The 231,233-nt window shown below is 37.6% G+C and overlaps 14 protein-coding genes and 1 long non-coding RNA gene across 17 annotated transcripts in view; 8 read left to right on the top strand and 7 right to left on the bottom strand.

The window, feature by feature from the left end:
* Positions 1-6,283, bottom strand: part of LOC139140403 (all-trans-retinol 13,14-reductase-like) — a 27,312-nt gene extending 21,029 nt beyond the window's left edge. Inside the window, exons 1-2 of the mRNA XM_070709626.1 lie at positions 5,923-6,283; positions 2,432-2,614 (exon numbers count right to left, since the gene is read on the bottom strand). Coding sequence (XP_070565727.1) covers positions 2,432-2,614; positions 5,923-6,253 — 514 coding nt within the window. The 5' untranslated portion in view covers positions 6,254-6,283. The remainder of the gene's footprint in view (positions 1-2,431; positions 2,615-5,922) is intronic.
* Positions 6,284-13,029: 6,746 nt separating this feature from the next.
* Positions 13,030-21,803, top strand: LOC139140411 (ASNSD1 upstream open reading frame protein-like). The gene is made up of 3 exons (XM_070709636.1): positions 13,030-13,214; positions 17,963-18,038; positions 18,713-21,803. The coding sequence occupies exons 1-3, from the start codon at positions 13,071-13,073 to the stop codon at positions 18,760-18,762; spliced, it is 270 nt and encodes an 89-aa protein (XP_070565737.1). The 5' UTR covers positions 13,030-13,070; the 3' UTR covers positions 18,763-21,803.
* Positions 20,138-53,701, bottom strand: LOC139140406 (natural resistance-associated macrophage protein 2-like). Its single transcript, XM_070709630.1, has 16 exons — positions 53,383-53,701; positions 52,246-52,403; positions 49,018-49,181; positions 46,305-46,427; positions 44,238-44,464; positions 43,540-43,610; positions 41,486-41,553; positions 40,941-41,096; positions 38,123-38,281; positions 37,471-37,557; positions 36,653-36,772; positions 29,417-29,566; positions 28,862-28,935; positions 23,428-23,584; positions 22,980-23,030; positions 20,138-22,540 (listed from the first exon to the last, which is right to left on the bottom strand). The coding sequence occupies exons 2-16, from the start codon at positions 52,307-52,309 to the stop codon at positions 22,355-22,357; spliced, it is 1,857 nt and encodes a 618-aa protein (XP_070565731.1). The 5' UTR covers positions 52,310-52,403; positions 53,383-53,701; the 3' UTR covers positions 20,138-22,354.
* Positions 25,027-28,850, top strand: LOC139140404 (uncharacterized). The gene is made up of 2 exons (XM_070709628.1): positions 25,027-25,138; positions 25,379-28,850. Exon 2 carries the CDS (start codon positions 25,416-25,418, stop codon positions 27,300-27,302), a length of 1,887 nt encoding a protein of 628 aa, XP_070565729.1. The 5' UTR covers positions 25,027-25,138; positions 25,379-25,415; the 3' UTR covers positions 27,303-28,850.
* LOC139140409 (large ribosomal subunit protein eL14-like) lies at positions 30,395-76,697 on the top strand. Of its 2 annotated transcripts, none has more exons than XM_070709635.1 (5): positions 30,395-30,577; positions 31,079-31,180; positions 32,847-33,041; positions 33,440-33,493; positions 76,481-76,697. In XM_070709635.1, exons 1-5 carry the CDS (start codon positions 30,572-30,574, stop codon positions 76,535-76,537), a joined length of 414 nt encoding a protein of 137 aa, XP_070565736.1. In that variant the 5' UTR covers positions 30,395-30,571; the 3' UTR covers positions 76,538-76,697. The 2 variants fall into 2 exon arrangements, with proteins under 2 accessions (XP_070565736.1, XP_070565735.1); XM_070709634.1 differs by lacking the exon at positions 76,481-76,697 and adding an exon at positions 34,049-34,280 and having other exon boundaries at positions 30,404-30,577.
* LOC139140405 (natural resistance-associated macrophage protein 2-like) lies at positions 62,072-95,094 on the bottom strand. The gene is made up of 16 exons (XM_070709629.1): positions 94,890-95,094; positions 93,712-93,869; positions 89,304-89,473; positions 88,686-88,808; positions 83,307-83,533; positions 81,256-81,326; positions 80,858-80,925; positions 80,431-80,586; positions 79,355-79,513; positions 78,794-78,880; positions 78,002-78,121; positions 73,478-73,627; positions 70,478-70,551; positions 68,134-68,290; positions 66,561-66,611; positions 62,072-64,845 (listed from the first exon to the last, which is right to left on the bottom strand). The coding sequence occupies exons 2-16, from the start codon at positions 93,773-93,775 to the stop codon at positions 64,663-64,665; spliced, it is 1,860 nt and encodes a 619-aa protein (XP_070565730.1). The 5' UTR covers positions 93,776-93,869; positions 94,890-95,094; the 3' UTR covers positions 62,072-64,662.
* Positions 95,095-95,128: 34 nt separating this feature from the next.
* LOC139140408 (2-amino-3-carboxymuconate-6-semialdehyde decarboxylase-like) lies at positions 95,129-106,213 on the top strand. The gene is made up of 9 exons (XM_070709633.1): positions 95,129-95,220; positions 95,310-95,816; positions 98,923-99,064; positions 99,724-99,926; positions 100,141-100,224; positions 102,394-102,583; positions 103,204-103,376; positions 103,814-103,912; positions 104,311-106,213. The coding sequence occupies exons 2-9, from the start codon at positions 95,760-95,762 to the stop codon at positions 104,464-104,466; spliced, it is 1,104 nt and encodes a 367-aa protein (XP_070565734.1). The 5' UTR covers positions 95,129-95,220; positions 95,310-95,759; the 3' UTR covers positions 104,467-106,213.
* A 1,945-nt stretch (positions 106,214-108,158) lies between these two features.
* LOC139140407 (GTP-binding protein 10-like) lies at positions 108,159-116,386 on the bottom strand. 2 transcript variants are annotated; one of them, XM_070709632.1, is made up of 9 exons: positions 116,235-116,386; positions 115,228-115,439; positions 115,006-115,097; positions 114,070-114,214; positions 112,955-113,028; positions 112,698-112,750; positions 112,046-112,231; positions 111,569-111,686; positions 108,159-111,101 (listed from the first exon to the last, which is right to left on the bottom strand). In XM_070709632.1, the coding sequence occupies exons 1-9, from the start codon at positions 116,283-116,285 to the stop codon at positions 110,896-110,898; spliced, it is 1,137 nt and encodes a 378-aa protein (XP_070565733.1). In that variant the 5' UTR covers positions 116,286-116,386; the 3' UTR covers positions 108,159-110,895. The 2 variants fall into 2 exon arrangements, with proteins under 2 accessions (XP_070565733.1, XP_070565732.1); XM_070709631.1 differs by having other exon boundaries at positions 108,159-111,104.
* Positions 116,387-117,362: 976 nt separating this feature from the next.
* Positions 117,363-142,323, top strand: LOC139140412 (testis-expressed protein 10 homolog). Its single transcript, XM_070709637.1, has 15 exons — positions 117,363-117,505; positions 121,454-121,681; positions 122,101-122,592; positions 124,104-124,282; positions 125,401-125,650; positions 125,916-126,237; positions 126,897-127,026; positions 128,245-128,414; positions 128,540-128,714; positions 129,208-129,305; positions 131,145-131,293; positions 138,548-138,628; positions 139,200-139,500; positions 139,852-139,979; positions 140,895-142,323. Exons 2-15 carry the CDS (start codon positions 121,490-121,492, stop codon positions 140,982-140,984), a joined length of 2,757 nt encoding a protein of 918 aa, XP_070565738.1. The 5' UTR covers positions 117,363-117,505; positions 121,454-121,489; the 3' UTR covers positions 140,985-142,323.
* LOC139140413 (uncharacterized) lies at positions 136,542-138,320 on the bottom strand. The gene is made up of 2 exons (XM_070709638.1): positions 138,021-138,320; positions 136,542-137,091 (listed from the first exon to the last, which is right to left on the bottom strand). The coding sequence occupies exons 1-2, from the start codon at positions 138,267-138,269 to the stop codon at positions 136,624-136,626; spliced, it is 717 nt and encodes a 238-aa protein (XP_070565739.1). The 5' UTR covers positions 138,270-138,320; the 3' UTR covers positions 136,542-136,623.
* Positions 142,324-150,195: 7,872 nt separating the features above from the next.
* LOC139140414 (uncharacterized) lies at positions 150,196-161,671 on the top strand. Its single transcript, XR_011553992.1, has 2 exons — positions 150,196-151,160; positions 160,382-161,671. It is a non-coding gene; the product is annotated as an uncharacterized lncRNA (long non-coding RNA).
* A 2,821-nt stretch (positions 161,672-164,492) lies between these two features.
* On the bottom strand, positions 164,493-181,737 carry LOC139140424 (ATP-dependent RNA helicase DDX42-like). The gene is made up of 17 exons (XM_070709699.1): positions 181,431-181,737; positions 180,525-180,754; positions 180,147-180,261; positions 178,945-179,199; positions 177,636-177,740; positions 177,011-177,130; positions 176,299-176,475; positions 175,736-175,864; positions 175,053-175,152; positions 173,176-173,223; positions 172,554-172,651; positions 171,966-172,140; positions 171,589-171,690; positions 170,783-170,884; positions 169,021-169,148; positions 168,090-168,371; positions 164,493-167,548 (listed from the first exon to the last, which is right to left on the bottom strand). Exons 2-17 carry the CDS (start codon positions 180,728-180,730, stop codon positions 167,231-167,233), a joined length of 2,460 nt encoding a protein of 819 aa, XP_070565800.1. The 5' UTR covers positions 180,731-180,754; positions 181,431-181,737; the 3' UTR covers positions 164,493-167,230.
* A 280-nt stretch (positions 181,738-182,017) lies between these two features.
* LOC139140415 (probable ATP-dependent RNA helicase DDX23) lies at positions 182,018-203,477 on the top strand. The gene is given in 16 exon segments (XM_070709640.1): positions 182,018-182,281; positions 184,582-184,731; positions 185,331-185,442; positions 185,782-185,920; positions 186,685-186,821; positions 187,208-187,320; positions 188,211-188,354; positions 189,063-189,288; positions 190,271-190,416; positions 198,488-198,663; positions 198,666-198,754; positions 198,962-199,111; positions 200,130-200,281; positions 200,682-200,787; positions 201,508-201,682; positions 202,025-203,477. Coding segments are annotated over 16 exon segments (2,346 nt in total). The 5' UTR covers positions 182,018-182,177; the 3' UTR covers positions 202,252-203,477.
* A 2,397-nt stretch (positions 203,478-205,874) lies between these two features.
* LOC139140416 (E3 ubiquitin-protein ligase rfwd3.L-like) lies at positions 205,875-220,518 on the bottom strand. The gene is made up of 13 exons (XM_070709641.1): positions 220,398-220,518; positions 215,799-216,446; positions 215,020-215,166; positions 213,317-213,402; positions 212,774-213,058; positions 212,233-212,317; positions 211,281-211,382; positions 210,419-210,579; positions 209,743-209,946; positions 209,274-209,368; positions 208,774-208,865; positions 207,822-208,007; positions 205,875-206,786 (listed from the first exon to the last, which is right to left on the bottom strand). Exons 2-13 carry the CDS (start codon positions 216,405-216,407, stop codon positions 206,637-206,639), a joined length of 2,202 nt encoding a protein of 733 aa, XP_070565742.1. The 5' UTR covers positions 216,408-216,446; positions 220,398-220,518; the 3' UTR covers positions 205,875-206,636.
* A 129-nt stretch (positions 220,519-220,647) lies between these two features.
* LOC139140417 (protein YIPF3-like) lies at positions 220,648-230,619 on the top strand. The gene is made up of 11 exons (XM_070709642.1): positions 220,648-220,785; positions 222,283-222,444; positions 223,001-223,107; positions 223,322-223,367; positions 224,168-224,260; positions 224,711-224,842; positions 225,262-225,384; positions 225,689-225,812; positions 227,563-227,736; positions 228,103-228,279; positions 229,730-230,619. The coding sequence occupies exons 1-11, from the start codon at positions 220,744-220,746 to the stop codon at positions 229,738-229,740; spliced, it is 1,191 nt and encodes a 396-aa protein (XP_070565743.1). The 5' UTR covers positions 220,648-220,743; the 3' UTR covers positions 229,741-230,619.
* Positions 230,620-231,233: the final 614 nt, after the last annotated feature.

Here is a 231,233-nt window from a genome sequence, read left to right on the forward strand (position 1 = left end):
GATATTTGGTCTGTAGATTGCTTTTGGTGTGTTTTTTTTTTAATTTTTTTTTCATCTGAAAAAGCTTTTCCAATAGTGTACATGCATTGTATTGATTTTTGCAATTCATGGAGTCTCACTATAGTGGACTCTTCTAATATTGTATTATCTATATGAAAAGTGATCTGTGAATGATCAAGTACCAAGCAAGTAATTTTCATCAAAAGGTCACCTTTTTTTTTATTTTGGCATCATCAATGCAGTTGTCAAACACCATTTTTGAATCTCACAAACTTAATAAATGAATGGCACAGGACAAATGTAATAGTTGTTATTAATAGAAGTTACATAACCGGGCCTTTTTATGAATGATATTACAATGCTCGCATAATGTGACATAACTGAGTGATGCATTCATCACAATACAATAAATGCTTGCAGATTGTAGTGCAGCATTTTTTGTCTACTTATAACCTATTACACAAGCCACTGTATTAAAAGTAGGCTCTCTTTCACATTTCATGTTACATGTATTTGATCTGTTAACTCTTTTGTCCCAGATAACATTTGCACATGCGACCGGTTTTGTAGCAGTTATCAAAAAGATTTTATCCATTAACCAATTGGATGTCTCAGTTTTTTCTGTATTCTATTGCTTTTGATACTAAATTCATAATTTTATTCATACTTATATATTTCATTGCCCCCTATTTTGTGTTGTCGTTTGAAGATAATTTCCCTCTGTGCCACTGAATGTACCCCTCCGAGAAGTGTATATTTATTCGTGTCAAATTTGAATGAATCTCAATAACTATAGACTGTTGAGGGTAGGTGATAGTTATATATCTGTATATCCCATGCAAGTAACACATGTTTGTAAAAGGTACTGAGGTCACCTTTTGTCCTACACAACAAATACAAAGGGTCTATATATCATAACTCAGCTTGTATGAGGAGCATGAAGGCTTGGCATTTACTGTCTGTGCACACGTGACGGGCTGTATGATGTGACCTAGCATTACCCTAAGTCTGTTGCTATACATAAATATCATACAGACTAAATTGGAGGAATAAACTTCAGTAGACTGTCAAGTTTAGTATCGATTAGGTGATCGCGAAATTGAAACAATGTACTCGGGCAAGCTGTTGCGTAGGCCATGTTGTGAACGCAACGGTGGTGACTGGAGTAACTACTGCCTGAGAAAAGCCAAGTGACTGCAGGGGGGCCAGTCTAGGAGTGACCCAGTGCTTGATTCACCCGATCAATCAGTCAACATCTTGCAGTATTATCTGATGTTGTGAAAAGAGGGAGATGTCGACTGAGTGAATTCACTGATAGGTCAACAGATAGGCAATTTAGGCAATGTTTGTGGACTGGGAAAACAGTAGTGTGAGATCAAATGATGTACTGGGTTGCAACAAGAGTGTTCAAAAAGGCAAATTGTTTTGACAGATTTAGAATCCAATGACACAGAAAAGCTTGCAAATACTCAGAGCAGTAGGTGTACTAGTCAAGAGGTAAGGCTTTTCTCTCACAGAAGACTTCCTTTAAAGCCCCAGTAATGCTAACTTTTGATCACAATTTCATCATTTTTATTTTGAATGTGAACCACAATTCCTTGTTCTTCTCCCCAAAGAATGTTGATATACACAGTGTTCAGCTTGTCAACTCAGCCCCTATGGTTGTAAATTGCATTGTTATTGTTGAAAAGTGACTTCTGGTCTGGACTAGAATTAAAATGTAAACAATATTCATGAATTTTACACATATAGACGCTAAGTTGACAAGCTAAATAGTGGGTGTTGCAACGTTCTTTGGGGAGTAGAATAAGAAGTTGCAATTGATTTATAAAATAAAAATAATGAAAAAATCGAAGAAAGTTGGCATTACTGGGGCTTTAAAAGGGAGATGTGACTTTTGGTAGAAAATACAATAAATGTCTTTTACTCAAAACAGTATCTATTTGTTAGGGTGGTTCCTACATGCCACACCCCCTTGTAAAAACTTCAGGGTGGTGCAGTGGGTGTTTGCCAAAGGAAGTTACTGAACTACCAGGTGATCCACACTCTGAGTAGTTTGCAAACAAACTTGAAAAGGAGGGACCTTGCAGCCAGTATGGCTGTTGTTTGCTTCTTCAAAAGAGTTTCAGGAGTTTCATTCAGTTTATAACGTCATAACAGTTTGACGGAACTTTTTTGCTTTGTAGCGCCTGAAGTCAGGTTATCCCGGTCACGTTTGACAGCTAGACGTGAAAGGAATTCTGATCAGATGTTTTACGTTCAACTATGAATGAGGAAAAATTACTGAAAAGTACATGGAGCAACAATTGAAATGTGGGCACTGAGTGGCAATGCAAAGGTGGGACATGCAAGGTCAGATAAACTCACCGACAATATTTGCTCCACACAAACAAGAAAAGATATGTGAAACAAATCATCGAGTTAACCTTACCAACATCAAATTCAAATCCCTTTTCAATGTAGGTGTGGCAGCAACCACCAGCTTGGTCATGTTGTTCCAATACCAGTACCTTCTTCCCAGTTCTTGCCAGGAGAGCTGCCACTGACAGGCCACCAATTCCGCTTCCAATGACGATGGCATCCAAGTCATCTGGAACTTTTTTCACTGCAAAACCTTTGGAGATAAAAATCTATTCAGTCTCTACCTTCATTTGATGTATCAACAAATTAATCTGAACCTGCATTTGTTTTAAAAACAAATACCCAAGGGCACTTTTTTGTTTCCATATAGACTAACCAGCTAGTTACTTTGCATAATTTTTTCCCCATTTTTGACATTTAAATAAAGATTGTCAGCTTATTCAGTCATTCTGTCTCTCCTATTGCTTTTTTCACGCATGTTCCTGATGTGGTGTTGGGCAGGTCACGTGATTGAGGGGCTTTTCCTTCATGTAGGTTTGTGGGTCCATGCATAGAGATCACACTGCCCTTAACAGTTCACACCACGCACATAAAATTAAATCAAGACAAATTTTGCTGAAAACAATTTATTGTATAACAACACTATTAAGCCCACAGACTTGGGGCAAGTCTAGTTTCATATACAAGCATATGGAGTACATATTGATGAAAAAATTGTCAACATATATATTGCTTTCACAAAGTGTTGAATGCTGAAAAAGGATGTACACACTGCCTTCTCCCTTTTAAGATGGAATAGGCCATCCTTAAAATGACCCCTCCCCCCCCCCCCCCCCCCCCCGTCCTTAGAGAAGGACTGGTCCATTCTTAAAATGAACGACCCCCATCCATTAAAGGTAGAATGGTTCATCCCTGAATTAACAAACTTTTTTACAAACTTTATGTGTCATGCGAGGTGGCCATAACTGTATCTCTCTCTCTTCGATGGAGAGTTGCCAATATTGGTTCAACAGAGGAAGAAGGTTTGGTTAAATGTTTGCATGTGTATCAATGTCCCACTGGTGAGGGTAGTGGAAATGGCATGATGGCCGAATATACAATTGTTCTGCCTCAGATCGAACTTTGAACTTTGAGTCAATTACTGTCCATTAATGAGAACACCATTGGAACCAATTTAGGATAATTAGATATAGTGTATGCTCATCTGCTGTTATTTTACAATACTTGTTTTTATGGGTAATTTGTAATATTGCAACTTTCAGCTATAGGGCACCTAAACACTTACGATAAATATGAAGAGTTAAAGGATCCAATTCTCCCAAAATAGTTCCAAAAAAGTTCCAATTGTATTTGAGGTTTGTTTTACGGAAAAAAGGTACCATCATGCATCGAACGCATGTTTCTTGAGGTGGGGAAACACATGACAGCACATGCCAAAATATTGACAATGATTATTTATGAGAGAGCAGTAAGTTTTTCAAGTTGCTGGCAATCACAGAAAAACTCGAATCAAAGACATATTCTGTGAAATTACATCGCAGATCACTTTTTTGTTTTGATCTACCTTCCACAGACCTCTTGGTGTGTCTTATGAACCAGAATGATTGTGAACTCGGTCAGAGGGTTCAGAAATTTCCCTATAGTAGGACAATTCCTTAGCTTTTTATCAGGTAGACTATACAGACCACCGGAGCTTGAAGTGTTGAAATCATTGGTAATAGTATTAACAAAAGGGACCTAAATAATTACGAGCACTAATCCACAATTACTTTTTACTGTGGGTCTATAGCTGTGGTGGTTACACTTACAGACGGGATTCTTACCTTTAACGGGCTGGTGTTGACTTTTACGACTTTCAACCCATGGTGGTGGGATTAAAAGTCGTAAAAGTCAAAACTAGCCTGTAAAAAGCAGGAATCCCGGTCTGTAACTACCCACAGCTATGGACCCACAGTTAAATCACTTCAAGTGTCTTAGGGACTGTCTCAGATTGTCGCAAAAGTTCAAAAAGCGAAATGTGTTTGTTTACGGGGGAGAGGGGGTTTGACCTCCATTCGATTAGTGAACTTCACTTTCGCACTTTTCTTTTGTTCCCGTTACATTGTGTGTAAGAAAAACTGCACATTTGTCCCAATAAATTTTGCTGAAGCTGTTTCCAGTTCGTTCGTGTCAGGCTATGGTTACTCAAATTTGATCGATTACTTGACGATGTAATGCTGTCAGGGGATATATATTTCGCACTTTTGAATTTTCGTTTAGGGGAGGGGATTGGGTCTTGATGTAAATGAATGAATTTCGTTTCTTGAACATGCGCGACAATTTGAGATGGTCCCTTGGGTACAGGCAACGGCAGGCCAATCCCTGGTTCTTGCATTAGTTCTTGTTGACGCTGATTATTTTTACGTGGGTGTAAGTCATTATTAGTTTTCCATTGAAATTTTTCACAGGTTTATCAATTTGCTTTTAGATAAAACCTGATTAACAACCTGCCCTTTGAAAATAAAATTGATCTATAGATAGAGCCTATTTGACCGATCATGAGAACTGCAACAAAAGGTAGTATAGTATCCCGGCCCCCAAAACTGATAAATTTTCACCTGTTTCTCAAACTTTCCTCAAGGAAACTGTATAGCAGTCTCTTTCTCAATCAGCCATAAAAGTTTGGGTCGATCTGCGCATTTTGTTATCAAAGAAACAAATTACCAAAAATTTACCGATGTGTGAGAGACAGAGAGGCCATTAGCGCTATTCCCGGTTTCAATTCTGATGGTAAAATTAAAATTTCCCGCAAAACTTCACTAGTAAGAGCTTCATAATTATTCCACAGACTTTGAAGTAAATAGCAGACCAGATGTGAGTAATCTACGGATTCGAAAGTTTGAATATCTGTCCACGAGGCGCTGTCTACCTTAATTTTATTAATTATCTTTTCATTTACATGTAAATATATCGTCTGTCAAGTTTACGCATTGCATCCGAGGCATTGAGACAATGAGAGCCCATTGATTTCGCTTTATGATACTTTGCGTTGTGGCAAATTTAAAATCGTTTTGTCGAAATGTTTCTATCTAACATATACACATACACAAATGCCATAGTTTTGCTCGAGGGTCTATGCAAATACACATAAAAGGTATTTTTATTTTTATATACGTACACACATGCAACGCATACATGAATATATAAATACATATCGGCTTTTTGAACTTGCCTATTAAAAGCGATCGCTTTTGGCCGTTTGTTGGAATAAAACGCCGGATAAAAAATCCATTTTCAAAAAGGGACTAATGAACCGTGCCTAATATCCGTTAACGTAGTCATTTCCATTTTAGCCTGCATTAAAAATTCAGTTGCATCGTGCATGCAGTCGGGTCATATCGTGAGTAGAAAGCGTATGATATCGGAGCTGGAAAGTCTGCCTGTTTGTGCGCCCGCGCGCCTCATGTACCGGTGTAAATCCCTCCACGTGTGAAACCTGCGTGAGGCGAGGCGACGGCTTTGAAAATGTCAATTGATGAAACAACCGAGATGGAAAAAGCAAATCAACACCAAATGTTTTACCTTGCTTGAGAACTGCATCCCGAGCGGAGTGGTCCGTCACAAGAGGCTTGAGTGGGCGTGTTGTGTCAACATGGAAAGGGTTTTTGTCGGGCTTCAACTCTTTCATAAACCACGACAATACGACAATGAATATGACCGTCAAAATTGCGGCGACGAGAAACGTCGGGCTTAATTCTAGCTTAGCAAACAAAGAAGCAGCCACGGTCATGATGTACTCACTAGACGATGCCGGCTGCTGAATGATGGATACGTCTGGCAACATGGTTTTGTCATGCCTTTTCCATCCAATTAACACGACGCATGGTCGACCTTCGTCGAACCATGTGACCATATATGATAAGCGGGCCCTCGCGAGGTATAGCAGTCGACAACTGTACACTTTCGAGATGTCAGTCATGCGGTCGCTCTTGTGACAAGTTCAGACACGGCATTTCACTGATAGTTTTATATGCATCGGACAATAAGTGTCAGCAAGATCTGATGCACGAACATGTGAATGTTTAATATAATATATGTCAGCAGGGATCACATATTATAAATAGGTGCCAATGAAGTTTGTAGAGAATTGCTTGTGATCGCTCAAAAACTTGTTTACAAATCATTTAGTGATAGTAAATCAAATTGGTGATTGAGTGATAGTGATATCAGCTCTTCAATAGCGCTATAAGGTGACGCGGGTTACTACTGCAGATTTGAATTGGCACATGTGGCATGCCATGGTACTTTACCCACATTAAACGCCCCTTATACGATAACAACTAACAGATGGTACGCTGACAATGAAAGTGGACCCAAACGTCCGGGCCAAATCGAAATACTGTAATACATGCAAACTGTCTTATCAGAGACACATTTGCGGAGAGTGGGTCAGTGCCGAAGGCCGAAGGTACTTGTACTTTCCTAGAAAGGTGAACGGGTATGTACCGCCCTAGCGCCCAAATGGGTCGATCTTTCACGTAAAAATCCCTATAAACAAGGTTCGATTTTTCATCCGACAAAAACATAAGTATCGGTCGATAACAAAGCCAATGTCCAATGCTTTGGGAAACTTCACTTGCAATAAAGGAGAAAATTGTCCAAATTTGCCAAACAAATCTCTGACAATTGATCATAAGCTTATTTTTGGAATGTAAGCTTAGGCTATACCACAGTCGTTTGGAGAGCTATTCAGCGCTGGGACTATTCGCCCCATAGACGAGTGTGCAGAAGCGGGGTATTTCTCGCTTCTGCACACTCGTCTATGGGGCGAATAGTCCCAGCGCTGAATAGCTCTCCAAACGACTGTGGGGGTATTTCTCGCTTCTGCACACTCGTCTATGGGGCGAATAGTCCCAGCGCTGAATAGCTCTCCAAACGACTGTGGCTATACGGGTATGCGGGTGGATATTTTCAACTTGAAAGGCACATCTATCCCCAAGGAGTCAATAAAGGCTGGAAAACAAAGTAATGCGATTTATGGGGTAAATGTGGTAAGCGTAATTAAAATTTCGGATTTTTTATGATACGTTCAGATATCACAGATAGGATTTGCGATTGGGTTCTTCTGCTGTGGTCGACGTTTTCATTGAAAATATCAAAAAGTAAGCCCATGGTTCCGACCAATAACTGCAGTGATAAACACAGACTCAAAGAGACAAAGATTCTCTGCCCCATCCACTGTCGGCGCATGCGGTGCTATATTTAGTATCTTTAACAAATTGCTACCGTATGATATACCAAATCTATTTTCAGCATCTGCAACTGAAAGATCCTTCGCTGGAGGGCGCTCTCCACGCTACCCATGCAGCAAGCGACGGAGCTTTCCGTCAACATCTGGACCCTGCGGATATAAATTTTAGGTATTTAGATGACGAATGTTGGTACTATGAATATGATATGAGTAGGGCCTATACTTACTTTCGAGCACTATGACAGGATCTTTTTTTTACGACAGTTGTTTTCAACGTTTGTGTGTTCATAATAGCATATGATTTTTATTAAATGTTTAAATTTCCATTTGGTGGTAAACATAGTATTTTCAAGAGTAAGTGTATTGCCGCTAAAATATATTATATAATTCACGTATCGCATCGCGTCGTATATTCGACAGACTACACGTCCCCGTGAATAGGGGCTACGAGCTAGCATGCGGCGCACTGGCGCACTAGCCAAAAGGCTTTTCAACTTTTTTGAGAATAGATTTGCTGCGAAAACCATACCCCCAAAAAGGTAAATACAAATGTTCTCTGAAAAACGAAAAATAAAAATTGAAAAGTTATTTCATTTAAATTTCAAAATGTAAGTTTTGAGGTACTACATGCCTCGAAATCGAAAGAATTGAACACTTTGCTAAAATTTTCCTCATCGAAGCATTTAAACATCTCTTTCAAAATGAGGAATAAGCTTAAATATTGTAGGTCGCCGTGTAAATTTTGGTACTATGAAAACAAATTACCTTGAATTTATCAATATTTAAAATGAAATTCAACATGACCGCCCTCCCTGTGTTGGCTCCTGTATAGGGGTATTAAAACTTTTAGATTTTAACAAATAGGCAGATTGAAACTTTATCTGTCTTAGAGACGTATTTAATTTTAATAGATAGATTTGACACTGCATAATAGGCCTTGACCAGGTTTCTGAAAACACATATACATTTGCCTCTATCTGTGATGATAACATTTAACAAAAAACAACTCAAGCTATTATAAATAAGTCAAGTTTGGGGAACTGACTCGTTAACTCGCTGAGTGATGATAGTAATATCAGCGAGATAAAAATTCTTCAGCTGTGCTTTATAAAGTGGTTATAAGTGACACAGGTTACTACCGAAGTTGTGATTATATCGCCTGCGCGTAATGACCCTCTGCCCAAATTACACGCTCATTTACAAGATAACAATGCTATTAGTTCATAATGGTACGGTGACAATAGGCTGATGGACTCGAAACTGCGGACCCAATCGAAATACTATATGCAAATTGTCTCGTCAGAGGCACGTTTGGAACGAGTGGGCCAATATGAGAGTATGGAGGCAGCTACTTCCATAGTGACAGACAAAGGTATGCCATTTATGGATGGATCCCTTACCCCATATTATGCGGTAAGTGGCCCATGCATTATTAATGTGCAAAAAGTTAAAATCTGTAAGAAAGTGGTTTGATACTTTCGGATATTAGATCTACAGGTTGCATGCGCCTCTTAGACTAATATTCAGATTCTCAAACTTTAACAATTCTTTTCTCATCTACCACTTGTGGGGGTTCATTTTAAAGCTTTAGGTGTAAGAAAACCTTTTCATCGTCTTTTTTCGAAAATCGAAAATTTTGTTTTTCTCCATAGAGTTAACACAAGTTGGCGTTTGGACGGCCATTTTGAATCTTGGGTAATTCGTATCTCCAGTACCAAAATTTGCAGGGTGACCCCCAATTTTTATTGTTGATTTTGAAAGAGAATGGTTGAAATATTCCTTGAGAAAAGTTTGAGCATTACTTTCGAGGAGCATTCTGGCGAACCAGAGCAGGCAAACATTTTAAAAAAATTGTTCTTTTCAACTTCATTGTGGTTGGCGTTTTGGTTGAAAATATCAAAATAACGCCATGAATCGGACCAAGAACTGCACCAGTAAATACAGGCTTAAAAGACAAAAATGTTGTTCAAATTTCTGTCAACCGATTCCACTGTCAGTTCATATAAAGTATTTTAATGGGGAGAAACTCAAGTCGCCAGCTCATGTTGTACCAGAGTTATTACATCAGATTCTGTAAGCTTAGTAACGCAAAACGTGGACCGTGCGGGGGTTATTTTTAAAGATATATCCAAGGTTCTCGAAATTCACGATAAAACCGCTGCTATTTGTACATGTTTTTCTGAAATCACATACCATAATTTCAACATTCTAATCGGCAAAAAATACACCATGCAAATGTTCGGTATCACTGGCACGTAGGCCGATAAGTCTATAGCGAACTGGTCAATATCCGTTCTTCAAGTATGTTATCAGAACATTGAAATTTGGCATGATTTGATATGAAAAGAGGCTGTTCTTTGGCTGAAGCTAAAGTTCACCAACGTAATAATTAACGTCTGTAGGCCTAATTGTTTCAGTGGATAATCAGCGACGCGTGCCGGTGACTCGAGCTCAAAAGCGTCGCAGACGGCCGCATCGTGGCTGACGAAAGTTTTGTGCTCGCCTTTACGAAAAACGTACGAATGCACTTATATTGAAATTTTTGTAGTTGATTTCATAAATTATATATTTTGGATAAATTCGCAATTCCCTTTAGAACAACCTTCCCAACTTTGCTAATCCCTTAACTAGACCTATATCCGATACACATCATGGGCCATCGTTACAGTCAGCACTGCATGGCTAGAACGCCGTGGTTTAGTCTCCCTAACCTGTTTGGGGAATCAACGCTTACCTGGTCGGCCAAAATAAGTCGGGGCTACTGTTTTGCGGGTTCCAACTGTGGCCTATCGCAAACAGCGCGTAGGTCCCATTCTGTCTTTTTTGGGTCTCGACCATTCATATCCTTATCTTTACACCTAGTCTATCAATGTTCTCAGCAGTATAATATACGTGTGTCCATTGAATGATGGAAATTTTTTATGATGAAACGTCCAAATGAAAAATCACTAAATTCAGACAAATATCTTTCTTACATGCAAATGATAGAATAGTTCTGATCCTTAACGACGTCACGATTCCATTAATATAAGGTTGGGACACTTTAAGAAATTATCGCATAAAAGGAATGGCAAAATTGAGGCTTTTTTCCGCCCATGATTGAAACGATCAGGATGAAGGGAGCCAACCACAAGCTGCAGTAATACCATAGTACCTGTCAGGTGCGAATTGACAAAGTTTGTCCGATTTTTTTATCAGTAGTGGTGTTGCGGAGATGGTTTATCCCACACAGAGGTTAATGAACCTAGCGGTCATTGATACCAGTAAAATGGTTAATTAAAACAACAAAATCTCAATTATAAGTCGATTTCCGTACAAACCATATTTGAGACAAACGCACAATAACGCTAATCACGTTTTACGAGAATGTTTACGGAAGTCCGGTATATATTGATTTATATTAAGAATCATGCAGGCAGTCAATTACGTTTGCATATTAATGGTAACATGTCAATTTAAGATCAAGACCTGCATTGATGTTTATGATTGGATGTATCATTTTATCTGTAATTTATGTCTATCGTATGATCCAAGCCACGCCTTAAAGATAACGTTTAAAATCCCATCCTTAAACATACAACGAAGAGAGAGTTGCTCGGAGAGATTGGAACATTGAGAGGGGAACACGGCGGACCCAAGACATTTAGACTATGGGAGGAGCGTATCTTGGGCGATGGCAACTGTAAAGCTTGTCTCTAGAGAAAATCAAAGTCTATGTAGTACCAACGAACTCTGAACGTCGCGTGTAGTCAATACACTGAAGATCCCCAGGTACCTCTCAGCAGGCCAACATCGAATATAAAATCCCCAAAGGGTGGGGGCGGATTCATTCATGCTGGCCCTTAAAATACACATCCGCCCCCCAAAAAAATACACTATGGAGGACGATAGAAATGTTGGCAAGATTCCTGTTTGCTAACTTAGCGAAAACAAATATAATTTGTTATTTTATCACTCTTCGTAAACTGACGTACGAAAAATTCATAATTTTAGTAAACGGGCCGCTTGAAGTAAGATTAGGCTTGCACATTATTGATTTACAATTTTTCAGCCATTCACACAATATGAAGATACTATTATTTGAGGTCACGAAGGACGATAACTTCTGAGCTTTACGCCTAATCTTTCGTAATGCATTATTTGTTTTGATTTTTCAACGTAAATCTGGCCACGGTGAACTGAACAAAATTAATAAATTTAACGCCATGAATTATTTTAAAGCATGACTTCCCGGCATGACATGACTAAAGCTGCTCAAAATGTCCAGAAATAGCAAAATAAGTAACGATATACCGACCATGATTACGCATATTTGGATTTCATAACTGAACTCCAGGTACATGATATAGTCATTGTTTTTCATGATGAAACATGCATGTTTCTGAACAGATAAGGCCAGAAACATATTCGGGGAGAGTCGTTGCCGTCCGTCTTCCTCAATTTAATGTAGGTACCACAGCGGCCATCGCCACGCCGTGTATCATAAGCGACTTAGATATATCTAGGTAGCTCATCCTTGATCAAATACCAAACTGATATTATTAATAATATTCATATTTCATGATCATTATATATTTTGCTCAAACTTACGGACTGGTCAGTTTCTTCGGCCGGGGTGGTGGATTCATGGGGTCACCCTGTTTTTTACTTTGGTGAGGGGGTCAATAATGTTTTTGAAATGCCCAATTGGGCGGGGGTCAGTAAGTCTTATGTTTTTGAATTTTGACAAGGGTTCATACTTGAGAATTCAATATGAGAAGGCAACATGCACTAATATTTCACAATCACATTTTTTCTCAACAGTTCTGGACATCTGGTTATGCATAAAAAAGTGTGAAATACATTCACAGCTCATTCAAAATACTGTATTCAAACTTTAGAATTGACACTTTATAAGTTACTATCTTGCAACTGACATGACAACAATTTCATTAAAACACAGAATGACTGAATGTTTAAAATATACTACGAAATTATATATATATATATATATAATATGCCTATATAATTTATATATATATGCCTATATAATTTTTTATAGGCATATATATATATATATATATAATATATATATATATATATATATATATATATATATATATATATATATATATATATATAATATATTGAATTTCAATATATACCACCTTTTGTTTTACCGTTATCGCACGAAGGAGGTGGGTGTCACCCTGTTTTCGAAGGATGGAGTATGGAAGGGGGGGTCAGTCACTTTTTGACATCGGCCAAAAATAATCCACCGCCGCCCCCAGGTCGAAGAAACTGACCAGTCCCGTAATATGCCTTATTCGCCCATGGCTACCCTATCTTCTCCTAACGTTATCCCCAGCGCGCCGGCTTGTTAGATGAGTAGCAGGAGAAACGAATGAATTTCAGACAGTCAACTGTTCTGCTGTTGGAGAGTTAAACTTTTGAACTTCGACCTCACCACTGCAAGGTCAAAGAGGAAAAGGCAAGCAAGATGGCTGCTCAAGCGGATGCCTCCATGTTTACGTACAAACGCAGCGAAGAGACCAAACTACATGAACGAAAAGTCGAATTAGAAAGGCAGATAAGAGAACATGAAATACTCGAAGGCGAGCTTGCTTCAATGAAAAAGGGAAAGGTAAAAGATATTCAGAATATTATCTAACTGTCCCTTGTTGCAGTTCGTGTCTCTGTACCGGTACGTAGCCCTACGAGTATGGCGAGAGTGTCCGGCTTTGGCTACGCCGCCTCCCACCTCAAGTTCAAGTCGGTGAATTTTAAAAAATAAAATCATTCAGTTTCTCTTGTGCCTCTCCTATTTCGCACAAACCTATTCGGAATTTGGTAGCCCAGGCCAGGTTTTCCCACAGTTGCGAGTGGAGGTACGTACCGGCCGCCGCGTACTATGCACAGAATAAGGGCCCCTTATTCTATGCATAGTACGCGGCGGCCGGTACGTATCACTCCACTCGCAACTGTGGGTTTTCCCAGCGATTGAATGAGTTACCTTTGAGTCTGCGCACTACAGTGAATTAGTTTCTGCCGGATTCACCGACTTGGACTTCTTGCTAAGGGATGGACCATTAGACCTTGAGGGGGGGGGGTCACAATGAAATTGTGAAAAATTTTTTTTTTACTATTGTAAATTTCTGAATTTTTTTTTCCAATAGAGATTAGCTGCGCATTTTTTTTTTCAGAGTAAATTTTCAGATTTATAATTTTTTTTTGCTTCGTCGCTGTCTGAAGATAAAGAGGGCAAAGATGTGGTGCCAAGCACCACAAGCGGCCACGCAAGCGGTCACGGGGGGGGGGGGGGGTCAGGAGAGGGGTGTCCCCCTCCTGCTGTCGGAGCTTTTGAAAAATAGAGATTACAATGGTGTTATTTTGTGGCACTTGGGGAGTATTTTTGCAGGGGGCGGTCAGGAGGGGGTGTCCCCCTCCTGCCGTTTGGGCTTTTGAAAAATAGAGATTAAAATGGTGTTATTTGGTGGCACTTGGGGAGTTTTTTTGCAGGGGGCAATCAGGAGGGGGTGTCCCCCTCCTGCCGTTGGAGCTTTTGAAAAATAGAGATTAAAATGGTGTTATTTGGTGGCACTTGGGGAGTATTTTTGCAGGGGGCGGTCAGGAGGGGGTGTCCTCCTCCTGCCGTTGGAGCTTTTGAAAAATAGAGATAAAAATGGTGTTATTTGGTGGCACTTTGGGAGCATTTTTTTCGGATTACACATCTTCCTCTGAAACATGGTCTTCTTGCTCCTCAGTAGCTTCCTATAGTTTTGAAAATTGACTATTTTGGTTTCCTGGCTTCCCTTTCTACTGCGTGGTGAAATGCCTACATTCACCCCACCAAATATCATGATTTACAATTAAATATCTCATGATTTACAATTGATTTTGACAAGCTGAGAAGCTAAAATAAGCTAAATAATATAGTTAAATTTGCATATTTGTGTTTTTAGAGCAATTGTTGCCCTTTTTTGATCAAAACATCTATTTCTCTGTAGCAGCATGTCCAAATTGATTGGATGTGTATAGATGTGTTGAAATTTCAATATTTGTCTTTTTAGGGCAATTTATGCCATTCATGGTCAAAAAATGTGTATTCTCTGAAAGGGCTTGTCCAATTTCTTTGAAATTTGCTACACAAAAATGATTATTCATGCAGATTTATTCAGTATTTGCTAACGAGAAACTTTCAAAGTTCAACCCCTTTTGTGTGTTTTTGTGTTGGGATTTGTTGGATAGATGGCATTCTACGTAGTGTATTGTTGAATGTTAAAACATGTGTTGCTGTTGTTTTTTGAGGCTGTTTTTTGAGAAAAAAGAATTGAAAATGCCTTTTTAAAAGCAAAATAATACATAATGACTTGATATGTTGTTTTATCATTATTGACGTGTTTCTACTTGTTCACCCATTCTTGCATTCATCATTGCAATAAAATGCTGTGAAAAAAATGAAACTGATGTGGCCTGCATCTGTTTACCTTGATCTTAAAAGGCAAATACAACTTTCTGTCTTGACAACCATACCATAGTTTCAATGTTTTACCTAGTGTACCTGCTTGGTTTGTACGCAGGAAACAAGTAGAAAACAGGTTCTATAATTTCATAATTTTCAAGTGATCAGAATACAAAAGTCCTGAAAAGATAAGATAATCACAACTTCCAGTATAAGGGATACAGTCACTCTAAATGTATAAATTAAAATTAAAAATGTGCCGGGAGGATGTACTAAAAATACAGAGAGTTGCTTTCTGTCGGTAAAATCTAAAAAAAATTCAAAATTTCAAAGACTTTTGCAAATTTTTTTTTTACGCCTTTGTCTTCTTATTTATTTTTTTTTTATTTTGCAAACTAGTTTGAAGATTTTTTTTTTCCTAACTTTCTGCTCTGAAATTTTTTTTTTTCTGTTTTTGACCACCCCCCTCCCAAGATCTAATGGTCCAGATCTACCGGTGGCCAGATGGACTGTGTACACAGTGACGTCAAGCAAATACAAAATGATTGGCAGCTCCAGCCATTATTCTGGCCAATAAGGAGAACGCATGAACTTAGTGTTAGTGGTGTCTAGTAGGACCCTATCATTGGGCCTTTGATTTTCGCATGGAACAAGCCGCTTGACAACTTCTTCTTTGGTCCCGACAAGATCATGTAGATTTGAACTGTTGTCGGAACCGCTGGAGGCTTTTCAGGAGAGTCGATGCGCAATCGCTGCATGATCTGCAACTTGCATGAGTGTGCAGAAAAGGGTCAAGACTTGTACCGACGGCAAACTATATTTCTTCATACAGGATAATGTCTTTTTTCCATCCTTGAATAAACGGCGACGATTATCGCATTTTGCAACATGGGCCCCACAAACAACACAGATATTTTCACGCCTTTTCGGGGATACAACCGAGGTTGTGCTGACTTTTGTGGGAGTGATCGCACTCGACATCTTATGAATAATATATAAGTAAATAAAAACGTCATCTCATGAATATAGCAACGCAAACCCCGCAGGAAAGCCAAGTCTGTGATTCCGGGTGAAACTCCCCTGTATTGCGTTCACGCGACTCATCGCGTCAACTCCACTCACGGGCGCATTTCACATGAAAGCAAAATACAAATCATTGCGTTCACTCCACTCAAAAATTCACAAATCACAGACTTGAACCAAGTCTACAGGTGACATGTGCGTTGAGCGTTTATTCACAGACTCGGGCACAGGGTACTGCAAGCAATATTCGTCTGGAAGTAATGAATATGATCAATAAATGTTATGTATTACACCACTTTTTTCCATTACAAACCTTACCTGTGTCGAGTGTGTGCCTATTACTTTACCCTCGCTATCTCTGTGTAGTATTTCAAAGAAAACAGTCCATATCTGTTAATTGCCCTCCCTAATCCCCTTCATTAATTTGTTCTGCTGATCACCAATGTAGGGGCTTATCACCCTGACTAAAGAACTCGTTAGTAGCTCATAAGGTAATTCTGGCTACAACCTTATAATGGGGTTCACATCTAGGCCCAGGGCCGGCCAGAACTAATCCGGCAGAATGTGAGAAGATAAGCTAATCTTTTGTCCGCGTTCACATTACGTTCAACGCTGTCCTAGCCTAGATCATTTGGTAGTGTCTGCAACTGTCCACAACCGAGCCTGCAGCGGGATTTACTGCAGGTCTGATGCCCATAATCTGGCTAAGTTCTTCGTAAAACATACAGGTCTTTCTTCCCCGACCGCTTGTCCTATTATTATCAGAAACTTTTTTGAATTCGGACTTCAAATGTTTCATCTTACGTTTGCATTGATCTGGGCTACGATCAAACCCGCCATGCTCTGACAAACGCTGTGAGATGATATTGTAGGCGATTCGATCCATTGACGTGCCGTCCATCAGATTTTTCACCATATCTTCGTTCCAAATGCCTAAAAGACACTTGATTTCTTCCGTAGCCCAGTTGACTCCTCGACTCGCCATGTCTAAAATGATACTGAATCGTCGAATAGGTCAAAGACTACACTGCATGTTAACTACAGAGGGCGTCAACTGGGACCTGAGTCGGACAAAACGCGTTCACATACGCTGTTTACTGCTCGGCCAGAGACCTGGGTCGGCCACAAACCACCCCTCTCGACTAGGACAGAAATTGTCCGGACAGTGGCCGGCCAGAACCGTTCACACCTGTTTTTTTGGTCGGCCACGAACCTGGCTAGGACAAGGGCCTAGTCTTTTTTGGCTAATGTGAACGGCCCTTATGAGCTGCTAACGAACATTTCAAGTGAACAAATACAAAATAAACCCAAGTACGTGTTAACATACAATATGGTATGGAATCTGTGCATTTTTTAAAAAAAATTATAATATCCTGACACTCAACTTTCTGGTGGTTCATCCATGTTATACATGACAATTGGTTCTGTGAAGAAAATTGTACCTTCTCATCTCAGAGATACAAAAAAATAACCCAAGTTACAACAGCATAGAAAATAACAATTGTTGACTGCTTGAATAAAGTAACCCTGTTGACTAAGATTATGCAAAATATTTAACAGTGTATATGATTTGTATAGTCTGCAAATAAATACAAATATGATTATCTGCAAATAAATGCACTAACGTTTGATCAGCTGTCTTTACACATAAAAAAGTGTACCTATCAATATGAAATCAGTATTGCATTAAGTAGTAAAGTTGTCATTCAATGTGGAAGGGTGTTTACAGCAAAAGAATGAAAAATATTTTATGTTCATCCGTTTATATTTACAAGAGCCCTGTGAGAGAACCAATATTTTCAGATAAAGACTGAGAAAGTATCAGCTATGAAAATTTTTCTCACACGAAATAGATAATAATTATGATGACTCCGTGTAGCTTTTACAATTTTCTTTTCTCCTCACAGAGGGTGTATAAGCAGCAACCAAACAGCAGTATATTCTTCAAAGATGACTTTTCCAAGACTCTGCAGGAATGTCAAAGTGAGTTTTACATCCAGATTTATGGAATCGAAGTGTGAAAGGGAAGAAAAGCATCCTATGAACTCATAAATTGACAAATTATATAAATAAGCATGATTTGACTCATGTAATGAAGTTTTACATTTTGTAACTGCAGGTGCTTGCTTTTGTTTTCAGAATTTCAGATCTATAGATACAGTCCATATTTCTATGCTACATTGTTGTGTTCAATTTTGCTCATCAGTTTTTCAGCTGTGACCTGTGTCATTTGGATATCAGTTTGTACACATTAGCATCAGTTTACAAACATACATCTTTTAACTGAACCATATACACAGGGCTATACAAAAGACTAGCCATTTGTGAAAAATGGCTTGGAAACCCAGAAACTTGTGACAGGCAAAATAAATTGACTGTGCCAAATTCCGAGGGCATCTATACTAGCTATCATCTTTTCCTTTGCAATTTTCTTTTTGAAATAAAAATCTGTCTACATCATTGTGCGATTTTGAAATTACAGTCAGTGGATTTTTCACAGTGATTGATGGAACAGCTTATCATTTATACACACTTGTCTAAGCATCCGGCAAAGAGTGGATGTGTATGACCACAAATGATAGATGCCGATAGCATTTAAAGTGAACTTTGGGTTTACTTTTTGTGAATATCAAGTTTGTTAACATTTCAATCCTCAGAAACTCTGCAAAGTCTCCGAGAAGAATACAAACAACTGAACAAATCCTGACAATATTACACCGTGAGGTTCAGAAACAGAAGAGCGCAGCTGGAGATGACTGTCTTGAATATTGACTGTAGTCTTTACCAAGGGTCTGTGATATCAATACAGCTGGTGCAGAGACCAGGGATAACTGCACATGTGAACGTATAATGCAAGTCTGATGAAGTCGGCCTTTGTCAGTGAGGAGACAAGAGCTGACTTTTTATCATATAATTAGGTGTGAGATTCCATCAAGGAAAGGAATTTCCAACACTGATACTATGTCATGTTAACAGAGTCCTCTCCTTGAGCTGCTCATAGTATTCAGCGGAATTCTGTCACAATTTAAACTACAGGAAGACCAAAAGGAAACAAGTTGCTCTTTGTTCTCCTGCTCAGAGACATACTGAATAATGGATCAGAGGAATATAGGATCAAAGGCTACTGTCACTTTCGTAAATAATTTAGTAAGAAGTGACACAATAGAAAAGAAAAACTCACTTCTTTTGATTCTTGTATTTATAACAAACAAGGTTAATTAAAGTGGTATTGTGGAATTCTGAGAAGCATAAAGGATTACTCGCACGAATTAAGATATATCAAATAACTGTAACTTTTCACAGATAAAGTTCTCATTCACTCAATGACAGTTAGTCATGCTAATTTAAAGTTGTGAATTCGTACAAGGAGAGAGATGTTGAATAGGCAGCAGCAATGCATGTCAGTTGTAAGTCAATGAATGCTGTGGCCAGGGCAATTGTCCGACTCTTTGCAATGGTCTCTGCAAAAGTTAATCATGTAAAATGGCTGTATTCTTGGTTTCAAACATAAAGTTTATGTCTTTTGATTGAAAAGGCTACGAGTCAAGTATGAAAATGACTGTCTAATGAGAATTTGATTCATTGACGCATCTTTATGTATTTATCGTACTGGGAGATCATGATAGAAGCTCCATCTCGTCTAAAAATATTTACCAAATAAATACTGTAGTAACTATTACAGAAATGTCTAAAGAATTTTTATTGTTCAAAACCACAATTGAATAGGTGTTTGTATAGTCATACAAGTGCACGCTAGCTGTAGATGGGGGCCATGAACCAGTGGGCTTTTATAACCCCGGTTGGAAAAAAAAACATGATTGTGTGATGTACGAGAAGGATGGACTGTGGTAAGACTGTAAGCATTTCTGTGTTGCTGCAGTGAACTGGTCAGGCGAGTGGTTTGTCTCAATATGTGGTTGAATTGATCTCAAATTACTGTTTGGTTGTATTCAAAAGAACACGCAATGCTACAGATAGTTTGAATGACTAAAACTATCTCAAACAGTCATGTATATTATTGTATGAAACTCCCCACCCTTCTATCACCCTACCTATCACCCTGCAAAACGAGACACCAAGAATTTTTTTCACCGTGGCCACATATTTATTTCAGTATCATAAAATAATGTAGTCTGATTAAAAATACACTTGCATCAAGGAGAGATGATTTTAGAAATTTCTTAAAATATACATAGTCTTTTGTCCTTTGCAAGTAAAGTCCATCATATGCACAAGGGATGCTGGTAGTGTGCGATGAAAAAATCTTGTTACAACCTGAAAACTTGCAATCCATGGTTGTAAAGATACTTAGAGAATCCAAGTGCTATTTTAAAGATCTTTATTTTCTAAATACTTCGATTTGCACTAAGTATTTGGGGTTTAAAAAGTTACGAAAATTTAGCAAAAAATTCCTGTTCCAGTGCAACCTGCCAAAAAATGGAGATACATGCATGGTTACGGTTACGAAGACACTTATTAAGAATCTGAGTCCAATTTAAAAGATCCTTTCTGACAAATCAGTTTGCACTATTAAGTATTTTTAAAAAGTTTACACATTGCAACTGCCATTTTGTTAAGGATGAATAACAAACAGCATCAGACAGCTATCATGGAACAACTTAATGTAAAATTGTAGTATTCTTCATTGCAATCTGTACTGTACTCTCTTCTACATACTGTTTACAGTACGGTAGCATCCACTTTTCAGGAACTGGACAGATATTTTGACTCTCAAACTTTTTATTCATTTCTGATCTACCACTTGGTGGGGGTTCACTTTGAAGCTCTGAGAGTAAGAAAAATTTTATTGTCTTAGTTTTTTGAAAAATCAAAAATTTTTTGTTTCTCAATGGCGTTAACATAGGAATGGCGGCCATTTTGAATTTCAAATATCAGTATTGAAATGTAAGGCAATTTATTTCTCTTGTACCAAACTTTGTACAGTAACCCCTGATCTATCTTCTTGTTTTGGTAAGAGTATGGTTAAGAGTTAAATTGAAGAAAGTGTGAACAAAATTTTAAGTCTTTTACTTTTGAGGTGCGTAATGGTAAAGGTAAATTGTGGAATAAGAACATAACTGTCACAATTTCATGTATAATTTGCATCGTCATCATTTCATTGCTCATTATATACATGTATATATATTATTCACATAAGAGTTGGATTTTATTTCCAATGTACAATTGGTGCTGCAAACTTCTGTTTTTAACGGTGTATTTCTGTAAGTTTGTGCCAGACAATGTCCTGAATATATCAGTATTTCAGTCATGTTACCACAAGAACTTGTTTCTCAATCTTTCCTATTTTAGCACCACAGCAGATAGTTTAATACACCTGGCCTGGATTAAGATAGCGATTTACCAAAAAGCGTGCTGAACTTTTTTAATACATAAAAGAAGTCTGATGAAAAACTGTCAACTTTATCATGCACATGTTTCTGAAGGATGAGCATATAAACCTTGTAACTCTTTGCAGACTTTCCTAGATCACAAAAACTATGACATGACCCATTGATTGACAAGGAGACAAGTTCTGTGACAATCATAACCTGTACAGATACTGCCCTGTGAGTTGAGATCTTGAACGACGTTACACTTTCATATAATCTGTGATACTGCCTTGCAAAATGGCTTAACCCGTTACATAACTCTATACCGCTCTATTCTCAACTTTGGACGTACGCCACTGCAGAAGTGTTGGCCAAGAAATCCTGGCATGATTATATCCTCTGCTGTTTCTCTCATTTTTTTAAAAAAAGACTACTCCTTTTTTCCATTCAGTGATCAGAACTCAAAATGAGTATTCACAACATGAAAAAGCAAAGAGGTCTGCATATTGAGAAGTGAGTCAAAGATGTCTTCAATAAGAATTCTCAGAAGCCAGCCTGGATACATGATTGCTGACAATTGCACAATTAATGATTTCACCAGAAAACATTATCGTATTTACAACTGTTGTGCACAATTGTGTATTTTGACACACAAGCGTTTCCCCAGATCATACAGATATGTGTGTGTCCACTTATAAACTACTTGAACAAACTGTCATGGTTTTCACCAGCATGTTGATATAAAGAGGTAGAAGGAATGTCAAAGGGCATAAACAGCGCCCTCTGTGACAGCTGGTTTCAGTATTTCCAGCATTTACATGTCTTTTGATGTGTCGTCAGCCACTGTCAGAGTGAGACTCCATTGTTCATTGATGACTAAACTGTCGGACAAAAATGCTTACTACAAGACAAGCATTTTGTTCAGCTGTTGGCATGGTTACAATATGAGTATTCAACAGACTAAATTGATCAGTGAGTAATTTCGTCCAATGATTGCACATCCTCTGTCCTCGATCGGGTGTCTGTTCCTAATCCCGCCAGATTCATGGAATCTTCAGAATCTGAAGTCAGCATCCTGGCAGTGGAATCTTCATCTTTCTTCCAATGGATTCCAAGAGCTTCCAGTTCATAGTTGGACTCCTGTACTGGACAACACTGGGAATATGAAAACAGAGAGGCAATTGAATACTATACAGCAGCCAGACACATAATTGAGTCTGGTCAACACTGAACTCATTTGATGATCGGAAGGCTATCCGATAGATTAAACTCCCAAACAGATGACAGACAATGACTAAATTACTATACACCTTGTCTGCTTTGAGGCCACAGTATTTTTGCAAAGTCAAAATGAGCAAAAAATCTATGATAATTTTTTTTCAATGTTGCCAATGGGATAAAATTTTCAATTTCTATGTATCAAAAGATTAGATCTATGAAAAACATAACTCTACAGTCAAATTCATGATATGAAAGTTGGATCAAGTTTCTGTCTGGCAGTATCCATTTCTGATAAAAGCATTGCAATTTGACGATACTTGTATCAGAAATGGGTATGAAATCTAAAGGTAATAGTATAATTCATGTTGCTCACCGGTATCCTTGCAAGACACTTTGATCCAAGTGATATCAAACATTTCCATGCCTGAAAACAAGACGAAATGTAATAGTTTAATCGTTTTGCAATATTCTCCATAGCATGCCTAAATTTATAATGAAATTGGTAAAAAAAGAAACAGGTACCCCAGGCATCACTACATACAAGTCTGGCTACTTACACTATGGCTATATAGAAATGTCCCATCACTGACAGCAACCATGTCCGCTGAATGTGATCATGCAGGCCAGTTTTGTTCACAACCTTGATTTCCATTACAATGTCACAGATATAATCACGATCACACAAATCAAAAGCTCCCAAGCATTTCATGAAAGCAGACATCTAAGTTTACATTTAGATGTACATGTAACTGCTTTTTTCACAGTTCCAAGCACCACATGTGTAGTATTTAATGTATCAAAGACACAGAAACAGTACTTACTAAATATCCTATAAACCCTAAGTATAGGATGGAAACTACAGCCAGTCCAAGGTATATAGCCCAGTGCTTTGGTAAAATTCCAATGAAGACGACAACAAAATAAGAGTTAATGACCATTACTATGAGGGCTAGCAGACTTGCAACTATCTTGGAAATCCTGTGGAGGATGAAAAAAAGACAAGACCTCAAAAGTTGTATCAATAGTTATCGAGTATCTAAATCTAGGACAAGCATATCAGCTTGATACTTCACAGGACTCAAGGAATATCAATAAATGTAGTACTTTCAATTCCATACTTTACCCCTGTCCCCACCACGGTTCGGTCAAAACCCTTTGCTATCCATAGAGAGTGTACGTGGGCCTGTTCACAGGGAATGTGGAGTAAACAGTTTAAACCTGCACACTTTCACACAGAGAAATTTACAATAACTGATTTTTGCAATTTTTCTTTTTTCACACAACTCTTTATCGATAAGCGATGCCATTTCTTTACACACGCTAAGCTCTACAGATTCCCATTCACATGTATGGCATGGTTTGCAGTACGAATAGATGAGGTAAAGTCAAGTCTTTATTGAAATCATATCCCCCTTGGGATCTTGATATATAAATAAAATTAAGGTTCAACAACTACAACAGACCAAAACGACAACAGCAAAAAAATAAAAGAGACAGATATAAATTCATATATATCAGATAAATGTATATTTGTACATATGTTGTTTTTCAAATGAGAATTAAATAACTGTGTTTTGTTTTTTCATTCTTTTTTTGTCTCAGATTCGAACATGTTTACAATCTTCCTAATTCACACAAATATTAGTTTGTCTGTTTACAAAGTCCTATGTGTCCCTGAATGTGTTATTGTCCATGTTTATCTTACAAAGATAATTATTCCTAATATCTGTGTACCCTTTGCAGTGGAGCAGGAAGTGTACCTCATCTTCTACTTCTTTGCTTTTGCAAACTGGACATTCTATATCTATGACATCAATATTTTCATATTTTCCTGTTTCTATGCGTAATACGAGTACACCAGTAGTACGGTATTACATAATTTACACAAGGCTGCTGTATGAGCTATGACTGCTTTGAAGTAACCTCAGTACTTGGCAGAGAGTGTGATAAAATTTTTACAGAGACAGTAGGAAGTCCCGGACCAACCATATGGCAAAATGACTGGCAAAACAGCTGGTCATTTGATGAAATTGTAACCAGTCTGGCCATTAACGTTTCTAATAGCTAACACACACAAACATTCTCCGGAGAGTCCTCCATCGGAATTTTGAATTGCAGCCACTGGCAACTGTAACTGATTGGGTAGAAAACTGATACTCCCAAAACTTTACCCAGACAATCCTCAGTAGAAGATCAGGCAAACCAGGGTTTTACACACACAGTTACTATAAACATATCTATATTCATTAACTTCAGAGCAGTCCAAATGTTTTCTCCAAGGGTACAATCATTTGAAAAGACCATGTAAGGCACTTCTGTAAGTGCAACAATTGCAAATGAACATTGCATTGATTTAACAATTGAAGCAGTTTGCATTAGAGCGCCCTCTATATTAACCTTGAATATTAATGTGTACAACCACAGCACGATTATCAGACATCTTCAGACAACAGAATGAATGCCAGCAGGAACATTGTGATGGTATTTCATGCCAAACTACACTTGATTTGAACCCTTGATCCAGGATTAGAGGTGCGTAGAGCAATCGTTATTGATTTTGAGTACTTATCAATTTACAGTTGAGTTTCATAGAGTTTCTACTTAGTGACTTTCTTGACTTTAGTTGTAGACAAGTTTTCCGACATAATATATGTTAATTACTGCAGTTTTTACGTTAACTGTGACACAAGTTATGTGAGTTAACTGTGAGTTACTGATTACAGGTAATCTAAAGAACTGTTAATCAAATCAACATATGTATTTCTGTAACAGAAAAAACTACCCTGTGGATTCATCGACAATCAATCCAATGATGGCATCAGAAAGAAGGAATCTGCCCCAGTACAGTGGACATGGACATCAGATTAAGCTGACTGATAGGGTATTAACACTTGCTCTGGAGCAGACAGGCATGGACTTTGCCCGCTCATACAAACGCCTCAACGATGTCATGCATGATACTTATAGCCTGATCAAGACAGGTGAGAGCACTGCACGTGTTAAAGAATACTATGATAAGTGGCTACCACTGCTAGACAGATACTACGAGTCTGAATCAGAATTCTGTGCAATGCTGAATGAACAAGGAGTGATACAGTGTGAGACATTGTTGCATGAGAGGCGGGAAGACATTGAAACCTTCCAGTCATTTGTCACTGACATATTGAAGACTCCAAGAGTCAAAGCAGAGCCAGCTAATGCCGAACACATCGTGCCAGTGACACAGATGAGGGCGCATTCCAGGCATTCCAGCAGCAGTGTCACTAGATTACAAGGTGTTGACAGAAGGAAGCCAAATTCAAAAGATAGTGTTGCATTACTGAAAGAGAGCAATGAGATGGGCTGGCGCATGAAAGAACTTGAGCTGCAAATGAAGATGGCACTTTTTGAAGTCAAAGAAATGACAGCCGAGTTGAAAAAGGAAATAAAGAAGGTTAGAAGGAGGAATACGAGAATTCCAGTATATAGTGATGCTGAAACAGACTGCCGAAGAAAGTGCAGCTTGAGGTATTCTAATTCTATTTCCTCCCGTATGACTTCCCTGCATTCTAGCAGAGACAATGTAAACTCAATACACACTGAGCCAGAGATTACACAGAGTAAGTGTATGATGTCACCAAGTTGCCATGGAAACGAAAAAATATTTTCCTTTACTGCAAAGGAATTACATAATCTCTTGAAGATTCTCAGTCATGAACCTCCAAGGAGGGAGCCAGATGTCTTCAGTGGTTCAGTGTATGATTACCCAATGTGGATTGATTCATTCGACGCATTGATAGAGAGGAAGACATCCATAGCTGCCGATAGACTGTTCTATCTGGACAAGTACACTTCTGGTGAACCAAAGGAAGCCATCAGGTATTTGCTTTTACAAGACACAGATGATGCATACAGGAAGGCTAAGAAGATACTGGCAGATCGCTATGGCAACAACATTGCTGTGGCACAGATATATAGGAAGAGGATCTATGACTGGCCTCAGATAAAGAATGGAGACGGTGAAGGGCTGCGGAAATTTGCTGAATACCTGCAACAATGCCTGTACGCGATGTCAACTACACGATACCTTAGAGTTTTGCACTATCCTGAGGAGCACGAGAAAATACTGAGAAAACTCCCAAAGTATATAGCCAATAGATGGGACCGCTATGTCTACAAACACATGAAGAGTGATGATGTTGATCTGCACGATGATGATGATGGAGGTAACCCATACGCAAGTTACCCATCATTCTCCAAGCTTTGTGACTTCTTGACTGAAGAAGCCAAAATTGTCTGTGGTCCAGCTCACCGAAACACAGAGGACAGCATCAAGAAGACTGACGGGGAGCCAACGAGAGGCAAACAAAATGCTGCAAGAAGCTTAAAAACTGACACACATGACAGCAAACAGCGCCCTCAACCAAAGCAGAGTTCAACTTCTTCCAAGAACACTAACAAACCTTGTGTTGTTTGCAAGGGACAACACAACATGGAGTCTTGTGATGATTACCTGAAGATGACCTTAAACGACCGAGAAGCTTTAGTTATGTCAAAAGGCCTGTGCATGTCATGCCTGAGATGGGGACACAGACGACGCGACTGTCGAAGTAAGAAAGTATGCAGTACTTGTGGAAAAGGCCACCATACTACTTTACATAATGATTCCTATAACCCCAGGTGGAAAGAAACCAGACAAGAACAAAGCCCCCAATAATACAGAAGTGAAACAAAAAATTGCTGTGACACACCAAGTCAAGGTCAACAAAGAATATTCGTGCACATTCCCATTCTCTCACTGAGCCTGCATACCTACATCACAAGAAGACGCCAGCTACACAAGAACTTACATATGCCCTGCTTGATTCACAATCTGATTCCTACTAATACAACAGAAGATACCCTGAGCAAGATGACGGTGAGAGGTTGCGTTGGACAATCAACATACATGTACGTGAGACCAGTACACAAATCTGTGCTATGTCTGAACCGAGACAGCCCTATGATTTGATTTCACTTCATTTAAATTTATTTGATTAATTGATCAATAGTATAGTGTACTTTGATGGTAAAAATTGACATATTTTACCTTTTTCTTTTCCTTATAAGGTAGGGACCTGTTTCGATAAGTTTAGGTAAATTGCTTCCAATCTAGGGAAGCCATGTAATGATTGACAATGAACATTGCATTGACTTGAACTAAATCTCCTACAATTGAAGTAGTTTGCAATACAGCGCCCTCTATATTAACCTTGAACATCCACGTGCACAAACACAGCATGATAATCAGACTTCTTGAAACAAAAGAATGAATGCCAGCTGTAATAATCGTGATGGTGTGTCAATGCCAAATTACACTTGATTTGAAACCTTGATCCAGTTACACATGTGTAGAGATATTAATATTGATTTTGAGAATTTTTCAATTTACAGTTGTTTTCTAGAGTTGTTATTTTGTTATTTTTCTTACTTCTTGACTTCAGTCGCAGACAGCTTTTTGAATAAATTACATTAGTTTCTTCTCATAGTTTTTACGTTAACTGTGACAAGAGTTAACTGTGAGTTGACCTTGAGTTAACCTGAATGGACCTGTGTGAAGTAACACTGATTATTGGTGATTTTAAGAACAGTGTAATCAAGCCAATACAATTCATTTCCGTAATAGTAACATTTCCTTCTGTTTATACAGGTTCATTCACAAGTACCTTGAGTCAGGTGCTTGCATCGGCTCAGCTTCTGAACATATACATTGAGCATGATGGTGTGATTTTATCATGATAAAACAACTATACTAAATTATGAAATATACGCAGTAGGTTTTTATTTCCCCAAAAAATACTTCGTCATGTAACAGTCCCTAATGTGTATTGTGTATTATGCTGCTAAAGTGAGGAAAAATTCAAAGGATGTGATTCTAGGGCGCCTGATGTTGGTCAACTCGACTGTCTGCAGTGCACTTTATGTCACAACTGGGGACCCCAGTTAACAGTCACTATTATGCTGTCAGTACATGTTATGTTCCAATAAACCTAAGTTGGCATCTGCTTATTTTTGAAAATTTTAGATCCTCGGTGAAATTTACAAAAATTTATCTCTTACCAAACTTTCGTTGTTTACAGTATTTACTTCAGTGAGAAAAAAGTATCTTTATTTACGAAAACAATCCATGAGACTTGTTTGTGAATATTGTCACTGCAGTGTGTTACATGAAGAACTGAAAAATTCATGTGTATTTTTCTGTTATTCAAGACAATAAATGGTGTTGACGATACTTACAGTCCATTCTTAAAATCTCCCATCAAGGATCCTACACTTGTAAATGTCAGTATTGGAATCAAAGCAAACGGAAGCTACAATGAAAATACAACCGGCCATGGTCAGTGGTTGTGAGATAGTATCACTCAGTTGGGATGGGGAATAGTTTAGCCACAAATCACACTTTTACAAATACTGGTAAAAAAATCTTTGTGTCTGGATGTGTCTGGATTTTGACCTTCAAAATAGTCTACATGAAGCACAAAGTACCTGGTAAATGCTGTGGTGGCTATAACATGTTGCCCAGTGGTTCAGTCTTAAGAAGCAGGTATACTATGTGTGAAAATATAAAACCATGGACAGTATAGACAGAAGTCTGTAAAACTACAATCTCTGAATAATTATATGATGGGGACTACATCTAGACTTTTATACCAATTTTTTGAGAAAATAAATCCCGAAGTTTCTTAACGATAAAAATACTACAAGTAGAGAAAGTAGAGCTACACTTGGAATTTCCAGAATTCTTTTCCAACTAAAGATGAAATTGATGTAATGGGAAGAAAAACCCTTTACCTGTAAACTTTGTAGTACATTGAGAGCATCATTCATGCCAGTCAGCTGTTCAACTCCACGGAATACTGCTACAAAGATGGTGGGCACGATAGCTATGGACCGTGTTAAAAGTACCCGCTTCCACCTTGACCATTGTAAATTAAGAAATCCCTGCCATAAAGTGAGAAATAGAAAACAAATTATTTTTTTTTGCATTTTCCTTTAGTTATATCCTCATTGCAAATGGGGTTTCTTGTTCAACTCGAAAAGTCAAATCAAATGCACCATGATCAACTTTTAAACACAGCCTTCACGCGTGTGAAGTCCCATTTTATTGTTGACTACTGAATTTTGTACATCTGAACTAGAACACACAACACTATCATTACATATTGTTCAAAATACTTGTATTGAGAAGAAAACGTATATTTGTTATCTAGAATGAAACAAAATTATTTTCATTTTGGCACAAAGTACACTACTGGGTGCCAACATGACAGATAACACAGAAATGTTTGATTGTGAGAGGGTCAGAGGTCACTGTGTCATATATGTTGAGCCAAAGTGACTACACCAAAGGTATCCACAACTCATTAACATGGAAGGCAAAGGTCACGAAGTTGAGGATAGAGGTCATGACCCCAAGGACAGGGTTGATGACACACGAATTGATGAAATCATTCAAAAGCACCTTTCCAGTCACCTTGATGATACTAGGGATCAAACAGCTTAATTTATCTCCTCTAACAACATGCATGAAGAATTGCCTGGCACACAGTGTTGCAATTAAATTAAGAGAAGAAGTTGAGTTGTCTGTTACAGAGTTGTGACAATATTGTTTATGGTTGGCCGTTATTGCTGGTTTGACTATGTATAATCCAATATTGTCATCCCATTCTCTTGATGCTGAATTGAAGAGAAATCTTTCATTTTCACAAAGTATGAAGCAAAATGATCTAAGAATACAGCCAAGTAATATTTTCTATGAGTTCATACCACTTTGATTTCCATAGCATACTGTTGCCTTCTCACCTGTAAGCTAAGCTGATGAGCATGTTGAGTATTAACCCAACTTGAACTTTTACCAGACCTACACAAAATCACAGCATCAGTGGACATGCTTTCCACATGTCACATATCTACTGAGGTCTCTCTATTTAAGCACTTCCAAAAAACATGGGGGTAAGTTATGCGAATGTCTCTGATATAAATGTAAAATTTTGTACATGAAATCTAACCCATTCTGTTTATTTTGCTTCTGTTTTTGTTACATTATGTACGCCAATTCCACTATTATGAACTTTTGGTATATGCATTCAGCTGGTACTGTATCATAAACAATCATTTCTGCAGGCTCTTCTTATCATTATGTCACTACAATTTTGCCGTTTCAATTTTCCTGACGACTAAAGTGACTGGCACTACTCACTGATGTTGGAAATTATGTTTGCATGAGTGATCTAATTCTTAGCAGATCAGAAATATTATCGGTCAGTTTATTTCCAGAAATGAAATAGAATTTAGAATTCACCTGGAGTGTACATAATTGGTTGTTACACTGTGTGGTAGCAAAATCCTCGTTTGCATCATTGGATCAAGGGATAGTCTTCACATATAATTTGAGTACATGCACTGCAACAACAGTGATTGCTAATACATTTGTACAAATAACTATTTCCTAAGGTTTACAAGCACTTTGTTCAACCTGGCCGAGTAGCCTTCATATCCCATGGCAAAGATGCAGGAAAACTGTGCGTTATCATCGATGCTATCGATTGCAATAGAGTAAGTATAAGTGCTAGTGTTGATATTGTATTATAATGCTTCGACTGCTGTATAGTCATCTGCCTGTAGAATCAACAGATTCTACAGGCAGATGACTATACAGCTTGGCAGGGCACGACTGAACCAGACTGGGCTCTGAGTGGACAATTGTTTTAAAAATGAAATCCTCAAGGATCAGTTCTTTCAAAACGCTGTGGAAGGCCCTTAAGTTGGCCTGAAAGAAAACTCTGTTTAACTTGTCTTCATGATGAAGATAAGGCCGTGTGTCCAATGCAGTGCCTGGCAGTATACTCCTCATTCATGAAAGGCAACATTGCTAGCATGGCTGTGCACAATGGTTGTATGTCTAAATGTCAAACACGTACAGCACTAATAAGAGCCAATATGTTCGGAAAGTAGTTATCAAAGTGAACCCTATCTTGATGGTCAACCTTACAGATAGTAGTCACCTCCCCACACATTTCAAAGCAGTCCTGTGAGGTTCTACATTAAGCATCCTACAAACCGCAGCAACTTCTCTTTTGTGTGATCGGTGGCAACCTGTTTATTCTTTTATTTGGTAGAAGTACCCGTGTATAGAGGTCAACATTTCTGACCGAATGACGAATAAAATATTGTTACTGAGAGAAACGGGAGTTTTAGTTTCACTGATTGTTTCATTCACATCTGTACAAACAACTGTTTCAAAAAGTAAGTAATGTGACTTTAGCAGAATTATGACTATGAGTTTTGTCAATGAACTGTTATTTTCCCATATTTACTATTACACGTAAAGGTACAAATTATCCAAAAAGCAATGCCACACACATGCACACACTCCTTTATGTAGTGCTCAATTTTTCTCAGTCTTTTGAACAACAACTATACACAGCTTCATCTGTTTACAGCAGAGATGCAATAGCGTTGATCGCAATTTCAGGTTTGTTACTAAATATAGCTGCACACGTACGACTTTCGGACAAATATGCCTGAAATTTGGACAAATTTTGTCGTTGCATGCGCAGCTGTTGTTCCATCTTGTAGTCTGGGCCATCAATCCATACGAATAAGTGTAACTTTTAGTTGCCATTGTAACACTAGCAGGTTTTATTGTCGTTATGTGGGAAATGCGGACGAATATTTATTTATGCATATTAATGAGAGAAAAACTTGACATCATTTGTGATCTGTGCAATTGCATACATGGCACAGTAAGAGGCTGTCTGGAATACCAAGTTTCACCCTGTACTCCTGTCAGACCTTCAATATACACAGTCACTGTGCAAGGTGAGAGTTTCTCACTAGATAAAAACAACAAAGATTTATGCCATTTCATGCCATCATGCCATTTCTCCTCATACAATTGGCTGTACATTTCAAAACAATCTCAGTTGATATGAATGCACCATGTATAAAATTTGAAAAAGTATCAAAATTAAAACAGGAATCCAGCAGGTTTACAGAATGGAAGAGACTGCACAACAGTGATGCATGTCGTGTTCACAATGCATTCCGTGTGTGCATACAGCCAAAATGTTCATACTGCACAGTCTTAGGACAAAAGGATTTCATGTTTACCACGTTCACCCCTACATTCCCTGTTAACAGGTCCACAATCACCTGACAACAATAGCTTTGGGCCTAACCATATTGGTAAAAGGTTTGATGGAATCCTTTCATCCAACAGGTCTTGGTGGATGGTCCATGTTCAGGAGTGTCTCGTCAGGAAGTTAATTTGAAAAGAATTCACCTGACAAAGTTCAGACTGAAACTGGCACACACTGCACGCACAAAGATAGTCAGAAAGCAGTGGAAGGCGGCTGATATTACCAAGAAGTGGCAAGAAACCAACTGGGCTAAGAAACTTGAAGCTAAAAAGAGGGTTGGTAAATTAACACCAAATGTCAAAAAGGAAACAAATCAGAGAAAGATGTACCGGTATTAAAAACTGTTAAAATTGCCAATTAATGCACGCTACATTATTTTTTTAAACACGTTGTGTCATCAAGTATGTGTTGCCATTTTGACAGTTCTGCCTCTTGAACAGTGATTTCCACAAAATAAAAGTATACTTTGATGTGAATAATAATTGTGCCTTTTGCATTTAGTTGAAATCTCATGGTACAAGTTTACCCAGATTTGAAGCAACTTACACCAAACACTGTAAATATCAGTACATGTAAACACACATATTGATGTCATTTATTCAAAGTAAATCCTAATCAACAGACAACTTCAGGTCCAATAAATTGTTGTTATTTTATACTTTTTGATTCACAGAGGGCTAAGATGAATGACTTTGATCGTTACAAGCTTATGAGAGCAAAACAAGCTGTAAGTTTCAATGTATGTGAATTTAAAAAAAATGTTTATGCTTTCTATAATGTTCCATTTTATGTAATACATGAGGAAGATCACCAAAAAAGTTTGTGTCGGAAATTAAATGATTCAATACTGGAAAGAATTCTCTATTATTACACACTTGAAAAAAGTATTTGCTCTCTTGATTGATTGATTTTGTGGAATAAATTTTTCTTACAGTGACAATGGCAAGATAGCGTGAATATCAAAATGACAGTTCCTGAACTCTGAATACGATTTCTGAAAATAACTGTGCATGTTAAACAGTTTTCTCATTCAACAACAACATTTTGAGTGTGTTCTCTACACAATATTGTCAATTGAGCCCTACATCCAATAAGATTTCCGAACTCTTCGAGTCAATGTATGAATTTCATGTAATTTCCTTCAGTTATCTCCGTCCAGTGTAACATTTCTCCACTCAAAGACATCACTATTGACTCAATAGTGTGTCATATTGACTTAGAGGGCGCACTGATGTTGTTGACTAAACTAGTAATGGACTCAATTTTTCTTTGCACTTTACAGAGAAACAGAATCGTCAGGACAGAGTACAATAAACAGATTAAAAAGATGAGAAGAGGAGACCATGAAGCAGCGATAGCAGCAAAGAGAAAATGATCGGATGCAGGAAAGAGAGCAAAATACTTGGGATATGTCAAAGAGGAAATGGACACCAAATGATGAGAAAATTTGAATATTTGATTTACATGTAATTCTCCTGTGCCGGTTGTAAATAAACATTACAGAGTACTGAAAATCTACATGCTTCTTGAATGTTCCTTTATGGCTTTGTATTTTCTTGTCAAGTATATTGAGATCACATTGTTGTAAACGTGAGAGTTAAATTAAGATTGGCGGAGAAAATCTGCTAAGGGATTTTTAGTGAATTACATACTAATTTTGAAATCTCACCAGAACATAACTGATCATGCTTGTAGCTGTGTTTCTAAATCAAGTAATGCACACACAACAGGTGGCGTTGTCAACAGAAAGCCCGACAAATTTTGTCTTTTTGCAACTGTCTTTATTGCCGCAGCTTATAGTTGGGTCCTTAAACATGTCATTCTATCGTTGCAATCATAAAATTATTGGTAACAAGCTACTAATTTCCCAATTTCTGTAAGTGTAACTTCTGCAAGTTCTGTCAAAATTTTCAGACAAATTTGAGATTTTTCCATATAAATAATGGAAGCTCTTACATCATAACCACAAATCCTACTTCCTTTAGATCAATGTTACTAACCATCAACTCAAACTTAAATCTCTTCAAATTGACATAAAGAGTTGAGAAATCTTGATATAGTAACACTCACAGTTAATTGTATTGTCTTTAGGAAAACAGATATCAGATTATACTAGTTCCACAATGATCAAAGATGGTCAAGGTATCGACTTGCTTCAAGTCAAAGTATATTAGATTTTTAGACAACAGAGTTGCAGTAACCACAAGCTGTGATATGATAATAGCCCATGGTATTGTGAATGTGGAATTTTTCATACAAGACAGTCAAACCTGAACAATCCTCCATCATTAAAATTTACCAATCAATTGTTTATCACTTTTATGAAACCCATCTCGTAAAATTTTCATCTAACTCCTCATGTTTATCCTCTTAATCATTTATAACCTAAAAGTTCTACATGTAAATGTGGTATTGGTTGTATGCTTTATAGACTGGATGAGCTGTTGATTGAGGGCGCCCTTGCACAAGTACCTAGAAGCCCCATCATGGATTGTATCGTCTTCTCTATACTCTCATTCTAATAAATGAATTACGTTCCACTCCATTTATTCATTAATGATGGATCAGCCAGAGGGGCAGCTAACTTCCCACTTAAAGCTCCGTAGCCCCGCCCACGCATTAATTATCAATGCCACGTGTCAAATTCACGTAACGCGAAGACATCAATTTCTCTCTATACTATCGAACCGCGAGAAATTATATTTCCTGTCTATAAATGTCTGTAAATTTGCATTATATGAATCACAGGTTGAATATTTTGTCTGTTTTCAATGTGATTTTTACAACTGTGTTCTTCAAATTAGTAATTGAACATTTCAGAGTCTTTCAAGTGAAAAAGAGCCAGATACTTTTTGGTGTTTGATTGCAGCTTTTGTAGAATCACAAACTTTTAGAGATGATCAGAATGATGGCATGGGGAGACTTGCACTCCCAGTAGGTATGGGGGCTCATTTATGTCTTGCATAATTAAGTGATAATTTCATAAAAGACTGTGATGTCTTTATGACATGGGAAGAGTGAAAGTTTTGACAATGGTGTGATCGTGTAGGTGAGGCAGGTTTTTTGGCAAAAAAGACAAATTACATTAAAGAAACTATATCATGAAATATATAACCAAATAACTTCATACAGAGGCCGCTAGAAAACCTGATTCACTTTGTGCGATCTTCATAAACAACCAGTGAGCTAAGCTAGAAATGCTACACCATCTTGATCAGAAAACTTGACAATTTGTTTTTTGGAGGGAGCTATTTTTCTGACATTATGAAAAACGCCTCTCACAGTGCAACATTTGCCACAAAGTCCAATCTTTTTGCAGGGGTGTTTTCCAAATACCAACTTTCAGAAATGATAAATTCACATTGGAGAAAGTGCACTCTGTCATTAACCCAGCAAAAATATTTGCATAAAAATTCTGCTATTGTCCCAACACCATTCACTGAAATGAAAAGTGATTGATGCTACACATTCAGAAAAACTAACTGTTACATAATATGACCTTGCTATATCAGACACACACACCACAATTTTGTTAATTAAAAATGAATTTGCCCAACATTGTATCTTACATTATTAATCATCCTAAGGGTAGGAAAAAGCTCTATACTTTAAATGTTGAGCAAGTTTTTACGCAAACTATAGTAAGTGGTCATCCTCTTCAACACTTTTCACCCATTCCCTTACATACAATGTACAGGTCCAAGTTCACCATACAAAACAATAGCGTTGTAACAGTGCCATACCACAGAGGTGAGAAAAGGTGTGATCTGTACCCTGTTATGTTACCGGGCTATACACTATTTCTGAAACATTGCGTTAGAAAATGCTATACAATTACAAATATGTCTCTCCATTGATAAAAAAATTGTTTTATGTATTTACTCACCTCCATAACAAATTGACCAGCATATGTTCCTGTCATGGTTGAACTTTGACCTGCTGCTAGGATACCAATGGCCCAAATGTATAAGGCGGCACTGCCATATTCACAGCCTAAAAATACTCCCTAAGAACGATACGTGGAAAAACATAACAGCTATTATTTTTCAAATTAATAAAATGACCGGTGTTGTTATTTTTGGAAACTATTATCATCAACCTTTGCCTTGCCCAAAGTTAAATAATGTAATGCATTGTGTGTTACTTTAGGAAAAATATGTTTAGGGCAGCTTGGGGTTCAATATCTCAGTTCATGATTTTCACAGGATACTGGTACGTAAACAACAATGTACAGCAATTTCCTGATTTTCTTTTTTCAGCTTGTTAGTTTGAAACAGATAGATTTCAAGTGTGAAATATCACAGCTGTGGGGAAGGAAATCAAATTTTCAACAAAGACTGCGGGATAGATTTCATAAATTTAAAATAACTGCATCCATAATCCATCAATCAGTTATCAAATTTTCTCCCATCAAGATTTAAAATTGATGATAGAAATAAAACTGATGACATTGTCTGTTTTATTTACCATTCATATTGCCATGCCAAGATAAATCAAAAGTTGAACATGTGAAGTATGACTGTTACATTGCTTCATGTAAAATTTTACAATATTTGGAAATTTTTAATTCAGAAACAAAGAACACAATGAAATGTTTGTGAATCAGAATAATAGCTTTTCAATGATAGGTACATAACAAGAATAGGAACCATTTTCAAAAGCAATTCAAATTAAAAAGTATTCAAAAACATCAAGAAAACCTACCCCTTTGTATAAATCCATTTCTACGGTAGATTCGTTGCGGTTGAAAAGATGGGAATATGGACTGTTGGCTTCTTCACATTTTTGATACTATGGAAAATAACAGAGAATGGAAATGAGTCATGTTATGTAAATTCTTACTCCAAAACAGAAATAAAAGACAGTGAAAGTGAAATACAGATGTTATATACTAATATTTGCAGAGTTTAGGGAAGCTAACATTGCCGGCATCAATGGCATCTTTACATGTTTAGTACATGGGAATGGGCCAATTCCATAGTGAAATGACATGGTCCAACCATTGCAGTGTTCTAATCAAAGGAAAAAAATCAAACGCTACCATAGTATACGAAAAACTCCACATTCATAAACACCTTACTATTAAACTGTACCAGGGATAGGATAAATCAGACATGCTCATGAAGTACTCAGAGGCAAAATCAAGTGACCATTTTTACTCAAAGTGACAAACCACGCAATGTCAATTACTATTTTCATCTAATATTTTATAATCTACAACAAAATTTAGCATTTCATATAAATAATTCAAGCATGATCACTCAACTACGTCCGTATCAGAGACTCTGAAACAAACAATATTCACACGAGTTCTGAAATTTTTAAATGGCCACTTTCGACCTGTATTCATACTTACAATTTCTGTGTTGCTTTTTCCATACAATCCTTCAGCAAAGACTGAGACTACAAACACATTGATGGTGCAGGACACAGTCAATGCTATTGTTGCTTCGATAAAGTAATACATGTTGGCCTCTTTGACTTCTTTCTTTTTGTTTCGATCTATTGCCCTGGACTGTCAAATAAACACACACAAAACTTGTAAATTAGCCAATGATGGGGATGGGTTTATCATACAAATGATCCAGACACTGCCTTACACTCCATTGCTTATACACCATAGTGGTTGTAATTTTCTGTTATTGTTTTAATAAACAATAGTTTGTAAACCAATATCCAGTATTTCGTTCGCAAACACACTTCCATGTCTTTGAGGTGCATTAGTTGTTACTATTACTGAATTAATTTCTTTTCATTGTGTGAATTCAACTGTTCACACAAACAATGCACTGTAACACATCATACAAGCACTACATTGGATAAAAAGTTTATATAAAAATCAAAAATTTACTCAAAACACTGAAACATTGTTAATACCTGGGATTAACTAATAATTTGAACATCAACATTGAATCGTCCACTAGTAGAGAATAATATGCTATACTATCATAGACCCTTTCCCTAGCGTATATGGTACTATCCAATGGTTCAAGGTAATTCATCTCTTTCATATCAGTGCTTTTGCTAAGGTTTGAACTATAGTAATATTTCTCCTGCAACCTATAATTGCTTTGTTATAGAGGTAACCATTGGGGAAAAGGACCCATGAATTTTTAACTAATTCTAATGCCCTGTAAACAGATGCACATTAACCATCGACACTAATGACTTTGGGCCACACTATGCTGGTGAAAATATCCAACAAAATAGGTACATATTTTACTGATAGCAAAGAATGATTTTTCTAATTTATTTTATTCCTTGTGAAGAACTGAGAGTGTGACAAAAATATGGACAAAGAAAGACGAGATAAATAACTAAAACTTATCCTGACAAACATGAATGAACTACTGCTATTGATACAATGTAAGGCCTTGACACATAACAGATAGTCAGCTGTTACAGTGACATGTGATGAAATTATCATAGAGTTGAAAGAAAATGACAGAATATAAATTATATTGCTACAAGGTGTTAGTTGTCACTTGTTATATTTATTATTATAATAATAGCATATATAATTTCCTTTTACTTCTCAACTAAAAGTGGAAACAATGGGTTCATTCAAAAACATCAAACCATTAAAAAATTTATAAATGGCAGAAATATTTACAGTTCATAATAGATGAATTGGACTTTGTACTATGAGGTTATTATTTCAAACAGAGTGGCATAGAGGACAACTATGATAGAGCTCTGTAAAATGAAATGATTTTTGGTGATAAGATTTGGCAGACTTATTGAAAAATATTCACAAATCTGTTTGCTTTGCTAAAAACTATTCATCTCATTATGCTTAAACCAATGTAACCTACTCACCCACCAGATTTAAACCCCTGAATAAACCCATCTCACTTTCTTGATCCTTCTTTGCACATTGAATTTTGTGAAAAAATCTCATTTGACCGAACGACATCACAAAAAATATGATAAATTTTGATTAAAAAACAGAGGCCAACGACTTGCCTAATTTGACATTTCAAATATAAACACTCATATTCAGACTGTTGACAGGCATTGGACAGATGCCGTATCAAAAATTGAGTATACTTCTGAATTGAATCTGGTTATTTCAGCTGTGACATCCCCAACCCTTGAGAAAACAGTTAATTTAAACCAACGTATTTTCTTAAACCATGTGACAAAACATTGAACATTTTGAACCAATGTGTTCTATCACACTATTCGTTACAAAGCAATTAATATACATGTATTCACTTTCAAAACTCTGTTGATTTTGACACTCACATAACATACGTATCTAGCCATGTGTAAATCATCATGGTAACCCAATCTCACCATTCTGGTAATCAGGTAACCCATCCAGCTGCTTTTCAACCTATCATATGAGACCTGTCCACCTAACATTTCACCCACAGTTACTTATCACCATGAATATTGTCTTCATAACATGTATTTATGAATTTACATTCACTATTCATTGAAAATCACATCTATAATCCATGTTCATCTTTATCTTTGCACTGAACCACAAATGATGCATTATAAAGTCTTCCTGTGTCTATCACAGAATTGATAAACTCATCTTCATGGAATGTCAAAGGATTGGATGTGTGAATAGTGCCATTGCCAGTGCTTAAAATGTTTAAACAGAGCACTCTTGCAGGAAAGATTTGTACCATTTAGGTTATGTTCAATTCTTGGATTTCTGTGATAATCATTAGTTTATAAAATAAGTCAGTTTTGATTCTGTTGGGGTGTATTTCAGCAGATTTTGAATCAACTTGAAAATTCATCATGGTTTTGAAGATTTGGCATAAAGCCTGTTCAAATTTTGAAGGTGATTAAGGAAAAGATTTCAGATCCATTGTTTTTGATACAGCCATTCAAATTCATGTTCAGGGATATGGGAAGTAGTTTGCACACAAAGTCACACAGTGTCTGATGTTTTTGAATAAATTTGTAGTGGCTGGAGCATTTTCAGAACTTACCGAACTCCTACACCAGTAAGTGCACATCTGTAAGCTCCAAATTACAATGTTATCAATTGGCTTACAAATAAAATTATGAAAATTCCATGTTTTCGAGGACATTGTATTATTTACTGCCTTAAACTGAAAAAAGTTTGAAGTACCATTTTTAAACCCTATTTAAAATCATTACAATTCCCTCACAAGAGAGTACACCAAGAATCTATGGATGGAATATCTCACCTTCACCAGGGCTGAATGGAGATATATGTTATGTGGCATAATTACAGCTCCAATTATTCCAACAGCTTGTTCAATCACTCTGGGATTGCATGTGCCACAGCCTGGCACAAATAACCCTTTCAATACACTGACTTGATCTGGTGCCGCAACTATATACTGCAATGTCAAATCAGAATAAAGGAATCAATAATTGAATGTATGAATGAATGGATGGATTGATAACTGACTGACTGACTGAATAAATGAATGAATAAATGAAAAATTGAAAAAAAAAAATTTTGAAGAATGTACAATACCATATGGTACCACAGTACATTTCTCTTTCATATAGACTGACTTTTCAATGGAGGATATGGGTCTGCTGATGAACAGGTTATTCTTGGCAAACATTTAATATTTGTTGGAAAACAGATGACTGTCACTTTTTTTGATAACATGTAAAATGTCTGACATTAATTATTTACAGGACATTTCTTACTCATGTAAGTTTTCATGTTCATGGCAATTTGGCTTCATCATCCTTGACCTTCGCAGTAAAACCTTACCTCATATCCAAATGTCACTGCCATTATCGTAATCAACAGCCCAAAAAAGGCTTCTAATTTTCTAAGACCTAAAAAGACAAATCAAAGGAAGTTAATAGTACTACATATTCTAGTAGATTGTGCTTGTACATACAGAAATTATATTTGCAAATAGCCACATTAGTGAGCATACAAATTTATTGCCAAGGTAAACTAAAACTCAAAATATAGATATCAGTAATTTGTCATAATAGTGACTGTAATGGAAAAATGATAAAATTGTAATTCAACTTACAAAGGATAAAAATTGGTTGATTGAAAATGATTGAAAGACTGCTAAATTGAGTTCTTCAAATTTCTACAGTCTGTCATATTGTGTCATCTTGTGGTGGTAAATATGTATTTCAGATTATGCTGATCTCATAAACTGCCAGTTATGAAAACACACTCAAGACAAGGGTAGTTAAAATTTAACAATCTTCGATTGAAAGGTCAATATTTCTCAGAAAAAAGAAATGAAGATGGAATATTATCAATTTTGTGTACAGTACTCAAGCCTTGAACAAATGAAAATCATGGCACAGCTGTTCTCTTCTGGTTACAAAAACATTTTATCACAGGGACAACTTTGTATGATTTGTGAGAGATTGCTTTATGGATACTGTCTGATAGCATGGTATATATTAACAAAATACCGCCAAGGACAGTGTGCTCATATTTGGGTTGAATTGGTCCATTCAAGAAATATTCAACCCTTTGAGCGCCAAAGTCTATTTTTGTCCCCTTTCCCAGTCAATTTTTCTCAAATTTTTGCCAAAATGTTCAGAAAAAAACTGTAGCAAATAATTGTGATGTTCAATGGTCAAATATTATTGAAAAATTACAGAAAAGTTCATAAAAATTGGTAAAATTTTGCACTAAAATTTTGGCAGGAGAAAATTACAGAGCTCAAGGGGTTAAACCAGAAAAACAAGAATGACAAAAGTAAATATGGTCTGAAACTTAGGTACTGGAGGTCAACTTTAGCGACATGCATAGCAGAGGAATGTTTCAACTCAGTCCCTCTTAGTTTGAGCAGGTCTGCCAATAAATATGTAACAGTTCATGAACAATGACAGGAAATGACTCATAAGCTGTTTCAGTTACTGCCACCACTCCTACCCAAGATAGGTACACTGCATACAAATAGGTTAAAGGTCATAAACCTCCTACTCAGATGTATGGGCTGTTTTAGTTACTGCCACCACTCCTGCACATTTGCAGGATTTCCCCTTTTTCTTACCTCATTTGCAAATTTTTGAAACTGACATGTTCATTTGAACAACGTCACATCTCAACCCCTGGGTCTACCTGTACACCAAATACTGAGATGGTAGGTGTGGCGGTTTTGGAGCTTTTGCATGTGACGGACATACATCCGCAAATACGTACATACATACATACATACATACAGATTCCACCGACTCACCATATAAGCTCTTTTTGGTATTTATATACATACCGAATACAAGCTAATAACTGCTACACAATTATGATCAGGTAAAATGGTTAGTGACAAGTTCTAGAACCATGGTACAGCATTGTGGTTAGTGTAAAAATGAATGTGTGTTGTCAATATACATTCAGTTGGTAGTGACAGTATTGCATCCTGCCAATCAATATTGCAAAATATTGTACTATGTAAGATTTTGTTTCAAGGGGCAAAGTAGGCCATTTTTCATGAATCTTGTTTGATACAAGATACTACTTATATTCTTTGACATGTTGAAAGATACCGAATAAATGGGTGACCATGCATATATTCGACCCAAGGTTTAGACACGATATATGAAACCATCACGAAAATGAATAAATGGTCACGACCACTGATTCATTTTCGCGATGGTTTCGTTTATCGTGTCTAAAACCAGGGTCAAATACATGCATGGTCACCAATTCATTCACTATCTTTCAACATGTCAAACAATATACGTAGTATCTCACATCAAACAAAATTCATGAAAAATGGCTGACTTTGTCCCTTTAAATTTATGAGTATGAAATGAGAAATATTGACTTTTATGTAAAAAACTTACCATATTTATCTAGAAATAAAAATATGAATGTATCTGTGATTGTAATCAACACTCCGGCATACAGAGGAATTCTGGAAAAAATAAATTGCAAATTTATTAATTTCCTGCCATAATTTAAATGTGTCTTTTGCAATTAAGTAAAACACACAGTGTGAGAAATATCTTTTATGTTCAAAAATGCTCATTAAATTCATCATAATGACTATGGAATTCAAGAGCAGAAACATGATGACATAACTATTTACCTGTACTGGAGTATTATTTTGATTAGTTTGGCCTTTGACAACCACAGTATTCCTGGTTGTCCAGTACAAAGTGATATTTACATGAGACAGATTTTATATATATATATATATATATATATATATATATATATATATATATATATATATATATATATATATATATATATATATATATATATATATATATATATATTAACACACACACAACGTACACATTACTTTTAGTAAATATGGATTCCTGGCATTTCTTTGTCGTGTGCAATGTACTAGGTACACGCGGAGGAAAAGCTTTCAAACTAGCTGTATGATGTAAATTCTTGACAGAACAATTGGCAATTGACATTTTAGTGGAGTTGTCAAGTCAGCAAATGATAACCTCTTTCTCTAAGAAGAACGGTGACTAGTCACTGAGTGCATCATTTTCTTTCAATTTTACACTCAATTTATACTCACTTTCCATTTGAGAGCAAATTATACGCAATTGCTGTTCCGATGACTTCTTGCATGTCAGATCCGATGATAGCTATTTCCACCATAATCCACAGGATCAGTCGAGGCACCTTGGGATACTGAAGATAGCAGACTTCGGCTAAATGCATGCCAGTCACCACTCCAAGTCTCGCTGCCAGTCGTTGGAGTAATAACCCAAGACATGTCGCTAATAGCAACAACCATAGTAACTGAGAAAGAGGTACAGCAAATAGCATTACCTATTCACATTTTGTGCAAAAAAATAAATTATTTTTTATTTCACAGCGAAATGACAACAGATAAAGTTATCAATGAAGGTAAAACTAATAAAAAGTGCAAAAAATGTGAAATGCACGTAGCACTGACTACAAACGTTTGACTGCAAACATAGATTTGTTGCTAAATTCAGCATCACAGATTCAACATTGCTTGCTGCAGTCCCCTCAGACAATTTCATTTTTTTTGTTCCTGTGTTCACCGCTGCTGCTTGTGATGAAATACAGCATAATTGTTGTGATTCTTGTATGCTTGATTTCAAGTAGTTAACAACAAATTTCTGACAAATGTTTATTTTTGCAGAATTGTAACACTATCAACACCAACACTCTGCTGTTGGGGTTAAAATTAAATTCTAAAGCAGTGGTCCATGTTGACCAATAGAAGAAATGTTTGAGTGATTCAAATTGGTTGTCACTAAAATTCAAAAATATCACACTAAAAGGTTACAATGTACCTAGGCACTATTTTTAAAATGAAATATGAGTGGTTGATGTGATGTCACGGATAAAAATTGATGATAAAATTGTCCAAAATCAATGAGTGATGGTCTTTGGGTGTCCAACAATCATATATTATATTGACTTCAACAAAATCTTAATTTGCACAATTGTTGTGCTTTTCTGAATTAATTGTACAGAAAAACTTCAAATATTTCAGATTCTGTCTTGACAATTTGCGGGATACATTCACATGGAATGAGACTGTATGTGGGATATTAAATCTTTTACAAACCCTTGAAAATTTAATAATTTAAGAATTTTAACAATAGAATTTTGCCTTTCAAACTAGTTTATGATTAAATACACCATAAACACATGTAGGGTTGTCATTCTATAAATTATATTTATGACAGAGTAAGCTTATGTGACAGAGTATGCTTATTCATCTATATTTAAAAATACATGTTTCATGATAAATATCAGAGTCCAGTCTTTATCATTGATTTAAACAGCCTTTGTATCTGTCTTATACAAGTCTTTGCAACCACTAAAAATAGTTGAACGTTTTTTTTACACATTATGATGTACAATACTAAAAACCTGAGAAAATTATCAAAATATTAATGTACTTCTGACCAAACAATATGAGATTGTAGCGAAAAGGTTAAATGAGGTAGACAACTGTTGTATTCACTGACTATTTTTGAATCTTTTGTACCTGCTGTTTATCCCATCTGTTGAATTGCAAGGCATAAATTGAAAGGGTTAAAGGTCATTCGAATGACTGCTGACAAGATGTATATCATAGATTGCTGCTGACAGCTATCTATGACTGTATTAAGATTCACATGTATAACGCTTTACCCCTTTCAACACCAGACTTTCATCTCACCATTGTTTGTTTGTTTGTTTGTTTTCTCAACAGCATGGGTATACCATTATATTGATGAGTAGGGGTGAAAGCGTGAAGTACCCAGTTGACTTGCGACAGCAGTGAAAGGTGTGAATCCATACTTAAAGCAATATGAATGTATAAGCTTTTATTAACCAGAGTTTAAGAAATTAAACCTCACCACACTGCAGTCATAAACACTGTGACACAACCATGGCTTTTGACATATATCTAATATTATGACATTCTGCAAAATTACACCTTCCAATTACATATGTTAACATTATATTATCATTTCACATTGACATTGAAATTACTTGTTTGACAATGACTGTGGACATGCTACATGACACACAGGCATTCATTCCACATATAAAGCTCTGTTTTCTAAAATAAAATTCTTTGAAGAAATATCTAGACTTCTGAGGTTTTCCTTACCTGGAATTTTGCATTGAATCCAGACTGCAGATCAGATTCGATGTTGCCAGGATCCAAGTATGCAATGCTCATCAGGAACCCTGGGCCGCAGAATGCCCACAGCTTACGGAAACTGAACCTGGTCTATGGTAAAGGATCAGATGTGTATCATATATAAGTACGGGTTTCAAATTTGGGCAAAATATAGATAACAAGTCATTGACAATGACATAGTCCCCACTTGTAATAGGAGTATTAGTCTTGATGGGGCGGGGAATGTGGTCATTAAGAGGTATCACTGGAGTGTATATGTTGAGATCTATGGGCACATAGGTCTATGTCGTTGTTCCCAATTTGAAACACATGAGGCATGTCTAAGTTATGGTTCTAAATCAGGAAAAAAGATCAGACCTCCAGCTGTATTGGCCAGCCAAGAAATACATATGCGTATAATAATGAGGTACAAGATGTGACATCTTAAGGTCTAATATCCTATCAGAATTGGAGGGTATAGAACTTGTGGTTACTGAGTTATGCATATATATGTATAATCAAGGTCAAAGGTCATAAGGTCACGTGACATTTTGAAAAAAAATTGTATTGCTAATTAATCCCTATATGCCAAAAATCAGACCTCTAGCTCTATTCCCTTGCCCAGAATTAGATGTGTGCATAATTAATGAGGTAAAGCGTGTGTTGTCATAAGGTCTCCTATCCTACTAAATATAAAGGACATAGCACTTGTGGTTGCGTATTTATGACATAAACGTATATTTCAGGTCAAAGGTCATCGAGGTCACATGACATTTGGTCAAAAAATTTCTATCCTATAGTTATCCCTATATACCAAAAATCAGACATCCAGCTCTATGGGTTTGCTCAGAATTAGATATACGCATAATTAATGAGGTACAGTATGAAGCATCATAAGGTCTCCCATCATACCATATATGAAGGGTGTACCACTTGTGGTTACTGCGTTATGGACAAATATGTATATTTGAGGTCAAAGGTCATCGAGGTCATGTGACATTTTGTCAAAATAATTGTGTTGCTAAGTTATCCCTACATACCAAAAATCAGACCTCTAGCTCTATTGACTCGCTCAAAATTAGATATGCACATAATTAATGAGGTACAATATGTGGCGTCATAAGGTGTCCCATCATACCATATATGAAGGGTGTAGCACTTGTGGTTACTGAGTTATGGACAAATATGTATATTTGAGGTCAAAGGTCACGAGGTCACGTGACATTTTGTCAAAAAAATTGTATTGCTAAGTTATCCCTATATACCAAAAATCAGACCTCTAGCTCTATTGGCTCGCTCAAAATTAGATATGCACATAATTAATGAGGTACAATATGTGGCGTCATAAAGTGTCCCATCATACCATACATGAAGGTAGTAGCACTTGTGGTTACTGAGTTATGGACAAATATATGTATATTTGAGGTCAAAGGTCACCGAGGTCACGTGATATTTTGTCAAAAAAATTATATTGCAAAGTTATCCCTATATACCAAAAATCAGACCTCTAGCTCTATTGGCTCGCTCAGAATTAGATATGCATATAATTAATGAGGAACAATATGGTGCGTCATAAGCTGTTCCATCATACAATATATGAAGGGTGTAGCACTTGTGGTTACCCAGTTATGGACAAACATATATATTTGAGGTCAAAGGTCACCAAGGTCACGTGACATTTTGTCAAAATACCTGAGATATCTGCGTGAACGGATGGACTCACGGATTGACTCACGGACAGACATGACCCAATCTATAAGCCCCCTGGACTTCATCCATGGGGACTAAAAACTGTGTCACTGCATCCTTTTTGCAATATGAATACGATGAGAAACTAAATTTTTATTTTTCTTGGCCTTATACATGGGAATCTATGGACTGCCTTATACATGGGAGTCTATGGGCTGCCTTATACATGGGAGTCTATGGACTGCCTTATACATGGGAGTCTATGGAGACTGCCTTATACATGGGATTCTATGGAGGTGAAAACTAAAAGTCCTCTAACATGGCCAAATTTGATCGCACTGTGAAACAAATCGACGTGCATCTGTATGGGGTAGGGTACTATCCTTGTGCAAAGTTTGAAAGAAATTGACCCGGGCATGTCTGAGATATCTGCGTGAACGGACAGACGGACGGACGGACGGACACACGCACGTACGCACGCACATGACCAAGCCTATAAGTCCCCCCGGACGGTGTCCGTGGGGACTAATTATAAGAAAAATTCATATGAGTAAATATGAGATAAAATCATTGCAAAATACTTTCTTGTTCATACCGTTGATATCATTTCAAAACAATACTTTCTGGTGCAATGTACAGCCCTCTGTCCCACACAACTTGAGATCTCTTCTAATACATGCATTTTGCATATTTGTTACTCTCTTCTGGTTCTCTACCCACAACTTACTGAGCCCTATTCACCATTTACCTAGCATTATTTACCCCCAATCATCATGTTGACTAGTCCAACTTATGACTGAAAACTGACTGGAATTGTACCAATACTTAACCGGAAGGTGGGATCAACGAACAAAATACAGCTTATCTGCATTGTTAACTTGAAAGAAAATCACAGAATTTAACTTATTTTTGACTGGTCCAAGATGCCACTGATAATTCAACCGAGTCCTTATCTGACAACCCCTCCCCTCTCCCTCCCCCCACTCCCATCAAGTGACTGAGAAATTCTCACATTTTCATCTTCTGGTATCGGTATCTGTTCATTGAAGTAACTGCTGGCAGAGCCTGCATTACCATTCTGCACAGGCTGATCTTCTGGAGAATTGTCAGGAGTTGTTGATTCCAGTGGACTGCTGTCCATCACCAGCTTCCCATCAACGTTGGCATCTTCTAGTTCTGTCAAAGAAATCAATTCATGATGTTGATGCACTGAAGTACAAAAAATACATTCTTCAATTATCACTTTTGAAAAGTTATCTCATGGCAGATATCTGTAGTTTCAGTCCAGTACTGTACACAGCACACTGTAATCCATAAATTTTATTACACAGTGTGATGGGTGAGTCCATCATGTCATGACTGCATTGATATTTGTTCATATTCTATATTTGTATATATCCATGTATATATTTATCTAGCAGCTGATTACACATACTAATAAATACAACAAACAGTGTATCCTGCATTCGGAATAGTGTTTACCTATTTCTCTAACATGGTTTGGGCCAAACCAGTTGTTATAAATGGTAATTATGGACCTGTTTACAGGGAATTTGGGGTAGACATGTTGACACATTACACAAAAAGAGCAAATCTGAAATGTGATGTGCATGAGTCATGCACATCAAATTTTATATTTGCTTTTCACAACTGGTAGAAAGTCGTGCACACTGATACTAGAAGCGGACAATTTAATGCTAGCACTTGTACAAATGCATCAGACCAGATGTTCTGTTCCCATTGCAACGGCTGGGAGGCTATGCGTACAGTGAGGCACAAGCCAATCAAACAAAGAAATACATCTACTCTACTGTGGATAGGAGATTGAGAAAACATCCACAAAACAAGCTTTATTATATTAATTGGTTTGGTTTCATTCTTCTTCATCATAAAAGATGTTTTCTTGTAAAGTCTGTGCTATTTTGAAATTAAAGTTCTAATCAATAAATTAACATGTGAGACATAATACCGGTACATGTAATTGGCTTGTTGGCTTGGTTAAAGAAATCAAAATATAGAAGATCAGATCTGGTGATGTCATTGAAAATTTGACCAATTTTCAGCTGCATGCAAACAAATAGCAAAATGAAATGCAATACAATTCTATGTGTACACCTACGGACTTGTCATTCTGCCTGGTCAATAAACACACCTACATGTATTGGCCATAAAATTATGAAACTGACACCTGTCATGTGAAAATAAAGGCTACTTAAATAACAAAGGCCATTTTACTGATTAACAATTTCATAGAGAATGAGATATGTTTATGTAATTTGATGGGCTTGATTGCCTCCATAAACCAACCTGTACAAAACAATATACACAGTATGGGGCACAATTTAAAGGTTTAAAATGCTTTTTTGGTGTGAAGCACAGGAAAGCATGGTACAGTAGTTAATATATGATGCTAAAATTATACGAATATTTGTTTATACAATTCTCAATCTTTCCCTGGCAGGTCACCATAGCAAACAAAACAATACAGTTGTAACACAATGTTGTTATTAAAGCACAATGGCTCCGATGAAAGTCAAATTTGTGATATGGGGAGGGATTGGGGTTATGTACCATAGCTTATTATATGTATTTGCAATAAACTTTCACATATGTATGAGATCAGATGCTCTAGGTGTATGATTTTAACATATGCTTTTATTTTCAAACTAATGCTTGTATAGAATAAACAATCTGTTACATTTTTTTAAATATATTAATTTGGCACTTAAAATAACTTATTTTCTGTCTGGGTTAATTTATGCAAAAACAAAAATAAGAACTGTGGTGCAGATTTAACTTGTTACTATGAGCTAGATGCGTCAAAATGCATGTTGTTCATCTTTACTTGATCATTGTCTTTGCTATCATTCATGTAAGCTGTAACTAAACGATTCATTATCATAGACCATTTTATCTGGAATTAGCAGCTATATATGTTCATTTCTAAATAACATGCTGCTTTAGATTTGGGTTGGAACATGCTTTGTTGGCAGTGCCTATCTGTGATACACATTGTTCAGTACCAGAGAGTATTTTCCTGGATGAATATTATTAGGCACTAACATAAATTATTCATCCTAGCCTTGCCTATCTCCTGAAAGTTGTCTTTTGAATGGTACGATAGTGATAGGCTTCACTGTTTCTTTTTTCCTACAGTCAATAAATTCAAACAGTGATGGATAGATGCAGGTTCTGCTGTGATTTAAAAAGGAACGGTAGTGTAGTTATTTTTAACAGTCAGCAATACCTTAATATGGGTTTAGAAAAGTAACAGCTTGTGTGTGCTGTAAATCATTGGTTCTAACCCATCATGTTATGCCCAGGCTTTTTCAATTGGGAAACAAAAGTCGATGGTTGAAATGAGAAAATTTGACAGTCAGCATATCTGTATACAGGAAATCCTGACAAAGTCTATATTCCCATGCCAGTATGTGTAAAAAAACCTGAACAAAAACAATGAAGAATACAATACCAAACTTATTAAATAGTATGGTGTGTGGAATGTTGGAGGTGATTTACAGAGCAGAAACAGACACTGTAGCCCATCTGTTGCAGCTGTTTTACCCAAATCCATGAGTAAAATAACTCGCAAGTTTATGAATTTACAGCCACTGTAAAGCTTATTGCCCAAAAAGTATATAACCAAAGGCATACTCTTCTATAATTTATAAACACATAACATTTTGATACACAACTAGTCATTGGTAGCTGATGCATAGTGGCTATTACATAGAACCATCAAAACATGAAATAGGCATTAAAAGTATAAAATCAAAATATCAATGGCAATATGTTTCCCCTAACTCTATTTCTTTTAACATTGACATGAATATTGGTATGAACTTATTGTGAAAATAGTGCTTTTTTAGCATGTGAAAACTGTCACTAGTAGTTGTAATGTTTTAAGAAATAAAGAAATTTTTCTGATCTACCAGTAAATTTCAATTGAGTATAAAAAAGTGAAATAGAAATCAGCTAAAATCAATATTGTTTGTGTATCACAATATTTATAGAGGTAAACATTGCTATATTTATGTATGCTGTAACATCTTAAGTCAGTGAGTCAGAGATGATACTATGTATGGGTCTTTAAGTAGTAACATCTATTAAAATATGATACGTATTGTCAAGTAGCACAAAAAGATGTCCTACGGAATTTGTGATGCTTTAGTGGTTTTCATCAACTGGACCCGATAATGACCAATGAACTTGGCAGAAAGAGGGTCAATGTACTACTTACTGTCACTTTCTGTTGGCGAGGAAGCGTTGAGCATCTCATAATGTCGTGTCTGTTCCTCCATCATGTCACAACAACTCAGCACACAGAGGCAGCACTTTAGAAAGTAAACTTGTCATTTGCTGTGCTGTAATTGGAGGCTGATTTGCAAGTGACTTTATCTGGAAGCAACAGAGTTCATAGTCAAACAGTGGACAATCGTGGACAACTTTTTCTGACAGACCCAAAATAAAATATTTACAGTGTAGAGAATATAAAGATATATTTGTGTGATTTTTGTATATATTACAGAATCAGTATCAGTAATTTCTCTCTCTCTCTCTCTCCTCTCTCTCTCTCTCTCTCAGCCTTCGCACAAAATGCATTACTGGTACATGTGTTAATAAATATGCACGTGAATATTTCATCGTGTACTTCATTCATAGTAGGACAACCTGTTTTCCTGTAAACTGCCATAGCCTGAGGACAATGAACATTATTGATGCAATGAATCCGACTGGGAGTAGGATGGCACTCAGGATGCAGTATTGCTGCAGTTCCGTGGTCGTGGGCAATTGAACTGCAGCAAGATGCAGGACTACACAACTGTCACGTGCCTCAGAGACAATTATGTCCCTAGTACTACAATGTATGGAGAGATTATTATTGCTGAATACACATGTGGACAGTTGAATTGTAATGGAAACAGTGAGAGACCAGTACACTGTACTGGGGTGTTCATCTAGCTATTCTGCTCGGGGGGGGGGGGGGCAGGGGAGACACAAAATTACACAGAACGCACGACTTCCAGTCGATTCTACTGGTATGATAAACACAGGTCAGGTCATGTCAAGAACCGTGATGACACTGTATATACCTGATATTGTTTGATTTGTGTGAACAGTGGTACCCTCAAAAAGTTGCAACGATTCTGCACCTTCTATGGAGTATATAAATTACGAAATAAATCTGTGTCCGAACAGAGCATTATCGCTGTTGTGTGTTTTGAATTGAACGCTAGACAAATCGGTGATATATACTTCTACGTTTATGAAATTGTGACCGTATCGTACACACCGGCGCTGCAGACCATTTTCCGCTGCACCCCACAGCCCAAGTGTTTTTCGTAAACCCAACAATTTCCTAGTGTGATGGCCTTACCAGAGTCGGTGCTGTTCATCAATTCTGAATTCACTGATTTATCGCCTACGTCTTTTGACATTCCACCTTAAACTCTCGGACAGGACACGTTGACAACAATACTCCATCACCATATTCCGCTTCCAACGTAGACACTGCGAGTACACAAAGTACGTTGTGCGTACAGTACGCGACGGATGGGTACTGTACTACGCCCTCACAGGTCGAGGGTGGAAACTTATCAAATCGTACTCAAAAGTTTTGGCACAGGCGACCCAAGTATTACTGAGTTTTTCACACTGTTTTCTCTATCATTTTCTCTTCTTTCTTCATGCTCTGAATGATCGGAATGAATAAAATAAATGGTTTATATAACCTAACCTAATCTGTGACTCTTTATTTATTTTACACTCCATTACAATGAGGTATATCTCTCATACACACATGCTGTAATTAATTAGTCAACACAACTAATTATGCTAATCCGTGGACTTATCAGAGGTTGGTCAACATCGGTTAGTAACCATTCCTATCTTTCGCGATGTTGACCAACCCGTAAAATCCCAGAACTTCTACTTAAGGGCTACATCAGGCCATTAATATATTAAAAATAAAAAGTCCCCGAGTACAGATAGAATATCAAATGAAAAATGATCAAATGCAGTCGTCACATACTTGAACCACAATTATTACAGTAGTTTAATCTTATTTCATCTAGTGGTCACTTCCCAAACCATTTGAGTATAGGTGTCATTTGTCCAATCCATAAATCAGGAGATAAAACTGACCCCAATAACTACAGAGGAATAACTTGTAAGTTGTCTTAGCAAACTGTTCACCATAATTTTGCAAGCAAAGACTGCTAAAATACTTGAAAGAAAAAAACATCATAAACAGGGAATAAAATAGGTCCATGCATAAATGTTCGATTCAAGACCATACATTTGTGTTGAAACAAATGTTACCTAAATACTTTACTTAAAGGAAATATATTTACTGTTGTTTTGTTGACTTCAGTAAAGCATTTGATACTGTGTGGCATGATGGTTTGTTTTATAATGACTAAAACTGCGTTGTGGAGAAAGTTTTATTCACTTGTCAAGTTTATGTATTTAAATTCTAAAACTTGTGTATGTGTGCAAAATAAGTTGACATATTCATTTCCAGTTGAGAGAGGAATTAGACAGGGTGATGGTCTAAGCCCAATTTTATTTAAGATTTTCATTAATGATATCAAAATTTGTTTCAGTGAAATAGAGAGTGCCCCTTTGAAAGCAAATAATTTGACCTCAGCCATTGTTCACTTTTTGTATGCTGATGATGTGGTGGTTTTATCAGACACTGTCACAGCTATACAACATGGTATCAACAATCTCAAAAATTGTGAAAAATGGGGATTAGGTATAAACTATAACAAGACAAAATTAATGATATTTAACAAATCTGGTCATAAAGTACATAAATACAATATTTTTATGATGATAAAGAATTTGAAACTGTCCAAAAATATAAATACCTAGGATTAACATCAACAAATAATGGTAAATTTAATTTAGCAATAAATTACCTCAGTTACAGAGCTCTAAAATTAAAATTTAAGATTAGACAACTATTAAGATAATAAAATATTCTTCCAGTAAAAACTTTTTTGAAACTCTTTGAGGCAGTTATTCAGCCAATATTAGCCAATATAGTTCTTGCACTAGAGGGGTGTGTGAATTGCCCGTTAACACTTTGTCAATGTCATGCTCACCATTGAATTGTTCATAAAATAAATTTCCAGTTAGATAAACCTCAAGTAATAAAGTGAAGGCTGTATTTAAAGTTAGTATGCGCCTCGAAATTTAAGGTTAACATTTGCTAATGCATACCACAGGTCCACAGCGGCCATCACTGTGTATCGAACTATGAGTGACAATGGATCTAGTCATCTTTTACTGGTAAGGACTGCAGAACAGAAAAGAAACTCAACCTTGATCAAATACCAAATTGATTTTATTAAGGGTCCTACAAATTACTGCCCCGTACCTGCCCGTAGCTGCCTGAGGACTGCCCATGGACTGCCCGAGGAAAAAGCAGGCCAAATTTCGTCCATTTTAACACTAAGCCAGTAGGTTCCATTTATATCATGCCTGGCCGACCAAAAATATTATTGATTTGGCGTTGACCTGATGTTATTTTCTCTAGCTGTTTTTGAACTCAGAAGATGCCGGACTTTTTTTCTTGAAGCGGTCCTACAATTACTGCCCGTGACTGCCCGTAGCTGCCTGAGGACTGCCCAAGGACTGCCCGATGAAAAATTAGGCCAAATTTCGCCCATTTTAACACTAAGCCAATAGGTTTAATTTATATCATGCCTGGTCCAAAATATCATTGATTTGGCGTTACCTGATGTTTTCTCAAGCGGTGTTGGACGCTTGATTATCGACAAGAAAGATGTCCCAAGCTTTGATTGGTGAGCAAGTTTTGAGAGATGAATTTTTTGATCAAAAATGGCAAAAAATGCCCTAAAAATACAAAATTGAAGATATCATCATATTTTGAATTCAAATTTTGATCATTCCTATGAACCTGCATACCAAATATCAAAACTGTCAGACAAGTGGTTTTGGTCAAATGTTTTTGACCAAAAATGACAAAAATTGCCTTAAAATACAAATTTGCATATTTCTGCACAATTTCTACAAATCTTCAATGCGTCATCCCTAGGGACGTATATTCCAAATATAAAAGCTGTATGACCTGCAATTTTGAAGAAGAAAATTTTTAAAGATTTTTTGACCAAAAATGGCAATAATTGCCATTAAAATACAAACTTGCATATTTCATCACACTTTGAACATATCTAAGTAAGGTCATCCCTAGGGACCTGTATACCAAATAACAAAGCTGTCTGACCAGCAGTTATGAAGATTTTTTACTGAAAACGGCTTTTTTGAGCTAATTTCCATATTTTCAACAATGTCAAAACACTACAAAAAGACAGTTTGTCATAATCATGTTGCATCAATACCACAAATATGTCAAGATATTTGAGTGGACGGATATCCTCACAAATGGACATACATACATACATACATACATACATACATACAGACTGACGATGGATGCCGGAAGGATACCCATCCCAATAGCTTCTTTTGACTATAGTCTGTAGTAGTTCAAAATTGCCCGAAACGGCAATTTTGCTAATTTTGTCATAATTTCAACAAATTAGAAGGGTAACACCCTTTCAAATGTCCAACCCAACCGATTTCTGAGAAGAATAATTTTACTTTAAAATGAGGAAAATAACCAGAAAATTCAGCAAAAATACAAAATTTAAGATATCTTCATAATATACATAAAACTGTAAAAGGTCCACGTAAGGTACTTGGCACGCTAATTTTCCAAGCAATCAAAACAGCCGTTCTTGAGTTATTTATTTTTGACCATTTTCACGTTTTTTAAGCTCATTTGCATAATTTGGGCAATGCAAACTTCATATGAACAAAATTCCATCTACAGCCCAGGATACATCCACACATCAAATACCAAGCCAAAGTTGCGTTTGCGTGTTTTTGATGTTGACAGACACACTGTACATACGTACATACATACATACATACATACAGACGCCACCGACTTAAGCTTATACGATCCTCACATTGGAATACCAAATGTGATCTGAACAAGCGACCTACCGGCCGATATAACTCCGCTGTGTTTATGTAGAGAATAACTATTTTTGACACATGTTGATGAAGAAGGGTGGAAATCTTTGATAGCTCGATGCAGTGGCCAGAAAAAAGTGGCTAAAATAAGCTGCAAAAATACGCAATTGAAGATTTCATCATACTTTGAATGTATCACATAGGATCATCCCTAAGAACATGTCAACCAAAGCTATCTGATGAGTAGTTTTTGAGAATAAATTTTTTGACCAAAAATGGCAACAATTGCCCCCAAAAGTAAAAATTGCAGATTTCATCATAATTTCAAAAGATCAAATTTAGTTCATCTATAGAAACCTGTATACCAAATTTCAAAGCTGTTAGACAAGTACTTTTTGAGAAACACATTTTTTGACCAAAAATAGGAAAAATTGCCCAAAAATTCAAAATTGCAGATTTCATCATTATTTCAATGAAGATCATTTAGTTCATCTATGGAAACCTGTATACCAAATTTCAAAGCTATCAGATGAGTAGTTTTGAATATACACATTTTTTGACCAAAAATGGCAAAAATTGCCCCAAAAATACAAAATTACAGATTTCATCAGAAATTCAATATATATTACTTAGCTCATCTGTAGAAACCTGTATACCAAATTTCAAAGCTATCAGACCAGTACTTTTTGAGAAACACATGTTTTGACCAAAAATGGCAAAAATTGCCCCAAAATTACAAAATTGCAGATTTCATCATAATTTCAATAATTATCATTTAGTTCATCTGTAGGAACCTGTACACCATATTTCAAAGCTATCGGATGAGTGGTTTTGGAAATACACATTTTTTGACCAAAACTGGTAAAAATTGCCCCAAAATTACAAAATTGTAGATTTCATCATAATTTCAAAAACTATCATTTAGTTAATCTGTAGGAACCTGTATACCAAATTTCAAAGCTATCGGATGAGTAGTTTTGGAAATACACATTTTTTGACCAAAAATGGCAAAAATTGCCCCAAAAATACAAAATTACAGATTTCATCAGAAATTCAATACATATTACTTAGTTCATCGATAGAAACCTGTATACCAAATTTCAAAACTATCAGACCAGTACTTTTTGAGAAATAAATTTTTTGACCAAAAATGGCAAAAATTGCCTTAAAAATGCAAATTTGCATATTTCTGCACAATTTGAACAAATCTGAAATAGATCATCCCTAGGGACCTATGTACCAAATATCAAAGCTATCTGACTGGTAGTTTTGAAGAAGAAGATTTTTAAAGATTTTTTACCAGAAATGACAAAAATTGCCTTAAAAATACAAATATGCAAATTTCGCCACGATTTGAACAAATCTGACTGAAGTCACCCTAAGCAAACTGCATATCAAATTTCAAAGCAATCGGACAAGCGGTTTCAGAGAAGAAGATTTTTTACCAAAAACACCAAAAAATGCCCCAAAAATACAAATATGCAAATTTCACCACGATTTGAACAAACTGAAGTGAGGTCACCTTAAGTGAACTGCATATAAAATTTTAAAGCAATTGGACTTGCGGTTTCAGAGGAGAAGGCAATTGTTGACGGACGACGACGGACTACAACGACTACGGACGACGACGGACGACGACGGAAAATCAACCTATTTGATAAGCTCCGCGTCGCTGACAGCGGAGCTAAAAAGCGAGACACCACGCATTTTTTTCACTGTGGCTGCATATTTATTTCAATATCATAAAATAACAAATAATATACGTAGTCTGATTAAAAATACACTTGCATCAAGGAGAGATGATTTTAGAAATGTTCTTAAAATATACATATTCTTTTGTCCTTTGTAAGTAAAATCCATTTTCATTTGCACATGGGGTGCTGGTAGTGTGCAATGAGGAAATCTTGTTACAACCTCCTGATAACTTTCATCCATGGTTGTAAAGATACTTAGAGAATCCAAGTGCTATTTTAAAGATCTCAATTTTCTGAATACTTTGATTTGCACCAACTATTTGGGGTTTAAAAAGTTTTGAAAATTTGGCACAAACTTTCTTTTTTGGTGCAACCTGCCAAAAAACTGGATATTTTTCATGCATGATTACAAAAATAATTAGAAAATCTGAGTGCAATACAAAAGATCCTTCCATTCTGAATAATTCAGTTGCACTGACAATAAATGTTTTTAAAATGTTTGGATTACAACTGCAACTTTGCTCAGGATGAGGCAAAAAAAAAATAAATTGTGCTGTTCCGATAACGTAGTTCTCAAAAACAGGGTTGGTAGGTCGGCAGGATTTTTTTCCAAAAATTTTTATTTTTAAATATGCATATTTCAGGGGTTCAGGGCGATCAAACACTGGCCACAACATTTCCAGAAAAATGTATCATACATACAAAAGGAAAAAACTTAAAAGACATCCTCATCAAGCAAAAATAAAATGCCAGGTAATGAATGCATGATTTTATGGGTTTCTTCATTCTTTTTTTACTTCCGTGTTTACGTAGCTCTAAAAAGTTTAGGGTCAGCAGGTAAAAAGGAGGGTAGATCGGGTTATCGGAACAGCGCAATTTTTTTTGTTCGGCCTGAACAACAAACAGCATCAGATGGCTATCATAGGACAACTTAATGTAGAATTGAAACATTATTCGTTGAAAATTGTACTGTACTCTGATATATACTGTATACAGTTACTAGTATCCATTTGTAAAGAGGAATGCACCTAGGACACACATATTTGGACTCAAACTTTTAAAATTCTTTTCCAATCTACCACTTGTTGAGGACCTTTTTATAGCCCTGGTGGGGATAAGAAAAATTTTCAGTGTCTGAATTTTCCCCATAGAGTTAACACATAGAGAGTGGCCATTTTGAATTTCAAATATTAGTAAATGTTAGCTAATTTTCTGTCTAGTATCAAACTTTGCACAGTGACATCTGATTTTTATTCTTGATTTGGAAAGAGAATGGTTGAATATTTAATTGATGAAAGTTTGAGCAAAAGTTTGTCTTTCACTTTTGAGGTGCGTTCCTCCTTAATTGTGATGGTAAAGGTAAATTGTAAGGCAAGAGCATTACTGTCATAATTTTCATGTATAATTTTGCATCACCATCATTTGCTAATTTTATATATATATATATATATATATATATATATATATATATATATATATATATATATATATATATATATATATATATATATATATATATATATATATATATATATATATATATATGTGTGTGTGTGTGTGTGTGTGTTTGTGTGTGTACAGTGAAACCTGTCTATAAAGGACACCCACAGGAATGGAAAAAGTGTCATTAACCCTTTGAGTGCTGTACTTTTGATTGTTAAAATTTTAGTGCAACATTTTATCAATTTTTAGGATTTTTTCAGTAATTTTTTTGATACGTTTGGACCAACTTGAAACTGACATCACATTTCATTGGCTACAGTTTTTTCATCAATGTTTTGGCGAAATCTGAAAAAATTTGACTGGGTACATTTGATAAAGGCGACAAAATTTGACTTTGGCACTCAAAGGGTTAATATAGAGGTGTCTTTAATAATAGACAGGTAAAATTCCATTGAAAGTGTAACTTTTGGTTTGATAGATAATCTTCTGAATATGCTGCTATTTTAGTCATGTTGCCACAAGAGCTTGTTTCTCAATCTTTCCTGTTTAGCTCCATGGCAGATAGTTATACACCTGGTCTGGATTAAATATAGCGGTCTTCAAAACACCAGTCAAATTGTTTAAAATACATAAAAGAAGTCTGATGAAACACTGTCAACTTTTCCATGCACATGCTTCTGAAGGATGAGCATATAAACCTGTAACTCTTTGCAGACTTTCCTAGATCACCACCTAGATCACCATTGATTGACAAGCAGACGAGTACTGTTTGTAATCTGTACAGATTCTGCCCTGTGAGTTGAGAGCTTCTACGACATGGCACTTTCATATATTCCGTGATACTGCCTTGCAAAATCACTTGAACCTTTACATAACTCTCCATGGCTTAGCTTTGGACGTACACCACTGACGACAAGAATCATAAGTGGTTGGTCAAGAAATTTTGGCATTATTATCCTCTGCTGTGTCATATTATTTTTAAAACAAGTCATCGTTGATGACACAGTTCCCACTTGTTAATGGGTACTTTGATTACATGTCCTCAGAGAGGATAGAGTCCTCTTCTTTAGGGAGCCTTCAGTAATTACAGGTGGGGGTGGGCAGGGGGAATTGGGGGGAGGGTCACTTTTTAGAAAACAGTTCAAGGGGGAGGGTCACTTTTTATAAACCTATCTTGGGGGGAGGGTCACTTTTGACAGAAGCTGATATTATGGCCAAAACTTTGATTGTCCGTGTGATATTTCCTGAATAGGAAATCACCAACAAAATACGCACACACTTATAGACCGCAATGCATAGTGTATGGACATTTGGTGAAATTCCAAAATCAAATTTCTTGCACAACCATGGACTTGTAACCACTCTAGTCTTATCAAGAACAATAATCTAAATAATCAAGCATACATAAATGCACAGATTTATCTAATTTTGTACTGAAAAAGAATTATTCATAGTTTCATCATAGACCCCAATGCATAGTGAATCGACATTTTGGTGAAATTCCAAAATCAAATTTCTTGCACAACCATAGACTTGTAACCACTCTAGTCTAATCAAGAACAATAATCTAAATAATCAACCATGCATAAATGCACAGATTTATCTAATTTTGTACTGAAAAAAAATTATTCATAGTTTCATCATAGACCCCAATGCATAGTGTATGGACATTTTGGTGAAATTCCGAAATCATATTTCTTGCACAACCATAGACTTGTAACCACTGTAGTCTAATCAAGAACAATAATCTAAATAATCAACCATGCATAAATGCACAGATTTATCTAATTTTGTACTGAAAAAAATTATTCATAGTTTCATCATAGACCCCAATGCATAGTGTATGGACATTTTGGTGAAATTGAAATTCAAATCATTTCTTGCACAACCATAGACTTGTAACCACTGTAGTCTAATCAAGAAAATTAATATCAATAATCAAGAGTACACAAATGCAAAGATTTACCTATTTTTGTATTGGAAAAAACTATTCATAATTTCATCATAAACACCATGGATAGTGAACCAACTTTTTAGATGAAATTCAGAAATCAATTTCTTGTACACAAATGTTCATTTTACTTCCCTATTCAAGCAAGGTACATTTAAATACATTATCAAACATATATAAAATACAGATATAGCATGTTTTGTGGGGGTAAATTGTCAATAATTTGCCTGATATACTCCATGTATTATGATTTGATATTTTTGGATGAAGCACTAAATTTGCTACATCTTGCCTTCTTATAGTTGCACAAAATATGGTGACCCTCCCTAAACTGTATGAAATACCATATCTCTTCAAAAATTCTTGCGTGATAAATTGCGACTGTCCCTCCAAAAACACCAGCCCTCCCCTCTGTAATTTGTCCCTAACATAACAATTGAACCAATTGTTATGTAAATTAGCTGATACTGTTTTAGTTATTCCCGGGGAGAATACCGCAGTGGTGGGGGGGGGAGGGTCAAGTTTTAGAATGTCGGACAAGGGGGAGGGTCACATTTTAGACAGGAGGATTGGGGGGAGGGTCACATTTTACGGTACAGGTGTTCGCGAAATTCCCCCGGCCCACCCCCCCTGTAATTACTGAAGGCTCCCTTAGGTCTGTGATAAAAATACTTTTGAATAAATTCGCTTGATACATGTCTGAGTTGTAGTTCAGGACATGAAAAAATCGTAATAAAATGGCCACATGTCGGCCATATTGGATCGTATCACAAAACAAATCGATGTGCATATATATGACATAGGTCAATGTCCTTGTACCAAGTTTGAATAAAATCCGTTGAGATATGCTTGAGTTATGGCTCTGTACATGAAAAAATCGTAACAAAATGGCCGCACGGCAGCCATATTGGATCGTATCACATGAAAAATTGACGTGCATATCTATGACATTGGTCAATGTCCTTGTACCAACTTTGAATAAAATCAGTTGAAACATGCCTGAGTAATGGCTCTGTACATGAAAAAATCGTAATAAAATGGCCGCCTGGCGGCCATATTGAATCGTATCACAAAATAAATCGATGTGAATATGTATGACATAGGTCAATGTCCTTGTACAAAGTTTGAATAAAATCGGTTGAGATATGCCTGAATTATGGCTCTGTACATGAAAAAATCGTAACAAAATGGCCGCCTGGCGGCCATATTGGATCGTATCACAAAACAAATTGATGTGCATATCTATGACATTGGTCAATGTCCTTGTACCAGCTTTGAATAAAATCAGTTGAAACATGTCTGAGTTATGGCTCTGTACATGAAAAAATCGTAATAAAATGGCCGCCTGGCGGCCATATTGAATCGTATCACAAAATAAATCGATGTGAATATGTATGACATAGGTCAATGTCCTTGTACAAAGTTTGAATAAAATCGGTTGAGATATGCCTGAATTATGGCTCTGTACATGAAAAAATCGTAACAAAATGGCCGCCTGGCGGCCATATTGGATCGTATCACAAAACAAATCGAAGTGCATATGTATGACATAGGTCAATGTCCTTGTACCAAGTTTGAATAAAATCCGTTGAGATATGCTTGAGTTATGGCTCTGTACATGAAAAAATCGTAACAAAATGGCCGCACGGCAGCCATATTGGATCGTATCACATGAAAAATTGACGTGCATATCTATGACATTGGTCAATGTCCTTGTACCAACTTTGAATAAAATCAGTTGAAACATGCCTGAGTAATGGCTCTGTACATGAAAAAATCGTAATAAAATGGCCGCCTGGCGGCCATATTGAATCGTATCACAAAATAAATCGATGTGAATATGTATGACATAGGTCAATGTCCTTGTACAAAGTTTGAATAAAATCGGTTGAGATATGCCTGAATTATCGCTCTGTACATGAAAAAATCGTAACAAAATGGCCGCCTGGCGGCCATATTGGATCGTATCACAAAACAAATTGATGTGCATATCTATGACATTGGTCAATGTCCTTGTACCAGCTTTGAATAAAATCAGTTGAAACATGTCTGAGTTATGGCTCTGTACATGAAAAAATCATAATAAAATGGCCGCCTGGCAGCCATATTGGATCGTATCAAAAAACAAATTGACGTGCATCTGTATGACATATGAAGTAATCCTTGTACCAAGTTTGAATGAAATCGCTCCAGGCATCTCTGAGATATCTGCGTGAACGGACGGACGCACGCACGGACGGACGCACGCACGCACACACGCACGGACATGACCAAACCTATAAGTCCCCCCGGACGGTGTCCGTGGGGACTAATTACTACTCCTCTTTTCATTCAGTATGTTGTTATGAAGAGGATAGGAGTGTCGAAGGGCATAAACAGCGCCCTCTGTGAAAGCTGATTACAATATTTCTAGCATTTATACGTCCTTGGATATATGTCGGCAGACAATGAGTGTGACTCCATTGTTCATTGATGACTAAACTGTTGGACAAAAATGCTTATTACAAGATTAGTATTATGTTCAGCTGTTGGCATGGTTACTATTTGAGTACTTGATGGACTAAATTGATCGGTGAGTGATTTCCTCAACTGATTGCACAACCTCTCTCCTTGATGGAGCGTCTGTTCCTAATCCCGCCAGATTCATGAAATCCTCCGAACCTGAAGTTGGCATCGTGGTAGTGGAATCTTCATGGGTTCCAAGAGCGTCCAGTTCATAGTTGGTCTCTGATACTGGACAACACTGTGAATACAAACATAGGGCCAAAGTCCCTGAAGCTACTATAGACATGGATACACAATTAAGTATTTCCTGACTGTATGAAATTATCTCACTAAGGTCATCCAAGGGACCTGTAAACCAAATATTAAAAGCTATCTGACCAGCGGTTTTGAAAGAACAAGCAACTCAACAGTTGACAGAGCTCTGCTGTGTTATGTAGACAATAACCTTTTGTGACACATGTATTGATGAAGAAGGTGGATATCTTTGATTAACATTGTAAGTGAGTTCTGTTGAATACGTTGAGACTGTACATACTCAGAGAAAGCACACTGAAGAGACAAATGTTTGAAACTTAAGAAGTTCAAGGTCATCAAAAGCATTATAAGGAATCGTGTAACTTTCATTGCACTGTTTACACAGATTGCATAATTGCTATAAATAGCACATGAGGAATCTTACAGCCCAGCCTTACCATAAAAACCCTATCACTTTAACCACTCTTTTAATTGACCACTCTATTTTTTTCCTCAAAAAGTAATTTTATTTTATTCTTACCAAGTCAACCATAAATGGAAATTAGAACTTTCTCTATCTCTATCTCTATCTCTATTGACTATTTTGAGCAATTTCTTTTAGATAACATACAGGGCACAATAAATGACGGTTCAGAATATGTCAAAGTTGGGATTGAGGAAAGTTGCCTTCACATGTTTTAATCCTCCAAGATGGTAAGCATTTCACTATGAACTGTCAAAAGAAGTTGAACTTTCTGATAATTCTACACTAAAATTATTTTGGCTTTGATGATTTCCTAATTAATTCAATTATTTAAAATCATATTAATTAATTTTTTCTGGGTGAATTGATAGGGTTTATACAGTACAAGAATTACATACAATGTAAGTCAAATTTTGACCAAAAATGACAAAAAAATTCCTTAAAAATACACATTTGCGTATTTCATCACAATTTGAACAAACCTAAGTTGGGTCACCCCTAGGGACCTGTATACCAAATAACAAAGCTGTCTGACCAGCGGTTATGAAGAAGAAGATTTTTTACCAAAAACACCTTTTTTGGCATTAATTTGCCTATTTTCAACAATATCAAAATATTAAAAAAAATAGTTTCTCAAAATCATATTTTTCATCTACACAACAAATATCAAATCAGTAAGTACTGCGGTTCTCAAGATATTTGAGTGGACGGACGCCTCACAAACGGACATACATACATACATACATACAGACTGACGCCGGACGGATACCCATCCCAATAGCTTCTATAGACTATAGTCTATAGTAGCTAAAAACAGAGAGGCACATTGAATACTATACAGCAGCATCAGACATAACTGAGTCTGGTCAACACTGAATACATTTGAAGATCAGAAAGCTATTGAAGTAAATTACCAAACTGGATGACAGACAATGACTTCATTACAATATTCCTTGTCTACATTGAGGCCAGAGTCCTTTTGCAAAATAAAAAAACCCCAAAAATCTAAGGTAATTATTTTCAATGCTACCAATGGGATAAAATCTTCAATTTCTATATATCAAAAGAATAAAGTTACAAAACACATCTCTGGTCAAACTCATGATATGAAAGTCGGGTCAAGTTTCTGTCGAACAGTATGCATTTCTGATAAAAGCACTGCAACTTTGAAAAACTTGTATAACATAAATGGGTATGAAATCTAAAGTAATCGTTGAACTTGTGTCAGTACTCACCGGTATCCTTGCCAGACACTTTGACCCCAGTAATGTCAAACATCTCCATGCCTGAAAACAGGAAGAAATGTATTTTAAAGTCAATATAAAATATTTAATCTACAGTCAAGAGTGAGTAAATTTACAACAACCCTTTAACACCAATGTTACAAACAGTTAAAACAATGACTCCCTCAATGTACATTGTACTCCAAAAACTGGAAAAACTGACAGGTAGGAAACAAAAATCCCAGTCTTCTACAGGAAAAGGGAGATTTTACTACTGAGAATGCTTGGGTTTTTCACAATCATGAGCAACAACCATGGTTGCATGTTATAAGGGAGAAAGGTGGAGGCTCGTACAATAGCATGGTAGCATGTTGCTTAGTTTGGCACTAGAGGGCGCAATTCTTTCCTACATCATTATGGGCATGTTTAATTTGCATAATCATGAAATCAGGGTCATGATCGTAATTGGCTGATCACAATCATGATTATGCATTTGAATATGCCAAATAACCACGGGTGCTCATGGGCTGGGTAGTCTGCTCGATCGATCATCTACTCGATCTATCAATTACTCTTTGCTCTGCCCTCCATAGCAACTATAAAATACCCCATGTTGTGAAACAGAACACTCAATCTACTTTCAACTGACCGTGCTGCGCTCACACAAAAAACTCAGAATTACATTTTCGTATACGTTGTTAGATCAAAAATTTAAACATCTTCTCGAGAACCATGCAAACGAACTCAGGTTACTCACATTGTCTTGAAGAAATTGACCATGTTTTGAAGCCAAATGTGGAGAAATATACAGAGGATATGCGCAGTGTAAGAATCATTCTGGAGACTCTGTTTCACCACGTTTCAAGACAGTATGAGAAACCTGTTCATTGGCATGATTTTTGAGAAGATAGTTAAATTTGTGATCCAACAAGGTATACTTAAGTGTAATTCTGAATGTTTTGTGAGAGTGCACGGCCAGTTGAAAAAACAGGTCTTGTGTAGATTGAATGATTGGTTCATACCGTAGAGTGTGTTAGTTGTAGTGAAGGGCAGAGCAACGAATACGCAATCGATCAATAGATCAAGCAGACTACCTAACCCACGTGCACCTGTGCCAATAACAATGGTGATTATATAAAGATGGTAGACTAAACAGGGATCAGTGCTGAAAGCTGAAATGGCAGTTACATTTTGAAGCTTCAGAAAGTAGACTTTGACCTGTGCAGCTATCTTTTTAAGTGATATGTCACAAGAGGTTAGTTTGGTCAGTTTTGCAATATTTTGCATAGTATACATCAATTTAAAATGAAGTTGGGAAAAAAATACAAGTATGCCATGCATTGCTCCATACAAAGCCGGTATTACATTATGGCTATGTATGCAAGCCAGTTTTGCGAACAATCTCGATTTTGATTATGATGTCATAGATATCATAATCATGATCATAAAAATCAAAAGCTCCCCAGTATTTCATGAAAGCAGGACAACTAAGTTTACATTCAGATGTACAGGTAACCGCTTTTTTACTGTTCCAAGCACCAAATATGTGTTTTTTATGCATCAAAGACACAGAAACAATACTTACTAAATATCCTATAAACCCTAAGTATAGGATGGAAACTACAGCCAGTCCAAGGTATATAGCCCAGTGCTTTGGTAAAATTCCAACGAAGACGACAACAAAATAAGAGTTAATGACCATTACTATGAGGGCTAGCAGACTTGCAACTATCTTGGAAATCCTGTGGAGGATGAAAAAAAGACAAGACGTACCTTAAAAGTTGTGTCAATAGTATAAAGTCTAGGACAAGCATGATACTGGACGAGACTCAAGGACTAAGTAGTACTACCAATTTCATTTCATGAAACTCATATTTGACCTTTGGCTTTGATGCATCCATGCATAAACTGTGATGCATACTTTAGCCCTGTCCCCACCATGGTTCGGTCAAAACCCTTTGCTATCCATAGAGAGTGTGGGCCTGTTCACAGGGAATGTAGAGTAGATGGTTTAAACCGGAAAGGTTCACAAGGAGAAATATACAATAACTACTTTTTGCATATTTGCTTTCCACACAACTCTTTATCAATGAGCAATGCTATTTTTCTATGCGCACTAAGCACTATAGATTCACATTCACATGTATGGCATGATTTGCAGTATAAACAGATGAGGTAAAGTCAAGTCTATTGAAATCGTATCCCCTTTGGGATCTTGAAATATCAAAACAATAAAGATTCAACAACTACAACAGAACAAAATGACAACAGCAACGAAATAAAAGAAAAGAGAGAGATATAAATTTATATACATGAGATAAATATATATCTGTATATATGTTCTTTTTCAAACAAGAATTAAATAACTGTGTTCTGTTTTTTTGTCTCAGATTAAAACGTGTATATGAATTTTCCTAATTCACATAATGTTAGTTTGTCTGTTTACAAAGTCCTATGTGTCCCTGAATGTGTTATTGTCCATGTTTATCTTACAAAAATAATTATTCCTAATATCTGTGTACCCTTTGCAGTGGAGCAGGAAGTGTACCTCATCTTCTACTTCTTTGCTTTTACAAACTGGACATTCTATATCTATGACATTAACATTTTCATATTTTCCTGTTTCCATGCGTAACTAACGAGAGACCAGTACACAAATCTGTGCTACTTCTGAACCGAGACCCATCAAGAAGCCATGATTTGATTTCACTTAAGTTGAATTTATTTGATTTGATTAATCAATAGTATAGTGTACTTTTATAGTAAAAATTGACACATTTTACCTTTTTCTTTTCCTTATAAGGTAGGGACCTGTTTCGATAAGTTTAGGTAAATTGCTTCCAATCTAGGGAAGCTATGTAACGATTGACGATGAACATTGCATTGACTTGAACTAAATCTCCTACAGTTGAAGTAGTTTGCAATACAGCGCCCTCTATCTTAACCTTGAACATCCATGTGTACGATTATCAGACTTCTTGAAACAAGATAATCAATACCAGCTGTAACAATCATGATGGTGTGTCAATGCCAAATTATACTTGATTTGAAACCTTGATCCAGTTAGACATGTGTAGAGATATAAATATTGATTTTGAGTATTTATCAATTTACAGTTATTTTCTAGAGTTATTATTTTCTTATTTTTCTTACTACTTGACTTCAGTCGCAGACAGCTTTCTGACATAAATTAGATTAATTTCTTCTTACAGTTTTTACCGTGAAGAGAATTAACTGTGAGTTAACCTCGAGTTAACCTGAATGGACCTGAGTGAAATAACGCTGATTATCGGTGATTTTAAGAACAGTGTGATGGAGCAATACATTTCAGTATTACAGTAAACATTTGCTTTTTTTACACAGTGTCATTCACAAGTAAGTGGAGTCAGGTGCTTGCATCGGCACGGCTGAGAATGATGGTGTTATTTTATTATAATACAACAATTATATAAAATAATGAAATACAAGCAGTACATTTTTACTTCCCCGAAAAATGCTTTGTTATGTAAAAGTCTCCAGAGTGTATTGTGTAGCTAAAGTGAGGAAAAATTCAAAGGATGTGATTCTAGGCGTCTGTGGTTGGTCAACACGACTGTCTGCAGTGCACTTTATGTCACAACTGGAGACCCCATTTTTACAGTCACTATGCTGTCAGTACATGCTTAATATGTTACAATAAACATAAGTTTGTATCTACTTATTTCGGAAAATTTTAGATCCTCGGCAAAATTTGCAAAAATTGATCGCTTACAAAAATTTCGTCGTTTACAGTATTTACTTCAGTGAGAAAAAAAGTATCTTTATTTACGAAAACAATCCATGAGACTTGTTTGTGAATATTGTCACTGTAGTGTGTTACATGAAGAACTTAAAAATTCATGTGTATCTTTCTGTTATTCAAGACAACAAATTGTGATGACGATACTCACAGTCCATTCTTAAAATCTCCCATCAAGGATCCTACACTTGTAAATGTCAGTATTGGAATCAAAGCAAACGGAAGCTACAATGAAAATACAACCGGCCACGGTCAGTACTTGTGAGATAGTATCACTCAGCTGGGGTGGGGAATAGTTTAACCAAGTATCACACTTTTACAAATATACTGGTAAAATATTTTGTGTCTGGATATGTCTATATATTATCTTTCTGAGCAATCCATGAATGCATACCATATATGCATTCATGACCTCCATGTTTGTGGTAAAACCAACCGGCAAGTTACCTTCTGAAGACAATTCTCATGTGGTAAAATAGAATTATTACATTTCTAATAGAATGATAGAACGTATAGTAATCTTATTTCTGCACAAATAAAAGTTCCTTTCAAGCATAATGAAAAAGTTTCTATTTTTTTTACTCTACAATTTTCTTCTCGATTTAGAATAATAAAACAGGTCCAAAGAACTGTTCACTTCTTTTTCTTTGAAATCAGTATCTCTTCTCTTAACATATCCAAGAACAAAATACTGACAACATTAAAAAATGGTGATTTTTCTTACATTTTATGGTGTTTTTGTGATCTAACAGTGCAACAAAACATCCTACTCTGATCTCTCGCTGTCATGAGGAAATCATAATTTAAAATTACAAATATCAAGAAAAGTGTGATCAGTGACTTATGAATGTTTCTTGCTTTTTTTCAAAACAAATTTTGGTTTCCAATTACTATCATGCACTCACAGTCATGTTTTGACTTTCATATTGATCTACATGAAGCATGAAGTAAACTGTGGTGGGTATAACAAGTTGGCCAATGGTTTGGTCTTCAGCCAGGAAATTCAGTTGGGTATACTATGTGAGAAAATCAAAAACCGAAATCTGCATAACGCAATCTCTCAATAATTGAGGTATGTAATTGTCTAGAAATTGACATTGTACGAGCAGAAGTACTGGCTCGTACTTTCATATTACGAGTGACGTATGCAAGCTATAAGTCACACATGCCTTTTGACCTAATTTTTTATGAATACGCTTAGGACTATGTTGTATTCCATGGATGAAAGATTTTTGTTTATGTGAAAGGATTTTACGACAAACGAACGCTTAGACAAATTTTCTGTGTATATTTGAAACTCGGAAGTAGGAGCGGGTGTGAACTTCGTATGATTATTTTTTTGGTCGTGAGAGCGGGTTCAGTGCAGTGCAGAGGAATACTTTAGGCTTTGACTTTCGGACGAGTCTGTACGTACGGGTCAAGACTGGAGACGACGCGACACTCTCTGACTTATTATACGCCACGATGGTAGACTTTTTTGCAGACGTCGATTGTAACATTAAGCTGTTAAAGAAGAACCAAAGAAGAGGTTGCAATGTCCGAACATCAAGGAAGAGACCTCGATTGGTTGTAATGCACTTGAACCTACCGCCGTTGTAAATCTTTTTTACTTTCTCGAATTCGAAAGTGCAATGATTTCACAGACATAAAACCTGCGTGGCTCGCGAGTCAGCTTATGACCTCGAAATAATCTGATCACCACATTATGTTAATCACAGTGTACAATGAATAATATGAAGGATTTTATGAGTTGGCGGGTGTTTTTGTGGCACCCGTGTGTACCTCATGTTGTACAGTCTATTTGAAAATGACCTCTACTCAACAATGATTTTAAAGAATAACATTTTTCTGACCTCGCATTCAACTTCAAGTTTTGAAAAAGCACATTATCGGAACCACACTATTATTGGTGTGTATTGTTGAGATTACGGCCCCGCCTATTGAATAATGGTATAGTCAGGTCACTGTGGGATCAATATTCCTGTTTGTCATCGCGGAACTTGCAGAAGCCATACAAGATATCGATGCTCGATACTTCTATATTCAATTCGTTCGTTCGCGCTCCTGAACAACAAAAAAACATCACTCAATACCAACTCATCACATTCCAAACTTACCTAGCTACACTCAGTTCGGTAGATAAGTTCCAGGCATCAGTCGTAGTATAAATGCTGACGTCGATTTGTCGACGTCAATGAAGTCGGCGTCGACGTAATAATGTATTTTTACAGATATATTTATTTGGCGTTAATTAGAGGAAAATCACATCAGAAGGTGGATGACATATGTATTACAATATCCCGGGTAGGCTAAACTGGCCGTTTTGTTTATCGCTATTAGTGCCTACTCCCACCGTACCGCCCATCGTCTGTAACTTGCACACGATGTTTGCACACGAACGAACGCCCAAAGCCAGTCACTCAGAGTCGTCGGTTTTCTTGCTACCCAAGTTGAAATATATGCAATTATGAATGTCATTTTTGAAAATTCACTAATGCATGCAATACCAATTACGATGAACCCACAATTTATTGTTGTTGAGATTTTGTCAACAGTGTTATAAATATAGTGCTGCAAAGTCAGTAGTAGGGCCTACCCACGTGAAAGACGTTTTGAACTCGTTCCCGTACTTGCTATATTCAAGCTGAAATCAGTCAAGTCATTACGTGTTTATTTCGCATATTTGCTATATTTTAGCACCCGTACTCAGAACCCCTCTTTGACATTCTGTTTGGCATGTTTCTACGTTCATTTCGAATCCTATTTTGTCTTTTCTTTTTCAACGCTCAGTTCGAAGCTGTTTTTGTTTTTCCACGCTCAGCTTGACGCTCACTTTGTCGATTTTGGGACCTGCATTACGTCACTCGTACTTTGAAAGTACGGCACATTACGTCACTCGTACTTTGCTCGTACGAGCTCGTAGGTCTGCTCGTAGTTCGTCCGTTTTGAGACGATGAGATAAATGAATAATTATATGGTTGGAACCACATCACGAGTTACCAAATTTTTGTGTAAATAAATTCCTAAATTTACTAAAAGATTAGAACAGGTAGAGACAACAGCTACACTTGGAATGTCCAGAGTCTTTTCCAAATAAAGATGAAATTGCTTTATATATAGTTTGATGCAATGGGAAGAAAAACCTTTTTACCTGTAAACTTTGTAGTACATTGAGAGCATCATTCATGCCAGTCAGCTGTTCAACTCCACGGAATACTGCTACAAAGATGGTGGGCACGATAGCTATGGACCGTGTTAAAAGCACCCGCTTCCACCTTGACCATTTTAAATTCAGAAATCCCTGTTATGAAGAGAGAAATAGAAAGAAATTATTGTAGCTCCATTAGCTGTCACTTTTTAATGCATTTTCCACTTGTTTTTATTCTCCTTGCAAAATGAGGTTTATCGTACTACTCTCAAAATCAAGTCAAATGCGACATATTTTAACATTTTAACACAGCCTTTATGAGTGTAGAGTCCCATTTTATTGTTGGAGACTGAATTTAAGTCAGAGCAAGGACACATTTGTCAACAATATCATTACATATTGTTCTCCGTACTTTGTGTTTCTATATACTTCAGTGAGGGGAAAAACAAATGTATATGTTATCCGGAATGAAAAGGACTAAAAAAAGTCAAAGTTTACAGTCATTGTGCATTTCATTGATGAATGTGTTTAACCAGTTAGGAAATTCATACATATTTTATTCACAGTATTTTTGCCACTTAAGTTACAATTGATCACGCATTATTTTCATTTTAGCATTAAGTACACTACTGGTGGCCAACATGACAGATTACACAGAAATGTTTGATTGTCAGAGGGTCGGAGGTCACTGTGTCATGTTTGTGGAGCCAAAGTGATGACGCAAAGGTATCTATAACTCATTCACATGGAAGGCAAAGGTCAGGGAGTTGAGGATAAAGGTCACGACCTGGAGGACAGGGTTGATGACATACGCATTGGTGGAATCATTCAAAAGCACCTTTCCAGACACCTTGATGTAACTTCAGTCTCTATGATCAACTCGATAAGTAATTTAGCACTTCCCTTGTGTGTTCTATCCAGACACTCAAATGAGTCGGTTCTTTTTATCTACAAAGTTATCTACAAATGACATACAAAAAAGTAAACGTAATGTATATGAGACTATGTCTAGCCATCCTTTTTTTGCTGTAATGCACTTAAAGTATTCAACAGTGTACCCATACAAACAATTGCTGAACAAAGTGATATAAATAGCACAGGACAAATACAGCTTGCAATGCAGAAAACCTGCCAACTGCACCAAAAAGATATCTGTAACCTCAATGGACATTGTCTGATTGAACAGTCCCACTTAATTCTTTTTCCATAAACACTCAATTCAGGCTGATTTAAGCACAATAATTGAACACCACTCCAACTTTCAATCACTCTCCTAAATTGACTTACACCAAAAGAAATTGTAAAGGAAGAAAAAATGCAGAAAAGTTTTACAATCTCTCAATCTCCGTGAACTGGCATTCCTTGATCACATTTATACTGATAGACAACCATTGCCAAAAGGCAAAACTCAGTGGCAATTCCGAGTTAAGTGACACAGTATTTTATATTCCTGCATCATATTTGGTGGATGAGGCGTCACATTATGAATTAGTAAATATTTGTCAAATGAAATATTATTGATGTTGACTATAGCACGTACAGGGACGGCATAACAATTGGGGAGAGTCACTTTTCTCAGCATCATTTTGAAAATTCGCCCTCCTCCCTATAATTTTTTTCAGTCCCTTAGTGGCCAGCACATGTTGAATTCGTGCACACACATATCGCAGGTCATCACTCTATGTACATACAAGGCGTCTATTAAATGTGATTTAACAGTGAAGATGAATCGATAAAGTGAATTGGAGTGTCTAGGTTAACATGCTAATCGTGCATCGTGAACGTTGGCTCGCGGCACGCGGCGCTTGGCTCGTGGCACTGGCACGCGGCACGTGAATTAGGCTTACCCACTGGTGAAAGGGTTAAAAGAGATCTCTCATCTGACAGGTCTTGGTGGATGGTCCGTGTACAAGAGTCTTGCGCCAGGAAATCAATTTGAAAAGAACTCACCTGACAAAGTTCAGGCTGAAGCTGACATACACTGCATGCACAAAGATTGTCAGGAAACAGTGGAAGACGACTGATATTACCAAGAAGTGGCAAGAATGCTACTCGGCTAAGAAACTTGAAGCTAAAGAGAAGGTTAGTAAGGTTAGAAAGTTAGTAGGTTAGAAAGATTGCTAAAACTGCCAATTACTGCACATTATATTATTGTTGACAGCAATATAATTATAGAACAATTATATGTTGCACAAAACAGAAATCTATTTTAGCTGTGAATAATTGTGCCCTTCACTTTCAGTTGAAATCTCATGGAACAAGTTTACACACATTTGAAGCAACTTACACCAAACACATTGATGTCATTTATTCAAATTAAATCCTAACATATAGATAATCGCAGGTCCAATTAATTGTTATGTTGAACTTTTGGTTTCACAGAGGGCTAAGATGAATGACTTTGATCGTTACATGCTTATGAGAGAAAAACAAGCTGTAAGTTTCAATGTATATGAATTTTTAAAACATGTTTGCTTTCTGCGTATAACAAGGGTTGATGATGTTCCATTTTATGTAATACATGAGTAAGATTACCATTAGGAACATTTGTGTCGCAAATGAAATTGTTCTAGCTGGAAAGAATAGTCTGAAGAAAACACTTGAAAGAGTATCAGCTGTCTTGATTGATTGATTTTGTGGAATAAAGTTTTGTTACAGTGACTATGACAAGACAGTGTGAATATCAAAGTGATAGTACCTGAACTCTTAATATTACTTTAAATAGTGTGAGGACGTTGAAGAGTGTTCTCATTCAAAAAAAACAACATTTTGAGTGTTCTCCACACAATATTGTCAAGTGTGCTCTACAGCTGTTCAGATTTCTGAACTCTTTTGAGTCAATGTATGAATTTCTTGTCATATCCTTCAGTAGTCTCTGTCCGGCGTAATATTTTCTCCACTCAAAGAGATCACTATTGAATCAATGGTGTGTCATATTGACTTAGAGGGCGCACTGATGTAGTCGATCAAATTAGTAATAGACTCAATTTTCCACTGCACTTACAGAGAAACAGAATCATCAGGACAGAGTACAATAAACAGATTAAAAAGAGGAGAACATGAAGCAGCGATAGCAGCAAAGAGAAAATCATAGGATGCAGAAGAGAGAGGAAAATTATTAGGATATATAGAAGAGGAAATGTACACCAACCTGTAATATGTAATCTCATGGACTGGTTGTAAAATAAAGAACACAAAGTACTGAAAACCAACATGCGTCTTTGAATGTTCCTTTATGCCTTTGTATTTTCTTGTCAAGTATATTGAGATCACTTTGTAGTAAACAGGAGTACTAAATTCAGATTGGCGGAGAAAATCTGCAGAGGGATTTTCGGTGAATTTACATAGTTGAACTCTTACCAGAACAGCACTGGTCATGCTTGTAGCTGTGTTTCTAAATAAAGTAATGCACACACAACAGGTGGCGTTGTCAACAGAAAGCCAAACAAATTTTGTCTTTTTGCAACTATCTTTATTACCGCAGCTTGTTGTTGGGTCCTTAGAAACATATAACCAAACAAACTACATACAGAGGCCGCTAGAAAAACTGATTCACACTGTGCGATCTTCATGAACAACCAGTGAGCTGGGCTAGAAATGCTACCGTCAACCATCTTGACAAGAAAACTTGACATTTTATTTTCTTCGGAGGGAGCTATTTTCCTGACTTTATAAAACCACCTCTGACAGTGCAACATTCACCACAAATTCCAATCTTTTACAGGGGTGTTTTCCAAATACCAACTTTCAGAAATGATAAACTCACATCAGGGAAAGTGCACTCTGTCATGAACCTAGCAAAAATATTCGCATAAAAAATCAACTTAATGTCCCGACACCATTCACTGAAATGAAAAGTGATTGCTGCTACACATTAACCCTTTTCTGCCAAGTTCATATTTCACCATCATGTCAAGTTCGTTTAAACTAGTGAAGTACAACATGTCCTATTTGGTGCATTGTAACGAAATATTGAACATTTGAACGCCCCTGAAATCACAGATACTGTAAACATGATGGACTATTAGCTGTTGGAATACACTAAGCCAAATGGGTGGAAATCCATATGGTTTTCACTGAGTTGGCTGATGGGGAAGTGATATTGTCTGGCAGGAAAAGGGTTAAGACAAACTACCTGTTGCATAACATGGCCTTGTTACATCAGACAGACACATGACAATTTTGTTCAAACAGATTTGCCATACATTGTATATTACATTATAATTGAATCATCCAAAGGGAAAACAAAAGCTCCATACTTTCACAGTTGAGTCATTTCTTACATAAATAATTGTAAGAGCTCATCCTCTTCAACCCCATTCACCCCCTCACATCCCAATGTACAAGTCCAAGTTTGCCATAGAAAACAATAGCATTGTGCCATACCATCTACATGAGAAAAGGTGTGTTCTGTACCCTAATACATAACCAGGTTCCAAACTGTTTGTGCAACATTAGGTTATTAAATACCAGATGACAAATATGTGTCTCGGTGGATAAAAAAAATTATTTTATGCATTCACTCACCTCCATAACAAATTGACCAGCATATGTTCCTGTCATGGTTGAACTTTGACCTGCTGCTAGGATACCAATGGCCCAAATGTACAAGGCAGCCCTGCCATATTCACAGCCTAAAAATACTCCCTAACAACAATACATGGAAAAGCATATACAGCTATTTCTTTTAAAATTCATAAAATGACCAGTGTTTTTTTTTGGAAACTTTTGACATGCAGCTCTGCCTTGCCCAAAGTTAAGTTATGTAATGCATCACGAGTTACGATAAGAAAAATATGTTAAGCACAGTTTGGGGTGTAATATTTCAGTTCATGATTTTCACAGGATACTTGTACGTAATCAACAGAATGCAAGATTTCCTGATTTACTTTTTTTTCAGCTTGTTATTTTGAAACAGATTTCAAGTATAAAATATCAAAGCTGTTGGGAAGGAAATCAAATTTTCAACAAAGAGTGCGGGATAGATTTCATAAATTTAAACAACAAACTGCATTTATAATCCATCAATCAGTTATAAAATTTTCTCCCATCAAGATTTAAAATTGATGATAGAAATAAAACTGATGACATTGTCTGTTTTATTTACCATTCATACTGCCATGCCAAGATAAATCAAAAGTTGAACATGTGAAGTATGACTGTTACATTGCTTCATGTACAATTTTACAATATTTGAAAACACAATGAATTGTTTGTGAATCATATAATACCTTTTCAATGACACGTAGATAACAAGAAAAGGAATCATTTTCAACAGTAATTCAAATTACAAGTAATAAAAAAACTCAGAAAACTTACTCCTTTGTATAAATCCATTTCTACGGTAGATTCATTCCGGTTGAAAAGATTGGAATATGGACTGTTGGCTTCTTCACATTTTTGATACTATGGACAATAACAGAGAATGGAAATATATCATGATATGTAAATTCTTACTCTACAACAGACATCTGTGGTCCAATTCCAGAGTGAAATGACATGGTCAAACTATTGCAGTGTTCTACTCAAAAAGGAAAAAATGAAAGCTGACCATGGCATACAAAAAACCTACACTCATAAACACCTAACTGTTTAACTGGTCCAAGGATAGGATAAAATCAGACATATTCATGAAGTACTCATAATATCTTTATGAGGAAATACCATCAGGTCAGCATATTAATCAAAGTGAAAACCAAGCAATGTCATCTTCACATACTATTTTCATTTAATATCTACAAACAAAACTTATTATTTCATATAAATAGTTGAAGCATAATATTAAACTGAACTATATGCATATTAGAGACTCTGCAACAAACAATATCCACATGAGTTTTGAAGTTTTTAAGTGGCCACTCACTTTCAATTCATACTTACTATTTCTGTGTTGCTTTTTCCATACAATCCTTCGGCAAAGACGGAGACCACGAACACATTGATGGTGCAGGACACAGTCAATGCTATCGTTGCTTCAATAAAGTAATACATATTGGCCTCTTTGACTTCTTTCTTTTTGTTTCGATCTATTGCCCTGGACTGTAAAATAAACACACACAAAACTTGTAAATTAGCTAATGATGGGGATGGGTTTATCATACAAATGATCCAGACACTGCCTTACACTTCACTGCTTATACACTCTAGTAGGTGTAACTTTCAGCCATTGTTTCAATAGTTTGTAAATCAATACCCAGTATTTGGTTGGTAAACATACTTCCATGTCTCTGAGATGCATTGTTTTGTTTATGTTTGAATTTCTTTCAGTCATTGAATTCACCTATTAACACAAACAATGCACTGAAACACATCATACAAGCACTACACTGGATAAAAAGTTTATATAAAAATCAAAAATTTACTCAAAATACTAAAACATTGTTAATACCTGGGATTCAACCATGATTTGAACATCAAAATTGATCATCCACTAGTAGAAAAAAAAATATGCTGTAGTATCATAGACCCTTTCTCTAGGGTCTGTGGTAGTATCCCATGGTTCAAGGTAATTCATCTCTTTCATATCAGTGTTCACCACAAAAAATATGAAAAGTTACAGTTAAAAACAGTGGCCAATAACTTGTAATTTTGATATTTACAATATCAATATTCATATTCAGACTGTTGACAAGCATTGGACAGATGACATATCAGGAATTGGGCATACTTTTAACTGAATTGAATTTAGTTATTCTCAGCTGTAACATCCCAAACCCTTGAGAAAAAGCTCCATATTACAATGTCATAAATCAGCTTACAAATGAAATTATGAAAATTCCATGTTTTCAAGGATATTGTATATTCCCCATAGCAACAGTTGCCTAGCAATTTAAATCCTTCAGAGCTGCCTTAAACTGAACAAAAAGTTTGAATTACCATTGTTTAAACCCTATTTAAAATCATTACAATTCTCTTGCAAGAGAGTACACCAAGAATCTACACATGAAATATCTCACCTTCACCAGGGCCGAATGGAGATATATATTATGTGGCATAATCACAGCTCCAATTATTCCAACAGCTTGTTCAATCACTCTGGGACTGCATGTGCCACAGCCTGGCACAAATAACCCTTTCAATACGCTGACTTGATCTGGTGCTGCAACTATATACTGCAATGTCAAATCAGAATAAAAGAATCAATGAGTGAATGTATGAATGAATGGATGAGTCATTGAAAACATTTTGTTTTCAATGAAGGACATAGGTCTGCTAATGAATAGGTTATTTCTGACAAACATTTCATTTTTTTTGGAAAAATATAGATGAATGTCAAGTGTTTTGGTAACATCAATTATGAACAGGACATTTCTTACTCAGGTAAATTTGTATGCTCATAGCAATTGGGCTTCATCGTCCTTGACCTTCACAGTAAAACCTTACCTCATATCCAAATGTCACTGCCATTATCGTAATCAACATCCCAAAAAAGGCTTCTAGTTTTCTAAGACCTGAAAAGACAAATCAAGGGAAGTTATTCCTACATATTCTTGTAGATTGTGTGTTCAGACAGAAATTATACTAGCAACTAGCTGAGAGAGTGAGTATACAAATTTACTGCCTAGGTAAACTAAAACTCAAATCATAGTGATAAGTTCTAGAACCACGGTACAGCGTGGATGGTATGGTTAGAGTGAATTTGTATTATAAATCTACATTCAGTTGATAGTGGCAATATTGCATTCTGCTGCTCAGTATGGCCAAATATCATACCATATCAAATTTAATTTGAATTAATGAGTATGAAATAAGAAATGTTAATTTTTTTGTACAAAACTTACCATATTTATCCAGAAATAAAAATATGAATGTATCTGTGATTGTAATCAACACTCCAGCATACAGAGGAATTCTGGAAAAAATAAATTGCAAATTTATCAATTTCCTGCCATGGTTTAAATGTGTGTTTTGCAATTAAGTAAAACACACAGTGTAGGAGATATCTTTTATGTTCAAAAATGCTCATTAAATTCATCATAATGACTATGGAATTCAAGAGCAGAAACATGATGACACAACTATTTACCTATACTGGAGTATTAGTTTGGCCTTTGACAACCACAGTATTCATGGTTGTCCAGTACAAAGTAATATTTACATGAGACAGATTATGTATATATATACTGGTATATATATATATATATATATATATATATATATATATATATATATATATATATATATATATATATATATATATATATATATATATATATATTTTATACTGAACAAAACACTTGAAGTAATCTTTTTCGTTAATAATGCTCTGTTTTTAGTATCAAGCACTGAATTTTCCCACTAAGACATCTGTATATTTTATCTGTCTGTACAAATAATAGTATAATACTTTATGGCAAAAACTCTGCATACCAGAGGTAGTTTCATGCTGGGTACAATTCACTCAATGTAACACACATCTGAGTATATATGCTTTGTAACACATTGTACCAAAGTCTTATTATTATTACATGCCTCGTATATCAAACGTCGCGCGCTCCATAGGATTCAATGGTAACTCGTCGATGATGTCGCGGGCCGCATAGTCATCATTGGACTGAAACTATTTTCAACTTGACAACTTTTATGTCGAAATATCATGTTTTGCACAGGAAATCCGGTTTTTTGAAAATTTTGCAGAAAAAAATTGATAAACCGCATAACAGTACTTTAAATATATCATTGCACCATTCAATGATGAAAATTGTTACATTTTTAACAGATTTTTGTCTTGTCAATAAATCTAAATATTTTGAGTGAAAACTGTGTAAGAGAGGCATGTAATAAAAACATTATAGCCCAAACATGGGACTATGTACCCTCGGGGCAGGAGACCATTTGCCCTCCTTACGTCAGGCAATAAAGTCACCTGCCCTCAGGCACATAGTCCCATGTTTGGGCTACAATATATATTAATAAGTTGCATATACTGCATGCAGCTGTGTAAATTGCTTAGTTTCAGACATTTAGCCTATGACAGTATTAACACTCAAATTCTCTCAAGACATGAAGCTAGTAAATGGGCTCCGTCCTAGTTTCACATCCTGTTGTTTACAAAAGCAAGGTTTTGAAATTATTGAAACAAAAAAAATCAAGTTTAGGCCAAGTCGCATGACTCTCATACAGATGCTTTTTCACTCTAACAATATATTAATGCAATTTTGGTATTGGTTATGGTAATGGCATGAAGACTGAAGAACTATATTTCAACTTCCCTGGACATCATTAACAACATGTTTTGTCTTTTGTATCATTTTAAAATAGTATTATCGTAAATGTTGAATGCTATCAGTTATGTATCATTTGAGATTTTCAATGTGTACATTTATGCTCTAAAGTGAGCAACTCCAGTTTTCAAATACACCTTTATGCTGATAATATCAATCGAAATTACCAACAAATATGTTTGTCAGGTTTGCAAACAATTTGTGCTTTCAGAGCCTTTAAAACTCTCAGTATCATAATGATTTGGTCCTATACTGTTGTTGAAGATAACAAAATTTGACCGCTACAATAGGAAACAGAGATGATGAAGTAAGCATAACCTTAACACAGAATAAGTAGGAGAAAGCAGTCAAAATATTTACAATGCACATGTTACATTTAGTAAGTATGGATTCCTGGCCTATCTTTGCCATTTGCAAGGTACGAGTAGGTACACGCATGGGAAAAGCTTTCAAGCTATCTGAAGGATGTAAATTGCTGACAACGGAATTGGCAATTGACATTTTGCAGTTTTCAAGTCAGCAAATGATAGCCTCTGTCTTTCAGAAGAACGGTAGTCCATCTCTAATGCATTATTTTCTTTCAAATTACACAGAAGTTGCATACTCACTTTCCATTTGAGAGCAAATTATACGCAATTGCCGTTCCAATGACTTCTTGCATGTCGGACCCAATGATAGCTATTTCCACCATAATCCACAGGATCAGTCGAGGCACCTTGGGATACTGAAGATAGCAGACTTCGGCTAAATGCATGCCAGTCACCACTCCAAGTCTCGCTGCCAGTCGTTGGAGTAATAACCCAAGACATGTCGCCAATAGCAACAACCATAGTAACTGAGAAAGAGGTACAGCAAATTTAGCAAATTAGTATGAGCTATACACATTTTGCGCACAAAAATAAATTATTTTTTATTTCATAGCGAAATGACGACAGGTAAGGTTATCAATGAAGGTAAAATTAATAAAAAGTGCAAAAAATGTGAAATGCACGTAGCACTGACTACAAATGTCTGACTGCAAACGTAGATTTGTTGCTAAATATAGCATCACAGATTCAATATTGCTTGCTGCTGTCCCCTCAGACAATTTTATGTTTTACAGCACCCGTGTTCGCTGCTGGAGCTTGTGATGAAACAAAACTTTGGTGGTCACACGTACGGCACAATTGTTGTAATTCTTGTATGCTTGATTTCAACAAGTCAATCAACAAATTTCTGACAAATATTCATTTTTGCATACAAATGACAGAGTTGTAAAACCTTCAGCACCGACACTCTGTTGGGGTTCAAAAGTGAATTTGTAAAGCAGAGGTCCATGTTGACCAATAGAAGAAATGTTTGAGTGATTCAAATTTCAAAAATTGGTTGCCACTACAATTCAAAGATATCACACTCAAAGGTTACGATGTACCTAGGCACTATTTTAACAAGCGACCTAGCGGCCGATATAGCTCCGCTGTGTTTATGTAGAGAATAACTATTTTTGAGACATGTTGATGAAGAAGGGTGGAAATCTTTGATAGCTCGATGCAGTGGCCAGAAAAAAGTGGCTAAAATAAGCTGCAAAAATACGCAATTGAAGATTTCATCATACTTTGAATGTATCACATAGGATCATCCCTCAGAACATGTCAACCAAGGCTATCTGATGAGTAGTTTTTGAGAATAAATTTTTTGACCAAAAATGGCAACAATTGCCTCCAAAAGTAAAAATTGCAGATTTCATCATAATTTCAAAAGATTAAATTTAGTACATCTATAGAAACCTGTATACCAAATTTCAAAGCTGTTAGACAAGTACTTTTTGAGAAACGCATTTTTTGACCAAAATAGGAAAAATTGCCCCAAAAATTCAAAATTGCAGATTTCATCATTATTTCAATAAATATCATTTAGTTCATCTATGGAAACCTGTATACCAAATTTCAAAGCTATCAGATGAGTAGTTTTGAATGTACACATTTTTTGACCAAAAATGGCAAAAATTGCCCCAAAAATACAAAATTACAGATTTCATCAGAAATTCAATATATATTACTTAGCTCATCTGTAGAAACCTGTATACCAAATTTCAAAGCTATCAGACCAGTACTTTTTGAGAAACACATGTTTTGACCAAAAATGGCAAAAATTGCCCCAAAACTACAAAATTGCAGATTTCATCATAATTTCAATAATTATCATTTAGTTCATCTGTAGGAACCTGTACACCAAATTTCAAAGCTATCGGATGAGTAGTTTTGGAAATACACATTTTTTGACCAAAACTGGTAAAAATTGCCCCAAAATTACAAAATTGTAGATTTCATCATAATTTCAATAACTATCATTTAGTTAATCTGTAGGAACCTGTATACCAAATTTCAAAGCTATCGGATGAGTAGTTTTGGAAATACACATTTTTTGACCAAAAATGGAAAAAATTGCCCCAAAAATACAAAATTACAGATTTCATCAGACATTCAATACATATTACTTAGTTCATCAATAGGAACCTGTTTACCAAATTTCAAAACTATCAGACCAGTACTTTTTGAGAAATAAATTTTTTGACCAAAAATGGCAAAAATTGCCTTAAAAATGCAAATTTGCATATTTCTGCACAATTTGAACAAATCTGAAATAGATCATCCCTAGGGACCTATGTACCAAATATCAAAGCTATCTGACTGGCAGTTTTGAAGAAGAAGATTTTTAAAGATTTTTTTACCAGAAATGACAAAAATTGCCTTAAAAATACAAATATGCAAATTTCGCCACGATTTGAATAAATCTGACTGAAGGCACCCTAAGCAAACTGCATGTCAAATTTCAAAGCAATCGGACAAGCGGTTTCAGAGAAGAAGATTTTTTTACCAAAAACACCAAAAAATGCCCCAAAAATACAAATATGCAAATTTCACCACGATTTGAACAAACTGAAGTGAGGTCACCTTAAGTGAACTGCATATAAAATTTCAAAGCAATTGGACTTGCGGTTTCAGAGGAGAAGGCAATTGTTGACGGACGACGACGGACGACGGACGACGGACGACGACGACGACGGACGACGACGGACGACGACGGAAAATCAACCTATTTGATAAGCTCCGCGTCGCTGACAGCGGAGCTAAAAATGAAATATAAGTGATTGATGTAATCTCATGGATAAAAATGGAAAATAAAATTGTCTTAAATAGATGAGCTATGGTCTTTTGGTGTTCAACGAACGTACGATCATATGATCATATGAGATTGTAGAAAAAGGTTAAACAAGTCATCGTTGATGACACAGTCCCCACTTGTTAATGGGTACTTTGATTACAGGTCCTCAGAGAGGATAGAGGCCTCTTCATTAGGTCTGTGATAAAAATACTTTTGAATAAATTTGCTTGATACATGTCTGAGCTGTAGTTCAGGACATGAAAGAATCGTAATAAAATGGCCACATGGCGGCCTTATTGGATCCTATCACAGAACAAATCTATGTGCATATGTATGACAGACATCCAGCTCTATGGGTTTGCTCAGAATTAGATATATGCATAATTAATGAGGTACAGTATGAAGCATCATAAGGTCTCCCATCATACCATATATGAAGGGTGTACAACTTGTGGTTACTGAGTTATGGACAAATATGTATATTTGAGGTCAAAGGTCATCGAGGTCATGTGACATTTTGTCACAATAATTTTATTGCTAAGTTATCCCTATATACAAAAAATCAGACCTCTAGCCCTATTGACTTGCTCAAAATTAGATATGCACATAACTAATGAGGTACAATATGTGGCGTCATAAGGTGTCCCATCATACCATATATGAAGGGTGTAGCACTTGTGGTTACTGAGTTATGGACAAATATGTATATTTGAGGTCAAAGGTCACCGAGGTCACATAACATTTTGTCAAAAAAATTGTATTGCTAAGTTATCCCTATATACCAAAAATCAGACCTCTAGCTCTATTGGCTCGCTCAAAATTAGATATGCACATAATTAATGATGTACAATATGTGGCATCATAAAGTGTCCCATCATACCATACATGAAGGGTGTAGCACTTGTGGTTACTGAGTTATGGACAAATATGTATATTGAGGTCAAAGGTCACCGAGGTCACGTGACATTTTGTCAAAAAAATTTTATTGCTAAGTTATCCCTACATACCAAAAATCAGACCTCTAGCTCTATTGGCTTGCTCAAAATTAGATATGCGCATAATTAATGAGGTACAATATGTGGTGTCATAAGCTGTGCCATCATACCATATATGAAGGGTGTACCACTTGTGGTTCCTGAGTTATGGACAAATATGTATATTTGAGGTCAAAGGTCACCGAGGTCACGTGACATTTTGTCAAAAAAATTTTATTGCTAAGTTATCCCTACATACCAAAAATCAGACCTCTAGCTCTATTGGCTTGCTCAAAATTAGATATGCGCATAATTAATGAGGTACAATATGTGGTGTCATAAGCTGTGCCATCATACCATATATGAAGGGTGTACCACTTGTGGTTCCTGAGTTATGGACAAATATGTATATTTGAGGTCAAAGGTCACCGAGGTCACGTGACATTTTGTCAAAATATCTGAGATATCTGCGTGAAAGGATGGACTCACGGATGGACTCATGGACGGACATGACCCAATCTATTAGCCCCCTGGACTTCATCCGTTGGGACTGAAAACTGTGTCACTGCATCCTTTTTGCAATATGAATACGATGAGAAACTAAATTTTTATTTTTCTCGGCCTTATACATGGGAGTCTATGGACTGCCTTATACATGGGAGTCTATGGACTGCCTTATACATGGGAGTCTATGGACTGCCTTATACATGGGAGTCTATGGACTGCCTTATACATGGGAGTCTATGGACACTACCTTATACATGGGAGTCTATGGAGGTGAAAACTAAAAAGTCCTCTAACACGGCCAAATTTGATCGCATTGTGAAACAAATCGACGTGCATCTGTATGGGGTAGGGTACTATCCTTGTGCAAAGTTTGAAAGAAATTGACCTGGGCATCTCTGAGATATCTGCGTGAACGGACGGATGCACGGACGCACACACGCACGCACGCACGCACGCACGCACGCACGGACATGACCAAACCTATAAGTCCCCCCGGACGGTGTCCTTGGGGACTAATAAGGTAGACAACTGTTGTATTCACTGACTATTTTAGAATCTTTTGTACCTGCTGTTTATCCCATCTGTTGAATTGCAAAGCATAAACTTAAGAAAGGGCCAATAGCTGCATCTTTTAGCATTAATTTTGTGATTTTACTTCCGAACTAAAACAAGTTCGTGGGAATGTACTCATTCAGGGATGTTTATACGAGTATAATTAACTGTCCATGGGACTGCTAATGCAATTTTGAACAAGATAAATAATAAACGTTTGCCCAAACATAAAATGGCGTCCTCATGCAAATAAGGCAAAAACACTGAACGTCGTGCATATATGCATTTGAATCTTCACAGAAACAGAGTAGTCCAATGTAATGCATAATGCTGAATGTATTCCACTTGTACATCATATGCTTTGTTTTCTTTGTAATATTACGAGTTTTTTAAAATGGCGGGAAATCAAAATAACCGTTAAAATTTAAATTCACTTGCCCAATTTTTCAGTGTATATCCAGTTGATTTGCAACAACAGTGAAAGGTGGCCATTCACGTAAACAGATATTGAAGAGTGTAAGCCTCTACCCAGAGTTTAAGAATTTAAACTACACCATACTGCAGTCATAAACACTGTGACAAAACCATGGCTTTGACATATTCAGTATTATAACACACAACATGCTTATTCCATGTCGCGATTTGCCAGAATACGTCATGTGACGAGAAAATAGGTGTCTTAAGTCCCAAAACTTGACGTCAGAGGGTATTTTTTGGAAACATGACATAGACATTCTTTCCACATTATGACTCTGTTTTCCAAAATTATATTCTTTGAAGAAATATCTACACCTCTAGTGTTCTCCTTACCTGGAATTTTGCATTGAATCCAGACTGCAGATCAGATTCTATGTTGCCAGGATCCAAGTATGCGATGCTCATCAGGAACCCTGGGCCGCAGAATGCCCACAGCTTACGGAAACTGAACCTTGTCTATGGTAAGGGATCACATGTGTATCATATAAGTACAGTTTCAAATTTGGCAAAATATAGATAATTATAATAAAAAATTCATGGCAGTAAACATCGCAATTTTTTCAAAATACCTCCTTGTTTGTACCGGTAATATTATTTTAAAATAATACTTTCTGGTGAAATGCACAGCCCTCTCCCACACAACTCGAGATCTCTTCTATTACATCTATATTGTATATATTGTGTTGCTCTCTACCGGTTCTCTTCCCACAATTTACTGATCCCTCTTCACATTTACCTTGCATTTTTTCCCCTATTATCATGTAGACTGGTCCAACTCATGACCAAAAGTTGACTGGAGTTGTACCAATCCCTTGTCCATGAGGGGGATTAAACTAACAAAATAAAGCTTATCTGCATTATTTACTTAAACTGCCACAGACAATTCACCCGATCTGATAACCCCTCCCCTCTCCCTCCCCCACCCCCATCAAGTGACAAAGAAATTCTCACACTTTCATCTGCTGGTATAGGTATCTGTTCATTGAAGTAACTGCTGGCAGAGCGTGCATTACCATTCTGCACAGGCTGATCTTCTGGAGAATTGTCAGGAGTTGTTGATTCCATCTCCAATGGACTGCTGTCCATCACCAGCTTCCCATCAACATTGGCATCTTCTGGCTCTGTCAAACAAATCAATTCATGATGTTGATGCACTGAAGTACAAAAAAATACATTTCTAAATAATAAATTTTGACAAGTCATAGCTGATGACACTGTCCATGCTGGATTATGGTGTTTGAATTACGGTGATTGAATTACATGCTTGCAGGTAGCTTCATATTACAGGGGAGAGGGGTGAATTTGTTAAATGTTGCCAAATCACATGATCGTAGTCTGTGGGGGTCATGTTTGTGTACTTGGGACAGTAGAGTTATGGCTGTTGGTGTTTTTCATGGCGAGATCAATAGTTGTTGAGTTATGGATCAATAACATGAAAAAATCGAAACAAAATGGCCATATGCCGCCCATATTGGATTGTATCATGAAATAAATTGACATGCATATATATGCCACGTTACTTCTTCTGTGTACCAACATTGAATGAAATCGGTTCAGGGATAGTTGAGTTAAAAACGCTGACACCAAAACTTGGACAGTATGGTGTGTGGAAAGTTGGAGGTGATTTACAAGGCAGAAAGAAGCAGACACTATAACCAATCTGACGCAGCTGTTTTACCAAAATCCATGAGTATAGAATAACTCACTTAGTTTATGAATTTACAGCCACTGTTAATCTTAAATTTCCCCAAAAGTATGTAATCAAAGGCATATTCTTTTATAATTTATACACACATAACATTTTGATACACAAAAAGCAAGTCATCGTTGATGACACAGTCCCCACTTGTTAATGGGTACTATGATTACAGGTCCTGAGAGAGGATAGAGTCCTCTTCATTAGGTCTGTGCTAAAAATACTTTTGAATAAATTCGCTTGATACATGTCTGAGTTATGGTTCAGGACATGAAAAACTCGTAATAAAATGGCCACACGGCGGCCATATTGGATTGTATGACAAAACAAATTACCGTGCATATGTATGACATTGGTAAATCTCCTTGTACCAACTTTGAATAAATTCGCTTGATATTATGTCTGAGTTATGGTTCTAAACATGAAAAAAACGTAACAAAATGGCCACAGGGCAGCCATATTGGATTGTATCACAAAACAAATCAATGTGCATGTGTATGACATAGGTCGATGTCCTTGTAACAACTTTGAATGAAATCGGTTGAGATATGCCTGAGTTATGGCTCTGCCATGAAAAAATCATAACAAAATGGCCGCATGGCGGCAATATTGGATTGTATCATAAAACAAATTGACATGCATAGCTATGACATTGGTCGATGTCCTTGTACCAACTTTGAATAAAATCGGTTTAAAGATATGCCTGAGTAAAGGCTCTGTACATGAAAAAATAGTAATAAAATGGCCGCCTGGCGGCCATATTCAGGGCTTGACAATTCCTATCGCCCGACGCCCGGGACAAGTGAAATTTACGTTCGGGCAAGTCAAAAATAAAATCTGGTCGCCCGCCGGACAAGTTGTTTATACAACTTCTGGCGCAATCAACGCGAACCTAAGTTGCGGTTTGTGCACGTGTCGCCCGATTTGCGTTGTCGTTCACACAAAATAAATGTCAATCACTGACTTTTTTAGATACAATTGTGACGTTCTTCTGCGATTCACTTGCCGACTCACACAATGTTGCAATTTTTCGATGATCGACATGAAATTGTTTCATCGTCCAATTAAAAAGTCGCTTTAAATTTGGCGTAAACAGCATTTCTTTGTTGTATGCTGACTGCTCCGCCCCAACAAATTAGGTAAAAAATTGCAAAACCCAATGCCATAGTGCTTATTGGCAATCGACCGTGCAGTACTTCAAAATCATTTATGCGGCCTCGCGAGGTAGACGAACATTGTTGGCAGATAGTTTGTGGAGTGATCGCTGTAAATATGAGTATTTTACGGTAATATTTCCACTAATGCAAACAAGGCATTGTGCATTTTCGCGAGCCAGAACGTAATTTCCGCTCCGCAGACCTACGCAAAAATCAAGCAAAGTTGTTGCCGTAAAGAGGCACGTAGTTTACGACGATGGGCATTGTGTAACTCTGAGAAACGACATTGTGATTATTTACGACGGCGCCACGAGGGCCAGCGTGAGTGGGATCGTCTGAGAATCGACGACTCGATGTGATAATTAGAACGATGTTTCTGACAAAAGATCTAAACATAAGCGTTATGATGAGGAAAAACGCCGTAGATGTTATCTCCCGAAATGGAATTTGGAAAGCACAGTTGCCTTGGTTGAAATATGACGGTTCCAAAATGTTCAGTACATCGTGTCTCTAATACCCCACCATTGCCAAAGCATGGAGGTAGGAAGAGACTACCTCCATGGCCAAACCAAGCGAAATGCTTTTCTTGACAGATACGACATGTTTCGCGTTGAATCGATAAGGTCTCACGAGTTTAGTCAACCGCATTTGGACTGTTTGGCACATCGCAGATGAGATCGTGACGGGGACAATGATTGTGGAAATTTTGTGGGTCCCGCTGAGCCTGATAGTACGGTTTCACTTGCCAACAATCCGATCGCATGCACTCGCAATGCGTGAACCGAATGACGACGACCAGCGATAGAAACTGACCAATCTTTTTACGACGACATTTATGCTTGCCAAACACGGGAAGCCGATGTATGATATGTACCTTCAAATTCAATGTTAGCCCTGCGTACAGGTCTGTGTGTTAGGTCTGTGTGTTCCCGGCGTTATACTTATACGGCCTCTTGTGATGGAGGCCGTATAACGCCAAGAACACACAGACCGTACGCAGGCCTACTTCAATGCAAACTTTTGAAAAAAATCGGCGTCAACATCGGCGAAAATTACCAAGATAAGAAAGCCCTGAAAGCCGCTACTCGTATTTTGGTCTTGATTATTACAAATGGAGGACAAGTAAAATTTTTGAGAGGACAAGCGAAATTGAAAATCCACTTGTCCGACGGACAAGTGAACTGGAAAAAAAATTGTCAAGCCCTGCATATTGGATTGTATCACAAAACAAATTGACATGCATATATATGACATTGGTCAATGTCCTTGTACCAAGTTTGAATAAAATCGGTTGAGATATGCGTGAGTTACGGCTCTGTACATGAAAAAATTGTAACAAAATGGCCGCACGGCAGCCATATTGGATCGTATCACAAAACAAATTGACATGCATATCTATGACCTTGGTCAATGTTCTTGTACCAACTTTGAATAAAATCGGTTGAAACATGCCTGAGTTATGGCTCTGTACATGAAAAAATTGTAATAAAATGGCCGCCTGGCAGCCATATTGGATCGTATTACAAAACAAATTGACGTGCATCTGTATGACATATGAAGTAATCCTTGTACCAAGTTTGAATGAAATCGCTCCAGGCATCTCTGAGATATCTGTGTGAACAGACGGACGCACGGACGGACGCACAGACGCACGCACGCACACACGGACATGACCAAACCCATAACTTATAAGTCCCCCCGGACGGTGTCCGGGGGGACTAATGAGCATATTTCTTCAAATCATATGAACAGCCTAGTAATTGGTACGCTGATGGACAGTGGCTGTTTAATAAAACCATCAAAACATGAAATAGACATTAAAACTATAAATTAAAATATCAATGGCAATATGTTTCCCCTAACTCTATTTCTTTTGACATTGACATGAATATTGGTGTGGACTTATTGTGAAAATAGTGCTTTTTAGCATGTGAAAACTGTCACCAGTAGTTGTAATGTTTTAAGAAATAAAGAAATTTTTCTGATCTACCAGTAAATTTCAATTGAGTATAAAAAAGTGAAATAGAAATCAGCTAAAATCAATATTGTTTGTGTATCACAATATTTATAGAGGTAAACATTATTTATGTATGTAACTATATTTATGTATGCTGTAACAGCTTAACCTTTTGAGTGCTGTAATTTTTCCCACCAAAATTTTGTGCAACAATTTTTACGAATTTTTCTGTATTTTTTTTTTATTATTTTGGACCAAACGGATATCACATTTCATTGGCTACAGGTTTTCATCAAAATTTTGGCAAACATCTGAAAAAGTTTGACAGGGATACAGTTTATAAAGGCGACAAAAGATGATTTTGGCGTTCAAAGGGTTAAGTCAGTAAGAGATGATAATGTATGGGTCTTTAAGAAGTAACATCTATTAAAATTGTCAAGCAGCACAAAAAGATGTCATACGGAACTTGTGATGCTTTAGTGGTTGTCAACAACTTGACCTGATAATGACCGATGAACTTGGCAGAAAGAGGGTCAATGTACTACTTACGGTCACTTTCTGTTGGCGAGGACTCATTGAGCATCTCAGAATGCCGTGTCTGTTCCTCCATCATGTCACAACAAATCAGCACACAGAGGCAGCACTTTAGAAAGTACACTTGTCATTAGCTGTACTGTAATCAGAGGCTGATTTGCAAGTGACTTGATCTGGAAGCAACAGATTTCATAGTCAAACAGTGGACAATCATGGACAACTTTTTCCAGCAGCCCCAAAATAAAATATTTACAGTGTAGAGAAAATAAAGATATATTTGTGTGATTTTTTTATAGGTATTTGAAGCCTATTATATTACAGAATCACGTAATTTCGCTCTACTTGCTCTCTCTCTCTCTCTCTCTCTCTCTCTCTCTCTCTCTCTCTCTCTCTCTTAGCTTTTCCACAAAATCCATGACTGGTATATTTTTAATAAATATGCACATGAATATTTCATCATGTACTTCATTCATAGGATATAACCCGTTTTCCTGTAAACTGCCATGGCCTGAGGACAATGAACATTATTGATGCAACGAATTTCACTGGGGATGGCACTCGGTAAGCAGTATTGCTGCAGTTCAGTAGTTGTGGGCTAAAGAACTGCAGAAAGATGCAGGACTGCAACTGACTGCTTCGGAGACAATTACGTCCCTACACACATCTCACTCCTTTAGTTCAAGTGTGGAGGGACTCCGACTGTAGTATTAAACCTTTACTGTAATGTAGCGGTGAATAAACAGTGGGAAGTTGGATGGCTATAATACACTCTAAAGGGATGTCCATCAAGCTATTGGGGGGGGGGGACACAAAATTATCGTGAACGTATGACTACCGCTCTATTCTGCTGGCATGATAAACACAGGGATCAGGTCATGTCAAGGGGCAAGACTGTGATTCTAGAGTGATGAAACAATCGTACATGATACTATTTGATTTGTGTGAACAGTGGTACCCTCAAAAAGTTGCAACAAATCTGCACCAGTTCTATGTAGTGTATAAAGTACGAAATAAAAATCTGCGTCAGAACAGAGCATTATCGCTGTTTGGTTTGAAATGAAAGCTACACGAATTGGTGGTGTAGTTTTACGTTGACGAGGAACTGTGACCGTGCACACTGGCGCGGCAGGCCAGCACTGCAGACCATTTTCTGCCGCACCTCAGCCCAACAATTTCCTAGAGGATGGCCTTACCAGATTCGGTGTTGTTCATCAATATTTTGATTTCACTGATTTATCGCCTACGTCTTTTGACATTCTATTTCAAACTCTCGAACAGGACACGTTGACAACAACACTTCATCGCCACATCCCACTTCCTGCGTAGACACTTTCAACAAAGTAAAAGTACTTGTCCACAAGTGCACTGTGCGGAAAGCGAACAGCCAATGCGAGTTGCTGTACTACGCCCTCACAGGCAGAAAGTGGAAACGTCGAGTCGTCCCGTAGTTTGTAGTTTGAGGAGGAGAGAGTGCGCGATTTCCGCAATTATTAGTAATGATATGACAGATGGCCATTTCGATGGGTACATTTTAGTCCTTTGGTTATTGCCGTTCTGTAGTTTGTGTTGTTACATGTTTTATGATATGTGTTTTATCGTCTGTTTACTTCAAGGTGTGTTTTGTCGTCACTTCCGGTTCAGATCGATGAAGTATTCTTCTCTCTGCTGATGCTGTCTCGCGACGCAACTGTTATGTGCTGACTGGATAACGCCAGTTGAAATACTCGTCTGAACGAAAAGTCCGTTGTTTCTTACGGAAAAAAGTCTGCAGGACAAATCATTATTTCTCAATGTTCACCTGAATCATCAAGTGATCTAGTAAGTCTAAGCAATTTTTGCGGTCTCAGGCAACAACTCTGAGATTGAGAACCAGGTGCAGGACTGTGTATGTTGTTTTCATCGCAGCTTATCAAGTTATTGTAATGATCTGACTGATGTGACCGCCCTCAGTGAACGCCGCGGTCTTTGAACTGGAACACAGCCACACGTCACGTCTATATATACGTCTTGTAATTTGGTATCCTGACATTTTTGTGGAAGACACGTCTTGGATTCGTAACATAATGAAAATCGACATTCACAATCACATTTTGCCCGAGAGGTGGCCCGACTTGAAAGAGGTGAGCTGAATTTATAAATATGTTTTGCTCTCTCGATGCACAGTATTTTACGTGATCGCTGTGTGGTGTGACCACGAATAACTGTTTACTCGCGCCAATGTCATTTCAACATATGCCACACAGTACTATTGCGGTCATTACAACAGTTGCCTACGTTCACTCATGGAGGTAGAAGGAGAGAAGGATTCTCTCCTTCTACCTCCATGGCTCACTCGCCAACTTCATAAAATACCTAGCAGATTTGAAAGACGATGTTATCGTCGATGATCTAGAAACAAGTAGTTGTTCATCATGTATGATGCTTTCGCCTGACTGGTAGCTGTCTGTTCTTCACGTTGGATGTAAGCTTAGCCATACCATGGAGGTATACACAACACGCAACACAAATACCTATATTCAGTGGTTCACCCACAGGGGATTCAATCTCCGATGATGACGATGATGATGATTAAATATTTAAAATGAAGATAAATAAACATATATTTGGACTCAGTAAATTTGTTGTTATTGTTGTTGTCGTTGTTGATACTATTTGCAGAAAAGAACAAAGTATGCGCTGCAAATTTCAACACAGCCTAACTATACATGTGCGTCGCAAATTCAATACAGCCTAACTATACATGTGCGTTGCAAATTCAATACAGCCTAACTATACATGTGCGTTGCAAATTCAATACAGCCTAACTATACATGTGCGTTGCTGCCTAACTATACATGTGCGTTGCAAATTCAATACAGCCTAACTATACATGTGCGTTGCTGCCTAACTATACATGTGCATTGCAAATTCAATACAGCCTAACATTACCCAAGGGGTGTCACTTCATTGCCACACACTTTTTTTCGATCGCCAAAAATGCACCTAGCATGCATCGAAATCGGTAAAATTCGACGTAGGGTCAAAGCACATTAGTCCTTCTCAATAATACTCCAACATTTTTACCTCTTACCGATGAAAAGTCGAGAAATCAGCAAGTTTTTCAGCGTATCTGGACGTCTCTTACATTTCAGATTTAAAAGGCGCGGCAGTGTATTGAGTCACGTGGGCGCTTTTCAAATCGAACCAATAGCAGAGCTCGCCAAAATGCACCCAGCAAGCATCGAGAGCGGTAAAATTCGATGTAGGGTCAGAGCCCGTACTGAACGATGGCCCAGCGTGAAAACCCGGCAGTAACGTAAGTTTCTCACGTCTTTGGAAGACTATGGGTGACACTGTCTGCGTGCGTCTGCATACGAAATTCTGGTAACTTTAACAGTTCCAGTTCACCCGCAGCATGAGATTGTTCTTTCCAAAGATGTGAGAAACTTACGTTGCCTCCGGGTTTTCACGCTGGTCCATTCAGCTCTGCTATTGGTTCGATTTGAAAAGCGCCCACGTGACTCAATACACTGCCGCGCCTTTTAAATCTGAAATTAAGAGACGTCCAGATACGCTGAAAAACTTGCTGATTTCTCGACTTTTCATCGGTAAGAGGTAAAAATGTTGGAGTATTATTGAGAAGGACTAATGTGCTTTGACCCTACGTCGAATTTTACAGATTTCGATGCATGCTAGGTGCATTTTTGGCGATCGAAAAAAGTGGGTGGCAATGAAGTGACACCCCTTGGGTAATGTTAGGCTGTATTGAATTTGCAACGCACGTGTATAGTTAGGCAGCAACGCATATGTTTAGTTAGGCTGTATTGAATTTGCAACGCACATGTATAGTTAGGCAGCAACGCACATGTATAGTTAGGCTGTATTGAATTTGCGACGCACATGTATAGTTAGGCTGTGTTGAAATTTGCAGCGCATACTTTGTTCTTTTCTGCAAATAGTATCAACAACGACAACAACAATAACAACAAATTTACTGAGTCCAAATATATGTTTATCTATCTTCATTTTTAAATATTTAATCATCATCATCGTCATCATCGGAGATTGAATCCCCCTATTCAGTGGTTCACCAAGGTCGTATGTCTTGTTGTGAACACGATGTTTGCATGATGAAGTTGTTTTGAAAGAGGATGAAGTGGCTACATGTCTTTGCAGCAGGCTTCGACTATTATGCTAGTTATGATTCCCTTGATGACGCATAGATATTTACTCTCCTATTAACCCTTTCAGTGCCAAAGTCAATTTTTGTCGTCTTTATAAAATGTACCCCAGTCAATTTTTTTCAGATTTTTACCAAAATTTTTAAAGAAAACTGTAGCCAATGAAATCTTATGGCCATTTGGTCCAAAATTAACAGAAAACTTCATAAAAATTTGTAAAATGTGGCACTCAAATTTTGGTGGGAAAAAATTACAGCGGTCAAAGGGTTAAGAGAGGCGGGCAGGTAGTCATAGTTGTCACAAACAATACTGCCATTTGCTGCAGTTTCGTAGCCCCGCAACTCCCCATCACAAAAATACTTCAAGGGGAGTTGCAGGGTCACGAAACTGCAGCAATACTACCATATGGGTGATACTAGCTTCTTTCCATTCAGTATTTCAAATAGTTTAATTTTGAAGTTAGGAAATTAAGTGGGTTGTCTCCATTTGTATGTCTTGATTGATTGATTGCTTGATTGGTTCCCAATGTGTACTGTGTCGGAGAGTACTACGAAAACAACAGAGACAAAAAAAGACAAAACATGGAGGAATACAACCAAAACTTCATTTCTCATCAAGGTCAAATAATTACATCTCAGTTTTTATCTAGTCAGTACTGAATTTTTTACCATACTGAATGTTAAACCATGTTTGTGACTGTAAAAGACAAAATAATGAATGCCACAGTGAATCACTGTTGAAGCCCTGGGTCAAATACCTTGACCTATCTTTGTACAAAACATATCTCGGGTTATAATGGTCATACACACCTTATCGCAGTTGCACAAGTCATCTAAGTGTTTGCAAAACAAGCTATCAATATTTTCAAGGATGCACCTGCTGCCGTACACATTATCTTATTTTTCAACCATGGCCACATAGATACATAGTACTCTTTGCACTTTTTACTTTAAAAGGAACAGTAGAGGAGGAGGGAGTGAAAGAGTGATAGAGAGAGGGGGGAGCAATTCTGTCTCTCAGGGGAAGGGGATTTACTACAATTTGTGTTTTTTTTACCAACACACAGAGGTATGGCTACGGTGGCTGGATACAGATGCACCACCATTGCAAGGGCAGAGCCAAGATGATGAAGGACGGCAAGATGTTCAGAGAAGTGGAAGCAAACTGCTGGGATCCTGAAGTCAGGATACAGCAAATGAATGAGACAGGTGAGTAAGTCACAAATGTGATAAAAGACATGTATTAGAATGCACTTTGTGAAAAGCTACTGAATAAAGTGAGACACCATGGAGCTAAATTGTACAGTTATATTTGTAAACTGTACTTTATGAATATTCATTGAACATTAACAGTCTTGCATGCATTGACAGTAGACAATGGATTATTCCCATCCCTAATCACTCTGGTGTATTCATACTGATTTCATTGTGGAAAAAGTGGTACAGAAACCAGTATCAAAGCTAAACAACCAAGACTAACAGCAATGTGTGATTTCTTTGAGAAACAATGAGAAATTTCAGCGTGTTTTTATTTCAGGATTTATCAACCACTGTTCTTTTTAGATAACATTTGTTGTAAAATTTTGAACTGTGAAAAGCTTCAATAGAGATGCACTAGTGTAACGTAACAGTACATATTCAAGTTTTATCTTCAAGATCAATTTCAAGGTGAAATGAAGGGGTTGTGCAGTCCACATTCTACTCTTGTCATTTAACGTTCATGCTGTATCGTAAACTTCAGCTTTGCTAAAAACTAATCTGTTCCAAAAATATGGTAGTTCTGTATAACAGGTGTCTGGTTTATTAATCAACCCTATGTATGAATACTCTGGGGAAAAACTCATGTTTTGTTTAATTCATACCTACAGGAGTGACAGTACAAGCATTGTCCACAGTACCCGTCATGTTCAGTTACTGGGCCAAACCAGAAGACACACTAGATTTGTGTGGTATATTGAATAATGACATCGCCAAAATCTGTAAAAAGTACCCTACAAGGTTCGTTGGACTTGGGACGGTACCGCTGCAAGCACCAGACCTAGCCATACAAGAAATGAAACGTTGTGTTCAAGTAAGAGTATAAATTAAATTTTTTGTACACAAATTTGACAACATCAGCCAATTCAAATCATAAATCTATTCATTTACTAGGGTCTATGTTCAAATCAAATTATGCCAAGTGCTTCAGGAAATGAGAAAATGTGCTTCTCAATATTGACATTTTGTATGTGTTTCGCAGTTAGTGTGAATGTTGTCAAATTATGTCAAATTTTGTTCTCTTACAGGAGCTTGGCTTTCCAGGAATACAGATAGGATCACACGTGAATGAATGGAATCTGGATGCACCAGAACTTCAGCCAATATTTGCAGTGAGTATGATCTTTAGTCCTCATCTATAGGACTCTCAACCCTTCCCCCCCAAATCTATGAGAAATATCTCTTTATCAGAAGTGATATGCCAAAATATCAGAAGGAAATTCAGTTTTATAACTCACACACTGTGAGTATATTGCGATTTTTTAGACACTGAACCCGTTTGTGTAGCTTCTTTAACTTCTGTTAACTTAAACAGATTTAATCACAGCCTTAGTGAAAGCTAGTGGGTGGTTTGCATTCAAACAGTATGCAAATTTTACAATCTGAAGGATATCTTTAGGTGAGACGTGTACAAAGAGAGAGCCACTCTTTTGTTTGAAGAGAGGGACAACAAAAGCTTTTAGTGGTGGTCGTTGGCTGTAGAATTACATATAGGCATTCTTGACCATGGAGCTATAGTCTTCAAAACTTCTTTCATTGGAAATTATGTAATAAATGTCCACAGTGTAATGCTGCCACCTGAATTGATGGGAACCTTCAGATTTGCATCCATCAACCACAGGCTGGTTGGATTCTGTTCTTCAAATACACAAACTGTAAAAATTAACAAAGGGTACAGCCAACAACCATAATGAAGATATTTCAAGATTTAGACAAAGATTTAAGAACAATTTTCAGATCAAGTCATGCTAGAGGTCCCATATCCAGCTCTTCTTTGTTGCTATGTATGCTGTATACCCTAAGAGACAGAGTTAATGTTATTATAGATTTTCAAAGTCATAGAAAGCTGTTTCGCAGTGACATTGCTTTGGTTTAACATTTTTCCCAGTGGACATTTTGTTGTATACGTCAACCTTCTTAGTCATAACTGGAATTGGGCTGTCATGGGCTCCAAGATGATCCACCTATACTCACTCTATAGATGTGATGTCATTGTTTTTCCTTGGTCACTTTAGTCAAGGCCATCACTTTCTTAGTAATGGTAGGGTGCTCCCCAAAACTGAAAGACTTAAAGTTTTATGCAAACTTTCCTCTTGAAAACTATCAGGCATTCTCTTTCAAACTCAAGAATAAAAATCAGTAGTCACCATGCAAATTTTTACAGTAATACCAGAGAAACAAAGCAGCCAACATTTACTGACACTTGAAATTCAAAATGGCTGCCATCCATAAGTTTTGTATCTTTGGGGAAAAATTAAATTATCAGTTTCACGATGGCCAAAACTTCATTTGTCAAAAGAACTTCAAAATGAGATCCACGCAAGCCGTAGACCAGGAAAGAAGTGAACAAAATGTGAGAGTTTAATTATCTGTCCCAGAGGCACATTCCACCTTAAAGACAGAATGTTAAAGAGGAGAAGTCAAGTGACAGAAAACTGCAGTTGAAAAAAAATAATTCAGTGACTATTGTGTCATCCAGAAGTCAATAATTTGAATATATTGGCAGTTTGAAAAGTTTTCAATAATTCGGTGCGTATGCTCTGCTTCTCAAAGCAGTTTTGGACAGAATTTTCCGTCTGAATGTACCAAGCAGTCATTATCGTATGATAAGAATTTCTTTACTGTTCATAAGTTGATTTTTCAAATGTCATATAATGAATGAACTTTTGAGTCAAATGAGAGACACACAGTCAATAACAAATACAAGTTTGAGTTTTCAGCGGTGATTTCATCTCTATGACAACCCCTCAGCCAGCATGTAACCAAATTTTAATGCAACTGTACTTTTTCTGTAACACTTTGAATGTTTAAACCAGGGACACAGAAGTTAAAGATGTGAATTAAATTTGAATTTATATTTCATGAAATGCTGTGTTTTAATCTGTTTTAATTCCAAGTTTCTCCGTTGGTCATACCCAGGTTGAATCAATTATTTGACTGTTTGATAATTTCATGCCATGAAAGAGACATAGCAATCAACGATGGTAACATTTCTTTAATGGAAGACTTGTGTCCCACTCTACAAACAAGTCATTCAGAGAAAAAGTAACTTTATGAATATTGTTGGCTATGTAAAGACTGGTAGATATTTTGTATGTCAGATATATTTGATCTTTTCACCACCTTGGTTTGGCCCTAATCCATTGTTATGTGTAGTAATTGTGGACCAGTTCACAGGGAATTAGGAGTGAACAGGTTAATGGTCGGTGATATAGCATAAAACAGGTATCAACCGAATAATACACAACTGTGTTTTTGATTCCTGGTGTTTTTCTTTCCAGACCGCAGAGGAGATTGGTTGCTCTATCTTTATCCATCCATGGGACATGGAGCTCAGTGGCAGGATGTCCAAATACTGGCTACCATGGCTGGTTGGAATGCCAGCCGAGACCACCACGGCTATCTGTTCCATGGTATTCGGAGGAGTTCTGGAGAGATTCCCCAAACTGAAAGTGTGCTTTGCTCATGGAAGTAAGTTGAGAATTTCTGCAGCTTTTCTGTACCAAAGATTTATATGTTTTGTATAATCAGAGGTAAGATTTTGATGCTGACCATTTTACAATAAAATTTTGAAGCACATACCAATTCTCAAGTAATTTTAATACACTTCTTATCCTGAGTACACAACAGCCTCTCTATGTACTACAGCACCTTTCCTGTGATCAAGTTCTTAGACATCTGTACCAATCATTTCTATGGACATTCAGAGAATATGCAACGCCATAAGGCATGTCTGAACACATTTTGTACAGAAAAATCTGTTTTGGTTGTTTGGCCAACCTGAAGTCTCCTACTAGGATGTGAATGTGATATAGTGAGAAGCCTTGCACTGTGAAATACAGTAAAAGGAAAATTTCATGCTCGGATGATGTTGCATTGTGCAATTGTACAGGATGACCTTGGTACCAGTCTGCTTCATTTACACTGCGGTGAATTTGAACTTCAGAACAGCACAAATATGAAATAGCTTCTGCTAATAATAAGTAGTTCAAGCTATTCCACACCATGTCTTTTCTTTGCCAATAACTAAGTCCCAACTTTCCCATTCACATTTTTACATGATTGCATCCTCGAAAATTGATCCATCACAGGCGGTGCTTTTCCATATACCATTGGTCGCATCGAACATGGATTCAATGTCCGGCCAGACCTGTGTGCCGTGGAAAATCCGATCAACCCCAGGAAGTACCTCGGCCAGATTTATTCAGACTCGCTTACCCATGATGCCAAGGGCCTGAAGCTGTTAGTGGACGTCATGGGGGAGGTAAGAAGACTGGTGTCATAAACTGAGCCATTTACCCCCTTTAACCATCATGGTTTGGCCTACATTCATTGTTATCAATGGTGATTATGGACCTGTTTACAGAGAATTGAGGGATGAAAAGATGAAAGCTGTTTTTACCATTTATATATCAGTTTTCAATCAAGTTTGTCTTTAAATACCTCTGGCGTTCAGTTTTGAATTAAAATGCCCTGCAGCAATCACATTCAACATCAAGTCTTCATGCAAATGTTAAAGCAGTATATGTATGCTTACAAAAGGTATGGTAAGGTAAAATGTTTGTACTGTAAAATTTTCAATGCATTTGTTATACCTTTAAGGCTACCAACTTTTTTGCTTTTGTACACTAAACGAGAAACCACGGAATTTTGAGAGAGCAGTTTTACTCACAATTTATACGTCTTTTATACTTGTTACAGAACCGTGTGATGTTGGGAAGTGACTATCCATTCCCCCTTGGTGAGCACCACCCTGGGAAACTCATAGAATCCATGGAAGACTTCAGTGAGGAACTCAAAGTGAGTGTCTTCTTTGTCTTTACTCATTGTCTGTAATCCAACAGTTTCATTGAAAATAATATTGCAGCAGTAAAACCTTCCCGAGGAGTAGTGTGAAGCCACTTTCTTGTAAACATAGTGCCGGCATTTCTAAGGCTGGTACCATCGCGTGTTAGGGATTTCCTCTAGCAGGTATGAGAGCCAACAGTTAGATATTGGAAGTCGCTTTTCAAATTTCCAACGTCCCAAAATAAAATAAAATGTACAGCAGTTCTTTTGCAGCATTATTCATATATGAAGGTCAGTTAACATACTGTAGCCACAGTATGTTAAAGACATGATATCTTTGCTCAAAGTGGTACGTGTACAGAGCACCTTATATGTTTACAGTACTTGTTTCTGATTTTATATCTCTGCAGGACAAACTCCTGTCTGGTAATGCGTTTGAGTTCTTGGGACTGGATAGGTCAAAGTTTCAAGAAGGGGAGTGTTCATATGCAGCCAATGGCTCAAAGGCCACCAGCATGGCATCCAAAAATGATGAGCCGCCACTAAAGAGAGTCAAGACGCAGTAGATATGTAGGAATACGGTCACAAGAATGATTAAACACTGTGGGTGCTCCATGCAATGGATTGGTGCTCAGAGTTTGCTACCCATGGCTGCAGCGTTTGGAACCCGTTGTGCTCTGCGGATGTCACTAGACAAACATAGTTCATTGATATTAGCAATGTGGATGAATTCCCTTGTAGCATCTGACATGACTCCACATCAGCACTGCACTGATCTAGCAAATGTGCAGCCATATGTTTTAAGTTTAACCCTTTCACCACCATGGTTTGTCCCAAATCCATTATTTTCTATGGAAAAGTTGGACCTGTATACAGGGAACTGGGGGTGAAAGGGTTAAATACTAATTATGAGTTCAAATGAAGTTGAATCACAAGGCAAATGAAATATTTTTGTTCTCAGAGACTTCTTGTGTGCTTTCAACTGGAGTCCTACCTTCCATGTAAAAACTGGCATGCTTACAATGACTTTCTCTTCCTAACGTGTAGGAAAGTAGATGATCTGTGTGAAAGTTAATACTGGCAAGAGTCTTTCTGCTAAAACTATTTTTGTATGAAAAGTACGGAGCAGGCGATGTAAGAGTTTTTTTGATAATTCATAAGAAGTATAAGGTGTGCGTTGCAGTGAAACCTGAAAATATTCCTTTGACTCACTCATGAATATTCATATGCTACATGTGTGCTATCAGCTGTTGTGTTTTCTTGCCAGATTCTGACCATGCTGTGCCGCTCTCGGTTCTTTAAGTGTAGTTTCACATCACTGTTGTTTCTTTTGTATCACTGAATGTGGAGTGATTTTTAAGCAGCTCCAGGAATACATGACTCAAGCATACCCTTAGTGTTATACCAAAGTGGAGCTATATAATGGGTCCAATCTACGTACTCTGCGCCAGGTTTGCGCCAGGCGCATAGTCAAGAAAAGGCACTCTGCACCAGGGGTTTGCACCAGGCAGCTGCGCCACCCTTTGCACCATGCAGTCTGCGCCATGTTGAACTCTCGGGGTTCATCGGTACGGTCCTTTTGCGCCAGGCAATCTGCGCCATTTTTGCATGAAACTTGTACTCAGAGTTGTACAGAGAGTGTGTTACATGTTACGTGAACCATTTTACTGGTCAGCTTGTGAATAAACTTTCAAAATATTGATGTTTAGTTGAAAATAAATCGCAGCGATGTGAGTACAATATTCAACTAGTACTTCACATGCAATATTTTGAGCTTGATTTTTCCGATGATGTTGCCGGGTTACATTTCAGCTGTGCGAATATCGGCCAGCTGCGCGGCTGTAGCTTTGCGGCAGGAGGTTGCCAGCGAGACATTGCATAAGCTTTTGAAACAACGAAAGTCAAATTTTGCTTTGCGAAATCCACCCAAATTTTTATCTTTGAGGCGAGTTTTCCCATAGACCTTAAAAACGGAAGGTCTATGGTTTTCCGTTTAAATATTTTCGAGAAAACCTCAAACTATTTTCATAAACTTGAACCACGGAGGGACCGTGCTTGAACACAGTCCCTCTCCCGGGGTCCCTCTCCACAGCAATGGAGATCGCGATCGTTCAGATTGTGGTTGGCAAGTTAAAGTACACTGTCTTCAGAAACAATGTTCAAGTTTACAACTCAACGCAAAATGCAATCTAAGTCTCCGTAAAACCAACCATTTTACTATAATCACAGGGGCTCATAAGTGCCTATTTAAGTCAATATTTCAGCGTTTTTCTTTCTTTTTCAATGTTACAAATAAAGCTGAAGAGCACAACATTTGTGTAGCTGTCTTTTGTGTAGCTTGTATTGGCATGTATAGTGCGCCCTCAATGGGGAATGTGATCATATGTAAATATGACCTTTAGTTCCGTGACCTCTAGCCAATTCCTCTGGCCATGCCTTCTGGCCACGTGTACAGACGTCGCTGTGTTTACTGTCAGTAAGCATAGCGAGGGCAGGGCAGGAAGTAGGCATGGCTAGAGCCGGGCCTAGAGGTCACGGAACTAAAGGTCACATTTACGAGGATGAACTATACATGCCAATACACGCTACACAAAAGACAGCTACACAAGTGTTGTGCTCTTCAGCTGGATTATTTGTAACATTGAAAAAGAAAGAAAAACGCTGTAATATTGACTTAAATAGGCACTTATGAGGCCCTGTGCTATAATGAAAGTATCGTCCAAGTTTATTCTGTTACTTATGTATATGAATGAATCAATGTACGGTCTGCACGGCCACGGTACACTCTGTGCAAACACAACGACCTTGCTGCTGGATCGCACATGTGTTTACTCTGACGACATTCACACTACTATCCTCGCGCCCCGCCTACTGATACAAAAGTCTCTGTCTATGATTCAAAATTTTGAGGGTCATATTTATAAGACAACATTCTTTGTTTTAGCATGTTTCACACATTCAAATTGTTTTGTTCGAAACTGCCTCCTGTTAGACGTACCAAGTGACGTATTTTATTTGCATTTTTTTTTGCGAGTTCGTTTTCCCATCTCTTTCGCTCGACTCACTCATCCTACACTTCATCGTACGTTCCTGTTAGACGTACCAAGTGACGTATTTTATTTGCATTTTTTTTTGCGAGTTCATTTTCCCATCTCTTTCGCTCGACTCACTCATCCTACACTTCATCGTACGTTCCTGTTAGACGTACCAAGTGACGTATTTTATTTGCATTTTTTTTTTGCGAGTTCATTTCCCATCTCTTTCGCTCGACTCACTCATCCTACACTTCATCGTACGTTCCTGTTAGACGTACCAAGTGACGTATTTTATTTGCATTTTTTTTTTGCGAGTTCATTTTCCCATCTCTTTCGCTCGACTCACTCATCCTACACTTCATCGTACGTTCCTGTTAGACGTACCAAGTGACGTATTTTATTTGCATTTTTTTTTTTGCGAGTTCGTTTTCCCATCTCTTTCGCTCGACTCACTCATCCTACACTTCGACCCCGCCAAAGAGAAAAGTGGCCGATCGTACGCTCCTGTTAGACGTACCAAGTGACGTATTTTATTTGCATTTTTTTTGCGAGTTCGTTTTCCCATCTCTTTCGCTCGACTCACTCATCCTACACTTCGACCCCGTCAAAGAGAAAAGAGGCGCAGATTGCCTGGCGCAAAAAGGACCGTACCGATGAACCCCGAGAGTTCAACATGGCGCAGACTGCATGGTGCAAAGGGTGGCGCAGCTGCCTGGTGCAAACCCCTGGCGCAGAGTGCCTTTTCTTGACTATGCGCCTGGCGCAAACCTGGTGCAGAGTACGTAGATTGGACCCATTATATACTTGCAAAGTGGGATTGTAGGTAGTCAGTTTGATATGATATCCCTGTATGACATCCCTGTTTGTATGATATCCCTCTTGGTGGATACTTCTATATTTTCATGGTTTCGTCAAAAATTGCTCAGACAAAATGCAGGCTGAATATCATGGGTTGCAGTTTATTCTACAATAACACACAGCCAACATGCTGTTGTTGTCAAAGGGAGTGAATCTAAACGGATCTATACTAGAAATATCCAAAACATGTTTATATCAAAGATTCACCCCAAATATCATCATCTTTATCACACTGAGTGTAGAGATGTATTTTTACCAAAGACCTGAAACTGTATCAGGGGTAAAGTACAACGCTTATATCAGTCACTCACCTACAATGACATGTTGATTTTGTTAACCTGTGTGACACATACTGACCCCAAAGACCTGAAACTGTATCAGGGGTAAAGTACAACATTTATATCAGTCACTCACCTACAATGACATGTCGATTTTGTTAAACTGTGTGACACATACTGACCCAAAACCTTTTTCGAGATGGCATTGATTTAAATTTTCTTCAGTTTTTGTTTTTGACTTCCAAAGGTTTTCAAATCTTTCCACTAAACTTAAAAGATATCTCCAAGTCTTCAGTCTGATTTAAGACAGTTGCAATACCATAGAGAAATGGCATTTTGAAATAGTATCAGAGAAAGTAATTTCGTTTTGCCTTTGTTTGTTTTGTTTTGATATTTCATAAATATTGATACCATTGTCCAAGAGCAGGATTGAGTTGGTGAATTGTTCAGAGGAAACTTCGACTCAATACTAAAAAGCTGAATTCATAGAACAAGCACCCAAATTTCAAAAATTATTTTTGAATTGTAATTTTTAGAATTGTAGTTTTCAGACTTTCAAAGTGGATTTTTTTTTCCCGATGGCTTGGTCTAGTCAGCCACCACAGTGAAATGTAGGACCATGTGCATAAACTGTTCCCATTGCTGGATATGTGTGCTGCAAAAAAATTATCATCTGTACTGCAACTCAGGAGCTAGTTTTCCACCAACAGCAAATACAGTGGAGTATATTTTAAAATGATTTATGCTGCTACAGTGAATTTCACAGTTCTCCATTTAAGTATATCCATTGCTTTTCAAAATTGAAAGAAAAATTCTGTGAATGTATAGTGTACAAGAAGTACTCCGTATATATTTATCAATATAAACATTTGCCGTGAACAGCAGTGTTAATTCCACATAGCTTTCATACAACTAGAGTAGCGGTAATTGTCATAAAGCCTTTGACCATTGTCCTCAATACAGGGAAATGGGATGAAAGGCTACACATGGTAACAGGGTGTATTGTCCATCATTTTCCATGGTCTGTGGAGTGAAGTTTCACTTTCGGATAACAAAATAGGGCATTTGACTAGAACTATGAAAAAAATTTATTATATTAACTATATATATATTGTCTTTTCAATGGTGCATTTTTATTGAGTAGTGCTATTTTGGGTATGTTAATATTTAAAATTTACAAAAAATTGGGTCAATGATGGTATGTCATCTGTTATAAGTATGAATAACATTTCATTAAAAAAAATTTCAATTTTGAACCTCTGCTGTGTGATGGTAAATTTTAATTTTATGCACTTCTGTCTGATCACAATGTGAATTCAGCAGATTGGGTTTTTGGTTAAATTTCCACTCTTGTCACTGAAAAGGGAACATGCATGTAATGTATAAAGATTTTGTTATCAATGCGTCATGCCGCTGTTCAAAGTGTGCTGATATTTAGGTGATAGATTGGAGTTGTAAAAACAAATACAGGAGCAAAGGTAGTCGTTGACAGTGCTAATGGCACTGATGTAATAATTCTATTTGGCAACATGTCTTTTGAAACTTGATTTCCAAATAGTAATGTTTAGTTTCAACCCTCTTTGTCACCATGGTTTGGCCCAAGCCCATTGTTTTCAATGGTGTTTGGAGACCTATGTACAGGAAAATGGGGGGTGACATGTTGAATTTTCATCACTTTTTTGTAGACCATGCAACTGTGCTCTTTACTGAATGGCTGTTGTTGAGTGGTGCCTGCATACTTGACCTTATTGAACATTTGATATGTTCAGAGCGGTGCATTCATGTACTTTTGTCCATTATGACCGATTTGTATGCTTTTATCAAATCGATACTGCATTTCTAAATATGTGTGCATTCGTGTGGTGCATGTTGCAGTTCTCAACACAAGCAGCAAACTCCATGGAAAACACCATTCATTTTCTGACATTTGATACAAATATACTACACTGTGCAACAATGCTTTATCATGTAAGCATGTAAAACTTTATTTACCTCAAATGTAGTGTAATCTACAATATTAATAATAAAGATCTTTTAACAATTGACAAATCATTTGTATATGTCTGGGTTTATCAAAGCTTCCATTTACTGGGCGAAGTTACTAACTGGGCCCGACACAATGCAGTATATTTTTTCCCATGCATTCATTTATGCACACCTTGCTCTCTGTGACAATTGCTCTTCAAATTTCTGTTTGAACTTGACACTACCACAGCATACCATATGGACAGAAGTTGAAATTTTTCCTGTGGGAAGCAAGAAGAGCTTGTTTTGCTAATACAAGCGGTGAAACTGACAATTAGAACTCCGACTTAATTTCACCAATTACAAATGATACCGTCACTTCAATCTCTTGCAGACCATCTATCATAGGTACATTTCACTTGATTTTTGTAGTATTTTCCAGATGCAAGTGCAACAATGGTCTACCCTTTCATCACCACGGTTTGGTCCAATCCTATTGTTTTCCATGGTCAAGTTGGTCCTCTGCACAGAGAACTGAGGTACACTGGCCTAACATGTATGTCCCTCATTCCAGCCATGTGATTACATTGTTATTCTTTATATTCAGTGCTAACTTCGATATTCCAAAAGAAAGAGATCCGATCTGGGTCTTTTTTATTCCCAGCCTGTATTAATCAAAGTTCACTACTGATTCAAGTACATACAATCTTCAGCATCTCCTCAAACATGTGAACTTTGAACTCAAACCTGTATCTATCACAACTGCCAGTTATAGCAGTAACCCTCTGATACCAATTGCCGGATCCCCTGTCAGTTTCACAAATGTATGTCACCATGGTTGACACACAATAACCCGTTGCTACCTCTCCTCAGACGCTGCATGTTTTTGTTGTTCTTGTCTGTCTCTCTGTCTCTCTCGCTCGGCTTCCTCATCAAGAATCACTCTGATTTTACTCTTCAGCGGTTCAAGTCCTGTCCCCTCTTTGGCAGATATGGGAAAGATGTCCCTGAACTTGACTGGCACTGAGGGCGCTATGTCCTCTGCCAAATCGGAGTAGTAATCTTCTGCTGAGAGAGGGAGAAAGAAAGAGAGGGGAGGGAGTGAGGGAGATGTATAAAATGTAAAGGACACAGAGAGAAAATGACTTGATGTGTCACATTACACAATCCTGATTCGATATAAGTTGCCATTTTGATTAAATGAGATTGAAAGAATCCGAATCAAGGCATAAATCATACAACTGATTTAATAACAGAGTTGAGTTCACAAAAGTTGGCAAAGGGAACGATCACACACCACAGTGTACCATCAATATTTCATACAACTACATCCTGTGATGACTGATGAAGTACAACTGAATCCCACTTCAAGTCTCTCTCTCTCACGTTACATTTTTGGAATCCAACTCCACATCAGCATTGTCATTACCGTCCGTTTGGATGTTGATAGGACTATAATCAAGCATTACTCGGCAGTTATATAATTTCTGGCAGAACACTTTCTGTGATGTCAATTTTCACAAACTGCTTACCTTCTTCAAACTTTTCCATCACCTTTCCAAGCTTCTCGTCAGCTCCTTCAGTGTCAAGTTTATTGATGGCCAAGACGCACGGCTTGGAAACCAACTCTGGTTTGTACAGTTCCAGTTCCTTGGTGACGATGAAACAAAAGAAAATTGAGCGGCTCAACCCATTTGTCGCTAGGTGTTTGTACATAAATGTGGTGGTTTGCATGATGTGTAGGAAATATAGGGGGGAGGGGGGTTGAGGGTTAACAAAGCTTCAAAGTCTCAAATGAAAAACGAAATGAAGCGTACAAAGTTTATGTAATAATTCTCAAATTCATGTACTGACACAAGAGCCAAAGATGACACCTCTATGGCTTGAAATGGTTGAACCCTATTATTAAAATAACTTAACTGGGCTGCTGGAACTAGAAAGGAAAAACTGGGGTCAGAAGCAACACGTAACAGTACATGTATCACAGTGGAATGGTTAGAATGACTCACTGAATTGAGAAGTGCCACAGTATCCAATGCAGACCGGTACAGCCATTTGTCAGATAGTTGAAATCCATTGATGTCAACAACGAACAACAGCAGCTTGGTTCTCTCTACATGTTTCAGAAACCTGTGTCCCATTCCTCTGTTGAGATGAGCGCCCTCTATCAGACCTGGCAAATCAGCTAGGCTTATCTGCAAACGAAGAAACAAAAGTTCTACAAGACAAGGAAGATCACACACGTCTACTTTATGAGGCTGGAGTTTGTACTTAAAGTTAACTATTTTAATACAACATCTATCCACAAGGGCCAGAAAATGATGACCTTTTGTCTCATTAACTACAGTCAAAGGCCATCACTATCTCTGTCAGATAACACAAAGTGGGACAACAAAATGTCAAGTTGAAAACACTGTGCAATATGTGTGGTTTTCACGAAACTCAAGAATTTTACTCCATTCTAAAAGCATTTGGGAAACTGACTAAGAAACTGTGTTTTCATCACCAATTCTGTAGAGTAGTACAGAAAAGATGCAAAACTTAGCCAGGTGCACAATTGACACTGCACTTTGACACTGCCATGCCATATCAACAAATTCTGTAAGGCTTATGGACAGCGCCACCATGTGGCCAAATAGGTAACTCATTTGTGAAACATACCTGTCTCCTATCTGAATAATGCATCACACCAATTTGAGGTTTCACAGTTGTAACTGCAAGCAAACATAAGTGTCAGTCATGAAGAAATATGAGCACATACTCGCACAAAAGATATTGGCAGCAGTATTTACTTTGTGTCTATTTATGCAAGATAAGTCATATCACTTAAATATATTTTGACAAGAAAGAAAAGTATCACATTTCATCTACACTTTATCAATATCTGAATATGATTGACAAACATTTCCACAACTTACAGGGATAGTCTGCAATCTTGGGCTCTGATCTAGATAATGCTCCTAAGAGAGTTGACTTGCCAGCATTAGGAAATCTGACGAACAAAATAGGGAGAAGAACAGACGCACATTTTATTTGTAGCAAATACATTTCCTTTCATTTTTTTCCATCGACACCAATTGATGCACTAAAGTCAAAGGTGAAATATGAAATGGTATGACAGATAATTTTGCACAGTTTTCAACAGAGATTATGTTACTGAATTAATGATTAACATCAAGATCAGTCATAAAAAGTTGTCATGACAACAGTGAATGCAATCTCAAGAAATAGGTATTCACAGACTCTTCCTCATAATTTAGAGAATCCTGGTGAATATTTTTTTTTTATTTTCATCATACATAGCTGAACAAAGGATCAATGTTTTTTATTCACACAATTGTGTGTTTCTGTTAAGAAGCCTTCACAAACATGGTAGGATGGTCTATGGAAAAACATTTTGTTTGAACTTTGAAGTTTGTGAGGTGTCGACATGCACAGGAGTACAAAAGAAACACTCTTCATGAGTCTATAAGACTGGGCTTGCAATCTGAATGTGGATATAATTTCTTGCGTTTCTGAGCTAGTTCCCATTTTAAGCTCCTTACAGTAACAAGCTAAACTGACCAGTGTTGAACAATTTCAGCATTTTTCCACCATGGCTTGGCCAAATTCCGTGGTTAGCAATGATGATTGTGGATCTGTTCACAGCAAATCGGGATGAACAGTTTACCTGTTGTGTTTACTGTACCGTATCATCAGCTTGGTACTACAATTTAGCAAAGCATAGTGCATAATGATGTATGTCTATCAAATTCACATTTCATAGTATGAAACCCTATAAAGCTAACTTGATACAGCATTCAAAATTTTCAAACTATCCAACAATTGTCATGAATAGATGGCAGGGAACAAGAAAGGAAAATCAACAGGTCTATACCCTTTATGAATGAGACAAATTTTGATGGGGAAGAGAGCTGGAGAAAAATCAATATTTGGTCAGATTGTCTAGTATCTAGCTAAAATTGAACACACACTGCTCTAAAAGACTCTGACTAACCGGCAGCATAGTGTTCTCAGTTGACAAAATACTCACCCTACAAAGCCAACGTCAGCGATCAACTTCAAGTCCAGTTTCACAGATTTTCTCTCTCCTCTCATTCCATTCCAATCTGTTCGAAAACATCCTCCCTGTCCACCTTTTGCTACAACTACTCTCTGATTAGCTTCATTGAGATCAGCTGGGTTTCAGATGACAAAATAACACAAACATGTCAAAGAAACCTTTTAAATTTTGTCATTATTTCAAAATTAAAAATAACCTCTAGTGTCTGATGATTTCCTGTCGGTACATAGTTTTGCTGTGGAATTTACTGGCTTCTCTGTTTTTGAACAAAATTACAAACAACCTACAAACTACACCAAACAGCTGTAAATGTTGGTGTTTTCCATCCCATTATTTCACGGTTACAAATTCAGCTAAAAGTATATCATGCATAGAATTTTTTGTTTCAGTATGTCCAGACACTTTTGCCACGGTTACTTTATTAAATTTCCTTGGAATGATCTCTTCCCACTTCAATCAAGCAATGGATCCCACAGAAAAGAGAATAAACTGAGCTGTATTATGTCTTTATCTTTCATAAAGGGGAAGTAATTTACTGATGAAACACAATTTCATATCATAGTCCAGGTTGTCAACAATCACAAAGTTAATGTACCATGGCTTATGTTGTAAACTTGAATATTTCACATGAAAATACTTCCTTCTACTGTCAAATTACAGGCATTGCTTCTTGTTTTAAACACTGTCGCCACAGTCGGTACTCCACAATTCATACTGACATTGTTTCACAATTTGTATGTACTCTAAAAACAGTTAAAAACATACAATCCATACATGTCTAAGTCTGATGCTTAATTTTTTTCACTGTTGTTAATTTAAGATTTGTCAGACATAATACCTTTTTTCCACATTTTGCAAATTAGCATACTGGTATGTGTGGTAAAAACACTGATGAACTTAACTTACCCAGAATTTGGCCATCATCGGTTACCACGGTAACACCTACTGGTACAGTAATGACTGTGTCTGCTCCACGTATTCCTTGAAGTCGTCTAACTCTAAAAAATTAACAAAGAAGAAACTCAACAAACTGATTTATGGATTCTTGTAATTCTTATTCATTTATGACAAACAAGACATTAAACTTTTTAAACTATTAGAATACTTTTGAACTACTAAAATACTTACCTACTGTTCACACCGGTTCCTGCAGAGAATCTCTTCGACGGATGGGAAAGACTGACTTTTCTGAGAGTCATTTTGGGAGAGGCAACAACAATCACATCTCCTCCATTACCACCCTGCCCTCCATAGGATGGCAGACCCATCCCACCACTGCCGCCCTTGACATAGATGCGAAGTGTGTCTTGAAAATTACCAAATCTTTTCCTTATCACACTCTGTTAGAATACAAGAAACAACGCACCACTGTAGCAACACTGATAAACATCCCTCTAATGGCTGAGGGTATCAAGAATTGGTCTTTCAAAAGGGAACACAATTACACCTTGGATTGATCCCTGGTCCACATAATTATAAAACCCACAATGTACTTACTTAGCGCTGGTGTACAATCACCATGACAAAATGATATCATGGAATGGTAAGTAGACAAACAAAGTCTTCTGTTGTAGAGTTTGAAATTCGTTCACAACGCTCAGAACTCGTCATCATCACCTCAAAGACGATCTTTATCATCATCATCAGTATCATCATCAGGTGCTCAGTTCATGCACTCTGCATACACCGCAGTGCAATTGCTATATTTAGAGGCTTCCTATGTTTCACGTTTTCTCTTTTCAAACAGTACTCTCAGGGCTGTATAGAGTAAGCTGAGCGCCTGTGACCATCATTATCATCATTATTCCCGTCACCCTCATCATCACCACAATCTTCATCATCTGATCATCATCATCATCATCATCATCATCATCATCATCATCATCAACATCATCAAAATCACACAATCACCTCATCATAATCATCGTCGTCGTCGTCGAGAGCAACATAAATGTTAACTTTTTTCATTCGCTCATCATTTGATGTACTAAATACGACCGTGTGCAAAAGATCGCACATTGGCCCTGTCGGGAACAACGGGCCCAGGAATGGCATCTCGCTGCTCGTGTGGAGGCTCTCGCTGGTATTGCTGTGTATGTGGAGTGATGTGAGTTTATTGTGTAATCAACACTTACAGACACATCCTTTGACGTCTTCTTCAACAAAATCCTGGTAAGGAACACCATTCTTATTGCGACAAGGCACTAAAAACCGTGAAAAACGTGCTCGGGGTCTTTCCCATGGGCGCAGCCATCTTGTAAGTTGCAGAGCCTTATGGGAACGAAATGTGAAGGGACGTCGCAAAATTCTTGGGGGGGGCAGGAACACTCGTTCGTCCCCAGTTACAAGTAAGCTGTCCCAAATCGTCTATTGTGAAGCAGAATGGAATCTTTCAGGATGCATGATCCCCTTCAAATAAAACAAGAGACAAAGACCGGGAATTGATGTAACAAAAGCAAAAACAAACACTTTGGTTTGTCCAAAAGGTTTGCTTCCGTGTAATTATGATTGTTATACCACTGGCCTTCATGTTTCAAAATTTTGAAGTAAGCCAGGGCTTTAAGCAAACTATAAAATGCGAATGCTTCCTACATGTGTACATACATCATCCGACAACATAATGCAAAAAAATAACTTGCTCTTGTTCTTACACTATGTACTAATCACTCTGCTTGACAAAAATATTACTTTTCCATGAAAAACGAATTCTGAGAGATGAGTTCCCTATAGCTATTGGAACTCTATCATTTTTTATTTTTGGTTGCTTTATTTGTATGTGTTTTTGTGATTTCTGTGGATTTGTATCGTTATTTTGAATTCAGCTTTAACTGATCCTATTGTCCAGAAACAACAAACAAATAAGTAAACAGTCGGAGAACTGTATATCCTCAGCTCATTATTTTTTGCAATCAAAACCAATGCTCCACTAAATTCCACCCTTTATTTGTTTGTCTTCTTTTGTTATATTTAAAAAAAAAATAATTTTTGTTCCTAAATAATTCATTACATTGTTTCTAGTATTAGCAAGTATTAGCAATTAAATTAAATATCGGTCATCTGTATATCACATAGGTTAATGTGCATTGTTCTGCAATCCACTGGTAGAGTAGGTATATTTTCTTTCTAGAGACGGCGTACAATCATAGATCAAAATGCACGAAAGCCAGCTTTCGTGTTTCTTTGCAGTAAAAGGCGCAGCGCCTGTGCCACATGTGTTAGGGCGCCTCTTACGGACTAAAGTGTAAAACCTTTTTGTAGAGGGCGCTGTAACATGTCTTCCGGTTTCTCAGCAGTAGACCACGTTTCCTTCGCGTTGAGCAGGTTGTGCTCTTGGCGAAATTGCCTTATATGAGTGGCGTGAATAGTCAGCGACTTTTCAGTGAAATCCAGGATACAGCGATTATTGGTAAGCGTTCAAAATCGTACGGTGTCACGGCTGTAAGCGCATTTGTTACCCAGAGTGCTGCAGAGCCATTCTAAAATACGGTTCATTGGTTCTGTGAGTGCAATGTCACACACCGTGTGTCACACGTGCACATCGTGTTTAGCTATCTCTGTATCCTGTATTCCGGCTCTGTATGTTACCGGCTGCACCTCCCACCACAGATAGGGAGCCGATAACATACAGCCTTGCTATGCAGAGCACGATGCTGAAGTTATTTTCGTATTCGTTTTCGTATTCGTTTTCGTATTCGTATTCGTATTCGTATTGAGTCACTGACAAAATTTTTTATTTTTAGTCCAAATTTCGTACGTATTATATAAAAGTTCTGTCTTTACAGAACTTAAAGTGCTTTTTATATGACAATATATCGATACTTCAATATTTGAGAATGTAAGTTGAAAAAGATCCAATCTTTTTAGGCCCTAGATTGAAAGATATCGTTGCTATAATTAGAGGAGAGATTTTAAAAACAAACGGCCAGTACACAGGCACTCCTTAGCTGGGTAGTCTGTAGAATAGATCGATTTTCGGTTCGATCTATCGATCCCGTAGTCGATATGCGCGCCATTGTAACCAAAATACACACTAGGTTACAGTGGCGGGCATACTGACCACGTGATCGATAGATCGAGCCGAAAATCGATCTATTTAGCAGACTACCAAGCTATAAGCGCCTGTGGGCCAGTAGTAGTCTTTGGAGGAAAGATTTTTTAAACAAACATCATTTTCGTATTCGTATTCGTATTCGTTTTCGTATTAACTTTATCACAACAACCAACTTAAACATTCTGTTGACATCATTAGTATCGATAATGGAAATTTAGCTGACCCGCCCAATTTGACGAGTTGTAAACTTAAAAGGTAATTTTCTTGTTTTAAACTGATATCTCTGAGAAAGTGATCGTCATAACGACAGTGAATGCAGGGCTCAAGGTTATCGCATGCCCCTAAGTCGATGAAATGCTATATTTAGACTGCTGTCGCAAAGAAAATATCATCTCATATGATGTGGGAAAGCGTCATAAAGAAAACGAGATGAATAAAATGGTATCATAGGCCTATGTCCCGATCGGTACATTTGTTTCCCTAATAAAGATTAAATTAATGTGTGAGCTGTTGTCAGAGTCTTTATTTCAGTACGACCCATCTCTTTTTCTTTCCTTGCGTTTGCGTCAACTGTCATTGCCAGAACATGTTGATCAACTTGCGTTATGATAAGATACACCAGAATGCATGGAAATTAATTTGTGTCGCGAAATATCGAGAAATACCTGTATTCTATGATAAATAGACTTCAGCTAGTCTAGTAGCTGTCGCAACTGGCTCGATCGGTCGTCGTTTCTCGTCATTTGTTACTGTGCGATCCAGTTTCAGTGTTACGCAGTTTGCCCCGCTCTACAACTCCGTTCTGCAGGTCACTCCAAAAACTTTCAGCAGTACTATTTTGGGGGACCAATTAAGCCGCTAGCCGTAGATAGCTACTTTTTTCAACAAAAACTCTGAATAGAAATGCAGCAACTATCAACTTTCGATAGATATTTTGTAGGCAAGAGAACAAAACTCAAACGTATATGCGCATTTAATCCTAGCTGTGATATCGCAGCGGTACTTGTGGCGTGTATCGAACTCGCTCGGGTCATTGAGGTCATCGCCACAGTCCCATCCATGGTCTGTTCTCTACTACCTCCATGGTTCTACATAATTGCAGTCGCTACCCGGCAGATTTGCCATGATATTTCAACAAAGTTGCTTGCTATTTAGATCTAGCTGAAAACAAAAACCTTTATGAAACAGGATAATCCAGTCCAAGCTTGATGAAATCGATGCTTGATCTGCTTTCCAAAGGACGATTTCCGGAAATGGTCTAGCCGGTCACATGCCACTAACGCAAATATTCATTACGCACGTGAACGCATGAAACATGTTGCAGTTACTGGTTGCTTGTTTTCCCTTGTCAGCTATATTTTGATGACATTTTATGCTGGGATTATGATTGGTTCATTTGAAATGATGTGACAGCACTAAAACTGCTTCTGATACTTGATTGGATTGTAGTAAAATTTATCATTAAATTCATGGGATATTTTGACAGATCATTCAAGATAACATCAGCAGATACATTGGCAGCGCTGTGCAGAGGAGAGAACGCGCTCAAACCTTTGAGTAACTCCGCTCAACGGCTATGCTTATTCAATGCGTATTTTGGGGTCGTGGCCTTTCAGGACAATGCTCCGTGAACACTGAGCGAATATATGTTGTATTTGATCACGTATACGGTATGGAGAAATGTCTTGAAAAAAATTCAGTCGCAATCTCATAAAATTTGTCGCCTATGCGACTGAAAATGGTCGCTACTTTGAGCCCTGATTGAATGTAATACATGAATTATCGGTCGGTCCGGTTTTATGTATAATATTGCTCACTCTTTACTCTAAAAGATAAACTACCTATTGTCATTGACTTCTGTTACTATCTCCCCTGTAGCAGCACGTACAATTTAGTCGTAACTTGCAATTTAGTAATTTTTGCCTTACCGCACTCCCTGAGTTTTGTAAAGTATTGTATTGTATTGTTATTATAATTTATTTCAGGTTTACGTAGAGCCATATCAAAATCAAGTAAAAATACTTGAAATACAAATTGTAAATGGATATGATCATTCTAAAGTGAGTCCAAAAGGATGACCGGATATAACAATTTCACATTTTTTTATTCAGATGGTTGTCCTAGACAAGTCCCCCGTTCATCATGGCTTTCAACAGTCACCCGTTTTGCAGCGCCTCACAAAAATCTGCCCTGCCCGCAAAACAATGGTACAGTCCAGGGCAGCTCCTTTGCATCCGCTCTCAAGAGTCCCATTACTTGGCACTGACCACCTGATTTCGGGGTGCATCCAGCTGCCCGGTCAAGAGACATTTGCAAGCGAAGATGCTGCCTTACCAGATCCCAACCGATTTTAAGTATTTTTTTTTCAAATAAATGAAGTGAACAAAATTCTTTAAAATCTACAAATGCAAATTTATGTAAATTAACCAAATTTGGCAGATGAAATTACGAAACAAATTATCACAATATTTAAACCTCAGTGAATATCGTATATTGCACGTTTCATACCTGAAACCTGGACTTAAAATAACAATTTCTGTCAGTGACTCAAATACGAATACGAATACGAATACGAAAACGAATACGAAAACGAATACGAAAATAACTTCAGCATCGTATGCAGAGCTTACACTGTGTCAGTCCTCCTGGAATACCCTCTTAATTAGTTAATTATGGTATCGCGCATTTGCAATTGCTGCCCATTGTTGGAATTGTGGAATGAGCTTTCTTTTGATGCTCACTGTCTTGGTTGGTCTTGTGAGTCTTTTAAACGTTGTCTTAAAACTCATCTTTTTAAGCAGTGTTATAGTACTTATCTGTAATTTTTTTATTGCTGAAATTGATTTGATGTCATGTCTATATGTAATTTTATTGTAATGTACAGAGCACTGAGACATGGTGTAGTGCGCTTTTAAGCAATAAATATTACCGGTATTATAATGTGTGTAATATTGAGGTTCAAAAATTATCGATTTCCAGTAAAATCACCCCCTCCACCCAAAGTAGCTCAGAAACTCTCCTTCATTCTTCCCTCAAAGTCAAGGTCATGATAAATTCATTCCAGCATAAGTGTTTTATAGTGTTGCACATCCAAAGACAACAATACTTATGATGGAAGTAATGTGCTTGTAAAGTTGTCTGAGAGTGGTTTCTGAACAAATAATACAAACATGCCCACCAATATTGCTCAGAATAACCCAAACTATTTGTTTACCTTACTGAAAACCTATCCTATCCTAGGGGTTGCCAATAAAGAAGCTCGAGTTGAGTTTACAATGACAGTATCATGCTTTGTCATTTCAGGGTGTCTTCTGGCATATCCAGCAATCCAAACAAACCATGGGGAAGAGTGCCAGGAAAAGAAAAGAAAAGAGGAAAGACTTCCAGAAGGTGAAACTGAAAGTGGGAAAGAAAAAGGCCCTGCCAGATAATGTCACAAATACAAACTTCAAGAGTCGTGCCATACACATCAAAGAACAGCTAAAAAGTGATGAAACCCAGCCAACCAATCAGAGGAAGCAAAACATACAGGTGGGTGTAGTGATATTGAACAAGAAATCTGATTGGTGTAGATAACATTGCCCAATGGACCAATCAACTGAGTGCAGTAGTATGTGTTTGGTTGACATATCAGAGCAAACAAAAACATGAGTGTTTAGTGTTTATCATTTTTTCCATGGCTTTAATCACATTCCTATCCCTAGCAGGCTTCTGTTCAAATTTTGTACAGATCAAAGTAATAAAACAATTGCTAAGCAAGGACAGTATTTGCAGAGAGAGTCAATGGGGACATTTTGTCTTGTTGGCAAAAATCATTACATTTTTAATGTAAATGTGATTTTAATTTTGACCAAAACCAGTTGTAAAGAAAGCACTTTATAGAATTGTAAGCCATCTATGATCTGGGGTAACATAATGATTTTTGAGTTAATGACTATGTCATTTCACAGGAGCTGTTTACACACCTCAATCATTACAATACCGCAATGAGAGTGGAGTCGCTGTCTGGTTTGAAGGATCTATTCCTGCGCCATCCACAGCTGATCTCAACACACCTGTCCAGCATCATTGAGCATGTGTCCAGTGTGCTCATGGACAAAGAATCAGACGTTAGGCGGTCTGCAATTGGCCTGCTGAACTTCGTGTTACCGCACATAACAGGCAATCAGGTCATGCCTTTCTTCCCGATATTGAACTCTCACCTCTGTTGCGCGATGACGCATATAAACGAGGACATCCAGCTTGACTCGTTGAAAGTTCTAGATCTTGTGCTGAAGTTCTATCCATCACTGGTCACCAAACACAGCAGGCAGTTGTTGCCAAATTTTGTGGATCAGATATCTCGGGAGTCAGGCGGCAAAGCGTCAAGTGCCGGAGAGACAGCAAGAGCCTTGACAGTGAATCCTTCCAGTAAACTGTCGTCCCAGAAATGGAGAAGAAAGGTCAGTCAAGGTCAAATCACAAATTTCACTTTTGCCATTCACACTAATTTTATTTGCATTCATTGTTCTACAAATGTGGTTTCAATTTTTTTAATGTATTTCTGATTCTGAATAACCTCTTTCAATTTCTGCATTGAAAAAAAAAATTGAACCAAAATTAACTTATTTTGAACTTTTAAGTTCATAAAAAGCAAGGATTCTTTGAGTGAAAAATCAAAAAATATTGAATCACTGTTACGTTTAATTACATAGAGGTTTTCCACATTCATGTAATGCCATTGCAATGTAGTACAGTATAGCAAATTATTTGCCGATTACATCGCACCATGCCATAGTCAATGGAAGTAGTTATCAGCCTTAAATCCTTGTAGTGGGATAAATGGGATAAAGCCATTCCAGTTAAAGTTCATGAAACTGTCTGAAGGAAGAGAACAGGAATTATTGCAGTGTTTGAAATAATCGGTGGCAATGGTGGCATTTGCCACCAAAACCTGTCAATCTGCCACCAATTTTTTTTTCTGGTGGTATTTTTCTGCCACTAAATTTTGGGTCATCATGTCATCGATCCTACGGCTTGAATGAAGGAACACTGAAGGAACATGCGTTGTCTGACGGCGGAAAAACTCATTAGCGAAAAAAAACCAAACAAACTAATTGCAACATTTTGGCATGAATGAAAACATAGCGTGAATCCAAACTTGTGATTGGCTAATCTCATATCGATGACAGCAGCTTTTGTACACTTGACATGTTGTTGCCCTTTGTGATAGCCGCATATGCAGTCATACGGCACAAGATATTATGTGTGACATTTTGAAAACAAAGCCAAACCACTGCCTGCGTGATTTAAATAACAATAAATACTCGCAATTCATTAGCTAGTACAGGGCTCAAAATGTTTTATTATACCGATCACATGATGTGTTAAACTGCCACCATATTTTTCACAATTGCCACCTGATTTCATATCCGGTGGCAAACTTTTGCCGCAAGAAATAAAAAAGTATTTCTATCCCTGTATTGGTGTGGCAGTGATATTTTTCCAGAATATTAATACCTTCAGATGATACACTGTTGAGTCTTAACTTCGTTCCTGTTGTCTTCAAAGATTAAATGTGTGAAATGTGTTGAACAATATATCCTTAATAGCAAAAATACTGACAGTAATAAATATTAATTTTTTCACTGTATTTTATTTGAGGATATAAAGCAGAATAAGACGTGATAAGGACATCTCATCATTTTCCCTGAGTTCCCTGTGTAGCTTGCAATAGTGTCAGAAAAGTGCTCAAATAGTTGTCTACATGTGTTTCCTAGCTTTATAGTGCCACTTGATTAGCTATTGCAAATATGCAAATTACTTAATCTTGATATAAGAAAATCCACTCTTTTTCTGTCTTTCTTATTATGTACTTCTATAAATGATTGTCATGACATTGATGTTCAGTTATCAACTTTATTGACTAAGTGGTTAATGATGTACAAGAAAATGGTGTTGTTTACGTTCACAGGTGCTACAAAGGTTAAACCAGTTTCTGCAGGCGTTGTGGATGACGGAAGACTGCCCTCAACGTGACAGTGAGGAACAGAGTTCCAGCACAGTCACATGGAACGACAGCAGTCCAACACACGTACGGCTGTATTTCCACACGGGTACCAAACCCAACATAGCTACAAGTTTTACACTCAGGTACACATTATTTGATAAACAATAGGGGTTTCTGATGCAGAAAATTTTACACTGAAAATTCAAAATGTAAAATCCTGTTCATTATCAATGGTCATATTTGACCCAAATTTCACTGCATGCACAAATGAACTCACCTTTGACCCGCTTTCACCCACACTCATGCTTTTTTTTACACCAACTCACTTCACAATTATATGACACTAGGGGTCAAAGGCCAATCTTACACTCTACCAGCCAAGCAGTTTAGAGTCAGTTAAAAACCATTCACCCGTATTTTGCTTCGTAGAATGTCCACTCACCCTTTGAAAAGAATGGGAATGGTGCAAAGGTGTGGTTGTGACGGTTACACCCTCGTAAAAATGGTTGCTAGCAAGAATCATTGAATTGAGATCACCACAAAGTGACCACATCAAGACTTTACAATGTGTCCATCAATCAAAGTTCAAATAATCCGCTTTACTACCAGTTTGTGTTTTCATATATTCATCTGCAGTGTACAGTTTAATCAATTAATTTGTTTGATGATCTGTGTATAAATATCAAGTATGAACATCAAGCCACACACTATGGGACTGCTTTGTTAGGTAAACAGATGCATATTTAGACACAAAATATCCCTTTTGTAGCATTTGTTTTCATATTACAGTAGTATCTGTCTTTGCTCTGCTGTTTTGGTAGCCTTTGTAATCAACAAGGAGAATGCTTCAACGATCAACCTTTGTTTGTATATCCGCAGTATTAAATGTCAAAGAGAAACATCAACCCAATTACTGTTGAAACACATTGTTAAATAAACAAGAATCTTCCACAACTAAATGTTCATAATAGACATTCAGATTACTGGCTTGTGTTTTATGCTGCCAGTTAGTAATTACCGTGATTATTGTGTAAGAAACTGAATACTCTTGGTGTGGGCTGTGAAAACTTTTAATCCTCAGAGTCATGACAAAATATTTAAAGTATATTTTTATTCAATAAAATACATCCAAATACCAAATTTTCACAGAGACAAATATAGCAATTATTAGAAAATTATACAGGACAAGTATCATTATCCCAAATTTTTGTGTGTCTGTTTAAGGGTTCCACATTTCATTCTCATTTGCATTTTCTCACAGACCACCTGGTTCAGATGTTGTGACAGCAGATGACTATCTCTCCCATCCGAAGGATCTTCTTGAGTTCATCCATACCCTAGTGCCGATACTTCTCCAGATATGGGTGGAGGCCAACCCTGGTCTCCTAGCAACAGACTTACCTGGCAACCATTTATCTGCAGAGGCAATGGAGACGTTTCATGGTATTTTGTCAATATTGCAGTTGCTATGGAGACGAATGGCAGAGATCTCTGGAAATGATGATGATTATGTAAGTCATAAAAATATCAAATTCCATGATACAATTTCTTTAATTTGTTTAATTGGAGTATTGTTTTACAATAATGACAAATATATTACGTTCAAAAATATTCAATGCCTCAGTAAACTCATGTCAAATACCTGTATGTAGAAAACGTTTGTTGATCAAAGATGTTTTGCTCAGCAATCTAACTTGCCACTTATATTTCATAGGAAATTGAAAATTAATTTAATGAACTAAAACTTTGAAAAACCTACCTGTTGTTGCCTCACAGATGGAGAAACTGACACGGTTCTACTTAAAGGACTTCAACCACCACCTGATGACCTGCTTTCCCTATGCTTCCCGTCATCCATTGCAAAACAAGAGGCAGGCTGGGAAGGGTGCAACGGCAGTGACTGGGGTCGTCTTGAACCTTGCAGTGTGTGAATTAATGTCCTATTTTGTGAGCAAAGAGAAAGGCAGGGACAAGTGGGTAAAGGCTCTTGTAGGATACGTCTGTGAATTTTTACAAGAACAGAAACAAATAAGTCCAGTACATCTCAAGACAACTCTGGAATTTGTGAAAAGATGCAATAAAACATTGGTCCATTCAGGTATGTTTACTGAGAATCTATCATAGAAAACTAGGGTACCAATAAACTATAAGCTGGCAACATTTCTTGGAATTACAGCGTCAACTCATAAATTCAAAATCAAATAGAAGTCAGGCCAAACTGTATGAATCATGGTTTATCAACAATTCTCATAAATATAGCAGTGTTGCATAGTGTAACACTTAACTTCAGTTCAATACAAAACACAAAAGTCTGTCATACTTTCACTGTGAATGTCATTGATGAACTTATTCTTTCCATCGTGTTTTCAATCCAAAGGTTGAAGCATCGCTGCAAGAAGGAAGTTTGGATGTTGGTGGCCAAAATCACATTTTATGACAAAGTACTTCGGCATAAATTCATGCAGTTATATAAAAGCACAACCGTCATTGTAAACTGATGATTGCAAGTTTGTTTTAAGTTCTACTTTGACAACCCCATGATTAAATTTAGTGCAGTTGTTGTATGGAGTCACCATCTTCATGCATCGATCAAACAAAATTTGTTAACTGATTTGTAAAGTCATTCTGTGAAACACCGGTACATTAGCGTCCCTCATTCTTCACCATTCATGGTTAATAGTTTCACTATCTCACTTTTCCATCTCTCCAACAATGTGCTGTCTCTGTAACAATGTGCTGTTTCTTTCTGTTTCAAAGGCGTCTCAGAGCAGTTACTCAGGTCTGTCCTAGTCTGTTACCAAGGATGTCATTTACTTTCCCAAAACAAAAGACTCATCATCAGCTTCCTCTCTGATTTGGTTCTCCACAGTAGCCATGGTTACAACAGGTGAGGATGTTTCTACATCTTATTTCCTCATGAAAAAAGTTGATCATCTTCGTCAAAGAGTCATTCAGTATTTGGAAATTCCATGGTTCTTTATCCAACTTTAGTTCCAAATGTCATTCAAGGATTGCTAAGCAAATTTTGTCATAGGTTTAACAGTTTAAGCTACAAATAATATCAAATGCTAAAAGTTGCTGTACTAAAAATTTTCACCTTTTTTTAGGCTACTTATAATACCGGTACAAACCTTTTTAGCTCACACTTGGTGTACCAATGTGAGGTTATCGTATAAGCTGAATCAGTCATTTGCATCTGATTTGCATGTCTGTATGTCTGTATATTTGTGGGTATGTGCGGATGTATGTCCGTCACACACAAAGGCTCCCATACCGCCAAAGCTACCATCTCAGTATTTGGTGTACAGGTAGATGCAGGGGTTGAGATGTGAATTTGTTCAAATGAACACATCAGTGTCAAAAATGTGCAAATGAGGTAAGAAAAAGTGAAATCCTGCAAATGTGCAGGAGTCATGGCAGTGAGAAACAGGCTAACTCCACTGATCTTGAGTCATTTCCTGTCATTGTTTATGAACTGTTACATATTAACAGACCAGCTGCAACCATAGACAGTAGATGGGGGAAGACCGTTTATACTAAACTAAGAGGGGCTTGTTTCTGCTATGCATGTTGCTAAAGTTGACCTCCAGTACCTAAAGTTAGACCTTAATTACTTTTGTCATTCTTGTTTTTCTGGTTTAAATATTTCTTGTTGTTTTTCTGGTTGTACTGTGCTGAAATCATTGCCATAACATCAACGTAGAATTTTCCTCCACTGAACAGATAGAAACAGCATTTATTGTTGATCATTGGTAACCCATACTGGTATATACCAATTCTGATCAAATTTGAGCGACACCGTATAATTGCGGTATTTTTTACCAACTTCAATATCATGAAAAGTTTCCTTTGAGCCCATCACATCTCCAAAACTGACAAAGTCAGCTGAAAACAGCTGCTAATAGCTAGTTTAATTTCAGTACTTTAAACATGTGTGTCCATATCCAGGCTGTTGATTGGCATTGAACAGATAACATATATAGTCCAATTGAACTTGTCAAAGATCTACAAGTTCATCAACAATGAGCGTACTTTCAAATAAATTGAGTTTAAGCTTCCGAAGGAAAGGGATTGAATTGCTGTGTGACTTTTTATTTTCTCTCAGACAACCGATTCTGAACAAGTGGATACAGGGGCTCCCTAAGCTACTGATAGATCTTAAGAACCGGGCCCTGGCAACGACGGCAAGTGTACTGCAGGTCATCACCATGGCAACAGCCCAAAGAATTCAGCCGTTGCTTGAAAGTCTGCAGGAGAACATTGTGAAGATTTACGGTGGGTGATGTCTAGCAAATTCATTGTTTGGTATTATGTTTGCGTCAGAATTTTGCTATTATCCATGCTGTGCTTGTAGAATATACAACGAGAGTTATGAAAGTGTTCATCTTCTGCTCCTTCAGACCTCAGTGAAGAACTTGTGAGTTTACCGAACAGCAACCAGAGAAAGATCATCGAGCTGCTGTATCATGTTCCGACCGTAACCAAGGAAACATTTGTCAATCTGGCCAGATGGTGCCATGACGACAGACTGCCATCAGTAAACATTGCCTATATGTTACATATACTCTACTCCAGGTCAGTGTTTGTCATTCATCAAATGAAATTCATACAGTTATGAAGTGCTGTATTCATATAGGTAGCTGAATCAACATAACGCGAGTGTGGTGTTTGGACAGATCACTGATGTTACGTCAATTCAGTGATGATAAAAGACCAGTGAGCAGTATCTTGTGAGCAATTTCACAATCACTTACCAAAATTCAAACAAAAAACTGGAAATTTTGCGAGTAGATTCTCATACAAACTTTGCACATATTCAGATCAAATAGAGCTTAGTTTAAGCCATTGGCATTGAAGCATATCTAGTACACATTCAAAACACCAGTCACATTCTTGATAGTTGCAGTGTTTATATTATGGATATAGATTCCCCATCTTACTCTAAGAAGTGGAAAGTTCAATGTCAGATCAGAGCCCTGGTGTGCGTTTTGTCGGTCAGTCAGAACTTTTGTTTTGTTTGTGAGACCTTCACACTCTAAAAAGACAAAGTTGTGTGTTTTTATCACAGATATCAACAATCACAGTCTACAGTGCGATGGGGATGCAACCAGTCCCTGCCATTTCAGACCATTGATTTTCTGCAATTTCTATTTTCTGTGCTCATAGGTAAGAGTAATTTTTTGTGTTAAAATTTATCATCACCAGCTACGCCCAATTCATCCCAGAGGTCACATTTGGGGTCATTCATGATAATCCTGGGTATGCTTACCAAAGAATTTTAAGGTGGGAGTGAAGTATTTTATAATGTTTGAAATGACTTGAGGAGAAAATAACTGCCTATTGAGGCAGTTAAATTCTGGTAAAACAGAATGAATTCCTACTGTAAGTCACCTGCCCATTGGACAGATGGAAATAATTGCTGATTTTGGTTTTGATGAGATCAGAGGCAAATGCATACCACTACTATTTCTCTAAGGCAGACAACCTTTGACGTTATCTGCCTTAATATATGGTTGTTATTTTAAATGAATTTCCTTCTTTGAATTTATCCTAAATTTAATCATCTAGTTGCCACAGAAAAATTACTGCTAGATCTCATAAAACCAGATATGAACTGAAAATGCTCACGTGTTTAACTATATGTTGCAGTTATGTGTAAATTTGAACCTTTGCCACATGTTTGCAACTTCATTTAAAGTGTTATTATCAACATAATGAATACTATTCACCACAGATTAATTTTAAATCCAAGTATATATCCCCAATCAGGAAAGTTCATTCAAATATGCAAATTAGGAATTGACTGAAATGTTCTCATTAAATATGCAAATTATGAATAGGCTGAAGTAAAAATGTTAAATGACTTTCAATAATGTCGTATCATAGTATCTTTAATGTACATAGCAAGTTTTATCAAATTTGGTCTAGTCAATACAGATAAGTATCCCTAATTAGGAAAGTTCATTATATATGCAAATTAGGAATTTGCTGAAGTAAAAAAGTTTCATGACTTTTAATAATGTTGTTTTATAGTATCTTCAATATATGTTGCAAGATTCATCAACTTCGGTCGAATCAATTCAGATATATATCCCTAATTAGTGAAGTTCATTAAATATGTAAATAAGGAATTGGCTGAAGTAAAACTGCTTAATGACTTTCAACAATGTTATATCATAGTATCTTCAATGTACATAGCAAGTTTCATCAATTTTGGTCAAGTCAATTCAAATAAATATCCCTAATTTCAAAAGTTCATTAAATATGCAAATTAAGAGTTTGATGAAGTAAAAGTGCTTAATGACTTTCAATAATGTTAAATCATAGTATCTTCAATATACATACCAAGTTTTGCCAATTTTGATCAAGTCAAATCAGATATATCCCTAATTAGGAAAGTTCATTAAATATGCAAATTATCCATTATCTTTTATGTCACCCCTTAATATCTTTCACAGCTGATATATCTTGGTAAGATCAAGATTTGTAGCAAATCTCATCAAATTGTGTGCAGTCGTTGTTAATATATATGTTTTTTTCTAAAATCATTAATTATGCAAATGAGCAAAAAGTAAGCAAGCCACACCCACCAAAAATTAATCAGTTCTTGCCATTTGCAAACTGAATCTATGTACCAGATTTGATTCTGATCCGATGAGCAGTTTTTGAGATATTGAGCACACAGACAGACAGACACACAGACAGACACACAGACACACAGACAGACAGACATCGCTGCAACATATGCTCACGTGTGTCAACACGTGAGCGAATGAGAGCATTACTTGTAAGTTATTCCAGGTAGAATTACATATGAAGGGAGATCATAAAGGAATATTTAAGACTGGCAACCACATCAGATAATGTGGATACATATACACTGGTCGATTAAAGAGAAGGTCCATGAAATTATCAGTGAAAACATTTCAACACAAATTATTTTATTCTGATTGACAACTATTAACAGCACTTCAAATTACCAAACTTCATTATCTTGTCGTACAGGATCCACCGATGCACATCTGAGAAATCTAGCATCAGAAGAAGCCAACTCAACTCCTACAGAAATCATGGCATTACCTCCATCAGTGTGTCGTGTATCTATCACACCACAGAGTTGGGATGTATTCAGAAGACATCAACTAATTACCAAGGTAGAATACCCATCAGAGAAACAGTGCCAGCAATTTTTGATTAATTTTTCCAACAGACTAAAGACTTGGTACATGCTAAGATGCATCAAAAGTCAACATTGTCTTAGGGGGTTTCTTTGTATTTGTTTGTTCTGAAAGGCCCCTTAAAGAATAGCAGATTAATGCCATTAGAAGGAATTAATCTATCTGTGCTATTCATAATGTGACTTCATTTTCCCGGTTAATAACACACCATATTAAATGCAGTACACTATGTAGACACAATATACACAGTGCTGGATACCAGTCCCATCTCCATATGAGCTGCCATATAAACATAATGGTACATTTCTTATGTTGATTATCAACAGCCAAGTAAATTACAAGTCTTCTTTCTGGGTACAGATTTGATCACATTCCTTTCCCACCTCCTAAATTTGGTTTGACTTTCAGTAATGGGGTTGAACTAGCGCTCTAGGAACAGAGGTGAACAAGTTTAACTTTCCAAAGTACTGGTAGTAGTTGTTCATTTCAAAGCAACAATTTTCTGTAACTGATAATAGTCCAAATAAAAACCTGTTCAAGTCAGCCAACCTGTGACCCAACCTGTCATATTTCAAATTCCAGCAATCAAGCAAAGAGCAAAATAGGAGAAAAGTTTGCTCTCTTCCGTTGATTGTATAAGCAACTCAGCTTCAAGTAGCCATGCTACAGAAAAGAAAAGTATTTACAGTGTCACTATTAATTTTTACAAATCTAACTTTGAGTGTGGAATTTAACCTGTGTACATAATGCTGATAGGCCATGATAATATCTATCAGTAAGTAATTTGGTTCCATAAATTATATTCATGTGTTTATTAGCCTCTTCAAAACCATGCAATGAGCATTTTGACCTTTGACCTATGACACATTTCACATGAATCATATAATATTTAAAGCCTTATCACTCCGCTCAATAATATTACCAATGTATTCAGTATTGGAATCGAGATGTGAAAGTTGGTAACTTGAGCGAAATGATCCGACTAAAACCAGGGTGGGTGGGTGGGTGGGCGAGTTAGCATCATTATCCACAAATACCGCCTACCCGGAAAAGGGCCTCCCATTTCCCACTCCTACAGTGGCGTGGCCAAGGAAAGTCATCTGTTTAGCATATGCGTGTATGTGTATATCTAGACCTTATGCATATTCATTACTATTTACATATGGCGGAATAATCTCACTTCGTGCTAAGGCTTTGAATAATATAATATTTAAAGCCTTATCACTCCGCTCAATAATATTACCATTGTATTAAGTATTGGAATCGAGATGTGAAAGTTGTCCACGCCAAGCTTGATGAAATCCTAATACCTCATTCAAATCTACTCTCCAAACCTTACCAATACTTATATCTTCATACCCACCCTTACTCCAAAACACATACAAAAACAACATGTTAATCATTTCTACTTTAATGTTCGTAAAGTTTGTCTGTACATATATACGTTACACCCCCATACTAAAGGAAACGCAATTGTAAAATCGGTCAAGGTTTCCGTGTGTTCATAAGCGTTCGAATTTTGTGTATTTTTTAGCATTCCTTCAAGCCAATTATCAGGTCGTTGAACGGAAGACAAGGCTGACAATTTCATGTAATGGTTAGCAGTTGACTTTCTTTTCCATCCGACATGATCCATAACCTCCTGGGTACTTGCACCCCCTAAAGCCATGGAAATGGCACACGCAGACCGTATGCTATGAGGAGTTTCCCCTTCATCAATATTTAAATGTTGAAGGTAGTCTTTTAATCTCTGATACACCACCTGAGAGGACAATGGTTTATTATCTACATTTCCCGCTGGCGTTGTTGGCCTAAAGAGATACCCTGTACGTATATCAATGCCTAGATTACTTGATAGTTGGATGTATTGTTCCAACGCGTTCACTGCACAAAGGCGTCTATCCTCGCATCGCTTAATAGCGAACATATTTGTTTCCGCACCCCTCAGAGTCTTTCCAAATGTGTGATTGAAAATCAAACCTGAATTGTCCGGAAAACGCAGAATTTCCTGCGTTTTGACCTGACCAAGATCCCCTGCTTGATCCCCGGAGAAATATAATAACTTTAAAAAGGTAATATCTCGGGCGTATAGATATGCATGAATCGCTGATGGAGATGCAACAATTAGATCCATGATAAGATCGAATACCAAACGTAGCTTAGGCAAGAATAACGGTTTGGCTTGTCTGACTGTAACATGCGCCTTTGCCTGCTCCTCGGATATCTTTTTGATGTACCGCTGCACCATCAGTGCTTTAGTTGGATTTATTATGTTTCCAGTGTGAGATTTAATTGCCTGAAAATACGCGGACAATTTCGATACCATATTCTTAACTGTCCCTGCCCTCAGCCGTCTTGGACACGCGCATGGCATGTGACCAGTCTGTCCTAAATATGCGCAGTCGATTTGGTGAACCTGAGTCTTAGCGTTATTGTCCTTGAAAACCAGAAACAGTACCACATCTTCCGGATTCGCATTACCAACCGGTTTTGGCGAAGGTAACCTTGTCAGAAAGGCTTCAAAATCCTGTATCAGCCTGTCTTTTTGTTTTTCATATGCAGACCTATCTCCGAGTAGCCCATTTATTCTCTGATCAAGAGCCGTGATATCTATTTGGTTATCCTTAGTTACACAAGGTGGGTTTATCAATTTGGAGGTACATAACCAACACGCCTGCAATGGGCCTTGGTTCCAAGCACCACAAATCCAGCACACCTGTCAATCAGATAAGAAGCGTACTTCAGCCGGACAATACATGTATGCACATTCACACGACGAAGATAGATATATATTGGTCTAAATACACACAGGCTTTATTATTTATTACATAAATTGTACATGCATATCATTCTTACACATTTTAATTGCAAGACTTCTAATAACTCCAATCAAATGTAATGGCATACAAATCACAGGGTAGAGGATAATCTTTATAACCGTTTCTAGAAGGGGCTTGAATGATACCCATGTCCCCCTTGGCTCCAATGCTCACTATATCATGTGCCACCTGCCTCACCATAGGCCAATACGACGTCAAAAAGCGCCCTCTAGGTACAATAACAGTAGCTCTGTATCGGCGTTCAAGAATATGCTTAATTACTGCAGGCACCAATGCAAAAGGTGGATAGACGTACATCTTATCAGCATTACCGAAATGATGTTGGAAGAAATTTACTCCCTCACAATCAATCTGATGAAATGGGCATACATATCTGGGTAACTTCTTATTAGAATAATCTGCCATTGCGTCTATTTGATGCGGACCAAATTTATCATCAAGCCACTGCCACGTAGTACAAGACAAAGAGGCATCTGACAAAGACATATTTCGTGACGGCGCATCTGCTTCATTATCGCGAGAAGCCACATGAGACATAGTAAGCCTAATATTGCTATGGAAACAGAAATTAACAACTTCTTCAAATTTCATTCAATTCAACTGCTCTCGCGCCCGGACAACCACTGTTCCAAGCCTGTACCACCGGGAGAGAATCAACCATTGCATCGACACGGCCGTTCTTAATATTATTGTGGAAGGCATGTAACCCCCTATATATGGCCTCAGCCTCTTTCCGGATTATTGGCATATCACTCCATTCCTGTTCCCACATGGACCCCACAGCTATCTTCTCTTTGCCCAAGTGAGCCACAGCACCCCATTTGGAATTGCTAGAATCAGTGTAAATTCTAATAGCCATGTGACTCTCTGTTGGCCAAGCAAAATTCCCTGCTAGTTGGATTATGGTTTCCCACTGTTCAATCTCGTATCTAAGTAGGCCTCGAACCGGGATAAGATTTTTTGAGGTCTTTTGAGCAATACTACAAGCATTTGCCATATGTCGAATATATAATCTAGCACAAGGTAATGCCAATGAAAAGGAAATGCACTTTCCCATTATTTTTGTAACGTCCCTACAGGGATCGCTCTGTGTGACAAGGCGCTTCGTATCAACTCAAGAAATGCAGACTTTTTCTGTTCTGGGATTGCAAAGGAACGTGTTTGAGTGTCCACTACCAACCCGAGCATAGTTAATGATCGAACGGGGTGAAGTACACTTTTATCCAGGGAGATAAAATAGCCTGCCTTTATCGCAATTGAGCATAAAATATACGCTGCTGCTTGAGCCCTCCGTAACAGTCCCACTTAAACGAAATATCACCCTTTTTGGCTTTAGTGGACCCCCATGCCTATCATCAATGTATTGTATGCAGGGTACCCCCAAAGACCTGGCGTAATGTGTAATACAATATCCGAGGGTATGGTATACGTATGCCGATAGTTTCCACCCAAATGGTAAAGTGTTATTTACATACCATACCCCAGCCCATTGGAAACCTGCAAAAGTACGGTCGTCATGACAAATAAAAACGTGGTCATAACCGCTTTTATCATCGCATTTAAAATGGAAATCGTTATTTTCTAAATACCTAGAAACTTCTACTAAAGTATCCAATTTAAATGGGATGGGGGTAGTCCACAGATTTAAATATCTCATATCGATACACATTCTAGGTTTACTTGGCTCCACAACAATAGGCATGACAATATGAGGTGGAGGGTCACACACAACCTTCCCCCAAACCGATATAGCCCCTGAATGCAATCTTTCAGAAATCGTTCGAGTTATGAAATTACCAAATTGCTGACATACAGGATTGTTAGCAAATATTCTAGCAGGAGGAAAGTCATGATCATATTTTCTTCCCTTATAGTCACCGTTAAAATTGGTAAAATACTTTCTTAAGCTAACACCGTTATTTATCCATTCAATGATATCAGACTTGTCTATTACGTGTTCAGTCAATTCAGTCCAATACTCTGTATGCTTGTGAAGTTCGCCAGCAATAAAGTCATTTGGATTTCTAAATGAAAGGTCATCTGGTGAGGCAAACGTCTCCCCTACTGCAACCATAGATGCATCAACCATGTCTAGTTGTCTAGGGGCGCCCCCTAGTGTCGTCCACCCGTAACTCAAACGCTGGGACGAATTCCAATTTGCTTCATAATCAAATTCCCATGCAGGTGGCACAAACTGAAATGGGAGAGGGTAGACTTCAATACAAAACAGAAAATGTTGGTACAGTAGTTCGCGTAAAAGGGGACGCCCCCAGACAGGACCTGCAAATGGCAGGTTGCAAAGCAAAGAGCCCATTTTGGGCCCCCCTGTTGGGAGGTAGGGAAACCCCACAGAGAAAGTGACACAACAGGAGGAGAATTACCTTGTACATAATTTAATATCCATTACTGCAGCACAACTAGTGCTCAAGTTGTACATATCACAAATTGAAATTGCTCATTTATCATTCACATTCTTCGCATCTCTACAATCCCTTGCAAAGTGTCCAAACTTTCGCATTGAAAGCATTTGTAATTCTTTTTGGAACGGCGTCCGGATGCCGAACCGCCAAACGAATAAGGCACGTAACGCGTGGAATGGCCAGAGTTCTTTAGAAATTTGGAAACTTTAGACGCGATCTCCTCTTGCTCTTTATTCCCGAGGAGTAAGATAATTAGGCGGCCTGCGTCAACACCAAAATCATTTGCCTCAAATTGTGATAACACAGCTCGATATCTCTGTAACTTGGGGTGGCCAACCATCGTGGCTCTGTCAACCAGGACTCTTAGAGCGTTGATAAGCTGAGGTCTGGATACCACAGCTGCACAATGCGCCATTTCCATAACCTTTTGTAAGGCGTCATCCACACTTGCCACACCTGCAGATTCTTCAATCTTTTCCACCTTTTTAAGCAATATCTCCAATTTTTCAGACACCTGAAAGCAATCAGGGAATCTATGAGCTGTACGTTCACAATGGACACGACCTTTTACAGTCACATTGTACACCCGAATTTTTACAGCAATGGTGGCCAACTATGCCATCCGACTTCTGCATATTCTGGCGCCCTCCAATGGCCCTTCCTCACAAACACATAAGCAGCGGAATACTGCTTTGAAAAAACAAACAAAAAAAAACACAAACGAAAGAAAAGGAAAGGTTCAAAATGGAAGTGTATTGGCTCAAAGTGTACATAAATAAAACTAAAAAAGAAAATACATACCCCACGCCACACTATAATTTCTCTCTCCTGTTTTTAGTTTTTTTCTCTTTTTTATATCCTCCAAGTCAAAACACAAACGTGCGAGCAATTTTAAGGAACACATGAAAAGTAAATTTGGGGGGGAAAATGCTAAACGTAAAGGGCACAAACGTATTTTTTTTTTTTTTTTAGCAACAGAGAAGACAAACATACCACTCCAAACTATAGCTCCTTTGAGTGAGCTGATAAAATTGCACAGAAGTACGAGTATAACGCAACTTATGCACATCAAACTGGTTTTAGCACTGTACATAATCGTTCTACGCCTATCATTATAAAAGTCGGTGTCATACACAACTCTGGCGCTCCCAGCGCATATTTTATCGGGTGCCCCCTGACGACACTCCAATCCTATATTCCCAATTCCAAACGTCATGTGCTCACATTTAGCACTCTGACTTTCCGCTTCCAAAAGTCCGGTGCTCCAATTTAGCACTCTGACTAACCCCAATGTCAGGTGCCCACAAACTGGCACTCTAACGCGACCATTCTCAAATTACGTACACGAGATAGCGGGTGCCCAAAAATTGGCACTCCGCTCAACTCCCTTCTCCATACCTAACTATATCCCTCTGAAAAACAAAGTAACAGAAACAACCGTACCTGAGCCTGAGCGACGTGGCCATCCCCTGTATTTGCCGTTCCTGCAATATTGGCGTCGCCAGTCTTTTGAACAGGTGGTGGAGCTGCAGCATTCAAAGTCGCAGCAACAGGAGCAGCGGCATTGGTGTTCCTACCACCAGTAGAAGGTTCACCTGGTGTTGTCGAGCCATGAGCTTTTACAAAGCTTGCAGTAGTGGTAGAAAGACTTGGTGACGACGTGGCAGCTACAGTGGAACGTCTAGCCTCCATAGTCAACGTCCTCCAGTGGCGTGGCCAAGGAAAGTCATCTGTTTAGCATATGCGTGTATGTGTATATCTAGACCTTATGCATATTCATTACTAAGTTACATATGGCGGAATAATCTCACTTCGTGCTAAGGCTTTGAATAATAAAAATGACAATGTATTGGTCAAACAATAATATAGCATGACATCAAGCCCACTAGTACTTCAGTCTTGCTGCAAACTTTTATCCATTATTATTGTAATTTGTGATTCAGTGTCTTTTTGCATTTCCTCTTTGACAGACTGTCTGTGAGATATTTTCAATGCTGTCTGGAAGTTCACAAGTATGGCAGGTGTTACAGTCAGCTTTGGAATTCTTACTGGTAAATGTGTGACTGATGTCATTATGATAGATAAACCTTTATCAAATCTACTCTTCTTGATATGAGAAAACTATTAATATCACAGAGATGTCCCATGCACAGAAGTGTAATACCGTGAACAACGCCTTTTGCATCACACATCACACTGGCTCATTTGTTAGTAGTTTTGTCGCAAATAATCAAGAAGAAATGACTCATGACCCAAAGCAAACAAAAAACTGATGCCTTGCTGTCAGATTATTCAGTTATTCAGTTCACTGTAACCACAAAATAGTGGTAACTCTGATGCTGAAACAGAGATCACTCATATCTGTTTATCATTTTAAAACTTGATCTCCACAAAGTTATTATTGCAGAGAAAGTACAGATTTGGAGAACATTCCATTTTCTGAATGCCTATAAAGGCACCTCCTGTGTGACCCTTACTACCCTGCAGCATGGGTTAATCCTATTGTTTACCTATTGGTGGTGGGATTGTCATTTCTGAAAAGAGGGGCTGTATCATATATCCACCACCGCCGCTATTGAACATTCACTCTTTCTCCATGGTTGCATCTCCCCTGTCTCTCAGGCGCAGTATTGTCGTCTTCCCATCTCAGCCATCTATGCAATCCTGTACTGCATCAGCCATTTGTATCCCGGCAACAGGAGTTCATCACCAAGCAACAAGGACGAGATGACCCATTCCATGAAGCAGTCAGCATCAGTCTGTTGTTTGGCCGTGCTCTACCACACTACACAAGTCTACAGATCTGGTCTCTATGGCAACAACAGCTGGGAAATGCATCTTATGGATTTAGTGACCACAGTATTTACAAACATCAATGATATCAGATATGCTTTCCTGGAATACGTACAGGAACTTATTAGTCGTAAGTATCCAATGTGCATTAATTTTGAAGTTTTAGGATAAAAATTCAATTGTTCAGTGAGTATTACTTTTTGTTGTATTTAATTTTCTAACGTAACAAAACCAAGTTTGAAGTCACGTCACTGATTTGTACATACTTCACATTGTTACAACTGAAATGGCCCAGCTATGTTGTCCAATATTGCAGATTGTGGAATGGTAGGATTTGCAACATCAGGTCGTTTTTCATACACATTTAATATTTCTAAATGGCACCGGTGATAATAGCATGGCAGAAAAACAAAAGATGCAAGACAAAAAGCACTCTTTGAAGATTTTCCCAGATGTGATTGTGTGTCTCTATCTTCATCAGGTAACTTGGAACCCAATCACATCCAGGGTATCGCCCTCATCATGGTCAAGTTGCTGCAGACAAATGAACTCAGAGAAGCCATCAAAGAGAGCGAAAACCAAATCAGAAATATTGTCCAGACAGTCATGGTGAGTTCAGAATACTTCTTAGTATCTTTGTTTATCCAGCCAGCTCAACATAATAATCTGCTTCTTCCAAACAAAATGCCAGTGGAGTTGAGACATCTTGCAAAGTCAAGGTGTTAAACACAAAAACTGTAACAATGCTGACAGTGGTCAGCAATGCTAGATTTTTAACTATTTGATATGTACAATGCGATTTACCCCATTTCAGCATTTATTGTTGTAAAGACAACATTGTATGAGTGTGCATGATTTATTTTCTGAAGCTACATTGATTTAAGGATGTGGTGAGACTTCATTTAGGGTAGTATGCGCTTCAAAGTGAAAGACTTAAACTTTTGCTGAAACTTTCCTAAATGAAACTGTCAACCATTTTCAACCAAATCAACAATAAAAATCAGGGGTCCCCGCGGAAATTTTGGAACTCGCAATACAAATTATTCGAAATTTTGCCATATTTGAAATTCAAAATGGCTGCCACCCGTGTGTCAAGTCTATGTGGTAAAAATAGAATTTTCTATTTTAAAAAAAAAAATAAGGGGGTGAAAGTTTTTCTTTCTCCAAGAACTTTAAAATAAGCCCCCACAAGTGGTAGATCAGAAAAGAATTGTAGAAATTTGAGAGTCCAAATATCTATCCCCGAGGTGCGTTTTACCTTAACCTTTCACAATAGACAATTTATGTCATATTGAATAGTTGATATGTTTCAGTAATAAACTCCTGTACAAGGTGTAATTGATATTCTAACCATATGGCAGACTTGTGACATGTACTTCAACAAAATATGGCCTAGTTCTTCATCATAAATTGGAAGTACGTCTGTTTGAAATACATGGATTTATTTTGTCATACTTAATTTGAATAGGAGCTAATCATGCATGTATGTGTTTAATATGCTTTTGTTTGTATTCTTCTGTGTAGAAATGCCCTAACACTGACCAGAGCAGTCAGTGGATGGCAGAACTCAGATATGAAAGCAGACTACTGCTGCCTGCGTCATCAAAGTTATAGTGACAGAGAGGAAAGCAAGATGTCATCAAAGACTGCAATTCAGAAACCCTGCAGTGTGGTGGCGCTGTGCTTTGACAAGGATGGAAGAAAAGATAATTGTCCAAAGTAGACAGCAGCTTGATATTCAACTTTATCGACACCAGTCAGAGTAAATACTCCAAGCGTTAGACAGTGAATTTTTGAACTGCCTTTACATTTTACACAAAATTTGTGGTAAATTTGTACTGTTTTGAAGAATGTGCGATGTTTTCCGGTCACTATTTACTCATCCTGGTATAAGTGCTTTTATGAATGTCCTTTCTGTTATACCTGCATAACTCCATGGAGTTTCAACATAACAACTTCTGATATGACTGTACAACGTCAGATGATACAGTGAAGGCCAGTTTTGTCTTATCAAGTCAAATTTTTTCAGTTGGAAAAATTTTACTTCATTGATGGATGTCGTTCAGCAAATCCTCTCTGAGTAGTTGTGACCAAATTTAATCTTCTGTTTATTTTTACAACATAAAGAAATAATTGGAATGTAATTATCATGAACTGTGTGAACAAATGAGAATACCACTCAGTAAGTTTTCATAAATAAATTTAAGATAGTCAACACCTTGAAAATAAACGATTTAAAGTTTTGCTCAAACTTTCCTCAAGCAAATTTCCAACCGTTCTCTTTCAAACTCAAAAAAAAAAATCATGAATCAATGTGCAAATTTTGGTACCAGAGAAACCAATTACACAATTTGCACAATATTTGAAATTCAAAATGGATGCTATCCCTGCTTTATCTCTATGGGGAAAACAAAATTCCCAATTTCCACAAAACTAAGCCAGTAAAAAATTTATTTACGCAACAAGGTTGGAAATGAGCCCCTGCAAGTGGCAAACCAAAATTTCTAAAAGTTTTAAAGCCTGAATATCTGTCCCCAAGGCGCATTCTACCTTAACATCTGACTTTATTAATCTTGACTACAGTTCATTTATCGACAATACTATTGCATACACATGATGCATTGCGTAGGCAAGGCTAAAACTTTGCTACACCTTGTACTTCAGCGTACTTCTGTGAAAATAATGAGAAAGTGTACTCATTTAAAGAACAAAAATTGGGATATTTATTATCAAACATTGCAGCCACTGTGCTTTTCACCAGCTTGTACTGTACACCCACCTGAAACTTTAACACCAGCTGTAAGTTGTGTTCTTCTAGCAGCAGATTTACATTGTCTTTGTTTGCAATGTTGTATTAAAGTGAAAAAATCGCTTTGAATGGAAACAAGCCTCAGACCTGTTTCATCCAAGATTGAATACCAATAAATCTAAATCTCTCTGACTTGGGTTTATTAGACTGTAGTGCATGTGGTGTCATGTACACAACCTCCCCACACAAGATAACCTGTCTAAGTTCACTGACATCACCTCCAAGCCCTGAGTAGAATAACACCAAGAACAAGCAATGATAGTATCTACGGGTAACATGTGGATTTAGATTGATAGTTACATCACCATTGTCCCAGTGAATTTAAAGTTGATCTCTAGATCTATACAAATACTGGACAACCGCCATGGTGGCAGAGATGTAAACAATGAAATGCTGGCAAGTTGCCAGATATAGTATCCATAAGATCGGATAATTCTACATGGTTCAAAGCACAGTGGTTCTAGAAGCATGCTCTGTTCCTTACGTTTTGTATGTATGAGTGCGGGAGAGGGGATAAGTAATGTGTGCAGTAGTGTTTGTTGAGGGACTGTGTTTAAAATGATCATTTCAGTAAAGCTTTCTTGTGCAAATGAAAGAAAAAGAAATCAGGTCTGTTTTTGGACTCCGTGCGCCATAGGCTCAAATGGTGTCCAGTGTCATCACTATGTCTACATGTTTGTGTGTCTGTCGGTCCATCTGCCTAGATGGATGTTGTTCCAGTTGCAACTTAAAAATGGTGGATAAAATGTTGTACAATTTACAGCATGGCGTGATTACGGGAAGATCTGTATCTGATTAGATTTTCATGGGTGTGGCCTGAATAATTAATAGTCATTTGCATAATCAACAACTTATGCAAGGGGCTGTATCGTAAGAATCACATAACCAAATTTGACGCAACTCAATGTGCAGGCTCTCAAACTGTTTTATCATCATACATTACTAAATGTTTGGTGGGCTTGACTAACAGATTATATGCTCGTTTGCATATTTAATGAGTGATTGTATAGGGCATACATCAACATTCAAAGCACTGAATTTCACAAAACCCTTTGAGAAATGTTGGTCATACTTTGGTCTAGACACTCTGAAAGTTCCATGAGCATTACATGCCGATTTTCATTTGCATATTTTATGAAATTGTGTAATTAGGCCATACATCAATTATTACCGTACCAATATGAAGCAGACCACTAAAATTTATTCATCATACTTGGTTGTATTTATGCTTAAAGTTTGATGAGCATAACATTCAAATTATTGGCTCATTTGCATATTTAATGAATTTCTGTAACTAGGCCATTTATCAATATGGAGTGCACAAATTTCTACTATATATAAAACCTCTGAGATTCATTGATCATACTTAGATTTAGACGTACATACTGGAAGTCTGATGAGTGTGGCATACCAGATGAGCTCATTTGCATATTCATGAATGACTTTCCATAATTAGGCCAAATATCAATATCAAAATAGCTGAAGGAATTGAATTGGACAATTACAGCGTTCATGAATCACCCATGTTCATTTGCATAATACTATAGATGCATCAAGCTTGTATAAAGTAGAAACAAACTTCTATGAACATCTGTATTTTGGTTATTTTTGCGTCTACAGGTTTCTTACGCATTCCTTTTGGCACACAGTGTCCACTTAAGTCACACTTTCATTTCCTATTAAATATGAGACAATGAAAAGGACAAATATAACGTCAGTGGGTGAGTCTAATTCTACAGGGCTTTGCAGGCTTCCTTCCCATTTCAATGTCTGGTATGCACACATTGTGTGCACAGAACGCATGTTTTTTTTTATCTTACACAAACCACAGGGTACCGTACAAACAGATGGTGTATTCACTAGTCCTTACATTTTAGTCACTACCGATTACATCAACAGCCTACTCGATAAACAAACACAGCGGCATACTGTAATTAATCTAATGTAATCTGAGAAATCAGACCCAGAAAAGAGATCCTGTTGTTTGTGTTTGATACAAACACCATGTGCTCTGTGCACACAATGTGTGCATACCAGACATCCAAACAGGAAGGTAAGCTGCAAAGGGCTGTAAGGATTAAGTTTCCAGCTTACTTTTTCAGTTCATATCAAAGTCATCCTTTTGCTCAAATGCATTCAATGGATAAAAGTCTCTGAGAAATGATACGACAGTCGTCAATGATCAACACTCTTTCTTTTCTTTCAAGGTTCATAACAGATCTAAACTAAGCCCTCACAGTTTCTTTTTAATCAACAATAATAGTTTTAAGAGTACATGTTCAATGAGTGAAATGTAATTTACTTTTAAATTATTGAAATTTATGATAAAAAGAAGTTCCCACAGCAACGTCACAAAAAACATTGTTTGACATGTCATACAGCAATTTATACTCTATTCAATAATGAAATTGAAATTTTTCAAAATTTTACATGCTGAATGATTCCTGACGTCACTGTGTGCAGTTCAACCACAGGGAAAGCAGGATAAAAAACAAAATAAACAAAAAAACAAGTAAACAAATAAATATAAAAGAAAATCATATATTTAACATAATTGAAATAATTGACTGAACAAGACATGCAACATATTCAAGATACGACGTCAGTATCACGACGTGTTTTTTAGTCAATTATTCAATTCTTATTCATTTTATTGTTTCGCCTTATATTTTTATGTCTATTTAATCCTGTTGTCGCATATTGAATGTTGCATGATGTTCAGTCAATTATTTCAATTCTTACTCACACTATTATTTTATCTTCTATGTTTTTATTTATTTGTTTCTTTATTTGTTTATCTTGACCTCTTCGTGGTTCAACGATAGAAATGCACCAGGTGCATTTTGATTTATCTTGACTTCTCCGTGGTTCAACGATAGAAATGCACCAGGTGCAGGTGACAAGGTCCCCAACTTCTCAACATGTGTGCGCATGCGTCCAAAGATTTCTCAGCGGAACGCTGAGCCTCGGCTTATTTTTGGAAAGGCAAAATGAAATGAAAATATTCATTGGTCAAGTTGAAAAAATCAGAAATGTCAGATTCGTTGGAATATACCAAAAAACGGGGATAGTTTGAAGATACTGTTTACTTTTAAAAATCGTGCGTAAGAATGAAAATGGGAAATTTGCCCTCAATCTCGAATCTTTAAAACATAAGTGGACACAACAAAGGAAAAAAAGCGCTCCTCAGCTATCCTTAAGTTGTTGTTGTTGTAGTTGATTGAAGGCTTCGGAGTATGAAATGTGAGAGATGTAAACTGGGCACTGTGCCGATGTTCCGGTCAACGTATCATTGATGCATGACGTGAGACTGAGCACGCACTGTGTCACATGCATAAAACAATGTTTCGTCTGTCCGCGATTTTTCGGCCCCTGTCAGTGTCCCGAGTCAGTGTTTGTGGTGCAGCAATTACAATCTAAGTCTGGATGCCACCAGGTCGAATAGGATGTCGGCTAATCTCTCCGTTTTATGCCTCACCAGGTGCGGACTTGAGGGTATAAAGTCAGAAAGCTTGTTGCTCCAGTATTTATGTTCATCTGGGGTCATGCCCGGCACCAGGTCACTGAAGAAGTATTTGTAAACACTGGCCATGTAGTGCAGTACGTCACGCTTCAAGTCTTCCAACGAGTCCTTCATACTCGCATGCTCCTCCAACTTGATATACTGATGTATTTCTAGGGCTAGGTTCAGTGAATCTCTTATATTTTGGATGACTTCATCTGGGTCGGTGCTGCGACCTCGAAATCGCAGAATTCTGCTTCTGGCGAACAGATCGCGAAAGAATTCGTCGTACAAAATCAGCAGTTTCATCTCCTTTTCCGGGTGTTGCCCGAACGCTGGTCCAAATGGAGTTAGTCGATAATTTGCTGACATTTCCCGCTTCATAATGAGCTATTCCAAATCGTCTAGAAGAAAACGGTCTTTAGGAAAGGTAGTTTAAAAAAATTATCTATAGTCATGAGACCTAAAACATCCGGGTCAAAGGTAGCAATCTGCGACAAAGTTAAACGTTAATCCCGTTCGGTCTTGCCTGCCATTCATCCAGTTGAAGTTGCACTAGGGATCGACTGGTAGATGCTCGGGGATGGTCAAAAATCGAAAAATTAAAAAAGTATATTGAGCAAAAATTATCAAGTACAATCTGCAGCCACCCTCCTTTTGACAAAAAATATTCACTGGACGTGAAAATTAAGAGTTGAGTAACCATAACACGATTGGAACTAATTTTGGATAACTGGATGGTGAAGTAATGTCGATTTAATCTACAAATGTTATCTCATCTGCTTTTCTTTTTATATTACACACTTGTTTTTACAAGTAATTTGCGATATTGCAACATTCAGCTATATGGCACCTAACACTTTTGAGACATTTGCGAAATATGAAAATCCAATTATCCCAAATTAGTTAAAATTGTGTTCCATGCTCTTTCCATTAAAAACACTTTAAAATGCAGAAAATGTGGATCTGGTAATTGCGAACATGACCAACCCTCACAAGATCTACAGTATACTGTTTTATACCTAAATAGTAGCTTTTTCCATAAATATCTGGCTATAGTATGATAATCGCAATCATATCAATCCATAATCCAATAACACTAGGTCAGAATTCGTAAGACAATAGTTGTAAACATAGACACAAAACAGCACAGAACAGACAGTAAATAGACGGTACACAAACAAAGTCAAATTTATGAAAGAAAGATATATGGACCTCTGGCCAAAAGATCAAGAAGTGTTATGTTAGATTTATTACTACCTACAATTGTCAGGGGGACCGATGGTCGTTGGCAACATTGTCCGTGTAACTTATCATCGTTTTCATCGTACGTTATCATTGTTCATGTTATCGTTTGGTATGAGAAACAAGTTTGACCTCTTTTAACGTACTGTCATGTTGACGCTGAGTAAGACTACCAAGGACAGCGGCTGTCGATGTCATAGTGGTCAGATTCATAACTTAAGTCTTTAGGTTCAACAGAGGTATATAGTACCTGGCTGTTCCATTTATTGGCCAAGTCCACCGCGTACTTATCAAAGTACGCCTTTTGCTTTCGCCTGAAAAAGTACATTCTATGAAAGTTGTTTTTTTCTTTTCGCTACTTTTGTGAACAAAAATTATGTTTTTAAAATGGTGATGGTGAGATTCGGAGGCCACATGGGTCCGCGTTTGAAAAATATGCTGAATATTCAGTTTACGTTTGCAAAATCTGAGACCAACGCACACACGATATGATCTTGGTCTCAGGCGAAATGTATATTTGTTCTGTCAGCCATATAGTCATATGGAAAAATGTGCTGGCTGAAATACATTCGGTGTAAGTAAGGTATTTTTAATCAAGTCACGTCCACTTCAATGTACCATAGATTCTGAATGAAATTATATGACCGAACGTTATTTCGCGCTTTAAGTTTATTTCTGTAGATATATTGAATTCACGTAACTTCACACAACAGCTTATATGATTCGACCTGACGACTATTTTGCAATTAAAACAACCAATTTGTAAATCTTATTGAGATTTTTGCCGGCGTTTCGTATTCTCTGCGACTATCCGCCAAGACACAGTAATACTGTGCCCTTGCAAAATTAAATGGGTACAATTCTGCTAAACATTTCCCGAACTTTCCTAGAAAAAATATGATCAAAGCAATGACAAAATTCACACAGTTATGCATTATTGCGTAATTTCCATTTAAGTCAACACATTTTGAGATCAGCTACTTATCTTTTACATCACAATTCCTAATAAACGTCATCATGGGAAGTTTTACTATAAAAAAAAAAACAACGAAATACCGAGGAAATTACCTTGGCGAATTCAATGCTATCTTTACAATTTTGTCGATATTTTCTTGAAATACACTGGTCTGCCACCCTGCAAATTATACCGAACAGCTTCCTCCGTCCCCACAATATTTATACCACAAAATTTGTTCCGTCGGACTTACAAGTCTGGCATGGATAAGTTTTCCCCTCCGAGTTTTGACATATAGCCTATGTTGATGTCGACACCAGTACAACAGAAATGTCGATGGACCTGACCAACATCGACAGAGACTCTCTCCATTTAATTATGTATTGCAGTAACAACGACAGATCCACTTGTGCAAAGCGATGCGGAGCTCGTATTCCGATGCACAAATATCAAAAAAAAAAAAACTATATCGGAAAGTCATCGTTTAAATTAACCGTAAATAAAAGAGTTGCTGGTACAGGTTCTCGGGAACCAGCGCGACAGCGTTTCAGGCCATACCGCAGAAAGGCGTTCTGACTCCGCTGAAAGAGAGGACTTTCACGTAGGGCCTAATGATCGCACAACTTGAACGAAGACTCGAAATTGCAGTCATCAAATTTAATTTTAAAACATTCTTCAAGAGAATCTTTTGATTCAGTTTAACAATATCAACTTTAAAGAGATGCTATGATTAATTCTAATCGTTACAATAGCACAAAGATTCTACAGATTGTTGAACTGATTATTTCCATATGTCCCCGAGTTCAAGTGTGGTCATTATGGATCAATCTGACTAAAATCAGATCTAGGGGCTGACTCGGTCGTTTACCCCGTCCTTCCTCTTTTCAGACTCCCGCCAACTCAGAGAGACAAGGACGACAGACTTGAAAGGCAAACAATACGTGAAGGGCATATACCAAACACATCCGTGCATCTTATTTCAATCAGATTGATTATATCACAGTTCTGTGGAAGCGGTCTTTTAATACTCCGCCCTTCCTACTCATTTTAGATGTTTTCACTTATCATGGGACAAAAGTAAACAATGGATGGAGGGCAAAGACCAAGCAGATCTCTACATCTTATTTTAAATAGAGTTATTGTAACACGGTTTGTATGGAAGTGCCTTAGGAGCGGCCATGAGAACCGACTGGGCCGGTTGTAATCGCCATGGGCCATCTTTCTTCTCCTGAACTCATAGCCGTTGGATTTTCACTGTCATATCTGAATGCCGTTTAAATTATCTTCATTCGATTCTGATCTCTTTTTGTGAATCTGGCCATGGACGTCTGCTCCCTAGTAAAGTTTACTAGTATGGCTACGGTCAACAGTTTCACAACGTTTTTATTCGTTCGCCTTTACTTTTTTTTCCCGCCGAGAACTAAAAGTTTGAAATCAGAATGAAAAAATAAAATTCAATTTAACCGATGATTAAGGTCAACAAAACCGTAGGCTGAAAAAGTAAACAAAGAACAATTTTTTTTATCAGCGGGCACAAGGATTCCTACGAAGGACGACAGTGATAATGGTCAATGAATGTTTACTTCTATAGTCCTGAAGAGGTAAAATATCATCCACACAAACACTCGAATCTTTAATTAAGCGATGACAGGCTAATGTATTTGCAGAAAATGTTTTGAAGTCAAATTGGTTTGTTTTCCAAGATACAAATTTCACCTTTATTTTCACAGTCAAAATAGTCCATCAATAGAATCTCCGCGTGGCCCAATCCATGTTTGAATGGTGACATAATTATGCATTGAATGATGCGGGCAAAACCATCGAGCGACCTCTTCGTCCACCCATGCGAACAGGACTTTATTGACTGTACATAAAAGCTCTAAAAATCGCCCCATGGCGTTGCGGCGATCTGCTACCATGGCGTACATGCAATGCATAACAAATTAGGAATTAGATCTCGTAATGGCTGTTCTAGATTTAATTTCGTACAGCAGATGAAAGTATCCCATCCCTGGGAACGAAAACATGTTTACTGCCCTCTTTATCGATTTTCCAGTCGGTTAAATTTAGCCCTATTATGAACAAGATTTGCTGCAAAAGACGGGTGATTACAAATTAATTTGTAAGATGTTTGCATTGCTGCGGGAGTAAAAAATTGTTTGCGGTTAATTAATCACACTGATTTTCAAAAAACAGCCGGCAGTATAACACTTCCAATGTTCATAAATGTGTCAACATGGTATCGAGTATGGAGATTATATGGTTGACGTAGTGGTAACGCTTGATTTGAATAAAAATTGCGACTGGTAACCTTATGTAACCTAAGCGATGAATGATGTTTATCGTAATACCCTAGCATTCTGTCGAACATTCGCGTACCTATCCGTCATGTGAAGGGCTCAGTTGTCAGGCAAGTCAGCGCGCGTGAAAGCTTTAATTCTCGTCAACGTCACGACTAGCCCTGGTATTTGGCGCAAATATTTAACCCGATAAACCATAAATTTCCCAAGGAGTCGTCCTGTGACACCTGTTGATTTCTCTGTGCTGTGCCTGTGAAAACGCTGTGCTCCCGTTGGTCGCCGTTTCGGATACCAGTCTGAACCAGCCTTTCAGTGTCGCCTCATCGTATATTTTTTCCAGTCAACAGATTAACGACGGCTGTGACGACAGCGGACGTAAAATCGATGCTATATTGGTCCAATTTAGAGTAGACGGGTCGCTCATCACGGTAGTGCGGTTGCTCAGTCAGCCTTGTGCGAGGATCTCCTTGATTTCGACCCAGATATTCCAAGCCTGAACGAGGGGGGTCGTCCCTGTAGGCTATAGACGCAGCTTTAACCAAAGCGGTGTTGGCGGCATCAGTGTTAACATGGCCAACACTTACCAGATGCAGGAATTCAAGAGAGACGGACTGACTTTCAGCAAGCACACCGTTCAGAACACTTTCCCGCAAAACATTCGGGAGGACAAGAACGTGAAATGGCTAGTGACCGACCAGGAGGGCGAAGTCAAAGAGTTGCTCCTGAAATCGCGCCGCAGCAGCATCAACGAGCAGGCCACGGCGGTCTACCTGCCGCGTAAGATCGGGACGGCACGCGCCGAGCTGGTGAACGACGACGATACATTCGTCGATATGAACGAAATCGCTAAGATGGAAGGGGAATACTATTTAGCCGTGGACAAAACGAAAGGTTTGGTGAACGCGGTGTGGTTGGGCTCACCACCGAACAATCGATAGGAACAGCGACCGAACTGATGAAATATTGTTGTTCAAAAACGGTAGGTTATTATTATAAGCAAAACTCGAGACTCATACGACCCATCAGGGCCTTGCCGTAAGACTTCTGTCTTTAAATACATGCATTTAAAACAGTCATGTTAGTGATCCATTCTGTTTCTTCATATATTCAAAAAAGTGTGAATATTTTTCATAACTCAGTCACCACGCAACAAATCATGATTTGGCCAGATTTAAAAACAATGGAGGACTGGGTTTGAAAAATGTGTCCCAATGACCTATACTGCCTGTCAATTTCAAACACTGATCGTCATACCAACCATCAGGTGGTTTGCTTTGCGTTATCAATATTTGGGACCCCACTTATCGATGACCTTAAAGTACAATGACAACTTTTGGTCCATGCACACCAGGGATAGACGACGGGTCGGCCATAGATTTATGTACATCAGTATCGACCCGGGTCGACTTGGGACGTGCACAGAATGCGTAGGGTGATGAAGTATCACGTGGAACTAATAGCATGGGTTATACGATAAAAGTTTGATAAGAGACAGCCCCTGTATTTTTAACCATTGATTATGTCAAGTGTCATAAGTTGCAGTGATATCTTTCGCTGTTAAGGACGATTCAGAATTTACTTCCAGGGGGGGGGGGGGGGGGGTGGAGGATTTTCAGGGGGGCCACCCATTTTTCCCAAGAAAATTTAGGGGGGGCCAGACAAAAATACCACAATCTTTTAGGGGGGGCCAAGGAAAAAAAACATCAATTCAATATTTGCCCAGAATTTCTGATCTCTACAAAAGAGCACCATAGACGCTACCTGGGTGACAGATAAACTCAACATGTTTAGTTAAACTCCTTTAGCTGCCAAATTCGGTAATATTCACAGCGGTTTGTTTTATGCATCTACTGCAGTATCTTGTTCTCCTCCCTGAAGCGTTATGAAATGTCCAGTATTTAGCATGTCAATACAAACCATACAGTGAACAGTCAGGGTTGTTTTTGTTGAAAAGAGATCTCAAGTCCAGACTAGAATTCATTTATCAACAATAACAATGGTCATTTATGTTCACACTGGTATGTTGCTAAATACAGCATTGGGTGTTCTATGTAGTGATAGAATAACAAACAAATGCTGATACACAGAGATGAACATTGAACAAATGCTAAAAATTACAGCAAATGTCTTTTTAAGGTTGGGTTTACCTTGTAGCTTGTAAAGCAGTTGAAAGTTGCATGATAAAGAAGTGTTAATTTATGCAAATGTATGCAAATCACCTGATTTCTTGGCTTCTTTTGCCTCCCAATTTCAAAATTTCCAACGAATTTAACTCCACTCCAGCTGGGTCAAATTTTCTGAAATTTCACATTATGTTTTTTAAATGCTATAAACACAACAACTATCAATTGGTTTTGTTTGGCAATAAAGCTCTTACATTTTTAATATGAGGCATTTTGAATAGGAGGCATTTTAATTTTGCTGATCATGATTTTAATCAATTATTAGAGTGTCAGTCTTTAAACCCCTACAATTATGAAGATGGATAATGCCAAATAAAATAGTTGTTTTTTCTACATGAATACTTTCCTTTCAAGTGAAATATTACATTTCAGAAAATACTGTCTAGTTTCGACTTAAATTATTTTTATCATTAATACAAAAATTGAGGTTTTTTACCCAAAATATCACCCATTTCATCCTTTGAGTAAACTACTGCTACTGCTACTCTTCTTTTCTGCTCCTTTTTTCTATGTTTCATTCTCATCAATTTTACCCTTTCTAATTTTTTAAATGTTCTACATAACTTTTTACAGTGCTTACATCTACTATAAACTTTTTTGAAAATAAATTTATGGCCGTCTCATCTTCAAGGTGCTTTTCAGCGAATAGGTTTTTAATGTTGAAAATAAAAATATTATGTATTACTGTCAAAAATATATGGTGAAAAATTTACAAAAGGGTTGATTTTCCAATAATCCTGTATGTGCATCCAGAAGATCATGTGGCACTGCACCAATGCTATGGTGTCGGATTGTTGAAATGTTGTGTACACAAGTAATTTGCTGTAGTCCAAGAAGTGATCTCAGTGTGTATGAGGCTAGGAGAAATGTGGATAGGCTTACACATTGTGTATTGATGCTAATACTGTTGTGTCCCATTCATTCTGATATGTATAATCAAAGATTTCAAAGTGGCGGCTGGCAGAAAAGGCAAAAAAACAAATTACATGTATTGTTTCGTGTCATCTGAAAACATGCGCATCATGACGATTTTAAAATTAAAGTTTGTTAAAAAAATTTGAAATGTGAATGCTCTGTCAATTTTGAAAAATACTGCTGACAAAATGTGAATTTTGACTTACACAGGGTTATCTGCATTTTAATATGAACATTGGATTGTGAATGGAATGAGCAGAATAACATGTGAATTCATGTTTTGGATAAGGTGTTTTGTTCAAGAAATGTTCTAAAATATTCCTCAGCATCGTTGCTTTCAGTGGCAGCTACTTGGTTTTATGACAACCAAATTAGAAAAAAAGAGAAAATTAAAAACAAGTTGGCTTTCACCAATTTTAATTCCTAATGTTTAAAACTTTCACCGTGAGTCTGCAAATATTCAGCATCATCAAATGAAAATGTATGCTGAACGCTGTGCATGTACATGTACATCTCACTTTCCAGAAATATCTGGATATCTGCAAATGAGATGTACCATTAAACGTCAAGATATATATCACTTTGCCAATTATCTGCTCCTCTGATTTTCTGTTCACCATTTCTAACTGACATCTTTGCTTGTCTTTGTGTGCATCATATGTATCAGTGAGACATAACGAAAAAAGTATTCATATTTAGTAATTAACTTTTCTTCAGAAATTTACAACCAGATATGTTTATTGCTACCCTTTCCAAAAGTGTGCCACTTGCAGTCCCTGCAAATCATTCTTTTTATAGTCACATAACCCTGAAATGATTTGTTATATCATCGATTAAATGTCCACTACAGTTCCTGCAACTTGTTAGACTGGATATGTCTATAATGTATAAGCATGCATGTATATATTAGGGGGGGCCATGGAAAAAAAACAGGAAAGATGAGGGGGGGCCATAGATTTTTTCTATAATTTACTAGGGGGGGCCATGGAAAAAAATCACCGAGAAAATAGAAAATCCTCCACCCTCCCCCTGGAAGTAAATTCTGAATCGTCCCTTACCTCAAGACGCAGTGTATCGGGTTGGCTAGGGCAGACAAAGGTCAATGATAAATTATATTTGACCCTTTTTGTAAAAAGCTGACATCTGGTGAGCTCTGATGGAGGTTAGTTTAAAACGATATAATAGTAATGGTATAATTCACGTATTAATTGAAAATACGTCACAGTGAGCATGTGCAGTTATATTTAACTCGATTGAACATATTTTCCGCGTTATCGATTTAAAAATCGCTTTTTGAATTATCTGACTCTGCTCGAGTGACACGTCAACATTCTTCACAGGAGGCCAGTTTTGAATTCAAAAGTCGGACCTACTGTCTGTCTGGCAGAAAATGAGAACACGTTAGGTAGTAGCATGTTTGCCGCGGCTTATCTAATTTCGTTCACAGCAACCGGTCACCAAGTAGGCCATACTTCAAAATCCTTGGCGGGAAATCCGTGAAATATTTAGTCAAAATTCTTTCGTTTTCTTATACAAACAGAAGAAAGCACCTATTCATGCCATCTCTTGTCCATTGTATTACGTACACATTTTTGACATTCGCACTGTGAACATATGGACGCCAAAAATGTACATCTTCAATGCTGCGAATTTCGCTCCTTTCCTCGGGGAACTTGGCGAAATTCCCGTTTCGAACTTTAATTAAAAACCTGTTGCTCCGTCGTGCCTTTTGTGCGTAAACTCAACCAGCCTGTTTGATCAATTTCGATATCTGATCCAACCGAAGTGCTTTATTATCGCCATGTTATCACTGACCAATGAAATTCCAACTTTTCACCCGACATTTGAAAAGGAAGATTTAGTATGGGTGTGTCGATTATAAAGAAACAAAGCGGAGATAAGCTAATCAAGAACATAGATATGAGCGCTTGTGTTTCTTGGACTGAAAAAAATTACATAAAATTACTTTCGGTTCGTTTACATGTATACACATAAAGTCTACACATTGCCGTGCTCTTAATGTTGAACTTCATGCGGTCTTTCCTTTATGACTAGGTGTGTTTAAAACCAACACCTGTCTAAAACTGATGTTATACTCCGTAGCTTAGCCCGGCTACAGGTCTATAAATATTCCGTCATTGGTCTTTCGGTTGTTTGCAGTTATAAGGACACGTAATATTTTGTCCGGTGACCCCGATAGAGAGGTTGCGAGTAGAGTAGCCACACCCAATTTCATGGAAATGCTGCGAAGTATTTATAATATCATCCAAGCTCGAGAAAGTCGAAAATCATCTTGAGTCCTTTCCAAGAGGCCATCGGTCTATTCTGTCTGGTCGCGATGGTTGTACTTTGGTGAATATTGAAAAACCACGCGCGGACCGAATATCACGCGTGGTTTATATACTCTTCGGGTTAATTGGTTGTTTACATTTTTATCATGTTATAGGCATCTTTGTGTCCACTCGCCATTCATTGCAGCTAACCAGCACATATCGGCTGTACTCGTGAATTCTAAGACCTGCCATGTAATTAATTAAACAAATGTATCAGTAAAAACAATAAGCTGGCTTCAATTGGTTGGACACTTCAATGGTTAATAAATATAAATTACATTGCATCACTGCTAGATTATAAGTGACACCATTTCGACGGTAGCTCCGATACGCATGCACGACCCCGCCCTTCGAAGGTGAAGATGTGAAAGGTTATCATCAGATGTAGTGCATCAAAGACGCAAACACACCACAAGATAACCTCGAAAAACGTGTGCGTTCGCGAAGTTTGGCCGACGTGTGGACATGGCGTGGACATGGTGTGCTACAACGGCCTTGCCCCCTCGGAGCTGCAGGCTGTGCGAATCCCTTCTCCTCATCATAAATGTGCTCGCTTCGACAAACAAAAAGGTAGCCACTTTTTATATTCGACCTTTTTGCCGCCCTTGTTACAATAACAAATGGTAGGGAATAGATCGATTCATCGTGGGGGTGATAATAAAATCGAGCGAAATATTTTAAGGTAGTACGCATCATAAAATACATCGTAAAACATAAATGTTGACGTAATGGATCTAGATATCTTGTATGAAATAGGCATACATTTTTTGTGAATAAGAAAGTCGCACAGGCGCAGTTCGGACCACCCCTCCCTTTAAGGTACTATGGATCTCCAACGCGAAGGGCTTAAACTTTTGCTTAAACTTTCCTCAATGAAACTTTCAGCCTTTTTCTTAACAAATAAAGAATTAAAATCAGGGGTCATGTTGCAAAATTTGGAAGCACAGAGAAAAATTACTGAAGATTTACCGATATTTGAAATTCAAAATGGCCGCCGTCCCTGAGTTAACCGTATCCGACTCCAGAAAAATATTTTTTTTTATAAAACTTATAGAGACGGTGAAAAATTTCCTTACCCCAAGATCTTTAAAATGAGCCCTTAAGTGGTAGACCAGAAAAGAATAATAAACATTTGACAGCCCGAATATCTCTCCTTTACTGGCTTTAGGCGCGTTCTACCTTTATAGGCCCTGAATGAAAATATCTCATCTTTTCCCCTGCTGCATGCTTTGCAAAACCATGTACGCCTAGATGACAGAGGGAATCCGGTAAAGTCCTGGCCAACATCTCTAGAGAACTGATCCGTTCCTGGTGCCTATGGTCTGAAAAATCTGGCATGGGTCAGTCATGAAGGTGCATAGCAGACGAAAAACTGCCGAATCGGATTCAAAGAACGGAGTTCGCTGAGTCCATGAGACAGAACAATGAGACACACACCAGCAGGAGTTTGTTTCCATGACGTAATACTGACCTACATCTCCTAATGTGTATTTTTGCGGTTGAAACAACCGCGCTGAGTTACAGAAGCAACAAACTGGTTTACTTCTGTTACTTGACGTCCAGAATAACGAAATTATTTGTTCGTGTCATCTTTACTCACAAAATAATACAGAAAACCATACCAAATGAACGTGAAATCTCTCAGCCTATAAGATAAAGAACTTATGTTCACAAAATTTCTCGTTCGGCCTTATGAAGATGATTTATCAGCTTTATCTATAAACTTTCATAAAATTTTAATGGAAAACAAAGGACTAACCCCATGTTAATACTCAACAATGACTAATGCGAGAACAACATGAACCAGGGATTGAGGACTGCCCTGAGGCTTGATAAATCGCGTACGAACTCTGGTGGCACAAATCGTGCCAGGCGCCACGGCCCCGATGGTGCAATGTTTGGTGTCCTTACGATGGCAATTACAATCAGCCTTTCTGTGGACGACCGAACCGTGAAAACCAGTCGCTCACATTGCGCCCCATCGAGTCTAAAGTAAAATGTGAATTTCATAAATACATGCCAAAACAAATCTTGGTGACGATCCAATTACGATTTGCAATCACGCGAATTCAAGTGGATACACTATAATTTGTACCGCGTTCGATTGTTTCTTGGCGGGTTTATTAGAGCAATATATCAATGAAATTGCTGATCGATATGAAAATGACTGGCCAGGTCGATCGAACGAAAACGCCAAGAAATGACTGCAGACTAGGGACCCGATGTATAGTCGAGATATGTAGTGGTATATAGCGACGCTGCCACGTGTAACGCTTAGCAACAACACCGGTGTGGCGATCAGCAACGCAAAGTTGTTCATTGATTGCCCTTAAATGAAGCCATAATATTAGAGTCAACCAAATGACAATGGAGTTTATGTTTAATGGTTATTTTGCATTCCCATGTTTTGTTCTGATGGTCCGATCTTTGTATAGGTGCGCATATCTCGCAACCTTTTATCAATTTAGAGCGATCATCAAATGGCAAACACGACTATCTCCATGCCAACAGCTCTGTGACGTCACGGGTACGTGAACTCACAGACATTAATGTTTGAATATCGAGCAATTTGATTAAAATCAAATGTAAAGAAGGCAACGCACGTAGTATTTATTAGCTGTCGGTCGCCTTACTCAAACTAAACGAAAACAGCAAATTTAAAAAAGGGAGCAAAGATGGCTTGGCTGTCTTTACATCTGATTTTAATCAGCTTCAATATCGAGCGAACTAGGTTGCCATTTTCTTTCAGCAGAGATCAGAAATCTCTGCGTTTTCTGTATGTTCCAACGATTGTACTTATTCTAATGCTGCCACTATATCCATCGAAACTACTAAAACTCTCATTACATTTTGTGTCGTTTTAACGAATGTGTACACATTTAGAATGAACATTAAAATACTTTAGGCCTATATGACTTTGAACGAGGCTGTTAATTTTTAATTTTTGTGTTTCACACGAAAGATAAGGACAATAATTTAACCTATGAGTCGATCTAATTCAGCGTGGAATATGTAAAGGTATATGCGATTCATACTATGTTTTTACAGAATTTTTAGGGGAAAGACAAAGTTTGTTTTTACTTGTCCCACCTAAATTCCACATCTGGTTCAGGACCATGGGCGCAGTCTAATTGTATTTCTTGTTGTTCACATTATGACCGGCAACCGATATTAGTTTGATCATTTATAACCAGAGCACTAATTGGACACCCGAAATTTATAATCAAGGGCTGAACTCGGATATTTTCCTCCAATTTAATTGGTCAGCCTACTTGACTGCCAAGTTCATACCGGTGTAACCCTGGGTTGATTTGCGTTCAGTGTGTTCTTTTCCCACGAACACCTAATCCGTGTCCACATTCGACACTTCATGGAAGAGGTAGAAGTTCCTACCTAAATGGACTTGTAACACATCCTGACGCTGTAAAGCTTCCATCGAGCTTAGGACATGTACCTTGCTCTGTATGGAGGAGAGGAAATTACATAGTTCGCATTTAATTTGGACCAGCCTGAAATGTAAATAAGTCAAGTACGATATTTTCCGATGTCAACCTACTTCAGTTTGATCTCTGACCAGACCGTAAGGCACATTACAATTGCTGTCTACCTTTTTATTGTTCCATAATCACGCAAGAAAACGAATTTGTTAAAAATATTCGTTTGCCAACGGTCTAAATAGTGGAGATGAAAACTCGAACATAATGGCCACCTTTGTGTTGAAATCAAGTGACAAAGACTGAAAAGTACACCGACACATATGTACTTGAAAACAACATGTACATTTACTGGTATATGCGTGGAGTTAGGTATAAACATAATATTTAGTGTGTACACTCACAAAGTACACATCGCATGCACGTTCAATGTCGTGGTGTTAATTTTTAGGTCTGCCACTCCGGAGCATGAGGTGATACACTTTACGAAAGAATCGATGAGAACGAATTTATATCACCTTTAGCAAAGTCAAGGTCTATACGGGACATGTACTCAACTGATATCAAAAGATGGATCGATCAAGCAAAGTCAATAAAAGGTGTGACGTCATACTGAAAAGCCGCGATGCCATGACCTTTGAAGCGGGGAAAACACTTTTCTCGTTTGCCATGAAATTTCGCATTTGATTTCGACTAAGGAAGAAAAACTGACGACAAAAAGTATCAAAAATTTTTTAAAAACCTACGATTTAAATAATCTGAAATGTAGTGAAAGATCAAAATGGGAATATAGGTCACCTTCCCTCCATCAAGTGGTGGAGGGACTGCGTATTGGTTTAATATGGACAAAAGGAAGGGGGACATATGTTACATAAAAGATCAGAGAATAAATTGAACTCTTGGCCAACTAAAATGAATAAGAGTATAAATTTAAAATTACTGTATGTATGGCATGTGTACAAATATTTCATTGTCTGTCATTGTCGGACCGAAAACACAGATGTCACGAATTGCGTGCCGTTCGCACAAACTCAAACAACAGAAGGTTACATTTACCTTCGGAATTTCCGATATCAAACTATTTTTTGCCTGAAAATTCACCGCACAACAAAACTGAATTATATTTCGGCAAATGCGTTGTTGCAGAGTTGTGAAACACTTTCTAAAATTATGCAGGCCAAGAAGAAAACTCCCTGAACTATATTTTGCATATTGCAACTACATGCAGACGATTTCTCTTCGCCATTAAAGAATTACTTGAAATTATCACCCACGTCGTTGCTGCATCTCTTAATCTTGATAATATTCCATACTTTCTTCTTCTTCTTTTTTCAGGGTATTTTACAAGAGGCGACACACGAATTTGTCTTTAAGTGAGCAGGCGCCCTACCCAAGGGGAGCCATTACCTTCTGAAAGTTGTCATCATTTAATTGAACTGTTAGACAGTCGAGACTTTTGATGTGAACTCATGCGGATCGGGATATCGTCCCAATCCCAATGGATTATGTTGATTGCATTAAAGACTGTCCGGAAATCATCTCTGATGGAATTCAACTGGGAATTTCGATTATTCCAAGGAATGTCGCAACGTATACTGTTTCTTTTCCAGGTTCAAGATCGGCCGGAAAAACAGCGGCATGCTTCCGAGGATTGTCTCCTTAAAAATTGTCTTTAGTTTTAGAATTATTTTGGAGTCAGCCGTTCCCTAGTGTCTTTGTTGTACTTGTTATGTCCTTTTCTTCGACGAATGCTGTAGCCTAAATGTCATCCCGTTGTGTAATGTAGATAACGCTAGAGACTTTATTTTATTTTGGAAGCAAATAGACCTAGATTCTGTGTGAGCTTTCGTGGCACATATTCTTTCCTTGACCATGAATGTGGATGGACCGTATTATAGTTAGGTTAACGATGCCGCACAACGAAGGCTTAATTGTGAAACTACCCTTTACTGTAACTTTTCAACATTCTCCTAGCGAAACGTTGGCAGATTTTTAGATACTTCGCATTGGGGAATTTCATTGCCCTCATTTCAGATCTAAACGACAAACTGTAAAATTCAGAAGAAGGCAAACAGTCTTCACTTTCAATTATTCTTAGAGTTGACGACGCCTTCTTGCAGCTGAGACATCTATTTCGACAATTAATGCATTAACTATTTGTCTAAATCAAACATGACTTTCATTGCCGTAGTTTAATAAATGCGGGGTCAGATCTAGGAAGAAAACTTGCTCCGGTATTAACGTTTTCATGTTGCCTCTGTGACTGTTTAACATTTCAGACAATAGACTGGTTTATTTTTGCAGTTTTGGATGAATTTCATGACCATAAGATTACGACTTTCGTAAATTTTGTTGACCTTTTTGCAGTCTCTCATATCATCGCTTTAAGACAACATAATTTAATGGGTCTTTGCCAGGAAATCCCATTTCATGCCATCGTGTTTTTGTGAGTACAAATTACGATGTCACGAGCGATACATTTGTGTTTATGTTCACCCACATCTTGTCGTTGTTACAGGTACTACACGATACAATAACATGTCTTTATTATGCTAACCATCTGTTACGTCATGTAAACCTACCTGCAGTATTAAAGAGATATTAAATGTTGATTATTTTATCGAATGTTTGTCATTGGGTTTTCCTTCCGTGGGTTTCGTGCGCACAGATGGGCATTCAAACTCCATTTCAAGATGTGTCCCCTTGTTTTCATTCTATGTGTAAAATACAGTTTTCTTCTCGTGCTACATCGAATTCGTGTTAAAACACGTAGTGTTCAAATTTTCAGGACAATTGACGTGTGTGTATGTGGCATGTCCGATATACTAGTAATTGCCAAGAACCAAATTTCAGTCCAGAGTAGAATCCACTCGTCCACACAGTTACAGCACAGATTTAGGATTCTTATACTCTGTATTTCAACAAGGAAAATATGTTGGTTTTATTATGGAACAAAAGTAACGAAAATATTCTGAAACATTACATGTGCATTGTCCTGGTAACTTCAGTCTACATTTACACACGAATGAATGATGAACAGATGTGTACCTCATACAGACTAATGATGTCAAATGACGTCATCAATATATTCGTCTGCGGCATCTTACTAAAAAGTAGTATTGTGAAACTCTCCTTTGTGTGTGTACATGTTCACAGGCCAATGCTCAGCACAAGCTCGGTAGATAAACATATATTATTAATTGGTCAGTGCAATTATTTTGTAAAATCATATCCGGGTATCGTTGATATCCATACGTGTTGTGTCGTGACAAACAACTGTCGCTGGAATTTGTTCGTATGGGTTCTGACCTCCTTGTAATTTCATGTTTTTCAAGTGCAGCTGTCAAAGAGAGCAAACACGCGAATCTCTGTGCTCCCAAATTTCACATTTATATCCATTGACAGTGTGTAAATATTAATATGTGCACAATGCTGAGATGCAGCCCTTCCGCAAAATGCATTTAATCCAAGAGGTTAACACCTCAGTTATTGTAAAATTTACCGGTAGATGATTTTCAATTCGATTGCACGCCACGCCCCCCTCTCTCTCTCTCTCTCTCTCTCTCTCTCTCTCTCTCTCTCTCTCTCTCTCTCTCAAATATAGGATTTTGCTGCCTGAACGACCTCAGGCATTGGTTTGATCCCCGGTCTTATGAAAATGTAATACGTGGCAATCAGAGATATACCAAGGATTATTGAAAACTCTTGAACAGTGTTTAATTATTACAGTACCAATATTGGCTGGGTTGTGACGTCATACATCACAGTCTGCCCGATCTCTGTTCTATATCAGCGCTCTCTCTATTTAACACTGTACGAACACCATCATCCAGCACCATGCATATTGCTTTGTCCAGAATGTCCATATTTTTTTATATTTCAACGTCCATTCTGTTTTTATCAGATACCAGCCTTTTCGACCAGACCGTACATTTTGTTATCTATGCTATTTACAGGTTGGAAACCATCCCTTTTACATCCACTTGTATTACTTGAAACTTCATCCTGTTCTGACAACCCTGTATTGCGAGCTTTTTGAGCTATTTATTTTTTTTCTATTGTACCATCGTCATCTATACATAACTCTGAACACGGTCTTTTTGTCTGCAGTCTGAAATGAACATCGGATCATGTACCAAACGCTTGATGTTGTCTGGACACCATTGTAATGCTATACGTTCCCTATTCTTTAAACAACCCGAATGTAGTCTATCCCACCCACCTGTTCGCTACTTTGAACACGAACCAATTATACCCATTACATACCCACGTCTCTTTTACAACCTAGTCGATTCACCTTTATACGCTGGAAAATTAATTATCTCATCCCCTGCACACTGAATATCTACTAGCTATACTCATTTTGGAGATCATTACAGGGTCATGATTTCAGATGACCCATTTTAATTACCCTGGTCTACTTTCTGAAAAAAGCCCTGTTCTACCATGGATGTAAAAGTCTATTTTTTACATCCATGGTTCTACCAAGTGCTGTAAGTTTTTTTTCTGATCTGTTTGTGTTGGTGTTGCACCGCAGTTTTACTCTAGTTTTTGTTAGAAAAGCTAAAATATGGCACCAATGTAACTTACCTGGATAAATGCTCTGTTTTAATGTACAGAATGACAAACAAAACTATTTTACGGCTAAGTTTCAAGCCTAGTGTCAAGTGATACCAAAGATGCTCTCTGGTGTTCAGTTTCCAATCACCTCTCAGTATTAAAGGGCCAGTAATTGTAACTTTTGATGACTTTTTTCACTATTGTTGCTTGCAATTTAGTAAGTTTCTTGTTTTATTCCCAAAAGCATGTTGAGATATACACATTATTCAGCTTGTAAGTTTATTGTTTTACTCTCCAAAGCATGTCAGGATACACACAGCCTGTCAATTCTGCCTATACACATGTAAACTCCATTGCTATTGTTGAAAAGTAAGTTCAGGTTCACACAATCATCGAAAGTTACAGCCACTGGCCCTATAAATGTGTCCACATTATTTCTCAAGAGTGCATATGATGGGAAACTGTGTGTACTTACTGGTTGCGTTTAAAATCGTGAACAGTTTATTTGATGAACCACAGTCCCTTCACCCAGCACAAAATGCCTGCTAAACAGCTGAGGGCGCTGTTCTGCTAGAAAATGCAACCGGTTTCAGGCCAACCAGGAATGTAGCATGGGAAATTATAAAATCATCAATATTAATTGATAATTATCGCCATTCTTGAAACAAGACTGCTTTGAAGCAAGACTGCATCACTCTCCGCATGAAACTTTAATAACGAATTTACTTTTTTACACTTAACTCCACAGGAATTTCCTAAACTTTCAAAAACTTCCCACAAGTGCACATACATGTACACACACAGACCTTTACATTGGGATTGGCAACCTTACATTATAGAAAAAGCATCAGGCAGCCAAACACCTAAAATATTACACTGCAACACATTTCATCATTTCTTATATCAAAAAAAATTTAATGCTGAAGAAACTTTAAAAAAAGTAGTACTTGACATATCTAGATATATACTGATGGATTTCTACCACATCGGTGGTATGGCAATCAGAATGAGACAAAGGCCTCTTACACAGAGAGATTGATAATCCAATCTTCTCCTTGTGGTCCGGCCATTTATTTACAACTTCAAGGCTAGACTGAAACATTAGTGAATGGAGGGGGCGTAGCAGAACCATATATACATGTATATGTTCTTGATTTGATCGTAGGCTTGTACTATCAATTACAGTAAAAGATAAATACTGATACAAGGATATTTTCTAGTTTGACATCAAGTATTGTTTATCAATTCAATAACAGCCTAAGCTTTGTCTTCTTTGCTTACAGCAGTATATGTTAAAATATACCTAACCCTACACAAGAATATAGATAACTGTATGGGTTTGATGTCAAGATAGAGCAAAAAAACTAACCGCATGCTTTTCTCATCATTGGCATGCAAAAAAAGAAGCAAAGTGCGGGCATATAATTAGGTATTATGATGATTGAGATTGGCAGTAAGTCACTTCATTTCATCAACAGTGACACAGCCTTCATTAATTTGGGAATTTCTCATTGTGCTCATATTGAGATTTTGAATGTCTCTGGGCCGCCTGGATTCAAAGGTCAAATTCTTTCTTCCATGCAAACAAGTACGGCCATGGGAACGGATGTTATCTATCTTTATGGTGCATATAATCAACTGTTGAATTATTTGCTGATCTGCCATGTAGAAGTTTCATGGCCTCAAAGCTTCTGTACAATTACTGTGGGTATTACTTTTTTTGCAAAGAAAGTTGGGATTCCACTGTATATGAACTGTGATTTGCTGACCAGTAAAATGTATTACAGAACATATAAGAGGTGACATATCAGCCAATCACATTCAAGGTAATTCTCATTGGCTTTGACTTTACCACAGGAAAGCTATGCAAAGTACACTGGTAAAACTGCTCAACATATGGAAATTATAAACTCTATGATTTTAGACCTCAGAAAACAAAGGGCATTGATTTTCAAACTATGGTACAGAATGACTCATATAAGTTATACAAAATTTCTTAAATGGATACAACTAAAGTGCTGTTGTGATCTTCTCTCAATGACAAAAATATAAATGTGCTCAGTGGTGACAAGTTCCATTGCAAACCATTCTGAATAACAGGGAAATATTTTGGAGTATTGGACAGACTTCTTGGCAAGATATGCGTTATAACAAAGACAATATTGTCATTAAATGAACATTGTTTTTTCCACTTGTGAGAAATGGCTGATATATTCTCTCATACATAGAGATGTTTATTTGTCTGTACAATTCATTAACAAGATGGTATAATATCTTGTACCATATACTCTAAGGTGCTCTGGGATCTATATTTGCATGCTAGGCAATGCTGTAATTATATCTACTAATGAGATTGGGATCATGCCAGGACAGTGGGCACTGTGCAACATTTCAGGAAGCAGAAGGGAGATATGTTCACATAGGATTTCTGGATCACTGAAACATTGTCAAGAGATGGGAGTTTTCTCCTTTGTGAAATCTACAATTTCATGCAGTACGGCAGAACTTCTCTGTAATTTTGGTATGATAGCCAAAACTTACGTCTAATGCTGTGCTCTGATTTTCTGGCATAGCATAGAGCCTCGGTCACAGCTGTATAAATTGCTCACTTGACTGTTAAAGGATTCCGGGATAGTAAAAGTACTTAACTCATGTTAAGTGACTATTTAGGCGGAGTTGCATAATGTACATATATGACAGTATCCAGGAGACTGAGCCATATGCCACAAGTGGGCATGATATATAAGAATGAAGTAACTTCCATGGCTTTCATAGCCAATCACTGGGGTGAAAAATATTAGTGATTGACTTCAAGGGACACAAGTGATGTAATTTTTCTAGACTAGAGTCCTTGCACAGTGTAATGAGCAGTTTCACAGCTTTGATGGAGAATTAGAGAATGACGCTAGGTGTAAGTTTTGGCTACCACAGCACAACTACTGAGAAATTGTTGACAAAACACTAGTGGAACAGGGAGAAGTCTTTCTTTTTGTCAAGTCATTCACAATGTGATCTCAACATGGGTGATACTTGACAATTGAAGTGAAATGTTAGGCTGGTGCCAAGTATATCTACAGTTCATAATTATCAGGTCCATAACACGCCTTTAATATTCATTGAAACAACATCTTCACAGAATGACCCCTAAAAGGAGAGATCAAGTTCTCTACCAATGAATGTACATTATGGTTCAATATTCTTGGTCTGCTTGTGCCCAGCATCTTCCTTATGGCAAGCCTACAACAGAATTCCATTGAAACTGTGTCCAGCGTACCTGATCAGAAAACTAACAATATCTATGGAAGTTTAGGAAGTCACAGAAGTCAAAAATTAAAAACGTTCAAGGTTTCAACTTTGTGGAAGGGTCCTTCTTCCATCTGCATGCCACCTAACCTCTGAACATTGTGTATGTTTCAGCCAAGGTACTGGGGTGCAGGGGGTGAAGACAATATGTAACACAGCTACTGCTTGAGGATTTAATTATTTATACAAAGTCAATGCTTACCCTATTGTGAACATATGGGCAGTGCAACCCATTGATTAGAAACTGTATTCTTTGATATGACAGATGTTCTGTAAAATGGGAAGAATTTTTTCATCATGATAGGTTTCATTTCCAGCGATTTATTTGTCCCATCTACTCTTTTTGACTTTTGGAGGTTTAGGTGCGACAAATTCTTCACTAAACCTCTTGCTGGGAGAGTCACTGTTGCTATCACTCCCCCTGCTGGGAGTGAAATTACCGATGCTGATCCCACCACTATTGCTGCTGCTGCCACTGCTGGACCATCTGCTGCTCTGGCTACCGCTGCCACTCCCCCTGAAACCCTGGCTTCTATGACTGCTGGGTGGTTTGCTGCTGATCCTGGGCTGGTCTCCCGTTGACATTGTACTGCTGGTGGAGTTCGAGCTGGCTGCTTTAAAGTGTGATTTGTACTGTGCCTGGGCAGCAGAAAAATGCAAAACAACGCAAGATGTTTCAAAAACCTCATTCATAGCTTTTCAATAGATTTCAGAATTCCAGGTAAAAGTTGTTGCAGACTTGTTGAAAGCTGTCCTGGAGAAACACTTTGATTTTTCTTTTCATAGAGAGGTAATTACTCAAAATATCATCTTTCTATAAACCAAACAGCAATATCATGGGCACAACCCGAATAGCAGCTGCTCCAAATCCCCCACTTCCCTGTCCAGTCTATGATCATAAAGTGTACCTTTACTTTTATTAACCCTTTCATTACCATAGTTAGGCAAATACCTATTGGTTTCTATGGCAAATTTGGACCTCTGTATGTGGACAGGGGGGTGAAAGGGGTAAAATTTGTGAAGTTTCCTCTTTCCCTTTGGGCAATGGAGGCCTGGATTATGACTGAGCTGTGTGAAAAACCATCAAACTTTAGAAAAGAACAACTTTGGCCTATTCCAAAAACCATCAAAATGATGGCTGCAATACTACCTGCAGAAAGCGATGCAATGGTCAACTCACCATAAAGGCACTTTTGACAGTTTGAAGCCTGTCTATTCCTGGACTTATCACTTGTTGTGATGACGACGACGACGACGATGAAGACGATGAATATGTGTTTCTTGATGGCTGTGTGTATTCACTTTCCTGTGCATAGGTATCACCAAACGCAATACTCTGCTCAACTTCCTCCTGTTCCGTTGGTGTTCCAAGGCCAGGTCTCTCTCTGTAACCAAGTCCCTTGGTCCTGTTGATGCGACCTTTCTTCCCCTTCCTTTGCCGTGATTTCCTGAACCATGAATTCTGAAAAAAAGAATCAAGATGGCTCAATTTTACTAATTTATCCAAACACGTTGTGAATGAAGGAGTGATCAACACCCACTGGACACGCTGACTGTACACAAACAGAAAGAGCTTGTTACATTTCCTTTTTTTGGAGATACCATCATCTTCAAATTCTACTCTATATGGAATGAGTGTAAAAACTGGACAGGACAGCTCATTAAGGCTAAAATGTATAGCCCATATATATAAAGTCAAAGAACACTTGTGCAGTAGCTATATGTTAAATTGTTCAAAGCTGAGTGTGTGTCAGTTGAAATTGTTGTAAGTACATGCCGTATTTCTATCTTGATCTCCTTTTGTACAAATACGCCACAACATAATATTTCAGTTTTCAAATTGACTGATCAGCATCAACAACTCGAGCAAACTAATTTTCTGAGATAGTGAAACTAAAACAATGTTACTTTTCGAAAGCACTGAAGGTTATGACTAGCACTGTAAATTTTGCCTGATGGAAAGTCAGTGCATATGAATTGAAGACTGAAGACTTGGGGAAGCCAAGTGAATTTGATCTTGTTTGCAATCCTGTCTACGTTTAGCTACTTGAAATAGGACATCTAAACCTGTACACTGTTTATAACTGACAGGGCACTTGATCTGTTCATACCTGCATGGCTAAATCCATGAGTTTGTCTGGAACTGTTTGTCCGACACCTTCAAGATTCCGAACCAAGTCCCCTGCAAAGTTGACATCTTTGGTCACGTTTATCAACGTGTACGCTATGCCTTTTGTGCCTGTTAGAGGGGGTAACATGAAATCATAGAAAATACAGTCAGACTGCTTGCAATTTTCTTCCATACTGTACATAGATATGCTTTGGGAGGTGAAGATGAGGGAGTAATATGCACGCCGAAAACTATACTGTTCTGTGGGATTGCAGTGGTAAAATGATCACTAGTTATTTATCATTTTGTACATGAACATGCCTGTAAAACAAACAAGAAAACATTCATGTTGCCATACAAAGTGTGTGAATGATTTGCTTATGATCTAATTCACTATTGTTAGATCAAGTCAGTCAATGATTGGCATACAAATGAAGGCACCCAAGAGACTGCGTGTGATACATGCACGCAGATCAAGTCAGTAAATCTCTCACAATTTTTCTGTTTATTCATGACATGACATTAAAAAATACCGCAATTACACGGTGTCGCTCAAATTTGATCAGACTTGGTATGTACCAGTATGGGTTACCAATGATCAACAATAAATGTTGTTTCTACCTGTTCAGTGGAGGAAAATTCTACGTTGATGTTTATGATAATGATTTCTGCACAGTACAACCAGAAAAACAACAAGAAATATTTAAATCAGAAAAACAAGAATGACAAAAGTAATTAAGGTCTGAAACTTTAGGTACTGGAGGTCAACTTTAGCAACATGCATAGCAGAAACAAGCCCCTCTTAGTTTCAGTATAGACGGTCTTCCCCCCCTCTACTGTCTATGGTTTCATGACATGACATTAAAAAATACCGCAATTATACGGTGTCGCTCAAATTTGATCAGACTTGGTATGTACCAGTATGGGTTACCAATGATCAACAATAAATGTTGTTTCTACCTGTTCAGTGGAGGAAAATTCTACGTTGATGTTTATGATAATGATTTCTGCACAGTACAACCAGAAAAACAACAAGAAATATTTAAATCAGAAAAACAAGAATGACAAAAGTAATTAAGGTCTGAAACTTTAGGTACTGGAGGTCAACTTTAGCAACATGCATAGCAGAAACAAGCCCCTCTTAGTTTCAGTATAGACGGTCTTCCCCCCCTCTACTGTCTATGGTTTCAGCAGGTCTGTTAATATGTAACAGTTCATAAACAATGACAGGAAATGACTCAAGATCAGTGGAGTTGGCCTGTTTCTTACTGGCATGCCATCACTCCTGCACATTTGCAGGATTTCACTTTTTCTTACCTCATTTGCACATTTTTGACACTGATGTGTTCATTTGAACAAATTCACATCTTAACCCCTGCATCTACCTGTACACCAAATACTGAGATGGTAGCTCGGGCGGTATGGGAGCCTTTGTGTGTGACGGACATACATCCGCACATACATACCCACAAATATACAGACATACAGACGCCACCGACTCATCATATAAGCTCTTTTTGGTATTTATATACAAAATCAAATATGAGCTAAAAATCTTTGTTTCTGTGCATCTATACAAGTCTCAAAATGGTCAAGCCTGTTAAAAGGGATGTGTTACACTGCACTGACTTTAACGGTCTCAACGTGATAGCAACATGTGAAACTGGCAGGAAGATGGTTTAACTTTCATTCTGGCCTATCCTGAAACTTTCAGCGTCATCATTCCAAAACGTATTCGAAATTCTCTGAACACTAGGTCTTACCTGCTCTGCCTGTTCTGCCTATTCTGTGGGTGTGTGTGTCTATGTCCCTGGCAACATCATAGTTTACAACTGTACGGATTGACGGGATGTCCAAACCACGGGCTGAAATATACAATCAATAATGTCAGTAATTCCGTTTGCATTCATAACCTTGGAAGACCAAACAAAATCATGATTCATAGGGATCAAAGTAGAGGATTAAAAGTTCAGTGCTTTGGAGTTTGAATCCCAAGAGCTGAAAGAGAAAGTCAATAAAATCTTGAACAGATGGCTGGCAAATCCCTAAGAACCCTTTGAGTGCCAAAGTCAATTTTTGTCATCTTTATAAAATATAAACTAGACAATTTTTTTTCAGACCCAAATAATTTTGCAGATTTTTCCTGGAATTTCGATCAAAGCCATAGCCAATGAAAAGTGATGTCCATTTGGTCCATAAATATCAAAATAATTACAGAAAAATTCATAAAAATTGGTAAAATGTTGCACTAAAATTTTGGTGGAAAAAATTACAGCACTCAAATGGCTAACATTGAAGCACATCGTAATATTAATCTTCTACTTAGAATACAAAGTATTTGGTAGATTGAATAATTCAACATTGGCATACAGTGTGAGACAACGTTGGCTGGCGCTGACACATCTATTATATTATAACACTAACATCACACATAGCACTATCACTTGTATAGTATTAGGTCTCCTTCAAGGCTTCACGGCATGGAATTTTTCACAGCATGGAATTTTTCACGCCATTCTTGATGAGCCGTAGGTATTTATTTTGAACAACTCAAATCACTGTGACTTACCGGCAACATCAGTTGCTACCAGTACAGGCATCATTCCTCTCTTGAAATTGTTGATAACTTTGTTTCTTTCACTTTGATCCAAGTCACCATGGAGGAGACCCACTGTGAGAGGGAAAAACACAGGTTTGAATTAACGCCAGGGTTTGCGATGAAGTACAAGGAACAGACCTTTCTGAAGTTGTGTAAACTTACAGTATTTTTATGCTGTTGTATAAAGTTACAGGTAACAACAGCTGCATCCCATTAACTCATATAACCAGTAGGTGATTCACATTGACTGTATGCCAGGGATTTCAGAAGGAAACCTTTGAGGAGGGAATCACAAGAATATCACTATCACTGCTGCAATTATCAACTCACATCATATGGTCACTTACAGTCAAAGTCTTGGTTTTTCAAGTTCATGGCAAGTTCTTCACAGTTGGCTTTCTTGGTGACAAATATCAACACACTACCCGTGGTGGTGAAACTGACCAGCCTCTGTATCAACCAGGTCCACTTGGATGGACCATCAGGAAGCAACTCCACTATCTGTGTGACATCTTCATTTGCCTGGTTGAGACAGAAAAACAATAAATAACCCATAAATAGCTTGTGGATGCAATGACAAACAAAGGACTACAGGGTGGGAAATATTGAAGTGGTAGCTGACAAACATAATTTATTATATCACACGAATGCAAATTCGTGGAATTATTTAAATAAATCAAACAAAACTTTTCAGAAGCAAACATACATTTTAATTACAGCAGTATAGTTTGGTATAGGCAGAAATCGTAAAAGAAACAATGGTGAAAATATTGTTGACATCCAGCAAGATAGTTCAAAGAAATTCTGACCATACAGGAAGTTTATTAACTGATCTGTCTGACTGTTTATCACCTTGTCTGTCCTGAAGAGAATTTATACATCTTCAAAACCCAATAATACGTGACACATACAATCTTTTGAGACTAGACACTTACTTCCCCAACATCTCCTTGTACTACCCTGACTGGATCTGTCAAGATGTCTCTGGCCAACTTCTCAACTTTCTTCCTGAAAGTTGCACTGAACAACATAGCTGTAAGGTAACAACGATAAATGAGGCTGTTTAGACAGAAAGCTTTCTTGTACCTGGACGGAAGAGTATGGGTACTGACTGTTTATTGTCTCCAGTAGTTCTCAAAGCTCTATGGAAACATGGTGTTTAGTGCACTAATAATCCCAACAAAGTTAAAATCTTGTTTCTCATGAGTCCACGTCTACTTATGTCAATGAAACCTCAATGAAGAAAATGTAGGTATGTCTTGTCCATTACCAGACAGCTGAGAAAGTTGAAATGAATAATGGTATTTTTTACTTTTCTACACAATAAAGAATGGTTGACTTTACAGATTTACACAAGATAAATGATGGGCTTTATGGTAAATATTACTGTGAACAGAACAATTGTGAGATCTACGTATCTTCCTGTCTTGTTGGATCGATCAAAGTACAAGTTATATTGTTTATTCAAGGTTTTTAATGTTATTATTTTGCATCTGACAAGGTTCTGAAATTCAGAAGCACTCTAACAATACATGGTTCCTTTTGAATTTTACTTACTCTGCCTGTCTGGTCTGACATGATTGGCAATGGAACGTACTTGAGGCTCTGAAATGGCAATAATAAATTGGCTTGCTTTACATCCAGAAGAATGTTTCAAGTAATCTATAGATAACCATGTAACCATATTAACCAGTGGATGAGATTGTGTACATTATCATACATGCTATGCCTGTATCGTCATTCTCCTATTGTTTAGATGGTACTGATATGAACCCATATTTTAACTAGTGAAAATATCGAATTATATTTTCACTGTAACCAAACTACTTACAGCAACGCGTACGCGTGACCTTCGCTGGTATGCGTGACCTTCGTATGTACGTTCATATGTAAAACAGCTGAGCGAATAAGACTTCAGTCCCCGCGTCCGTTTGACAGTGCATCATGATAGAACCGCTATACGACAAGTTTCCTGTTGACGAGTTTAAGTATCTAGATGATGAATTGCATCGTTTACAACCATAAATGAGCCACAAAAATCCAACCGCACTGAAAATACTCGCGACAAACAAGGTGCACATATTAACAATTTGTACCTGTCAATGAATTCCCAGGGCTTGATCGTGTCCGGTGCGGGTTTCGGATACAATGTAAGATACTAGGGAAAGTCAAACTTTCGTTTAGGTTGTTAAAAGAAGTTTAGTTCTATATAGGCAAGCCAGTAACTGAAATATACGAGCAGACGATGTAAATACCTTTGAAATGTTTTATTCGTACAGCAACAAAATCACGATTGACGCTACAGCTTACAATGTACTCACTTACGTTTTCCCTAAACGGCTCACAAATTCCTTTCTAAGATGGTAAATTCGGCATATTTGACGTCTGAGGACATGTATAATTCCTGGAGATAAACTGACTGTACGGCTATTATTAAGAGCTGCTTGCTCTAGACTCCGTCATCTGTTCTTACTCGATCGAGTTTTGAAATCGAATGGCGAACACTGGCGCAGCGCGACTCTGATCCGATTTTAACGGGCCTAATAACTTTCGCGAAGGGATGAGGTGATGTTTCAAAACACGAAAACACACTCATTTTACACACTCCAGTCTATGATTACGTCCACCGCCATTTCAAGCTAAAAATAAATCTTCTTCAAATTGTGAAAACCTGTGTCGACATCTTAATGTTTAAATTGTTCGCTTTAAAAGTGTGCCATAAACCCTCCCTTGAAGTGGAATGGCCCGATAGCGGAATAATATCAAGAAGTGATACGGTTGTCATCACTCCTTAGCAACCAATTTTTTGTGAGTACAGCGAGGAGAAAGCAAGGTCGATTTCAGTTGATTTCGTCGCTAATTTCGGAACGTCCGTAGGAAAACAGTCATAACCAAAGCATGCATGTATGATAAAGGGTTATTACACGAAGTTGGGGCGATACCGCGTGTCGTATTCTCGTGCTGTGTCCCCATTTTGACTCGTGGCTGCGCAACTCGTCAAAATACGGACACATCACTCAAATAGACGCGGTATCGCCCAAATTTCGTGTAATAAATCCTCATTATGCACTGATACCTAGCCATGATTAATGCCAATTTGCAAGATCACAGAAGCTGTGTCAAGTTACTGAACTCACAAGCAGGACAACAGAAATCATTTGCACACAGAAATCAAGTGTCAGTCATAGAAATAATGTGAGATTATGGAATCACCTGTGGGCTGATAGACCATGAGTCAAATCACAGATAATGAGTCAGATCACAGAAACCATGAATATGATTGAAAATCACTGAAAAAACACAAGTCATTATGCAAAACATATAACGTATCAGTGAGGGTTACAGAGACCAAAGTGGCGCTTTCTTCATTTCACTTGAAATGCTAGTGTGAAAAATACTTTGTAACTAAAAATTATCTTTTTTCACGAACTTACCAAATCCCATATCAAACATTCTATCTGCCTCATCAAAGACCAAGTACGTGACTCTTCTCAAATTAGTTGCTTTCTTCTTAACAAGATCAATCAATCTACCCTGTAACAAATGACAAACACGTAATCTAATCATAAGTGTACCACTAGAATACATATTAATGTTAAATAAAGTTTTGAAAGATTTCCAGACAGAAAACATTTAGGGATTTTAGAATGTTCCTGTTACAGGCAGAGAGCTGGTTAATGTTACCCGGGTTCCAAAGTCAACCTTAGTATATCAAAACAATCATATCTAGGAATGGCAGATATATGACTGTTGTTCTAGAGTTGTTTACATAAGTCCCTCAAGAAGGATCATCCCTACAATGAATCTTGAAAGTTAGTGCATTGAAAACTTTATGATTACATAAACTTTACTGTAACATTTTAACATGTTGATGTAACATGTTTCACTTCAATAAAACGTTTCAAATGAGTTTGAATTTCACACAATGTTGTTATTTTTTCCTTACTACAGCTTCAGAATATGCCAATCTACTGATTACAAAACAGAAACAACACTTGCACATACAGTAATTCATCCAACAACTCAAATTGTTTCCTGTAATGATGTTGGACCAATGCACAAGGAAGTTGAAGGATCTGAAGTGGATTCACTGCAGAGTCTAAACTCCAAGACTTACCGGTGTTGCTACAAGGATTTCACAGCCTTCCTGACAGGCCTTAGTCTGTTCCCACATGTTACCACCACCATAGGCACACACTGTGTGGATGTTGTAGGCTTTACCAAACCTCTTACATTCTTGGTAAATCTGTGCAAGATTTCAATAGAGACTTCTATTCATGTGATGCAATGTTCTGACTAAACAAGTCGTACCAACTCCAAAAGACAGAATTTTTTTTCAGTGGCGAGAAAGATTTGAAAGATGAAATCAGCCAGCAAATATGTAAATATGGAATTTGATGACAAAATTACCAATAAAGATGTTATTAGTAAGTGAAAGAAGGTAGCTAAAAATTATCGGTGTATTTGCTGCCATACATATGGCAAAAAGTCATTGTTATGTAGCAATATATCTGACCACTGTTGTTATAGTAAACATCGAAAGAGACTGATAAAAGCACATGCACATATATAAATACTGAAATGGTCTGTCTACATACATTCACATTGCTAATTCAAAATGTGTCTTTTGTCGACTTGAATTGCTACTCATACACTGTAGAAGTAATTTCTCATTCAAACCTGCTGGGAGAGTTCTCTGGTTGGTGCACATATCAAGCCAATGGGTCCATCCCCTGCCTGGATTTCTGGCTGGTCCATGATGTGTATCAACAAGGGCCAGATGAACGCTGCTGTCTTACCACTACCAGTCTTGGCAATGCCGATGATGTCACGGCCACTCATGATGACTGGTACACCCTATTGAAGGCAAGAAGATGTTTGAAGTGTCAGCATGGATGTCTGCATATAGGCAGATGAAGAAAAGTAACCTCTATAGTAGCCATCCTGATAGACAAATCTCAATCACTTGAGGGTACTCCAAGCATTACCGTCCTTTAAATTAAAGAAAGGGGTAAGCACAGCGCCCCCAAGTGATGGATCTTCAAGTCTATGATTCAAATCATCATCATCATAATCATCATCAACAACACCCTTCAGTTCCTGTCCGGTGAGAATCACTCTTAATATTTCTATCACCTTTAGCTGATTTTCATGCTCTGTAGCACGGTCCTTCCACCGTGCCAGAACCACAAATGTCTAAATGTGTTGTAGTTCAACACACCCTCGTGCACTATGTCACTACAGACTACATTTATATGCTTACTGATGACAAATGAAAAAGTAAAAAACAATAAATACTTATAACTTTTAATTAAATTTCTATTGGTAAAACAATTTGAATGTATCTGTCAGTATTGAAGTTGATGTTTTATTACACTGCATACATACATACCTGAGCCTGGATTGGCATGGGAGTGGAATAGTCTGATTTCCTGATGTAATGCATCAACTGCTCATCAAAACCAAAATGTGCAAAACTGGAAACTGGTTTCGGAGGTTCATATCCAGACACCTAGCAAACAGAGAAAAAAAGCAAGATTAACTTTATACCTTGTCTGATTTTTATCATTCGAACATTTGAAAATGAATCGACCGTTTTTTCTATAACTGACAAAATGTCACACGTAGAAATACACCAACAGTCACTCATCACTATGTATGTAGAATGAAATTGTAGAATGTACACATTTAACTTCTATATCTTAAAGGTATACAGTCACCTGTAATCTGAATATGCCCATATATGGTCAAAGGGGCATTCCTTGGTATTCAAAATGCCCATGTGAGGGAGCGGCCACCCACTTAAAATCTGTGATTGGCTAGATTTCTCTTTCCATGGAAACTGTAGCAAAATTGGAACAGGTGACAGTATATCTTTAATCTTTTTAAGCACACGCACTACAACCTAATTTCATCACTTTGGTTATACCATTTGGCTTGATCAATATTTTCCTCAAGGTTGACACCATAATATAATATCACATGGACATTTCCTTCCATTGATGTATTAAACTTACCTTGATGCCTAGTTTTCTGCGTAGTTCAATCAAATTAAACAAACCAAGTTTGGAAATGTCCTCATGCTCATCATAGAAATCTTTGGTGAATTCTGAGTACTCAATCTGCAAAAAATATCAACTTTCAAAGTTATTCAAAGTTATTGGTGCAAAGGTTTCTAATGATGCAGTAATTACAGCAGAGAGTCGATAATGAAATTTTCATTACAACCACTTTTGGTCTTTGCCTGTTCTAAGTTGTTGGGTGAGTGCGGAGGTACAGTCATACAATCACCTTATTTTTGCAGCCTCATGTCTACACAAAAGTTTGTAACAAAATCTACAGAACATCCTGAGCGACAAAGGCAATATGTTGAGCAGTCATGTCAGTGGTTTTATTCAAGTTGAGACATGACCTGTCAAAAAAAAATATTCAGATAAGTTTCTTTGACCCGTGGAGAAAATTATGAAGGTTTGATTCATTCTTGTAAGCTGGTAATAGTACATTACAACTTTAACAAAACAATTTGAGACTGACCAGTAGTAATTGTAGGCTGATAATAGTATTACTGTGACCAGTTCTGTACAAAAAGCTTTATATACTACAAGCCATCATTACTTGACATTACAAAGGTCAATAATTACACATAATGACTTTATGATAGAATATAATATTAACCTTTATCCTGCCAGGCCTATCATCCTATCTGCTAGTCAGTAAAAAGTGGTATTTAGCCAAACCTATACAAATCTTCTCCTATTGTTATGGTGTGTTATGGAAAGTTTAGTCTATAAAAATAATAATTTTCACAGTACTTTAGGTTTCAGGGGCCTCCAAATATTTGACCCAAAAAAAAAAATTGTGCTGTTCCGATAGGGTAGGTAGGTCGGCAAGGATTTTTTTCGCAAAATATTTTTATTTGTAAATATGCATTTTTCAGCGTTCATGGCAGTCAAACACTGACCCACATTTCCAGAAAAATGTATCATACATATAGATGGAAAAGAAACATAAAAGACATCCTCGTTCAAGCAAAAATCAAATGTCAAGTAACGATCGCGTGATTTTACAGTTTTTTTCTTTTTTAAACTTCCTTGTTTACGTAGCTCTAAAAGTTTAGGGTCAGCTGGTAAAAAATAGGGAAGGTCGGGTTATCGGAACAGCACAATTTTTTTTGCTTGGCCTTTAAGTTTTGTTAAGATGCAACATATTTTGCCTCACTGGTTTTAATCAACTTGACCTGACAGTGAAATATGAACTTGACAGGATAACAGTTATTATACTATGCAATACTAATATAGTATGAACAGAATAATTTTGAATACTGACCTGTGAATGATCAATAGGCGGTAAGGGGTCAATAATTCTGTTCTTTTCTGGAATGATTGGATTTCCATCTTCATCATACTCAATATCGACTTCATCATCATCAGTGACTAGAAGTCCAGCATTTGGATTGTCCTCCATGTACTTGAAATAGGTTTCATGATCATCTGCCTCTTCAATATCCTGCCTCAGTCCTTTCTTCTTTTTCTCATTTTTGTCTTCCTTTTCTTTGGTTTGTTTTTGTTTCTGAAGATCATTCTGCAAAATATGCACACAAACAGAATCATCAATGTATCAGTTGCACATCTGGACTGCCATACGGTTGGCACCTGAAGCTTCTAATGCTTGAAGAGTAACATACAGTGAATTGATAACGGACTCATTATCAATGGGATTATTCATGTACCTAGGATTATGCAACATGTACCTTTTGGATGAGAACAGGACACATATGACTTAATGTATTAATTAATAAATTAATTAATTGGTTAGTTAATTAATTAGTTTATTAATTTGATGAGTAAACAGGCATGAGGCCCTATTGCATACATCCACAAAATATAAAACGTCATGTTTATCATAAGCGATTGCATCATAAGATATTAAAAGGACAGAAATTCAGTCATAAAAATGTAACATGATATTACTTTTCTGAAAGATCTCTGTTGTAAAAAAATATTTACTCCAAAGTCATTATGTTACACCTCACAGTCCTAGAACAAAGTTTGTTATTCTACATTCAACCTGCGACATTGAACTTGAAATATAGGCAGTGTTTATGGTTGGAGCCTCCTTATAAACACATAAATGGTAATTGTTGGAGCTGACACAAGTTCATGTATGAAAGTCTGATCCAAAATTTTCCTTTGGTTTGATTTATGTTGAATATATATAAGCAAAGTTCCTCAAAAATTAAAAAATTTTGATAATCACAAGAAGTATTTTGCATTAAATATTGCCAAAATTATTATGGATGTTTTCTTAAATATTGTGTACAGAACATTAAAAACATCACATTTATTATTATAGAACCAAATAAGACCATTTTCTGTAACATCAACTGTAGGTTATGACTGAATATCTGACAAATGTTTTCTTCAGTGACCATTATTATATATAAATAAGATGAATGGTGCTAGGGAAGAGTGATCAATACATACAGAACATCATCTGTAAATGTTTTATATAATAATGTTCTTGTTTACCTCAAGACCGGCCATAAACGCATCCAAGGGATCATCATCTTCATCATCTTCTTCAGAGAACCCTCTTGACTTTGAAGACACCCCAGGTGTTTCTTCATCACTGTCGTCAAAGTAGCTACCGTAGAAAAACGGTAGATCATTGACTTTGCCTTTGAGTTTACTGATCTTTGTTGCTATTTTATGATTGGGATTTCTTTGACAACTATAAATCATTCCCTATTGTGGAATATGAGCATTGGCATGTGTGCTACACAAAAAGTATGACAGAGCTGATACTGTATGAAATGATAAATATTCATACGATTTGATAAGACTTGGTTTTACACACAGCATCACCTTGAAATATTTCTAGCCATGGGAATGATCAGAATCACTTACTCCTGCTCCGATTTGTATCGTTTCCTGTTTGGAGTTCTGTTCGTACTCATGGCATTCTTCAGAATGAACGGTGCGCCTCCTCCCGAGCTGATTGGATACTGTGGAGCCTGTGGGACTAGCGGCTCTTCTCTCCGTCTGTCGCGACTCAGGCTGAAGCCTCCAAAACCAAAACCTCTTGGTTTATCTGGTGAACCTTTGTGGTACATGTTTGTTGGTAGACTGACTCACACCTTTAAAGAAATCATAGTATGGTGAAAAGTGCTATCCACTATCACATTTTGTGGCATCATTAAAATTTGTGACAAAAAATTGTTGACATTCTAAAATTATATTCTCATTGGCTTTGGCTGAAGCTGGTAGATGACCATGTGTTAGCAACAGTACTGATAATACTTCATCAACGAGACATTAATTATCAAGATGCCGTGTATCTATTTTGAAGAAACATGTACATGTTGTAAAGTACTACCAGCACACATGCCTTTGTATTAATCGGGGAACGTTTCGAGTCAAACAAGCAGAGGGCCAATACATCATAGACCTTTAACACCTTTTTCTAGAGTCTATGTCGCGGTAGTTTTGCCTGGGGTTGTGTTTCGGGGGGCAAAAACCAGGATGTTTAATTCCTAACACACAACCAAAGGCAAAACCCCAGACGCTGGACTAATTGCAGCTGCAGTACAAGATCTATGATAAGAATCCGTTCACATTTGGATGTCTACATGTACAAACTATCAATTCTTTCCATTGTGCCTTGTTGACAGTACATTCGTACTGGTAGACACGGTTTTCCAATTTCCTGCAACCGTATTTTACGATAATGTACGCCCCTAAACGCTAATGTCTGTCGTTTGATATTGATTGACGGGGTTTAAAAAACGACAACGCTTAGAATGCTGAACTCACCAAAAATACCTCTGCGCTGACGGTGCGCGATAGTTTTCACCACCAGACTGAGTGAGCAGAGAGTTTGCGCTATGACCTTCGTTCAACCGGGCAAGCTCCCGACACCCGACACCGCGACAATTTTGACTTTTTTATGCAGCTTGTAAAGGCGAAAGAATGCAGAAGTAAAAACGTTCATCTACGTATCTAGTTTTGAACAGATTCCTGAATCTACTATGCGTGGCAAGGGAGTTGAAATATTGCGAGAATAGTGTTTATTTTGAAGGAAATCCACAGTCTCTTTGCGCCTGCTGTTTAGTGCTCAACTGAGAGTGCGCGCACGACTTTCGACCTTTAACCTCATGGTTTCTTAGGACCTTCCAAGTTGGTGGATGAGATAGTCTGCGGCCCTGCTAGTTATTTAAAAAGTGAGAAAAAACTCTCTATATTGAAATTTTGTCGATTGTTTGTTTCTATAATTGGATCATCTACGGATGCAAGGTCGTAACTGTCTTCAAACATTATCACTATTTCTTTATCTACACTCTAAATTGTATATTTATTTACTTACAGCTTTGTATTCACAAGTAGTTTAGGGGTTTTCCATAGACTATTTAGTGTGTTCGCACGGCGTTTACTCGTTCGGCAATCGTCGTTTCGTACAAATTGAGCTGCAAACAGAAGTCAATTAAACGACGTATAACGTTTTCATCGGTTTACAACACTCTCCAATTTCGTCAGCGTTGTTGTTCATTTTAGTTAGGCACAATGGACGTGCAGTTGCCGTCTTCGTCGAGTTCAAGGGAAAGGGAAAAGTTGAAGGAGCGCGACCGAGATCGTGAACGTGAACGTGAACGCCGAGATAGAGACAGGTAGGAAACAATAGAAGATACTTGGGTACAGGAGGGAATGTAACATTGGTAGTTTTGTAGCAGGGCTGCAACTACATGCTGGAAAGTGTGCGCATTTGCAGTTCTCTTTGGTTGTTCCTAAACCTTAAAAACGTCCCAGCAGTTTTCTATGAGTCTGATCAAAGGGTGCACACCTGACACCAGGAATAGGACTTGAAACCAATTAATGAAAGTGATTTAGGAATGTGGTGAAGAACACAGTCCCTCCATCACTTTTTACACTATTATTTTGAGAAATGAAGTTGGGGTAGTAAGATTTTTGTGGAAAAAATAGCTATGTGATAAATGCGGCTATTATATATTCGTGGTAACTTTCTTTTCAGGAAGTTTGCTTACTGTTCTATACAGGTGAAAACCAGATTATTTAAATCATTTTGCTCAAATTTATACTGCTGCCAGCTTTGGTCCACCTTTAGAAAGCGCTCTCTAACGAAAAATTCGAGTGGCGTATAATAATTGTTTCAGACGACTTTTTAATCTGTACAAGACGTTGTGTAGTATTAGTACATGTTTGTTGTCTATGATGTTTTGTCTTTTGGCGAGTTACTGCGTAAAAAACATTTTAAACTTTATGAACAGAATTAAGAGACCTCAGAATTCTTATGCTTGTACATATATTGACTCACTACAGTGCAGGCACTGGCGAACTATTTTTATACTGAAGTTTTTTTTCTTGTATAGATGATTTTTTGTGTGTATCTGTTATTTTTCTTTATTTTATGGTATTTTTCTATGGGCCTAGAGCCTGATTCAAATAAATAAATAAAATAAATAAATAAATAAATAAAAAACTTGTTTGGGTGACAACAGTCAGCTTAATAATATTGACAAGTGTGCAGTCCAAATGACCATATAGGATTGGCTATAGCTGTGATATTGCAGCGGTGCTGTGGCGCGCGTATCAATGCTGTGGCGTGCGTATCGATTGCCCTTGGGTCAAGGGTCATCATCTCAAAGAACCGCTGCGAGCCACGCCATAGACTTTTTCAGTAGTTTAATACGACACCAACTGGTGTCACTGATTTAGTTCACAAAATAATGAAATAGATTAATTTTTGAATTCATTAACCTGTACCTACTTTATCACTGGCTATCTACGACTCATCTCCTACTTCTGCTAACTCTCTTGACTGTGACAACATTTATTTTCAACCGTTTTTCCGTGAGCCGTCGACAGTTTCTGCTCAAATTTTAACTTTTGACCTCAAACGTATTCAGTATACGTTTTACAAGAGAGGGCAAGCGTCGCAGAGTCCGTCGATGGCTCACGGGAAAGTGGTTGAAAATACATATTCTTATTGTCAAGGTAGCTATCAGGAGCAGAGAATGAGTCATAAATACATAGTCAGTGATAAAGTAGGTACAAGTTTGTTTATTCAAAGGCTAATACATTTCAGTATTTTGCGAGCTAAATCAGCGACACCGATCAGTGTCATGGGGTGGCTTGCAGTGGTTCTATGGCAATGACCATTGACCTGAGTGTGATCGATATGTGTGTGCCACAGCACTGCTGCGATATCACAGCTAGATTGGGTACTGCTGGTCTGTAGTTGATTGCATCACGGAAGTAGAAGTAGAGAAGGATCTTTAGCTTTCAGTCACTTCATCCCAAAACAACTCTGTCCCATGCCACTTTGTCTTGTAGCATTCCATCCCATGACCACTAATAGTCTCAGTCCATTTTCAATCCAAAGTGCAACCACTTCATTGTTCATTGAAATGTCAACTCATTCTCACCATGAATTGAAAGGATGTAAACTATCTGCCATCAATCATGACAACTTTACATGACTCGAAATTTATTCTGAAACCCATTTGAGCTCGACTTTTTCAATAAGCCAAGTTGGGCACACTCTTGTATTTGATACATTTGCCTTGGTTGTAGAGCCCCAGACTTACATTGCATTGTTGTACGAGCAAGTTGTCCTTTGAATGTTAGAGTAGACAAGACGTTCCGGAACATTTTCACTGGTTATAGAGCCATAGGTGTACATTATCATTGTACATATAATGAAGATGGAGATGTCCATTACATGCAGGCAAGAGGGTGCTGGAACATCAAAAGTAGCATGAAATTATCCATGGTCAGTTTGGTTAATGTAGGTATATGGTGAAACAAAGCTGCATTATTATATCACAGACCTTTGGGTTCAATCTATGGTTCTTTGTGTTCAATCTATGGTTATTTGAGTCCTATCTATGTTTCTTTTAAGCCCAATATATGGTTTGGTGTCACACATCTTTTTTTCTTTCTTTCTCAGAGATAGGCACAGGGATCGAGATAGAGACAGACGTGACAGAGACCGTGACCGAGATAGAGACAGAGACAGAAGAGATCGTGACAGGAGAGACAGAGATCGCCGCAGGTCAAGATCACGGTCACCCCACAGATCTTCAAAGGACAAAGGAAGGTAATTATATTTTCCATGCTCTTGTTACAGAAATTTGTGTGTCATTTCCAGGGAAGAGTCAAACTTTCAGGTAGATGCTATTCAGAATGTTTCAATGTTAAAAATTGGACGTGGTTGGCAGAGCTACTATTTCTAGAGAATTGCTAATTTATATATGCTTAGCAAGTGAGATTGTTGGAAAGGAGTTTGTCCGGTCAAGCCTTACAATATTTTGCCCAGATTTGCCAGATATTAGTCAAACATCAAAATTATGATATTTGTGCAAAACGAGTAGATCAGAGAAAGTGGGAATATCTTCAAAACACTCAACAATTGTAGTGGAAACAGTCAAATATGTTGTAAGCACAGACTAGTATCTATAGGTTACAATAAACAAAGTATCATCTTGCTGTTCCCATTTTAGAAAAAAGGAAAATCATTTTTCGGACCTTTTACATTCTGAGATTTTAATAAGGACAGAAATACTGTAGAGCGCATTGACCAAAGCACAATAATTTGAACTTGAATTTTCTCAGAATGAAAGACTGATGTGGAAAGAGAAAAAGAATGATAGTCTCTTTTCAACTTTGATAATTATGAATTGTTTTTTTCTAATGAAGTTCAATTAAACAAGAAGAAGAAGAGGAGGAAGAGAAGAAAGTGAAAAAAGAACCATTGTCACTTGAAGAAGTGATGGCAAGAAGAAAGGCAGAACAGGAAGCCCTGTCTAGGGTAAGGATAAAATGACATAGCTTGCATAACCCTTTCACCACAATGGTTTGGTCCAAACCCATTGTTATCAATGGTGTATGTGGATCAGTTTAATAGGAATTTGGTGAACAGGTTAATACTGTGTTAAATTGGTGTTTCTGTGTAAGAATTTTACTTATCAGGGAAATTTATTTAATCCGCTTCCTGCCAAGATGGTGGAAACTGCATTGATTTTCAGGGTTCCCAGAAGCAGGCTGGCATCCAGGTGCCATTATTCTGCCAAGCAGGTGGATATAGGTTTTGGCCCAATACTGCCATGTTTTACTTACTTGACTAAATTGTACCTTTCTTCCTAAACAGCCAAAGTTTTTAACCAAAGAAGAAAGAGCTCGGCTGGCACTGGAAAGACGACAAAAAGAAGTTGAGGAACAGAGAAAGAAAGCTGCTGAAGAAAGGAAAAGCATCATGGATTTCCAGAAACAAGCTCTGCTTGCATATGGTCAGTATATAGGCATCTTAGAATAGTAATTCAAAACTAGCTATGTAGTGTATAATTGATCAAGATCAGTGGTATTAGACATTTGCCAGGTTTAAATCTAATCACTTAATTATTTCCTTCTTCTGTTCAATTTTTACCGTTCTCCTTCTAATGTATTTCTTGAATGTGCAGACTGAACATTAGGTTGTTGAGAGTTGAACATTGATTGAATTCATCGCGATGTTCTTGTTTGGACACATGAAAAGCTACTGTCTACACATGTCCTGTATATTTTGTCAATCTGGCATCTGTCCAGTGTCAACAACAATTGTGGTCTTCACCAAGAAACAGTATGCGGGACCTACAAAGAAAAGCCCTTGTTGTGATTTAAGGTGTTATACCAAATATAGCATCAAATGTGCAACGTCAGCTTCTGCCAACAGGAACTCCGGTAAATTTCTGTCTTTTAAAAGAGAAGAGATCTTACCAGATTTGATCAGATCTGTTTTCATATGTAATTTTTAAAATTTCAATCATATTATCAGTGATAGCAAAATACTTATTTTGTCAATACTCTGAGAGTACAGTAATAATGAAAGTCTAGAAAAAAGTTCTAGACAAATATTTATTTTTTGCGTGCTAATGATGGAACAGTGAAGTCATTTTAACAGATTCCTATCCATACTATTCTGTGACAACACTCATTCTGTTCACACTACCATTTTACTCAATCACTTATATGATGCGTAGCCTCCTTATGATTTTCTTATCTTCTACCCTGGAAGATCCCCACGAGAGGGAGAGACGTGAGCGCAGAGAACGACGCGAAAGAGAAAGAGAGCGAGAACGTGAAATGGATGAAGAGCAACGAGAAAGAGCCAAATTGGAGAGAGATGGAGAGAAAGAATTGCAAGCTATCAAGGTATGTATCATCTGCTGTCCATGTCAAGATGACGTTCTTCTCAATGTGCTCATTTGTGTATCGGAGAATAATGAGTTTGTCTAGTATTTCATTTGCTTGACACCAAACTTCACAACAGCAAGCGACATTACATCCTGTTCTTTCATACTCAATTCAGTCTTGTTATGATTTTTACTTGGTTACACGTGGAACCTGAACACAAAATAAAAAAAATTAGTACACGATATAAAGAGCAGATATGGAATACAGAACAATGCATTTAACAGTGTACTTGTAATTCACGAAGACATTCTCTCTGACATACAAGCTATCACTCTTTCTATCTTCTGTATTGCCAGTGTCATGTCACAGAGAATTTCATCCTCTCATCTCAACTTTGTTTCTAGGATCGATACTTGGGTCTTGTGAAGAAGAAGCGCAGAGTCAGGCGTCTTAATGATCGCAAATTTGTGTTTGACTGGGACCCCACTGAAGATACATCTCAGGACTATAACCCACTGTGAGTCTTCCAGTGTATCGTTCTTTAACCTTTAACCCTTCTGTATTGGTGGTACAAGACAACCCATATTCAGGGAAATGGGTAAAGGAGGAAATATTTTCATGGTAACTCTTGGGTTACACATTTTTGAAGCAGTTCACGGACAATTCTAACATCTCTATGCAATTACCAATGCAGCAAAGCATGGCAGCTTCATTGCAGTAAAACACTTGCATATCTATATGTGTGTGCATAGACCTGGAATACGTCTTGTTTGTGTCAAAAGCTTGTTGGAAAGTGTAAATTCCTTGTTTGTGACAACAATTTCTGCTTCGGAAATTTTGCGTTAAAGTTACTTTAAAGCCCCTGTGGCTGTAACTCTTGATATTTGTCGACCTGTAAAAGGCTTTCTATTTTCTCTGGTTTTCTTTAAATTCTACAAATTTAAAGGATATAGTCTTCTACTACTAAAAAATTGGACAAGTAAATTTAAATGTTAACCGTTATTGTGATTTCCCTCCATTTTTAAAAACTGGTAATATTACCAAAAAAACCCAAAGCATATGATGTCCCAGTAGAAAACATTCAGCACTATGCATTATATGGTTCTACTCTGTTGTTTCTGTGAAGATTCTAATGCATATATGAACGACAAATACTGTTTTTGTTTTATTTGCATGAGGGCGCCATATTATGTTCGGGCAAACGTTTATTATTATTTATCTTGTTCAAAATTGCCAATGAAGCCCCAGTGGACAGTTTATTATTCTTGTATAAACACCCCTCAATGAGTACATTCCCATGAACTTGTTTAAGTTTGGAAGTAAAATCACAAAAATAATGCTAAAAGATACAGCTATTGGGCCTTTTTAAACAGCTATCTCTTTACACCTCTCTGTGCTTGCTGACAGGTACAAGGAGAAACACCAGGTTCAGTTGTATGGCCGCGGTCACATAGCAGGGATTGACTTGAAAGCACAGAAGAAAGACCAGTCCAAATTCTACGGTGAACTCCTGGAAACCAGGAGAACAATACAAGAAAAGGAGCAAGAGGCGTGAGTATATTTGAATAAAATTATTGTTTTGATCCCATGTGTACCTATGAAACTGGATGTCATCTTTCTAATTGTAGTTATTGTCTGCCAGCGCCTCTCACAATCAATGGAAATATACCGAATACCTACAGAGATAAGTGTGAATGACCAGCATATGTGATTATGATCAGTGAGTAAGGATAGCGACTTTGAGAACGGACTATTTATAGTTTGTTAATCCTGTCCACCTTGATAAATTTGCAATATTGCCTTGGGTGAGAGACTTCCTGTAAAAAATCCATCCTGACTTTCACAACATTGCAGTAGTTTACACTGGAACTGTTTGCCATATGCGTGGCAAAGGAGACTCATTTCACTTGACTACAAAACTCTCCTCTTGGTAACAAAAGTGCGGAATATTATGATCCGAACTCCTCTATATTCATGACAAATTGCCTAAATAGATTGTTGGAAATATTACTTACAGGCTTTTGAACAGCAAACATGTCAAAGGAAGATGTGAACAGTGATTGAGTATATCATGCTTACACTCAGTGTACATGGCACAACCTAATTGATGTACAGTTGGTATGAAAGTGTGCACGACAACCAAGATATCTAAACCCCCCTCAAGCTTAGTTATCCAATACCCCATCACTATGTAATGAAAAGTAAAATTCCAAATCTGAAATGCAGTGCTCATGGTTCTGTTTCTTTGTAACATTGAAGAGTTCACCAGAAGAAGCTGCGTCAGAAAGAGGCCAAACAGAAATGGGACGACAGGCACTGGTCACAGAAATCAATGGTCGAGATGGCGGAGAGAGATTGGCGAATTTTCCGTGAGGATTACAACATCTCGACCAAAGGAGGGCGCATTCCCAATCCTATTAGAAGCTGGACAGAAGCAGGTCTTCCAGATTACGTCATTGAAGTGATTGAAAAACTCAATTACAAGGTAAGTGTGACATTATTTAGAATAAGAATTTTAAAATTTTAAGTTTCAAAATTGTCACCTGGCCTTGTAGAACCAAGAATCAAAATATTGTTTGGCAGCATTCAGATATGTCAATTTCATCATATATCATAGCTAGTACAGTAAACAATTGAATGTCAATTATCAAAATTGTTCAAGTCATCCGAACTGGCTTAATGTAATAACCCCCTAAAAATTTCATCATGCAGCGTGGTTGTAATGCCTTTTGAAGGTGTAACTCCTGTGATATATTTTGCTAATAGGTAAATGCATTACAACAGTTTCATATCTCGAAAGAAACTTGATCCTTGACTCAACAACAGATTATAGTTTGCCAGTACTGTAATGGTACAAGTTTTGATCAAAATGTGATACCAGGATGATTTGTCATTCGAATATTAAAAGCCCAGCTGGACGGTCTTGTGATTTTGAATGTCAAAACTTAAATTGTAATCAAGTGCTGTGAATGTAACCTCCCTTGAATGTCAGGTGATTAAAATGAACATATCCTGGTCTGCCAGATCAAAGAACCAAACCATTCACATGTTCGAACACAAACCCTGTTTTTTAAGAAGTTCACATGATCCATGGTCTACTTTATATGCAAATAGGACATTCACTGTAATCAGTTCAGCATATGGAATCATGTATATGTAATCACATTGAGCATGGAACTTTTGCAAAAAGTGCCATAACACTAACCATCATCAAATATGTGTGCCAAACGTCTGTATGTGTACATGTACTATTACTGAATGTTAGAATTACCATATTTCATATTATAGTTCCAATTTGCCACGCATGTGTATATCAATAATTGCTATTTGTATGAGCTAGAAACATAGATCTGTACATAGATCTGTATTTTCAGGTTTTGAATTATCCAAGTATCAAACTAAAATAAATGTCAAATTCTTATGAACTTGAAAGAATCATATCAATATTTTTGTATTTTGATTACAAGGAACCAACTCCGATCCAAAGGCAAGCCATACCAATAGGATTACAAAATAGGGATGTCATTGGTGTTGCTGAGACAGGCAGTGGTAAAACTGCAGCATTTCTCATACCACTGCTTGTGTGGATCTCATCACTGCCCAAAATTGCAAGGTATGTGTGGAAACTAGATTTCCCCCAAACTTATTTCTCTCTCATGGAAACCATTAACCCTTTTCCTGCCAAGTCGGTGAAAATCCGCTTGAAATTCGGTGTAGCTAGAATCTGAGCAGCCACGGCCGTTATCCTGCCAAGGCGGTGAAATCGGGCTACTTTTGGTACACCCCTTTCCTGCCTAGTCGACGGAACTACGTGTAGCAAACCCTTGCTCGCTAGGGGTCGTTCGAGGACAGGTTTTGGGCGAGGAACGGCGTTTGCTCTCGAAATGGGTTCACAGAGAGTCCAACGACAGGGAAAGGTGCAGAAGCTACCCAGCCAGTCCCCCACCCCGTTGGGGGACTGGTTTTTTTGGGGGGGACAAGTAGCGTACTTGGCAGGTTAGCACGGTGACGTATCCTAGCGGAGTTTTGGCTAACTTGGCTCTGAGGCACTACATAGACTACATAGGCACTACATGCGAAATTGACCGTCTCGGCAACGCTAATCTGTAAGGCAACCGCCTAAGACCGCCTCAGCTGGCGGTGCAATTTTTGCCAATGGTGCGAGACGAAAATCACGGACTTAGTCCTGATTGACGGGAAGTGCGGACGGATTTGACGGACTCGGCTTGATTAGTCCCTGACATGGAACTGATCCGAACGGACTTGAGCGACATTTGTCAAGGGTAACCACCGCTTTTAACCGACTTGTTTATGTTACCTTCTCGAAAAGACTACCCACTCAGATGTCGGACGTTGTCGGCTGCACTTGGCTCTAGACGTTCAAGCCGTGCAACGAAACACACCGCCTCAGCCTTGCCATTCACGAACATGGCCTCAAAATTTGATACCATTGTTCACCGACTTGGCGGCTGCGGTTAGGTGCGTGAACCGTTGTTCACCGACTTGTTACGCCTATGTTGTCCCTGTGAAGTTCGGCTAACGGCCGAGTCTAACGGGAGTTGGCAGACCTGTGTTTGGTTTATACCATAGTATGACCGACTCAGGTAGAGGTACCTGTCGGTATATTCCGAGTTTTACGCACTCGGGCGTCAATGACGGGTCGTCATCACCGCTGATGACGTAGACGTGCTGGCCACGTTATTTGAAGGAGCCATGTTTGCCCAACGGACGAGGCCGAGACAGCTGTTGACAATTTTGGCATCCTTCATCTTTGACCGCCTTAGTTGGGTAAGCCGCTCGGCAGGCGACGGTTATGACCTAAACAAGCCGCTGAAGCACTGTTCGTTGCCGTACAAGAACGAGACGGCCAGTCCATTACTGCTTAATGGGCGATCTGTCGGGTTGGCTTGTCACTGACTTGGATGACAATACGCCCTGCGCAGGCGTACTTAGAAGGGACATGAGGTTAAAGAGACGGGTTTCCCACCCGTACTAAACATGGGCTTGGGCCAACGTCCTTGGGTGGCAGGTGCGCATGCCACGTACCCAGCTGGACGGAATGTCAAGTTGAGATGCTAATGACATTGACTATGTTATGCTAAGTGCTCGAGGGATTTGCATTGCAAATGAGTATTATTAGCATATCAAATGGTACGGACAGGCGATTTACATGACGGGTAGGAATGTCAGCGCCGGTTGGTGGACTGATTGCCGTAGGTCCATTATAATAACAGGTGGCTGCATATATAAACACCCCTGCGTCCAATCATGTCCAGGGCTTTGTTTCCCTGTGGCTTTAAAAGGGTGGGACCTGCTAGTCTGTCGACACTGTTCCAGACATGAGCTTGACAGACCGCAAAAGTTTTCTGAAGGCGAGCAGACGACTGAAGCTCAAAGATGCAGAGTCTCCGGGCAGTAGTGTAGCGATCGTTGTGATGTCCCTAGTAAACGTTCTAAGAAGTTGGGCAAGAAACGCTCCCGTAAGGCGAAGCTATCTCCGGCTGAAAAACCCAGTGGTAAGCGTAAACGTAAGACTGATCGTTCTGCCGATGAGGATGATGATGGGTCACCGGTTGCCAGTTTCTCACCCGGCTGCTCCGGGAGAGACTACTTCACCTGCAGAGACTACATCTGCTCTTGTGGGAGATACTTCACCTGCACAGACTACGTCTGCTGCTGCTAGTGAGACAGTTAGTAACGGAGACGGCTGATGCCATTGGTTCTCCCCCGGCTGCTCCGGGAGAGACACCCCCTGTTGCGTGCACCATGAGCCCTCATCCTGCGTCAGGAGAGGTTCCTGGGCCCAGTGCGAAAGAGCTTGAGTCCTCGTCATCAGCAGAGGCTGCCCAGCCCGCTCCTGCCATAGTTTCGTGTGCTGCGATGTCCCCGCCGAAAAAGATAGTGCGGAGGGTTCGTTATCAGGATAGCCCACCTGATTTTGAGCCAGATATGATCCTTGATGCCGCTACAGGCGAGTTCAGGCCCAGACGCCCAGACGACGGTGATATCACCGCTGAGTCCGACTCGGAGGTTGACGAGGATGCGGCAGAGGACGATGACTTTTATGACAGGCAGTATGTAGGTGAGGCAAGCTCTGACGACAATGATGACGTTGCTGCTGTGTTGGCGGAGGACGACACCCCTCCTGTCTGGCGTATGTCGGAAACTACCGATGCTAATATATTTGAGGAGACCGATTTTGACCATGAGAGAGGACCGACTTTCACCTTGCCCAGCCACTCCCGTGAGCTCGATTACTTTTTAGCTACTATAGACTATAGTCTATAGAAGCTATTGGGATGGGTATCCGTCCGGCGTCCGTCGTCAGTCTGTATGTATGTATGTATGTATGTATGTATGTATGTATGTATGTATGTCCGTTTGTGAGGCGTCCGTCCACTCAAATATCTTGAGAACCGCAGTACTTACTGATTTGATATTTGTTGTGTAGATGAAAAATATGATTTTGAGAAACTATTTTTTTGATTTTTTGATATTGTTGAAAATAGGCAAATTAATGCCAAAAAAGGCGTTTTTGGTAAAAAATCTTCTTCTTCATAACCGCTGGTCAGACAGCGTTGTTATTTGGTATACAGGTCTCTAGGGATAACCCAACTTAGATTTGTTAAAATTGTGATGAAATATGCAAATGTGTATTTTTAAGGAATTTTTTTGTCATTTTTGGTCAAAATTTGACTTACATCGTGTGTAATTCTTGTACTGTATAAACCCTATCGATTCACCCAGAAAAAAATAATTAATATGATTTTAAATAATTGAATTAGTTAGGAAATCATCAAAGCCAAAATAATTTTAGTGTAGAATTATCAGAAAGTTCAACTTTTTTTGACAGTTCATAGTGAAATGCTTATCATCTTGGAGGATTAAAACAACTTTCCTGAATCCCAACTTTGACATATTCTGAACCGTCATTTATTGTGCCCTGTATGTTATCTAAAAGAAATTGCTCATAATAGTTTGTCATGATATGGTGGTCAAATACATAGAGATAGAGAAAGTTCTAATTTCCATTTATGGTCACTTGGTAAGGATAAATAAGATTACTTTTTGAGGAAAAAAATAGAGTGGTCAATTAAAAGAGTGGTCAAAGTGATAGGGTTTTTATGGTAAAGCTGGGCTGTAAGATTCCTCATGTGCTATTTATAGCAATTATGCAATCTGTGTAAACAGTGCAATGAAAGTGTTACATGATGCTTTTGATGACCTTGAACTTCTCAAGTTTCAAACAGTTGTCTCTTCAGTGTGCTTTCTCTTAGTACCTACAGGCTCAACTTATTCAACAGAACTTACTTGCAATGTTAATTTGAAAGTTAAAATGTGCTTGGTTAATAGGAAGAAAATACTGATAAAATAACCAGCTTAATATTCTTTGTAACCTGACAGATATGCTGTTTTTGTAATTAACTCTCGTTTATTAGCTACTATAGACTAATATATAGTCTATAGAAGCTGTTGGGATGGGTATTTGTCCGGCGTGCACTGTCAGTATGTATGTATGTATGTATGTATGTATGTCCGTTTGTGAGGCATCCGTCCACTCAAATATCTTGAGAACTGCAGTACTTACTGATTTGATATTTGTAGTGTGGATAAAATATATGATTTTGAGAAACTCATTTTATTAGTTTTTTGATATTGTTAAAAATATGCAAACTAGCGCCAAAAAGGCGTTTTTGGTAAAAAATCTCCTTCTTCATACCCACTGTCAGACAGCTTTGTTATTTGGTATACAGGTCCCTAGGATAACCCAACTTACGGTAGATTTGTATTTTTACGGAATTTTTTTTCCATCCTGAAATGAGCTATCAAAGATATCCACCTTCTTCATCAATACATGTGTCACAAAAGGTTATTCTCTACATAACACAGCAGAGCTCTGTCAACTGTTGAGTTGCTTTTTTTCAAAACCGTTGGTCAGACAGTTTTAATATTTGGTTTACAGGTGTCTAGGATGACCTAAGTGAGATAATTTGATACAGTCAGGAAATACTTAATTTTGTATCCATGTCTAGAGTAGCTTCAGGGACTTTGGCCCTATGTTTTAAGTTTATTCCAGCTACACTGATCAGATTGGCCAAGGACGAGACTAATAAATACGCCAAATTCCACCAGCGATATATCGCTAGGAAGATCGATAAATACTGGCGTAACGCTGACTACCGAGAGGGTGCAGGCGTTCATTGGCGTCTTAGTCTGTATGGGTATCGACCGTAAATCATCAGTGGAGGATTATTGGTCTAGCGATCCTTTCTGAGAAAACAAGGGTATTTCTACTGTGATTACCCGCAGTCGCTTTCAGCAGCTTATGCGATACTTTCATCTGGCAGACCCAGAGAACGATCCACGTCGTGATCCTGATGAGGCACGCCGCCGACGTCGGTGTCAGGAGGATCCCCTTTATAAAATCAATCCATGGATGGAGCCCATAGTTGACAGGTGCGTAAATAATTATAAGATGGGTAGAGAGATCTCCATCGACGAGGGCATGGTGCGATTTAAGGGCCGTTCTAAATTTAAGCAGAGATTACCGCATAAGCCTGATCGAGACGGTTTTAAGATATGGCAGCTGTGCGACTCCACCACTGCATACATCGCTAACTTTGCACCGTACCTAGGTGTGAAATTTCGGGATCGGACTGATGGGAGACGGCAGGAGCGAGGTGTGGTGAAAAGAATTACGATGGAGCTGGTCCAGCCATTTTGTGGATATAATCACAGCCTATTTTGTGATAGCCTGTTTAGCACGGTCGTTACTGCTAGAGAGCTGATGGAGACCGGGATCTACATGGTCGGGAGTTTTAACCGCCGTAATCGTCGCACCATGCCCCCTCAATTAATTCCGCCGGGTAAGAGGAAGCGCCTTCCTCTGTCTGTTGGGGATATGAAAGCCACGACCAGAACGGACTCTCGTCTTAACATCACTGCTTATCAGGATAGTAACGCTCAGGTGCTGATCTTGAATACGGTCTATCCACCCTTGGAGTGCGTGCCAGTGGGGGAGGGAGACGAGCAGCGACAAGTGCCTCTGTCGCTGTATAATTATCGCCGGTACATGGGAGGTGTCAACCGAGCCAACCAGAAGCGCAAGTACTTTCACACTGGGCGCAAGAATCACAGATGGTGGACATATCTGGCATGTTACCTGATTGATGTTGCCCTGGTAAATGCATATATATGCTTCAAGCATGTACACCCTGATAGTAAGCTGACCCATAAGATGTTTCATCTGCGTGTCGGGAAACAACTCATTGGCGGTTATTGTGGGCGATCGCAGCCCAGTGTGAGAGAGGTCGAGGCCACCGTTTCTCTTGCCTCGTACATAAATCCACAAAATCAGCCGATGCACGTTGTCAGCCGTTTGGAGGGGCGGCAGAAATGCTGTAAAGTATGCAGCAGAGAGGGTAAGACCACTGCGAGCGGACGACTGTCTGAGACGTCCAAAGGATGTAGTCTGTGTGGGTTCATCTTCACGAGGGCGAGTGTTTTGCGGCTTTTCATCATCGCATGATGCTACGAGGTAAGAGGAGCGTTGGCGTGCAGACCTCTACTCACACAGCCCCGACGACACCCATCAGCAAGAGAACCCGACGTAAATAACGGACAGGGGACAGCTTCGCCTCACAGTGGCTTGACTGTATTCTTAACACGGACCATGATCACATTTTGAGCATGGTTGTGCCGTTTGTTTGTGCTTTACGATCCCGCTGATTGTAAATTGAAACACGGATTATTTTGTACAATCCCCCCGATTGTAATCTTTGTAACACGGACCATGCACTCGGACGTCGAGACAGACTCTGAGATTTATTATTCGGCATAATGTAAATTATTCCCGAATAAAATACTATCTATGGATCGCATATTTTCGTTTGTTTTGTTTAGACGGATTATTTTGTACAATTCCCCCTATTATAATTTTTGTAACACGGATCTGCCACCCCGATTGTAATTTTTGAAACACGGACCATGCACTCGGACGTCGAGACAGACTCCGAGATTTATTGTTCGGCATAATGTAAATTATTCCCGAATAAATACTATCTATGATTGCAAATTTTCGTTTGTTTTGTTTTTACCCCACTTTCGTTTTTGGCAGATCCGTAAGGACGCTATAGTAATGGATGAACGTGCGTTGTATCACGTGGGAGGGGCACAGCCCAACGGAGGCTGTGCTCATGCGACGTAGACATTGTACCAACCATCTGTCGTTTGGGTTAGTGCATAGAGCAGTTGCACTGTCCAGAGCTAAGGTGGTACAAAACTGCACCTTAGTAACAACTGCACAACTAACCTGTTAGGAAACGATAACACTAATGAGCTAAATGTGCACTGAACTGGCCAAACTACGTACACGCTTCCTTTCAATGGCGAAGCTATATCGTTGACACTACGTCAAAGCAGACTGCACTGTGCGACTCTTCAAAGTCGTTCAAAGTATGTGGCCAAGTGACACAACCCAGGGGGAACAGGACAGGTTTGAGGGTGCTGCCGCACCCATAGCACTAACCCCTGGGTCTTCTACTAACTCACGAGCGAGGTGATGTTTCCCCGGTGTGGACGTGCGTGACGGCGAACGAGCTTTACTTCCGCAAAAGTAAGCTAGAAAAGGGCATAAAAGTGCACATCCCCCGGGGCAAACAACGCCCAAGACCTCGTTATTTTCTCGACACAACCTCATCAGCGGTTGCCCCTCTATACGGGCATGCAAAAATTTTTGAAGTCTAACACGTATATGGTCGGTAATCGTACCCCGAAAATGTGGTATTTTCCCGCCAAATGCCTGGCAGGAAAGCGTGCAGGAGAGCCGATCTTCTGTAGACACGGAAAGGGGGCCGGTTTTGACCGACTTGGCAGGATAACGGACAGGGGCGCTCGGCAGGAAAAGGGTTAACTCTTCCCTTCTTAAATCAAGAATAAAAATCAAGGGTGACTATGTTAAATTTCATACTAGAGAAACAAATTTCCCAATATTTACTGATACATGAAATTCAAATGACTGCCATCTCTGTATTAACTTTATGAAGACCATTGAAATTTTCGATATTTTCAAAAATAGGCAGGAAAAATTTTATTTTCTGTGAGCTTCAAAATGAGCCCTCACAAATGGTATGCCAAAAACATATCCTAAAAGTTTAAGAGTGAATATCTGCCCCTTAGGCGCATTTTATCTTAATTGTTGATTCAACAAAAAAATATGTATTTGAAGGGATTGATAGATTCATGACAGTTTACAGCTATAGTGCAAGCTGTACAGCTGTGCCTTATCTTTCCACCAAGGTTTTGCAAAATATATGCCAAAGTTTTTCCCCAATTTTAGACAAGTATACAATGTAAGTGAATTCAGGCTACTGTGATATCAGACGTACATCTCATCAGAAAAGCTTTCTAATTCAAGTGTAAGGTTATCTAGTGTTGACATACACGGCAAGCATGAAAATCACTCAGTGCTATGAGAACAAGCCAGCTCACTGAGTGTGTGTGTGTACGCTACTGGTGCACATTACAACACACCAGAAGGTTATGTTATATAATTTCTAGTTATTGACAAGATTGTGAAGAATATGAATTACATGAAACTGTATACAATTATGTATTTATATTTTGGGTTATTTATTTCATTAACTCATTCATTCATTCATTCATTCAATTATTTATCAATGTAGACAAGAAGACGTAGACCAGGGTCCATATGCAATCATTCTCGCACCAACCCGTGAGTTGGCTCAGCAAATTGAAGAAGAAACGCTGAAGTTCGGAGAACCGTTGGGCATCCGTACTGTGTCTATCATTGGAGGTATATCTCGTGAAGACCAAGGATTCAAGTTGCGACTGGGATGCGAGATGTCATAGCAACACCCGGTCGTCTGATAGATGTCCTGGAGAACCGTTATCTTGTGCTGAGTCAGTGTACATATGTTGTACTTGATGAGGTGTGTAGAATAGACCACTATACGTTTCTGTAAATCTTTTTAGATCCCATTGTGTCATATGTATATGCCAATTTGAACATCTGTTATGTCTGTATTTATGTCAGTCTGTCTGTCCACTACATCTACAATAAAACTACTGCATACATAACTTTTTTATTTTTTTTTGTATCAGTCATATTAACAATTGCTGATTGTGTTTTGTGATAGGCTGATCGTATGATTGACATGGGTTTTGAACCAGATGTTCAGAAGATCCTTGAGTTTCTCCCAGTGACCAATCAGAAGCCTGACACAGAGGAGGCCGAAGATGAGCAGAAGTTGCTGACAAATTATGCATCCAAATTGAAATACAGACAGGTAACTTGCACTAAGCCTTCATCTACTCTGTCAACCGTTGATGTCTGCCATGTGTCCCATGAAGTCCCATCACTGATTGCAAACAAAATCTATCAAAAGCTGCATATATCTTATACAGTGTCAGGGCTGACAAACTTTTTCCATGGACAATTCACCCATCTAGAATATTAAAGGTACATTAGCTGTAACTTTTGACTAATTTTTCACTACTCTGTTTCAATGTATAAACTACAGAATTTTACTATAATTCGATCATCATGACCAATGCCCGATGTCCTGCTTGCCAACACAGCCTGTTTATGTGAATGACCATTGTTATCATTGATAAATGTATTCTAGTCCGGACCTGAATACAAAATTTAAACAATCACAATGCAGATTATACTCATATAGGGTAAATTTTTGAGCTAAATATTAGGAATTTCTCCATGACTCAGGGATTCAAACCAGAACCTACAGATGATACACGGAACAAACAAAATAAAAAAAATGACCAAAGTTACAGCTAAAGGATCTAGAATATTAAGGTTTGTGTGGTTTCAAGGTACAATGTGCCGCAGGGATAAATATCTGGGCTGTCAAATTTTTTCAAAACTTTCCTGGTCTACCACTTTAAAGTTTTTACTGTTTTTGTGCATGATTTTGAGTGAGGTTGGTATAAAGTTTCCTTTAGGAAAGTTTGAGCAAAAGTTTGTCTTTCAATACCAAAGCACATAGAACCTTTAAGGTGTTATCAACCTTCAAATTTTATCCAAAGAATGTTGTGTATATAGCACATGGTTTTACTGGCCAAAAATATTCTCAATGAACTCTGAGGCATTGTCATATGATTTTGATACACAAGAAACACTCATTACTTCATTTTGAATAAATTAACATAAATACTAGGGATATTGAGCCACATGTGACTCATTTCTAACATTGAAAAATGAAATTTAACTTTAATAAAAATACTCCATGATGAATAATTGAACCGTTAGATTGCAGTGATTTATAGCAAATATTTTTTTATTTACAGACTGTCATGTTTACCGCTACCATGCCAACAGCAGTTGAAAGGGTTGCACGTAGTTACCTGAGAAGACCAGCTGTTGTGTATATTGGTTCTGTTGGTAAGCCTGTAGACAGAGTGGAACAGATCGTCTACATGGTCAAAGAACAGGAAAAGAGGTATTTATCAACCCCGAACTGTGTTCTGATTTGCAACTTGGTAGTGATTTAACCTTTAAATGCATTCTGTTTTGCAACTGGGTAGATCAAGTTTCTGGCTTGTGTTTGCTTAGAACATTTCATCCAATGAGATCAGCTACTGAAATATAGGTGGGAATGTTTACAATTCAAAGAAATCAGATTACTGTTCTTATGTCAAAAAATGTTTTCAAGGTCTATTGATAGTTTAGTCTGGTAGCAATCAAATTTTTCTTTTATCATTTCACTGATGAAAATGATTTTAGATTTTGTTTCTACTCATGTACATTGATTGCTGGTAATGTCCACCAGAAAAATTGAAATTTCCTTTTCCACATCATCATGTGTTGACGTCATTTTATAAACTTTTTTCTGTGTACAGGAAGAAGCTGGTGCATCTGCTGAACACACTAGAGCCACCAGTGATGATCTTTGTCAATCAGAAGAAGGGATGTGATGTACTGGCCAAGTCACTGGAAAAAATGGGTGTAAGTATAGAATACAGTGACTGTGTACTGTGTGTTATCAATTGCAAATATAAGCGATGTTTGCTGTAACAAGACTCTACTTGATCACAAAATTTCAAGAATCACTGAGCCAATTAGGTGATCACATTGCATTTTGTGTGTGTGTGCTTTCTCCACAATAAATACCATCTGAACAATCTTGATTACAAAAGAAACATTGTTGCCCTTTTTGAGTCTGTGTTTTCATGAAAGCTTAAAGGGACAGTAGCTGTAACTTTTTTGATTTTTTAAAACAATTTTTGTTTCTAATCACCACAGACTCTTGTTCTACTCCCTGTGCATTTGTAGACTGCATTGTTATCATTGTCAAGGGAATTCTGCTCCAGACTAGAACTCAAATGTAAAAAATAACAGTGTATAATAATGTATTAGGTATTTGAATTTCAACATGCCTTGGGAGTAGAACAAGAATTTGCAATGGACATACAAAACAAAAATAGTGAAACAATCATCAAAAGTTATAGCTACTGACCCTTTAACAGGAGAATATCAGAAGATTTATTTCAATCAGAAACAGTCAGAAACCAGTGATATTGAACTAATCAACAGAACATCGCTGTGTTTTGAGTCATGTAGCAGATTTGTAAAAGATCATGACATGACGTAATGTAAAACATCTGATGATGCTTCGAACTGGGTCAAGTGTCAGTAACCTTTAGTCATGTGTCTTTGACATTCCAGTACAGTGCAGTTACGCTGCATGGTGGCAAAAGTCAGGAACAGAGAGAGTTTGCCTTGGCAAGCTTGAAGACAGGCGGTAAAGATATTCTTGTTGCCACGGATGTCGCTGGACGTGGTATTGACATCAGGGATGTCTCCATGGTAATCAACTATGATATGGCTAAAAATATTGAAGGTGTGTATTTAAACTTCTGTTAGCTGTGACTTTTGATGTACTGTCCATTATTCATGTGTTTTATAAATACATTCTCTTATCCTACTCCCAAGTTCATTGACAATTCTTCAAAATGTCAACACAGCCTGTAATGGATGAATTTTTATGCGATATTGTTGACAACCAAAAAAACTGCATCATCAAAAGTTCATTTGTGAGAAGTACCATTGGTAATGTTTGTGATTGGATTTGCATACTTGAAACAATACCCCTTCAATAAACTTTACTGTTATTATGTCATGCTTCGATCATTAGATGCTGAAAACTATTAACATTGTCTTGTCCGTTGTTTTATTCTCTCAGACTATACTCATCGTATAGGTCGTACAGGTCGTGCGGGCAAGACTGGTGTTGCGGTATCGTTTCTCACTCCAGATGACAAGGCAGTCTTTTATGACCTGAAACATGTCATCATGAGTAGTCCAGTGTCTACCTGTCCACCAGAACTAGCCAACCATCCAGAAGCCCAACATAAACCAGGAACTGTCATGTCTAAGAAACGACGAGAAGAAACGCTTTACATCAATTAGTGAAAGACATTTAACTGAAATCCTGCTAGACAGTATCCCTTCCCCATCTGCCAAGTCAGTTAAAAAGTAGGTTTTTTTTATCCACATTGATATGTATTTTCACCTACTTAGCATGGTATGTTATAGCATCAGTTGGTAAAAGTCATGGCTACAGTATCTAGGTATTCAGGGGCCTTCAAATATTCAAGTTTTTGTTAAAATACATCATATGGGACCTGTTATGCCTCACTGTTTTAAAGAACTTGACCTGATAGTGACATATGAACTTGGTAGGATAAGGGTTAAATTTGGTGAAAGGAACAAAGGGCAGGGTTGGGCAGATATTTTTTATGTTTATACCCTTGAGCAGTCTTTATTCCAAGATGGATGTTTTGAGTCAGTGTTACCCACAATGCATTTTCATTGTATTATATATGTGACTGCATCATGTTAAGAAATTCTTTCAATGTTATGTACCCCAGAATATTTAAGTAATGCTCTTGCCCCTGGTAACCAGTCTAAAGGGAGAGCAAACTATCTTGGTGTTGTGAAAAGGGTGGGAAGACTCCCTTTCAGTCTCTGTCTATTCACAGAGGAGTGGATGAGAGTAGATGACAGACCTGGTCAGAAATCTCTCGGAAAGTTCTTATTTTCCAATCTTTCTCAGGAAGATCTGGATGTGTTTGCTCTAACAAAGCCCTGAAATCGCATGAAGTGTCAAAACTGTCATATTCAATTCAGTTTATGTGGTGGAAATTTCTAATAATACGGAACAAAAATATTTGAAATGACTGCATTGTATTATCTTTTACAATGCAAATACCCCCTGGAAATCTGAAGAAAATTTATCGAATTCCTTGAATTTTTAATAACGTTTAGTTTTGGAACCATGGCTTCATAGATATTTGTTTGTAATCCATAATAGCACAGCTGGAAAAAGTGACACATGTCCAAGTAGTTAGGATTTCAAGACGAATTAATCGAAGGACGTTGAAAAGGTTTGCTGATGTCCTACATGTTGAGATAACAGTCTACTCATCCTCGTCATTTTCTAATGGTTTAGAAGTGAACCCCAGCAAGATACATGTGATATTGTGTCATCTTTGTTTAAACAAAGAATGTAATATTGCCTTCTTCTTCTGTCTGAGTTATTTGATGACTGTAAACTCTGTCACAATGTTGTACACCTTTCAAGTGTAAACATTTATTATCTGGTCTCAGAAATAAAGAGACTATTTTGAAATGTACTTGTCCATGTGTTTGTCTGTTATTTACCCTAGAATGGAGAATACCGCGACATTGGCACTATAGGCATTATCGGATAATATTATCTAAGTTATCTAAGTTAGAGTCTAATATTAGACGAGTGGGGAAGAGGCAGATGCCCGACATGCTGTTTTATCGGATAATATCCGATAAAATCGATAATATCGTCTAAAATCTAAGTTAGAGTCTAATATTAGACGAGTGGGGAAGAGGCAGATGCCTGACATGCTGTTTTATCGGATAATATCCGATAAAATCGATAATATCGTCTAAAATCTAAGTTAGAGTCTAATATTAGAAGCAGATGGGTGGACAATTCTAAAAACGCTGTTTTATCGGATAATGTCGATAATATTATCCCTATTAGATCACTTTGGTCTCATGTTCCTGGAACTCTCTAACTTGGACATTTTAGACGATATTATCCAATAATAAAGAAAAAGCATATGTCGCGCCTTCATGTTAGAATGAGTAACTATCAGATTCCATCCAGAAATGAATTTTCTAGAATTGATTGTTTGCATGAAGATTATAGCATGAGAGTAAACACTGCAACACTTGAAACCATGCAATGGTTCTACTCCAGAATAAAAAGACACAATGTACACCCAAACGATCATGTGATGGCGGTACAAACCAACCCATGTATACAAGCATTTGGAAATACACCTTTGAATATGCATGTTTTGTGCATGTGGGTTGGTTTGTACCTTGGTCCATTCGAATTCCGGTTTTAACCTATTGCTGCAGACACTGTTTGGATTAAACGTGTAAACATGCTGGTAGTATGTTACCTGTTCCATGCATTACCAAAGCCCATCTCTGTAGCACAATCACTACAAGATGACAGGAATTTCCAGCATGTACCCTTTACACATTATCTTTTGAAAATTTCATAATTGTTTCAAAGTCAGTGATATTACTGCTCTGAAGCTTAAAATATGTAGGAAAAGTCAAGAAAACGTACCCTGAACTGACAAAATTGATGAACAAAATTGTAATGCAATGTGCATTGATGTGGTAACAGCTGCTTTTATGAAAGGATACCTCTACTGGATGCTGGAGCAAGATGTAAAAATAATTGAGTGTTGAATTTGAGATTCCATAAAATAGTATACGAAAAACCAAGCATAGCTGGCAGATTTTTCCCGTCTGATGAAATATTGTAGTGAAAGGTTCATCACTGTGCAATTATACAAATGTATTCCACACTTTTAATCTTTTCTGACAGTTCCAACCAGCGGTCTTACCTCCTGAGATAATTCCTACACAACTAGTAACTGACATTGTGACGTCTTTGTCATTGTCATAGACCTGACAAAATCTTCAAGCACCGTTTCTCAAGACTTCATTGAGGGGCTTGCTTTAAACACAAGAAAATTTGCAGTATCACTTTGCCAACTCTCCAGAATATCTGGAGGAATTCCCATGAAAATTTTAATCCAGAAACTAAGAATTCTTACCCAATAGAGTTTGATGATGATTTTGGATTTTTATTTATCACATTCCTGTTGCTTGCCTTGTACTTCAATAGTCTGGATTTCCTTGGACGTTCCCACAGCCTGAAACACTCCAAAACCATATTCACAAGCTTGGAAGCAGTCACACAATAGTCAATTATTGGTAAACAAGTGAATTGAGAGTTTGTAATGCTGCTTAAATTTTTTTAAAAAGCATCTTTCAAGTATCAATAGCCCAATTTTTATCCTGGTTGACTTGGATCTATATTAAAGATCTGCCCTGTCACAAAACACATGTACATCAGATGAGTTTTGGGCAACATGCAGTCTCAGAAGCTGGCAGCTTATTTGTTGGCTGAATATAATTGTCATTATTGAATCATTTCCAAACAGCCAATCAGCTATACAGTAGCCTTAGTTTCAAACTCCCTAAGTTGCTGTAAATAATTAAAATCTACCAATCGGATATAACCTTTCAAGCCCCTGCACATCAACAGGAATCTCTCAGGCAAGTGAAATCTACATACTGACCAATCTTGATCCAACATCAAAATCTGGGACTTACAATATCATTTTCCAATTTCTGAGAAACCTCACTAATTAGTAAATCATATCACTCCATTCATCAGCATAAAGAATCTTGGGGATTACCAGGGGGTATATGGGCAAATGTACACATGAAATTCTCGGTTTCTTCTAAAAACTCGGCATATAACATTTGTTCAATTTCTCCCAAGAGAAAAGGTATAGCATGTTTATTCCTCGTAATATTGTGTTTGCATGATGGGTACTTCAAGACCAACATGGCAGGATATGTTAATTCTTTGCAAAGTTGCTGGCGTTGAAAGCTTGCCAGTAGATTGATTGCTTTATACTTAAGAAGTAAAATTTGTAAAAAAATGACAATGTACATGGGGTACACAAATATTTCTCTTTCTTTATTATTATCTTTGTAAAAAAGTTCATCTACCATAGTAATCATTTGAAATGAAAGTGGAAAGCACAAACGTAAATGCAGTATTAATTATAGGACAAACGTTTCCCTTGAAATCTACCCAACAAATGAAATAAGCATTATGCAGCACCATGAAAAAATGATGTTCTTTGTTTAAATTGTATACCAGCGCTAACGTGTTCAAATGATGAAATATAGGTGAGAGGATCACACAATACGGCAAAAATCACATGGCACATTCTGTACGCTTTATGGCAATGAATATAACAACGTATTTACACCAAATCATGCGTTTGATAATCTTGGTTGCTAAGACATAACAGAAAATATTACATCACCATGAAATGAACTGCTATGTACAATAACATCACAATTCTTCCCATTTCAGATCAATATTTTTTTACTGATCTGCAAGCATTTCTGATATTTCTTATTTCAGCAATACCGATAGTTATTTTAGTACTTTGGACATGCTGTCCATTTGAAATACATCATGAAGTTTATACCTAATCCATTGATTGCATCTTGTCATTCAGGATGGGGAGTCAATATCCCATATTTGAGAGATGCCAGTGTGATATGATTACAGTGCCACATTTGATGGATACTGAAGCTATGAGTATTGATCTCCTTCATGGTGAGTTCATGTGACACTCATCAGTAAAGTTCCTGCCCATACTGTTACCCTGTCAGCGAAACTCAAATACAGTCAATTGGCAGATTGTTCATGACCATCTGTGGACTTTGACAATTTTTTCTGTCATTATTGCCAGCATGTGTTGGTTATTCAGCCTGAATGGGCACACATCCAGCACAGGTCCATTGGCCATAAGTTTCTGTTGTAAAGAGCCAGTACTGCCGTCCCACACATGGGCCTAAAAATATGAAAAAGAATATGAAAAAAAATATGAAAAGAAAGAAATGTCCAAAGAACATGAGTACAACAAACAGTTCCAGAGGGTGCCTCCAGTGGTCCTCTGGAACTAACTATAAAACAGAAGAGCAAATCAAATTCATTTTCTCTTCTCTTGTCAATTCAGTGAGTTATTTTCAAGGTAGCTACATACCTTTAGACACTTTCAGATTTTTATTTTTTTCTAAATTGAACACGTCCCAAACCCCAATAAAGTATACATTTTCTGAAAGCCTGATATAGAGCTATCCGACCAAGCACAGTACACGGTCATTATTTGCATAAGAGTCATGTGACAAGCGATTTGCAGAACCTTCCAAAAACCGGTTTTTTCCCGCCTTATGCGAACACGCTGCAAGATTTCCGGTTGGAATTTCTTCATTGACAAGCCTTGACAATATCCTTCAAAACCGTGTCTGGGATTTTCTTTATATGCTTTGTTTTTTTTTAATGCGCTCTTAAGGTGTTAGATGAAGGTGCTTTTCAAGGAATTTTAATTATCACGCCATATAATTTGAATGGAGCCTCCGGAAAAAATCGCAGACACGGTTTTGAAGGATATTGTCAAGGCTTGTCAATGAAGAAATTCCAACCGGAAATCTTGCAGCGTGTTCGCATAAGGCGGGAAAAACCGGTTTTCGCAAGGTTCAGCAAATCGCTTGTCACGTGACTCTTATGCAAATAATGACCGTATACTGTGTGCTTGGTCGGATAGCTCTATATCAGGATTTCAGAAAATGTATACTTTATGGGGTTTGGGACGTGTTCAATTGAGAAAAAAAAAAAAATCTGAAAGTGTCTAAAAGGTATGTAGCTACCTTAAGTCAGTAATCTGAGGTACTGACAGTGAAGGTAGACTTACCATTAAAATGTATTGATGAATATGCTTCTGGCTCTCTCACTTTAGTACATCGCCATTATTTGCAAAGGGCTGGATGGATCTGTCCGGGAAATGGCAGTGAAAAAGTTCAAGACAATAAAAGCCCTGTTAACTTACCGATAAGCTAGATTCATCTCCAGCACAGGCCAGTACTTTATTACAATCAGCAGGATTTTGGAACAGCCTTGATCTGGTGAGGAGTTTCATACTGGAACCACCATAGAATGTCTGTACAGCATTACATGTACAGGTCAAGCTGTTGCTATCGCCGACATCAAGTTGTACATTTTGTAACTCACACATCTGATAATGCAAACAAATTATAATAAATATGTTTCATTAGGTCACTGGTTTTTGAGCTGCGACACATAAGATCTACTTTATACTAGGTTTGTTTCTGTTGCCAAGATGAAATCCTTCCTTTCTATAAATGCAATGGTGGAAATGAAAGCTGTGAAAAATGATGGTAAAACAACGCTATTCGAGTAAAACAATGTTATTCAAGGGAATATGATTGTAAGCCCCAAGGCAACGTATATTTGGGATTCCAAGGGTGTGTAATAATGGCATAAAAGGCCACTGATGGACCACAGTGACTTTATCATATTAACCTTTTTCTGTGAGATGAACAAACCTTGTTTCACTGTTTAACTGGTGCTGTGGGTGTGAGAACAACACACACCATTGACATGAGTGAATGAGACAAATCCTCGCATGCTTTGTAAGTGATAATGTGACTATCCGACTATTTTGAACTAATCAAGTAACACGCAAAACATTCCTGTTTCACAGGCAGCATCTTTTGACAAACCCATACGAACCTTAATGTTCATCAATGCGGCCCCTACCTTCTTTAAGATTTCTGAATTCTTTGAATCAATTTAGGAATACCATTCTACATCAAATGTCAAATTCTTTTGAGTCCAATAGAGTGCTTTCAAGTCAGAGGAGCTTTCAAATTATTCAAGAAGGCACAGTGATGTCTGTATGCATTACCGTGCACAACAGCATGCATCTAGTATGAAAGATGTGCCTTTCTTTTCATTATTGTTGAGTTTGATTTACTCACCACATGTCTTGCTGTGTTATGTTGTCTACCTGGTCTGAACGAGGCCAGACAATGCCTTGTCTTTGATTCAAATGATAAATTTGTACAGCTGCCTGCAAAACAGAATGTCGAAGAAACAGACTTGTGAGGAAGTTGTGTTCAAGGTAACAATCCTGGTGTATTGTATCAGAAACAGCAAAGAAGTGCCAAAGTCAGTCTGTATCTGTCAAAGGGTGTGAATTGGCATAGTCTGTTTTCAGAGATGAGGTTAGGCCATACACAGCAAAAAGGGGGGGACAGCATTTGAATTTTTCAACACAAGCTTTCAAATTTGTGTTGCAATGTGTTTACCATGCATGTGGATATCTTAAATTTGAGGGCAGTCAGATGATCGTTGAATTATCAAAACCCACATTCCCCCCGTCATTAGATATGAACAGGAGACAGGGACATGGAGGCTGGGAACTACAATCTTAGTTATAAAGACAGAAGGCAAAATACATTTAACACAGTAACTGTACCTTCTAAAGGCAGTATGTGAGGTTTGTATTCAGCTGCAGTCTTCTTCTCCCAGAACTGAGCACCTTCCAAGGTTCCTGACAGCAGACCACTGCATCTGAAGGTATCAAGAAATTTGAAAATATAGTTAATGAATTCAATGAACCATATAGGAGAAATACTGAACAAGACTGGAGCATGAACATAGGAAAGGCAGACTATGTATTTAAATTGACGCAATGAATAAATTAACTGAATGTAGTCAGTCTATAATCATGGATTACCTAGCAATTGCTAAACATGACTCCCTGTGATGTGGAATGTAAGATTGAGGGTTCTTATGATTGTACTTATGACACAGATAGGACCCCTCTATGTAACAATGTGTCCTTCTCAAACATAAAGAGTCTGCGAAGTGAAACATAAAGTTTAAATTATGCAAACGGTGTGAGATACAAAATGAAATCATGAAAATATCACAAAACAGCTTACCTGAAAGACGAATCAACATTACTTTGAACGTAATGAAGAGACACAATGGGACACCTTGAGCCTTCTCTGTTGAACTGGGTAACTTCAGTGTTGGTGTTACGAGTGTCATACATGACAATGCTACCGTTCATCAAACCAGCGTAAATGTAATTGGTGTCGTCCAGATTCCACGCACAGCTCCAAACCGGTACATTACATGAGTAACTGTGTGAACAAACAAATGTACACCAACCAGGATTAGTAATTATTGCTGCATATGACATATTCAAATATCTCTACTAAAAGAAGAGACAGGAAGGAAAGATTTGTTTGAGATTTTTTGAAATGCAGTTGAGTTCACAAAAAGTTAATGTGAATAAGCAATTCAAAGTTGAGTTGGTGATAGATGTCACTGTGTACTGTCATCCTAAAGTATTTTTTAACATGAATATTCATTTGTGACCAGTACAAGTATAAAAATCTGATTTGCATGAAAAATTTGATAAGAAACAAAAAATCTAGCACAAAGTTACTGTTATTTTCATTATTATACCAAATAGGTAGGTAGGGATAGTGGTCCCCTGCGTGCATTCATAATATATGAATATTAGGCAATGGAATGAGAAATTAATTTTGTTGATATAATAGTGCTGAGGTATTCTTGTTAAGAGAAATATAAAATATACAGATGACTTACGTTTGTACCACTGTGTTGCTAAGGAGACTGGTGATTTTCACGGTTTTGTCTATGGAAGTGCTAAGTAGAAGGCCGTCTTGTCGATTGTTGAAACAACAATCTCTCAACATCTTGGTATGAATGGTAACGTACTGACTGCTCTTCATGTCTAACATGCTAATCTGGAAATGAGCAATGAGTGACATTGCGAAATGAGATATTACTATTGCAATTCAGCAGATAGATACAAAAATTGAAAGACAAGTGTATCACTGATTTGCTCAATAAATACCACGGATTTACAGTGAAATGCTAGACACTAAAAACATCTTTCATCAACACACTGTCAGAATGTAGTGGAAAGCGAACATGGTTGGTAGTTATCAGAGATTCCAAAGAAAAGATATTTGCTTGCCTCTCCCTTTGTTTCAAAATCAATTCATAAACTGAAACAACATGACACACAAATGATACAGCTTTGTGTCTACTGCTTTGATCAGTAATCATGTGCTTGTCAGATTTCATTCCAAAAACTGTGGTAGTCAATTTCTGGGTTTCATTGTACCACCAAACCAAACCAAATTAAACTATGTAAAACTTTACGTAATCTACATGTAGCTACCATTTGTTGCTTTTGTGAATGACTATGATGGCATGTATTTGGACAAAATGAATTACATGTATCTGTTCTTGATGTTTTCACCCGCACTTGTATGTCCAAATATTGCTACCAGACTTCAATATTGAAAAATACACTTCATTGGTCTTTCACAGTTCAGTTGGTGCAATTGCTCAAGTTACAATGACGCGAGCAATGATGTTGCTATTACTAAGTGTTACTCACTGATTTAGATTGTGTAGTATTGCAAAACAGACAGCCTACCTTTTTGACACCATAACCTGGGAAGAGCTGATTTGGAGAAGGCATGGATACAACAAGTACTCTATGTGATGGGTCAAATGCCATGATACGACAACCACCATTCTGTAAAATAATAAATATGGGAGTGATAAACAGAAAATAGGGTTAAGCCATCATATCAGGCAAAACTGTGCTTAATCATTACTCAAATAGAGCCTGGAACATCTACAGGTGCTGTCACGCAATCCTATGATTTTTTCAACATGTTTCTCTGTAAGGTGAGTATGCACACTGACACTTATCATTTGACAAGACTATATGAAAACCTGGATACTAGTATCACATCGGTTATTTAGTAGTTTAAAGCCCCTGTAGCTGTAACTCTTGAAATTTGTGGACCTGAAAAAGGCTTTCTATTTTCTCTGGTTTTCTTTAAATTCTACAATTTAAAGGATATAGCCTTTACTACTGAAAAATTGACAAGTAAATTAAATTTTAACTGTTATTTTGATTTCCCGCCATTTTTAAAACTGGTAATTTTACAAAGAAAACAAAGCATATAATGTCACAGTGGAATACATTCAGAATTATGCATTACATTGGACTACTCTGTTGTTTCTTTGAAGATTCCAATGCATATATGCATAACATACAGTGTTTTTGCTTTTTTGCTTTTTTTATGTTTGGGCAAAGGTTTATTATTTACCTTGCTCAAAATAACACATGCAGTCCCAGTGGACAGTTTATTATACTTATATAAACACCCCTGAATGAGTACAAATTTGTTTTAGTTTGGAAGTAAAATCACAAAAATAATGCTAAAAGATACAGCTATTGGGCCTTTAAATGTAAAAGCACAACGTTTGACCAATGAAAAAAAAGCATTGCAACACAAACTAATTTTAAATGACAAAACAACATCAGACAAAAACTGAATAACAAAATGTATAGATTCAGGTAAATGAACACTTACTGGGGAAGTTGTAATGACTCTCTCTAATTTGTACTGTCCATTGTACGTACTGGAAGACTGTTCAAGGGAACTTGAAGGCCCTGGTCTGCAAATATAAATGAATACATCTTTAACCCTTTGAGTACTGTGATTGTTCCCACCAAATTTTAGTGCAACAATTTTACCAATTTTTATGAATTTTTCTGTAATTTTTTGATAATTTTGGACCAAATGAACATCACATTTCATTGCTACAGTTTGTTATCAAAATTTTCACAAAAATCTGAAAAAATTGACTGGAGTATATTTTCTGAAGGTGACAAAAATTGACTTTAGCCCTCAAAGGATTGATACTCTTCTCGGGTCAAATGGAGATAACATCATGCCAGACCTCAACTGCCAAGGTATCTTTACCCTGACAATTTTATATTTCACTACTGTCAACCACATTAAGGGTAAATGTTCTTTTCTTTCAAACTCTAGCAAGCTGGTTATAGGATTACTTATCAATAAAGCAGTAACATTTGATGCACAATATTGTTCATTACTTTGAAAAACTTACCTATTTTGAGAAGAAATCAGCCTATCATGAGCCTTGAGCTGTGATTTCAGTTTATTGCATTCCTCTAATGCCATCTGATATTGCATTTTCAATTGAGCAGCTTCCACTTCTGCTTTGCGTCTGATTTCTTTTTCTTTTTCCAATTCTTTCAAGGCCCTGTCCCTCTCCGTGGTGTCCAGGGCCCTGACAGCCTTGGCATACAGAACCCTGATGTCTGTTTTCTTGGCTTTTGCATTGCATTGTGGGCATTTTCCGCCGTGACCTTTCAACCACTTCTCAATGCAACTATAAAATTCCACAGAAAGAAAAAAGTTTTTGTTGCAATTCATTCAGCTTCCTGTACATGAATATTAAATCTATCTGAACAGATAAATTAGTAGTTTTTTACGCATCTCTAACATCTTAAGAAGCAAATGCTTCAAACGCTTGGAGAGAAAGATGATATTATTGATATTATGAGTGTATGACTAAGTTACTGTTTCAGTATACTGATTTTATCAGCATACGGCCATATGGTAAATTTACATCTGATAACTGGCTCACCTTTGACCAAAGAGATGTCCACATTTCAGGGATGACAGTCTATGAGATCCTGAATTAGTCCAGGAATCAAAACATATTGAACAGGTCTGTGTGCAACACAGAAAAACAAAGGAAACAAAATTTCATTAGAAATTAGAGTAACATAATTCAACATTGTCAAATACTATGACTGTCAATCCTTTGTACATGAATTCCCATGATTTCCAAGGACAGCCGAACGTGATCATTTAAGGCGATACAGAAGGATTCAAGTATCTAGTCAATGGTTGCTAATGAAAATATGTCAAATCCATGAAATTAAGAGTTTTTGTGCATTTATTGACCCGAAGATGCAGAACAACGGCACCAAAATCAAGAAGATGCATGGTTCCCGGTCATGGAATGCGTGACGTCATAGATATGCAGATTATCACAGCATGTTTTTCAAAAGATTCAGTTACTCCAAATTTGCTCAAAATCCCCTGAATTTTACGTAGTGATACTTGACATACTCCTTCACAGTCCCAGGCATAGATTTGGTCAGCCGTGAAACAAACACTAAGTTTGAAATGGCAATGTAATTTTGTACAATTTTTGATCCTGTTCTTGTCATATCTAAAGCATTAGTGAGAATTTTCTAAAACGCATGCTTAGCCTTATTTATCTTGGAGGTGTCTACTATTCTGCTAAAATTCATTTCAAAAAATGGAAGTCGGCCACTTTAAAGCTTTTAAACATTTGCAAAACAGCAGAAGAAGATAGTACCTAGAACAATATGTAAACGCTAACGATTTTCGCGTGCAATAATGCGCACATTTGGACCGCTGCCAGCCTTAGCAATCTTGCGGGCGCATTGAATCCTTCGATGCTGCTTAAGTCAAGCAGAATTTGGTAACCTGTATCTCAGTTACTCCATGGTAACCATGCCTGTATGCTTTGTTCAAATGGTAGTTTTTTCAATTTTCTCTTTATTGTATCATGCAAATATATGCAAAGCTGAGGTGACTGTCAAATACCTAAAAGTTCACATCTTCAATCACATTGACAAATGGTTTATTTGCAATTAAAAACTATCTACTGTTGATTGACCAATCAGAGTGCTCAATTCAGGGTGTTTTATTTACTCGTAAAGCCTTGGTCACCGAATTCCAGAAACGAATGACAGCGCCGTAGTAAAGTACTGTCCAATCAAAAGTGAACATGTCATATTCTGTAGACATCTGGTACATTTTTTTTCCTAATATTCAAATTTGGTAATACAGTGGAAACCAGCTGCAACACAAAATCTGCAGTGGTACAAACATAAACTAATGTGCCCTAGGGCATTTATAGGATGTTCCATTACATTGGAAGGCTATTTCACAAATAAAAGTTTTAATTCATATCCTAAACATGTTACATTGACAAAGCGGATGGTTGACGTAAACACATTGAAAACAAAAATATATCAGTAAAGGGGCGATAGTTTTTAAGTCCGATAAAACCCTCGTACTCGGGCTCTTCTGGTATATAAAGTCCAACCCTACGATAAATGTCTCGGCCTGCGGCCTCGACATTTTATCGTTGGGTTGGACTTTATATACCAGAAGAGCCCTCGTACTCGGCCTTTATCCTATACGTAAATATGGCTAGCTACTATTAGTTCAACAACTTTACAGATATCATTTATTTCCTTCAGAGTTTGAGTTTGGATTCTCACGACTAATTCACAAATCAATTCTCACCTCAGCTTCATCATCCTTCTCTGGAGATTCTGGGATTGGTTTCTTTGGTGTTGTAAAGTTATTGGGAGACTGAAGTGAAGTGTTTATCAGACTGAGATTGGCTTGAATGTGCACATTTGGTAGCCTTGGCGCTTGCCTTGGCTCATCCTGAAACAAGATACAATACATGATCACTGATGATGCACATTATGGAAAAGTCTAGCCCCCAGATATTTTACTAAAGACCAACATCTTCATACCCATGTCACTGAATCCCCATATGCATATACATGTATAATCTGTGCGACAAGGTGCGATTTGGTTTTTGCAGTTTTGCCAGGTAACTGTGCTGATTTGTGGCAACAAATATCAAATGGCCAAAACATTTGAAAGACCACTCTTTTTTGGAAGGCAAAACACACTTTCTGAATGGAGCCTTACTATTTTTGCATGGTGTATATACATGGACAATGAGTGAATGGCTTTGTGTCAGACTGCAGAACTCAGATTACATACACAGCAATACATATACTGGTAAAACAGTCTTACTGCTTAGTGTTACAGCCTTTTTGACCAGATACATTATAAACTAAGTCAAATGTTCAGCATAGTCTAACAAATGGTAAGTATTATATTCTTTTGCTGCTGTGCAGGTTGTGTCAATGTTGACTCCTTACCGTATGAGTCTTCCATATCAATTTAAGATTAAGTGATTCTTTCTAACTGCTTTGATTTGTGTTCAAATTAAATTCTATGCTATTGATTCTGTTGGAGCATTGTGATCTTCAGTAATGACTAACCTGAGTTAAATCTATTTCTACTGGGTTTGCACCAACTAGATTGACAGCTGGGTTCCTCGGTTCTCTTGAACTTTGACCTGGCACATCATCAGATCTCTGAGAGTCTACCCTGACTGCTGCTTGTGCTAAGTTTGCACTGTTTGGTTCGGTTCTGACACCTGATTGGTCAAGTCGTGGCAGTGTATCAACAGGCAGTATTGATTGACTTCCTTCTTCGTCCTGGGATTGGCTGTTGCTTTGGGCAATGCTTCCTGCTTGTACAGAGACCCTTTGTATCGGCCTTTCTGATTGGTCACTGTTTCGATGAGTGCCACTGGTTGAGGCTATTGGTTGAGCCTGACCTGGTTGTTCACTTTCATCATCATCATAATCCGTATGTACCTCTGTTGCGTCACTGTCTTCATTCGCCTGCTGTAAAGTTTCATTTCTCACTTGTACAGACCTTTCTGACTGACCTCTCTGGTGTATTACTGGTCCTGGCTGGTCCTCTTCACTGTCATAATCTGTTTCTTCACCATCAATTAGTGTTTCATCACTATCATACATAGTTCCTTCATCATCTTCATCATCACCAGGGTCAACTTCCATTTGTTCTTCATTGGATGACATTGTCAGAAAGTTCTCAGTACAATCTTTCTTTACAATGATCTGAAAACAAATCAATTGTGATACATTACAATGTTAGGTTGTAAATATCTTTGACATTGTAGGTTTTTGGATGTTTGGATGTTAAGAAGGCAGCTGCTACAGTTTTTTTTTTAATTCCTGAGGCCATAAAAGAGAGAAAATCTTGTAATTTGTTTACGAAATTTTAAGTAAAGCTGGCTTCATTGTTTAAATAATGAAATTAAGGTAGAACATGCCTCGGTAGACAGATATTCGGACTCTCAAACTTTTACAATTCGTTTCTGATAAACCACTTGTGAGGGTTCATTTTAAAGCTCTTGGTATAAGAAAACTCTTCACCTCGTTAGTTTTTCGAAATTTAAAAAATTCATTTTTCTCCATAGAGTTAACACAGGGATGGCGACCATTTTGAATATTAAATATCCATAAATCTTGGGTTATTTGTTTCTCTAGTACCAATATTTGTGCAGTGACCCCCGATTTTTATTCTTGATTTTGAAAGAGAATGATGGAAAAAGTCTTTAAGGAAAGTTTGAGCAAAAGTTTAAGTCTTTCACTACCTTAAGGATTTTGTCTGTGGTGTGTATGCTTAAGCATGAAAATACAACATGTCCTTCATTTGAAATTTGTCTGACTGTCCATGATATGTGAATTGGAGATTTGGAAACAGTAATGCTATAATTCCTAAGATTTGATACAAAGTGTGGTTGGCCACTGCCACTTAGATCCTACTCATACCGCATACATGTCAAGTACTTGCAGTACACAAGTTTTAAAACAGCAATTTAAGAATGCATCACCAGATAAAAGTACCATTGATGGAGTTCTTAGTACCTCTAATTCTGTATGCATGCTCACTGATATTCCCATAAATAAACTTTGATCTATGAGACTGGAGATGCTTTGTGTGGTTCAAACTTTACTTCAACACATCCCGAGTCTCTGTAACAATGAACGTGTGCCGGTCTGTTGCTCCTGGTATTATGTTAGGGGCTAGTTGGCAACTGGGAACACATGTGCTGCTTGTGCAGACATCAATGACATTTTCTGTCTGTAAGAATTTCTGATCTTTTCGTATCTGATTGCGAATGCAAGGTCACAAGTATCATCCTCCATGAAGCCTAGCAATGCTATGGTGCATGGTACTGTACCATGGACATATCACAACACACAGGTTGGAGACATAACATGTTTTGTTGGCCAGTCACAATCAATGATGCAAATTGCAATGATTTTACATTGGATTACACCATCATCAAAAATCATAATTCTATTTCAATCCATATTGTGGTTCTCGTTGTTCAACATTACAGTATGCACATTTTGTACTGTATCTTTGATGTTTCATACTTACACCCTGCTGTTGTATCAAGTGATAATAGATAAACAAAGGGAATTTACATGCTTATTGTCTGAGAATAAGCATTACCAATGCAGGTAGTGTTCCAAATGCAAATCTTTTCACACATTACTCATGACCATGGCATAGACATAAGCCCATGCTCAGGGCATAAACCTACAGCACCCAGGCTAACACATGGCTGCCTTAAAGCCATTCCTTGGGTATAAAAGGCAGCTTAACTTCAGTGGGTTCATTGTTTTGAATGACTGACACATTGAAGCAACGCGAGCAACTGCTCCAGAAAACTGGCATAAATCTTTTCCACGCAGATAAATATAGCTCTGTGCCACCACAGTACCTTTCGTGAATACTTTGGACATAGCGTTGTGAGCGAAATACTGTCTATTTTACAGTTTCAAGTGAGTTATTGATGAAAATTTCGTTTCTGTACGCAGTCAGTGGCGTCGACAACATAGCCGTTGATCATTTCAAACTGCTGTCAATCACAAAGTGACGCGCAGGAGGTGCTAATGATCAAACATTTGCTGTGTACACTGGATCACCTACGATATACACAATGCAACAAAATCCTCAAATAAACAACATTCAATAGATACAAACCTGAAAACGGGCGAATGCATACTGCACTGCCGCGATTTAGTTACGAAATTTTTTTTCATATTTTTATGAGACTATGCTTGTGACAATTCGCATGAGGTAGAAGGTAGGTATGTGTGTGTACTCGCCTCCATGCCTACACTATGTCATAAGCTCGCTTCAACCCGGTAGTGTGCGATCACTGGAACTCAACAATATCGCCCATTACATCAGTGAAATGCCGACGTCCGAAAGAAGCAGAACCCTAACTTCGTCGGTATACTAATTCTTTTTGACCCCAAAAATGTGCTTTTTATGGTTAATGTTATGATGGCTCATCCAAGGCCCGCTGAACGATTCCCACCTGTGATCGCCATCAATATAATATACACGAACCACGGCATGATCATGATCGATCGTGACCGGCGGAACGAAACTGACCGCACTGTTCATCTCATCCATAGTACAGTCGTGACTGTGATCCACAGGCTCTCCGAACGTTTCAAGGCAACAGTCTCAAACAGCAGTGTCTTACAACATTACATTCGAGTCCGTTTGCGGCTAAATTTGAAATACTGCTGGGACTGAAACCTAAACGCACTGTTGAGTTGATGTCTTCAAGAGACGCCAGCAGTGTACCCGGTTGGCCTTGGACAGCTCGGTACTGTACGATTTCTGAGTGTAACGAACATCACGGTAAAAACTACCGTATCTTTTTGTAATATCGTCTGGTTTTTTGTTACCTTATAGTATATATATATGTATTTGTATTCAAATAAAACTGTCTGGATTAGGATTTCCTGCAAAAGTGGGTTCTTATCTAAGCTGATACTGGCTGCAACACGATGTCAACATTGATTTGCATTCATTATTCATTGCCCCTCCCGGACCCTGGGATCGCGAGCGATGGGTTTAAAGGCGGAGCCTCCCTTTAAAAGGACGCCAAGGTATGGCGGCGTTCACTGTGTAAGTGGACACCAAACAGGCAACACGCGGGCACACGCTCCAGCAAATGCCACTTTTTAGTTTTTCCCGGCCGCAAAAACACAGACAGACTGCCAAGCGGTCAGCTTGAAGTTGCTGCCGATCGAACTCTGTGGTTGTATTCAAAGTTTAACGCGACTGGAAGACATTTTTTTAGGAAATTCGAGCGTTTGTGGTGGGGAATCAATGACCGTTGCCGATTTGAACCGACCGTCAATCAAAAGCTTGCATAAACTCTGTTTGCAGGATTAGCAAAAGGTGACAAAAGTTGAGATTAGTTTGTGTAATTAATGTTATAGAAATCAAACATCATACTGGCCATGTGTTTGACTGGGAGGAGAACTCCACTAATGCGAGAACCTGGGATTGAAAAGTGCGGCTTTAACCCTTTCACCACTATGGTTTTTCCCAAACCATTGCTTTCTATGGTAAAGTTGGACCTGTACACAGGAAACTGGGGGTGAAAGGGTTAAACCATGGACGTAGGAAGAGATGGTTCAGGCGTCAGATTGTCTTGCCAGGAAATTTACTTACTAGATAACAATTTCAATGGAAAACAAAAGGTTACGACACCTTCATAATCGTCTTACATACAACAACAAACTCGATCCCTGGGATCCATTCCCCTACCTTTGACATTCAACATGTTCTGCATCATTAGTGAAACCTTCATTAGAAATATTAGTCTTAACATTGGTACATTTGTTTGAAAGAGCATGGAGGTACAGAGCGTAGGAAAGCCTCCATGGCAGGACTGTTGCTCATGCTCCGGGCACTGGCAGTCTCCAGGCAATGATTTGGAGAACGGATTACGCAGACTGTAGCTCTCAGTGTGGTTGGTATTCTGCTCTACCATGGAGGTCGCACACAGACTCGATGGCACTACTAGTGCTCACCTTCGATAGTGTTCGGACGAGGAACGTACTATACAATGTTAATGACAGCGAGGGCGCGCCATATTGTCAATCTAATCCATTTTGATATCGAATAAAAAGCAAAGAAATTAAATTCTACTATTACAGTAAGAAAGTCCAGTACTGTTACCTTACCCTTATTTTGGAGAGTGTAGAGGCATTTTCCGTACACGGAAGTGAAGTGTCAGAACAGATTTGCCGCGAACTGTTCGTTCGAAAGTGCCGCCTTGTTATTAACTAGGTCGCGCAGAAGGTCACAGCGTGAATATATCCTCTGACAGAGAATTAATCTACATGATGTTTTTTATTTGTTTATCCTTGGAATTTTGGATATATATGTAAGTTTCAATACTTAATTACAAATATTTTTAATTTTTGCAAATAGCTTAAATTAATTATTCAATTATAAGAACGGTCATCTGTACTCAAAATATGAGGTTTGCCAATTAGATCTGCGAAAGAGGATAGTCGTAAACCGAAAATGGCTGCCAACGCAGGGAGTTGGTACACAGACTCGGAACAGGTAGAAATGACAGTTGTTTATTTCACTTCAGATGTTGACATTATTTATTATTGAGGAATAAGAAATTACCGTTTCGAAGAATGGCTTTTTTGTGTTTGCGTCATGTTTATGGCCATTTCCGAACGCGTTGTAACAAGTGTACTGTCGATGTTGTGACGTGGCCAGTGCATTACTTTTCACAGTAAAATAAGTTTACTATCTGACATATTATAGTATAGTTGTGGAGCTGGAGTGATTATGAGTTGCACTTTTTGTGTAGTATTTTGATTTTATTTCTATATCATACCTTTCTCGTTCTTAAGCCATAAGTTATGGTCATCAAGATTAGACCATGGATTTAAAAAAAATTACATCCATGATTAGACTGACGGAATATGACGCTGAATAAAATGCAGAAATGTCATTGAATGTAAAGAAAGGGTGCCAGTGGCATAATACTGAGGCCACTAGCTGTAACTTTTGATGGTTTTCCATTTTTTTCTGTTTTGTATGTCAACATCAAGTCCTAGCTTGTTCTACTCCCAAAAGCAAATTGAAACACCCACTATTCAACACAGCATGTAGGTGTGAAGTGCTCTGTTATGTGAATTGTAGTCTATACAGGTAGAGGCTGTGTTGACAAGTTTCAATGCTGTGTATCCCAATATTGTATGGGGAGTAGAACAAGAAATTGTAGTTGACATGTAACATGTAAAATGAAACAGAGAGAGAGAAAAAAGTCACCAAAAGTTACAGAACACTAAATCATGTGTTCACAAGTGACACAACCACTCTTTAGACAACCACTTATGTGTATTGTTTTGGATGAATCAGTCACATTAATGAAGGTAGTAACCTACGTAGTGGATCTTATCTTCGTCGCAGTTTGTGGAGGGACCGTGTCTTTGTATAACATTTTTTTTTAATGTTGGCAACACTACATAGTACATCCCTTATCAATGAGCTCTTTGCAAAGGGGCTGTTCACAATTGACGTCATTGTTCTCATTAATATGCAAAAATAAACATTTTTCCGAATTTTTAGATTATGCTTTTGAAATGCATGCAAGAATGACTAAAATACATCTTAGTAGGCGACTGCTAGAGTAACAATGAATACTAAAAGACATATTCATGACTCAAAGTACAAGCTGCATGCAACATTGATAAAGTTTGTCTTCATTTCAAACAGTGTCCAATGTTGCATGCGTGCAGATATGTTTAGTATTAAACCTGCAACCGTGAACAGCGCTATTGTATCCATGTACAATGCCTGGTTCGTCTATACCCTAAAGTGCAAACCGAAAACAGGACAAAACTTGGTAAAAACGTCTTCAGCACCGTAACTTCTGATCAGAAAGTACTATTCCTGGGTACAAAGTCAATTCAGTAATTTTCATTAATGCTTATAGCAATACTCTTTCTTTAATACCATCCTATAGTTTTAATCATTTGGTGAATTATATGAAAATATTTTGATGAAACTTTTGCAATTCTCTTCATTCTGAACCTTTTCCAGAATAACAAGGGTTCAGCCGTCATTGAACTTGGCACCCTTGATGACGATGAACCAAGCACAGGTGACACTGATGAATTCAGTCAGAGTATGAATCAAAGCCAGTACGATGAAGAGTCTGGACAGACAACAGGAGATTTCATCAGCAGCAGTGCTGCCACTTTAGTAAGTAAACTGTTGGGTTGCTATCTCCTTTTTGATTCAGATTGTACAATGTGGCCATGGCTTGACATTTCTGTCCTAGGCAAACATTTGTGATATGTGTTCGTTGCTCAACCATATCTGTCAAGATATGATATGTGTTCGTTGCTCAGAGCCATGTTACATATCATATCTTGACAGACATGAATTGCAAGGCAAGATATTATGATTCAGTTATAGTAAAATTTTTTACACTGTGGCTAAGGGGTATTGGATGTAGGGCTTTTTTCAAATCACGGTGTGAGAGTTATTTTGTAGAACTTAAACTGTGACACTGATGTGTAAAAAATGTTGCCCAGCACTCAAGTGCAAATAGATAGACAAAGGATAACATGTGTCAGTGGTTTATGTCAACTGTACTGATAACATAAAAAAGCGCCATGAAGTATTTCATTCTTAGACAGAATATCTTTGTCATCTCTTTGGATTATTACAGACACATAACTGATATCAAAGATGTGACAATGTTTTAGTTTTAGTTAAGAACCATGAATTACTAAGAGCTGTCATATTCTGATAGGTATGGCAAGCAGGAAAGCAGCAAGCACAGAAAGCCTTCAACATATATGGAAATATAGATATACTCAGACCTTACTTTGATGTTGAGCCAAAAGAAGTTGTACACAGGTAAATCCAGCCACTGATGGTTTTGTTGTACACATGTGACAAAGTCTCCCAGTCTCATTCATACAGTCCTTCCTGGACACTCTATCATCCGAATCATACTAGATTAAAAAAAAGAAATGGTTGCGTCACATACACAATGCTTCTAGGTCTACTGTTTTCATGTCTGTTTTGAAGTGACACAAGATGATTTCTATTTCCTTTGACGTGGTTTCAGATTAATTCATTCCTTTGTACCACAGAAAGTGACGGGAAATCCACAGGTATGTGAAATTTACAGACATAATCCTCTTTGTTATGTTACAATATATTGCAGTTGTGTTTTCTGTAGATATAAATCTAGATTTCACCCCAATAGTAAAGTTTATTTGTTAGATCATCTAGCCGCCATGAACATATATTATGGCACATGTTGAAGATCTCTTGGGAACATAAAAATTATCAAGAGAAACTAGTGCAGCTGTTCAAATACGAGCAAACTAATGCTTATTTTTCACTCATACTTGCATATTGATATTTTTAATCTATTTGAGATAATTTTAGCCTCTATTGATTAATCCACTAAGCTCAGAGTCTGTGCCTGATCTCCAAATGCCCTTCATATCATAACTATGATGGTCATTGTCTGTTCGTACCAGGTAGTTAGCTGACAAGACTCTGGCATGATGAAATATGCAAACACAACAGCTACAGGGGTACAATCATTAGGTCATGAATTGAAACATTCAGAGAGAACTGCTATATGCAAGTGTGTTGGAAGACATGCTAGACAGCCAGATATTGTAATCACAGAACGATAACAAACTGTAGAGGGCGCTAAGTAGGCAACTGGCAACTGTACTTTTAGACTGAAAGATCCGTTGCTCGAGGGCGCTCTCTAAGCTCCCTGTAGAGAGCGCCCTCGAGCGACAGATCTTTCAGTCTATGGTACTCTCATCTCAACCAAATTTTTACACCGTAAATGTCAGATTTTACATGATATCTTATGAACAACAGACAGGCTTTTATTGACAAAGTACACTGGTTGTCTGACGGCAATGAATTGCTGATTGTATCCTGACAGAAAGTTGCCAGTGAGCTGTATGGACCACTGATGGTTGTATTTACACTAGTTGCTGTCATATTGATGGGAATGAAGTCATCAGGGCATGTTGTGGTAAGTTTGCTCAAATGTCAGGTGCAAGGAAATAAATATGGCAGTGTATAATAGAAATTATATTACATTGCAGTAAAACAGATCCTATCTATGATGGAAAAAGGCATCTCCATGAATAAGTTTCATCATGTTCCATTTCTGAGACCATAATTTACACTTCTCTGAAGGTGACTCTATAAAGGAAAGCTCTGATTTTGAAGGAAAGTGTATGTGCAACTGAAGTTTACAAATATCTGGCAAAGAAAATATCACATCAAGAAGTCCTGTACTTGCACCATATTTGGTTATCAGCTTACAGTGCTCTTTCTTCTGCACATTGTGAGCCAAGAGTTCAGCAGTATTTTAATTTTACTTTGTGTCTCAGTATTTATCTATACTTGACCATACCTGATTTCATCCTTAATATGGCATCACATTGATATTTTGTCTATTTTGTTTTAATCACCACAGAGGGAAGGTACGTTGATGGGAACTGCATTTGGAGTATGTTTTGGGTATTGGATCGTCGCATCAGGACTGATATTCATGCTGGCATACGTCTGTAACACCCACATCACCATGCTCCAAGTCTTGTCTCTAACAGTAAGTTGAGGGCATTTTATGGAAAGTTTACAACTGGTGCTTGGCAGTCTGAATAGATAGTATGATTTTAATCACATGGTTGAGCGGGGGAAGATGACTACAGCAATCACAGGTGTACAGATGGCTTTAGCATCTATCAAGGGAGCTTTAAATTTGACCATGTTCATTTTGCCACCATTCAAATTTAACTATTAAACAACTTCACTTTTTTGTGTTTGAACAATGCGAAGTTTTAAAAACTAGAGTTTGATTAGACCACATATCTCAGTAGAGAGACATCAGTTCAGGGCTCATTTGCTCCTGGAAATTCCTGGAATTTCAGACCATCCTTTCAAAGGTCCAAAAAATTTTCAGTGAGTTTAGTGTGAAAACCCTGCTATTTCCTCATCTTTGATGAATTCTATCTCCATTTACTGTAGGGTTACAGTTTAACAAGCCATTGTATAGTGCTACTTATCACCACTGTACTGCACACTGTGGAATCACATCTACTGTTCTACACACTGTGTCTTGGAGTATCAGGCATGGCAGCTCTTAAAATGGTAAGAGACTATTCGCTGTTTGTTTCTGTTTTACTACTTTCTCATATAGTACAACAAATTTTTTTCTGCTTTGATTCGAAGTAACTGTTGTAAACAACCAGCTGTTATTTGATTTATACAATAGATTGTTTTCATGTACTTGGGTTGTTTTTAAGAGGTCACTTTGAAAATGTAAAATGTCAATGATATGGTATGTTATTGTCTGACTGTCAGTTGCTCAGATCAGTGTCATCAAGCTGTCTCTAGTTCAATGCTGTTCATTTCAGTTTCTAAATATCAAAATTTGGTATTTCGAATTTTTCAGATTACTGTTTATGTTTCAAGAACTCACGGCAAAAGTCAAAAGTTGATAATAGCAGGAGTTGTGGTTTCTCTGCATCTCTTGTTCCTTCTTTATCTACATTTTTCATATCATCAAATTGCAGAAGGTAAGTTATATGCAGTTATTCTTTATGTTATTGTCAGTGAGATAAGTCGTTAATGAACTGTACTTAGATACTGTATACTGTCTCAGATCTCTCTGATATGAATGTTGAGATTCATTCTCTAACCAGTTCACCTGCAGATTTTGGTTCAGTCCTATTATCTCCATTAGGGTGGATGGATCTATATACAGGGAGATAGGGGTGGAAGGGTAGGATATACGGATGGACATGGGTAGATTGTTAGGGTTAATCTTGTTAAAAGTCTAGAAGAGAACTTTCATCGATTCACCAGTAATCTAGGAAGCAATTATTCCATAGTTTGTTCAGAAGACAGTGTTCTGTGTACTCGGTATGACTGGATTAAGAATAGAAAGGCAAAAAGTGATTTATGCTGAGACTATGCTTCTGTACTTGCTGCAAGCTGACTTCCTTGCCAGTTTAGCTTGATTGTATGCAGTGCTTGATAGTGTTCTGTCAGTGATGTGTCCTCCCTAGTCAACAATGGTGTAGTCATACTTACTGTTATGCTCTAAAAAATAAACAACAGCATTATGACACCGCCAAAGTTTAAGTGACCGTATTTTGCAAAAGGTGAGAGTGTCTCAAGTCAGAGGGATAGATGTGGATCAGAAGCAAGGGTCTGCGTGTTCAAGTTTATGAGTTTTCAACCAAAACATTTTCATCTCGATTGTACATAAATTATGTACAAAATTGACACATTTGATGTTACAATGCTGTTACATTGTATAAACGGGCAGATCTGTCTTAATGTTTACATGTTTGATTTGTGTTTTGTCTGCACTGCTGTATGTTATACATACCAAGTCGTATATCTTCTGGGTGTGACTGTGCTGTGGAAATATCTGTACATGTGTATCTCCTGATATGTATACTGTACATCATATGTACATATGTTGTGTAACGTTGTGTAGTTGTGTGTGCATGTGTTTGTGTCTGTTGTTGCCAGTTTTGTTCCAGCACCTTTGTTTAGCTTGCATTGCTACACATGTTATGCATTGTTTCGATCTCTATCAACTTCCTCAATAAATGATAGCTTTTATGTATTTTACTTTTCTAATTCTAGAGACTTGCCCTAGAAATGTTTTGTTTTCAGTTGCAGTCACTGAGACTCTGCTTTCTGTATTTAAGTTATTCCTCCCTATTTTCTATGTTTTCTTGTTGAAGCACCTTCCTGCATTTACTAATACCTACGGTGGTAGTGGTTGGGTTAACAAATAGAGAATATTAGTGTAGTGAATAGGTGTATATTTTATAGAATTTGCTTTAGTTAGGTACAGTTCACAGAGCAATATTTTTTGCCCAGAGGTATGTAGTAATGGTAACATCATTGTGGTATAGAGCATGTATCACTGTTATTATTAATCAGCACATTTTGGTCATAGGAAAGGGACTTAGTTGTATAAGTTGTAGCTTCTATCTTTTTCCCCAAAACAAAACCCGAGCTTAGGCAGGGTATTTTTCAGAATGCAGCTTTCTCCTGTATTTTGTCAGTTTTCCGTTTGTCTACACAGTTTTACAGAAAGTGTACTTTCAATTGTCAGTTGCTTTTGTAGTCGGCGTTATTTCAAGAAGTTTGTCATACCATTTTGTTTCAAAAACAATCATCAGCCTTGTTTTTGGATCGTAAGTCAAGTTAAAACTTGGCTATTCTTTGCAGGCTTTTTTAAAAATTATGATCATTCTTTCAAAGCTTTTGAATTACATGCTGAAATAAATAAATAATTTATTATAGAGGTGATGGCACCCAGAGATCGCCACTTGATAATTGATCCACCTCATATCCCTGATAGAGCGGAACGCAACGCACCCAATGTGAAAAAACTTCACATTCCTGCTCCTGACGAGGTAAAACTTCATGTGCCCGCCAAAGAAGTGGTGCAGAAAAAAGCAATAGAGGCAGCTCCAAGTATGTCACACATCATTCATATCTCATTCTGAAGTCTATTTGAAAATATTACAAAATATATACAAAATACATCAATAAACCATTCCATTCAAAATCAACTCAAATTATTAAGTTCATAGATCAAAACTTATCATCATAAAATTTTATGCTACGAGTATTTACATATACTGTGAAACTTATCGTATTATAAATATTAGATTCTGTATGTTTGTAATATTCACATTTAGATGTGATCAGTTATAGAAAATACCACAGATATGAAGCAAAACTAAAAATTTTAAAACCAAAGTTTGAATACTCAATGAATGAAACTACACATCGAGTTGACAATGGCCTGACTTGAGGTTCATCAAATCACCTTCCCAGATGTGGTGGAGGCTGTCCAGGATAAACCCAAAGAACTGGCAGATAATTACATGGATGATGCCGGACAAATAGAGAAGGCTGAGGAAAATAATCCGGATGTTGGCAAAGATGTGGTAGACAGGGAATATGAGCAACTTAATCCCCCTGATGAAAATGTAGAACACCAAAATGAAAATGGTAAAACAAATTAGCTACTACTGGCTTCACAGCTATCAGTTTTAATGTTTCTTTTTCTCAGTTTCCATAGATTTTAAGTAAAAGCTCCGTAAGATACTAATGTGTGTGAAATTTTGCCTGCATTTTATTTTCACAATCTGTTGAAATCTTGCGATGTATGTGCAGATGGCGTCATTTGCATGAAAGCAATGTGCTCAGTGGCTGATATGAATCGTTGCGTCAACCTGATGTTCATGGTTTGTACATGCAGGCTCTGATGTGTGCTTAGCAATGCATCTAGCAATGCTTGTACTGATTGGTGCTTATGGTGTACGTGAAAGTATAGCAACATCTGCAGCTGCTTTGCTAAATATGTTGGAGCTTGACTGTACAAATCGGTGTGGTGGCCACTATACTGTTAGTAAGGCTCATCAACTCAATGAAGTCGCGTATTTCAAGGTTCAAATTCTGTATTTGGGAACGTGATGTGTAAATGACGCAAACATCTGTGCCTTCTCAAGGGATTTCTGCGTGGAGAGTTGTCTGAATTTCAGAAACTCTTTGATGAGTGCATGTCAGCATGTGTAATGGATGGCAGGCATGATGGTTGTCATGGATATTCAGTTGGTGGTGATAAGGTGCATGTGATATGAACATCGAATAGTGACAAAATCTACATTAAAAATGCATTTGGTGTGTGGGTATACGGTGATTAACACAATGCTGTAACTTTCATGACATATTCTAGACATTGAACTACTGCTTCAGTCACATCTTGCGTTGGAGCTTGTACTGAAAGAGTACAAACATTACTTCCAGATGCCAACTTTTCGTCATCTGACAGACTCAATGACCTAATGCCACACAGACATACATGTTATTACAAACATACATCTTGTTGTGACTGTACAGAGATCTTTGTGTTTATATACAACTTTGAAGTCTACTGGAAGTTTGTTCCTTGATATCAGCCATAACAGTGGCAAGTAAAAAAAACACTATTACACAGAGTAATGCACACATTTTCATTTGTACAAACCACATGACCTAAATTTAATTTTCTACACAGGCAACATTCCATTTCTGCACTTAAATTAACATTAAAACGTAACACACAGTCTATCATAGTGGTTTGTCACCCTCACAAATTCTAGATTTTTACATGGCTAAAGAACACTGTAGGTATCTGTAAAGGGAACACATTTTTAACTTGGAGTTGCCATCCAAGCAGCAAAGATATTTTAACATTTCATATTTAATACCCCCATAGCCATGACCAATAAAAATAATCTCATACAAGTTTAGCAGTAGGCAGTGTCACTAACTTTCAAGTCATAAAATGCACATGTGCAAAATTCCAAACCCTGGCTTGCACTGATTTGCCTATTGATCAACCTTTTAGAAAGTTCCGCTTCAATTCTTCATAATTTCAGTGTGATGGAATTTTCCACTGCTATATTTTTCTTCACAGCCATTGGTTAAAGGAGAAGATGATGTAATAGCTTGTGGAAGGGTCAAGGGGGAGTTTATGCCAGCACAGAGTTTTACCATCTGGAGATTTCTACTGCAGAAAAGTCTACCAGCTGAATGATACCCATTTCATGTGGATTGGATTGAGGGCAGTTCTATACAACTTTTGAGATTTTGGAGCCAGAAATGCAATCTTGTAATCAGCCCCCCTTTTCTTAAGTGAAAGACAAAGTGAGCGGACCCCAGTGTAAAGATTACATCTGATTTAGTACGGTTGAGATCAGTATTTTAAAGTTCAACTTATTTTATTTTATTATTTAAGAAAATAAAACATTTTACCAGTCGGGGATAAGTGCATCAGTGTTGCTCAGACTTTGTTAAATGGAGGTGATCATTGCTGCATCACAGTAGTAATACCTGTTGACATTGTACAGAAATATTCCTGAAGACTCTTGTCTGTAGTTTTAGTGTTATCATATTCAACTGGTTATTAAAAGAGGGTTTCTTTTCAACATCTCCATCAAACACACGACTTTTTGTAAATTTACAGTCTTTGTCTTCAAATTATTCTTTATTGCAGAAATTCAAAATCAGTGTGGCCATTCTTACTACGTTTTGGGACAGTGATAAGTTGAAAGCTGATGTTTCCTTTTTTGCAGTACAAAATTTTTTTGTACTAAAAAATGTTTGTACATAAACCCGGGGGATATGTCATTGGGCCATAACAGAGCTCTTCAGTGAGTACAAAACATGATGTAGACTTACCTGATAACAAGCACTACATAGAAATGTCTTTCTTAGAGGATATGAAACAGAAACAAGGAAATTTATATGGAAATATGAAATGTATATAGCAAACACCACTTCAATAAAATATCCATTTTCTTGGCATTTCTCATAGAGTTGCATTCTTTATTCGAGTGTTATTGGAGTGCTTAGGGCAGATATTCTTGAACACAAATCTACCATCAATTATCAGCCTGAGAGTTACCAGTATCAATAAATTGGCAAATGTGTGTCAACCACAGGAATGCTTGAACCACCATATGTAAATGTGCGCTGAATGTTTGTCAAAGTAAGTTTACTCATGCTATTTCATAAACTCTAGGTAGTAGAGAATGTATTTTGAAGAAATCTGCAATCTCTAGGCAGAGTTTCACGTGTATGCATGGTACAAAGGACACCAGCATTGCCATCAAAGAAAAGTTGCCGATGACGACTGGTACGTACAGCGCCCTCTGCCGGAGGAAAGATAAGTTACTATTGTATAATGGTGCTTATGACCTGTCGTTTTAATCTAGTGTGTGTTTCTTATTCTTATCACTTCCTTATGTATGTAGGTGGAAAACCCAGTTGCCAATTTTTCCCACAAATACCGATGTGGCATAAATACTTTTTTGTAATTCAAAATTCTGAAACATGCCAATTGTTGTGCACATTAAATACATTAGCATATATGCTTTACTGTGGAATGCTTTACCTCTATAAAATCTATGTTCAACTGT

This window comes from Ptychodera flava, chromosome 9 (genome assembly GCF_041260155.1).
Source record: "Ptychodera flava strain L36383 chromosome 9, AS_Pfla_20210202, whole genome shotgun sequence".
Classification (NCBI taxonomy): domain Eukaryota; kingdom Metazoa; phylum Hemichordata; class Enteropneusta; family Ptychoderidae; genus Ptychodera; species Ptychodera flava.

What these genes read in the sequence shown, in the direction of transcription:
- LOC139140411 (XM_070709636.1), top strand. Translation starts at nt 13,071, where the DNA reads ATGGCTGCTCAAGCGGATGCCTCCATGTTTACGTACAAACGCAGCGAA. An exon ending in CTTCAATGAAAAAGGGAAAG is followed by an intron (nt 13,215 to 17,962) that starts GTAAAAGATATT and finishes TTCTCCTCACAG; the next exon opens with AGGGTGTATAAGCAGCAACC. An exon ending in GACTCTGCAGGAATGTCAAA is followed by an intron (nt 18,039 to 18,712) that starts GTGAGTTTTACA and finishes TTCAATCCTCAG; the next exon opens with AAACTCTGCAAAGTCTCCGA.
- LOC139140404 (XM_070709628.1), top strand. Translation starts at nt 25,416, where the DNA reads ATGATGGCATCAGAAAGAAGGAATCTGCCCCAGTACAGTGGACATGGA.
- LOC139140409 (XM_070709634.1), top strand. An exon ending in AACTTGAAGCTAAAAAGAGG is followed by an intron (nt 33,042 to 33,439) that starts GTTGGTAAATTA and finishes TTTGATTCACAG; the next exon opens with AGGGCTAAGATGAATGACTT. An exon ending in TTATGAGAGCAAAACAAGCT is followed by an intron (nt 33,494 to 34,048) that starts GTAAGTTTCAAT and finishes TGCACTTTACAG; the next exon opens with AGAAACAGAATCGTCAGGAC.
- LOC139140406 (XM_070709630.1), bottom strand. Translation starts at nt 52,309, where the DNA reads ATGATGGAGGAACAGACACGACATTATGAGATGCTCAACGCTTCCTCG. An exon ending in GATTCAATGCAAAATTCCAG is followed by an intron (nt 44,465 to 46,304) that starts GTAAGGAAAACC and finishes CCTCTTTCTCAG; the next exon opens with TTACTATGGTTGTTGCTATT. An exon ending in CAGTGACATTTGGATATGAG is followed by an intron (nt 41,097 to 41,485) that starts GTAAGGTTTTAC and finishes TTGACATTGCAG; the next exon opens with TATATAGTTGCGGCACCAGA.
- LOC139140405 (XM_070709629.1), bottom strand. Translation starts at nt 93,775, where the DNA reads ATGATGGAGGAACAGACACGGCATTCTGAGATGCTCAATGAGTCCTCG. An exon ending in GATTCAATGCAAAATTCCAG is followed by an intron (nt 83,534 to 88,685) that starts GTAAGGAGAACA and finishes CCTCTTTCTCAG; the next exon opens with TTACTATGGTTGTTGCTATT. An exon ending in AAATGGATTTATACAAAGGA is followed by an intron (nt 78,122 to 78,793) that starts GTAAGTTTTCTG and finishes TATTGTTGTTAG; the next exon opens with GGAGTATTTTTAGGCTGTGA.
- LOC139140408 (XM_070709633.1), top strand. Translation starts at nt 95,760, where the DNA reads ATGAAAATCGACATTCACAATCACATTTTGCCCGAGAGGTGGCCCGAC. An exon ending in AACTTCAGCCAATATTTGCA is followed by an intron (nt 100,225 to 102,393) that starts GTGAGTATGATC and finishes TTTTCTTTCCAG; the next exon opens with ACCGCAGAGGAGATTGGTTG. An exon ending in TAGTGGACGTCATGGGGGAG is followed by an intron (nt 103,377 to 103,813) that starts GTAAGAAGACTG and finishes TACTTGTTACAG; the next exon opens with AACCGTGTGATGTTGGGAAG.
- LOC139140407 (XM_070709631.1), bottom strand. Translation starts at nt 116,285, where the DNA reads ATGGTGTTCCTTACCAGGATTTTGTTGAAGAAGACGTCAAAGGATGTG. An exon ending in CAAGATTGCAGACTATCCCT is followed by an intron (nt 112,751 to 112,954) that starts GTAAGTTGTGGA and finishes GTTTGCTTGCAG; the next exon opens with TTACAACTGTGAAACCTCAA. An exon ending in CTGTGGCACTTCTCAATTCA is followed by an intron (nt 111,687 to 112,045) that starts GTGAGTCATTCT and finishes ATCGTCACCAAG; the next exon opens with GAACTGGAACTGTACAAACC.
- LOC139140412 (XM_070709637.1), top strand. Translation starts at nt 121,490, where the DNA reads ATGGGGAAGAGTGCCAGGAAAAGAAAAGAAAAGAGGAAAGACTTCCAG. An exon ending in CTGGAAATGATGATGATTAT is followed by an intron (nt 125,651 to 125,915) that starts GTAAGTCATAAA and finishes GTTGCCTCACAG; the next exon opens with ATGGAGAAACTGACACGGTT. An exon ending in TAAAACATTGGTCCATTCAG is followed by an intron (nt 126,238 to 126,896) that starts GTATGTTTACTG and finishes TCTGTTTCAAAG; the next exon opens with GCGTCTCAGAGCAGTTACTC.
- LOC139140413 (XM_070709638.1), bottom strand. Translation starts at nt 138,269, where the DNA reads ATGGAGGCTAGACGTTCCACTGTAGCTGCCACGTCGTCACCAAGTCTT. An exon ending in GCCACGTCGCTCAGGCTCAG is followed by an intron (nt 137,092 to 138,020) that starts GTACGGTTGTTT and finishes GATTGCTTTCAG; the next exon opens with GTGTCTGAAAAATTGGAGAT.
- LOC139140424 (XM_070709699.1), bottom strand. Translation starts at nt 180,730, where the DNA reads ATGTACCACAAAGGTTCACCAGATAAACCAAGAGGTTTTGGTTTTGGA. An exon ending in TGTCAGACCAGACAGGCAGA is followed by an intron (nt 172,652 to 173,175) that starts GTAAGTAAAATT and finishes GTTACCTTACAG; the next exon opens with CTATGTTGTTCAGTGCAACT. An exon ending in TCATGGATTTAGCCATGCAG is followed by an intron (nt 168,372 to 169,020) that starts GTATGAACAGAT and finishes TCTTTTTTTCAG; the next exon opens with AATTCATGGTTCAGGAAATC.
- LOC139140416 (XM_070709641.1), bottom strand. Translation starts at nt 216,407, where the DNA reads ATGTCATCCAATGAAGAACAAATGGAAGTTGACCCTGGTGATGATGAA. An exon ending in AATGTTGATTCGTCTTTCAG is followed by an intron (nt 209,369 to 209,742) that starts GTAAGCTGTTTT and finishes TGATACCTTCAG; the next exon opens with ATGCAGTGGTCTGCTGTCAG. An exon ending in ATAACACAGCAAGACATGTG is followed by an intron (nt 208,008 to 208,773) that starts GTGAGTAAATCA and finishes TTGCATTATCAG; the next exon opens with ATGTGTGAGTTACAAAATGT.
- LOC139140417 (XM_070709642.1), top strand. Translation starts at nt 220,744, where the DNA reads ATGGCTGCCAACGCAGGGAGTTGGTACACAGACTCGGAACAG. An exon ending in GGTACACAGACTCGGAACAG is followed by an intron (nt 220,786 to 222,282) that starts GTAGAAATGACA and finishes AACCTTTTCCAG; the next exon opens with AATAACAAGGGTTCAGCCGT. An exon ending in AGCAATAGAGGCAGCTCCAA is followed by an intron (nt 227,737 to 228,102) that starts GTATGTCACACA and finishes TCACCTTCCCAG; the next exon opens with ATGTGGTGGAGGCTGTCCAG.